At 44.8% G+C, this 260,246-nt stretch overlaps 1 protein-coding gene and 1 long non-coding RNA gene across 3 annotated transcripts; one reads left to right on the forward strand and one right to left on the reverse strand.

Moving 5' to 3' along the window:
- Nucleotides 1-13,230: 13,230 nt before the first annotated feature.
- Nucleotides 13,231-215,471, reverse strand: LOC117359654 (septin-7-like). Of its 2 annotated transcripts, none has more exons than XM_033942850.1 (13): nucleotides 215,243-215,471; nucleotides 204,344-204,443; nucleotides 168,615-168,721; nucleotides 146,489-146,589; nucleotides 130,618-130,752; nucleotides 111,224-111,341; nucleotides 90,904-90,996; nucleotides 78,875-78,971; nucleotides 74,543-74,594; nucleotides 67,454-67,579; nucleotides 42,028-42,163; nucleotides 26,343-26,488; nucleotides 13,231-15,147 (listed from the first exon to the last, which is right to left on the reverse strand). In XM_033942850.1, the coding sequence occupies exons 1-13, from the start codon at nucleotides 215,279-215,281 to the stop codon at nucleotides 15,108-15,110; spliced, it is 1,290 nt and encodes a 429-aa protein (XP_033798741.1). In that variant the 5' UTR covers nucleotides 215,282-215,471; the 3' UTR covers nucleotides 13,231-15,107. The 2 variants fall into 2 exon arrangements, with proteins under 2 accessions (XP_033798741.1, XP_033798740.1); XM_033942849.1 differs by having other exon boundaries at nucleotides 204,344-204,446.
- A 3,928-nt stretch (nucleotides 215,472-219,399) lies between these two features.
- LOC117360139 lies at nucleotides 219,400-228,071 on the forward strand. Its single transcript, XR_004539363.1, has 5 exons — nucleotides 219,400-219,517; nucleotides 226,474-226,542; nucleotides 226,638-226,697; nucleotides 227,254-227,322; nucleotides 227,456-228,071. It is a non-coding gene; the product is annotated as an uncharacterized LOC117360139 (long non-coding RNA).
- The last annotated feature ends 32,175 nt before the right edge of the window (nucleotides 228,072-260,246 follow it).

Consider the following 260,246-nt stretch of genomic DNA (forward strand, 5'->3'; position numbering starts at 1 on the left):
GATGTTCCATGCATGGCTTTTATCAGCCTGCGAGAGACCAGGGGAGTTGAAAATTCATAATGAATGCAGCAGCTCGAGTTTTGTCTGAACAGTCCATATTAAACTCATTTTTAAAAAATCCTAAACAATACTAATGAATGCATGCATTTCATTATTCCTTATATGAAATGTAGCCCCTCATCACATCAGCAGCCATTTCATTGCCTCATTTAAATATCTTCTCAAACATTTAAGTATCCCTACCACATATATTGACCTAGAAAGTTTGATAGGTGAAATAGAAATACTTTAAATAAAAAGGAAAACACAAGAATCTACCATATTTCCCTATATACAGGCCGCGGCCTATACATGGGTTTTACAAACCTGTGTATGGGGCATGGCCTAGTTATATGGGGCGGCCTATATAAAAATTTTAATCATCCCCCCACCCCGGTACCTTTTTTGGAGCTCCCTGGACGGCGGACCTCCAGCGGTGCAGGGCAGCAGTGATCTCTTTGGCATCCGGCCTGCCCCGCCGCTTGCTGAGGACTGAAGTCAGGTCTTGCGAGTCCCATGAGAAGCTGACGTCAGCCATTCAGTGGGCAGTGCAGGGGCAGGCTGGATGCCGAAGAGATCGCGGCTGCTCTGCATCGCTGTCCGCCGTCCAGGGGACTCCGTAAAAGGTACCGGGGGAAGATTTTAAAAGCAAGGGAAGTACCGGAAGATAAGCCATGGCTAATACCATGGGGTGGCTTATCTTCTGTTTTTTAAACATGGGCTGCCCATTTCTGCAGCCTATACATGGGTGCAGCCTATGCAGAGGGGCGGTCTATGTATGGGGAACTACAGTATATTTAATACAGGGTTTAATTTTAAAAAAAGGAAGTGAAAATATGCAGCTGGGGAGAGGGGAGAAGCAACAAGAGGGAATGGATGAGAGAACAGAATGACTGTTCTCTGTTCTATGCTGCTGCTACCCATATTATCCCAGCATGTCTCAATTTGATATGTTGAATCTCTAGGGTCATTCCATGTCAAGTGGACAAAGAGCCCACAATCGACCCCTTTGAAATCCAACCAAATTTTACAGGGGCGTTGTCTAGGGTCTCAAATGAAACTGCAAAATTTTTTGGATCTATATCAATTTGGTCAGGAGCTAGGGGTGGTTGAACAAAAGCAATCGATCCACTCCCATGCCTCGTGTGACCTAAAACGCCAACTTTGCTTAAGCACTGCGACAAAAGGAAACTACCTTGGAGTCTGAAATTTTGCAGTTTGGTACAACACCTTGGGGCAAGTTTCTGTGCCAAGTTTGAAATCTTTTGCGAACTTGCTTCCATTTCTACAGGTCAGCAAAGTAGGCAAAAAAATTCACGAATGAAAATTTTTAGCACAGTTTGGCTCCATACTGCTGCTGGTAGGTAATTCAGCTGAGGGTACAACTTTACCAGCCGACATGTACCATGAGGTACTTCCAAGATTTGCAATATGAGCTTTTACAGTCAAGTGAAACTGAAGATATGACCATCCCAAAAATATGGCTTTATGCATTTATGCAAATTTTCACGGTTTTTCAGATTCAAATATCTCTAATGTGTAGTTTTTTTTGTTTGTTTTTTGTATATTATTTGAAAGAGCATGTTTTTTTGCTACAGAAACTATCCTGTTTCATTTTGGACCCGACCTTTCTTTGGTGAGAATTAAAGCTTCAAAAATAAGCATTAGTTGCACACAAATGTTTAATATTGAAAAGAGGCAAGTTTAACACAAACCATGTTGTATGCAAATGGCAAGGTACATGAAGTTTCACAGTTAAGTTCAGATTGTTACTGTTTTATGATCCCCTTCCCTGTATCCATGCATTTTCATATACCCACTGCCACTGGTGAAAATCATGACAAGTGTATTATCCACTGAGACCACATATTTATCAGTTATTGATCCATTGTCTGAAAAACATTCCCAATAGTCAGATAATACAATATAAATTTCTAAGCTTTATTAAAGACAAAAAAGAAAAGTCCAAAAAACCACACTTATTTAAAGTGTGTATACACACTGACAAAGATCAGGAAATCGCATAAATTCAACTTTTAACTCAATTTCTTGCAAATGGTTTTGAAAATCTGGTCAATATTTGCCAAAATAGCTTGTGGATAAATGTACTGTCTACCTGATAAAGTGGTCATAGGTACATTAAGGCCTGCAATAATATGATGTTCAGGGATCCAGAAATGTCTCTGCGGGGAGGCCAGTGAAATGACCGTGCAGGACCTTGTGGCTGCAAAAAATTAACCAGGATGTCGCATTCTTCCATTGAAATTTCACATACATGACCAATCCACCAAGAATTGTCATATATGTAAGCTAAGTATTGTCCAGGTTGAAAGCTGGATGCTTGAAAGGTAGGGACATGATCAGGATCAGTATTGGACTCTAAGACACTGGCAATGAATAGGCTGGTGTCACTTGAAATTTTGCTAATGCAGAGTCTAGCAGTGTCTATGGGCTTAAATTGGTGATTTTCTCTTGTTCCAGCCACTGTGTGGCCCATACTAAACCTTTGCTCCTGAACAGGTCTTATTGCTTCAATATCCTCTTTAGCAATGCAGAAAAATTTGATTCCCAGGACAGATTTATTGCAGAATTCAAATAGATCCCTTGGTATCAAAATTTGGTTATTGAGAGGGCGTTGTAAGCTGGCATGGGTAGCTAAATGCTTGGCTGTTCCCCCAATCCCATCACATGGAGATTTGCCATGGCTGGTGCCAAAGAAGTTCCACTCAGTAGTAATTTGAAAGCCAGTATCATGGCTGCAGAGGTTAATGAAATTTTTGAAGTTTTTATATTGCATAGCAGAACCATCACTAAAGTAGTGAATATGGCTTTAAAACAGGCAAGACTTCCTTCAGATGCAGAATAAGCTTCCTCAAAAATGCATGAACAGCAATAGTATCATGACGCAAGTAGTCACTGATCATGCATATGCATAGGCTTTGGATATCAGGATTGCAGAAGTAGACAATGAAGGGGTGTAATGTTGCTTGGCTATTTTCCCAGTGAAACCCCTGAACTGTATCCTGAATGATGAAGGAATAATTTTCAGCGAAGTCCATCAAAACAATAGCATGCCCCTCCTTTATATTTGCTTTCAGTTCCTTCAGATACGCACATTGGTACTTGGAAATAAAATAGTGGCTGGCCAAATTAGAAATTTTTCCAATTAATTCGGAAGTGAAGTTCTTTATGGATAACTGTTTAGTTTCCAGTGTATCCCGATCTGTGTGAATCCAAGGTTTAAATTCTATATCATCTGGATCATGTTCACCAAAGAACTCAGTAAAATATTCCTCCAAAGGGATCTGCCCAGGACATATTTCACACCGTTGAAAAATGCAGTTTTTTGAGTTCATATCACAGACAGTTTTATTCAGAAGCACCTTGGTCATCTGGAACTGCAATTGCTGAAAGCATAAGTTTTACATTCTGGTGGATTGTGCAGACACAGACTGAATGAGTCCCCTGATGAACTTACTGTGATACACCACTTTGGCCGAAGCTCACAGAACTTTGAGAACCCAATTTCAGGCCCATGCTGACTGCGATAGGTGGTGTACAGTTCCTTCAGATTGCATAATAGCAATCTTTTCTGCTTTTACACTTTTTCACCACTGATCCGAACAGAGACGATCTTTCTTGCCGGGGCATATTCTAGAGATTTCTTCGTCTTCATAAAAATCCAGGACTTTCTGTGTAATCTGCTGAGCAAGCACTTTTCCTCTCTGTTGCTGGAACAGCAAGAATGCCACCCTGCTGTTTCTCAAATACAGAAAATGTGCACAAATTATCGTATCGATAAACAAAACTTAAACTAGCCACCAGAATGATAAGCTTTAAACAAGATGTAAAAAGCCGTACCGCATAAGTTCCTCAGAATGCCACACGATTTTAACGTATGGTAGCTGTCCTCATAGGAACCTTTATAATATGCGATTTTTTCATTCAATATATTATTTTCTTTTCTTTTCATAAGTTATAAAGTGCTTGTGCTTAATAATATAATATATAATATATGACTTATTGTCAGCGAATTTCTCCCTCCTTTTTGATGGAATTGGCGACACTGGTTCTCACCAAGAGTTACTTCTGGTGTAATGGGGAGTTTTATTTACAGACCCATGGGATAGCCATGGGAGCCTCCCTGGCCCCTTCTGTCGCAACCTTGTACATGGCCCAATTGGAGGAACAACACATCTACACCTCCCATTGGTTTCAAAACATCACTGTTTGGAGACGATTTCTGGATGATATTTTTTGCATCTGGAAATCTGATGTCCACACTTTCAATTCTTTTCTTATGTGGTTAAATCAAGTAGACCCTAATATTCAATTTTCTGCCACCATTAATCATCGGGAGATATCATTTTTAGACATGACTATTTTTAAATCACATGGGTTATTATTAACAACAATTTTTCGTAAACCCACTGATCGTAATAGTCTTCTCCGCTACCACAGCTTTCACCCACAACAACTTAAAAATAGCCTTCCTCATAGCCAATTTTTACGTTTGAGGAGACTTTGTCATTCCACTGCTGAATACAAGATCCAAGCCCGGGTACTGAAGAATCGGTTCCAACAACGAGGATACCCGAAACATGTAATACGACAAGCATATACGCGTGCCAAATATGCACACAGACATCTACTTTTACAATATAAACAAAATTCTGAAGAAGATAAATTGTTAGTATGCGTTCAACAATTCTCCCACCTGGCTTATGACATCAAAAATATCGTTCTTAAGCATTGGCACATCATCAAATTGATCATGGGGGATGAATATGACCCTCCAATTTTTGCTTTTAAGAGAGCAAAAAATTTGGGGGAACTCATCGGTCATCATAAATATAAGCAAAATGAACCCACTGTAACGAATGGTCACTATAGATGTGGCCAATGTCAATGGTGCGAGTATGCATTGGAAGGGGAAACTTGGTCTCATCCATATACTGGCCAGATCTACACTGCCAAATCTAGAACTAACTGTAAAACTGATCATGTGATTTATATGATCATTTGCCCTTGCCCAAAAATCTATATAGGGCGTACCAGTCGACCTATGCACATTCGACTTAATGAACATAAGTCATGCGTCAACACTGGAGTTGAAACTGCTCCATTAGTTCGCCACTGGTCCTTAATGAAACATAAAATCACTGATCTAAAATGGCGTATCATAGATACAGTTCATATCGGGTGGGAGGGAGGAAATTATGAACATAATTTAAACATTAAAGAATTGCGATGGATGTTTAAGCTTAATACCATGTATCCTCATGGCTTAAATCTAACCAGTGATTGGCTCACAGCGGGCATATGATTTAGTCAATGGGTAGGCGTGGCGGAAAAATTAAAGAGTTGAGAGTGAGACATGTATTGGCTAGTTTTGAGTCACATGATCCAGGATTTTAAGTTATTAGCCTCCCTTTCGCCGGTGTTCCCTCACTTCCGGCTCACTAACTATGGATTTAGCATTTCGCTAAGACAATATACTGTTCTGGTAAGCTTTGTAGCAACTTTTTAAATTTTTTAACATTGCTGGGTTCCTTTACTTTAAGCTGACATAATGCTTTGCTCTTTACAGCGTTCTCCTTCCCCGACCCTGATGAAATAATGAAACGCGTCGGTGGGGATTGAGCCAGACCCAGTTTATTAAAAAAAAGCTAAGTAACAGCTACACTTGCTACTATTATATTATATTATTAAGCACAAGCACTTTATAACTTTATAACTTATGAAAAGAAAAGAAAATAATATATTGAATGAAAAAAATCGCATATTATAAAGGTTCCTATGAGGACAGCTACCATACGTTAAAATCGTGTGGCATTCTGAGGAACTTATGCGGTATGGCTTTTTACATTTTGTTTAAAGCTTATCATTCTGGTGGCTAGTTTAAGTTTTGTTTATCGACCCTGCTGTTTCAGCATCCTGGCCTTTTAAACCATTCTTGTTGAAACGCCAAATTTCAAAGCAGTTTTCTCAATAGTCCAACTGTGTGGAGCAAGAGTGAGAATTTGTATTTTTCTCCCTAATCCATTGAATCTTTAGAGGAGAGATTCCTAGTGATGAAAAGCTGTCATTGAGGTTTTCAGATGAACTAGTAGGGTCATCACTGTCATAATCGTACTTAGGACTACTTAGATCTTGCAGTTTGACATACAGTCTTACCTGCATCTTGGGCAAAGCTTTTGGCCTGGTTTAAACTTGTGCTTTGTGATAGGTTTTAAATGATCAGCTGCAGGAAGATCAATTGGGCGTAGACCTTTGATATTGCTGTGATTCTGTTTTCTGAACGGATTACAGCAGTTTTTCTGTAGAAATTCAAACTTCGTCAGAATCAAGGCTTCATGATGAGTACAGATATTAGATTCCACTGACAAAGTAGAAAGTCCAGAGCGTCTTTTCATTAATTCTTGGTCAGGCAAAGAGAAATAAGAAACAAACTTCAAGCAGCTTTCTCCAGAATAGAAGGCAGATGGTTTCTGGCACTCAGAACTATCATAGATTCCAATACTGCAGGGCTCTACCTTATTATTAGTCTCCATAAGATAAGAGTCACCTAAAAATACAGAATAAAAGTAAGGTGAAAAATATCAGTGAGAACACAATGAAAATAGAGCAAAGCAAGTTGTACATGTCAGCAAGTGCAGAGTAAGTTTCCAAAATCCACACAGGCATAATAGCCTAGTTAACGAGGGAAAGAATCAGATGCTGCACAGAAAGAATAGACAGAAAGCAACACGTAAGCTTTGTCAAATAATGAAGTCATATGGTGTTATAAGGTCATGATGAACCTTAAAGCCAGACTTGTTCATACAGCCACTGTGCTGTAATAGTTGCAAGTCAGAACATGTTCAGAAAAGCTGCATGTATCAGACATACTACTACAACTATGTGTACATTCTTGTGAATCACATAATACTGCGTGCAAGCCCAAACACATAAAGTAATTTGTACAAGCCAATGCATGTTTTGACTGTCATCTTGCAAAAGTGCACAGTAAGTTTGTCAAACGCTGAGCATAGTGCGAGATGAGTACTTGTGGCTGGCAAAGCTTGGTTATGAGTTTTCAGATCAATATAGTTCCACTGCACATTCACAATGAAATACCAATGACCCTTCAACATAACATGTTTATGCAAGCAAGTAATGTTTATCTTTAAACCATCAATTCTCATCAAAGATCGGGTCCAGATGAAACAGAATAGCTTCTGTAGCAAAAAACATGCTCTTTCAAATGATATACAAAAAAACCCCAAAACTACACAGAGATATTTGAATCTGAAAAACAATGAAAATTTGCATCTAATATAATAAAATGGTAAGCCGCGCATGCGCAGTTCCTAAGTGTGCGACGCTTTTCTGTGAGCTGTAGCGACACATAGGAAGTGCGCATGCGCGGCTTACGGTTCTTTGAAAGACGCGGCGGTGGCTACTTTCACGATCCCCGCCTGTGTCGGACTTTCGACGCAGGTGGGGATCATGAGAGGAGCCACCGCCGCGTCTTTCAACTAAAAAAAAAAAAAGTCAAAATGGATGTCGGCGGCTGCAGACCGCGGCACCTGTAGCCCGCCGCGGCCGAGCACGGAAACGGGCCGAAGTTTTTTTCAACTTCACAGACGCTGCAGCGGCTCCTCTCACGAGCCGCTCCTGCGTCGGAGAAGGCGGCGATCGTCAGAGGAGCCGCCGGGAAGTTAGACTGCTGGAGGCTCGGCCTGTTAGGTCCGTGTGCAGGCTCCTCTCACGGTTAATGGAGGGAAAGGGAATGCTGCGGCTGCTGCACAGGGAAGTAGGGAAGGAGATAGGGAGAAAGGGACCGGTCTGATGTCGCCCTCGCCTTCTGTTTTGCTGAAAAATCCACCACCGTCGGCTGCGATTCAGAAACATTCCGCCGGGGGGGGAGGGGGGAGAACCGCGGCAGATTGAAAGCAGGAAGGGGAGCCACGGACAATGTTCCTGAATCACAGCTGAGGCCAGCGGATTTTTCAGCGACACAGAAGGTGAAGGCAATATCGGAATGGAATGGAGAGAAGAGGGAGAACATGTTGGGCCTAGGAAATTCCCTGGATTAACTTTTTTTTAATTTTTATAAAGTGCAAAGGGGGAGAGTATTAAAAGAAGTGCCAGACTGGGCATGGGGGACAGCTTATGGGGCCAGGAACAGAGGAGAGGGAGAGATGGTAGGTAATGGTCTGAAGGGAGAGAAGCTGGATCTGGGGAGATACTTGAAGGGAGGACTATTGGGGAGAGATGGTGGACCTGGGGGAGGGAAGTTGGACCTAGGGATGGAAGGGAGGGAGAAATGTTAGGTCTGGGGGTGGAAAGGGGAGAGAGATGCGGCATCTCTTTTTTTCCCTCCATCTTATTGTTCAGCATCAAGGGGGGAAGGAAGAAGAACAGAAAATGGAGGAAAAAAGAATCCATGGGAGGGCAGAGAGCTGGGATAAGAAGATGCTAGGGGATGAAGAGAAAGGGACAGGGAGATATAGACTGACCAGTGGAGAGAGGGAGGGGTAGTCTGAAAGTGGTGAGCCATTTGTATGAGGTCAAAAGGAAGATGACAAGATGAATAAGAGTATGGAGAGAAACAGAAAGAAACACAGACATATATTCTACCGCCAGCGGGAGGAAGGGAGACAGAAATAAAAGAAGAAAGACACAGGGACAGCGAGAGACACAGAAAGACAGACAGACAAAGGGGGCCAGGGACAGAGACAGACAGAAAGAAACACAGCAGGACAGAGAGAGAGACATGGAAATAAAGACAGACAGACAGACATATATTCTAGCACCCGTTAATGTAACGGGCTAAAATACTAGTAAATGCATAAAGCCATATTTTTGGGATGGTCATATCTTCAGCTTCACTTGACTGTAAAAGCTCATATTGCAAATCTTGGAAATATCTCATGGTACATGTCTGCTGGTAAAGTTGTACCCTCAGCTGACTTAGCTACCAGCAGCAGTATGGAGTCAAACTGTGCCAAAAATTTTCATTCGTGAGTTTTTTTGCCTATTTTGCTGACCTGTAGAAATGGAAGCACGTTCGCAAAAGATTTCAAACTTGGCACAGAAACTTGCCCCAAGATGTGTACTAAACCGCAAAATTTCAGACTCCTAGGTAGTTTCCTTCTGCCGCAGTGCTTAAGCAAAGTTGGCGTTTTAGGTCACACAAGGCATGGGAGTTCGTCAATTGCTTTTGTTCAACCACCCCTAGCTCCTGACCAAATTGAGATAGATCTAAAACATTTTGCAGAGTTTCATTTGAGACCCTAGACAATACCCCTGTAAAATTTGGATGGATTTCAAGGGGGGGGGGGTCGAGCGTGGGCTGTTTTCAGCATTGCGAAGATTTACAAAGGGTCCTAAACAAACTAGGGGAGTGGGCGACGAGATGGCAGATGAAGTTCAATGTAGAGAAATGCAAAGTCTTACACGTAGGAAACAGAAACCCGAGGTACAGCTACACAATGGGAGGGCTGTTATTCTAATCTAATCTAATCTAAACCTTAGGTTTGTATACCGCATCATCTCTACATTCGTAAAGCTCGACACGGTTAACAAGAGTTAGGGTAGAAAGGAACTCCAATGGAGGGAAGAGGCAAAATGAAGAGAAAATTTAGAAGACTAGAATAACCAGAGAGGGAGGAGGAGTTACATTTTTGAGAATAACCAGGTTTTCAGATGTTTACAGAAGAGTTGGAGGGAGCTCAGATTCCTAAGAGGGGAGGTAAGGTTGTTCCAGAGCTGAGTGATTCTTAAAGGGAGGGAAGAACCTAGTTTTCCTACAAGTGAAACGCCTTTTAGAGAGGGAAAGGAAAGTTTCAGTTTTTGGGTGGATCTGGCAGAATTGGGGTTAGAGGAGTTCCAAGAAAGAGGAATGAAGGGAGGGAGAATGCCGTGTAGGATCTTGAAAGTGAGGCAGGCACATTTGAAGTGGACTCTGGAGATAATCGGATGCCAGTGGAGCTTGGATAAAAGCGGTGAGACGTGGTCGAATTTGCTTTTTGCGAAGATAAGCTTAACAGCGGTATTCTGAATCCGCTGGAGTCTTTGAAGTTTTTTTCTTTGTTAGGCTAAGGTAGATAGAGTTGCAGTAGTCCAGTCTGGAAAGGATGGTGGATTGGACAAGTACGGCAAAGTGTTTTTGATGGAAACAGGATCTCACTTTTCTCAGCATGTGAAGGCTGAAGAAACATTTTTTTACTAGGGAGTTGAGGTGGTCGTTGAAGGAAAGTGTAGAGTCAATGATGACTCCCAGAACTTTACTAGAATATTCAAGATGCAGAGTGGGGCCAGAGGACAGTGGGATGGAGGTGGGCAGTTGGTCCAATTTTGGGCCGAGCCAGAGAAGTTTTGTTTTAGATTCGTTCAGTTTCATCTGCACAGTGTGGGCCCAGGATTGAAGGTTCGATATACATGAGGATATGTTCGCCGAGAGGTTGGTGAGGTTACGGTCGGTCTCGAGGAGGACAAAGATATCGTCTGCGTAAGTGTAGAGTGTTTCAAGGGGGGAGAGATGGAGGAGTTTAAGGGAGGACATATAAATGTTGAAGAGGATAGGAGAGAGAGGTGAGCCTTGCGGGACTCCACAGATCGGGTTACAGGGGGAGGAAGAAGTGCCCTTCATGTTGACTATGTAGGAGCGGGAGTGTAAGAACTTCGAAAACCAGTCAAGGACTGTGGAGTTTATGCCTATCTCGGTGAGTTGGTAAATTAGAATATCATGATGGATGACATCAAAAGCTGCAGAGAGGTCGAATTGAAGAAGGACGGCGAACTTGTTGCAAGAATGGAGATATTGAACTTTTGAGATTAAGGAGGTCAGAAGGGATTCGGTGCTGAAATAGGGACGGAAGCCGTATTGGTAGGGTTGAAGAATGGTGAATTTCTCAAGGTAGGAAGATAGTTGAGTGGATATGATGGACTCTAGCATCTTGGTAAGAAGGGGAATGTTAGCTATTGGACGGTAGCTGGATGGTGTAAAGGGGTCAAGCTCAGGTTTTTTCAGTAGTGGGGTTAAGGAAATATGGCCCATTTTTGGGGAGAAGAGACCCAAATGGAGGGCGGAGTTTATGAGAATGGTAAGAGATGAGATGGCCTGAGGGGGAGTGTTCTCATAGAGGTAGGAGGGGAAAGTATCCAAGGTACAGTTGTAGGATTTCAATTTGAGGCAGAGATTATAGACCAGGGATTCGGAAACAAGTTCGAAGGAAGACCAGGATCTGTCTGCTGGGATAGGGTAGGAGTCTGTTGGGATAGGGCTATTGAGTGAGAGTTCCCAAGAAAGGGACTGGGGGGTAATAGTGGACATGACAATGAAGCCATTGGCACAATGCGCAACGGCTGCTAAGAAAGCAAATAGAATGCTAGGAATAATCAAGAAGGATATTACAAGCAGAACGAAAGAAGTTATCCTGCCGTTGTATCGGGCGACGGTGCGCCCGCATCTGGAGTACTGCATCCAATATTGGTCGCCATACCTAAAGAAGGATATGGCGATACTCGAGAGGGTTCAGAAGAGAGCGATGTGTTTGATAAAAGGTATGGAAAACCTTTCATACGCTGAAAGATTAGAGAGACTGGGGATTTTTTTCGCTGGAGAAACGGAGACTTAGAGGGGATATGATAGACTTATAGGATCACGAAGGGCATAGAGAAAGTAGAGAGCGACAGATTCTTCACACTTTCAACAAATACAAGAATGAGAGGGCATTCCGAAAGATTAAAAGGAGACAGATTCAGAACCAATGCTAGGAAGTTCTTCTTCACCCAACGTGTGGTGGACACCTAGAACGCGCTTCCAGAGGGAGTGATAGGACAGGGTACGGTACTGGAGTTCAAGAAGGGATTGGACAATTTTCTGAAGGAAAAGGGGATAGAAGGGTATAGATAGAGGGCTAGTATACTGGTCTTGGACCTGATGGGCTGCCGTGTGAGCAGACGGTATTGGATTTCAAGAAGGGATTGGACAATTTTCTGAAGAAAAAGGGGATAGAAGGGTATAGATAGAAGGCTAGTATACAGGCCCTAGACCTGATGGGCCGCTGCGTGAGCGGACTGCTGGACATGATGGACCTCAGGTCTGACCCTGCAGAGGCACGGCTTATGTTCTTATGGTCCACTTGACATGGAATGAGCATACTGATCCTTTTGAGATGTTTATCTACTAAGGTCACCTATGATCATAATTATTTTATTTTCCTTCAATACTAGTCCATTATAAAGGGACCTTCTACAGCTTTGGCAGATGCATCCCAGTGTTTTCCACTAGCTCCCCCTCTAAGCAGATTATATCAGCAAGTTTACTGGAAAAGATCAGTTTTCTCTACCTGGTCTGCTGATAGAAGTGGATAACACTCATTTGATCAAAGCCATATGGCTGACTACAGGAAATTAAATTACAGTGGTGCCTCACACAACGAACTTAATCCGTTCCAGGAGCAAGTTTGTTATGTGAAACGTTCGTTGTGTGAAACGCGTTTTCCCATAAGAATACATGTAAAACAAAATAATTCGTTCTGCAGCCCTGTTTTCCCATAAGAATACATGTAAAACAAAATAATTCGTTCTGCAGCCCTACATTTCCCTCCCTCCACCTCACCTTATATGCAGAGTTTGCCAGCTTTCTTTTTCACCCAGCCGCACGCTTTCAAAAAGCTGTGCACGCGCAGCTGCTGAAGTTGATCAATGTTCTCCTCTCCTGCAACTTCCGGTTTCCGGTTGCGTCAGAGGAGAAGATTGAACAACAGAGCATGCGCGCATGTGCTGCTCTTTGAAAGTGTGTGGCTGGCCGAAAAAGAAAGCCGGAAAACTCGGCATCTAAGGTAAGGTGGAGGGAGATGATGGAACACTGCATTCAGACAGGAGGGTGCTGCTGTTCCCGGCTCACATTAGGAAGCGGCGAGAGTAGTTCCGCCCCCCCTCCGGGCCCCTCGGGCGACTTCGTTGTGTGAAACGAAGTTCGTTATAGGGAGCAAGACAAAAAGTTCGTTATGCGCAGCGTTCGCTGTGCGAGGCGTCCGTTATGCGAGGCACCACTGTATAAGGTAAAACATAATTGTACTATAAGTACAAACAAATCTCCCTTTCCTCTTTGTTTATAGCAAGTCTCCATCTGGAACAACCACCAGAACCTTTAAAGTCCAGGACACACAATAAAACAGACAACCCATCCTCAAAGTTGTTTAACGTGACAACTTTATTATATTAGTATACAATCTGGGGGGGGGGGAGTTTTATTCAGATACCATATCAAAATAAAAAAAACAAAACAAAAAAACAAACAGTAGAGAAGAGTATGGCTAGAGCTCATAGAAGGAGAAAAACATTACCTGAAATATATATAAAAAAAAAAAAAATCTATTCTAGCTACACCAATACAGTTATACATCACTTAAAAGAAAAAAGGTATTACATGTTTTAAAATGGGAGATAAACTCTCCTAAACCTCTGAGTTTTGCTATCTCTTAATGTTAATATGTGCAAGTCACATAATCACGCATATCTTATGGTTAAAATTAAGTAACGTGATCAAAAATCATGGTTATTGTGTCAGTCACATGTGCAATCATTTTTTTTTAAGGTTGTATGAATGAGTTTATAAACTAATCTAGCAATAATATATTACTGAACTAGTCAGAAGGATTTAAGAACAGGCTAAGAGCCAAAAGGAGAAGACCTCAGAAGCTGGAGATTTTATTCCTACAGTCCAATCCCTCAGGCTCTCAGGAATTTTGACTTTCGGAAGCCACTATTGCTGCTGCTTCTGACATGCGCATGGTAGCAATTGTATTCTGTATGTGTTATAAGATTGATGCTAGCAGTTTGGTAATAGCTAAATCCATTTAAGCCACCACTACCAACCACTTTTCATATAAAAGCAGGCCTTTCTTCATATAAAATTCTTCACTAAGGCAGTAATACTTAAAAAAAAAAATCTAGGAAATAAATCAACTTACCATTATAATTTCCCCAAACTGCAAAACTGGAGCAAAATAATTTAAATCCAATCTTTTGTTTTCTGCTCATGAAGTTTTAATCCTATTTATGACATCAGTAATTTCCATAACAGGCAGTGATGTCACAAAAAAAGCTTTGTCTGTGAAAGCAGTAGCAAGGGATTATGCATATCAGCACAATGCTTCTTAAAAAGTCCTTACCTTCATTTACTGGACAAAAACAAAACACCTCACACAAAAATGAATATTAGGAAGATGCAGAGATTTCCATTTCTTATATCTCGCCACTTTAGATTCAAAATGGAATTTACTTTTTACACAGAGTCAGGAGACAGGTTAGTTATCTCTGTGAATCTGAGAGCTATTCTTCATGCAAAAAGAGAAAGGTGCAATACTGCTCTCATAGTAACAAAGACATATTTTTTGGCTGTCTCAGGTTCTGCTCTGGTAGGGAAGTGTTGAAGGAACTAGACATGCTGTGAAACTAATCAGTTAATTTAAAACAAGACAGTCATTTGGCAGAGTTGTGGCCCTTTCCCCCTGTGCAAGTGTGGTGGTTCTTTCTTCAGTCCAAATTTAGTTAAGAACACATTGAGGAGGACAATCCATAATCCATCTCAGCATTGACCTGGAATGGAAGAACATTGCAAGTACACAAAGTCTAAAAAAAAAAAAAAATCCCAACAATCCTTCCTATCTGATTGTCCCATGAGACACAATCAAGAGCCACCACAGCAAATGGCAAAGAGGAGGAAGCACTGCCTCTGTTGTACAACATCCCAACACCCACACGTGCACTAGTTGAGAACATTATTCAATACAAATATTTAGCTTGTTGGAATGGGAATAAAAACCTCTGGACTGTATGGTAAGGTTCACTCGGAGATGAAAACTGAAGGCTCATTATGCTGTCTGGTTCTTGCCACTTTCCCTTTATTGTTCTTCTTGGTCTGTGGCAGGTGAAAGGGAAAACAAGACTGGCAGGAAGCTTCATGGTAGGCTAAAGAACCGCAGTTTAAAAAAAAATAGCTGTGAGATATGAAAAAATAATTTTAGCAATAAAAATTGATCCACAGGTCAAATATTGGAGCCTCTCCTTTAGAAGATTTTTCCTTTCTTTTTGTTCTTTTCCATTGTTCTGAAAGAATAAAGAAAGCAGAATTAAAACAGCAGAAAGAGAGAGGAGACACTACATGCCTTTATTTTAAATAAGTCTTACAGGATTTTACCTAACCTTGAGATGCTGGCAATTGAGCAGTTCTCCCTTTCCCAGTAGCCTACTTATTTTTTAAACATCACAGACTACTACCAGTACTACTGAACCAGTAAATTAGTTTATTTTTTGGTCAATACATGTGATTCTCATACAGCAATGTTACTTACCGTAACAGTTGTTATCCAGGGACAGCAGGCAGCTATTCTCACTAGTGGGTGATGTCATCAGACAGCAGCCCCGGTACGGACGTCTCACAAGCACGTGTTGCTTGTAGAAACTTAAAAGTTTCTAGATGCCCGCACCGCGCATGCGCCGGTGCCTTCCCGCCCGGAGGTCCGGGCGTGTCTCCTCAGTTCAGGTAGCTAGCCTGAGAAGCCAACCCAGGGGAGGTGGGTGGGACGTGAGAATAGCTGCCTGCTGTCCCTGGATAACAACTGTTACGGTAAGTAACATTGCTTTATCCCAGGACAAGCAGGCAGGTATTCTCACTAGTGGGTGACCTCCAAGCTAACCTCAGTGGGATGGAGGGGGAGTTGGCGACTTAAGAGAATAAATTTTTCAATACTGTTTGGCCAAACTGTCCATCCCGTCTGGAGAGAGTATCCAGACAATAATGTGAGGTGAATGTGTGAACCGAGGACCAGGTGGCAGCCTTACAAATTTCCTCGATTGGTGTTGATCTGAGGAATGCTACTGAGGCTGCCATTGCTCTGACCTTATGGGCTGTGACCTTACAAGGAAGTGATAATCCAGCCTGGGCATAGCAGAAAGAGATACAAGCCGCCATCCAATTAGAGATGGTGCGCTTTGATACGGGTCTTCCCAACTTATTAGGGTCGAAGGAGACAAAAAGTTGAGGAGTGGTTCTGTGTGGCTTGGTGCGATCCAGGTAGAAAGCCAAAGCACGTTTACAGTCTAGAGTGTGAAGGGCCGATTCTCCGTGGTGAGAATGGGGCTTAGGGAAGAATACTGGAAGTACAATGGATTGGTTGAGATGAAATTCGGAGACCACCTTAGGCAGGAATTTCGGGTGAGTGCGGAGGACCACCTTGTCATGATGGAATACTGTGAATGGTGGATCCGCCATCAATGCCTGGAGTTCGCTGACTCTGCGAGCGGACGTAAGGGCTACAAGGAAAAGCACTTTCCAGGTGAGATACTTAAGAGAGGCCCTGTTGAGAGGTTCAAACGGGGGCTTCATGAGACGGGAAAGGACTACATTGAGGTCCCAAACTACTGGGGGTGGTTTGAGAGGAGGGTTAACATGGAAGAGTCCTTTCATAAATCTGGCGACCACCGGATGGGCCGAGAGGGGTTTCCCTTGTAGGGGCTGGTGGAACGCCGCAATAGCGCTCAGGTGGACTCGTATGGATGTAGACTTGAGCCCAGATTGAGATAGGTGTAGGAGATAGTCCAGCACGGAGGATAAGGAAGCTCGCTGAGGTTCCTTTGATTTAGAAACACACCATGAGGAGAATCTAGTCCATTTCTGGGAGTAGCATTGTCGAGTGGCGGGCTTCCTGGAAGCTTCCAAGACCTCCCTCACTTCTTGTGAGAATTGGTGAGGGGTTACGTTGAGAGGAACCAAGCTGTCAGGTGGAGAGACTGCAGGTTGGGATGAAGCAGTGATCCTTGATGTTGAGTAAGTAGTGAAGGAAACACTGGAAGTGGTACTGGTTCCCTGCTGCTGAGTTGAAGTAGGAGGGAGAACCAAGGTTGTCTGGGCCACCGAGGAGCTATTAGAATCATGGTGGCCTGTTCGAGTTTCAGCTTGACCAGAGTCTTCTGGATCAGCGGGAATGGTGGGAACGCATATAGAAATCGTTTCCCCCAGTTCAGTAGAAAAGCATCTGCCTCGAGGCGATGAGGAGTGTAGATCCTGGAGCAAAACTGAGGCAGTTTGGAGTTGTGGGGAGCCGCAAAGAGGTCTATCTGAGGCGTCCCCCACTGTGTGAAGATTTGGTGAAGGGGGCTGGAATGGAGAGTCCATTCGTGCGGTTGTAGTAGACGACTTAGTTTGTCTGCTAAGACGTTGTTCTCCCCCTGAATGTAGACAGCTCTGAGGAAGGCGTTGTGGCGCACCGCCCAGTCCCAGACTCGTAGAGCTTCCTGGCAAAGGAGGGCCGAGCCCGTGCCTCCTTGCTTGTTGATATAATACATGGCGGCCTGATTGTCTGTGCGAATGAGGATCACCATGTCGTGAAGTAGGTGTTGGAAAGCTTGGAGCGCATTGAAGATGGCTCTGAGCTCCAGTAGATTGATTTGGTGTAGTCTTTCCGCACTGGTCCAGAATCCTTGGGTGCGGAGACCATCCAGGTGGGCCCCCCATGCATAGTTCGACGAATCGGTTGTGAGAACTTTCTGATGGGGGGGAGAGTGCAACAGCAAACCTCTGGATAGATTCGAAGAGGTCATCCACCAAAGTAGAGACTGCCGAAGAGCAGGTGTGACTAAGATGTGTTTGGATAGTGGATCGGACGTCTGATTCCACTGTGATGCCAGGGTCCACTGGGGGATCCTGAGATGGAGTCTGGCAAAGGGTGTCACATGTACTGTGGAGGCCATATGGCCCAGGAGCACCATCAGTTGTCTCGCCGGTAGAGTTTGGCGAGTAGACACCGACTGGCAGAGATGAAGAAGAGACTCCATGCGTTGCAGAGGCAGGAATGCTCGGAGTCGAGTGGTGTCCAGGACCGCTCCGATGAAGGGGAGGGACTGGGTGGGTTGTAGATGAGACTTGGAAAAGTTGATCTCGAAGCCCAAATTCTGGAGGAAGTAGGTTGTAGCCAAGACTGCCGAAGTGACCTCTGGGGCTGACGGGGCCTTGATGAGCCAGTCGTCGAGGTATGGGAACACCTGTAGACCCCTGTCTCGGAGTGCCGCGGCCACTACCACCAGGCACTTTGTGAAGACTCTGGGGGACGAAGAGAGGCCGAATGGTAGCACTTGATACTGTAGGTGCAGATTTCCCACCCGAAATCTGAGGAACTTTCGGGAGGCCGGGTGAATGGGGATGTGAGTGTAGGCCTCCTTGAGATCCAGGGAGCATAACCAGTCGTTCTGCTCGAGGAGGGGGTATAGAGAAGCCAAAGTCAACATGCGAAACTTCTCTTTGACCAGAAACTTGTTGAGGGCCCGAAGGTCTAAGATGGGTCGCAGGTCGCCCGTTTTCTTCGGGACGAGGAAGTACCGGGAGTAAAACCCTCGGTTCAATTGGTCTGACGGGACCGGCTCGACAGCCCGAAGCTGAAGTAAGGTTTGGACTTCCTGAAGAAGAAGGGCGGTCTGTGTCGAGCTTGAAGGATACTCTCTTGGAGGATGGTCCGGGGGGACCCGATGGAATTGAAGAGAGTATCCTTCTCTTATGATGGTAAGGACCCATAGGTCCGTGGTTATGGCCTCCCATCGATGGTAAAAAAGATGGAGGCGGCCCCCTATGGGAGAGGCTGAGTGCAGAACGGTGTCGGTTATGCTCCCAGGAGGGGAGTCAAAAGGGCTGGGGAGCCTTAGGTGCAGCCGGTGGCTGAGGTTTTTGCTGAGACTTCTGGGGAGGTTGTCTCTTCGCAGGTTGTCTCGCAGCAGGCGTTTGTCTGGGCATGTAACGCCGCTGGTAAATCAGGGGTGGCCTGGAAGGTCGAGACTGTTGAGGTTTGGGTTTGGGCCGCAGGATGGATTGAAAAGATTTTTCGTGATCCGACAGCTTCTTGGTAACAGTTTCGATAGACTCATCGAACAGGTCAGCTCCCGCACATGGTACGTTGGCGAGTCTGTCCTGGAGGTTGGGATCCATATCGATTGTACGGAGCCATGCCAGGCGACGCATGGCTACCGCGCTTGCGGCAGCACGTGCCGAGAGTTCGAATGCATCGAAGGAGGATTGCATCAGCTGGAGGCGTAATTGGGAGAGGGAGGCTACCACTTCCTCGAACTCGAATCGAGCTTGGGTGTCTATGAACGGAGTGAACTTGTGGAGCACCGGCAAGAAGAACTCCAGATAGGAAGAGAAAAAGAAATTGTAGTTCAGCACCCGTGACGCCATCATGGAGTTTTGATAGAATTTTCTACCAAATTTGTCCATCGTTCTCCCCTCTCGGCCCGGCGGTACAGAGGCGTAGACCTGAGAGGGATGAGAGCGTTTAAGAGAGGACTCGACCAGTAGGGATTGGTGGGAGAGTTGAGGGCCCTCAAACCCTTTATGGTGCACGATGCGGTATCGAGCATCGAGTTTGCTGGGAATCGCCGGTATGGAGTACGGTGTTTCGAAACACTGCATGAAGGTCTGATCCAGCAATTTATGCAGGGGGAGCCGAAGCGACTCCGTTGGAGGGTTAGGTAAATGCATGGTGTCCAGATACTCTTTGGAGTATCGGGAGCCCGTGTCAAGGGTCACATCCAGATCATCCGCCATTTGTCGGAGGAATGATGAGAAAGACAATTGATCCGCCAGCGTCGGTCTGTGGGACGGGCTGGAGGAGGAAGAGGCCTCCGGGTCCATGGACATCGGGGAGTGGCAAGGAGAATCGGGTACGGATGTCTCCTCGTACTCCGGTCCCTCCGGAGGGGACACCTCTGATGAGGAGTATCCCATACGTTGCAGTTTTTTCTGCGGTGACACCTCCGAATGGCGTGGAGAGTGCCAGGATGAGTGTCTTGATCGATGCCCGTCTCGGTGGCGGGACGGGGATCGGGATCGTCTGTGCATCGCATGGTCTCCCGAGGCCCCCAAGTGGTGGATAGGGCTGGAAGCGGTGGATCGCAACTGGGGTTGCGATGCGGATTCTTGCGATGCTACCCAAGTCTGGTAAGGAGTACGGAAGAACTCTTCCTGACTATGCCCAGGGCTTTGAGTATCGATCGGAGGTCTGGTCCCATGTTGGCGCGGAGGCGTAATGGGCTCTAATGGCGGCATATCGGTAAGCGAGGCTTGCCGCATGGGCATCGCCGCCCTCCCCCGTTCGTTCTCGTCGATTTTCGAGGTCGAACGGCGTGGAGGAGGGGGAGGGGGCGGACCGCCCCTTTGGACCGGTACCGGGAGGTCACCCTGTATGGCAGCGATGAGCCCGGGTCCGATGGTCTGCATGAGCTCAACGAATTGAGCTTCCAGCATGGACCGTAGCGAAGCCGATAAGGAGGGATCCGCACCGAAAGGGGGTCCTCCTGCACGGTCATCGCGCTCCTTCGAGGTCGAGTGCTTCTGCTTAGTAGCTTTCGGCACTTTGATGACCACTGGTGGCACTGTGGAAGGAAGAGGTACCTGAACCGAGGAGACCGGGGCAGGCACCGACGTCGAGCTCGTGGATGGTGTCGGGATGAACGATGCCGGTTTCACCACACTCGATGCAGGAGGGGTCGATACCGGTTTCGCCCGAACCGGGGAGGTATCAGATGAAGTGGAGGCTGAGGGATCCTTAGCTGCGTCCATCTTGAACATCGATTCCCACAATAGGCAATGCCGTTTGAATGAGCGTGCCGTAAGGGTAGAGCAAGGCCTGCACGATTTCGGAATGTGGTCAGGGCCCAAACACTGCAAACAGCGCCGGTGAGGGTCCGTGAGTGAAATCGCGCGTTGGCACTTGCTGCACTTTTTAAACCCGGTGATTGGCCGGGACATAGGCCGGAAAATCTCCGCCGCGAGGTCGAAGCCAGTGGGCCTGAGCCACGTGGCCGGCCCGTTCGACCCGCCGGAGGAAATAATCTTCTTTTTTTTTTTTTTTTTTAACTGAAAAAGAAAAGTACTGTTAACTGTGATTAAAAGAAAGCGAAAACGCGGACAAGGAAGGCAAATTTAACTGAATTCAGCTAGCGCATGATGAAGTTGAACTTCTCAGCTCCGCGGAAAGAAAAGAACTGAGGAGACACGCCCGGACCTCCGGGCGGGAAGGCACCGGCGCATGCGCGGTGCGGGCATCTAGAAACTTTTACGTTTCTACAAGCAACACGTGCTTGTGAGACGTCCGTACCGGGGCTGCTGTCTGATGACATCACCCACTAGTGAGAATACCTGCCTGCTTGTCCTGGGATAATTCAGTGATTCAAAATCTAGAGAAAAAAATACTTGCTCTATAGAAATTGCTGGATTAGAACTTGGCCATTCTAGATTGTGAATCTTATATTTTCTGTCAGCAAGCAGGTTTGAGTCAGGTACATAAGTGAGGTGAAGTCATTCAGTGGCACTTAGATAGAACTACTCTCCCCAAGCTCAGAACTTTAGTGTAAAGTTCTGAGTATGTGCAATAGAGAATGACACGGTGGCGGTTAACCACGGCTAGCCGCGGGTAACCCGCTGGAACGGGGAATGAAAAATAACAGTCGCTGCGGGGACAGGGACAAGGCCATTCACCGCCTATGGAGCGGTGAATGGTCTTGTCTCCGCAGTGAGGCATTTAGGATCGCGCGATCCCCGCAGCCACCGCCCGCCCGTCCGTAGCGTTTAGCCAGCTCCCTCCCTCTACCTCACTTTAAATTCTGAGTTTGCCGGCTTCCATTTTCCTGAGCCGCACGCGTTCAAAAGGCCGTGCACGTGCGGCTGCGCGAGTCCATCAAGCTTCTCCTCTGACGCAACCGGAAACAGGAAGTTGCAGGAGAGGAGAAGCTTGATGGACTCGCGCAGCCGCGCGTGCGGCTCGGGGAAAAAGGAAGCCGGCAAACTCAGAATGTAAGGTGAGGTGGAGGGAGGCAGCTGGCTAAACTCTGCGATCGGTTAGGTGGGGGCTGCTAGACCATAAGATTACGTTTGTTCCCGGCTCATTCTAGGAAGGAGAGAGTGAAAGGAAAAAATATTCTGGGCCAAGGGTATGAAGAGGGAAAGAAAGAAACCCACAGTAGGAAAGAAAGGGGAAGACAGGCAGGTGAGCCAGATGCTGGAAGCAGGGGGGGGGAGAAAGAGGGAAAGAAGCTAGATGGGGTTGAAAAGAAGAGACACGCTGTTATGGAAGAGGAAGATAGGAGAAATCTGGACAGAGGAAGGTAACAGAAAGAGGGGAAATTATGTGCATGGGGCATAGGGACAGAGACATAAAGAGGACATGCCATGGAGATGGTATATGGACACAGGGGGGGGCAATGGCAGATACATAGGGGAGATATTAGAAATGGGGAAAATAGGAACACAGAAGCGAGATAGTTTGTGGGAATGGGACAGGGACAGAGCTCGCAGGCTCCAGCGGCTTGCACAAATTACATTGTAACATGCTACGAAAATAAGAGGGAGGGAGGTAGATAGATAGGCCACGCGAGAGGAGCTGAACGGTGGTAGAAAGGAACAGATGGTAAAGGAGGGAGGGAAGGGTGGTGGTGGAAAGGAATAGAACAGACATTGAAAGAGGATAGAGGAACAGACCCTGAAGGGAAATGTGGAAGACAGAGTGGGAAGAAGACAGATGCCAGACTATGGGGGAGCGGAGGGAAGAAGATGGGTGCTAGACCAATTGGGGGAGGGTGAAGGGAGAGGCACAGTAACAGCAAATGGAAGACGCAGAGAGAAGACACACAGTGGATGGAAGGAATTGAATGAGAAGATGTGGAAAGCAGAAACTAGACAACAAAGGTAGAAAAAAAAATTATATTTATTTATTTATTTTTTGCTTTAGGATAAAGTAGTATATTAGTTGTGTTGATAAAAATTTATAAACAAAGCCCTGCCAGCTGAACATCTCTTTCTCTAGTTCAGCAGCAGGAACTTTGATTTATAAGAAAGGAATAAGCTAAATATTACAGTAATAAGGCTTATATGGATGCTGCGGGGACGGTGACGGGGCGGTGAATGGGATGGCAGTGACGGTGACGGGGCGGTGAAAGGGATGGCGGTGACGGGGCGGTGAAGGGAATGGCGGTGACGGAGCGGTGCAGAGGATGGTGGGACGGGGACGTGACGGGGACAGATTTTTTCCCCGTGTCATTCTCTAATGTGCAACCCTTCCCACATACAGCAGCTTCCTCAACACCTCAGTTTTGTTTTTTTCTGTTCAACTGACTGCATACGAAACAAAGCTGTTCCATACATATGGTTTTCTGACGTTCACTGATTTTGTTACATTTCTCTTTCATACTGTGTTGCCCAAGCAGGATTTTTGGTTGTGTTCAAAGTGTGGTAGAAAAATTCAAAATTCCAAAGGCACACCAAATGCCTTCTGTGCCTCAGTGCTGAACACAACCACTGTACTGTAAACAATGTGCTAGAATGCCCCCAAGAGCATGAAGATATCATTTCAATTGACACAGAGCATTTAGATGCTGAGAAGTTGCTCGTAGGAAAGTTTCACAAACAGGCTTCTCTTGAGCAGGTCCCATCCATTGAATGAAAAGGCAAAGGAGAAACTGAAATGAGAAAGAACTACAAAGGAAGTACAAATAGCTTCTATATGAACAGTGAAGGACATAAGTTTACACAAGGAGGACAATGATGCCCTTGGAAAGATTAGGCTCTTACCTTGGTAATATTATTTCTAGTATTCAGACACTTTATTCCTGAACCTTTGGGTAGTCAACCCCTTCTTGCGAGAATTCTTGTAGAGAGCCTCATTAGCATTCTTTTGCTCTACCACCCATCCTTCTGGGCTGTCCTCCAATTCCTCAGTTCGTACCAAAGCAGGTGGTCAGTTCTGGAGAGAAAATAGAATAGAGAGGGGTATGGGAACTCTCCCCGAGACATGTCTATTCTGCTCATATTATTAACATACAACAGGTAAAACAAAACTTAACTATTTGCAATACTTAGCAAGGTGAAAACAAACAAGTCGTAAATCTGAGCACAACCTACACTAAGAGTATGGGAGATTCTACTGATGCCACCAAAATTATATACAGGATGAGAAAGAACATATATTCATTTTGAAAAATACCCTTCTCAAATGTCATTTCAATTTTCTTAGTCCAAGTTATCCAAAGGTGTAAATTCACTATGAATAGCTCCTGAACTTAAATCCTTTTTAGTTACTACCAAAGGGGCTGAGCCTCAGATCCCTGTGTGTTGTATGTGTTTTACAATCACACTAGGAAGGGAATTAACCTCACTGGCTCATGCTCCCCTCCTGCCCTGTTGTTAATCAAAAATACTTTTAGTTCTTAAACTTATAGTTCTTAAAACAGGGAATTAACTTTTGTTGAAAATAGGCAGTAAAAGTCGTTGTTACTCAATCTTTCCTGCTTTCTCTGCTAGTCCCTTCGCCAATGTTAAGCTAGCTGTCCGTTTCGCCCTCAGGTTGCATCAGGGCTGTGGACCAGTATAATGTTGCGGTTCTATGATTCACAAGCTCTCTGCCGTGAGTCCATAGTGATGAGAGTCCAGAGCTGAGAAGAAGGAATTTTAGCCATGCTCTCTAGAAGCATGTTAAAAAGACTGAGCTGGTTTTTGAGGGGCAGAAGACTGGGTCTTCTGAGGTCTCTGTTGTTTTTGCCTCTTCTGTGATCGAGGTTTTGTAGAAGAGGATGCTGAATACTTTTCTCTTGTATAAATAAGAAGCAGGTTTTGCAGCAAGCTTAGATTGTTGACTCTTAGTCTTAGATCTATTTAAAGAATTCCAATTTTGCTCATGCTAAGAAAGCTTTTGAGTATCTATCTACCTCTCTGCAGTTTCCAAAAGAGTTCTTCACCAAGATGTTGGCTAAGCAATCTTAAAAATTAATATCCATACTGGAAACTTGCAGCCAAGCAAGACATCTCATAGCCACAGACGTGGCAGATGCTCTTGATTTAAGTTCAAATGCCATTCTGGTCATACATTTTCTGCTGATATGGTGTTGATTCTTCTGAGACAAAGTGATGTAGGAGCCAAAAGTTGGACAACAACATCACTTTTGTCTCAGAAGAATCAACACCATATCAGCGACTTGAAGTCTTTGCATTTGTGGAGTAGTCAATTTTCTTTTGTTCTAAGACTCTCAAGACTCCTGAAGCAGGTCATCTCGGCCAAAACATGTACATGTCGAGTCATTGACTTTTTGGATGAATAAAGGTTTTTATGGAATGAGTTGAGTCCACCAGTCTCTATAGGACATTTCCACTCCTTTTATTGCGACTGGTTGCGACTGCAAAATAAGTGCCAACTCCCTTTGGAAGAACTCATGCAGTTGCTCCTGTAAAGATTGCACCAGTACCATTGTCGGTACAGAGGGTGCCACCAGAGCTGTAGTGCATTGAGATTTTGATGATGAAGAGGCATGCCTCTGAGGAGATGCTAAGTGCAATGAAAGACTTCAACTTCTTGCACAGCGCTTGGCATGCATCAACTTACTCAATACTTGAGAAGATGCCAATGTATGAGCCAATGGAGAAGTATGTGCTTACTTCTCAGCATTTTTAGGAGAAATTGATGGTACCAACGGAGCCGACACCGAGCTCGATGTTGGTACCAACGTCAATGTCAATGATTTTAACGATGTTTCTTTAGACTTCGATAGTGTAGGTGAAGATATCGTAAGAGATCCAAAAAGCTTTTCCTGCTGAAGAAGCCAAGCCTTCAAAGGAAGTTTTTTTAAGAGTAGCACAGCAGGGACAAGTATCAGCCCGATGTTCAGGACCAAGACACTGAAGGCATGAATTGTGCAGATCAGTGTTAGATATAGTCCTGTCATGCAGAAAACACTTTTTTAAACCCGCAGGAAGACTTGGACATCGATGGTAAAAAGGAAAACAATGAAGTATATGAAGACAAAAAAAGTTGGGAAGGCAAAAAATATGAAGTAAAATCACGTGTATGGAGACACTTCAAAACAACTGTTTAGCTCCGCGGAAAACTAAAAACTGATGGTTCCACAAGCTGACGTGGGGCAGCATGGCACTCACGCATGTGTGGTATGGGCAATCTCGAGACTTTTCAAGAGTAAAAGTGATACTACACTTTTAGACCGTCCATACTAGGCTCTGTAGTTCATGTCACCCATCTGTGAAAATAAGCTGCCTGCTTGACCTGGGATAAACTAGTCTCCCTTATGTTCACTTCAAACTAAACTTGCAATTCATGTAAAATTATAAAATGCATAGCAATGTGAAATTTTACTTTATTTGTATCAGAAATTTGCTGATCTAGTTGGGGTGGCAGTGGGTGATTTACTGGATGAGTGTCCCTAAATAAGAATGTTGATTGAGAGATCTAATAAACTCCATGAACAACACTCACTTGGATGCATCTAGTTTCTGTTGTTCCAAGAGACGCTGCTGGGCCTCCCAGGATATCTTTTCGTCCTCATATTGTCTCCTTTTCTCCTCCAGCTCTTTGTATTGTGCTTCTAGGTTCTTTTTCATTTGTTCATGTCGACGTTCCAGCTAAGGGAAAGAAAACCAGCATTAAGTAACACATAGAAATAAAGTCCTTTAAGAGAGATACCAATCTCAAGCTTCATTATCCTGTCAGTCAGGGCTACCTGGGATTAGGTGTGCCATGGAGGCAATATGCTCAGCTCTGGGAAGGAAGAGAAAGGGGTTATCATCACTATCAGAACAGCACTTTGAGATATTCTTGAAGATTTCCTTCCCATTTCAGTAAATGATTGTGTCTATCTGAGTGGGGAAAAACAGATTTAAGAAAAGGAAAAAAATATCTTATTATTTTTGGGCAATAAATCCCATGGCACTATCTGTTGAAGTGTGGGTGCACCATGGAAAAACTTTGGTTAAAATCAGGAAAACAGGAGGATAGGGATAATTGGAGACTGAAATTGAAAAAATGCAAAACTCTAATTATGGAAAAATGAAATAAATATTATGCCCAAAAAATTGGAGTTACAAATACTAATAGTAGAGAATTGTTTAAATTAGTTAACAAATTATTTGATATAGAATCTAAAAAGCGTTCGACTTCGGATTGTATGCCATCTGCAGATATTCTTGCTGAATTTTTTAAAAACAAAATTATTCATCTAAGATCTAATTATTGTTCACTGACTAAAGATGATGCAAGTGTAATGATGCAACTTGTTGAGGGTTCGAGGGCAGATATGAATTGGACACAGTTTAATTCTCCAGATTGGTTATTTTTTTTGTAAGTTATTTACGAAGTATGTAAAATCTAATTGTATACTTGACAATTGTCCTCTAAATTTACTGAGAAATGCTCCTTTTATTATTAAAGCTGAACTATTTAGATGGATTATACTCTCACTTAGAGAGGGTTTATTTCGCCGTTACTCCTATCATAAAAAACATAAAAGAGACCATTACCTGTAAAATCAATTATAGGTCCATAGCCAGTATTCCGCTGTTCACAAAATTGATGGAAGGACTGGTAAATGCGGATTTGGTAAAATATCTAGATAAATTTGATATCCTTCATGATCAATCAGGATTTCACTCGGGTTATAGTACGGAAACAGCTCTGGCATCGCTAATCTTTCTAAATCTTTCAGACACTCATTACCCTTAGATCTCCAATTAATATGTAAGTTACCATTTAGACTATTGTACTGCATCTAGTCTCTTTATTCGGTACTGTATTTAAACTTATTGTATGATTTTGAATTTGGACTCACTCTACTGTATTATATGTGGATTTATTGTATTGTATTAGTATTATACTATACTTGTTATTCGCTGAATGTCCAGCCTTCTTACAATGTAAACCGCCTAGAAGTCGCCTGACTATGGCGGTATAGAAAAATAAAGTTATTATTATTATTATTATTAATGGACTATCTTTATAGGCAGTTCAGTTTAGGTTCAAGCATTTTGATTCTTCAGTTAGATCTAAGTAGTGCCTTTGATCTGGTAGATCATGAGATTTTATTGTTCTGCTTAGATGCTATTGGAATCACTGGGAATGTTTGGAAGTGGTTTAAAGGCTTTTTGCAAAAAGCAGTTACGTACGTAACAAGTGTTATCCAGGGACAGCAGGCAGATATTCTCACGTATGGGTGACATCACAGACGGAGCTCCGGTACAGACCACTTTAAAAGTGTATCGCCACTTTAAGAGTTTAGAAAGTTTGCGATAGCCAGAACCGCGCATGCGCGAGTGCCTTCCCACCCAATGCATGGCATGCAGTCTCTCAGTTAAGATAAGCCAGCTAAGAAGCCAACCCGGGGAGGTGGGTGAGTTGTGAGAATATCTGCCTGCTGTCCCTGGATAACACCTGTTACGGTAAGTAACTGTGCTTTATCCCAGGACAAGCAGGAAGCATATTCTCACGTATGGGTGACCTCCAAGCTAACAGAGATGGGATGGTGGGAATGTTGGCCTAAGAAAATAAATTTTGAAATACAGATCAAGGGAGTAGCCGCAAGACTGAAAGGGCGTGCTCAGGACTGTGAATGCTGTCCTAATATGGCAAACTTCAAAAACTCTGATACGATACGATCACCGAGATGCAAAATCTATATATACTGCGAATCAACAAGGAATCAAAGAGGAAAAAGAAAAAAGAACCGGCGTGGCTCACTGTAGAGCAGGGGTGCCCACACTTTTTGGGCTTGCGAGCTACTTTTAAAATGACCAAGTCAAAATGATCTACCAACAATAAAATAAAAAAAAAACACAACGCACACTGTACGCATAGAAAATGTTAATTAGCATTCCTATTCCAGGGTTTTTCAAAGAGGTCAAAGCAGATGACTCTATGCACTATCACCTCAGTAACAACCATACAAAAATAGACAAATATACCCCCCTCCCTTTTTACTAAACCACGATAGCAGTTTTTAGAGCGCAGGGAGCTACGCTGAATGCCCAGCGCTGCTCTCGACGCTCATAGGCTCCCTGCGCTAAAAAACTCTATTGCGGTTTAGTAAAAGGGGACCTTAGTGTAAAATATAGACAGCAGATATAAATTCAGACACATTTTGATCACTAAATTTAAAATAAAATCATTTTTCCTACCTTGTCTGGTGATTTCATGAGTCTCTGGTTGCACTTTCTTCTTCTGACTGTGCATCCAATCTTTCTTCCCTTCTTTTAGCCTGTATGCTTCCTCTCCTCCAGACCTCATTCCCTCCCCCAACTTTTCCTTCCTCTTCCCTGCCCTTTCTTTCTCTCTGCCTCCCTTTCTTTTTTTTCTGTTTCTCTTCTTTCCTTCTGTCTCCCTGCCTGCCCTTTTTCTGTCTTTCTCCCTGCCCTCCCCCAAGCCACTGCTATCGGGGACCAGGACCCAAACCGCCACCAATAACAGGCCCGAAAGCCGACGCCGTCCCAAGCTGTCCCTACTTCGGCCGACCAGCATTCCTCTCCCCGACGTCAATTCTGCCGTCTGGGAGAGGAAGGCTGATTGGCCCAAGATCGCGATCGACCTATTGGGGGAAATGCTGCCGGGTCCTGCCTTCGCGGAAATAGAAAGTAGGCAGGACCCGGCAGCAAGAAGAACAAATGCTTCACTAACCTGTCTCCCGCCTTAGCCCGTAGCGAACGCTTGCTTCAGGGCTCTCAACATGTGCGCGCCGGCTTCCCTTCTCTTCCCCCCCCCCCGGACATAACTTCCAGTTTCGGAGGGAAGAGAAGGGAAGCCGGCACGCACACGTTAGAGCCACGGAGCATAAGTTGGCTACGGGCTAAAATCTCCAAGCCGGATTTTTTTGGTTTTTTTAATGTTCAGCAGCGGCGGCGGCGGCAGCAGATGACAGCTGGGCGGACCGCCCAGCTAAAAGGCCCTAGAGAGAACACTGGAGAGGAAGGCTGATCGGCCCAGTAGATCAGGACGGCAACACAAGTCTATCACGGAGCCCGGGATGGGCTCCGCGATCGACTCGCGTTGCCTTCCTGAGCTATTGGTCGATCGCGATCGACGTGTTGGGCACCCCTGCTGTAGAGGTTAAGGATGCGATCAGAGACATTAAAAAAAAAACCCGTTTAAGGAATGGAAAAGATTAAAAACGGCCAAAAACTGGAATAAGCACAAACAACATCAAAGCAGGTGCCATAAGGCAGTAAAAGGGGCCAAAAGAGACTACGAGGAAAAAATAGCCAAGGAGGCGAAAAACTTCAAGGCATTCTTTTGATATATTAAAGGGAAACGACCCGCGAAGGAAGCAGTGGGATTGTTGGATGACCAAGGAATAAAGGGAGTGCTAAAGGAGGACAAAACAATCGCCGACAGATTGAATACGTTTTTTGCGTCTGTATTTACTGAAGAGGATATACACAGTATATTTACAGACTCACCGGTCTGTAGTTTCCCGGGTCTCCCCTTGAATCTTTTTTGTAGATCGGCTTAACATTCCAGTCCTCCGGAATCTTTCCCGATTTGATCTACAGATTGGCTATTAGTTGAAGCAGTTCAGCTATGGTTCCTTACAATTCCTTGATGACCCTCGGATGGATGCCATCCGATCCTGGGGATTTATCACTCTTAAGCCTATCAATCTGCCTGCATACCTCTTCTAGACTGACCGTTAACCCTGTCAATTTCCCATTTTCACTTCCAGCATATAGCCTGATGGGTTCCAGTATGCTGGAAGTGAAAATGGGAAATTTGACAGGGTTAACGGTCAGTCTAGAAGAGGTATGCAGGCAGATTGATAGGCTTAAGAGTGATAAATCCCCAGGATCGGATGGCATCCATCCGAGGGTCATCAAGGAATTGTAAGGAACCATAGCTGAACTGCTTCAACTAATAGCCAATCTGTAGATCAAATCGGGAAAGATTCCGGAGGACTGGAAGTTGGCGAATGTTAAGCCGATCTACAAAAAAGATTCAAGGGGAGACCCGGGAAACTACAGACCGGTGAGTCTGACCTCGGTACCGGGAAAGATGGTAGAGGCGCTGATAAAGGATGGCATCATTGATCACCTTGACGGACACGGTCTGATAAGGACCAGCCAGCACGGTTTCAGCAAAGGCAGATCTTGTTTGACAAACTTGCTGCACTTCTTCGAGGGAGTAAACAGGCAGATAGACAAGGGCGACCCGGTCAACATTGTATATCTTGATTTTCAGAAGGCTTTGACAAGGTTCCGCATGAACGACTACTTCGGAAAATTGCAATCCATGGAATTGAGGGTGAAATACTCACGTGGATTAAAAACTGGCTGGAGCATAGGAAACAGAGAGTGGAGGTAAATGGACAATACTCGGACTGGAAGAGCGTCACTAGTGGGGTGTCGCAGAGCTCGGTGCTTGGACCCGTGCTCTTCAACATCTTTATAAATGATCTGGACATTGGTACGACGACTGAAGTGATTAAATTTGCGGACGATACAAAGTTATTCAGAGTAGTGAAGACACAGGGGATTGTGAAGATCTGCAATGTGACATAATCAGGCTCGAAGAATGGGCATCGACATGGCAGATGAGGTTCAACGTGGATAAGTGTAAAGTGGTGCATGTCGGTAACAAAAATCTCATGCATGAATACAGGATGTCCGGGGCAGTACTTGGAGAGACCTCCCAGGAAAGAGACTTTGGAGTTCTGATCGACAAGTCGATGAAGCTGTATACGCAATGTGCTGCGGCGGCGAAAAGGGCAAACAGAATGCTAGGAATGATAAAGAAGGGGATCACGAACAGATCGGAGAAGGTTATCGTGCCAATGTACTGGGCCATGGTGCGCCCTCACCTGGAGTACTGCATCCAGCACTGGTCACCGTACATGAAGAAGGACACGGTACTACTCGAAAGGGTCCAGAGAAAGGTGGCTAAGATGGTTAAGGAGCTGGAGGGGTTGCCGTACAACGAAAGATTAGAGAAACTGGGCCTCTTCTCCCTCGAGCAGAGGAGATTGAGAGGGGACATGATAGAAACATTCAAGGTACTGAAAGGAATAGACTTAGTAGATAAAGACAGGTTGTTTACCCTCTCCAAGGTAGGGAGAACGAGAGGGCACTTTCTAAAATTGAAAGGGGATAGATTCCGTACGAACATAAGGAAGTTCTGCTTCACCAGAGAGTGGTAGAAAAGTGGAACACTCTTCCAGAGTCTGACATAGGGGAAAACACCCTCCATGGATTCTAAGACAAAGTTAGACAAGTTCCTGCTGAACCGGAACGTATGCAGGTAGGGCTAGTCTCAGCTAGGGCGCTGCTCTTTGACCAGAGGGCCGCCTTGTGAGCAGACTGCTGGGCATGATGGACCACTGGTCTGACCCAGCAGCGGCAATTCTTATGTTCTTAAATGGGGACATGCAGGTAGACCTTCTTGAGATCCAGCACTGTAAGAAATCCCTCCTCTGTAACCAATGCAATGACAGAGCAAAGAGTTCTATTCAGAGGCGAGGCACTTTGAGGGACCGACCACGTCCCTTCAAGGCTAGGCAAGGACAAAAATACCATTCCTTCCTTGGAAGCAATGGAAGTAAATGGAATACCATACCTTGTCTTTTTTGGCCTCTGGAACTGGGATAACCATTCTGAGGACAGCAGCCTCTTCAGGGTGGACATAACAGCCATCCATTTGGCCAGTAATCAGCAGGAAGACTCCATAAAGATGTCTGAGGAGCAGGAAAACTCCAACATGAAGTCCCTCAGAAAACATGGACAGCTGACTTCCTACCAATCCAAAGAGGAGTAGGCTCCCAAAGCCACATTCTGAACTCTAGAGGCAAATGGGACCTTTAGTACTTGGCTTCCCAAAAATGTATTCTGCTTGTTGAGGAGCAGGTAAAACCTCTCTGCTTGTCCTCCAGCAATCATTATAGATGGGATTCACCCAAGTCTTTGAGAATCCACTTCAGATCCTTCCTAACCAGCAACTTTCCCTTGAAGGGAAGTCTACAAAGCTGGGTCTTTAATGTTAGATCTGCAGATATTTATGGAAACAGAGAAAACCAAAGGTAAATAAAGACCAAATAGCCTATACAGTTTGCCCAACCATACCATCTACTATCTCTTCCTCTACCCTTAGTGATCCTATGCACTTGTCTCAAACTTGCTTGAATTCAGTAGTCTTCAGATGCTGTCTTCATCGCCACCAACTTCCATGAATTTATCCCCCTTTTCAATCAAGCAGTATTTCTTCAGGTTACTCCTGAAAGTCTGTCCCTTTTCATCTTTGCCAACTATGCCAAAACTGTAGCTCCCAATCTGCTGGTAAGGGTACTGAAGCCTCACCTCAATAATAAGCCAAGTAACCTCAGGCTGATTACCCTTACTAAGAGGTGAGGTACACAGAGAAAACTACCAACCAATTTCTTCCTTCTTGTGGTCTGGTATCTCTCTCCTCTCCTTCCCAATCATGGTTGGGCATCTCTGTCCTCCCCTTTTCTGTCTGTCATCTTTCTTTCCTCCCCATCCCTGTGGTTCAGTATTTCTCTAGTATCCCTCCCCCCGCATCCCCCCTGCGCCCCCCTCCCCGTGGAATCCGATATCACTCACCCATCTTCACAGCAAGCGCTCTTTCACTCTTCAAACCACTGGCAGCACGTCCAGTTTCTTCAAAATTTGAGCCTTCCACTCTGACCTTGTGGCATGAAAAGCAGATAGCCAAACTTCCTGGATAACATGAAAATCTGAAACCACCTTTGGAAGAAAGAAGGGAACTGTACACCCCTGTCTCTGTGAACCAAAGAAACGTCTCTCTACAGCTCCAAAATATGCCTTGCTGATACAATTACTACGAGGAAAACTGTCTTGACTGTAAGGTCCAGAAGAGATGCAGTCTTGAGTGGCTCAAAGCCCTTTCAGAACAAAACTGAGATTTCACGGAGGGACAAGCTGACGCAGGTTAGGTCAAAAATGATGAACTCCCCTGAGAAATCTGGCCACATCTGGATGAGACATAAGCAAACTAGAATCACAGTGCACCCTAAACAGGTATAGCCTGCCACCTGCACCTTGAGGGAGGCCACCACTAGGCTTTTCTCTAGGTTGGTCTGAAGGAAAGTGGAGGACCACAGGAATAGGAGCCCTCAAAGGTTTAACCTGGTCTCTGGCACACCATTGCTGGAAAGCATACCAAGCCTTGGCGTAAGCCATCATAGAAGGTGGTTTTTTTGGACCTCAAAAGTGGCAATGACCATGACGGAATAGCCCCTCTGAATCAAGGCCCTGCACTTAAGAGTCATGCTATAAGCCCAAAGCACTACGGGTTCTCCATGGGAACCAGCCCCTGCAGAAGCTGGTCACTATGAAGAGGGAGCTTGAGCTTTTCATCTTGCTGAAGATGTACCAGATCCACATACCTTCAGCAAGGCCCATAGGCGTCAGAATAGGAGAGGTCACAGGGGCCATGGCCTCCCAAGGATTGGTGGTCTCCACCTGGTGCTCGCCCTCTCACCCATCTCCCGGCATTGTACTTTAAAACTTCAGCCAGTTGCTGCGCAGCGTCAACGAGGTGGATAGGGGAGTCAGGATCTGAGGAGAGGTCGCGTCATAGGACTCCACTGGAGCTAGGGTGGAGCTCCTGGGCCCCCCTCAAACCAAACAGCATTCAGCTGCCTATGGCAAGGCTAGTCCAGCGCCACTAGGGTCACCTGACAAGTACCTTGAGAAATCTAGTCCTTCTAGGCAGAAGGGGACAGGTGAGGAGCTTCTCCATGTGGGAGGGTGACAAAAAGCACAGTTACTTACCGTAACAGGTGTTATCCAGGGACAGCAGGCATATATTCTCACACATGGGTGACGTCATCTACGGAGCCCCAGCGCGGACAGCTTTTTCAGCAAACTTGCTAGAAGTTTCAAGTTTGCACACTGCACCACGCATGTGCTAGCCTTCTCGCCACTAGAGGGCGCATCCCCACCTCGTGGTCCTCAGTTCCATATCCAGCAAAGAAAAGCCATCCCCGGGGAGGTGGGCGGGTTGTGAGAATATATGCCTGCTGTCCCTGGATAACACCTGTTACGGTAAGTAACTGTGCTTTATCCCAGGACAAGCAGGCATGATATTCTCACACATGGGTGACCTCCAAGCCAACCAAAAAGAGGGCAGGTGGGAGGATGGCAATTTAGGAAAACAGGTTACGTAACACTGACTGGCCAAACCGGCCGTCACTCCTGGACAAAGAGTCCAGACAGTAGTGGGAGGTGAACGTATGAACCGAAGACCAGGTGGCAGCTTTACATATGTCCTCCATAGGAGTAGAACGGAGGAAAGCAACCGAAGCTGCCATCGCCCGGACCTTATGCCCCGTGACTCGACCCGAGAGCGGGAGACCAGCCTGAGCGTAGCAAAAAGAGATACAAGCAGCTAACCAGTTGGACAAGGTACGCTTGGAAACCGGATGTCCTATCCGATTAGGATCAAAGGACAAAAACAATTGAGGAACCTTCCGATGAGACTTAGTACGTTGGAGATAAAAAGCCAACGCCCTCTTACAGTCAAGCGTGTGAAGCGCCGTTTCACCAGGATGAGAATGGGGCTTCGGAAAAAAGACCGGAAGAACAATGGACTGATTGAGGTGGAAATCAGACACAACCTTAGGCAAAAATTTGGGATGGGTGCGAAGAACCACCTTGTCATGATGGAACACAGTGAAAGGAGGGTCCGCCACCAAAGCCTGTAGCTCGCTAATCCGACGAGCGGACGTGAGCGCAATCAAAAAGACTACTTTCCAAGTGAGAAACTTAAGAAGAGTTTTATCTATCGGCTCAAAAGGAGGTTTCATCAGTTGAGCCAAGACCACATTAAGATCCCATACCACAGGGGGAGGCTTGAGAGGGGGATGAACATTCACAAGACCCCTCATGAAACGAGAAACCAGAGGATGCAGAGAGAGGGAACGACCCTCGAGATGTTGATGAAATGCAGCAATTGCACTAAGATGCACTCGAATGGAAGTCGTCTTCAGACCAGAATTCGACAGATGCAACAGATATTCCAGCACCGAAGACACAGGAACTGAACCCGGGTCAAGGTGGTTGGTGGAGCACCAGGAAGAAAATCTGGTCCACTTCTGGGAATAACAAAGCCTAGTCGAGACTTTGCGAGAGGCCTCTAAGATTTCCCGCACTGAGTGAGAAACTGGAATCGAAGTCAAGGGGAAAGGAACCAAGCAGTCAGATGTAACGACTGAAGATTGGGATGTAACAGCGAACCCCGACTCTGAGACAGCAGAGAGGGAAAGACAGGCAGAAGCAGAGGTTCCCTGACACTGAGTTGAAGAAGCAGGGAGAACCAGTGTTGTCTTGGCCAACGAGGCGCAATGAGAATCATAGTGGCTTTGGTCGATTTTAGATGAACCAGCGTTCTCAAAATCAGAGGAAAAGGAGGGAACGCATAAAGGAACCACCCCTCCCAGTCGAGAAGAAAAGCATCGGCCTCGAGACGGTCCCGGGAGTACATCCGAGAACAGTAGAGGGGTAGTTTGCAAGTCTCGGGCGAAGCAAACAGATCCACCTGAGGAGTCCCCCAGCGGTCGAAGACTTCGCGTAGGACTCGGGAGTTCAGCGACCACTCGTGCGGCTGGAGGAGACGACTGAGTTTGTCTGCTAGACAATTCAGCTCCCCCTGAATGTAAACCGCCCGCAAGAAAATGTTCTGAGAGACGGCCCATGTCCAAAGCCGCAGGGCTTCCTGGCACAGAGGCCAAGAGCCCGTCCCCCCTTGCTTGTTGACGTAATACATTGCCACCTGGTTGTCTGTCCGAACGAGAACCACTCGATCGTGCAGGAGGTGACAGAAGGCCCGAGCGGCCAGATAAATGGCACGAAGCTCCAACACGTTGATGTGACACCGATGATCCGCGGCCGACCATAGGCCTTGCGTTCGTAAACCGTCTAGATGAGCCCCCCACGCATACTCCGAAGAGTCCGTGGTCAGGACCTTGCAATGCGGAGGGACGCGAAAGAGCAAACCTCCGGACAGATTGGTAGAGTTGGTCCACCAACGGAGCGAGCGTCTGAAAGACGGAGTCACAGTCAAACGTCGAGACAGCGGGTCGCGGTCCTGACGCCATTGCGAGGCCAAGGTCCACTGAGGAATCCTCAGGTGCAACCGAGCAAATGGGGTCACTTGGACCGTCGACGCCATGTGCCCCAAAAGCACCATCATGCGTTGAGCCGACACTACCTGCAGTTGCGAAACCTGCCGGCCCAGGCGAAGCAGGGCCTCCAGTCGTGGAGAGGGAAGGAAGGCACGGAGGAGAACCGTGTCCAGCACGGCCCCTATAAACTGGAGGGATTGAGTCGGCTGCAAGTGAGACTTGGGAAAGTTCACCTCGAACCCTAGACCCTGAAGAAGTGTGATAGTCTGTTGGGTCGCTGAAATAACTCCTTCCCTTGTCGGGGCCTTGATCAGCCAATCGTCCAGATAGGGAAAGACCTGCAACCCCCGGGAACGCAGAGCAGCCGCGACCACCACCATGCATTTCGTGAATACCCGAGGGGACGAAGCCAGACCGAAGGGTAGTACACGGTATTGTAGGTGCAAGTCCCCGACCTGAAATCTTAAAAACTTCCGAAAGTCGGGATGCACCGGAACATGGGTGTACGCTTCCTTCAAATCGAGGGAGCACATCCAGTCCCCCTCGTCCAACAGAGGATATAGAATCGGAAGCGATAACATACGGAACTTCTCCCTGACCAGGAACTTGTTGAGCTTCCGGAGGTCCAAAATGGGGCGCAAGTCCCCGGTCTTCTTCGGGACCAAAAAGTAACGGGAATAAAATCCCCGGCCTCGCTGATCGAGAGGCACCCTTTCGACCGCCCGAAGGCTCAACAAGGCCCTGGCTTCCTCTCGGAGAAGGGTCAACTGGCTTCGATTGGACGGGCACGCCCCGGGGGGCATGTCTGTAGGCTGCCTGGAGAAGTTTAACGAATAGCCCTCTGAGACGGTCCGGAGCACCCATGCGTCTGACGTAATCCCAGACCAAGCCCTGGCAAAAGCCGTGAGCCGACCCCCGATGGGGAGGGGGTTGAGCGACCTCGCGGCGGGGGCCTGCCCCCGGCCGCTCAACCCGTCAAAAAGACGGCGCCGGCTTGGACGCCCCCTGCGTAGCGGGCTTGGCGGGCCCCCCTCTATCCTGTTGGGTAGGGCGACGGGGTGGAGGCCTCGAAAAGGCCGGTGTGGATTTTTGAGGATATCGTCTAGGCGGCTGTTTAAAAGGCCTCTGAGCCTGCGGGTTAGGCTTTGGACGAACCAGAGAGGCCAGAGAGCGCTCTTGCTCAGAAAGCCTCTTGGTAGCCGCATCCAGGGAGTCGTCGAATAACTCCGACCCGACGCAGGGTAGATTGGCCAATCGCTCCTGGAGGTTGGGGTCCATCTCGAGGGTCCGTAGCCACGCCAGCCGGCGCATGGCTACCGCACAAGCCGAGACCCTCGAGGCAAGCTCAAAGGCGTCATATACCGCATGAAACAGGTAGAATCTGAGCTGGGACAGATTCGACGCAAAAGTGGCAAATTTATCCCTGTGCGACTCCGGGATCACCCCCTGAAAATCCGGCAGATCCTTGACCATGGACCTGAGGTAGGAAGAGTAGGCGAAAGCATAGTTGAGGACCCTTGTGGCCATCTGGGAATTCGCGTACAGACGGCGGCCGAATTTATCTAGGGTCCGACCCTCTCTCCCCGGGGGGACAGCAGCCGAGACTCTAGAAGGCTGCGAGCGCTTAAGAGCCGACTCCACCAAGAGCGACTGATGGGAGAGTTGCCCCTTGTCAAACCCCTTAGGGGGAAGAGTCCGGTATTTGGATTCCATCTTGGTGGGCACTACCGCCACTGTAAGAGGGGTCTCAAGGTTCCGCAGCAAGGTTTGAAGGAGGACCTTGTTAAGCGGCAGGCGGGGGGATTCCCGCTGAGGGGCAGGAGAATCCTGTTCCTCCAAAAATTCTTTGGTATAGTGTGACCCTGCCGACAGGTCCACCGCCAAAGCCTTCGCCATGTCATGGACAAACTTTGAAAAAGAAGATGTCCGTGCAGGCGGGGAGGGTGACCGAGACTTCTCAATGGAGCCGAAGGGAGAGGCCTGGCGAGAATACCCGAACTGTCCCCCGGACCCCGAACCCCAAGAGGCACGCTCCCGTGACCTCGAAGGAGTCGGGGACACAGTCCGCCGAAGAGACCCCCGTGGGGAACCCCCCGGGGTACGGGGTATGGAGGCCCGTCCCTTCCGCCTCGGTGAGGAGGCACGGGAACTCTCCCTGATCGGGGACCGTAAAAGATCTGGGTTGTCGAGGCGGAGTTCCTCGACACGCAAAGCTCCGGTCTCGGGCGGGGTCGAGCGACGACTCCTCAGAGGCGAGGCTCGAGACCGCTTAGCCTTTTTAAGGCGGTGCTTCGTCCGAGGCTTGCTCGAGGGCGAGGAACCCCGTGACGACCTCGGGGACGAGGACGAGGAGATCCGGCGTACCCGGCGCTGCTTGTCTCGGGATCGCACACTGACCTCGGGCTGTCTCACCGGGGTCGGATCCGAGGGAAGCGTCGAGGCCGAGGGAGCTTCGGCCGCTGAAAGGCCGGTGCCTGAGGCCGAGGTCGCCAACTGCGGGGCCCCCGAGACCGAAGGCGAGGCCGAAGCCTGCTGCAAGGTCTCAATGGCCCCGGAAAGCTCCGAGGAGATTAAAGCGCGAAGCAACTCCTGGAACGCCGGGATAGTGAGACCCGGAGGCAACACCTGGGGGCGCTCCGCAGAGGGCGACCTCGGTTTCGAGTATTCCCTCGGGGCTAACCCCTTCGACACCTTGGGCTGGGTCGAGGTCGACGGTCCCGCCGACGACGAGCCCGAGGATGGCTTCCTGTTAGATGAAACTGAGGAAGGAAGTGGAGACTTACCCGGGGCTTGCTTCTGCGAGGCAACCGGCTTCGCGGGGGCCGAGGGGTCCGATGTCGAGGCCGGGGCCGAAGCCGAGGCCGAGCTCGAGGCCTTCCCCGTCGGGGTATCGACGGCAAAGAGATCAGCCATGCGGGCCTTGCGACGAGTAAGGGCCCGTTTCTGGAAGGTGGCACACTTAGGGCACGATGCTGTCGGGTGATGGGGCCCCAAACACCGAATACAGCACCTGTGAGGGTCAGTGATGGACAAAAGCCTATCACACTTACCACACTTCTTAAAACCCGTTACGGGCCGGGACATGGGCCCAAAACAAGGCCGGGAACAAGCGAGGTTCCTCGGCCACGGCTACCGGGAGCCCCCGGAGCGAAAAAGAAAATTGAATTTTTTTTTTTTTTTTGAGAAATAAAGAAAACAAGGAAAGAAAATCAACGTAACGCAGCGACCGCGCCGAAAATCCGAACACAGCCGCGGCGACAGAAGGCAAAAGTAGCACAAATTTATCCACAGGGCTTCTGGCTCCGCGGATGAAAATGAACTGAGGACCACGAGGTGGGGATGCGCCCTCTAGTGGCGAGAAGGCTAGCACATGCGTGGTGCAGTGTGCAAACTTGAAACTTCTAGCAAGTTTGCTGAAAAAGCTGTCCGCGCTGGGGCTCCGTAGATGACGTCACCCATGTGTGAGAATATCATGCCTGCTTGTCCTGGGATAATAATAATAATAATAATAATAATAATAATAACTTTATTCTTGTATACCGCATTACCGTGGAAGTTCTATGCGGTTAACAGAAGAAGAGACTGTACAATTACAGCGAAGATACAGTTTAGTTAATGTTATATTAGTACTTTAGACAATGCAATTTTACAATCACGTTACATTTACATTTTAGATGGTACATTGACAAAGTTAGTTTTTCAAGTAGGTAATATACTCAGGGGTAGTATAGTCGGAGTGATTATGATTGCTATGAGTTACATATAGCAGTTTACAAATAGAAGTGTAGCCTACGGCGGTAAAGGGTCTGGGGAGGGGTCGAGGTCTGAGGTGGAGGGGGGAGGGGGTCGGAGCATTCAGAAGAATTTGTCAAAAAGGTAGGTTTTGGTTAGCTTCCTGAAAGTTTGATAGGGGGGGGAATTGGAGATGAGAGTGGAGAGGCATTTGTTCCATTTGCCCGCTTGGAATGCTAGGGATCGGTTGAGGAATTTTTTGTAGAGGCAGCCCTTCGGGGAGGGAAAAGAAAACAGGTAGGTATTTCGAGTGCGAGAGGGGCCTGCAATTTCGAGGTAGTCTGATAGGTAAATTGGTGAGGAGCCTGCTAAGGTTTTGAAGCAGAGGCAGGCGAATTTAAAGATGATTCTTGCCTCCACCGGCAGCCAGTGGAGTTTGGTGTAGTAGGGGCTGACGTGGTCATATTTTTTGAGGCTGAAGATGAGGCGGACAGCAGCATTTTGTACTATTCTGAGACGTTTAAAGGACTCTTTTGCGATTTTGGATTTCTGAGCCTGCTAATGGACTGCAAGATCCAGCTCTGCTACCAGTTAATCTTTCCCAGCTGTGCAGCCTGGCAGACAAGCACCCAGGGCAGAGCCAAAGTGATCTCATCAAGCTTCATAGGAATCCTTTTCTCTGCGACATTTTCCACACTGGACACACCTCTTCACCTGGTGCATTCATTGAAAGTGGAACCATAAGCTTGCACTGACTGCTCAACATCTGCTCCTCCAAATCAGCTGAGAACCACAAGTTTGCACATTGTTCCTTGTGCAAAATTCATCAGGCCCCAGGCTGCAAGGGAATCGCTCCTGGAACCAAAGCCCTCACACTTTCTACTGCTGCATAGGTTAGAGCTTCCTCCTTCCATGATGCTATCTAGCTGCTATGCCATGCAATCTGCTCCCAGCACTACTAGCCTTAGGGGCAGCTACATTTTATATACAGAAGGTGAAGCCATCTTGCTTACCTTCAACAAGGGGAAGAGTACAAATCCTGGGCAAAATTATCTCCTAATTTACATGAAATTAAAGCCACATTTAGCAAGAAACATAAGGGACAGTGCAAAGAACAACCTAGGCCAGTGAAGGAATTAAAAATAGATTTAGACACTAGGGAAGATATCTCCTTTCCACAAGGCTGATACAATAGTGACTACAAAATAAAAAACATGAGGAAAATGAACATGTGAGAAAAATGAGACAAGATGAAGCAAGGAAAGAGATCAACTGTTCCTAGTTTAGATTCCTCACCTCTGCCTCAGAGTCTCTGAGTTTCTGTTTTTTCTCTTTCACCTTCATTTCGAACACTTGCTCCATTTCAGTCTCCATTTTCTTCATCTTTGCCACATGGTCCCTTCGCTCCTCCTCCATTTGGGCCAGAGGACTTCTGTGAATGAGAAGTAATAGGAGAGGGTTATATGTAATTTCTAATACATGCTTTATTACTTACCAAAGGTTTGATATAACCCCCTTTGAATGAATTCTAGCATACTAGCTGAACAGAGCTTTTATCTACACAGAAAGCTTTTATCTAGACAGAAAAACGTGTAATGCATAGATTTGGCCAAAACATGTCTATATTTTTAATCAAACACACTGGTTAAAAAAAACTACAGTCAAAATTGATACTCATGCAAACTTACCCTCAAGTGAGGTAAGCATCACTGGGCTCCATGGATGTTACTTGCATGCGAGAATATCATGCCTGCTTGTCCTCGGAGAATCACTATTATGATGTAGTGTTGTCATTATCTATGCCTACAGTACCATATTTAGGTTTATTTTAAACTTGATATACTGCCCTCATCAATGCATCAAAGGCAATTTACAATTAACACATGCAAATGATAAAGGAGATGGAACTTCTCTCATATAAGGAAAGGCTAAAGCGGTTAGAGCTCTTCAGCTTGGAAAAAAGAGATAGCTGATGGGAGATATGACAAATTCCTGCATGGTGTAGAATGGGTAAAAGTGAATCGATTTTTTAATCTTAATGAAGTTACATGGGAATACTTTTAAAATGAATAGGAAAAACTTCACTCAACGAATAGTTAAGCTCTGAAACTCATTCCTGGAGGATGTGGTAACATTGGTTAGTGTATCTGGGAATCAGCCACCCTGATGGCCATAGACAAAATACCCAGCCTAGGGGTGATCCTTGATGCCGACCTTTCGTTCTCTGACAACTCCCAAGTGATCCTTGATGCCGACCTTTCGTTCTCTGACAACTCCCAAGTAGTATCCGCCTCATTCTACCACCTCCGGTAACTACGGAAAATCAGACTTCTCTCAACTACACTACGCCTTGTCTTCTCCTGTATGGACTACTGCAAGCACTCCTAAACATTCATCAACTTCAATGGGTACAAAATGCCACCATCCGACTCCTGAAGAATCTCCACATACAAGATCCAATCGCCCCGGCATTGCGAGCTGCCCACTGGCTGCCAATCGACAAACGATGTATATTCAAAGGCCTGGTAATAGCTTACAAACTCTTCCATGACATAGTACCAGCCTATATGGCTTCCAAACTTCCACCCTATGCCCCAAATCGACCGCTCCACTTGTGAGATGAAAAGCAATTATCCGTGCCCTCAGGATGAGCCTTCTGCCTTGAGAATGCCCAAAAAAAGATCTTATTCGCACTACCTACTGTGACTCTGGAACAAACTACCTACCCAGATAAGATCATTAGAAGGCTTCCTGAACTTCAGGAAGGCAATAAAAACTCACCTCTTCCCCTGACCCTCTATGCGGTTGCGCCAATCAAATTTCCCAAACCTTCTGACAAAGTGCCACTGTCTCAAATCTAAAACGCTATGTCTATGCCAAAACTAAAACACTATGGGGGTAATAATCAAAAAAACCCCAAACGTCTAAAAAGTGTCCTAAATGGCTACTTGGACGATCAAAATGCCTGATCGTCCAAGTACCCATAACCAAAGCTGGTTTTTAGACGTATCTAAAAACAGCTTAGGGAGGTCACCTGACGCCATGAGCGGGTGAGGACGTGCTCCTGCTCAGCTCCGGGACCCCGCTCCTCCCTTCCCACTTTCTGCCGGTTTTCGGCTCTCACGCTGCCGTGGATCTCTTTCGCAGCCGACCCGGGATCTCATGGACAGGTATTTAACCCGGTCCCAGGAGGCGGCGCGCATGAAACCAGCGCGCAAAGACAAGGAGCGTGCGAGCCCTGGTGCGGGCAAAATGGCGGCCGCTTCCGGAACGGCGGTTACAGAGTTTTCGGCCACGGCGCTGAACGAACTGAAGGCGGCGGTGGCACAGGTCCTGGGCCCGCAGATGGAGGCTTTGACAACCCAGATGACCCGTCTAGAGCAGCTACTGTCCGACACGGCGGCCCGAACCACCGAGCTGGAACAGCGCGTGTCTGCAGCAGAGGAATCCCTAAACTCACACGAATTAGACCTCTCGGCTTTACAAGAATCGGTCCAACTCCAAGCTGCCAAACTGGATGATCTGGAGAACCGTTCTCGCCGAGGGAATCTTCATTTTATGGGAGTGCCTGAAACCATACCGGATACTCACCTGATAGCTGAGATGGAGGGCTGGCTGGAACTAGAATTTCCAGATATAGCGTCCTTGGGCCCGCTCTGTTTGGAACGAGCACACCGTCTTGGTCCGCGCCTGGCCAGAGATTCCAGGCCCAGGGTGGTGATTGTCAAATTCCTCAACTATAGACACAAAATGGAGATCTTGCGGCAGTATCGTGCTAAATGCAATACTTTGAAGTTTCGGGGCTCTGCTGTCCGGAAAAGCCAAGATTATTTAGCAGCTCTCACAGAACGCAGGAAAGCCTTTTATCCATTGTGTTCTAGATTGGAGGAGAACAAACATCGTTTTCAATTCATTTACCCGGCGGTCTTGAAGATCCAGCATGGGGGCTCCTGGCATATGTTCACTGAGGCCTCTGCAACCGCAGACTACATTAATACAACTCTGCAATCTTCTTCAGAGCCTCCATGAAATTCTTCAGGGAGGTGTGCTGTTTCTGCTTGTTGGTGGGGCTTGCAACCATTTAGCTGGAAGCCACAGAATTGTTTTTCATTGTTTCATGCGAGAGTTGTACTGTTGATTTAGCCGACCTTTTTCAAAGATTAGCACCGGAGGAACCTGCCTCTTTCGCCGGCCCTTCTGCAGCAAGGAGAGGAGCGTGGGAGCCCTGCTCCGCCCCGCTCCAGACACAGAAAAGCCGACCTTTTTCAAAGATTAGCACCAGAGGAACCTGCCTCTTTCGCCGGCCCTTCTGCAGCAAGGAGAGGAGCATGGGAGCCCTGCTCCGCCCCCCTCCAGACACAGAAAAGCCGACCTTTTTCAAAGATTAGCACCAATTACAACAACCAGTGAACATGAAGCTCTTATTGATACTATTGATCTATTTATTAAGCAATAACGTTAGGGATGTTATCTCGCACTATCCAAAACTTCACTCCGTTCATTGCCCTGTCACACCCATTAGGCTTCCAACTGACCAACAGGAAGAAAGAGTAAGTCATATCAAAATAATCACAAGTAATGGTAGACCACATCGTACCACCAAAAAAAGAACAAGGGAAATAAAACCAATCAAAACCACTACATTCGCCTTACCCATCACCACTACCTCTGTTCCCTGCGCCTACCTCAACACTAGATCAGTAAGGAACAAGGCTTTCTTAATCAAAGATTGGATCATCAACAAGCAGTTAGCCTGCCTCTTTCTAACAGAAACATGGCTACTGTCCGAAGAAGATCCAATACTAAACGACCTAATGCCAGATAACTATAAAATTTGCATGTTAAACCGCGAAGACAGAAGAGGGGGAGGACTGGCAGTCATCCTTAAGGAAGAACTTGAACTTGAATTAGTAGAATCCAAGATAACCAACCAATTAGAAATACTAGCATGCAAAATTAGTAATAAGAATCTAGAAGAATACCTCTCCTGTATTCTATTTTATGTCCCGCCAAAAAGCTGGCCAAAGGCCAGAGAGGATTTCTACGAATTCATTCTACATAATTCAATTACTCCGTCTTACAATATTATAGCAGGAGATGTAAACATACACTTAGAGAATGAGGACAATCCTGACACGAAAGATCTTAAAAACTTCCTATCCTCACTCAACTACAATCTCCCTTCATCCACACAAACTCATGAAAAAGGCCATCAGCTAGATTTGGTAGCTATGTCCTCAAAAGAGATCCTGAATCCCTCTATTTCTATATCCGACGGTAACTGGTACCACGACATCTGGTCCGATCACTTCACCTACTACTTTAACTTAATCTGGAATCAACCAAAAGAAAAAACTCACCCAAAAATAAAAAAAGAACATCTCACAAGGGGCCACATCAACCCAGAGGAATACTGGGCACATTACGAATCGCGTGAGGAAATAAATGAAGGGGATGAGTTTTGGGAACAGTAGCACATCCATCCTAGATAAAACAGCCCCTAAACGAAACAGAACAAACCGCTCAAATAAATATAATAAATGGTTCGACTCCGAACTATTAAACATGAAACAATCAGTAAGACGACTAGAAAGGATCTGGAATAAAACAGGAGAAATATTAGACCGGAACAATTGGAGATCCAACATAAAGGACTACAAACAACTGATAAAAGAAAAACGAAAAACATTCTACTCATCCAAAATTCATACATCCAATATGAGATCAAAAGGATTCAACACTAAAGAACTGTTCAACCTGGTTACAAATTTATTCGACACCACACGCCACAATCAATCCATGCACGACATAAAACTTCCATCAGCAGACGATCTAGCTCAACACTTTGACTCAAAAATTAAGAACCTAAGGAACAATTGCCCAACAAACAACATACCAGCACATCAAATAGCCAACATACATGAAAACGAAATACCTGTGGATATGTTTTGGACCACCTTTCAGGATCTAGAATGGAATAACTTCATAAAACTCTATAACAAGTACACTAAATCACACTGCATTCTAGATCCCTGTTCCCCCAACATTATGAAAACAGCCCCATTAGACTTTAAACTAACACTGTGGAATTATCTGACCAATAAATTCAAAAACGGAAAATTCCTAACGAATAACGGTCACATTATAATCACCCCAATTCCAAAAAAATCGTAAACAATCCCTAACATCTGTAACCAACTATAGACCGGTAGCATCCATTCCATTCTTCGTAAAAATAATGGAAGGTTTAGTACATACCCAATTGATGAACTACCTTGATCAGTTCTCACTACTACATGAAACCCAGTCTGGCTTCAGACCTCTGTTTAGCACTGAGACGGCGATTGCAGCGACCCTAGAATACTTACGCAACTTATTCAGCAAGGGCCACAATGCCTTAATCATGCAATTTGACATGAGCTCGGCCTTCGACTTGGTGGATCACAAAAAATTGCTACAATGCTTAGACGCAATCGGCATCGGAGGTGAGGTATTCGACTGGTTCCGAGGATTCCTTACGACCCGCACCTATCAAGTACGCTTCAACTGCAACCTCTCCAAAACATGGAGAAACCCATCAGGCGTTCCACAGGGGTCTCCATTATCCCCACTACTCTTTAACGTCTATATATCATCACTAGGCATGCAGCTGGCCCAACGGGGTATAAAAGTATTCAGTTATGCGGATGACTTCACAATCATTATCCCGTTTAATATGTCACCCTCCGAAATCATCCCCACGGCAACAGAAGCGCTAAACCTGATGGAACAATGGACCACAGAATTCAAACTGAAGCTTAATTCAGATAAAACTAAATTCTTCATAGTCTCGCCACACCCACCTATCACCACAACACCACTACGCATTAACAATCTTAACTACCCTATTCAACCTACAATGAAGGTTCTGGGGGTAATACTGGATCAAGGTCTAACTATGAAAGACCATGTGGACTCCCTAGTCAGAAAGGGGTTTTTTACTCTCTGGAAACTTAGGTCCATTAGAGCATACTTCGACGCTTCAGCATTCAGAATTCTGGTACAATCCCTAATACTAAGCCACCTTGATTATTGCAACATTACCCATCTAGCAATCACCCGGAAGCAAATGCAGAGACTTCAACTGATCCAAAACGCAGCAGTCAGGTTGATCTTCAGACTGAAAAAGTCCGATCATATAACCCCTTCCTACCGACTCCTGCATTGGCTGCCAATGGAGGCACGTACGAAGTTCAAACTGGGATGTCTCTGCTTCAAGGTATTATCCGGTCTAGCCCCTAAATATATATAACAGATCTCTTCTCATTCCCAACCAACAGACATGAGAGAAGAGCACACCAGAAATTCGTTTCCCCACCAGCCAGAGGATGCAAATATAAGAGACACCATCAACAACTTCTATCATACCAAGCAGCCTTATGGGGCAAAGACTTGGAAAAACTAATTACACACTCAAACAATTATGGTGAATTTAGGAAACACCTAAAAACATACCTGTTCTCGAAATACCTAGATAACGAATCAGAACAATAGCCCCCATCGCAATCCCCCCCCAATTTAGATCCTGTAAACTGTTAACCTCTAATCTCTAACTATGAATGTTCCTCACAATTTATGGAATTTTTCTAATTCATTGCAAACCGCATGGAACTTCACGGTCCCGCAATATATAAACTGTTGTTACTATTTTTATTGTTGCTACTATCAGATATTCACTGCTACACTCTGTAATTTGATGTCTGTGCAATTTATCTTCATTGTAAACCGCCTAGAAGTCGCAAGATTGTTGGCGGTATATAAGAATAAAGTTATTATTATTATTATTATTTACTGTTAATAGCCATTTTTGGACCTCTTGCATATTCCTTCGGGGATATGATTTTTGGGCTTTTTTGGGGTGTGGGTGGGAGGGAAGATAGGTTGGGAACAGCTCACTGATATGATATTTGGGATCTCGCTCATTATTTTTTGCTTGTTCAATATTTGCTATAGGAGTAAATATGACAGTATTTGGGTTTTCACTGTTAACTCGGGTGGGGCTGGGCGCCCGGGTGTCAGATACTTACGACATGTTGCTTTATGTTGTCTGTGTTTTGACCCTGGGTGATCACTCCCTCCGTATCCTGTCCTGGAATGTGTCGGGGATTTCATCTCCAGTGAAACACACTAAACTCTTGAGACAGATAAAACACCATAGGGCTGACTTGGCATGCTTACAGGAGACCAAATTGTCCCGGGAGGAACATCAAAAGCTGCAAAGGGGCTGGGTGGGCTCCATTTATTTGGCCTCCTCCTCGGGGAAAAGAGCTGGGGTATGTTTATTGGTCCGCAAAGGGCTACAATGTTCTGTACTGTTACTTTCTGAGGACCCTTTGGGTAGATATCTGCTCTTAAAAATTTCTTTGCAGGGCAGAGACTTCCGGCTGCTGATTGTATACGGGCCGAACACTTATTCCCAAGATTTTTTTGATTCTCTTGTGTCCTTAGGTCTCCAGGATACTTCACTGCCCTTGGTTATAGCTGGAGATCTTAATCAAGTGATGGATAATTCTCTGGATCATTCTAGTTCTTCTGCACCATCTACACCGAATTTGAACAAAGGCATCCCCTTTCTATGTCAATCGTTGGGCTTGGTAGATCCCTGGAGACTTCTCCATCCATTGGAACGAGACTATACACACCAATTGCGTGCTCACGGGTCCTTCTCCCGTTTAGATTATCTGCTGATTTCGGAATCTCTGTTTGTCCAAGTCTCTGAGGCTACCATAGGCCCGCTGGAGGTGTCCGATCATTGCCCTATTTGGGTGGACCTGGCCTGGGGGTTGCCTCCTATGGGAGCCCGTCGGTGGCGATTTCCATCCTATCTTCACGAGGACCCTATATTTGGGGATTACCTCCGGGCTTGTTGGGAGGATTTTCTGACGAACAATGCACAACACCGTACCGATCCGGGCTTATTCTGGGAAACCGCTAAAGCTGTCCTTAGGGGGGCGATCATCGCTTTCATAGCGGCACGGAATAAACGTATTTCGGCAGGCATTATTCGTTTGGAGAGAAAATGTTCTTCCTTGAAGGCGGCCTACTTGCGTGCCCCTACCGCCGCTTTGCGGGATGAACTTCACTCAACTCAAGTATCTCTTAATACATTATTACATGATCGTACTAAACGCTCTCTTATTTAGCGCAAATACAAATTCCACCGCTACGGAAATAAACCGGGCCGAATGCTGGCATCTTTAACCAAGAATTGGCAAGAATCTAGATATATTTCGAAAATTAGGCATGGCCCTATCACTTTTCATACAAAACCGAAGGACATTGCAGACGCGTTCTATCAATATTTTTCTAACTTTTATTCAGATCCAGGACCGCATTCTGGCCCCGAAGTTTTAGATTATTTACTAGACGCCGGCTTGCCTTGTTTCACTGAACAACAGCGGGAGACACTGAACAGACCCATACAGGGCATAGAGATCCAAAAAGCCATCAAGACATTGCGTTCTTGTACAGCCCCAGGCCCGGATGGGTTTTCGGCAGAATTCTTTAAGATGATGTCGCCTCACCTCTGTGAGTCCTTGATGTCCTACTATGATGAGGTCATGGAGAAAGGTGCTTTCCCAGATTTTGCGAACTCTGCCACTATTACTTTACTTCCAAAACCGAACAAACCTAGGGAGGAGGTCGACTCCTACAGACCAATATCCCTGCTCAATGTAGATGTAAAGATCCTATCTCGCTTGCTGGCCAATCGGTTGACACCTCTTTTACCGCATGTTATCTCTCCAGCACAGGTCGGCTTTGTTCAGGGCCGCCACTCTGTTCTTAACGTTCGTCGGGCTCTTCTAGCTATGGCCAGGGCGCAAGCATCCGACGTCAAGGGCGTATTGGTGAGACTAGATGCGGCCAAGGCCTTCGATCAGGTTCTCTGGCCCTATTTGTTTTCGGTTCTCGAATATGTGGGCATTGGAGGGCACTTTCTAGCTGCATTGCGAGCCCTGTATTTTTCCCCCAAGGCATCGATTTTGATCAATGGGATTTTTACACCGTCCTTTGAGGTTGGTAGGGGGAAGCATCAGGGTTGCCCATTGTCGCCCTTATTGTTCTTGGTATACTTGGAACCTCTCCTTCGGACAATTCAGAGGGATGACATCTTAGTCGGACTATCAGAGGGCTCGTCTGAACTGCGGGCATTAGCATTTGCTGATGATATCCTGTTGACCCTGGCTCATCCTCAGCGGTCCCTGGCTCGGACCCTTGAGATACTGGACGAGTTTCATCTTTTTTCTGGTCTTATCTTAAACAAGCAGAAGTCCTTAGTCCTACCCCTGCAAGAGGAGATTCGGACCTCTTGGCAAGGCCCCTTTCCATTAGAATGGACTTCCACGTCTTTACGTTATTTGGGGATTTGGATTCCGCAAGACTTAACTCAAATGTACGCGCTGAATGTTCTTCCTCTCCTACAGCGAACGGGACAGAGGCTCCGAGCTTGGCGCTCTTATCCGTTAACTCTTTTAGGCAGGATAGCCTTATACAATATGATGGTCATTCCCCAATGGTTATATCTCTTACAGATCTTGCCATTGCTACTACAATATCGGCATCTTCGTGTTCTTCATAAATCATTGTCTGGGTATTTGTGGGGCGGTAAACGTTCTCGGATTCCCCTTCGTACCCTTTCTTTACCCGTATCTCACGGAGGCCTGGGACTGTTACATTTGGGGAGACTGAATATAGCGTGTCAGCTCCGACACTTGAATGACTGGTTCTGTGGGACCTCTCATTTTTCGGCGGCCGGGGTTGAGTGCCTTGCATTTGCCCCTTATCACTTTAGCTATTTACTACACGTCTCAACGTTGCCTTTGCGTACTCAACATTATGGGGATTTATTTTTAATACCTATACGGAAAATTTGGAAACGATTATGTCAGCAGCTACATGTCAGGTCGGATGTGACCCCATGTTTGCCCATTCATGGTAATGTAGACTATGCTCCTGGTTTTGACCTGGGGGCCCCATCTCAGTGGACTCGGGGGGGGGAGTGTTTTACCTGTCTCAAGTACTACAACCCGATGGCACACTCCAATCATTTCAAATGTTGTTGGATGCTCATATATTGACTGCTAATGACTGGTTGAGTTATGGTCAACTACTGCATTATGTACAATCTCTCCCCCGACAGGCTTTATTGGAAGCAGTACAAGAAACATTATCAGAAGCTTTATGTTTAACGGCGCAGGTCCCCACTCCGCTTCGTTTCTACCATCATTTTCTTCAAGAGTTGGCGGGAGAACTGGACTATACAACTTTGGCCGATTCCTGGTCCACAGATCTACAAGTCACAGTGTCAGAATCCATTTTAAAGCGGAGTTTCAAATTGGGGTCGACCATCCTGGTGGCAGCGACGGAAAAGGAACGCTACTATAAATTCTTGGTTCGAGCTTATTATGCAAATGTGTGAGCCTATAAAGCACACATTAGCCCTTCTGCAGGCTGCCCTAAATGCGCTGCTACTAGGGCAACCCTCGGACACATGTTTTGGCTATGTCCTGGTATTCGGGCCTACTGGCGGCGCATAGGCCTTATGATTCAGCCCCTGTGGAAATGCTCCTGGATACCGACATCGACTTTTCTCTTCACTTTGAAATTTTCACTGGACCCAGTTAAACCAGGTGTGAATGCTTTTGTTCAAAGGGCTATCCTGGTGGGTATAAAGACTATTTTACAATGTTGGTTGTCTCCACAAACACCTACTGTCTCGCACTGGCGGACTCAAATGATTTATTGGGCTGGATATGAGCGACAAGCCATTCCAGATTTACATTCTAAAAAGGGCATATTATATCTCCGTTGTTGGAGACCTTTTTGTTCTACTTTATCGCCTGTAGCAAAAGCACATTTGCTTGATTGATTATTCCCTGGCGTATGTAACAGTGGCTGTTCCCGGGGGGGGGGGGTTGAACAGAGGGGGGGGGGGGTTCTTATGTATTGTATATTGTTTGGTTGCATTTCTGCATACTGTCATTTATTGATCTTTAATAAAAAACAAATTTAAACAAAAAAAAACAAAACAGCTTAGGCCTTTCCCCTGCCTCTAAACGCACAGAGAGAAAAGAGGTGTGTTTAGAGGAGGGGAAAGGGCGGGCAGTGGGCGGGAGGTGGGCCGACCTACACCTAGGCGTACAACACCTATAACCAAAACAGTTTAGTCGGCACTTAGACCTCTTTGACTTAGACGAAAGAAAACCAGGTCTAACTGCCGAAAAAGGGGCCGCTGAGCTGATGGCCGCTGGCGCCATCAGTTCAGCGGCCCGGCAACCTAACCATCACGGCAGGAGAGATGCCTCATCTCCCCTACTGCGATGCCATCACTCTTCTACCCGAATTGCTGCGACTTGCGGGTCGGCCGGGGGTTCGTCGAGGGCAGGAGGGCCTGGGATCCCTCCTGCCCATAATGTAGTGGGGGGTGGGGGTAGGGGGGTCGCCTGGGCCAGGAGGGCTTGGGCTCCCTCTTGCCCCAATATGTCGGGGGTGCCGCCGTTGGCTGGGGCAAGAGGGCTTGAGCTCCCTCTTGCCCTGATATGTCAGGGGTGCCGCGGTTGGCTGGGTCAAGAGGGCTTGAGCTCCCTCTTGCCCCGATGTTGTCGGAAGGAGGGGGGGTCGCGGTTTGCCATGGCAGGAGGGCTTGGGCACCCTCCTGCCTGGATGGTTGTGGGGAGGGGGGATTCTGTAACTGGTGTTGTTTTTGACAGACACCGGTTACAGAATCCAGCTTTTAGGCGAAGGACTGGCTCCTCCTTCGCCTAAAAGCCCTTCTGTTGGACGTTTGTGGCTTAGACGTTGTTTTGTTTCATTATGGCTAAAATGTGTAGATGTGGTGTGGGTGTACCTTTAGACGTAGTGGAGATTGGGTGTTTAGGCAGAGGAAGGCCATAATCAAAACAAGGTCGTTTGTTTTGGTTATGGACACTTTCCCTGCTTCTGGGTTGAACGTTTAGGGACTTAGGCCAAAAGGGGACTTAGACGCTTTTTTTGATTATGCCCCTCCGCATGCTTTGTCCTATGTCTGACCATGCCATGTTTTCTCATACAATGTTCTTCCACACAGTGTCATACTATTCGCCATCTTTATTCTACTATACTATATTACATTACATTAATGATTTCTATTCTGCCTTTACCTTGTGGTTCAAGGCGGATTACATAAGAATTGTTATGATATTAAGAAGTACATACTGATAAGATATTAAGAAGTACTTAAGGAATAGTTTGAACATAACATAAGCACATAAGCAGTGCCTCTGCTGGGTCAGACCAGAGGTCCATCATGCCCATCTTTGGGTTATAGAGGTGCTACAAAATTGGTTGGTGATCTTTGTCATAAATCATATGGAAGAAAGACGGGAGAGAGGGGATGTGACAGATGTTTAAATAAAGGAGGCAAATCTTTTAAAAATGAAGGAAAACTCTGGAATGAGAGGGCATATGATGATAAGAGGTGATAGGCTCCGGAGTAATCTAAGGCAATACTTTTTACAGTCTCCCCAGGGAGATGGTGGAGATAAAGACTGTATCTGAATTCAAGATAGCATGGGACAGGCATGTGGGATCTCTTAAAGAGAGAAGATGATAGCAGATGTTGTGGATGGACTGGGAAGAAGGTCTTGGCCTAAGTCATATCTTGCAAGGTTCTTCTAAATTCTAATTGCTGGAACAGGTTGAGATGGGGCTTGTGGTAATTGATAGTAGTAGGTCAACCATATTCATCTGCCAATATACCTCTAAGAGGTGAATGCCGAGCCAGAAGAGGGCTGTGACAGTAACTTCTGATGAGTCCACAATATGCTTCATTTTATTACCTAGGCATGGAACGTCTACCATCTTCTCTTGAATAGCAGGTTCCAAGTCTGAGGTATGCAGACAGGCAAGTCTGCACAACTCAATACTCATGGCAGAGGTGCGGGATGCCATATCAAAAGCATCAAAGGTTACCTAGACCATCATGTGCTTTCCACACTCCCACTCTTTGGCTACTATCTGATGGAATTCCTCAGGCTATCCTGGAGGGAGAAAGTCTGCTAACTCTGCTACACGGTGTACAACATTCCACAAGTCCTTCTTATAGATCTAATGTACGGGGGGGGGGGGACAGGGTCTTTCACTGCTTAATCTGTACTTTTCTAAAGGATTTTGTGCACAACACTGTCACAGTTGCTTTTGGGGACTCATCAAAATGAGGGATGTCCAACAGCTTGGACTTGAGCTCATTCTCAGTCTCCAACTCATATGAGATGGACTTGGCCATGTCCCTGACAAAATCAAAAGGAGGAGAGCTGCTCTAGAGGCAAATTTCCCCTTTCATGAAGAAGTCCAAAGGAAAACCAAGGGATTTCTCAGTGATTTTCTAAGCCATCAGAATAGCAATTACTCTAAAACAAATAGAGATTGATCAATGGATGCCTTTCCTTTCTAGAATTAATGATCAGAAAATAGACAGATGGACCGGTGCTATTTAACTTATTTATAAGAACATAAGAACATAAGAATTGCCTCTGCCGGGTCAGACCGGAGGTCCATCGCGCCCAGCAGCCCGCACCCGCGACGGCCCATCAGGTCCATGACCTGTTAAGTGACCCTGTCTTTCCTGTACCTATCTCTATGTTTATCTGTACCCCTCAATCCCCTTATCCTGTAGGTATTTATCCAAACCTTCTTTGAACCCCTGTAGCGTGCCCTGCCCTACCACAGCCTCCGGGAGCGTGTTCCATGAGTCCACCACCCTCTGAGTAAAGAAGAACTTCCTAGCATTTGTTCTAAACCTGTCCCCTTTCAATTTCTCCGAGTGCCCCCTTATATTTGTGGCTCCCCTCAGTCTGAAGAATCTGTCTCTGTCTACCTTCTCTATGCCTTTCAGGATTTTAAAGGTTTCTATCATGTCTCCTCTAAGTCTCCGCTTTTCCAGAGAGAAAAGCCCCAGCTTATCTAACCTATCAGTGTATGAAAGGTTTTCCATACCTCTTACCAATTTAGTTGCTCTTCTCTGGACTCCCTCAAGTACTGCCATGTCCTTCTTGAGGTACGGCGACCAGTACTGGACATAGTACTCCAGATGGGGGCGCACCATTGCACGATACAGTGGCATGATGATTTCCTTCGTCCTGGTCGTGATACCCTTTTTGATGATACCCAACATTCTGTTCGCTTTCTTTGAGGCCGCCGCACATTGTGCCGATGCCTTCAGTGTTGTATCCACCAACACACCCAGGTCTCTTTCAAGGTTACTTACCCCCAGCAATGATCTCCCCATTTTGTAGCTGAACATCGGGTTCTTTTTCCCTACATGCATGACCTTGCATTTCTCTACGTTAAAGCTCATTTGCCACTTTTTTGCCCATTTTTCCAGTTTCGTTAGGTCCTTTTGGAGGTTCTCACAGTCTTCCGTGGTTCTAACCCTGCTGCAGAGTTTGGTGACATCTGCAAATTTTATAACCTCATAATTTGTCCCCGTCTCCAGGTCGTTTATAAATATATTGAACAGGAGCGGTCCCAGCACCGACCCCTGCGGAACTCCGCTCGTGACCCTCCGCCAGTCGGAGTATTGGCCCTTTACTCCAACCCTCTGTTTCCTGCCCTCCAACCAGTGTTTAATCCATCGGTAGACATCCCCTTCCACCCCATGGTTCCACAACTTTTTAAGCAGCCGTTCATGGGGTACCTTGTCGAAGGCTTTTTGGAAGTCAAGGTAAATGATGTCAATGGATTCCCCTTTGTCCATCTGGCTGTTTATCCCTTCGAAGAAGTGCAGTAAGTTCGTAAGGCACGACCTTCCCTTGCTGAAGCCGTGCTGGCTCGCCCTCAGCTGTCCATTGCTTTCCATGTGCTCGCAGATGCTATCCTTGACCAGTGATTCCATCATCTTTCCCGGAACCGAGGTCAAGCTCACTGGCCTGTAGTTTCCCGGGTCTCCCCTCGATCCCTTCTTGAAGATAGGTGTGACATTCGCTATTTTCCAGTCCTCCGGGATCTCCCCAGTTTTTAAGGATAGGTTATAGATTTGCTGGAGTGTAACCGCTATTTCATTTCTCAGTTCTTTTAGTACCCTTGGGTGGATTCCATCTGGGCCTGGTGATTTGTCTCTCTTTAACTTGTCTATCTGTCGGAGGATATCCTCTTGGCTTACCTCTATTTGCTCTAGCTTTTCGTCCTGACCCCCACTTATGATTTCCTCGGGTTCTGGAACATTGGATGTATCCTCGCTTGTGAAGACCGACGAGAAGAACTTGTTTAACCTGTCGGCTACCTCTTTTCCCTCTCTCACCACTCCCTTCTTATTTCCATCATCCAAAGGTCCCACTTCCTCCCTTGCCGGTTGCTTCCCCTTCACGTACTTGAAGAATGGTTTGAAGTTTCCCGCTTCCCTAGCCAGTCTCTCCTCATATTCTTTTTTGCTTCCTTAACCACCCGGTGACATTCCTTTTGTTGTTTTTTGTGTTCCTTCTGGTTTTCCTCAGTTTGGTCCCTTTTCCAATTTTTGAACGATATTTTCTTGTCCCTTATCACCTTTTTCACTGCGTTTGTTATCCACACCGGGTTTTTTGCTCGATTCTTTTTGCACCCTTTCCTAAACCTGGGGACGTACAGGTTTTGTGCTTTGTGCACCGTGTCCTTGAGTAGGGACCAGGCTTTCTCTACGGTCTCCATCTTCCCTGAGCTGCTTCTGAGTTTCTTTCCAACCATCTTTCTCATAGCGTCGTAGTTCCCTTTTCTGAAGTTTAGCGCTGTCGATGTGGTTCTCTTCACCTTTGATTTCCTGCTTCTAGTTTGTACTGGATCATATTGTGATCGCTGTTTCCCAGTGGCGCTATTACTACTACCTCCTTTGCGGGTCCCCCTAGCCCGTTGAGGATTAGGTCGAGAGTGGCATCTCCTCGCGTTGGGTCCTTGACCAACTGTTCCATGAAACAGTCCCTCACAGCCTCCAGGAATTTTGTTTCCCTCACGCAGTTGGAGTGTCCAATACTCCAGTCTATCCCAGGGTAATTGAAATCCCCCATCACTACCACACTTCCTCCTTTGCATTCCTGCCTCAATTCAGCCTCCAGATCTTGGTCGTTGGCTTCCGGCTGTCCCGGTGGGCGATAGTACAGTCCCAGTTTAATGTCAGCCCCATTTCTTCCTGGTAACTTAACCCAAAGTGATTCCAAAATGTCCGCCCTTACTGCTGTTTCCATCCTGGTCGAGTGAATGTAGTCTTTTATATATAACGCTATTCCTCCACCCTTCTTGTACGTCCTGTCCCTCCTATAGAGTTTGTACCCCGGTAGGACCACATCCCATTTGTTTTCCTCGGACCACCATGTCTCTGTGACTCCAATTATGTCTAGGTCCTCCTTGTTGGCTATGACTTCCAGTTCTCCCATTTTGGCTCTCAGGCTCCTTGCGTTTGTGTATAAGCAATTATAGTCCCGGTTGTTCGTTTTCCTTGCTGGTTTCTCTTGTGGTTTGTTGCTCCCGCCGACCCCCTCTAGGGCTGCCAGCTCTCGAGTTTCGTTTTGTTCTTCCTCCTTCTGTGTTGTGTCCCCTTTATCCTCAGCCAGCTTCCCCACTTTTACATGCCCCTTTAGCTCCTGCTGTTTGCTCTTCTTTATGCTCTCCAGTTCCAGTTGTTTCTTGGACTACTGTATTCCATCCTTAAGTCCTTCTCTACAGTTTTCCCGCTCAATATCTTTGTTCAATACTCTAGTCCGATGTGTCGTTGTTGGATCGACTGTCGGCTTTCCCCTTCTCCTCAGTTTAAAGCCTTGTCTATTGCAGTCTTCACGTTGTTCACCAGCATCCTTGTTCCCGCCTTGCTCAGATGCAGTCCGTCCCTCCTGAAGAGCTTGTTCTTCCCCCAAAAAGTTGTCCAGTTCCTTACAAAGTGGAAACCTTCCTCCTCGCACCATCTCCTCAGCCATCCATTCATTTCTTGCAGCTCGGTCTACCTCCTCGCATCCGCCCTCGGTACTGGCAGGATCTCAGAAAAAGCTATCTTCCTTGTCCTCCGCTTCAGTATCCTCCCCAGGGTCTTGAACTGCTGTGTTAGTGCAGTCCTGTTGTAATTTCTTCTGCTGACATCGTTGGTTCCAACGTGGATTATCACCGCTGTCTCCTCCGTCTCAGTTCCTTCCAGGATCCTCTCTATTCTGTCAGTGATGTCCTTCGTTCTTGCCCCCGGGAGACATGTCACCAGCCGGTCTTCTCTCCCTCCTGCTATGTGACTGTCCACTTCTCTCAGGATCGAGTCTCCCATCACGATCGCAGATTTCCCCTTCTTCTTCAGCTTCCTTTTTGGTCTCCAATCTGTGTCTTCGGTGCGATCCGCAGCTAATCCCTCTGGGCTCTGGTGGGTCTCAGCCTTCTCAGTCTGCTCAATACTTCCGCAGGGTCGTTCTCCCTCGGCGCCTGGTGGGTTCAGTACTCCATCGGTTGATTCCTGTCTTCCATCTGTTGGTTCCTGTCTATATTGCTGGTGATCCTGTACCTCCACCATCCTGCAGGCCTCCTCGATGAATTTCTCGAGTTCCCTAACTTGCTCCTGGATGTGGTTCTCTCTGATGGAATCCTCAGTTGCCCAGCACGATTCTTCTGAGGTGCGCAGGCCCTCCAGCTCCTGGACCTTGATCTGAAATCTCTCAACCTCCTTCTTTAGGCTCCCCAGTTCCAGACACCGGCCGCACATGTACGCCTGCCTTCCGGATGGGAGGTAGTCATACATATGACATCCGGTGCAGTAAACTGGGAAGCCACGCTGGGTTCCTGCTGCCTCCATTTTTCTATCCTTCTTCCTGTAGCCCTTCCTTGTCTGGAAGTGGTGTCCTGGAGTGCAGCTAGTTTTAGGGTCTCTCTTTTGGCTCCTAGCTTCCTGGCTCCTTCGCAACGGCTCCTTCGCAAAGGCGCACTCACTAAGGCGAGCGCCTTTGCCGCGCGCCGAACGGCTGCGCGCCGTTGGCTCCCCCCCTTTTAAGGGGGGAGTCCGGGCTAGGTTGCTCTGACGTGGTGGGGGTGGGCGGAGCTACCTCTCGCCGCTACCCCTTGCTTCCCGACTCTCCTCTGCCTTCCCTTTACCTCCTCTCCGCTTCTCTCACAGCTTCTGTCTCCTAAGCTGCTCCCCTGCTTCAACTTCTGCCTCTGCTAGGCTCGGGACCACGCGGCGCCGGCTCACCTCCTTTTAAGGGGGGAGTCCGGGCTAGGTTGCTCTGACACGGTGGGGGTGGGCGGAGCTACCTCTCGCCGCTACCCCTTGCTTCCCGACTCTCCTCTGCCTTCCCTTTACCTCCTCTCCACTCCTCTCACAGCTTCTGTCTCCTAAGCTGCTCCCCTGCTTCAACTTCTGCCTCTGCTAGAGGAAATTGGAACAAGTGGTGAGATTAAATTTTCAGATGACACTAAACTGTTCAAAGTTGTTAAAACACATGCGGATTGTAAAAAATTGCCCCCGATGCTGGCTGGAGCCAAGTTTCATTGTGATTTCTTCCTTCTTCGTCTGGACTGCCCAAATGGCTTTACTTGTAAATTCAAACATAATCTAAGTTATCTTTCAGGATCGACTTTAACATAACTGGTTAGAGGGTTTGGTCAACACTTCTTGCTCCTTGCATTGCTTGAGATACTTGTACTAGAAAGCGCTGATGTAGCTCTATCCATTTTTGAAAGGTATGCTGTTGCTCATATTGTGTTTGCATATCTATCTGCGACTATTGATGCCCCCTCAACTAGGGTCTGGATTAACTTCTCCATTTTTGCCTTCAGCTGCAGGGCTGTGGTGCTATCCATAACCAACAACTACTGTACATTTAAAAAATCCTGCTTGTATGGCTCTATCTTCACTTCTTCTGGCTCCTCTCTGTGGGAAGACTACTCTCTTTGATCAATTACATGTCTCTGCACCACAGTAAGGCCAAGAAACCTTTGCGGTGGTAGTAGGTCCATCTTTTCGTGGACACGCAATTTCTACCATTGTCACAATATGCAATAGTGTGGACTTCTAGGAGGCTTGTAAAGAACAAATTGAAGTAACAGACCTTTTTTTTTTTTTTTGAGATAATATCCCAAATAAAGACACAAGAAGCCTGTTCTATCTATCTTGCAGAAAAGTCACAACTGAGCAATAAAAGATCCCTCATACATACATAGTGAATCAAAGTCTAGAACAGTGTTCTTCAACCGCCGGTCTGTGGACCAATGCCGATCCGCAGAACTTTCCTGCCGGTCTGTGCATTGGGCCCGAGACAGTGTTCTTCAACCACTGGTCCGCGGTGCGATCGATGTGGTGTTATTTTAGGGCCGGCTCCCCTCTTCCTTACTGCTGCAGGTTTCCAGATGAGGCGCGGGAAGCGCGAGGAGCCACTGCCTGTGGTTTTGTGCACTGTGGCAATAAGGAAGAGGGGAGCCAGCCCGAAAATAACACCAGGGGCGGCATAAAACGGCCAGGCAGGAGCAGGCCAGAAGGTAAGGCACAGCATGGAGCATACACAGCATGCCTCACTGCTTAAATAGTATCCTAGGCTAGCTTTGCACTGCCCTATTTTCTAACCTGCTGATTTTCTACATGGTGGATAAATCATATAGCAAAATCATTAATTTAATTTTTGATTGCATTGTTACATAATGTTCATCCACAAAACAAAGCATTAACTGAGTTAGGCAAAATTGTCTGATTCAGTGTAAACGGTTATAGGAAAGGTAGAAGTATAGCTGGTCATGTACTATTTGTTTTTAATTAGAGAAAGAGAAATCTAGTAAAAAACAAATAAATCATGGAGGGAGGGAGACAACAAAGGTAGGGGGAATGATTTTATTTTCAATTTAGTGATTGAATTGTGTCAATTTTGAAAATTTTCAACTGCTGTCTATATTTTGCACTGTTCAAAAAGAAATGCATTTGTTTCTTTTTCTTTGGGGTTGTACTGCATGCAGAGTCTTGCATCTTAGGGTTTGTTTGCATATATTAGTACTTTTAGTTATTAGTCCCATATTTGCATAGGGGTTATCTGTATTGTGGTAGGAATGAATGTTGAGAAGCATACAGTGTACATTTTGTAGTTTAATTTTGTGGTTAACCATTATGTGTAGTTAATATAAGATTACATTGTGTGTGTATATATGAAAAATGAATGGAAAAAATAGTGTTACAATTAGTACTATTATGGGGGCAGGGTCTGGGGCGGAGATTGGGCGGGGTCTGGCCCATGACTTAGCCCTGTGTTCTTCAACTGCTGGTCCACAAAATAATTTTTTTATTTCTGCCGGTCCACAGGTGTAAAAAGGTTGAAGAACACTGGTCTAGAAGGCTACTTTTTCCTGTTCTGGGCCTCTCTGACCCAAATCTGGATTTTGAATCTTCCTTAGGTGCCCTACATCTTTCTGCCGAGTTTTCCAGCCACAGCTTTTAAGATGGCCTGGTGTAGGAATGTATTTAAGGAGGACACTCCCTCACACACCACGACTCTTGGTTCTATAACATTCACTCCACATTCCCAACAATGGAGATAAAGCATTTCCCCTTACAACTTACCATACAAAAATATAAATATATTAAAACTGGTGGTCTTCTCAAGAACAAAACACTCACATTCCACTTCTAGATACTTTGAAGTAATATATAACCCTTAAAAAGACACTACCTTCTGGGACACAAAATACAACCATCCTACCTATGAAAATGCAACATTACAAATATTATACTGGGTTGTGAAATACCCATGCTCCTGCAATAGAGGAAAAAGAACAGCAAGGATAACTACAGGTTCTACTAGTGCTGCCCGATTCACTTCCGGTGAATCGATTCGAATCGATTAAAAAAAAAAAAAATTGGCCTCCCGATTCGCTGACCGATCCTCCCCCTCACCCCCTAAAGCAGGAGTGGCAGCGCTGCCTCTTTCTGGCCGGCTGCTGTCACTCCTGCTTTAGAGGGCAAGGGGGGAGGGTCAGTCGGAAAGTGCTGGTGTCTGGCTTCCCCCCCTAGCCTCCCGCTGGTATGATGACTGCAGGTGGCAGTGGTGGTTCTACTAACTGCCTCGATAGACAATCCTCCTGCTGTTGGTGCTTGCCTGCACTATGGCCCATCTGCTTGCGGCCCACACGCTGGCTCAGTTTAATTCCGCTTGCTGCCGCTGCTCCAAAAGAGCAAGGCGCGTGTAGCAATTGCACGCCACCGGCCCAAAAGCCTTCTCTCTGTTAGAATTGATGTCGGGGGAAGGCTTATGGACTGGCGGGTGCAATCGCTGCACACGCCTGGCCCTTTTGGAGTTGCGACAGCAGCGGGGGGAGGGTTAAATGGAGCAGGGGGTAAGTGGCGGGAGGCGGAATTGGTGGCAGGTCAGTTTGGTGCCAGAATCAAACGCTCCCTGCCAAGTTTTTCATAGGCAGTTGAGGACGGCTCAAACTATACAATCTGCATTTGTCCCATCTGGTGAAGAAAATGGCAAGAGCAACCCGTCAAGCCTCTGCCCATCCTCTCGCAACTTCTTATCAGCGGCGCGAGTCACGCTTTAAAACTCAGTTCCACGATTTCAGGGAAATGATGTTCAGAGCGGCTTCAAAACGGTCAGAGCGCAAGCACAGGGAGGCAGGCTTCGGGGTGAGGAAGGAAGGATCCTGCAACTCTTGCCATGAGAGGAGAGCTGAGGGGAAGGAGGTAAGGAGTGAAGAGCCAATAGGACTAGGCTATGAAGGAGTGAAAAAGTACTGAACAAAGGATGGAAATGAGAAAGGAGACAGGAAGAGAAATATAGGGTTGGAAAGAGGATAAAGAGTATTTGGATGAGAGGGATGTAGTGAGCAGAGAAAAATGTCTGGTGGGAGAAAGGGAAAGAAAGAGAACAGTGAAGAGTAGAAGAAGAGAAGCAAGAAGGGGAAAATAAGTAAATAAGAAATTGAGTAAATGCGGAGGGGGCAGGGCATGGTGGGGTAGCCTGGGCAGGGGGGCCAGGCAGGCCTTCGGGGGGTGCAGGCCTTCAGGGGGAGCCCTGGCGTAGAACTACACGGAGGGAAGGGGGGTTTAAAGAGACGTGTATATACCGGACTTTGGGGGGAGGGAAGAAATAATGGGTCTAAAAACAGAGGAGAGAGAGAGAGATGGTGGATAATGGGATTTAGGGAGGGAAGAAACAGAAAGGGAGAGAAGTTGGACACAAGGGATGGTGTAGAGGGGGGATAGGAGGGTAGTTGGGAAAAGAAAGGGAGAGATGGTGAACCCTGGGGTGGTGGGGAAGGAGGGAGAGATTCTAGATGAAAGGGTAGTTGAGAAAAGGTGGATCTGTGGATGGAGACAAAAAAAGGAAAGATGCCAGACCTCCGGGGGAGGGAAGGGAAACGGAAGGGAAGGACAGAGATGGCAGATGGATGGTTAGCACAGAGAAAGAAGAAAGAAGGAAACCCTGGCAAGCAAGACAACCAGAGCCTGGGACCAACAAAAGCCTGGAACCAACAAGATTTGAATATTGACCAGACAACAAAAGGTAGAAAAAATAATTTTATTTTCTGTTTTGTGATTACAATATGTCATATTTGAAACGTGTATCCTGCCAGAGCTGGTGTTAGACCGCAAACGTGAGCTAGGATTTAACAGAGAGAGGAAAAGTCTTTTTTGTTTGCTTATACCACAGCGCCAGTGTGGTTAGGAGAAGGTAAAGGGGGTGAAGAGACTATAAAAGGGTGAAGAAGTTATAAAATAAACCCACCAGGATGTTTAAAAAACAACAACACCCAATTGGGCAGGAAAATCGAATTGAAAAATCGATTCAATAGGCTAAATCGAATTGAAATTTTTTTTCCTGAATCGGGCAGCACTAGGTTCTACACATGAAATAACATAAGCATTGCCATACTGGAACAGACTGAAAGTCTATCAAGCCCAGTATCCTGTTTTCAACAGTAGCCAATTCAAGTCATAAGTACCTGGCAAGATCCCAAAAGAGTAAAACAGATTTTATACTGCTCATCAAAGAAGTAAGCAATGGATTTCCTCAAGTCCATCTTAATAATGGCTTAAGGATTTTTCTTTTGGAAAATTATCCAAACCTTTATTAAACCCTGCTAAGTTTTTCTGTGCCAACAAATTCCAGAGTTTAACTACATGTTGGGTGAAGAAATATTTTCTCTGGTTTGTTTTAAATCTATTACCTAGTAGCTTCATTGTGTGCCCCATAGTTCTAGTGTTTTCGGAAAGGGTAAACACGATGCGGGAAATGAAAATTTAAATATAAAAGGTAAATTTTGAGAGTAGACGGATAGCTCATATCCAGCAATGTGAGTGAAAGGGGCATGGCCTAATTGCCACATCAGTGAGAGAAAGTTATGTAGGCAGCAAATTGTTCAGTGACGTAGAAACATAGAAAAATGAAGGCAGATAACGACCAAACGACCTATCCAGTCTGCCTATTTATACCATCTATTCTCTCTTCCTCTCCTTTAGAGATCTTATATACATGTCTCAAGCTTTCTCAATTGTTACAGTTCTTGTCTCCACCACCTAAATCAAGAGATTGTTCCACAAAGAAGTATTTTCTCAGGTTACTTCCGAGTCTGTCCCCTTTCACCTCCTATGCACCCCCTCATTCCAGAGCTTCCTTTCAATGGAAAATGACTATTTTCCTTTGCGTTTATAAGATAATATGGCCTTCTTGTTCTCAGAAAAATACTGATACTTTTAGAACAGCTCTCCACCATGGCAAGACTAATCTAGCTAAGTACAGCCAAATGGCTCCAATATTCAGTCCTGTCCAACTGAATTATAGCTATGCCTCTAAACATATCCAATTTCACCTTAAGTAGATACTGAGTAGAGGAGTAGCCTAGTGGTTAGAACCCGTGCCTCAGCACCCTGAGGCTGTGGGTTCAATCACCATGCCGATCCTTCTGGGGCAAGTCACTTAACTTTCCATTGCCCCATGTACCGTAGTCAGATTGTGAGCTTACTAGGACAGATAGGGAGAAATACTTAAGAGTACCTGAATGTAAACCAATTTAAATAGAAGCAATATAATACAAAGTGTAAGTAAATAAATATTGCAAATTTAACCACTAGTGAGGAGAATGGATTTCAATGCAGGATTTTAATGTCCAGGCAATTCAAAGTTTTGCCTACCCAAGTTTCTTTACCACAAACCTATGCATCACTCTGCTTTCGTCTTTCTATCTCCAAAATTATGGAATTATCTACCACCACAGATTCGTAGTGAAATATTGTATATTTTTCCAAAATTTAAGTTATTGAAAACTTTTTTTTTTTTTTTTTTTAAATCTTAGCTATGGCCTCTTATAAGTGACTATTCTGATTGCTTTTTGTTTTCAGACTGGGTGGGCAGACCAACTGACCGACATGCGCGAATGGGATATTTACAGGGTATGAATATTCTTGATTGGATATACAGTGGAACCTTGGTTTACGAGCATAATTCATTCCAGAAGCATGCTCGTAAACCAAATTATTCGTATATCAAAGCAAGTTTTCCTATAGGAAGTAAGGGAAACTCGCTTGATTCGTTCCACCTCCCCTCCCCCCGGTACTGCTCCACCCCACCCCACCACATCCCCAAAAGACCTCCCCACCCCCGAGGCTACTGGTGCGCTTCCACATCCCCCCCCCCCCGCGAACCGGCATCACCCCCCCACTTACGAACGCCCACTCCCTCCCCCCGAAACAGCATCCCTCACCCACCCAACCAAACTGAAGGCTTACCCCCAATCCGGCATGCAGCACCGACCCACAGGAGGTGCCGGTGCCCGAAGATCCTGCCTCTTCCTGGACTGGGCCTTGAGCATCTGCACATGCTCAAGGCCTTCTGGCTCTCGTTCTCTCCGAGAATCTCAGAGAGGCGGGAGCCAGAAGGCCTTGAGCATGCGTAGATGCTCAAGGCCCAGTCCGGGAAGAGGCAGGATCTTCGGGCACCGGCACCTCCTGTGGGTTGGTGCTGCATGCCGGATTGGGGTAAGCCTTCAGTTTGGGCGGGGGAGGCCAGTTCGCAGGGGGGCGGCATTTGTGGGCAGGGGGAGCGATGCTGGTTCACAGGTGGTGGTACTCGCAAATCGAGTCAATGCTCGTTTTGCGAGTCACGATTTGCAAAAATGTTTTGCTCGTCTTTAAAACACTCGCAAACCATGTTACTCGCAAACCGAGGTTTGACTGTATTCTACTTTCCTATTTAAATTATGAAATTCTTTTCCTATTTATTGGTGTTTTTTAGATTGTACACTCTCTAGATAAGCACTGTTAATACAGTCGGTCAAAATTCCCAAGGCAACGGTTATATATTAGCAGTAGTAAGAGTTCTTTTAAAGATAAGTTTGGGTCTTTAAAAAACACAGTTTGTAGTAACATTGCTCCAATTACATGGTGAAACTGCTCATTTCTGTCTATGCTAGACCATGGATTCTCAACCTTTTTTGGTTCCTGCACCCCTTTCACTAATCAACGAAAACCTCACTCATCCTTCTTAATAATCACTATTGAATGTGTGGTTTAAGAGCTACATATGCTGCTGTTAGCTAATAACAGTGCTAACATGTCATTAAAATCACAGCAGTACACAGTTATACTACCAATAACTGTCCTAACTGCCTTCACTCTATCTAGAATGTTTCAATAAATTGTCTCAAATTTCAAGACTCTTCTCCACACCTTTTGGGGATGCAGGCACCACTGGTTAAGAAACCCTGAACTAAACTCATCAGAAGCCCTTACTTTGTGAGTTGGCCCTTAGTCTTGGTAGCATCAACACCATTACAAGTAACAGCTGCCAGTTTCTTGCTACGGTAATTCTCATAGTGCACATTGTTAGTCACATCCTTTAGGTCCTGCATATGAGTCCTAGATTTTAAGAAAAAGAAAAAAAATAGTTAACAAGATATCACCAGTAATGTCATCCATAAAGTCCAAACAAAATAAGAGACTTATAATTAAAACAGAGTCTGAAAGCACACAAAGACCACAATATACCAAACCTAGTCCAAAACAAATTCAATGAATATCAAAGCAGCAGTTTAATTCCAACATCACTACAGCAAAAAGTTGAAATGGTGTGATGTATAAAGGTTCTGCAACATAGCCATTATGAACTACTGTACAGCTAAGTGAACATGGCTAACAGACTGTCCAGCTGCTGCACCGAGGTAGATCACTGAAAGTAGCTACATTCACCACTGCATACTACCACAACACCCTCTCTGCCTTGTCATATAGGTCAGTGTTCTTCAACCACCGGTCCACAGAAATTTCCTGCTGGTCCACAGAGCCAGCACGTGCATCAGGCCCAAAACAGTGTTCTTCAACTGCCGGTCCACGGTGCATTCGATGCAGCGTTATCTTCGAGCCAGCTCCCTCTTCCTAACTGATTCAGGGCACAAAGCCACGGGCAGTGGCTCCTACGGGCATCCTGCGCCTGAACCGGAAGCCTTCTCTCTGACGTTGCAACGTGCAAGGTGCAATTAGTACTATTATGGGGGCAGGGTCTGGGGTGGAGATGGGCGGGGTCTGTCCCACGAGTTAGCCCCGTGTTCTTCAACCGCCAGTCCACGGACCGATGCCGGTCCACAGAATAATTCTTTTATTTCTGCTGGTCCATAGGTGTAAAAAGGTTGAAAAACACTGATATAGGCAGCGAGGGTGTTGTGGTGGTATGCAGTGGTGAATGTCGCCACCTTCAAGTGACCTACCTCGGTGCAGCAGCTGGATAGTCAGTTTGCACTACAAAGCCTATGTTTACATGTCAATATATCTCTTTATAAACATATCCCGATGTAAGTGAATCAATGTTCATTTAGATACATGGTCATTACCAATATTCTGTGCTCTTCTGAACACAGTTTCAAGAGGATGGACAAAATAAACCATGTATCTTTAAACTGTGTGAAATTAGCACCGATCTCTGAGGCACTCCACTACTCACCTTTCCCTGCTCCGAACAATTCCATTAATCACCACCCTCTGGCATCTGTCCGTCAACTAGCTTCTAATCCAATTCACCACTTTGGGCCCTAACTTCAGCCCTTGAAATTTGTTTAAGAGCCTCCTATGAGGAACCGTGTCAAATGGCTTTGCTGAAATCTAAATAAATTACATCTAGCGCACGTCCTTGATCCAATTCTCTGGTCACCCAGTCAAAGAATTCAATCAAATTTCTTTGGAACGATTTACCTTTAGTAAACACATGTTGCATCAGATCTTGAAATCCATTAGATTCTAAGAATTTCATTATCCTTTTCCCTCAGCAACGTTTCCATTATTTTTCCAATAACTGAAGTGAGGCTTACTAGCCTGTAGTTTCCCGCTTCATCTTTGCAACCACTTTTGTGAAGAGGGACCACATCCTCTCTTCTCCAGTCCTGTGGAACCTCTCCCGTCTCTAAATATTTATTGAACAAATCTTTTAAGAGGTCATGCCAGAACCTAGAAACATGATGGCAGATAAAGGCCAAATGCCCCATCTAGTCTGCCCATCCACAGCAACCATTATCTCTTTCTCTATTTGAAAGATCCCACGTGCCTATCCCAGGCCCTCTTGAATTCAGACAGTCTCTGTTTCCACCTCCTCTTTCGGGAGACTGTTCCATGCATCTACCACCCTTTCAGTAAAAAAGTATTTCCTCAGATTACTCCGGAGCCTATCACCTCTTAACTTCATCCTATGCCCTCTCATTGCAGAGTTTCCTTTCAAATGAAAGAGACTCGACTCATGCACATTTATATTATGTAGGTATTTAAACGACTATCATATCTCCCCTCTCCCACCTTTCCTCCAAAGTATACAGATTGAGATCTTTAAGTCTGTCCCTATACGCCATTTTAGCAGTCTTCCTCAAGACTGACTCCATCCTTTTCATGTCTTTTTGAAGGTGCTGTCTCCAGAATTGTACACAATATTCTAAATGAGGTCTCACCAGAGTCTTAAACAGAGGCATCAATATCTCCTTTTTCCTACTGGCCATAACTCTCCCTTTGCAACCTAGCATCCTTCTTTTTGCAGTCACCTTTTCAACCTGTTTGGCCACCGTAAGATCATCACATACAATCACATCCAAGTCCCGCTCTTCCATTGTGCACATAAGTTCTTCACCCCCTAAACTGTAGCATTCCCTCGGGTTTTTGCATCCCAAATGCATGATCTTGCATTTCTTAGCTGCCAAATTTCAGACCATTCTTCAAGCTCCACCAGGTCTTTCTTCATGTTATTCATACCATCCAGTGTTTCTACTCTATTGCAGATTTTGGTATCATTCGCAAAGAGGCAAATCTTACCCGACAACCCTTCAGCAATATCATTTATAAAAATGTTAAAAAGAACAGGCCCAAGAACAAAACCTTGAGTCACACCACTGGTAACATCCATTTCCTCAGAGCCATCTCCATTGATCACTACCCTCTGTCGCCTTCCACTCAACCATTTCCTGACCCAGTTTGTCACTTTGAGACCCATCCCAAGGGCACTCAGTTTATTTATTAGACGTCTATGTGGAACACTGTCAAAGGCTTTGCTAAAATCTAAATACACTACATCTAGCGCACATCCTCTATCCAATTCTCTGGTCACCCAGTCAAAGAAATTGATCAGATTTGTCTGACAAGACCTACCTCTAGTGAATCCATGTTCCTCCAATCCTGTAATCCATAGGATTCCAGAAACTTGACCATTCTTTGTTTTAAAAGCATTTCCATTAATTTGCTTACCACATAAGTAATACTTACCAGCTTATAATTCCTTACTTCTTCCTTACTTCCACTTTTGTGGAGAGGGACCACATTTGCCCTTCTCCAGTCCCAACTCTAGAGACTCATTGAAAAGGTCAGTCAGCGGAGTTACCAGAACTTCCCTAAGTTCCTTCAGCACTCTCGGATGTACACCATGCGGCCCCATCACTTTGCCTACCTTCATTTTAGCTAGCTCCTCACAAACACAACTCTCTGAAAATTGATCAGGGTCTATTACTCCTCCATCCCTATTCACATTTGTCTTCTGCAGTCCCGCTCCCAGCGCTTCAGCCATGAACACAGAACATAAATATTTGTTAAGCAATTCGGCCTTTTCTTTATCAGCTTCTACATATTCCTCCCCTTCACCTTTGAGTCTCACAATGCCACTTTTGCACTTCTTCCTAGCACTAATATACCTAAAAAGTGTCTTATCTCCCCGTTTTACCGTGTCAGCTATTTTTTTCTTCCATTTACATCTTTGATTCCTGACTACAAGACCAGCCTCTCTTAACTTTTCCAGATATTTTTGCTTGTCTTCCTCTTTCTGCGATCTTTTGTAGTTTATGAAAGCTAACCTCTTATTCCTTACCTTCTCAGCTACTACTTTTGAGAACCAAAGCAGCCTTTTTTTTCTCTTACTTTTACTTACTTGCCTCACAACAAGGTTCATTGCCCATACAATCGCTCCTTTCGGTTTTGCCCACCGCATTTCCACTCCTTCCAGACATTCTTGGAGCTCCCTTCAGTTTTTTAAGTTGTTCATAAACACTTTTTTCCTTGAACGGTGCAGTATCCAATTCTCAGGTGTAACTTTGCTAACCAATCGTGGTCCTTCTCCATGTTTTTCTTTTGTGAATATAGAACAGAAGTATTTGTTTATATTTGCTTTGTTCATACTTTCTTTCAGTCTCATAATTCCATTTTTTGTCTCTCTTTTCACTAATATATCATTTGCTCTCCTGCTTTCGCCAGACGTATCTGTCTCTTGACTTCTTTCAGCTTCACTGGATATTCCTTTCTATACGCCTCTTCTTGAGTTTTTTAAATATTTTACAATCGTCAATTCTTTTGCCTTTATTTTTTCCACCACTAGTTTGGAGAACCTTATCGGTTTCCTTTTTCTCATATTTTTATTTATTTTCTTCACATAAAGGTCAATAGCTCTTTTTATTGCACCTTTCAACTTAGACCATTCGTTTTCTACTTCTCCTATGTCTTCCCATCCAATCAGCTCTTTATTCAGGTGCTCTCTCTTGCTAAAGTCTGTATGTTTGAAATCCAGGACTTTAAGTTCTGTGTGGCCATCCTCCACTTTGGCTGTTATACTGAACCAAACTATATGATGATCGCTAATTCCCAGGTGGGCCCCCACTCTGATATTAGAGACACTTTCTCCATTTGTGAGCACCAGATTCAGTATCGCTTTTTCCCTCATGAGTTCTGTCACCATTTGTCTGAGCAGAGCCCCTTGAAAGGCATCCACGATCTCCCTACTTCTTTCCAATTCCGCAGATGGAACTTTCCAGTTCACATCTGGCAAGTTGAAATCACCCAGCAACAGCACCTCTTTGCGATCAGGCAGGCACAATTGTCTAACTCACGCCGGTTGACATGGGTAACAGTTAGAGAATCGGGGATAGGGGGTATAAGGTGTCTGTTCCTTATGGTAGACGAGATTCTGTTTCGGGCGTTAGTGCATGACACATGATTCTCGGCTGCTTCTTAGGTGGTCGTTGAGACTGGCATCCTATATAGAATCAGGCCTTTTGTGAATACTCTGGGTGCCGATGTTAGGCCGAAAGGCAGCACCTTGTATTGAAGGTGATGTGTTCCTATTTGAAAGCAAAGATATTTTCAGTGGGCTGGAAGGATGAGGATTTCTGTAGGTTTCTTTGAGATCTAGATAGCAAAGCCAGTCATCCTTCTCCCAGAGTGGATAAAGGGTTCCCAAGGAGATCATCTGGAATTTCTCTTTGACTAAATATTTGTTGAGGGCACCAAGATCCAGAATTTTTCAGAATGAGGAAGTATTTGGAGTAGAACCCCTACTGGCTATGACACTGAGTTGCAGGAGAGCCAAGAGTACTTGATAAAGGAGAGAGGTCTGCTGAGAACTGAAAGAAGATTCTTTTGGAGGTCTACTGCACAGGTGAAGAACATATCCCTGTCTCACCACACATAGATCCCAACTGTCTGATATGATAAGAGACCAGAATTTATCAAGTGGATGAGATGACCTCCAACAGGAATAGTCTGGGGCTGAGAAGGGAGAACAGTACCAATGGAATCAAAGCAGGAGCTTGAGTTGTTTGTACTTGTAGAATGATAGCCAACTCCTTTTGTACTAGCTCTCTGTTCTAGTCCTGTATCTAATGTACCAGTACCATGGATGTCATTGGTACAGAAGATGCTACAGGGTATCTAGGCATTGGTGACCTCGATTAGGAGGCACATTTTTGAGGGGACATCAGCTATAAAGATGGAGAGTATGGTTCTTTGCATCGATTTTTAGCATGCTTTGATGGAGTTGACGCCTGGAACAATGCTGAAATACATCAGGATGGTGAACTATGGTTATGCTTCTTAGCCTGTTTAGTAGCTAATCCCAATTATGGTACCGAAGAAGCCAATGTCAAGCAGGGCAAAGATGCAGATGCTGACTGGTGCTTTTCAGTGTCTGATATTGTCAATGTTCCCGATGTCCAGAATAGTTTTTCTTGCTGAAGCAATTGAGCCTTCAAAGATCTTTTTTGAAGTTTTGAGCAGCGAGAGCAAGAGTCTACTAAGCGTTGGGACCAAGGCACTGAAGACACCAATTGTGTGGATCAGTGTCTGAGATGGTTCTGTTACACTATGTACACCTCTTGAAGCCGCTAGAAGGTCTTGACATTGAGGGAAAAACCGTTAAGAGGTCGAAGGACTCAATTGTCCTGGGTGTCAAAGTTAGGCTACAGCCAAAAAAGGTTCAATGTACTTGGTCTGAAATCAGGCTGAGGAGAGTTCGAAGGCCCAAAATGAAAAGTGGAAAAGTCACAAAATGATTATTAAATAGAGGCAAGGCAACTTGAAAACTGAAGAAAATGAGAACATAAACTGGGAAAGGCACAAAAATGTAGTTTTAAGCACTTTTGGATTGACTCCCCCCCCCAAAAAAAAAACAAAACAAAACCCCACAACCCATGACTTCTTAGCTCCATGGAAAACTAAGATCAGATGGTCCTGTGAGCTGACATCAGACGGGAAGGCATGTGCAGTCTTGGGATTTCTAAAAAAAATTAAAGTGATAGTACACTTTTGCATTGCCCTTACCAGGGCTCCATGGATGACATCACCCATCTGTAAGAATATATTGTCTACTTGTCTCGAGATAACAAAATATCCATTAAACAACATTCCTTTTATCTATAGCAAGCCCAACAAATTTGAGAACAAAAAAGACATTATTTTCTGTTCTCCCAATTATTATTCTTTGATATAGATCCCAATCAATCAAGGATTTGGAACATCCAAGGGATAAAACCTAAAAACGCTAAGGTAAAGCTCTCCAGATAGGGCCCAAAAATGCAAGGCCCATAATCAGATCAGATTTACTAGATAAGTTCAAGCAAAGACATTATCGATTAGGTCAGCAGGTACTGACAAGTTGATTACAATCAACCTTTTTCAGATGACTTATGGCTTACCATCTGAAGTCTAGGAAAAGACAAAAAACATTAGATGCAGCTAATTGTATGACTCAGCTGTCCACAAAAAGTGAGAACCATTTTCACTTAGCTGTGTGAGCTCCAGATACTCATTTATCCTCCTTTAAAACATATTTAAAGAAAAAGCTAAATATAAGACTCATAACAGAGAGAAGTTTGGCAGCTTATTGGAGTACAGACTTAATACAATTATATTTCTTATAACTACTCGTTTAAAGACATGTCAGACTTTAGCAAGGGGACAACATATGTGCCATGTGTAAAGATTAGGAACGATAAAGTGAGGCTATGGGACTAAACTCTCTTCCAATCCACTACAAATAATTGATATCTGCCAGTTTCTTGTTGCTTATTTGGAACAAGATTGGCTCAGACTCACCTGATCAGCATGTTACGGAGAATAGTAAAGTCACAGTGATCTCCATTCTCCACTAAACAAGGAAGAAAAAAAATGAGTTTGGCACGAAGGCAGGGATTCTGTCAGAATCAATACTTGATAGAAGGAAATGTTTTTAAATCCCATCTAATCCTCTGCACTACTAATGAAATGCTAGGTGGCAGCCCTATCATTCACCATTTTGCCATTTGCTATCTGCAACTAATGGTACTCAACCTTGAACATCCACAGCCAGTCATTCTGAAAGATCACCAACTTGTGGTTACCTTTTTAAAACATATACAGCATGTACAACACACTCTAAATTAAGCAGTTTACAGTTTATATATTTTTCTCAGGTATGGTCCTGTGGAACAGCCCATGACCCCATGAAAGCAATCTTGTTTGGAATAATTCCACCACCAAGTACATTAGAAACTTACTACACTTGACCACACTGTATCTATGTCTCAATAGTCAGTGATAATATTTCAAGCAAAACCCATCAATAGGTGTTCAAGGTAGTGATATACAGTTCTCTACAGTCAAAGGTCATGTTCCTGTTTTGGGATATCGATCTAAGCAAGAAGTTAATTCCTCTATAAGACAACAGATCAGTGTGGCCTTTGTGGTAGCAAAAACTACAATTAATCTGCCATTTATACAATGGCCCAAGAAAAGGTTTACCTGCTATAAAGAAGAGGACAGAATTTTTTTTTTTGAAAATATGTCCATCTCATGAAATACATCAAACTGTGTTTTGAGTCATTGCTAAAGCAAAGATGCATATGAAAAGTCATTTGTATATAATTACCATCATAATGAAAACTCATTCTGTAGCTTCAACTGTTAGTTTAGAATTCTAATTATATTGATTTTAAATAAATTACATAAAAGCACAACCAACAATAATGATCTGGGGGAGCTGTTTTTCAAAAAAAAAATTTCCAAGTTAGATTAACTTTCAAATAGCAAGATTCTGAAAGGTGATCAAGATGAAAAATATTAACATGTCTGAAGATGCCTGGATTAAATGATTGTGACTTATCAGCCCCTCTCTAGTTCAAGGAAACCAATGCATTTTAGCTGATTTATCTAAATTTTAAAATGGATAATTTGACTATTGAAAAGTTCTGTTAAAACAATATATAGTACAAGCTGACCCATGAAGCGTTGTAGTCTTTGAGCCAAGACACCAGTAAAGATTTTATAATTCGTCCCCAAAAGGGGTATCAGGTGGTAGGAGTCACAGCAGGTTGGATCTTTACCCGTTTCAAAATCAAAGTGACCCCTGCCAGCCGCCATGACCAAGGAAGTTCATCCCCCTTCCATATACTATTAAACATTTCTGTTAAGGGTTTCGCTAACAGGACTCTAAAATTCTTATATAATCTACTAGTCTTTAAGCCCATTATATTAACGGGTGCTATAATAGATGTGTCTGTCTGTCTTTCTTTCTGTCTCTCTCTCTCCTTGGCCACTGTCTGTCTTTCTTTCTGTCTCTCTCTCTCCTTGGCCGCTGTCTGTGTGTCTTCCTGTCTCTCTCCTTGGCCCCTGTCTGTGTGTCTTTCTGTCTCTTTCTCTCAACTGCTGTCTGTCTGTCTTTCTCTCTCTCCCCTTGGCCGCTGTCTGTGTATCTTTCTGTCTCTTTCTTTCTCTCTCTCTTTCCTTGGCCGCTGTCTGTGTATCTTTCTGTCTCTTTCTTTCTCTCTCTCTTTCCTTGGCCGCTGTCTGTGTATCTTTCTGTCTCTTTCTTTCTCTCTCTCTTTCCTTGGCCGCTGTCTGTGCGTCTGTGTCTTTCTGTCTCTTTCTCTCTCTCCTTGGCCGCTGTATGTTTTTCTGTCTCTTTCCCTCCCTACACCCCCCCCCCCCCCCACTGTGGCAGCGCCACCAGCCTCCAGCGCAAATAAACAAATGCTCATCATCGACCCGCCCAACAAACAAATTCAGAGGTAAGGGGTGTTGGTTCGCCGCTGAGCGGGCAGAGCGCGCGGCTCCTGCAAGCTGCAACGGTGCTCTGACCCAGAGGGGAGAGTGGAGGCAGAGAAGGCTGTGCGACCAGGGAGTGGCAGTGGTTGTAGCCTTCCCACCCCTAGCTCCGTAGCTCGGTCGCCGCCAACTCCTTCTCTCCCCGATGTCAGCCCTGAACGTGCGCACGCACCGCATCCTTTAACATTCTGCCGGCCACGGAGCTACAGATGCACAGAGCCACGAAAATTGAAATGCGCATGCGCGCTAAGGGAATTATTATGGTTGATTTCTTGCTATATGGATTTTTGATATTTTGCATAGCTGATTGAGTGATTCTTATATCTAAACTAGCTCTAACCTGCTCTATAGAAAAAGGAGTCAAGTGGATGCTAAGGTTGATTGAATAACACTAGACACATATTCAAATTATTGGCCACATTAGTGAGGTGGACAGGAGATGCTGAGAATAGCAAAAAATAAAATAAGATATAAACTCAGAAGAAAAAGTCACAACACACAAAAATCCATGAAAAGGAAACTAGGGAGGGGAAAACATTTCACTGCATTTTAGCAAATAACGTAGTAATTTTATATCATCATGATTTCAAAACCCTTTCAAGGCATCCAACATTAATGATTTGAATGAAAGAGTAATTCAGTTAAACTGGTTCATTACACCAAAGCACACTTCAGTTGTTCAGACCTGCATTTAACTTGCCCAGATGTAGAAGCATCCCAAGTCAGCCACATTTCAATAAAGCAGACTATTCAAACTGGTGTTCAGTACTGAGACTCCGACACAAAGAAAAAAATGCAATAGTGGAAGCGATTTTTCTTTTACTGGTGATTCTCAGTAGAAGAGCATGCAAATTATATGCATGTTATTTGTGCGGAGAATCGCCAGTAAAGACAGTGAGGAACAGTGCTCAGTGCTTGCTCAAAAGAGTAATTGCTAGGTACAGCTCCTCCCTCCTGTCAAGGCTGCTCTCCCTGCCCCGATTAACTAGGCTGCAGGTCTCCCTAAGTCCTGCCAACTCAGATAATTTGTGGGCAGGGGAGGATTTTTTTGTGGTGGGGTCTGAGCTGTCAAGCCTTATTTTCCTGTCAGTGCCTGAGCCAATCAGCACTCAGGCACTGACAGGAAAGTAAGGTTACAACAGCTCAGACCCTGCCAGAAAATTTTGCCTGTAAAAAGTGGGTAAAAAGTTTAGAGAATCGCCTGGACCTGCTCATTTTAATATTAATGACCTCGTTGTACTACATTTGCATAGTACAATCGGAGGCTGCTAGGAAGCATGGAAAAGACCACGGAGAACTGTTCTGAGAATTGGCAAGTAAAATACTTGGACACTAAACCAGCTAGGACTGATTAAGCATTCAGCATTAAATGAACGGTGAGTTGTGAGAATCTGTCTTTGAATCCTTAGAGGGAGATGCAGAGCCCCTTAGTAAAGTGCAAGTGAGAGGCCCTAGGCAATCACAGACCAGGGACATGTAGAAATGGGGATCAGAAACTATTCAGTTTTATGTTCTTACCATTGCTTAGCACAGAGGCCACCCTTGGGGAAGAGCAGCAAAAGCCAGATATTTATCTATTTAAATAATTTCTATTCTACACTATCCACAATACTAGGTGGGTTACAAATGAAATATGTTAATAATCAATTGAACAAGAAATAACAACAAACCAAAAGTAGAAACTGTCCTTTCTCCCTGATACAAGATAGTTCATAAAACCTCCACCTTTCTTAGCATGCTTATTCAGAGACCTCTGCTCAGAGTTGGTGGAGATTAGGCAGTATCACATCGTGCTTTGGAGGGAGGTATGGCATGTGTCTTTTCAGTGTCTTTTCAGCTGATAGAAGATATCTATTACCTACTCAAAGACAGTATATAGAGGGGGAAAGGATTCCCCCCCTTCTCCTGGGTGTGCATTGCACAAAAGTGTGTGAAGAAAAGGTGGGAAGGAACTGTTCTCGTTTCTACTATGAACACCATGCAGAATTTGGAAGAGCGATTCCTCTCTCTAGCAAGGGATAATAGCAGACAGCCGCAACAGCAGCAAGCAGGGAGAAAGCTGAGAGAGCAGGGAAGACAGCAAGAACTAAAAGTGAGAGGAGTTACCCAGAATGCCCTCTGTCAGTCAGTAACAGCAGCAGGGAGGGAGGGAAAAAAAAAAAAAAAAGACATCAGTGAATGATGAGACAGAATGCTTACCCCTTCTGCCTTTCCCACTCGACCTGCTGGTTTCTGAACATTGCAACTCTCAATATGGCAGACAGCTAAGGGATATCCAAAGCAGGTCTTCCTTCCTGTTGCCTTAGAGCAGCATCCAGCAGCAACATGTAAAGCAAGAACTCTTACCTTCTGCCACCCCCCAGGGATACTGCCGGCCTCGGACCTTCTTTCCATTCACCTCAATTACTGCATTGCTGCCCACAACAGCCAGAGGCATTCGTTCCTGTCAAAGGAATGCAAACAAGACAGATTTGTCAACTGAAATCCTGCAGTGGCTTCTGCACCAGTAATCAGAAATCACCAAGATGGAAAAGAAGTTACTCGCTGTGAAAATCTCTGGGTCCTTCCTAAGTGCAGCCTACATAATATGTGAATCACACTCAAATTACAGGATGAACACAACAGAAAAGCTCTAAGGAATACAACCCCAGAACTGCTACTGAACAGGGCATGAGTACTACAGGAAAAGCCAAAGCAATATGAAAAGTCATCACCATTGTATTTCCTCTCAAAAACCCAAAAGAAGAGTGAGTATATATGCACACATATACAAATATGCACACACACACATAGAGAGATAGATAGATAGACACACACATACAAGGGTGAATCAAAAATTAAAAGAAATTGTTAAATTATGCAATAACCGGAACAGAGCTAGCAAAATGCAACATATATACTCGTACATTGCCTGTTGGATAATTTGTCCACGCACAGTGCAGCGCTTGACCTTTAGTTGTGTGGCAGCTAAAATGTCAGAAACATGGATGCTCCACTACAAGATTGCATCATGAAAGAACGTTGTGCACTAGTGTGCTTTCTTTGGGCAGAGAGAATGAAACCTGTGGAAATTCACCGTCGGATAGCACTATCAAGGAAAGATTTATGAGTGGGTAAAAAGATTTAAAGGGAAGAACAGGTGTAACCGACGAAGGTCGTTCTGGTCACCCATCAACATCGTGCACAGAACAGCACATTGACAGGGTGGATTCCTTGATTAGAAAAGACCGACTGATAATGGTGTCTCAATTGACTGCAAATTTGGATACCAACTATGGATCTGCATTCACTATAATGCATGACAACTTGGGATACAGGAAAGTCTGTGCACAATGGGTTCCCAAATAGCTTACTGATCTGCACAAGCAACAGCGTGTGGAGGTTGCGACCCAGTTCCTGAGACAGTATGAAGGTCTGAGTATTCTGCAGAGAATGGCCACTGGCGACGAGACATGGGTGCATCACTGCAACCTGGAGAACAAAAGACAAAGCATGATGAAGTAAAGGAAGTGGTGATCACCTGCCTTGAGGATCAGCTGAAAAACTTCTTCTCTGCAGGAATGCAGAAGCTAGTTGAATGATACAACAAATGCATCGTCTTGCATGAGGAGTATGTGGAAAAGAGATATGTTCAATTGCTCACAGTTACTTCTATTAAAGCTGTTAAATGTATTTTGCCTTTACTTTTTGATTTACCCTCATATATATATCTGGGCTTCAACAATGAAATTTTTATAACATAGAATGTGCATAGCAAATAAGAACCAGTCATGGATCTCTTCTAGCATCTTCTCTTTTAAGGTGTCTTCCAAATATGTTACTAATAGGCCAATATGGCATATTTCTGGTTTTGTACTGTACAAAATCAAGGTTAGAGAGTGAGTGGAAGAGAAAAGACTAGATTTGCTTAAGTGTACAGTGTTCCATTGGCATTCCAATATTCTGGCAAATACCAAGGGTATTTATTATTTGAGATGCAACACAAATTGTGCTCAGCGCAAGTTATATATTGCATTAAGTGCCCCTGCAATCTATACTACATTGGTAGTACAAAGAGAAATGCTAAAGCTAGGATAGGTAAGCATCTCAGCAATATTCGATAACAAGAAGCACCCCTAGTGGAGCATTGGCTTTAAAGTTCACAGTTCTTAAACAGTTGAGCAATCCTCAAGGTGGCAACATGGCTCTTAAATTGTTGAGTTGTGAACAGAGATTTATATACCAGTGGAACACTGTTATGCCACGTGGACTTAACAGAGAAGTGGAATGGACACTTTTGTGAATGGTTTATGACAATTGCAACTCTGTTATAGGCAATGAATATAGTTCACATTGATAAATTTGTGAAGGAATTAATGCAATCTGATCGCACTCATTGACCTCGTTGTGAAGAATGAATGGGACTGGCAAAAAGACATCAGATGATGCATCAATTTGAGCCAATGTGGACTAAAAATTAGTTGGCGTCCTTCAGATCATTACCAAAGGAAGGGTGGAAGGTATTCCCCTGAGTGAGCCATGAAAGTTTGAATAATAAGTAAATATATGAAGTTATTTAAAAAATTTTGACTTAAAGGTAGAACGGAATTTAAAAAGGTTATTTTATTTGCATTTTAGTTCACCTCTGATGAAGCCATCATAGATGAAACCGAGATCCCAGTTAGGTAATGTATAGTAGCACGAATATTTGAGTGAAGAATTTAAACGAGTACAAAGGAGAAGTTGCAGCTTTTGAAGAGAAGTTGGAATATTAATATTGATGCAGATATATGCACTTTACTATTTTCTCTTATTTTGGCATCAAGTACCAGTAATGGACAAAGCCATATAAGTGCAATAATTGAAAATGGTGCCGTTTCACTTTTTGATTTTGAAATGAACACAATAGTGCTATAAGGTAGCCATTTTCTGAGCACTACCACATTATACTATTATTATCAGTTGGTTTGATAGATAATAAATATAAGAACTTTCTGAAGCAAAAATGAAAGTTACACTGTTCTGGGAATGAGAGATTTTAAGATTGTGGGCTACCATCCACCATTGAAGAGTGTCAGAGATCTGGGGAAAGTTGCAATGGAGCAGATAGGGATCCCATGGCACAGAAATATCAGATTGCCTGGGAAAATGCTACTGGCAAGACCTATGAGACCAAAGTGTGGGAGAGGTGACTGGAGTTTCTACTACTAGTCGCAGTTGCCAGTAATATGGTTGAGAATGGCTATAAGATGCTGTACCAGTGGTATTATACCACAGTGTACCTAAAAGCTATTTTTGGAACGGGTTCCAATCAATGTTGGTGGGAGTGAAGGGCCACTACTCAGACTGGAGAGAGGTCACAAGCGGTGTTCAGCAGGGGTCAGTACTCGGACCGCTGCTGTTCAATGTATTTATTAATGACCTAGAAAAAGGGATGAAGTGTGAAGTTATAAAATTTGCAGATGACACCAAACTCTGTAGCAGGGTAGGAACAGTAGAGGACTGTGAAGACTTACAAAGGGATTTGAACAAGCTGGAGGAGTGGGCCAATAAATGGCAGATGAGCTTCAATGTGGATAAATGCAAGGTCATGCATGTGGGGAAAAAGAACCCGAGGTTCTGCTACAAAATGGGGGGGGGGGGGTTGGTACTGGGGGAGAGCAACCTTGAAAGGGACTTGGGAGTGCTGGTGGACACCACAATGAAACCATCAGCACAATGCGCAGCAGCGTCAAGGAAAGCAAACAGAATGTTGGGTATCATCAAGAAGGGTATTACGACCAGAACAAAGGAAGTCATCCTGCCGCTGTATCGAGCGATGGTGTGACCGCTTCTGGAGTACTGTGTTCAGTACTGGTCGCCGTACCTGAAGAAGGATATGGCGATACTTGAGAGGGTCCAGAGAAGAGCTACACGGATGATAAAGGATATGGAAAACCTTTCATACGCAGACAGGCTAGAGAAACTGGGGCTCTTCTCTCTGGAAAAGCGGAGACTCAGAGGAGACATGATAAGAGACATATAAGATCATGAAGGGCATTGAGAATGTGGAGAGGGACAGATTCTTCAGCCTACAATAACAAGGGGGCACTCGGAGAAACTAAAAGGGGGCAGGTTTAGAACCAATGCCAGGAAGTACTTCTTCACTCAGAGGGTGGTGGATACCTGGAATGCGCTTCCGGAGGGTGTGATAGGACAGAGTACTTTACAGGGTTTCAAAGAGAAATTGGATAAATTCTTGAAAGAAGTTATTGAAGGATATAGATAGGGAAGATATAGGATGAAGAAGGGTACAGTTAGAAGGATATAAATAAGGTAGGAAAATAAAAAGGATTGAAGGGATAGAGGGATACATATAGAAGACTACTACGCAGGTCCTAGACCTGATGGACCTCTGATCTAACCCATCAGAGGCACTTCTTATGTTCGCCCCAGGGTTCCTTTCTACTTATTTGGTGGTCTCACCCAAAGTTATAGTGTTTTGGGAATGGTTTATGGATTTTGTCTCTGTGGTATTGAGCTTCTTAGTAAACAAATCAATGGGATGCTGTTTGTTAAATGTTGCCCCTTCAGCATTACTGATCCGCCACCGCAAATGGATTATTCAAGTAGTGGCGGCCACCTGGAAACAGAGAGAACTTCCCCTTTTGGATGGTGTACTTGAGAGAGTTAACCATATTGTTTTGATGCCTAAACTGCCTTTTGCAAAACTAGGCGCTCATTTCCAGAAAATATGGGCTCCCTTTCTTGCTTGGAGTGAGAAGTTTCAGCCTGTGCCCCTTTCAGTATTTTTAGCTCCTGCTGGTGCTCTTGTTACCCATACTAACTGTTTGGAGTTTGTTATACCTTGGGGGGGGGGGTGGACTGGGGGAGGGGTTTGGGGTTTGGGTGGTGGTAGGGGAACATTTGAGGAATTGTTTTGTCTGGTTATTATAGTTTTTAAGGGAGGCATTGTTAGCCATGTACTGAAGAGTGACAGTACATCGCGAGTGGAACCAATTGTGTTATGTTGGTTTTACTTTTCTAACCTTTGCTATTTTATGGTGCAGAATTGTTGGGGGGGTTTTTGTATTATGCTTTATATGGTTCAATAAAATTTATAAACTTGAAAAAAAAAAATCCATTCTAGAATCCTGAAGACATGCAAATGGGGTCATGTGACTTGTTGAGGCCATGTGACAAAGAAGGCATAACATCTGGGGTGTGGGAGGGCGCTTGAGGGTGGAGATAAAAGCAGGTGAATAAGATTGTGGACTTTCTACTCGGGTAGAAAAGCACGACTATGAATTGTGTTCAAGAGTGCTCCTATGAACTCCACGAATTGAGATGGCTATAGATGTGCCTTTTGGTAGTTGACAGCAAACCCTAGAAGCTCAAGGAGATGAACTGTTGAGGTGATGGCATGCTGAGCTGCTTGCGATGATGAAGCCTTAATGAATCAGTCATCTAAATAGGGAAACACGTGAAACCCTCATGAGCGAAGGGCTGCTGCAACTACCACTAGGCATTTGTGAAGACACGAAGAACAGAGGCTAGTCCAGGAAAGCCCTAATACTGGAAGTGCCGGGGGGGGGGGGGGGGGGGGGGCTTATGTGGAAGCTGAGATACTTTCTGTGAGAAGGTAGGGTGGATATATGAGAACAGACTTCTTTGAGATCTAGAGCAGTGTTCTTCAACCACCAGTCCATGGACTGGTGCCGGTCCACAGAAATTTCCTGCCGGTCCACAGGGCCGACACATGCATCAGGCCCAAAACAGTGTTCTTCAATCACCGGTCCACAGTGCGGCGTTATCTTCGAGCCGGCTCCCTCTTTCTCACTGATTCAGTGCACAAAGCCACGGGCAGCGGCTCCTATGTGCGTCCTGCGCCTGAACCAGAAGCCTTCTCTCTGACATCGCAACATCAGAGGGAAGGCTTCCAGATGAGGTGCGGGACGTGCAAGGAGCCGCTGTTGCACCTTTGTGCACTGCATCAGTGAGGAAGAGGGAGCCGGCCTGAAGATAACACTGGGGGCGGCATAAAATGGCCAGGCGGGAGCAAGTCAGAAGGTAAAGCATAGCATAGAGGGAGGGAGACAACAAAGATAGGCAGGGGGAATGATTTGATTTTTGAATTTAGTGATTGAATTATGTCAATTTTGAGAATTTACATCTGCTGTCAGTGTGCTATGTGTAGTTTAATTTTATGGTTAACCATTATGTGTTGTTAAGATTATATTGTGTGTATCTATGAAAAATGAATTTAACAAATAGTGTTACAATTAGAACTATTATGGGGGTGGGTTCTGGGGTGGAGATTGGGTAGAGATGGGCGGGGTCTGGCCCACGACTTAACCCAGTGTTTTTCAACCGCCAGTCCACGGACCAATGCCAGTCCAGAAAATAATTCTTTTATTTCTACTGGTCCATAGGTGTAAAAAGCTTGAAGAACACTGATCTAGAGAGCAAAGCCAATCTCCTTTTTCTAGTAGGGGTAGAAGGGTTCTCAGAGAGACCATGCAAAATTCTCCTTCAGCAGATTTTTGTTTAGGCCTCAGAGGTCTAGAATAGGTCAAAGGTGCACCTTCAAAAAGATAACAAACAGGATGGAGATGGTCCAGAAAAAAGCTACTCAAATGGTCGGTGGTCTTCATCATAAAGCATATGGGGACAGACAAAGATCTCAATATGTATACTTTGGAGGAAAGGCAGGAGAAGAGAGATATGATAGAGATCTTTAAACATCTATGTGGCATAAATGCACATGAGACAAGTCTCTTTCATTTTAAAGGAAGCTCCAGAATGAGAAGGCATAGGATGAAGTTAAGAGGTGATAGGCTCAGGAGTAATCTAAGGAAATACTTTTTTACAGAAAGGATGGTAGATGTGTAGAACAGTCTCCCAGTAGAGGTGATGGAAATAAAAACTGTGGTCTGAATTCTAGAAAGCATGGGACAAGCATGTGGAATCTCTTTGTGAGGGGAGGAAATAGATGCTGCAGATGGACTCTTTGGGTTTTGGCCAGATGCCAGTGACCTGTATTGGCCACCATGGGAATGGGATACTGGGCATGATGGACCATTGGTCTGACCCAGTAAGACTGTTCTTATAGACAGACTGGATGGATCATTTGGCCTTTATCTTCCGTCATGTTTCTATGTTTGTAGCTCATAATTCTATTTATGAGAATAGATGATTGAATAATGCTTTTACTAAAAGAGTGCAGTGTTCTGGCTTCCCTGCCTTGAACTGCATGAATGTTTTAGAGTAGATTCCACAATAAGAGAATGATGTTGAAATTGTGTTCTCTCAAATCCTGGACACTTTTGTATTCTGTACATTGTGTTAAGTTTTTTAAGGATCTACCTGGATTGAAAGAGGGTTCTCTCAGATCTTAAATAGGGTATCTCTCATGACCCTATGTAAAGGCAACTTGCTAGTCATTTAGTGGCAATTCATAATCAAGAAGCTCAAAAAGCTCTGAACAAGATTTTTCTTTTGTCTCCATTTTGAGGGCAAGAGCTTGATCCATTTGTTGTACAAAGCCAGTAAAAGATATGCTCTCTTACAGAAATGCATGCGTTTGAGGCGGAGAAGGATTAGAGGGTATACCATAGAATTCTTCTACCAAATAGTCTGGTAAATCCTGATTCAGATACCTGGAGGTATCAGATTCCTCAAAATATTCCCTTCTAGGTGAATCAGGGAGTGTGTATCAAAAGGAGTGTCGACTATGCATAGAGATATGGGTTAATGGCCTGACCAAAGAGAGGGTTCCTCTGCCCACAATGATGCATGTGTTGAATGGGACTGTGCCGATCCCAATGCTAGACATCAAGCAGGCGTGCATGATCTTGTCCTCAATCGACACCTCAATTTATCCTCAGGTTTGGCTGAGACAGGCATGGACACCTTTAAAGTCTGTGTAGGCTGCATCTACAGTAGCCCTGAAAAGCTCTTGTTTAAGCATAGTATGGATCTCCTCTTGGATAGTCATCTGCACCAGAAGAAACATCGGTTATGGAAGCAGTCTGCAATGCATGTTGTTTGGGCATGGGAGACCTTGATGTTGAGGCATACCTGGGTGGAAACATGATCTGCAGCAATGGAGAGTGGTCCATGGTGTGAGGAAGGGACACCAACAATGCTGTGCCATGCCTAAAAGGGGAGGAATGTTTGTGCTTCTTAGCTTTCTTATATGATGCCTCCACCAATGGATGAGGCATTGAGGAAGATGGTTGATATCTGTGTCAGTATATGTGGTGTTAATACAGACTGCAATGGATTCCAAATCTCCAGCCATGCTTAATATTGAAGTTATTGTGCTTTCAATGTTCTCCTTTGCATATGGAAACAGAGAGCACAGCAAATGTCCCAATGGTCAGAACCTAGACACTGAACACACCAGTTATGGGGATCAGAGCCTGAAATGGTCCAATTACATTGGACTACATTTCTTGAAACTGCTCGGCACTCTTTGACATGGAGGGAAAAATGACTGATTCAAAGACAAAGGGTTTAATTGCAAGGGGAGTTCAAGTGAAAAGTACATCAAGAAACATCAATGCTCCCTGGGGTGAAAAAGGCCTTGAAATTGACCAAAGCCCAAAAAATGAAAAACTGACCAGAATGAACCAAACTCAAGAGAAATGCAAAAAAATTAAAAGATGAAGAATTATGAGGAAAAAAAGACAAAAACTAATATTAGGAAGGCACAAAAACCAACTTTGAAGTTTGACATGCTGAGGGAAAACCAAAAACTACAGCTGAACTGCTTCAACTAATAGCCAATTTCTTGACCAAATTGGGAAAGATTCTAGAAGACTGGAAGGTGGCAAACGTTACGCCGATTTTCAAAAAAGGTTCGAGGGGAAATCCAGGAAACTACAGACCGGTGAGTCTGACCTCGGCACTGGGAAAGATGGTAGAGGTGCTGATAAAGGGCCGCATCATTGATCCCCTTGACGGACACAGTCTGATGAGGACCAGCCAGCACGGTTTCAGCAAAGGCAGACCTTGTTTGACAAACTTGTTGCACTTCTTCGAGGGAGTAAACAGGCAGATAGACAAGGGTGACCCGGTTGACATTGTATATCTGGATTTTCAGAAAGCGTTCGACAAGGTTCCACATGAACTACTTCGGAAAATTGCAAGCCATGGAATCGAGGGTGAAATACTCACGTGGATTAAAATCTGGCTGGAACATAGGAAACGGAGAGTAGGGGTAAATGTACAATACTCGGACTGGAAGAGCGTCACCAGTGGGGTGCCGCAGGGCTCGGTGCTTGGACCCGTGTTCATCAACATCTTTATAAACGATCTGGACATTGGTACGACGAGTGAGGTGATTAAATTTGCGGACGATACAAAGTTATTCAGAGTATTGATTGTGAAGATCTGCAACATGACATAATCAAGCTCGAGAAATGGCCATCGACATGGCAAATGAGGTTCAACGTGCATAAGTGTAAAGTGATGCATGTCGGTAACAAAAATCTCATGCACAAATACAGGATGTCCGGGGCAGTACTTGGAGAGACCTTCTAGGAAAGAGACCTGGGAGTTCTGATTGACAAGTTGATGAAGCCATCCGAGCAATGTGCGGCGGTGGTAAAAAAGGCGAACAGAATGCTAGGAATGATAAAGAAGGGGATCACGAACAGATTGGAGAAGGTTATCATGCCGTTGTACCGGGCCATGGTGCGCCCTCACCTGGAGTACTGCGTCCAGCACTTGTGAAGAAGGACAAAGTACTACTCGAAAGGGTCCAGAGAAGAGCGACTAAAATGGTTAAAGGGCTGGAGGAGCTGCCATACAGTGAGAGAATGGAGAAACTGGGCCTCTTCTCCCTTGAAAAGAGGAGACTGAGAGGGGGACATGATAGAAACATTCAAAATACTCAAGGGAATAGACTTAGCAGATAAAGACAGATTGTTCACCATCTCCAAGGTAGGGAGAATGAGAGGGCATTCTCTGAAGTTAAAAGGGAATAGATTCCGTACAAACGTAAGGAAGTTCTTCTTCACCCAGAGTGTGGTGGAAAACTGGAACACTCTTCCGTAAGCTTTTATAGGGGAAAACACCCTCCAGGGATTCAAGACAAAGTTAGACAAGTTCCTGCTGAATCAGAACGTACACAGGTAGGACTGGTCTCAAGTTAGGGCACTGGTCTTTGACCTAGGGGCCGCCGCGGGAGCGGAGTACTGGGCATGATGGACCACTGGTCTGACCCAGCAGCGGCAATTCTTATGTTCACAGATTCTTGGTTCCATGGGAAACTAAGAACTGTAGTCCTACAAGCTAACATTGGGCAGAAAGGCCGTGGCATGCATGTGATATGGGCATTGTCTAAAGCAGGGGTGTCCAACCTGCGGCACAAGGGCCGCAAGTGGCCCCGTGAAGTATTTTGCGCGGCCCTGGTCGAGGGTGATGCAGTGTTTTCTTCTGTTGCCCCTGGGTGTTTACCGTCTTGCCGGCTTCCTCCTCTGTCTTGCTGCAGCGTCTGTGCGTTTGTGTGGTCCCAGAAAAATTTTTTTCGGCCAATGCAGCCCAGGGAAGCCAAAAGGTTGGACACCCCTGGTCTAAAGATTTAAAGTGACAATGCACTTGGCAATGTCCATACCGGGTTCTGTGGATGTCATCATGCACATGTGAGAATATTATGCCTGCTTGTCCTCGGAGAAAACAGCTTTACAAATGGGGAAACCTTTATAAAATAACCACTATAATGAAATAGCTCATATTCAGAGCTTACAGTCCTCCCCAAAGATTTATTACATATAGTAACATTAAATGACAGCCGATAAAGACCTGAACGGTCCATCCAGCCTGCTCATTAGTTATACCCATTAAAAATACATGATTAAATTAACTTGTCTCTTCTTTGATATTTCTAAATCAGACTATAAAGTCCACCTACTATTGTCCTAGGTTCCAAATGCTGAAATTGATGTCCAAGCTCACTTCTGCCTATCCAACCATCCTGTTTGCAGGATATCTACCATAAAGTCTGGCCAGTAACATACTCGTATTCCTAGTTAGTAGAGTTCCCACTGATGCCCTCCCTAGCCCATCCTACACCAAATCACCACTTATGGGACACAGCCATGCAAGTCTGTCTAGTACCCTCTTTAGTTCTTTAATTTACATCCTTCGTTTTCTAATTAGAAATCCTCTGTTTATCCTATGATTTTTTGAATTCTATCACCACTATCCTCTCCACCAATTCCCTTGGGAGGGCATTCCAGGCATCTATCACCCTCTCCATGAAAAAGAATGTCACTTATAGCCTAAGTGGATTATGTTCAGGTACTCAAGCATTTTCCCTATCTGTCCTGATGGGCTCACAATCTATCTAATGCACTTGGGGCAGTGAAGGATTAAGTGACTTGCCCAGGGTGACAAGGAGCAGCGCAGGGTTTGAACCCACATCTTCAGAGTGCTGAAGCTATAGCCCTAACTACTACGCCACACTCTCCTTTACATTAATAATCCTGTCTGTCTCACATGCCCACCTGGAATTTTATGGTGAAGAGTCAATCGCGTGTGAGACAAAGACACGCTAATAATGCTGCCCAGACAATCGCACGAAGGATGTCAGTGCACTGGATTTAAAAAGTATTTTAAAGCACTCCGAGGGTGTGTGTGCGGGAGAAACCATCTACACTTTACTTAGAACTGTTGGCATTCCCATTGGGGAGGGATCCGATCCCCCCACCCCCCATTACAGAGGAGGAAACTGTAATTTTTCCCTAAAAAAGAGGGGAAAAGGCTGTTTCCTCTATAATGGGGTGTTCCCTACAACAGGAGCGCCAACAGTTCTAAGTAAAGTGTTGGGTTTCCCACACACACAACCCCTCGGAGCACTTCAAAATACTGCTTAAATCTAGTATGCTGACGTCCTGTGCGCGCTTTCGTCTATGTACCAATTTTATGTGTAGCGCCTTTTTCTATACAGCACCAATGATTTGGAATGTACTTGTGTCCACTCTTTAGTAACACGCTCTTACAAGAGATTCAGAGCCCCATTAAAAATCCATCCTTTTAGACAGATGTTCGGAGGGCTCTAGAAGCTACAGAGTGCTGTGACATCAAATTGTCTGTCTGCATGTTCTCCTTTTCCTTGTTCCTCTGTTTACTAGTTCTCCTAGCCTTGGCTATTTTATTATTATAGCTCTGTTTTCTCCTTATCTTGTCATATTTTGGCATCACTTTCAAATGGCTTTTGTTTTAGTCTTTAAATAATGAAAAAAAATATATATATATCAATAACTTCAAAAGGAGGATTCATCTAAATAGAATTTTGGAGCATAAATATTTAAGAAGTCTTTAGTCCCCATAGTTTTGTACCCAGTCACTAGGCACCCTATTTTCACCACAACCTTCAAATTAAATATAAATCCTTTGCATTAACACACCTTTATTCTCCGGGTCAATTTATTGTCTTCATCGTCATCCATCTCTGGAAATTCATAAATCCTTATCTTATGCTCCTGGATTTCTTTCATAATCTATAAAGGTAATAAAAAATAAAATTAGAGTATTTGCAATTACTTAGGAATGAAGTAAATTTCTTTATCCAAATAAAGGAGTCGTGAGGCAATAGATGCCAATCACTCAGCGATGGGCTTATCGAAAATGTACTTTATTGGTAGACAACACGATATGAAGAAGGGGATTCGGCACGGATAGTGTTTCAGCAATTCTGCCTTTGTCAAGAGTCTCTAAATTTTGTTCGAAGTCCGAGTGGTGCTTATTCCAACAGATACAATAAGTGATGTAAGTTGGACCATAAGTGCAATGAGAATTCTCTTGTAACTGTGGCAAACCCTCAAGTCACAAGTATCGTGCTGTCTTCCAATAAAGCACATTTTGGATAAGCCCATCGCTGAGTGATTGACATCTGTTGTCTCACGACTCCTTTATTTGGATTGCCTTTTTCGTCATTGAGACTCATCTCGGCTCTTCTCACAGTAAATTTCTTTATAACATCTAGCTTACCTGATCCATCATCTATATTCACTGCTCTCTTTCCAAAATCCTACTATGAGCTGCTAAACCACCTAATTCTAATTTAACTTTTCTGCAGCTTGGGATACTTGTTACTAACATAAGAATTATCCATGGATACTGAAAGTTCAGATAACATTTATGGTGGTTTAGGTCAGTGTTCTTCAATCACCGGTCCATAGACTGGTGCCAGTCTGCAAATATTTCCATAAAGGATCGTCTATAATTGCTAACCCTCCTGCCGCCTTGCAAAAGTCACACTTGTTGACAGTGTGAGAGCTGAGGGCGGAGCTGGAGAATTAAGGAACATCTATGCTGTTATTGACTGGTGTCAAGAATGATAAATAGGGAGGAGCTTTGGGCTTGAAGTTGTCTGCTATTGATGAGTGTGAGAGCCAGGGGCAGAGCATGGGCGGTTGAGAAGCTGCAATGTTATTGGCTGATGCCAAGAGCTGAGGACGACCTGGAGTAGGGGAGTTGAGTTCTTATTGGCTTGAGTTAGAGCCATAGGCGGAACTGAGGGCAGAAATTGTCCATTATTGGTGGGGTCGAGGTCTGGCAGATAACCTTCAAAGTATTTGCCACAGGGAAATTTATTACCAGGATCTAAAGTGAGCTGCAGATATGGCTGATAAGAATCAGGAGCAGGATTCAGGCTGGAGAACCATGGATAGAGGTAATAAAGTGGGTGAAGATGGAGTAAGAGAACCTTGTGGTCAAGTAAACCTGTGGCGGATCATAGTAAAGGATAGGAGGAGACGGGCTTTTAGTTTTAGGGTAGATAAAGTAGTAAGACAGGAGAAGGGCCGGCATAGTAATTAGCTCAAGGTATAGTAAGGAAAAAGAGAAGATAAATAAGGAAATACGGAACTTCTATTTAGGAGACAGGGAGCTTCTCTCTGAGTGGGGGTCGGGGAGGGACGTTCCTTCCAGAGAGAACAGTAAAAGGCAGGAAGCTTCTCATAGTAATCAGGAGCTTCCCTGTAATGCAGGTCCGTGATCTGAATACTAGAGATCAGAGAAGAGTAAAAAGTTGTTGGGACAGAAATTGGATCTTGTCATTACTTTAAGGTTGAAATCATGAGGTATTTACAGTAAGGAATGGGGAAATCCCCCTCCTCTCAGATCTTGATGAGAGGGGTGATAGAAGGAGAAATGTTGGGCATGGGGCTGGTGGGCAACAGTGAAAAAAGCTGTACATGATCCTGGGGATGAGAGAGGGAAAAATGTTGTGATATGGCAGTAGAGGAAGTGGGAGAGATGCACCATGGATCTCTCTCTTTCCCCACTCCCTGTACACGGGATAGAGAAGAGTTTTTTTTTAAATTTCAGTAGTTTGCTGGTCCACAAAATAATTATTTTATTTCCGCCGGTCTATAGGTGTAAAAAGGTTGAAGAACATTGGTTTAGGTATCACAGATTGCAGCTTTTTTTTTTTTTTCAAGGATCAGTAGAACTAGTGGATCCTTGTACCCCTAAATCCAGGGGCATTCAAACCTCTGGCCTTGCTTTGCTTTAGTGAAATCAACTAGAAGCCAAGCAATCTAAACCTGTGCTTACTCATCCCTGCTCAAGGCTTAAAAAGATATTTTAAACCCCTAAACTAAAACTTAATTTTAGTCAAGAAATCTTGGACTTGGTAGATAATGGTTAATTTTAAATTTGCAAATAAAACTTTTGTTCATAAATTATTTTTCTTTGTATGTTTGCTTTGCACTTAGCTTGCCTCTGCCTCTCCATTCTAATTGGTTTCATGTATTATATACTTTGCATTTCTGATTGTATTTCACTGAGAATCCTGTAAGCTGATCAATGGAATATAAATATGCAAAAATAGCACAGTTACTTACCGTAACAGGTGTTATCCTGGGACATCAGGCAGATATTCTCACAAATAGGGGTGATGTCATCCATGGAGCCCCGGCACGGACAGTGAAAAGTGTAGTATCGCTTTAAGCTTTAAAAAGCTTTTTAGACTGCTGCGCAAGTGCCTTCCCGCATAATGCCAGCTCGCGAGGTCGTCAGTTTGATGCTCAAGCGAAGAAGTCAATTAGGGGAGGTGGGCTGGTTGTAAGAATATCTGCCTGCTGTCCCAAGATAACACGGTATGTAACTGTGCTTTATCCTTAGACAAGCAGGCAGCATATTCTCACAAATGGGACTCCCTAGCTCGAATAAAAGGGACAGAGGGAGAGTTGGGTTCCAAGAACTCAGAAAAACTCGAGTTGCCTCGTAAACGTAGACTTAAATCTCTGATGCAAGATTGCGGAGGCAAGGGAAGAAACCTAATAAACAAATGAAGAAAGGAACCCTATGTTCCACTAGAGGTAAATGGAAAAATAAAATAAAACCTATGTACTTGGAGGTTGAAAAGATAATAAATGACCTCTTAAGAGTCAGTTGAATCTAAATATATGCGATGGATACGCCAAAAAGATTCAAGAACCAAATAAGACAGGCTACTGGCTAATGCACCTATATTAAGCAGCCGACCCAAAGAACAGTTGAAATCACTCTTATCCTTGAGTAGATATGAATGAAAATGGAAAGCAGGATTTTCTTGAAAAAAATCATAGAGAAGTCGATGCTATGGAACATAAAATCAGAACGACATAGTGGCTTACTGAGAAGAAAAACAAGCTCCTGATAAAAATATTTGTAATATCATTATTCTGTAAGATCTCACGAAAGCTGAAAAAGTAGTGTAACAAGCTTTAAAACGAGAAAATCAGTAAAATCAGCAAGGGAAAGCATAGTATCAAAACAATATGCCAGTAAGATGAAACCCCTCAAAGATTTAACAAGGAAAGTGAGAATGGATGTATAATATTTTAGTAAAAACCAAAAGTTGGTTAAGTGGTTAAGTTGGTTAAGTTGAGTGCGGCGGGAACAAGACTCCTAGCAAACAATGTCAGGAGAGGAATAGAACAGGCTTTAAACTAAAAAGAAGGGGAAAGCCGACAGTCAACCAAGTGTCAATGATTCAGAAGAAGGTATCCCGAGAAGATACTGAGAGGAAAAAATGCTGGAAGACACAACGGGCAAAAAACAAGACTTGACAGATCAAGAGGATGATAAGAAGAACGTAGCAAAGGGGGAAGAGACAATGGGCAAAAAACAAGACTTGACAGATCAAGAGGATGATAAGAAGAACGTAGCAAAGGGGGAAGAGACAATGGGCAAAAAACAAGACTTGACAGATCAAGAGGATGATAAGAAGAACGTAGCAAAGGGGGAAGAGACAATGGGCAAAAAACAAGAGCTGACAGTTCAAGATGAGGATGATAAGAAGAACGTAGCACAGGAAATGAGTATGAAGACAAAAAAACACCAGGATTTAAACTGCATGTATACTAATGCAAGGAGCCTAAGGAACAAAATGGGAGAATTAGAAGCCATGGCCAAAAATGAGATATCATTGGGGTCTCTGAAACATGGTGGAATGAAGAAAATAAATGTGTATATTCATAGTACTGCTGAGGTACAAAATCTATTGCAAAGACAGGTCAGGTCAGGAAGGAGGAGGAATAGCCCTATACATAAAGGATAACATACACTCGACCAGAGTAGACACAGCGGCGACGACCGACAAATTGGAATCACTATGGGTTAAAATACCGGGAAGAAATGAGCCTGAGATAAAGATGGGCCTGTACTATCGTCCACCTGGGCAATCCGAACTAAGCGACGAAGAAATGAAAGCCGAGATGAGGCGAGAATGTAAAAGCGGTAACACGATTGTTATGGAAGACTTCAACTATCCCGGGATAGACTGGAGTCTTGAAAACTCAAAATGTACTAGGGAGACCGAATTCCTTGAGGCTATACAGGACAGCTTCATGGAGCAGCTTGTCAGAGAACTGACAAGTGGTAATGCCACTCTGGACCTAATACTCAATGGGCTGAGAGGACCTGCAAAGGAAGTGGAAGTTGTGGGACCGTTGGGTAACAGTGATCATAATATGATCAAGTTCAAAGTTGAAGTAGGAATATTGAAGGGGAAGAGAACCACAGCGACAACCTTTAACTTCAAGAAAGGAAACTACAAAGCGATGAGAGTAATGGTAAGAAAGAAACTTAGGTACAACTCAAAGAAATCTGACTGTAGAGCAAGCCGGGTCATTATTCAAGGACACGGTGAGCGAAGCGCAAAATCTGTACATCCCCAGATTTAGAAAAGGATGCAAAAAGAACCGAACTAAAGACCCGGCATGGATAACCAAAGAAGTGAAGAAAGCGATAGGAGACAAGAAACTTTCATTCCAGAAATGGAAAAAGGACAAAACCAGGGAGAACTGGAAAGAGCACAGGAAGCATCAACAAGAATGTCACCGAGTGGTTAGAAGAGCAAAAAGAGAATATGAAGAGAGGCTAGCCAGGGAAGCACGAAATTTCAAACCGTTCTTCAGATACGTTAAAAGGAAGCAGCCGGCTAGGGAGGGGGTGGGACCGCTGGATGAGGGAGATAGAAAGGGAGTGGTGAAGGAGGAAAAAGAGGTGGCGGATAGACTAAACATGTTCTTTTCGTCAGTATTTACAAAGGAGGACACATCCAACGTGCTGGAACCTGAAAAAATCTTCACAGGTGATCAAGCAGAAAAATTAACATCAATTGAGGTAAGCCTCGAAGACGTACATAGGCAGATAGACAGATTAAAAAGTGACAAATTTCCAGGCCCAGACGGAATCCACCCCAGGGTTTTGAAGGAACTAAAGGAGGAAATAGCGGAACTACTACTGAAGGTTTGTAACCTATCCCTGAATACAGGCGTGATCCCGGAGGATTGGAAGATAGCCAATGCTACGCCCATCTTTAAAAAAGGATTGAGAGGTGACCTGGGGAACTACAGACCGGTAAGTTTGACTTCGGTTTTGGGGAAGATAACGGAAGCACTGATAAAAGACAACATAGATGAGCATCTAGAAAGAAATAAACTGATGAAAACAAGCCAGCATGGCATCTGCAAGGGAAGATCATGCCTAATGAACTTATTGCACTTCTTCGAAGGAATTAACAAACAAATGGACAAAGGGGACCCCAAAGACATCGTTTACTTGGATTTCCAAAAAGTCTTTGACAAGGTACCCCATGAACGCCTGAAACTGAAGAACCATGGGGTGGAAGGAGACGTACATAGATGGATCAAAAATTGTTTGGCGGGTAGGAAGCAAAGGGTAGGAGTGAAGGGCCACTACTCTGACTGGAGAAGGGTCACGAGTGGTGTTCCGTAGGGGTCAGTACTCAGACCGCTGCTGTTCAATGTATTTATAAACGATCTTGAAACAGGGACGAAGTGCAAAGTAATAAAATTCGCAGACGACACCAAACTATTTTGTGGAGTTGGGACAAAAGAGGACTGTGAAGACTTACAAAGGGACCTGAACAAACTAGAAGAGTGGGCAACGAGATGGCAGATGAAGTTTAATGTAGAGAAATTTAAAGTCTTGCATGTGGGAAACAGAAACCCGAAGTACAGCTATACGATGGGAGGGTTAGTAATGGGTGAGAGTACACTAGAAAAGGACTTGGGGGTAAAAGTGGACAAAACAATGAAGCCGTCGGACCAGTACGCAGCGGCCTCAAAGAAGGCAAATAGAATGCTAAGTATTATCAAGAAAGGTATTACAGCCAGAACGAAGGAAGTTATCCTGCCGTTGTATCGGGTGATGGTGTGCTCGCATCTGAAGTACTGCGTCCAATATTGGTCGCCGTATCTTAAGAAGGATATGGTGATACTCGAGAGGGTTCAGAAAAAGCGACACGATTGATAAAAGGTATAAAAAACCTTTCATATACTGAAAGATTGGAGAAACTGGGACTTTGTTCCCTGGAAAAGTGGAGGCTTAGAGGGGACATGATAGAGACTTACAAGATCATGAAGGGCATAGAGAAAGTGTAGAGGGAAAGATTTTTCAAACTTTCAAAAACTACAAGAATGAGAGGGCATTCGGCAAAATTAAAAGGGGACAGATTCAGAATCAATGCTAGGAAGTTCTTCAACCAGAGGGTGGTGGACACCTGGAATGCGCTTCCAGAGAGTGTGATAGGACAGAATACGATATTGGGGTTCAAGAAGGGATTGGATGATTTTCAGAAGGAAAAGGGGCTAGAAGGGTATAGATAAAGGATTACCATACAGGTCCTGGATCTGATGGGCGTGAGCGTGAGCGTACTGCTGGGCATGATGGACCTCTGGTCTGACCCAGCAGAGGCACTTCTTATGTTCTTATGAGTGCTTTTTTAAATTTTTTAAAATTTTATTTATTTCTATTTTACAAAAAAGTGATACAAGTAATAACACTTGATCCAGAAATACAGACCATCATATGTTACCAAGAAATTAAACAATAATAAGAATTAATTAAGCCTTCCTTAGACCACCAAATAGAGAGGTGTATCTACCAAGGGAGAACAAGGAAAACACAAAATTAAAAAAGAAAAAGCTATTAATTAACTCATCCGTTACAATTATACACAAACTTTCAATTTCTGGAGAGATTTTTAAGTCCGAAAATGATCTCAGTTGCTCTGGTAAGAAAAATATATATTTGTTTCCTAAGTAGCGAACCGTACATTTACATGGGTACACTAATAGAAAAGTGCCACCCAATCTTTTTTTACTTCATCTCTCATTATAAGAAATTCCTTTCTCCTATTCTGTGTCACCTTAGAAACATCAGGATATATCCAAATTTTTTTTTTTTTTTTTTACCACAAAACTTTTTCTGAGAGTTTCAGAAGAATAATTTCATTAAAACATTCAAGTCTTGCTCAAATTCAAAGGAAACTATTAAAGTTGCTCTTTCTGCCACTTCTGTAAGTGAAGTCTCCAAAATGTGAGAAACATCGTCCAATGGATTTGCATCCTCTTGAACTTTTTATTGATGTCGAATTGAATCACTACTCAAATCCTGTCCAAGTTTATTCACTCATGGTGACAAGTAATATATCTTATTAGTAGGTGGTATAGCCTGAATCAGCAGAGACAAAATTTCCATTAAATATTTTTTGAAGAAATCCAATGGGGAAATTCAATAATCTCATGTTTAACCTTCTGTTATAATTTTCAAATTGTTCCATTTTCCAATGGATCACATTATCATCCTTAATCTCAAATACTGTTTCTTTAAGGTTTATCACTTCAGATTGGACTTGTATAACTTGAATTAAGGATTCAGATTTCACCAACTCCAGCTTCCTAGATAAATTTTCAATTTTCCCAGATAACTGTGATATAACTCTTGCACTGATTTTTCAACCATACCTTCCAATTTATGGAGCACTTGCCAAATCCCTTCAGTGTAGCCACCGAGGAAGCTGTTGAAAATCCAGCAGCTCCTTCACTCACAACAATAGAACTAGGTTCTTCAGGTCTTCCCTCCTCTCAGTTCTCCACAATGGTAGCTAGCGCCTTCTGCTCCTGTTTTGAACTCTGGGCAACCCTATACTTGTGCTGGACACGGCGGGTTGAAAAGTTACCTTTGGGGACAGAGAAACATCATGTCCCAAAGAAGAGCCCGGTTCTCCCTTACTGAACTCAACAGCAAGATCCCTCTGGCTCGGCGTTTGTAGAACGGATCCAATGGCAAAGCGATCAAGAGTGAGTTGGAAAGGAGACGAAGTACAGGCTGGAGAGGGCACAGCACAAACAGTCCCCTTTCTTTTTGTATGCGGCATCCAGAAAAATGAAACTTGTAGCAGGTAATTCCAGCCCAAACTTATAGAAACATAATGGCAGATAAAGGCCAAATGGCTCATCTAGTCTGCCCATCCGCAATAACCAGCATCTCTTTCTCTCTCCGAAAGATCCCATATGCCTATCCCAGGTCCTCTTGAATTCAGACAGTCTCCACCACCTCTTCAGGGAGACTGTTCCATGCATCTACCACCCTTTCTGTAAAAAAGTATTTACTCAGATTACTCCAGAGCCTATCACCTCTTAACTTCAGCCTATGCCCTCTCATTGCAGTTTCCTTTCAAATGAAAGAGACTCGACCCATGCGCATTTACATTACGTAGGTATTTAAACGTTTCTATCATCTCTCTCCTCTCCCGCCTTTCTTCCAATGTATACAGATTGAGATCTTTAAGTTTGTCCCCATACGCCTAATGATGAAGACTACGTACTATTTTAGTAGCCTTCCTCTGGACTGACTCCATTCTTTTTATATCTTTTTGAAGGTGCAGCTTCCAGAATTGTACACAATATTCTAAATGAGGTCTCACCAAAGTCTTATACAGGGGCATCAATATCTCCTTTTGACTACTGGCTATATCTCTCCCTATGCAACCTAGCATCCTTCTAGTTTTTGCCGTCACCTTTTCAACCTGTTTGGCCACCTTAAGATCATCACATACAATTAAACCCAAGTCCCGCTCTAACGCCATCAGCAGTCAATCCGCCATTTTGATACGCCCCGCCTTTATTTTTTTTGTCTCCTCAAGAGGAGCTTAGTAAGGACAGAACACCAAGAAAAAAAGGGGCCTGAGCCCATGAAAGTGTATGTGTAGAAAATAAAATAAAAGTAGTTGAACTTTTAAAACTACTGGCCCCCAGTAATGGCTCGTTAGAAACTGGAAAATCAAAATATATAAAATGTTACCCTTGAGGAACGGAAAACGAGCTATGATAGATGTGGTTCCTAATGTAAGTGCCACATGAAACACAAGTACAGTGGTACCTTGGATTGCGAGCATAATCCGTTCCAGGAGCATGCTCGTAATCCAAAATGCTCATTTATCAAAGCGAGTTTCCCCATAGAAAATAATGGAAACTCGCTTTGATACATTCCCACCCCCCAAGGCCAGAGGCGCTGCTCTATCCCCCCCTCCCCGACGAGAACCGGCATTGCTCCCCCCGAAGGCCCCCCCGCGATTGTGCACCCTCCCGCCGCAATTGGGCACCCCCCCCACCGCAATTGGGCACCCCCCCCCCGCCGCTTCTTACTGTCATCTGGGCACCGGCATGTCCTGTGCGTTGGTGCCGGTGCCCGAAGATCGGCATCCTCTTCTTGCTGGGCCTTGAGCATCTGCGCATGCTCAAGGCCTGCGAGTTCACAGCTTACTCCTTGATACGCTGTCCTCGCGTGGATTCCATGAATCTGTCCTCTCCTGGTTTGCCTCCTTCCTCTCCCAGTGCAGCTTTAGTGTATGTGTTGGTGGGTCCTCTTCTGCTGCTACCCCGCTAGAGGTTGGTGTACCCCAGGGCTTTGTCTTAGGACCTCTTTTCTTCTCTCTCTACACCTCTTCCCTTGGTGCCCTGATCTCCTCCCATGGCATCTAGTATCACCTATATGCTGATGACTCCCAGATCTACCTCTCTACACCTGAAATTTCACCTAAAGTCCAAGAAAAAGTCTTTGCCTGTTTTTCTGACATTGCTTCCTGGATGTCCTGTCGTCATCTGAAACTAAATATGTCGAAAACTGAGCTGCTCCTCCTCCTCCTCCTTTCTCCATCTTGGTAAATAATACTATCATTGTTCCGGTCTCCTCTACCCGCAAATTTGAAGTCGTCTTCGATTCTGACCTCTTATTTTCTACGCACATCCAACAAGCTGCTAAGACCTGTCGCTTCTATCTCTTCAATATCGCCAAAATTTGCCCCTTCCTCTCTGAGCGCACTACCCGGACTGACAGTTTGCCAAGGTTTTAGCTAAAAAATTAGTATCCACATTTAAGAGTAAAATGGTTCTATACAACCCATTTTGGGCTGGATTTTTTCCCTCTATGGACTACTGTGATATCTGCCCAGCTTATGGTTTCAGCTAATTCTCCAGCCCACTCCCATACCTCATTAAATAGAGACTGGAGGAGACCAATCAATATGACTTCCCCTTTTTCTACTGGATTCCAACCCTGTCATACTTCCCTCAGCATTTTGAGACTCCTTCCAGCCACTCACTAGGGTTTCTACAATGAGATACATGAAATAATTAACCTAACACTTGTAACTCTGGGAGAAGACCAATCTATTATCTGCTTTCCAGCTTTAGCTTCCTGTACAAATGTAGCCCTTTTTTGGCTCTAGTTCAAAATTCTCTCCTCTGTTAAAAACTGGTCACAGGGTTGTGTCCCCGTCCTTTGAGCAAACGGATCCCTCCTGCTTACTTTAAAATTTTTAGCCTTTAAAGAACTCCTTTTCCCATTTGGGTGCAGCTTTTCCAGTAAGCCCCTCTGTTCTGTTTGCCTATTAACCTTTACCCTGGGCTTCATACATATACACACACACAAAATATGAATATGCATAGACATACCAGCCCGCATATACACAAAAATTGTGTATATTCATACCTAAGAAAATGCATATACTCGCAATACAGCTATTGATGGGGGGGGGGGGTGTACACAAATAATTCTCATCAGCCATTCTCTGACGTTCCTCCCTCACTTATTTGATTTTGTTGCTGCAAAGAACCAATTAATAACCAATAACTTATACCAAAAGAGGAGAAAGTACATAAAAAAAGTTGGAGTACCTTTTATTATCCTTAGACAAGCAGGCAGCCCCAGCATGGACAGTGAAAAGTGTAGTATCACTTTAAGCTTTAGCAAGCTTTTTAGACTGTCCATACCGTGCATGCGCGAGTGCCTTCCCGTCCGACGCCAGCTCGTGAGGTTATCAGTAGAAATGTAAAAAGAAAAAGTAACTTTGGACTTTCTTCAAACTTCATTTGAAGTTCAATGGCCTTCACAATTCCATCCTTACTTTCTGCGGTGATCATCAATGGATTTTTAGCCTTGCTTCTACTCTACCCTTGCTCACCCTCTTTGACTGTATCTGACTCTGGGGCTATAAATTGCCAGAAGATAAACACTATTGATTAATGTCAAAGTTTTTCTTCTTTTATTTCTTTCTTTGACATATAGGTCTAGAGTCAGACTTCCATTGACTGGGATTTGCCGGTATCTGTAGACAGCGATACTTGCATCGGTGGCATATTAGCATCGATTCCAGTTGATGAATGCCTTTCTGTACTGATGTTTCAACCACATTGACGCAGGTGTATCGCAGTGACGTCAATACTTCCATCTACCTGCATCGGTGGCATATTACCATCGACTCCAATTGACGCATGCCTTTCTGTACCGATGTTTCAACCACATTGACGCAGGTGTATTGCAGTGACATCAATACTTCTATCTACCTGCATCGGTGGCATATTAGCATCGACTCCAGTTGACGCATGCCTTTCTGTACCGATGTTTCAACCACATTGACGCAGATGTATCGCAGTGACGTCAATACTTCCATCTACCTGCATCGGTGGCATATTAGCATCGACTCCAGTTGATGCATGCCTTTCTGTACTGATGTTTCAACCACATTGACGCAGTGACGTCAATACTTCCATCTACCTGCATCGGTGGCATATTACCATCGACTCCAATTGACGCATGCCTTTCTGTACCGATGTTTCAACCACATTGACGCAGGTGTATTGCAGTGACATCAATACTTCTATCTACCTGCATCGGTGGCATACTAGCATCGACTCCAGTTGACGCATGCCTTTCTGTACCGATGTTTCAACCACATTGACGCAGGTGTATCGCAGTGACGTCAATACTTCCATCTACCTGCATCGGTGGCATATTAGCATCGACTCCAGTTGATGCATGCCTTTCTGTACCGATGTTTCAACCACATGGACGCAGGTGTATCGCAGTGATGTCAATACTTCCATCTACCTGCATTGGTGGCATATTAGCATCGACTCCAGTTGACGCATGCCTTTCTGAACTGATGTTTTTTCCATACCCTCATTGGTGGCATATTAGCATCTAGTCTATTTGATGCATGCCTTTTGGTACCGATATTTTAACCATGTCGATGCCGATGCATCGCAGTAGATACTGCCTTGCCAATTAAGCATTGAGTCAATTTGATGCATGGCTTTCTGGGCGATACAGGTTATTTCTGAAGTGCATCGCCTTTTCAGGCACTCACGCTTCGATGCCTGTGGCATCTTCAATACCACTTGATGTTACATGGTCATGATGCCTCCTCTTCATTGATGAAAATCGGTGCAGGTTATTGGTTGAAGTACAGAGCCTCCTCTTTATACATCGATCTGCATTGGTACCGATCCAGGTTCTTCTTACGTTGTAGCATCAATGATTATATCGAACTTGTATGCGGTATTGCCTTGCATGTAGCAGTTTTCTTCAAAACTATGGTGTCTACATCGGTGGTACCTCTCCGGAATACATAATTGAGGATTAACTCCACATCACTACCGATGTCTCCTATGCAGGTTATGTCTCCTTTTGGTATCAGTGCGGGACATAGATTCCAGTGTTTATACACTGGACAGAGCATTAATTAGAGGGGTACCAAAGATATTGGTTCCATTTCAGCTTTTATTCTTCAAGTAATCGTTGCCGTTCATCTTCAGAGCATCGGTCTGTATCCAGAGGATATCGCTCTGAATCTCAACATCAGTGATCATCTTCATCGGAGCATTGAGCATCATTGGGGCCTCATCGTTAGTCTGCACTTCAGAAATGTTCATGTTCACAATAAATCTCTGACTGCGCATCCTCATGTTTCCTGTTTTAAAAAAGGACTTTTCAATATCAACCCACCTTTCCAACCACCTATGGTGGTATAGGATATTAATGTTCTTATTAGTCTGATGAAACCTCCATTTAAGCCAATATTTTGTACTCATCTTAACTATCTTACTTGGAAAGTGGTATTTTTCATCTGCATTACTTCTGCACCTCTGTGAGTGATCTCAAATTTAATTCAAAAGTTTTGTACTTATCTTCTATGGACTCCGCTGAGCAAACTCACATGAGAACGGAAATTCATGTTAATCACATTTGGCATCACTCTTATCTTGAAGCATCAATATAGGTCCAAAAGAGGTTTCAGACACGCAGACTAGGGGGGGAATCTAATATGGATGTAGAGCCTGTTCAATTAGATTCCTTACCATGGTTTTAAACAAACAATATAATGGCGTTGAAACTACCTTTCCATATTGCTTCAGGAATCCACCATGGGGATAGTCTGTAAGGTGGTTTTTTTCTGGTTGTCTGGATACAAACATGCAAAGACAAATGGCGGCATCTAACATGGGTATAGAGTCTGTAAGTTAGATTCCTTACCATGTAAAAAAAACAAACTAAACATTAAGCAGACAAGCAGTGTTTACTTTTATATTTCTGTGTTATCAATGGACATTCTCTATATTAATCATTGAAGTGGCATGGTTCTCTGCTTTATCTCTAAGCAGGATCAACCATGTTTTTCTACTGAAACATGCCTTCCACTGTAACATCAATGTTTATAAAGTACTTTTCAGGAGGCGCATAAATTTGCTCTGAAATATTTTTCCCTACACGTGTGTCTCTTGTTGTTTAATGGACATTATCCACAACACCCTTTACTCCATCTCCTTTTTTTTTTATTATAAAGGAACCCAGTGTTTTGGGAATGGCTATAGGAGAGGAGGCCACTACATCCTTTTTAGGATGTTTTTCCTTTTACTCCAGCATATCTTAGAACCATTGGGTATAGTTCCAGTACTGAAATCAAGCAGTACCTTTGTCACAGATCCTTGTTTTTTGTATTGATCTTCATTCAGTGCGTTACTGTTTCTACATGTTACACTTCTCTGCAGTATGCTGAGATCTTATATACCATGGTTTAAATGTTGTTACCTCTAGACTACCTCCTTTTTTACCTCTCTTACCAATAGTATATTTGTTTCTACTAACGTAATAGTCACATATTTGTAAGACTCATTCTTCTTTTGAAATTTCTCTCTTTCTCATGCGAAGACTGGAAACTCCTCTATGGTGGTGCCAAAAGCCTGTACTTTTGATTCACCATTGGACTCTTTTTAAGTTACCTGGAGATCTTTACTTAAAAAAATAAAAAATAAAAAGACAGATTTTTCTTGGTTGCGAGAGGGAGAATTAAAAGTCCTTGAGCATGCACAGAAGCATGCTCAAGGCAGGCAGGCAGAAGCGGAAGCTGGAAGATCTTCTAGGCACACCCCCAAGACAACTGGAAGACATGGATGCAGAATTAATTGAAGACATAGAGAATATCACTCTACGAGGAGAAGCTGTACTGCTAGGGGACTTCAATATGACTGATGCAGACTGGAACTCATTTTCAGCGACAACCAGAGGTAGCAGGAGGCTCTTAACCTCCATAAAGGGAGCACGTCTCAAACAAATGGTAACGGAGCCCACTAGGGCCCACGCGATCCTCGACCTGGTACTCACCAACGGGGAAAGCGTCTCAGAGGTCTCAGTAGGAGATACGCTAGCCTCCAGCGACCACAACATAGTATGGTTCAACCTTAGGAAAGGCTTCCCTAGATCAAACACGAAAACAAAGGTACTCAATTTCCGGGGCACAGACTTCGCACGCATGGGAGATTTCGTCCATCAGACGCTGCAGGACCAAGCGGAGACCGATGATGTAGAAGCTAAGTGGTTAACACTGAAATCAACCATACATGAAGCAACTAGCCGCTTCATAAAATCAGTAAATAAACGACAAAGAAACAATAAACTCCAATGGTTCACCGCGGAGATCTCGCACCTCATTAAGGAGAAGAAAAAAGCGTTTCTCTCCTACAAGCGCACGGAGAAAAGAGAGGCAAAAGTAGAATATAGGACCAGGTCTACAGCGGTCAAAATGGCAGTTAGGGAGGCAAAACTTCGAGTGGAAGAAATTCTGGCAAAAAACATTAAAAAGGGGGACAAATCCTTCTTCAGGTATATTAGTGACAGAAAAAGGAACACAGGCGGGATAGTACGCCTTAGAAGACCGGACGGAAGTTACATGGAAGCAGATTCCGATAAAGCCGAACTACTGAATGAATACTTCTGCTCAGTCTTCACCTGTGAGGCACCGGGACACGGTCCGCAGTTGAAGGCAACACAAAACACAGAAGACCCGTTTCAGAATTTTGAGTTCACACCAGGTGAAGTTTACAGTGAACTGGCAAGACTCAAGGTGAACAAAGACATGGGATCAGACAATTTGCACCCAAGAGTGCTCAGAGAATTGAGCGATGTCCTGGCGAAACCGTTGGCTGAGCTATTCAATCTCTCCCTAAGTAAGTGGAAAGTTCCCCTGGACTGGAAATTAGCTAATGTCGTTCCTCTGCATAAAAAGGGTTGCAGGGCAGAGGCTACGAATTATAGACCGGTGAGTCTCACATCAATAGTGTGCAAACTCATGGAAACACTAATTAAAAGCAAATTGGACACGATCTTGAATGAAGGGAATCTTCGGGATCCCAGTCAGCATGGATTCACCAAGGGTAGGTCCTGCCAATCCAATCTCATCAGCTTCTTTGACTGGGTATCAAGAAAGTTGGACTTGGGAGAGTCTTTGGACGTCGTGTACCTGGACTTCAGTAAAGCTTTTGACAGTGTCCTACACCGCAGGCTGCTAAGCAAGATGGAATCGATGGGGTTAGGAGAGACACTAACTGCATGGGTCAATGATTGGCTGAGTGGCAGACTTCAGAGGGTGGTGGTTAATGGTACCCTCTCTAAAACATCGGAGGTGACCAGTGGAGTGCCGCAGGGCTCGGTCCTGGGTCCACTCCTTTTCAACATATTCATAGGGGATCTGACTCAAGGGCTTCAAGGTAAAATAACACTATTCGCCGATGACGCCAAACTATGTAATATAGTAAGTGAATGCAGTTTACAGAATTATATGGCGCAGGACCTGCTTACATTGGAAAGTTGGTCCTCAACCTGGCAGCTAGGCTTCAATGCTAAGAAATGTAAGGTCATGCACCTCGGAAGCGGAAATCCATGCAGGACGTACTTCTTGAACGGAGAAACTTTAACTAGGACTTCAGCAGAACGAGATTTAGGAGTAATCATCAGTGCAGACATGAAAACTGCCAATCAAGTGGAGAAGGTTTCATCTAAGGCAAGGCAGATATTGGTATCAATAGAAGTTTCGTCAGCCGAAAGCCTGAAGTCATAATGCCATTGTACAGGGCCATGGTGAGACCTCATCTGGAGTACTGTGTGCAATTCTGGAGGCCACATTACAGTAAAGATGTGCGCAGAATTGAATCGGTTCAGTGGACGGCCACCAGGATGATCTCGGGGCTCAAGGGTCTCTCGTACGAAGAGAGACTGAACAAATTGCAGCTCTACACTCTCGAGGAACGTAGGGGGAGGGGAGACATGATCAAAACATTTAAGTACCTCACGGGACGTGTCGAAGTGGAAGATGATATTTTCTTTCTCAAGGGACCCTCGGCCACAAGAGGGCACCCGCTCAAACTCAGGGGCGGAAAATTTCATGGCAACACCAGAAAGTATTTCTTCACAGAGAGAGTGGTTGATCATTGGAACAAGCTTCCAGTGCAGGTGATCGAGACAGACAGCGTGCCAGACTTTAAGAATAAATGGGATACCCATGTGGGATCCCTACGAGGGTCAAGATAAGGAAATTGGGTCATTAGGGCATAGACAGGGGGTGGGTAAGCAGAGTGGGCAGACTTGATGGGCTGTAGCCCTTTTCTGCCGTCATCTTCTATGTTTCTATGATCTGTGCCTGCGCTAGACGGGGGGGGGGGGGAGTAAGTTTAAGTTGTTTGGGCGGGGTTCGCGGGGGGGGTGCCGGTTGGAGCGAGGGGGCCTTTGCGAGCGGGGGGGGGGGAGCGATGCCAGTTATCTGGGGGGGTGGGAATGTATCAAAGCGAGTTTCCATTATTTTCTATAGGGAAACTCACTTTGATAAACAAGCATTTTGAATTACGAGCATGCTCCTGGAACGGATTATGCTCATAATCCAAGGTACCACTGTATTTTACTTCTTGCTTTAATAAGATAAGAGTTCAGGACTACTGTGGAGGAGCAGAGTGGGTTGGTCTGTTGACTTTTTCTGCAATTATGCTTTTATCAAGATAACATGACAGGTCATGGACCTGATGGGCCGTCGCGGGTGCGGACTGCTGGGCGCGATAGACCTCTGGTCTGACCCAGCGGAGGCAAATTCTTATGTTCTTATATTTACGAAGGAAAGGTCGTGGTGTGCTTTTCTTCCTACTCATATTTCCTTTAATGGGTTTGAGTACGGGAACTGTTCTCGCACATTTTCTCTGGGTTGTACATCTCAAAATCCACACACAGGTTTTTATGCAGAGTCTCTGTTAGTTCTTGCTGGTCCTCTAGTATTAGCTTCACACCAGGCAGTAGACAGGTCAAGAAGAATGAGGATCGAGTAAAGACCCTTAGATCTTGCCATGAAGGCTAAGGCTCACTTGCAAAACAAGATGTACAGGGTGATTTCAAAAGGATGGGCATGTTGTTTAGGGAAAAATGTTTTCAAAACTGAATGATCAAGGTGGAAATCTGACACCACTTTCATAGAGAACTTAGGATGTGTGTGTAGAACCACTCTGTCATGAAACTGTGCAAGGTGGCTCCACTACTAGAACCTGAAACTTGCTGACCCTGAGTACTGAAATGACCACTGCAAAGAATAAAACGTTCCAGGTCAAGAACTTCAGGTGGCAATGGTCAAGGGGCTCAATATGAGCTTTCATCAGCTGAGTGTGGACATCATGATCTCATGACACAGTAGGTGGTTTGATAAGGTGTTTTGTCAAAAAGAAACATCTCATAAAACAAGCAACTAGAAGTTGTACAGAGATGGGCTTACCTTCTACATGGTAATAGTAAATGCCAATTGTACTGAGGTGAACCCTTACAGAGTTAATCTTAAGACCAGACTTAAATGTGTAGAAGGTATTCAAACAGTTTTTGTGTAGGGCAGGAAAAAGGATCCAAGGCCTTGCCCTCACACTAGACAGCAAATCTCTTCCACTTGAAATTTTATGATCTCTTAGTGGAATCTTTCCTGGAAAGCAAGCAGACCTTGTGAGATACCCTTATGCAACTGAAGAGATGCCAATGCTATGCTCTCAACATTCAAGCTGTGAGGGTTAGGGATTGAAGGCTGGAATGCCCCTCATTTTAGATTATGAGGTCAGAAAGCAAGCCAGTCTCCAAAAAATCTTTTGAGGCTAACTCCAGAGGTAGAGGGAGCCATATGTGTCTCAGCCAGTAGCATGGTTCCCAGATCCTGCCTGAGTTTTAATAAAAGTCTTTCCCACAAGAGGTATGGGAGGATATGCATAGGTCCTTCCTCCAATTGAGGAGGAAGGCATCTGATGCTAGCTTGCCATGTGATCTCAGTCTGGAACAGAATTGAGGGACCTTATTGTTAAGATGAGTGGTAAATACGAGTAGATAAATCTTCTGAGGGTGGGGCAACCCCCTTGATCAAACAGCTGCAGGCTTAAACAGCTTGTGCAATGTCTGATCCTCTCCGAGGTCAAGGGCTGCCACCTGGTAGAGCCCTCCCTTGCACAATGCAGAATCTCCTGCTATTGAGGATCCAGACTGGGAAAGTAAAGGCATAGATACAGAATTCTCTTCATACCAGTCTTCATCCAAATGAAATCCTGTACCTTGTGCATGGCTCTGCTGTGGGGGAAACCAACCAACCTGTGAAGATCCTACCTTCCTATTTTCAAACATCCAAAGAATACTTTTCCTCCCTGTAACTCCTTCTCCCTTGCCCACTTTCCATGCCACAAATGGGCCTGCCAACTGATCAAGTCTTGGTTTTATACCATTGTTATCTATGATTTGCGTTGGACAAAGATACTGGAATTAAAAATTTAGAGAAACAATAGGGTACAACCCACTGGATCAAGCAACAGCCTCCTTTCTGCCTCATCCTGTTTGCATACAGACAATTGAGTTGCTTTCTCATTCACTTTGAAAATAAATCTTTCAAACAATGATTAATTTTGTTAGCTCCAAATGGCATCCAAATTCTTAGTAAAAGTTTAATGACTGTAAGGGTAACTCTATAACTGACCACCACTATTTAGGTGCGTGAAGAGCAAGCAGTGGGAACCTATTCTATAATAGAACCTAGACATCTGGGTTCTTTTATAGAATACTAACAACCTGTTATTGGTGCACCTTACATTCAGGAGGCCTTTCTTGCACAAGCCCTGCCAAATACAGAAAGGATGCACATAACTTACAGGATATTGTAAATTATGTGCTCAAACAAGAGCCTCATCTATTCCTGTTCATACTCCATCAGTGTGTACACTCCCTTGTGGAAGCACACACTATGTAAGTTAAGTGTGTGTTTGCAGAATAGTACTTAAATGACATACCAGCAAATACACATGTTTACATCCTCACCTAAATACATATATGCTGATATTCTAAACATTTCTGCATGAAATGGATACATACTACTACTAATAATTTCTAAAGCGCTGTTAGACATACACAGGGCTTTACACATGTAAGTACTTTCTCTATCCTTAGTGGGCTCACTTTCTCTATCCCTAGTGGGCTCACAATCAGTTTTTGTACCTAGGGCAATGAAAGGTTAAGTGACTTGCCCAGTGTCACAAGGAGCTGCAGTGTTAACTGAACCCAGTTCCCCAGAATCTCAGTCCGCTGCACTAATAATCAGGCTACTTCTTCAGTTTACAGAATTGCCCTTTATGTGGCTAAGTACTGATGACCATTACATAAAGTTCTTTATGGATGTCAGTGGAATTCTTGTGCTCTGGTCCGCTGTGAGTCAAGATAATGACAAACCTAGTTCTTAAATGTCTGCTGTCCCTCTGGGACAGCACAGCACAGCCACCTTATGATTTCTCACTTTCTTAATAACTAACATTTCTATACCTGTTTTTTGAAGGCCTGGCATTCTTCTGGTGTAAGTGTATCTGCCTTTGCAATCAATGGGATTATGTTCACTTTATCATGAAGTCTCTTCATAAATTCAATGTCCAATGGCTTTAGACTAAAGGGAAATAAAACATTCAATAAGAGAGAAGTTGAGGCTAATAGTTTAGTTCGTCATAGTAACAGGAGACCTAGATTCTTTTTTTTAAATATGTTTCATTTATCAATTCCTTTAAGCAAAGTACTACATTTACGACAAAACAGAAATAAAACATACCTTAAAACATTATTTCTCAATTTTCTCCTGTAGGTACATCTAGCCAGTTCTATCTCATGTTTATTTGTTGTGGTAAACCTGAAAATCAATTTGCATACACTGGAAATCCACTGCATGCAAATATATTTTATGTATATTCATTGTAATAATCCTGAAAACCCAACTGGCTAGATGTGCCTTCATTTAGAATATTGTGTACAATTCTGGAGGCCACACCTTCAAAAAGATATAAAAAGGATGGAGTTGATCCAGAGGAAGGCTACTAAAATGGTATGTGGTCTTCATCATAAGGTGTATGGGGACAGACTTAAAGATCTCAATCTGTATACTTTGGAGGAAAGGCGGGAGAGGGGAGATATGATAGAGACGTTTAAATACCTAGGTAATGTAAATGCCCATGAGCCGAGTCTCTTTAATTTGAAAGAAAACTGCAATGAGAGGGCATAGAATGAAGTTAAGAGATGACAGGCTCCAAAGTAATCAAAGGAAATACTTTTTTACAGAAAGGGTGGTAGATGCATAGAACAGTCTCCCAGAAGAGGTGATGGAGATAGAGACTGTGTCTGAATTCAAAAGGGCCTGGGATAGGCACGTGGGATCTTTCGGAGAGGGAAAGAGATGATGATTGCTGAGGATGGGCAGACTAGATGGGTCATTTGGCCTTTATCTGCCATCATGTTTCTATGTTTAAAGTCTTGCTAAATGTAATGCAATATAAAATTACATGACAATTTTCAAACAGCACCCGTAACATCAAAAGAGTTTATATAAGTTTCACCAATTTTAAAAGGGAATGCATGGGCATTTGCAACAGCAGATCTAAGTGGCAATTTGCAGAGTTAAACTCTGTACAGCAGTGGTCTTCAACAATTTTTATGCCACAGTCCTTTTGAATTCAAATGAACTGAAAGAGTGCCATCATATATCATCCCATGAAGTGACACTACTAACCAATGTGTCAGCGATCTTCATCCCCAGATATCACATTTAAATGTTTAATTGGGGATATCCTCAAGGAGGTGGGCATTTCTAAATGTACTCTTTATTTCTATGTCTATTGAGAAATGCCTTGTCCTTCAAGTATGCTGCTCTTCTTTCCCAATTAATTTCCTTTTTCATTGGGATGTTTGGATAGAGAAGCACATTGTAACAGAAAAAAAATTCTGAATGATGGGGCCACCATTGGCTCCCTGGCCTTGCATTGGGAACACTGCTGTAACATTGTGGAAACATCAACTATTGAAAGGTAAAGACCTGAAAGAGTATCCCTTCTCAGGGGCAACAGGAGCAAGTGGTCCTAGCCAAGAAAAGCATGACAAGGCATTGTAGAGCTACATCAGTGAAGATAAGCAATAGATGTGGAGAAGCTGGAAATGAGACCATGTTGGAGACAGATTCAAGGTTGGCTCATGGAGCTTAAAGAAACCCATGCTAAGCCCAGATGGATATGCATATTCTGCTGGGTGAATTAGGAAGTGAAATTATGAGTGAAATTGGTGACAGAGCACAACTGAAAAATATGATGGAGGAGTAGGAAGAAGCAGGGAATATTATAAACCAAGTAGCCAGGCTGCAAAAAAAACTCAGCAAGTGAATGAATCCAAAATGAAGGACCTCAAGAATAGATTGTAGTAGTGCATCCTCACTTCTGATCAGGACAGTGAGTCAGTGGACAAAAATATTTGTTTAGCTCTGCAGCATCAGCAAGACCTGAGGAAGACACCCGAGATCAAAATAGAGCAGGCACATCATTGGGATAACACTGTGTGCTTCTCAGAATATACTATTTGGCAAAAGTTTCTCAAGCTGGTGAGACCACTAGATAATTTCAATGGAACAGTCATGACCTGCAAGTGTATGTGAATATATCTCTAACTAGTCTTATAGCCCGTTGCATTAACGGGTGCTAGAATATGTGTGTGTATGTCTGTCTTTATTTCTTTCTCTTTCTCTCCTTAGCCTGTTTCTGTATTTCTGTCTTTCTTTCTTTCTGTCTTTCTTTTTCCTCAGCTGTCCACCACCACCCCTTGCCTGCTCCCCACGCAGCCATAGGGAAACAGTGATTTAATTCCCAAAAAGTCACCAAAAGATATCCACCTAAATTTCTGCACACTCTCCCATCTACTAAAACAAAATGGTACCACAATCCATTCATCTTGAGTCAGTTTCAAAATTAGAATGCTGCCTGCACTGAACTGTGAGCAAAAAAAAAATAAAAAATTAATGAATCAGGCAATGTGACATGAGCAGCAAAATATGTTTTTGCTGAGTGAGTTATTCACTATTAATGGCAAAATTCACTGCAGATCTTTGCACAACAACAAAAATAAATTCCAAAAGACAATGGTGGAAAAAGTGTTCAATAGTAACTGATTTGGTAAATTCTAAGATAGTTTCTTATCAAACTTTCTGTAGCCCTGATAACCAGAAGCTTACTTTTCATCCAAGCTATGCTTTTGGCTTTCCTACAGTTTCAAGACTGACACTGCCACCCCCCTCTTCCCGCGGTCCCGACTACGAGCCTGTCGATTCCAGCAGCATGTGCAGCAGTCTTCACACGCTGCTTCGGGCCCTTCTACTGCCCTGATTTACTCTGGAACGTCCCTGATGACATCATCAGAGACGCGGCAGAGCAAATCAGGGCAGTAGAAGGGCCCGAAGCAGCGTGTGAAGACTGCTGCACACGCTGCTGGAATCACCAAGTTCGTAGTCGGGCCCGCGGGAAGGGGGCGGCGGCAAAGGACTCGTGTCAGCGCAAGAGCCGGGGTGGAAAGTTGCTGGGCTCCTCGGTGGGGGCGCTGACCGCCCGCGATCCCTCTCCTCTGAGAACCCCCCCCCTGATGATCCAAAATGGGGAGACCGGAGGAGCGGAGCGGGCTTGTGGAGGCGATCGGCGGCTGTCTGCGGTCCCGGCTTGTGGAGTCGATCATGGTGATGTATTAAGCGCGCATGCGCACTCTCGCCGGCACATCCCAACAGATCAGATCTCAGGGAACACGCGGCGAGAGTGCGCATGCGCGGCTAGCATTTTATTATTATAGATGACTCAAAAGGTGGAAAGAATTTTGAGAGATAAAATAAAGTACCACAGATTATTCTTCTTTGACATGGCTATGATGCTAAATGGCTCAATAGTGACCGAGGACAACATTGGAAGTAATACAAGGACTGCACAATATGGGGATGATGAATCTTCAGGAGACACTGCTGCTAGTTGTAAGCAAAGCAACAAGCAGGAAAGAAGAGCACAAGTGGTAAAGAACTGAAAAAGATGGCATAAGGCTAAAGCTTAGGCAGTGGCCCAGAGCTCCTATCTCCCTGGGAGATGATACTGCATGAGAGTCAGGGCCTCAGACTCTCATTTATGGAAAAATTGACATATGGTGTTCAAGGCAAAAATATTTGGTAGGGAGATCAGTGGGCTATTTCCTGCAGTGGGCTATTTCCTTTCTTTGATCACTATTGTAGAATGAATGGAAGAACATACAAGCAATGTGAAATAATTTGTGTGGGTCCTTCTCATCCAATTTTGTTATTAGGAGTGGATATTAAGGACCCATTATTCAGCTTGTAAACTGCTCACAACTGAAGGCTAAATTGACCTACAACTAGAACTGGCTGATTAGTTTCCAATTTGCTTTACTAGAGGGAAGCAAATGTGCTTTGATTCCTTTCTAGCTGCCTCTGACACAGCCATATAGGCAAAATGTGGCCACGTCAGACTCTGGTTACATTTGTGCTTTAAATTTCAAGCTTTACCTCCACTATATCTACTCTGTGCAAGTGTCACTCATGGCTCTATAGATCCCCCGCCTCCCACTGTCCTCTGGCAACCAGGGGAGGTGGGTGGGTTGTGAGAATATCTGCCTGCTGTCCCTGGATATAACCTGTTACGGTTAAGTAACTGTGCTTTATCCCATGACAAGCAGGCAGCATATTCTCACATGTTTGACTCCCTAGCTTACTACAATGGGATGGAGGGAGTGTTGGCCATTAAGAGAATAAATTTTGGAATGCTACTTGGCTGAAGTGATCATCCCATCTGGAAAGGATTCCAGACAGTAGTGAGACATGAATGTGTGAACTGAGGACCAAATAGCTTGCTTTACAGATTGCACCTATGGGAGTGGACTGCAAGAAAGCAACTAAAGCTGCCATTGCTGGGACCTTATTCTGTTACACAACCCCCGAGCTGCAGCCCAGTCTGAGCACAATAGAAGGCAACACAGGCTGCCAACCATGTGGAACAAGTTCTCTTGATTATAGGGTGACCTAAAATGTGAGAATCAAAGAAGAGGAACAGTTGAGATGTATGTGGCTTAGCCCATTGAAAGTGATAAACCACAGTTTGTTTATAGTCTTAACGTATGAAGAGCTGTTTCTCCAGAGTGAGAATGAGGCTTGGCAACTGGAAGCACAAATGATCAATTCCAATGAAATCCTGCAACTACATTCAGTAGGAATTCAGGATGGGAGCAAAGAACTACTGTATCCTGGTAGAAAGCTTAAAAGGTGGGTTCGACACCAACGCTTGAAGCACTCACTCAATGTGCACAAGTGATGGGGGTTAAGAAATATCACTGTGAAAGTGAGATAGGCAAGAAGAGTAGAAGACATTGGCTGAAATGGAGGTTTCATCAGTCTGGTGAGACCAACCGTAAGACCCCCAAACAATTAGAAATGGTTTGAGAGGTGGTTAGATGCTGAAAATCCCTTCATAACCCTGGGAGCACAAGGATGAACAGTCAGAGAATTTTTGTTAACTGGCATGTGGAAAGCACTGATAGAACTAAGGTGAAGTGAAACTGAAGTGATTTTAAGACCTGAATTAGATAAGTGGAGAAGGAAATCCAACAATGAATATATGGAGAAGGATGAAGCATCCCGATAATGTAGAGTACACCACGATGAAAACCATATCTACTTCTGTGATTAGTACTGCTATATGGACAGTTTTCTGGATGTATCCAACATGATTATGACAGGAGCTGAAGATCAGCAAATGCTAAGGCTATCCCAGGAGCCACCAAGCTGCCAAGTACAAAGACTGCAGATTGGGAAAATCCAGTAGCAAGGCATCTACCTCTAGATGATGACAAGAGGATCGTCTGGAACTGAAGTGAGGCAGTGTGTAATTGTGGGGGAAGAGAAATAAGTTTATCTGAGGAATTCCCTAGAGAGAACACCTGACATCAGGTTGTGAAAATAAAGCATCCACTGATGTAGGTGAAGAAATCTGCTGAGCGTGTTGCTAGAGTATTCTGCGCTCCTTGGACATAGAGAGCTTTTCAAAATGTTTGGAGCAACTTCTCAGTTCCAGTCCTTTCAGTCTCTCACAAAGGAATCAGAGACCCTGTACTTTCTCCTTGGTATATACTAGGGGGACTTGAAGGGAAGAAAACTGTAGCGAAAAATCTGCAGAGTATTTAACATCAATTTGAGTTCCAAGGGGTGCAAGTGGAACTTCTGCACCTAAGAAGGGCTGTGACCTTGTGTGCGAAGATTGGCCAAGTGAGCGTCACAAGTATTTTTGGTGAGTTCATGGTCAGAACTTTCAGATGTGAAGGCATTTGCAACAGCTGCCCTGTGGAAAAGTACAAACAGTATAGCTTCCACTTAAAAGTTGACAAGCTGGAGACTAGTGAGATGCCAGGAACCACAGAGGTGTTCTACAAGGAAGACTTGTGAAGAGAAAAACACAGATTGTAGACACCATGTTTATAGTGGGACTTGAACTTGTGTCCCTTGATTCAAAGTCTACTGAACTAACTGCTAAGCCACTCTTAAGGCTCGATTGAGGTAATAATAACATCCTTCTACTGGCTTATATGAACGGAAGGTAATAGACTTTATTGCAAAAAAGAAGCAAATTAACTTGTCGTTGCTAAGTTAGGATCGCCTAGAATCATGTTGAGCAGGGCAGAGCTCGAGAGGGTTGAAGTTAGAATTTTGGAAAATCGACTTCAAACTCTCAGTGTTGAATAAAATAGCACTGGACTGTGGAACCCTTGGGCTAAAAGTTGATGCCAAAAATATCAGGCACTTGTAAACAGTCTAAAAGAAGATGCCAGGCCGAAGGGCAGAACTCTGAAGTAAAAATGTTGATGGGCTAATCAAAACCACAGATATCTGGATATCTGTGTTATCTAGAGAGCATAGCTAATTGCTATGATCTAAGATTAGCTTTAAGACCCCAGAGATAAAAGCTGAACGTTTCTTGAACTAGAAATGATGCGTAGATTCCGTCATCTTTGGAATGAGAAATACCTGAAGTAGAATCCCTAATTTTTCTGAAAAGGGGGTACTCCTCCTAGACATATAGTTGAACCAGAACCTCTATGTCCCGAAGAAGAAGGGAAGTCCTGAGAGCTAAAAGTGGATTCTCCTGAATAATTTAGAGGTATGGTGACAACATGAAAAAACAGTAACCATCCTTGATGACTGAGAGAATTCACAGGTTGGTTGTTATCAAGGCCAATGCAGTAGTAAAAATGAAGATGACTTCCGACTGGAAAGGAAGTGGATAAGAAGGAGAAAACAGCAGGTATGCTTGACCTAAAACACAGAAAAATTGAAGCCTGAGGTTTTTTGAGTGTTATTTTTGCTTTTTGGGCGGTGGCAGTCCAGAAGCAGAAGAACGCAGAAGCATATTGCCACTAATGTGAATAAGAATGCTTGCTTCGAAGTATGAAGTGTAGACCTTGGCTTGTTCAAAGTTCATTGTCCAACTTTGTGTGACTGTCTTTATAGAATCGCCAAAAATCTCTTCCCTTAAACATGGGATTTTGGCTAATGTATTTTGGAGATGGATGTCTATATCAGAGACTCTTTTTCATAGCTACTGACATAGTAGGTACTCTAGATCAGTGGTTCCCAACCCTGTCCTAGAGGACCACCAGGCCAATCGGGTTTTCAGGCTAGCCCTAATGAATATGCATGGAGCAGATCTGCATGCCTGTCACTTCTATTATATGCAAATCTTTCTCATGCGTATTCATTAGGGCTAGCCTGAAAACCCGATTGGCCTGGTGGTCCTCTAGGACAGGGTTGGGAACCACTGCTCTAGATCAGTGTTCTTCAACCTTTTTACACCCGTGGACCGGCAGAAATAAAATAATTATTTTGTGGACCGGCAAACTACTAGGACTAAAATTTAAAAACCCTGTTTACGCCCCATCTCCGCGAGCTTGGTCCCCGCAAACCATCTGATCCCATCTGCACAAGCCGCAATTATGATTTTATATTGAACATATTTTATTAAAGTATAAAAAGAAACAATATTCTGAACAATTGTGATTTTATAAATACAAATATACAGAGCACGGACCAACAAAACCCCTGTCTCCCCTCCCCTTTACATATATCCCCTCTACTATCAAAAAAACTGAACAAGCCAAGTTATTATAGAATGCTACATAGAAATATCATGCTAACAGAATACTGCAGTCCCCAGTTATGTCTCTAGCAGGATATATAATTCAAATCTGATATATTCTAATGACAAAATAGAAATAAAATTATTTTTTTCTACCTTTTGTTGTCTCTGGTTTCTGCTTTCATCTTCTTTTCACTCTTTTCCTTCCAGCATCTGCCCGTTCCATCCAATGTCTGCCCTCTCCCCCTTCCATATGTCTGACTTCTTTCTATGCCCCTCTTCCTTGTCCATCCTCCTCTCTCCTTTTTACATCATTCATTCCAGCTTCACTGCCTTCTTCATTTTTATCTCTCCTACACCAGATCTAGCATCTTTATCCCTCTCTCATTTCTCTGTTGACCCCCTTTCCAGCATCAATGTCTCTCTACTTTCTCATTCCTCTCTCTCCCCTTTCTCTCATCTGATCTCTCCATTCCACCCTGACCCCCTTCCCCTCCTGTAATCTCCCTGCCAGCTGTTTCCTTCCTTTTTTCTTTCTCCCTACCCTCCTTCCTTTTTTTCCTTCTCCCTTCCCTCCTCCCTCTATCCAACATTAACTCTCTTCCCATCCCTTTCCCTCCTCCCTCCCAGCAGCATCTCTCCTTCTTCTCCCTTCCCTCCTCCCTCTATCCAACAGTAACTCTCTTCCCATACCTTTCCCTCCTCCCCTCCCAGCAGCATCTCTCCTTCTAACTCCCTTCAAGTCCAGTAACAGCTCTCCCTTTTCCAGACCTTCCCAGCCTCCTAAAGTGGCTTCCTCCCCTTCCAGCAGCTCTCGGTACTTGCCTGCAGGAAGTTGCCGGTAAATCACTTCCCTGGCAAATTGGAGAGCTGGTGGGAGGGGAGACAGCCACTGTGAAGGCTCTCCAGGATCTTGTTCGCACATGCTGACCATCTCCCTCCACCTGCACCTGAATCTGCAGCTCTCTCCGGTCTAATCGCAACTTCCCCGCGGCCCTCTTCAGCAACTCGGCAGGGGTGGCGATCAAGACACGCTGCCGACGTCGGGACCTTCACTCTCTGAGTCCCGCCTATTTTGTTTCAACTTCCTGTTTCCGAACAGGCGAGACTCAGAGAGGGAAGGCCCCGACGTTGGCAGCCTATCTTGATTGCCTGAGGCTGGGAGGAACATTAGTCGGGAGGAACCGCAGTCGGCAGGAAATTTAACTGCCGTCTTGATCTCGTCGGCCCTGCGCGGACCGGCAGAAATTTTCTGCGGACCGACACCGGTCCGCGGACCGGCGGTTGAAGAACTGTGCTCTAGATGACAACTCAAAAATATCATAGGCTGACCTTGTTACATACTTTCTGGTCTGTAAAAAAGGTTGAATATTTTACTGATATTCTGCAAGATGCTCGAACAGAATATATTCCATAGTATGGCCTACACACCCTGTAAGTGCTGGTGCAAAAACACTTGCACTGAAATATTTTTTAGGGCTGACTCCACAATGAATGATTGATGCTGAAGATATGGTCTATCAAATCCTGGAGGAGATTCTATAAATGGAATCTAGTTGTCTCACCATGATAAAGGCATTGTGCAAGAAGTGTCTCTTTAAAAAAATCCCATGTAAGGGCAACTTGAGGAGCTCTTTGGGAGGCTCAATATAGTCCAAAGCATCCAAGTATTCAACACTTGGTCCAGTGTCAACTTCCAACAAAATAGGTAGAGCTTTGCTCAACTGTCTAATATATCTGGTAAAGACAAGTCCTTCTGGAGAAGATCTTCTAGGAGGTGTTTTCCATAGTGACAATTCTGAAGCTAGTGCTTCATATTCTTTAGGAAAGTTTACATCTTCGGTACCGATCCGATGAAGCCGATGACGAGGATCGATGAGTATCCCTTTTACATTTGAAAGCATGAGATCGACACGATGAGGACCGTCGTGGCAAAAGAGAACGTCAGTGCTTTGAGGTAATGGATCGATGACTCGATGGAAGACTTGAGGAACAATGCCTGGAGGTGGATTGTCGTCTAGATGGGAGATGACGATGCCCCTCAGAAGATCCATGAGAAGTAGCCCGATGCTTCGATGGAGAGCTGACATCAGCACCTGGAGGCCTCATACTGCTATGCTCAGGCTGGCTGGTACTGAGTGAGTTGATGGGAGCACTCACATGTAGTGCAATTTAAACATTGTACTGATCTCCCTCCTGAAAGTATGCGTCGGTGCAGCAGCTTTCCTCGAATTGGGTAAACTCAATGAGGATGTACGTTGTAATGCACCAGTACCGATGGTTCAATAGTCAGTACCCTGCTTATGAAGCCCTGTTGGTAACGCCCCTTTGACGCCTTCCAGAGCACATGGAGTGAAGGCTCTTTGTCGTTGAAGTTAGCGCTAGTGCCATGCCATGTGTGGAATCTGGACTACAGGTCAGGCAATGGGGGGGGTGGATAGCAACGAAGGTTAGAGGAGGAGAAATGCTGGACTTGCCTGGTGGGGAAGGGGAAGGAAAGAAGGGGTAATGTTGTACTTAGGGAGGTGGAGAAATGGAGAGAGTTGGTAAAGCTGGCTGGGTGGGTGGGGAGAGAGGAGGACAAGGAAGATAGGAGAAATTCTTGACACGGATGGAGAAGAGCCGGGATATGCTGCATATGGGATGGGGAGGAAGGGAAGAAAAGAGGAAGAAATGCACATGGATGGAGGGGGAGGGGATCGAGAAGGGGAACTGAAGGAAAAGGGAAAATGGAGAGTTGGTAAGGCTCCACTGTTTACTCTCCTTCATTGAGAAAAATGACCATTTACCCTACCCTCTGTTTTCTATCCGATAACCAAATCCTAATCCACAACTGAACTTTGTCATCTATCCCATGACACTTTAATTTTTTCAGAAGCCTCTCATGAGGAACTTTATCAAAAGCTTTCTGAACATCTAGATACACTATATCAACTGGCTCACCTTTATCCACATGTTTATTCACACCTTCAATGCTATTTTTCTTCAAAGAAGTCAAGCAAATTGGTGAGGCAAGATCTCCCTTGACTGAACCCATGCTGATTTCGTCTCATTAAATCATGTTTGTTTACGTGTTCCACAATTTTATTTTTTATAATTTTCTCTAACATTTTGCCCGGCACTGAAGTGAGGCTTACTGATCTTTGATTTCCCAGATCTCCCCTGGAGTCCTTTTTAAAAATCGGTATAATATTGGCCACCCTCCAATCTTCAGGTACTAGAGACAATTTTAGCAACTGGTTACATTTTACTAACAGCAGGTCAGCAGTTTTATGTTTGAGTTCTTTTAGTACCCTGAGATGTATGCCATCCGGTCCTGGCAATTCATCACTTTTTAACTTGTCGATTTGGCTTAATACAACTTCCAGATTCACTGAGATTTCTTTCAGTTCCTCTGCATCATCACCCTTGAAAACCATTTCGGGTTCAGGTCAATCTCTTACATCTTCTTCCGTAAAGACCGAAGCAAATAATTCATTCAGTCTTTCCGCTATGCCCTTATCCTCCCTGAGCGCCCCTTTTGCTCCTTAATCATCCAATGGTTCCACAGATTCCCTCACATGGTTTCTGCTTCTGATGTACCTAAAAAAAATTGTTATGAGTTTTGCCTCTTTTGCAACTTTCTCTTCATATTTTTACTTATCTGTCTTTATCAATGCTTTGCATCTAACTTGCCAGTGCTTGTGTTTCTCCTTATTTTCCTCATTCGGATCCTTTTTCCATTATTTAAAGGATGTTTATTTGCTCTAATAGTCTCTTTCACTTCACCTTTTAACCATGCCGGCTCTCATTTCCTCTTCTTTCCACCTTTGCTGATATGTGAAATACATGTGGTCTGGGCTTCCACAATGGTATTTTTAAATAACATCTACGGCTGGTTTAGAGTCCTAATCTTTGCAACTAATCCTTTTAGCTTCTTTTTAATCATTTTCCTCATTTTATCGTAGTCGCCCTTTTGAAAATTAAACACCCCTACAGTAGGATTTTTTTTGCGAAGTTACTCCTGGTATCAGCTCAAATTTGATCACATTATGATCACTGTTTCCTAGCGGACCCAATACAATTAACTCCTGTACTATATCTTGCATTCCACTAAGGACCAAATCGAAAATAGCACCCCCTTGTCGGTTCCCGAACCAGTTGCTCCAAGAAGCAGTCATTTATGACATCTAGGAATTCTACCTCCCTAGCACTCCCCCATGTCACATTTAACCAGTCAATGTCCACCATACCTTTTGTTTTTTCCATTTTTGTTCTTTCCTTTCAAAAATATTGTAGTTCTTCCCCTTTCTTTTTGTGCCAGTATATTCATCTGTTTTAAAGTTTAGGGTTTTTTTGTTGGTTTTTTTAAAACTTTGATGTTATTTTAATATTTGATGTCATTTTGTTATTTTGTCTTAATTGTCTTTACCCTACTCAAAAGGCAACATGGCTTTATAAAAGGTAAATCGTGCCAAACGAACCTGATTGAATTTTTTGATTGGGTGACCGGAGAGCTGGATCGAGCACATATGCTAGATGTAATTTACTTAGATTTCAGCAAAGCCTTTGATATGGTTCCTCATAGAAGGCTGTTGAACAAACTTGAAGGGCTGAAGTTAGGATCCAAAGTGGTGAACTAGGTTAGAAACTGGCTGTCGGACAGACGCCAGAGGGTGGTGGTTAATGGAAGTCGCTCGGAGGAAGGAAAGATGAGTAGTGGAGTCCCTCAGGGCTCGGTGCTGAGGCCGATCCTGTTCAATATGTTTGTGAGTGAAATTGCTGAAGGGTTAGAAGGAAAAGTGTGCCTTTTTGCAGATGATACCAAGATTTGTAACAGAGTAGACAACGAAGAGGGAGTGGAAAATATGAAAAAGGATCTGTAAAAGTTAGAGGAATGGTCTAATGCCTTGCAACTAAAATTTAATGCAAAGAAATACAGAGTAATGCATTTGGGGATTAATAATCGGAAGGAACCGTATATGCTGGGAGGCGAGAAGCTGATATGCACGGATGGGGAGAGGGACCTTGGGGTGATAGTGTCTGAAGATCTAAAGGCAAAAAAACAGTGTGACAAGGCGGTGGCTGCTGCCAGAAGGATGCTGGACTGTATAAAGAGAGGTGTAGCTAGTAGAAGGAAGAAGGTGCTGATGCCCTTGTACAGGTCATTGGTGAGGCCCCACTTGGGAGTATTGTGTTCAGTTTTGTAGATCGTATCTGGCGAAAGACATAAGAAGACTTGAAGCGGTCCAGAGGAGGGCAACAAAATTGATAGGAGGCTTGCACCAGAAGACGTATAAGGAGAGACTGAAAGCCCAGAATATGTATACCCTTGAGGAAAGGAAGGATAAGGGAGATATGATTCAGACGTTCAAATACTTGAATGGTATTAATATAGAACAAAATATTTTCCAGAGAAAGGAAAATGGTAAAACCAGAGGACATAATTTGAGGTTGAGGGGTAGTAGATTCAAGAGCAATGTTAGGAAATTCTACTTTACGGAGAGGGTGGTGGATGCCTGGAATGCGCTCCCGAGAGAGGTGGTGGAGAGGAAAATGGTGACTGAGTTCAAAGAACTATGGGATGAACACAGAGGACCTAGAATCAGAAAATAATATGAAATATTGAACTAAGGCCAGTACTGGGCAGACTTGCATGGTTTGTGTGTCTGTATATGGCCGTTTGGGAGAGGATGGGCTGGTGAGGGCTTCAATGGCTGGGAGGGTGTAGATGGGCTGGAGTAGGTTTTGATGGAGATTTCGGCAGTTGGAACCCAAGCACAGTACTGGGTAGAGCTTTGGATTCTTGCCCAGAAATAGCTAAGAAGAAAAAATTTAAAAAAATTTAAATTGAATCAGGTTGGGCAGACTGGATGGACCATTCGGGTCTTTATATGCCATCATCTACTATGTTACTATGTATTATAAGAACATAAGAACATAAGCGTTGCCTCTGCCGGGTCAGACCAGGGGTCCATCGTGCCCAGCAGTCCGCTCCCGCGGCGGCCCCCCAGGTCCATGACCTGAAAGTGTTCCCTACCTAACCTAAAATATCCATACCCTATTAGCTCAATGTCCTGTAAGGTAAACCTCTATCTGTACCCTGTTATTCCCTTTGCTTCCAGGAAATCATCCAGTCCCTTTTTGAACCCCAGAATTGTACTCTGTCCTATCACCTCTCCGGGAAGCGCGTTCCAGGTGTCCACCACCCTCTGAGTGAAGAAGAACCTCCTTGCATTCGTTATGAATCTGTCTCCTCTCAGTTTTTCTGAATGACCTCTTGTTTTTGTTGTCCCTGCTAGTCTAAAGAATCTTTCCCTCTCCACCTTCTCTATGCCTTTCATGATTTTATAAGTTTCTATCATGTCCCCTCTCAGTCTCCGCTTCTCCAGGGTAAAGAGCCCCAGCCTGTCCAACCGTTCGGCATATGAAAGGTTCTCCATACCCTTTATCATCCTCGTTGCCCTCCTCTGGACCCTCTCGAGTATTGCCATGTCTTTCTTGAGGTATGGCGACCAGTATTGGACGCAGTATTCCAGATGTGGGCGCACCATTGCTCGATACAATGGCAGGATAACTTCTTTTGTTCTGGTAGTGATACCTTTTTTGATAATGCCCAACATTCTGTTCGCTTTTTTTGAGGCCGCTGCACATTGTGCCGCCTGCTTCATTGTGTTATCCACCAATACCCCCAGATCTTTTTCTTGGCTGCTTCCCCCGAGTACCCTGTTAACCACTTTGAAACTTTGAAAAGGCTGACCCGTTCCTCTCTTTCCCCTCCATAACGGTTCTTTTGCCCTATTCCCCTCTTGTTTTCCCATCCCTTAAGTTCTCTCAACTTGTACTTCATTAATCTCTTGTAAACTGCATAGAACTTAACAGTACTGCGGTATATAAACTGTTGTTATTATTATTAAAAAGGCGAGATAACAAAATTTAAATAAACTTGTAAACTTGTCTATAGAACCCCCTTTGTTATTTGTTGATTTGACATATTCTTTTCTATTAATTTGGTAATTGAAATCACTCATTATTATAGTGTTGCCCATTTCTCCAGCTTTCCTAATCTCTGAAAACATTTCTTCATCTGTCTGCTCATTTTTGTCCCAGGGGACGGTAGTATAACCCAACCTTTATATTCCTTCCCTTCACACATGGAATTTCTATCCATAAGGATTCCACACTGCTATCTATGTCAAGCAGAATGTTTATTTTATTTGATTAAATTCTCTCTTTTAACATATAGCACAACCCCCCCTCCAATTTGATCTACTCTATCCTTGTGATATAATTTGTACCCAGGTAACACAGTGTCCCATTGATTGTCCTCCTTCCACCAGGTCTCCGAGATGCCTATTATATCTATCTCATCATTCAGTGCTATATACTCTAACTCTCCTATTTTATTTTTTAGGCTTCTAGCATTTGCATACAGACACTTCAAATTGTGTTTTTTCCTTGCAACTACAGGCTGCTGAGAAGACAGGGAAAATTTGAGTCTTTTACTCTGCCTTCCTCTTAAACCCTCCTGGTGGAAGGGAAGAGAGGAGAAATGCTGGATATGGGTGGAGGAGGAGAGGGGATATGCTGCATATGGGGTGGAGAGGAAGGGAAGAAAAGAGGAGGAAATGCACTTGGATGGTGGGGGAGAGAAGGGGAACTGAAGAAAACGAAAGATGTGCACCTGGATGGAGAGAGTTGTTAAGAAATCTTAAACTGGGGGGGGGGGGGGGAGAAGAGAGATAACTCAAGGAAGGGAGAAATGTCAGATCTGGAGAAGAGTGGCCTAGAAAGAGGGAGAAAGAGATGTCAGACCACTGTTAGGGGAAGGGAGAGGGAAAGAGAGAAGAAAGAGATACCATTCTGTGGGAAGGGGGAAAGGGAGAGATGTCGGATCACTGGGGGGAGGGAGGGAGGGAAAGAGCGATGTGGGACCCAGTGGGGGAGGGGAAAGGAGGGAAGGAGAAAGATGTCAGACCACAGAAAAGGGGAGGGAAGGAGAGAGAGAGAGATGCCAGACCTTGGGAGAGGATAGAGATGGGAAGGGAAGACATGGAAAAGCAGATTTTGAGGAAAAAAAAAAATCAGAAAAATGGAAAAAAATTGAATGTTAAAAGTTAATGCCAAAGATGGATGTAGTAAACCAAAACAAAATTCCTCACCCGTTTGAACAATCTTATATTATCAGGCTTGGTAAGTGTTGCAGCATTGAAAAACACTTTTTAAATTTTTTGTGTGCTCATAGATGCTTCAACAGGGCGCCATATAGCGATACGAAGTCACTGATACTGCGGGTTCTTAACCACAGCACATAATCATGAGTGCTAAGGCAAACATCTGAGAAACAACCTTCCAATTGGTCAATTTTTAAGACTTCGTCACCTGTGCGCACATAAAACTGAGTTTATTGAATGGGCAAAAGATGACAAATTGGTTCTTGGAAAGGGGTTATCCAACACAGGTGGTCAAACGGGCTTATAAGCGTGCACTTTTTGCTCCCCATGATTGTCTATTACAACCTTCTAAGGCTGGTTTTGATTCTGGTTTAACGTGTGTTTTACCCTATTCTTCACATGCGTTCACTATTAAAAAGATCATTAAACAACATTCGCAAGTGATGGAGACTCACAGAGTGTTTAAGTAAATTCCTAGGTTTGCATTTGCCCAACAGCGCAATTTGAAGAAATGTTTGACCAGATCTCAGTATATACCCCGCACTCAAGTTTCAAAGTCTCCTGCTGGACATAAACCATGTGGCCAGTGCACGGTCTGTGCCTATGCAGTTACCACACAAGCTTTCATTCATCACAGCAGTATTTACACACTGCGAGGCACCTGACTGCCTCACCACAGCGGCGGTATATTTGATTTTTTTGCCCCTGCCAGAAGATCTATGTAGGCTGCACTGTGAGATCAGTACAGAGCCGTATTCATGAACATCTTAGTAGAATCCAGAGGGAAGTTATGGAGGCTCCTTTATCATAGCATTGGAAGGAGTCATCTCAAGTGACAGATCTCAGATTTTGTCTTAGATACTGTTTCATTGCCATGGGGAGGAGATCTGGCTAGAGTACTATGTCAAGAATGATTATCCCATACAATGCCCCACGCTTTCTACGATCATCTTCTTCAAACCTACTAACAATTCCCTCCTTGAAAATCATCAGCACAAGAAGAAATGATATATTTTCCGTTATGGCCCCTAAATTATGGAATTCTTTGCCAAGTTATATTAGAAATGGAAAAGATCTTTTATCTTTTAAAAAAAATTTTAAAACTTTTTTGTTTCAAGACGCTTTTGATGTGTAATACGGCATTTCTTGGACCCTTTATATTTTGTTACGATTATCAAACTCATTAATCCCCTTCCCTCCCCATTGTATTTTCCCTTTTATGTAAATTCCAACAGAAAATGAAATTGTAACTTTTCCCTCCTTTCCTCTTCATTCATGTTTGTCTCTATTTCGATTGCTAAAATGTAAACTGATCCATGTAGTTTGTTTTGTGATTGATTTGTCCAATTGTATGTGAGACCACCATCTAGTGGCTTTTAAATTGTACATCGCTTAGAAAATTTGTATAAGCGATTCATCAAATGTTAATAAAACTTGAAACTTGAGACAAGAGCAATGTTGGATTTATCGTTTAAATTCTATGCACACTGATGGACTGAATGGTACAGAATGGTATGTTTTTTTGTGTTATTTTTTTGTGATTAGTTTGTGTCATTTTGGAATTCTGCTGGGGTTTCTGCACTGGTTCATTAAGACTTTGTGTGCCTCCGTGCCAAATTCCATTTGAGGCGCGTGGGATGGCATGCGGTGCATGCGCCAGCTTGCGGCATGTGCGCAGGCTTGGGCCAGCTTGCGGTACGTGCAGTGGATTGAGTGGCAGTTTATCTCTACAACGGCAGGAGGGTGTCATGCTGGTGCTGCGAGGTATCCCAAGCTGGTAAGAAGTGGAGGGGGAGAGGGAAAGAGGGCTGCTTTGGGGGGAGGGATGTGCTGGTGGGCAGACAGCAATCATGCTTTACTCTGAGAGGGGGGGAATAGAAGGGGGCCACGGAGAGACAGGCAGAAGGGAGGTTAAACGAAGGGAGAAGGCTGCTGCTGAACACGGGGAAGTAAAACGAAGGGAGAAGGGCTGCTACTGGACATGGGGGAGGTAAAACGAAGGGAGAAGGGCTGCTGCTGGACAGGGGGAGCAGTGAAGGGGTGCTGCTGGACAGGTACTGATGGACAGGGGGAGCAGGGAAGAGGTGCTGCTGGATAGGGGGGAGGTAAAATAAAGGGAGAAGGGCTGCTGCTGGACAGGGGGAGCAGTGAAGGGATGCTGCTGGACAGGGGGAGCAGGGAAGGGGTACTGCTGGACATGGGGGAAGTAAAAGGAAGGGAGAAGGGCTACTGCTGGACAGGGGGAGCAGGCAAGGGGTGGTGGTGGACAGCCGAGGAAAGAGAGACAGAAAGAAAAAAAGAAAGACAGCAGCCAAGGAGAGAGAGAAAAAAGAGAGACACACACATCAATTCTAGCACCCCTTAATGTAACGGGCTTAAAGACTAGTGTATTAATAAGATTATATTGTGTATATATGAAAAATGGATGGAAGAAATTGCATTACAATTAGTACTATTATTATGGGGGTGGAGTCAGGGGCAGAGTTTGGGCAGGTCTGGGGCAGAGCTTGGGTGGGGGTACTCGGTTGGTATTTGTTAGGCTTAGGGGGTATTTGGCTTGAAAAGGTTTAGAAACACTGCTTTAGATTACTGATCTCTCCACTTTCTCCCTCTGTTGTTCCTACCCTCCACCATATTCCACTTTCCCTTGTAGAATCTCAGTATTTAGCTATATACTTGGATTCACAGCTTTCCTACTTACCTCAAGTTTCTTTTTATGTCTGCTCTTGTTTTCTCTCATTGTACACTCTATGCTCCCTCTGCCCATACTTGAACACAGATGCTTGTGCCACTATTTCATGCATTCATAATGTCTAAACTTGACTATTGCAACAGCTCTTATTCTGAGCTCCCCAACATGCTTCTTAAGAAACTTCACATTTTATTGAGAGTATGCTATTTTGACTGCATCTCACTTTTTCTTATACAGCCTCACTGGCTTCCTTTTCTTTCCAATATAAAATTTTCACATTAACTCATAAGGTCCTCTATCTATACTGATGTCACATTTTACTTTCTACTTTATTCTTCCATATCGGCCTTATTGGACATTACAATCTTTAACATGCAATCAAACTCACTATTCTCCTGCTTGTTTGTTCCAGGTTGAAATCTATATGTCATTCGGCTTTTTTCTTCACAGATCCCTCTCTCGAACTCTCTTCCACTATACCTCCAGTCTGAATCATCACATTCTCAGTTTAAGGTCCTGTTTAAGACCTACCTCTTCAATAAGCCTTTAGTGAACTTACCTGAGCCAGAAAGGAGGGGTGATGGTATTACAGTGCCCCTGCTCCCCCCTTCCTCTTTCTCTCTCTGCCTATCACATTTCTGCTTGTTTCCTTATTTGATTTGTTGTAGTTCTTTTCAAATGAGTTTGGACTTTAGGATTGTGAACTACCGTACTTTGATTCAGATATTGAAAAGATAGTATACCAAACAAGAATAAACCAAACTGAACTTTAGATAGGGAAAGATCATTTAATCAAAGCTGCGTTTAAAAACTCACCATCAATTTAAATCTACTATATATAAAGGAGTTCTCTTTACTGAAGAAAGAAAACATACAAGCTCTGTAAATGGCACTCACCTATGTCCAGATGGGGCAATGAAGTACAAGCAGCAGTGAACCCTGGTATCAGGGATTTGCCGACGATTTACTCGGGATTCTGCATTCAAGAAATCTTCAAACTTGCTGTCAATGTGGTTGATCACAGGCTGCCAACTAGACAGAGACAAGTCAAATTCCTGTGCTGCACTTCTCAGCAGTCACAATGCCTTAAAAGCAGAGGACAGTAATACTAAACAGTTAAATGTTCTTGAAAGTACAGTAATTAGTTCTAATACTCTAACAAAGGCTTGGCTCATCTGCAAAGGGAGTAAAGAAAGTTAATGGTAGAGGTGGAATGACAGGAAGTGCTTCTGCTATGGAACATTAAGACTATTGTTTGTATCCAGGAATCCACTGTAATAAAACCCTTAGTGCACATGCGCACTTCAAACTCCATGCGTCCATGATCCATGACTCCGTGTCGCGCATGTGCAGTGCCTGCCTCAGCTGATTTCCAGCCCCGATCTCAGACGCCAGCTGACTTTCTACCTTCTGACTACGCTATCGAGACACCTCTTCTTTTCACTCCCAGACCAGCAGCGGCAGCAGCCGCTGTTTCATTAAGCAGCCGCGGGGCATTTGCTAGGTCGGACCACTTCGATAATGCGAGGCAGGCCGGCCTAGCAAAATCCCCGAGGATGCCTGGGCTAGCGGATGCTGGACAGGGGGAGCAAGGAAGGGAGAAGCGGTACTACTGGACAAGGGGGAGCTAAAAGTAAGGGAGAAGGGCTACTGCTGGACAGGGGGAAGGTAAAAGGAAGGGAGAAGGGCTACTGCTGGACAGGGGGAGCAGGAAAGGGGTGCTGTAGGACAAGGGGGAGCTAAAAGTAAGGGAGAAGGGCTACTGCTGGACAGGGGGAAGGTAAAAGGAAGGCAGAAGGGCTACTGTTGGACAGGGAGAGCAGGGAAATGGTGCTGCTGGACAGGGAGAGGTAAAGGAAGGAAGAAGGGCTACTGCTGGACAGGGGGGATCAGGGAATGGGTGATGCTGGACAGGGGGGAGGTAAAAGGAAGGGAGAAGGGCTACTGCTGGACAGAGGTGATCAGGGAAGGGGTGCTGCTGGACAGGGGGGAAAGACAGAAAGAAAGACAGACAGGGGGTCAGGGAGAGAGAGAAAAAGAAAGACAGACAGGGGGCCAGGGAGAGAGAGAGAGAAAACGAAAGACAGACAGGGGGCAGGGACAGAGAAAGAAAGAAAGACAGACAGGGCGCAAGGACAGGGACAGAAAGAAAGAAAGACAGACAGACAGGGCACAAGGACAGAGAGAAAGAAAGAAAGAAAGAAAGACAGACAGACAGGGCGCAAGGACAGAGACAGAAAGAAAGAAAGACAGACAGACAGGGCGCAAGGACAGAGACAGAAAGAAAGAAAGACAGACAGACAGGGGGCCAGGACAGAGACAGAAAGAAAGGCAGACAGGGGGCCAGGGAGAGAGACAGAAAGAAAGAAAGGCAGACAGGGGGCCAGGGAGAGAGACAGAAAGAAAGAAAGGCAGACAGGGGGCCAGGGAGAGAGACAGAAAGAAAGAAAGAAAGGCAGACAGGGGGCCAGGGAGAGAGACAGAAAGAAAGAAAGAAAGGCAGACAGGGGGCCAGGGAGAGAGACAGAAAGAAAGAAAGAAAGGCAGACAGGGGGCCAGGGAGAGAGACAGAAAGAAAGAAAGGCAGACAGGGGGCCAGGGAGAGAGACAGGAAGAAAGAAAAGACAAACAGGGGGTCAGGGAGAGAGACAGAAAGAAAGAAAAGACAGACAGGGGGCCAGGGAGAGAGACAGAAAGAAAGAAAGAAAGAAGAGACAGAAAGAAAGGGGTCAGGAAAAGAGAAAGAAAGACATACAGAAAGAAATGCCTAAGTTTACACATCTATTCTAGCACTTGTTAATGTAAGGGGCTAAAATATTAGTGAATCTATAAACACTCACTGGGTGGTTAATCAGTCTTTAAATAGATTATCACAAACCAAGGTGCCAGTTTTTCTCCAGCACCAAATTTGAATACTAAAAAGTAACTGCATTACAAGAAAAAACAGAACAAACAGCTTAAAAAATGTCAAGGCCATAAATAGTTAATCACCCAGATAAAATGGCTTTCTAAAACTGCCTTCTCTTAGCAAATTGTTATCATGGTTCCATGGCAGGCAAACATCTTGATTCAGAGAAAGTGCTCCCAGGGGCTTAGTATGGATAGGGGAAGATTAGGTTCTTACCTCAATAATCATCTTTCTAGTAGAAGGGACAGTAGTCTTAACAACTGGGTTTCTTCCCTTCACCCGCATCAGTTCATATCAAAGCAATGGATAATCCCTAAGAAAGAGAAATAACAAGGAGGGTACGGAGAACTCCCCGTCAAGTATTTTCTGCAACAATAACAATTAATTGAACCAATGGACACATATCATAAACAAAAGGTGGAACCAAACAAACCGCCTACCTGAGCACAACCAGCATTAACATTTATGCAGCTCCTACAGTACAGCATCTCCCATAGATTTCACTACAGAATTAATGGATAACTCGTATTTATTGTTTAACAGAAGACCAAAAAAGCATCTTCATTCCCTATTGGTTGTTCACAGACAAACATCTGGAGACACTCAAATATTTCGAGGCAGAAACCAGGCTAACTTAAAATCTGACAGAGTGGGCAACAGGACTAATGTATCCTTCTACTAGAAAGAAGATTATCAAGGTAAGAACCTAATCTTTCCTTCTAGTGCAAAGGGTACAGTAATCTTGACAAGTGGGATGTACCAAAGCACTCAAGGGCAGAAAAGATGAGCCTGCTGCGAGCACCGAAGCCCCAAAGTCATGTCCCTTTGTGCTGCCATGTCCACTCTGTAAAACTTGGAAAAAGTATGGAGGGTGGACCATGTAACTGCTCTACAGGTCTCCTCAAGGCTCTTTTATGCTGCACGTGGCTGACCCGGAAACCTTCTCGCTGATTTTAGAGGGAAAGCTTGTGGGTCAGCCACATGCACCATGTGAGCCGCTGCCCACATGTCCCTGCAATAAGTGCCACTGAAGTCAGAAGGAGCAGCCCAGCTGGACGGTCCTGAAGGAAGCGACTGCAGCCCTGGAAAAACAAGTAAGGGACATGATCTGGGACAAAGGGGGAGGAAGGAGCACATTGGGACATGGGAGGGGCATGATTTTGGGACAAAGGCTGGAAGGCAGGGAGGGTGGCACAAACTCGGGACACAGAAGGAAGGGAGTGGGGCATGAACATGGGACACAGAAGGGAGCGAGGAAGGGGGCACTAACTTGGTACATAGGAGGAAGGGAATAGAAAGGGAGAATTATTGGGCATGAGTGTGTGAGTGTAGGAAAGATATGGTGCACCTAGGGAAAGGAAGAAAGGATAATTGGACATAGAGAGAGAGGAGTGAGAAATGCATGGGAAATAGAAGGACACATGTTGGATATGGTGGTGGAGAGGGAACAGAGGGACAGATTGAAGGGGTGCAATGGGGAGTAATGTTGGACGTAGTAATGGAGGGAGAAATGTGGCATGGTGCTGGAGAGGGGTGAGAGAAGGAGAAATGGGCATGGGGCTGGTGGGCAGTGGTGAAAAATGCTGCACATGATCCGGGGGATGAGAGAGGGAGAAATGTTGGATGTGACAGTAAATGACCACCTCAACTCCCTGGTAAAATCATGCTTTTTCAGCCTTCACATGCTGAGGAAAGTGAAATCCTGCTTCCGCCAACATTTTGCCGTCCTTGTTCAATCCATCATCCTTTCCAAACTAGATTACTGTAATTCCATCTACCTGTCTAACCAAAAAGAGTCTTCATAGACTTCAATTAATTCAGAACAAGTTGATCTTCGCAAAATGTAAATTTGACCATGTTTCCCCACTTTTGTCCAAACTCCACTGGCTCCCAATAATCGCCAGGGTTCATTTTAAATGTTCCTGTCTAGCTTTTAAAATCCTACACGGCATCCTCCATCCTCTAATCCCTCTATCTTGGAACTCCTCGAGTTCCGACAACACCAGGCCCACCCAAAAACTTAAACTATCCTTCCCCTCACTAAAAGGTATCCTCTTTGCGGGAAAATTGGGAAAATCTCTCTTCTTCAGAATCACAGGGCTTTGGAATAACCTTACTACCCCACTGCGGAATCAGGTCTCCTTCCAACTATTCCGTAAGCACCTGAAAACTAGTCTTTCACAAAAACGCAACGCTCTCCTCCCCCCCTATACTCAATTCACCAAACTCAATGTGTTATTCTTTTCCTTTATTAAGCTCTTGTAAACCGTGCCGAGCTCTATATTCATGGAGAAGATGCGGTATATAAACTTAAGATTTAGTTTAGTTTAAAGGGGGTAGGAGAGATGCACCCTGGGTCTCTCTCTCTTTCTCCACTCACTACAGCAAGGGAGGGAATGAGAGAAAAACAGATGGACAGTGAAAGAGAGGGAGATATATTGCCAATAGGAGTGAAGGAGAGAGGAAAAGTTTTACTCATGGTGGACAGAGAGATGTTGGTTGGAGAAGTGTATGAAGTCTGGAGGAGAGAAAGCATGCAGGAAGCAGAAAGAAAGAAGTATTGGATGCACAGTCAGAAGGAAGTGCAACTTGATACTCATGAAATCATCAGACAACAAAGGTAGGAAAAATTATTTTATTTGCAATTTAGTGATCGAAATGTGTCTGTTTTGAGAATTTATATCTGCTGTCAATATTTTACACTATATTTGTCAATTAACAATAGTTGTCAGTGAGATGACATTGCATAGTTTATAGTCATCTGCTTTGACCTCTTTGAAAAAAACTCAAATATAAATAATTAACATTTCCTCTGCATATACAGTAGTATGCTTTTGTGTTTTTTTTAATTTTGTGGTTAGCATTATGAATTAATAAGATTATATTGTGTGTATAGTGCTACCCCGTAAACTTGCAGTCTGCGATTTGCGGTCCTGATCATTCGTGGTATTTTCCGCTCCTGATTGGTGAGGCCCGACCTTAGTACAGGAAGAGGCAGTCGCACCATACCGCGAGTGATTTCCTTCACTCGCCGGCGCTCCAGCTACCCTCTCCTATCTCCCCTGCTAAAAACCGTATTTATGGTTTTTCAACATTCGCGGGGGTTCCTGGAACAGAACTTCCGCAAATATCGGGGGAGTACTGTATCTGAAAAATGAATGGAAGAAATTGCATTACAATTAGTACTATTATCATGGGGTGGGGTCAGGGGCAGAGCTTGGGCAGGGTACTCCGTTGATATTTGTTAGACTTAGAGGCTACTTGGCTTGAAGAAGTTGAGAAACACTGCTCTAGATGAGTAAGCTTAGAATGGACTTTGGTACCTATCAACAATGGAATTCTGATCTGGAAGATACCTTTCTTCAAGTTCAAGAAACACAAACTGCGGTTACTTCACAAGTATAACAACTTGAACTTAGACTGGAAGACCTAGAGAATAGATCTAGGCGCAGCAACTTATGCCTGGTGGACATTCCTGAATCGATCTCAGATGTGGATTTACAATCATTTTTGGAATCTTGGCTGGTGGACGCTTTGCAATTACAATCAAAGGCGGACCCTCTCAGGATTGAAAGAGCACACTGTTTGGGGCCCTGACACCAGGAAGCCACACAGCCAAGAATGGTTATACTTGTTGCAGGTTTCTGGGTCTCGCTGCGTCTTTGTCAAGTAGAACCCAACGTTTCAGCTATCATGCTATGGCTTTCTTCAGGGTATGCTCTGAAGTCTGCAGTGTGACTTTGGAAATAGTGAGTTCACTGACCTGATTGGGAACAGGGCAGTCCACCAATTTGAATTTTGGCAGGAAAGTCAATTGGTCAGAAATTTGAACTTTATTGTGAAAGTCTGCAAGTCTTTGGAGATATTGCAGGCGATCAGGCGAAGCTGGCGGCCAAGAAGAAGCAGTTTGCGGAATCCTGTGCAAGCCTGCATAAAAAGCAGATACCTTTTGTTCTTCTTTAGCCACTGCTTCTAAAGATCCAACATGCTAGTAAGACTCATTTCTTTGACTCAGCCTTGAAGGCCTCTCTTTTTGTGAAACAACTTTTGGGTGGCGGAGTCCACACCTTGACTTGCAACACCTACTGGCGATTGTATTCTCTAGGAAGGATTCTTCTTCAGACTTCATGATATTCGATGCGCTAATGCACCATGACCATGCGACTATGATTTCCTTGAGATACCTAGAGCTGCTTTCTTTCTAGACTTGTCTGGCTACATGTGGCCCGTTATGGATCACCACTCCTTAGCAGCCCTCATGAACAGCGCTCTGTTTCACGGGCTGCTTTAACTCTCAGGGCTCGAGAGGCCTGCATTAGACTTGTCTTCTAGAGATGCTATTGTTTGGACTGTCGCACTGTGCCTCTCTATTATTTGACCCAAGTACTGGAGGCATTTTATTTTTTTTCTCTTCTTTTTTTCCATTTCTCCTCCTCCATGTGTTTGGCTATCGGCTACTTAGTTTGTTCCTTTGGGATTTTGTTTTTTTGGATCTTTTCCACGGGGTCCAATCAATGGCTTTTAATGTTTCTGGCCCTGGGGATTTTTTTCCCTTTTCTTTTTGGAGTAGCGGCATAGCTTCTGCCAGTTCGAACATGCATTGACATTTGCATGCCAGCTGTTTCACTAAGGACTGGGTCTGCTCCTTCTTGATGCCTCTGACGCTGGTTCTATTTTTTTCTGGTTATTAGTTCTTTGTTCTCATCCCTGCATATCAGGGGATAGAGATATGCCAACCACATACATTGCTAACAGTGTTCTAAGGACTATAATGCAATAGGGCTGTACTGCAATGGGACTTGTCAGGTTTATTCCTGGAAGTTGGGAGGCAGGTGGGCACGGGATGGACCTCCACCGTTATCCTGGTCTGCACTTGGTCTAGATCAGGAGTTCCCAATACGTCAATCGCGATCGACCGGTAGATCGGGAAGGCAACACAAGTCGATCACGGTGATCTACCGGGCTGATCAGCCTTCCTCTCCCCAACGTCAAAGATGACGACACCGGGCATCCGGACAGATTTTTCAATTTGACACTTTAGTCTGTTTTTTGTCATTTGGGGGGGGGGGGGGGGGTGGAGGGGGCAGCAGCAACAGCAACCTGAAAAAGAAATCATCCTGCCCGGGGGTCGGTGTCATGCTCCAGAGCTTCAACCTCTTCCAGCAGCCTTCCTATCTGATCCTCTCCCTTCTACCTGTCCCGGCCACACCCCCTGCTCCATGGCTCTCTTTGGCAACTTATCAGTAGCAGTGATCAAGACAAGCTTCTGACATCGGGGCCTTCCCTCTGCGAGCCCCGCTTAATTTGTTTCAACTTCCTTTTTCCACAAAGGCGGAACTCACAGAGGGAAGGCCTCGATGTCGGCAACTTGTCTTGATCACCGCTGCTGATGAGTTGCTGAAGAGGGCCGCAGGGCAGGGTGTGTGGCTGAATGCATGTGGAAGGGAGAGGGTCAGAAGCAGGACTCGTGGGTGAGGGAGGAGAACGAGAGAGAGAAAGAGAGAGGGGAGGGAAACAAAAGGATATATGTCATACCGGGCTGGGCTGGCGTGGAGGGAGAACATAAGAACATAAGCAGTGCCTCTGCTGGGTCAGACCAGAAGTCCATCACACCCAGCAGTCTGCTCACACGGCGGCCCATCGGTTCCAGGACCTGCATAGTAATCCTCTATCTGTACCGTTCAATCCCCTTCAGTCCCCTTTTCTTTCAGGAAATCATCCAATCCCTTCTTGAAAACCAGTAGTGTACTCTGTCGTATCACACCCTCTGGAAGCGCATTCCAGGTATCCACCACCCTTTGGGTGAAGAATAACTTCCTAGCATTGGTTCTGAACCTGTCTCCTCTTAATTTTTCCAAATGCCCTCTCTTTCTTATAGTTTTCAAAAGTTTGAAAAAATATGTCCTTCTCTACTTTCTCCATGCCCTTCATGATCTTGTAAGTCTCTATCATATCCCCTCTAAGACTCCACTTCTCCGGGGAAAAGAGGCCCAGTTTCTCTAATCTTTCAGCATATGATAGATTTTCCATACCTTTTATCAGTCGCATCGCTCTTCTCTGAACCCTCTCAAGTATCGCCATAGCCTTCTTAAGATACGGCGACTAATATTGGATGCAGTACTCCAGATGCGGGTGCAACCACCCGATATAACAGCAGGATAACTTCTTCCATTCTGGTTGTAATACCTTTCTTGATTATACCTAGCATTCTATTCACCTTCTTTGAGGCCGCTGCTGACGGCTTCATTGTTTTGTCCACCAGTACCCCTAAGTCCTTCTCTAGGCTACTTTCACCCATTACCATCCCCCCCCCATCGTATACCTGTACTTTGGGTTTCTGTTTCCTACATGCAAGACTTTACATTTCTCTACATTAAACTTCATATGCCATTTATTTGCCCACTCTCCCAGTTTGTTCAGATCCCTTTGTAAATCATCACAGTCCTCTTTATTCCTAACCCCAGTAAAAAGTTTTGTGTCATCTGCGAATTTAATAACTTCGCACTTCAGCCCTGTTTCTAGGTCATTTATGAATACATTGAACAGCAGCGGTCTGAGTACCGACCCCTGCGGAACACCACTCGTGATCCTTCTCCAAACCGAGTAGTGGCCCTTCACTCCTACCCTTTGTTTCCTACCCGTCAACCAATTTTTGATCCATCTATGTACATCCCCTTCTACCCCATGGTTCTTTAGTTTCCTAAGCAGGCGTTCATGGGGTACCTTGTCGAAGACTTTCTGGAAATCCAAGTATACGATGTCTATGGGGCCCCTTCGTCCATTTGCTTGTTTATTCCTTCGAAGAAGTGCAATAAGTTTGTTAGGCATGATCTTCCCTTGCAGAAGCCATAGTGGCTTGTTTTCATCAGTTTATTCCTTTCTAGATGCTCATCGATGCTGTCTTTTATCAGCGCTTCCGTCATCTTCCCCGGAACCGAAGTCAGACTTACCGGTCTGTAGTTCTCCGGGTCACCTCTCGATCCTTTTTTAAAGATGGGTGTAACATTTGCTATCTTCCAATCCTCCGGGATTACCCCTGTCTTCAGGGATAGATTAGAAACATGCTGTAGTAACTCCGCTATTTCCTCTTTTAGCTCTTTCAATACCCTAGGGTGGATTCCGACCGGGCCCGGAAATTTGTCAATCTATCTATCTGCTTGAGCACGTCTTTGAGGCTTACCTCCATGGATGTTAACTTTTCTGCTTAATCTCCTTTAAAGATTTTTTCAGGTTCCGGCATGCTGGATGTGTCCTCTCTTGTAAAAACTGACTAAAAGAACATGTTTAGTCTATCCGCCACTTCCTTTTCTTCCTTCACCACTCCCTTCCTATCTCCCTCATCCAGCGGTCCCACCTCCTTCCTTGCTGGCTGCTTCCCTTTAACATATCTGAAGAACGGTTTGAAATTACGTGCTTCCTTGGCTAGCCTCTCTTCATATTCTCTTTTTGCTCTTCTAACTATGCGGTGACATTCTTGTTGATGTTTCCTGTGCTCTTTCCAGTTTTCCACGGTTTTGTCCTTTTTCCACAGCCGGAATGATTTTTTCTTATCTCCTATCGCTTTCTTCACTTCTTTAATTATCCACGCCAGGTCTTTTGTTCGGTCCTTTTTGCATCCTTTTCTAAATCTGGGGATATACAGATTTTGCGCTGCGCTCACTGTGTCCTTAAATAAAGACCAGGCTTGCTCCACAGTCTGTGATTTCTTTGAGCTGTTCCTTAGTTTCTTTCTTAACACTGCCCTTATCGCTTCGTAGTTTCCTTTCTTGAAGTTAAAAGTTGTCGCTGTGGTTCTCTTCCCCTTCGATATCCCTACTTTGACTTTGAACTGGATCATATTGTGATCACTGTTTCCTAATAGTCCCACTACTTCCACTTCCTTTGCTGGTCCTCTTAGCCCATTTAGGATCAGGTCCATTAGGATCAGTGGCATTCCCTCTCGTCGGTTCTCTGACAAGCTGCTCCATGAAGCAGTTCTGTATTGCCTCCAGGAATCTGGTTTCCCTAGCGCATTTTGAGTTTCCAAGACTCCAGTCTATCCCGGAATAGTTGAAGTCTCCCATAACAATGGTGTTACCGTTTTTGCATTCCCACCTCATTTCGGCTTCCATTTCTTCATCGTTTTCTTCGGTTTGCCCAGGTGGACAATAGTACAGTCCCATCTTTATCTCGGGCCCATTCCTTCTTGTTGCCGCTGTGTCCACTCTGATCGAGTGTATGTTGTCCTTTATGTATAGGGCTATTTCTCCTCCTTTCTGGTCCGACCTATCTTTGCGATAGAGTTTGTACCCCGGCAGTACTATGTCCCATTTATTTTCTTCATTCCACCATATTTCAGAGACCCCAATGATGTCTAGGTTCTCTTTTATGGCCATGATTTCTAATTCTCCCATTTTGTTCCTTAGGCTCCTCACATTAGTATACATGCAATTTAAGTCCTGTCATTTTCTTGTCTTCTTCTCCTTTTCCTCTGCAACGTCCTTATCATCCCTTTCTTGTCATGTCAACTCTTGTTTTTTGCCCATTTTGTCTTCCCTCTGTTACGTTCTTCTTATCATCCTCTTGTTCAGTCAACTCTTGTTGTTTGCCCGTTGTGTCTCCCCAGCATTTTTCCCACTCAGTATCTTCTCGGGATACCTTCTTCCAAATCATCGACACCTGGTCGACTGTTGGCTTTCTCCTTCTTCTTAGTTTAAAGCCTGCTCTATGCCTCTCCTGACGTTGTTTGCTAGAAGTCTAATTCCCGCCGTGCTCAGGTGTAGTCCGTCCCTCCTGAAGAGCTTGTTCTTGCCCCAAGGGTGGAAAGATTCTGGCTATAGGGTGTAGTAACAAAGTAAAAGGGGGGAAAGCTAAAAATGGAGATAGTGACACAAAGAAGAGAAAGGGTAAGCAGAACCTACTGAATAAGGATAGAGATACAGAGGGGATATGCTGAAAGGAGGGGTGGTGGTGATTTAACATAGAGGGAGAAATCCTGAAAAGGGGTTACATGGGTTTACAGAGGGAGGCAATGCTGAAAGAGGCTAGATTGGCACACGGAGGGAATAATACTGAAATGGAGGATTGATGGGGATACAGATGGAGCAATGCTGAAAAGAGGGAGAGGAGATAGGGACAGAGAGAGAGAGAGCAATGCTGAAGGGAGGTAGTGCTGAAAAAGAGGAGGTGAAATAGAGACACAGAAGTAATGCTGAAAAAGGGGGGAGATAAAGATATTGAAAGGGCAAATGGTGAACATGGGATAAAGACAAGGACAGAGACAAATGAAGATTCTGAAAAAGTGGTGAGACAGGGATATAGGTAAGATGGACAAAGAAGGGTGTTGCTGGAAAAGAGGTGGAATGGTAATTCTGACACACACAGAAGGGAAATGTTGGATCAAGGAGAGATGGGGCTCAGGCTGGATGGAATGGGGAAAAATGCCTGGCTGGCATGGAACTTCCTCTCCTACGTCAGAATTGACGTCAGGGAGCAGAATGCTGGTCAGCACGACGCTTCTGCAGGGAGAGCTTCGGGCGGCGGTGGCTTGGGGGCTGTTCCCCAATGGTGGCAGAGGCGGCAAACCGATTGGCTTGGGGGAGCAGGGAGAAAGAAAGAAAGGGGGAGGGCAGGGAGAGAAAGAAAGGGGGCATGGGGAGAGAGAGGGAAAGAAAGGGAGGCAGGGAGACAGAAAGAAAGAAGGGGACAGGGAGAAAGAAAGAAAAAGTTGGGGGAGAGAATGAGGTCTGGAGGAGAGGAAGCATACAGGAGGCTGAAAGAAGGGAAGAAATATTGGATGCACAGTCAGAATAAGAAAGTGCAACCTGAGACTCATACCAGACAACAAAGGTAGGAAAAATGATTTTATTTTCAAATTTAGTGATCAAAATGTGTCCGTTTTGAGAATTTATATCTGCTGCCTATATTTTGCACTATGGCTCCCTTTTACTAAACCGCAATAGCAGTTTTTAGCGCAGGGAGCCTATGAGCGTCGAGAGCAGCGCGGGGCATTCAGCGCAGCTCCCTGCGCTAAAAACTGCTATCGCGGTTTAGTAAAAAGGGAAGGGGTATATTTGTCTATTTTTGTAGGTTGTTACTGAGGTGACATTGCATAGACTTTGACCTCTTTGAAAAAACCTTGGAATATGAATAATAATTAACATTTTCTCTGCCTTTCAGTGTGCTTTGTGTTTTTTTAATTTTATTGTTGGTAGATCATTTTGACTTGGTCATTTTAAAAGTAGCTCGCAAGCCCAAAAAGTGTGGGCACCCCTGGTCTAGACACTTGTAATATTCTGGGGGATTTCTTGGGATGGGTGGTAGGTGTTGGAGATTGTGTGTGTTGGTGTGGCTAGGGATTAGCATGGCTGATGCTGTGTGTATGGGACCTTGGTCCTTTTGGTTATGTGTTTTTTTGGTGTATTCTTCCTGCATTTTCTGTGCTACTCAAATGCTTGGTTGAGCCTCTATCTTCTCTGCTAGAGGGGAGCCGATGGCTGAGACGGCTCCCTTCTGTTCTGCATTTGTACTCAAGTTATTCTTGCTCCTCTATGGTTAAGTTTGTATCCTGGAATGTCAATGGTACAGTATCTCCTATAAAGAGGCAAAAAATTTTATGTGCTTTAAACCATTAACGGGCTGATATTGCCTTTTTACAAGAAACTCATTTGCCTACTGTGGAACACTTGAAATTGAAATGCTGTTGGGTTGGAGAGATTCTCGAATCCCCAGCTTCTTATAGAAAGGCAGGAATGATGATTTTGTATAGGAAAGGAATGAATGTTACCACTCATAAAATATGGTCTGATCCAAAAGGAAGATACCCAATAGCCAGAGTTACTCTCAATAGTCAAGAGTTAATTTTATGTAACATCTATGCTCCTAATGTTTGGGGTGAGGACTCTTCAGCAGGATCTCCCTATCATAGTGGGGGGAGATTTTTACCAACCTTTTGATCCTATCATGGAAAAGTCCAGTCCTTTGCCTCATGATAGGTATACTCCAGATAAGAGTCTCCCCTTGTTTTCCTCCTCTCTGGCCTTATTGGATATATGGCGGGTGCTACACCCAGCGGGCCAGGATTTTATCCACTTGTCATGTGCTCATGCAATGCAGTCCCATATAGATTGCTGGTTGATATCAGACTCTTTTTTCTAGGTTCATTCTGCAGAACTGTGAGGCTATGATGTTTCAGATCATGCCATAATACTTCTTACTCTGGAATTTCCAGGGGATGTTCAGAAGGTATATCAATGGAAATTTCCCCTTTCCTTATATTCAGACATGGAGATTCATCAGTTCTTACATAATAAATGGAAAGAATAAGTGGCCAAAGCGGTCTTATGGGGAGAGATTTTGGCTTACTCCAGCACAAAGAATTTGGAGAGATCGACAGATACTGCATTTAGAACACCAAGTTAGGGAAGATCACCGATGGTATGGTATTCATCCAACCGGTATTAACAAAGCCCTCTTATTAGCTTCACAACAGGCACTTCAAGAACTTATTCATAAGCGCATTGTCAAATTGTTGGCATTTTAAGTATCAGCTATCTTTGCATGGAAACAAAAGTGGGAAAATACTGGCTAACTTGGTTTGACAGGTGAAAGGATTTTGTCCTATATTACTATTCTGGGATGATGGAGGCCAACTCGTATGCAAGGACAACAAAATGGCCGACGTCTTCCAGCGCTATTTTCAAGTTCTTTATTCTGCACCGCAAAAACTTCCTTTGGCAGGGGACATATATTTGAATCAGAGACCCTATCCTAGGGTTTTGCTTGATTTTAGGAGGATTCTCCATTCTCGGAGGATGAAGTGGCTTATGTTATCAGACATACCCCTTTGGGTAGGGCAACAGGACTAGATGGTTTATGGAATGAATTACATAGTTAACATAGTAAATGATGGCAGATAAAGACCTGGACGGTCCACCAAGTTTGCCCATAAGTTATACTTGTTAAAAAATCCATAAAACAACAAAGAAAATGGAGATCATTATATATCAGTCAAAGGAAAACTTACTAACAAAAAAACAGCAAATCCATCTAGTCCTCTTCAACGGAAATAGGAAACACATTCAATCAAATAATAGCTGAGTCCTTTTCAAGGGAGGACTTTTTCTTAAACTAGAAATAGGAAACACATTCAATCAAATAATTGGACCAAATGATCCTAAATTTTATGTGCGTTACTAACTAGTTCTATTCCACTTCAGGACTGTACATTCTCATGGTCTTTCAGAAATATTTCCAATTGTAGTGGATCCCAGAATATAAAATCATTATTCTGAACATTCAATACACATTTGCAAGGAAGTTTTAAAAAGAACATGGCTTTCAGGGCAATCACTCTAGGTTTCATAGCCAAGAAGGCCTTTCGCCCAAGTTGAGTCATCCTGGCCACGTCTGGAAACATCACCACCTTAGCTCCACAGAACTTCTCATCTTATTATTTTTTTTTTAAGTACATTTTCATTATTAAAGATTTATCTTGTTCAGAAAGACAAGAAACCAAAAGGGTTGATCTGGTTGATATAACATCTTGTGTGTCTATTCTATTTCGGTGGATATCAACTGATCAACCTCTTGTTCTCCTGGGAGTTTTTTCTTTAAGGGAATATAACAACACTTAGGAAAATTTAAAGTAGTTTCCTTATCTAACCCTAAAATTTTTCTGAGGTATTTCCTCCAGAGGATTTCAATCAGCAAGGAACAGCACTTGCCAGTAGAAGCAGACAAAATCAGCTGTTTTGCCTTTCAAACGACAGAGTACAGCACTTGCCAGTAAAAGCAGGAAACAGCACTTTTGCCTTGGTGTAATCAGCAGATATAAAGCAGACTGGAACAGGTAAGCAGGGAGTCCCCAGCACAAACGCTCCTCACAGAAAGGCACTTCCAATTCAAACAGGAGAGGCACGGTCTTCTTATAGGAAGCCAAAAGGCCCCCTTATGCAAGAATAGAGGACTTCTCTTTTGCCTGATGTAATCAGCAGCTCAGAAATCAGCTGTTTTGCCTTTCAATCGGCAGAGAACAGCATTTTCCAGTAGAAGCAGGAAAATATCAGCTGTTTTGCCTTTCAAATGGCAGAGAACAGCACTTGCCAATAAAAGCAGGAAACAGCACTTTTGGCCTGATGTAATCAGTAGATATAAAGCAGACTGGAACAGCTAAGAAGGGAGTCCCCAGCACAAATGCTCCTCCCACATCCTTCATTTTCTAATTAGAGTCAAGCCTGGCAAAAGCATCAAGAATTTATCTGAATGCTGGGCAACGTTTGTACTCAGACTCCATTGATGTCACCATCTGTAGTACTTTCTGTCCTGCTTGTGCTCGGAGAAATTATATCCCATTCTGAATACAAATGTGTGTGTTAAACTAAAATCTGATGTATACAGTGATCTATTTTCCTGCAATTAAGAATAGATACACCATCAATTTTCCAGCAACGGATGGTCTGGCATCTCCTTTAGTCCAGTGGCAAGCAGCAGCTGCAATCTGCTGCTCGTGCCAGCCTCGACTCTCCCTCTGACGTAACTTCCTGGTCCAGGAAGTGAAATTAGAGGGATACCTGAAGCCGGTGTGAGCAGCAGGCTGCTTACCACAAGTGAAGATTTAAAAAGATAGGGGGATAGGGGGAAAGAAGGAGAGGTGGTGGGGTTAGAGTGTGTTCTAAAGGTGACCACTGTTGATTCAGCCGGCAAGGGTTTGGAACCAGGACTGCCAGAAAATCAGTGGTGTACTGTACCTGTATTTTAAGATGCAAGTAGCACTTGTCGGCCTCGCATTGCTACTTTTTGTGGTAATACAGAGACATCTCAAGCACTGAACTTGAATTCTGACTCCTGAAATACCTAGTCTACAAACATTTGGTTACTCACCAGTTACTGTTGTCCACAGCATCACCAAAGCCAGGAGTATCCACTATGGTCAAAGTAAGCTGCACACCACCTTCCTTCACTAGGACCTTTGACTGCTCCACCTACACAAAAAAAGTAAGAAGGCTCGCATACTTAATCCAAGATATTGTTAGTAATATGCAATTTATCTTTAAAATCAAGCATGGTACCAGAAGATTAGAGGATGGCCAACGTAATGCCAATTTTTAAAAAAAAGAGGTTCCAAAAGTGATCTGGAAAATTATAGACTAATGAACCTGACTTGGTGCCAGGCAAAATGGCAGGGAAACAGAAAAAAAGAAAGGGGGCATGAAGAGAGAAAGGTCAGGGAGAGAGGAAAAAAAAGTTGGGGGAGGGAATGAGGTGTGGAGGAGAGGAAGCATACAGGCTGAAATTAAAATTAAAATTCAACAGACTTTCCCTCATTTTCCCAAAATTAACATAACCCTGCAAATGCCTAGTCCCTTTTAAACTCCTCTCTTTACCAATGATATAATATTTACTATCAGTGAAAAATTGTTTTAATTTTTCTATATCATTATTCACATAATTATTCAATGTAAAACACCATCTACAATATTTAACATTGTTTTTTACCACAATGTTCTTCTCCTTTCGGGCCTTCTTTTTCGGGGGAGTGGTGGATATATGTTGTATTTCACCATCCGAGCTGTCTTCAAGTTGCTCCAAACATTCCAGGTCAATCGGAGTGCATAGAGTCATCTACTTTGACCTCTTTGGATAAACCCCAGAATAAGAATGATAATTAACATTTTCTATGCGTACAGTGTCCTTTGTGGTTTTTTTTTAATTTTATTGTTGGTAGATCATTTTGACTTAGTCATTTTAAAAGTAGCTCCCTGCTCTAGAACATCGCTCCTTAGTTTTATCAAGTGGTGCAGTGAGGGGCCAGCACTTTACATCTTATCACCTCATTCTTTCTTTTTTCTCCTCATGTACAGCACGGTTCTTTATTCTAAGCAGCTCTGGCACTAACAGTACTACGGGTGCCTTATGCTACTTTCACTACCACTTGCTATCAGGTTCGGCATTTTATCATGGTTTTGGGTTTTTATTTAGTTTTTCACCAGTATTTTCATTTATTTATTAAAGCAGCCTTTTTAACAGCCCGATGCCCCTCACCTATCAGTGTGCATTCAATCCACTGCCGACACTTTTTTGGCGCCTCTTTCAACGGATCAAATATCATAGCCCCACTGACGTGTGTTCACATTTATTCTGCATATGAGTTTATCTCATCAATGCATTGACCTTTTTGGTTAGTCCATTTTACACTCTCTTTTTTAATTTCCGGAAAGCACAGTTACTTACCGTAACAGGTGTTATCCAGGGACAGCAGGCAGATATTCTTAACGCATGGGTGACGTCACCGACGGAGCCCCGGTATGGACATTTTTCACTAGAAAGTTCTAGTTGGCCGCACCGCGCATGCGCGAGTGCCTTCCCGCCCGACGGAGGAGTGCGTGGTCCCCAGTTAAGATAAGCCAGCTAAGAAGCCAACCCGGGGTGATGGGTGGGTCGTAAGAATATCTGCCTGCTGTCCCTGGATAACACCTGTTACGGTAAGTAACTGTGCTTTATCCCAGGACAAGCAGGCAGCATATTCTTAACGCATGGGTGACCTCCAACAGAGCAAACAGAGAGGGAGGAGGGATGGTTGGCCATTAGGAAAATAAATTGTGTAATACAGATTGGCCAAAGTGCCCATCCCGTCTGGAGAAGGTATCCAGACAGTAGTGAGTAGTGAATGTGTGAACTGAGGACCAAATGGCAGCCTTGCAGATTTCCTCGATGGGCGTGGAATGGAGGAAAGCCACAGAAGCAGCCATAGCTCTGACCCTGTGGGCCGTGACAGCACCTTCCAGTGAGAGACCGGCCCGAGCATAACAGAACGCAATGCAGGCAAGCCAGTTGGAAAGCGTCCGTTTGGAGACAGGACGACCTAGACGGTTAGGGTCGAAGGACAAAAGGAGCTGAGGAGATGAGCAGTGAGCCCTGGTACGGTCAAGGTAGTAAGCAAGGGCACGCTTACAGTCCAGCGTATGCAACGCCTGTTCCCCAGGATGAGAATGGGGCTTAGGGAAAAAGACAGGCAACACAATGGACTGGTTGAGATGAAAGTCCGAGACCACCTTGGGAAGGAATTTAGGATGGGTACGCAGAACCACCTTGTCATGGTGAAAAACAGTGAAAGGTGGGTCGGCAACCAGTGCATGCAGCTCACTAACCCTCCTGGCAGAGGTGATGGCAATGAGGAAAAGCACCTTCCATGTAAGAAATTTGAGTGAAGTTGTGGCAAGAGGCTCAAACGGAGGTTTCATGAGTGCTGATAAAACCACATTCAGGTCCCAGACGACTGGAGGAGGCTTCAGAGGTGGTTTGACATTGAAGAGGCCTCTCATGAACCGGGAAACCAGGGGATGAGCCGTAAGAGGTTTCCGAGGATAGGCTCATGAAACGCAGTGATGGCACTGAGGTGGACTCTGATTGAGGTCGACTTGAGGCCAGCGTCGGAGAGAGAGAGCAAATAGTCCAGTACGGTTTCCACAGCCAATGAGGTGGGATCGTGATGATGAAGCAGACACCAAGAGGAGAACCGGGTCCACTTCTGATGGTAACATTGGAGGGTGGCCGGTTTCCTTGAGGCATCCAGAATACGACGGACAGGCTGAGATAGATTCTCTGGAGAGGTCAGCCCGAGAGAAACCAAGCTGTCAGGTGGAGCGAGGACAGATTGGGATGCAGTAGAGACTGATGCTGCTGTGTAAGTAGAGTAGGAAACACAGGAAGAGGAATGGGCTCCCTGGAGCTGAGCTGGAGTAGGAGGGAGAACCAGTGTTGGCGAGGCCACCGAGGGGCGATGAGAATCATGGTGGCTTTGTCCCTGCGGAGTTTGAATAACGTCCGCAACATCAGAGGCAGTGGAGGAAAGGCATAGAGGAACCGATCCGTCCAGTCGAGCAGGAATGCATCCAGGGCCAGACGATGAGGAGAGAAGAGTCTGGAACAGAACTGGGGCAGCTGATGGTTGTGAGGAGCTGCAAAGAGGTCCACTTGAGGGGTGCCCCACAGAGCAAAGATGGAGCGGAGTGTGGGGGGATCCAGAGTCCACTCGTGAGGTTGAAGGATGCTGCTGAGATTGTCGGCCAGGGAGTTCTGTTCGCCCTCCTCGGTACCGGGTGGGGATTCTTCCCATAAGTCCGGGTCCCTGATATCAGTGTGCGCACGCCGAGATGTCGGGGTGGAAGGCTCGGTGTGGCGGGTCTTAGAAAGAGACTTGCCAGAGCGCATGGAGACGGTACCGGGAGAGGAAGACCGGTGTTGACCCCCGGTCCCGGGAAGAGCGGTGCCATTCTGGGTCCCGGGGAGACCGGTGCCCTTCCTGGTCCCGAGGAGGATCGACCTCAGAGCGGGTCTGTACCACAGGACGAGAACGGAGTGGTTCAGCCAAGAGGATTGGCATGGAAGTGTTGAGTGGCACCGAGGGGGTGGACACCGGTGGGATGGTGCGAGGCTCGGGCCGGTCTGGTACCGAAAGAAGTGGTGCCAATAGGGTCGGTAGCAGGTGCTGGAGTTGTTGCTGCAGCTGTTCCTGCAATTTGTCTTGGAGTATGGCCGCGATGCGGTCATCCAGGGGTGGCACCGGTACCGCTTTTTTCTTTTTCGGTTCCATAGGTGCTGCTCCACGCCCCGGCGATGAGGAGGCCGATGACAAGGCACTCACCGAGATCGGGGTGGAGTGTTTGCGGGGTCGGCGTGAGGCCGGGAGAACCGGCGTCGCCACTGTGGCAGGTGGGCGCTCAATGGAGGTGGAAGGCTTCTTAGCCGGCTTACCTGGTGCCAGCGACCCCGAGGAAGGATCGGGCGTTGTCGAAGTGGTCGGTGCCGTCTTTTGCGGTACCGTCGACGTCGCGGCAGTTTCCATAGCAGATCCGGTACCGAAAAGGATGTTCTGCTGGATCTGCTGATTTTTTAAGGTGCATTTCTTAAGAGTGGCACAGCGAGTGCAGGTGTCAGCCCGATGCTCTGGACCCAAACACTGTAGGCACCAACTGTGTGGGTCAGTGAGAGAGATCGGGCGTGCACACCGCTGGCACTTCTTAAAGCCCGGTTGAGGGGGCATGAAGGGAAACACAGCCTCCGCAAAATCAAAGCCGGAGGCTTGTATGATGGCAACAGGCCCCGCTGGGGCCGGCCTGAAAAATAAAGAAAAAACAAAGTTTTTTTTTTTACTATTTAGAATGGAAAAAGAAACCCGAAGGGAAAAAGAGAAAAAACAAGAAAATAACGCGAGCGGGAAGGCAAAAAGGAAGTTTTCAACGGCCGTTGAAACCACATGCGTCTTCTTCGCTCCGCGGAAACGAAGAAACTGGGGACCACGCACTCCTCCGTCGGGCGGGAAGGCACTCGCGCATGCGCGGTGCGGCCAACTAGAACTTTCTAGTGAAAAATGTCCGTACCGGGGCTCCGTCGGTGATGTCACCCATGCGTTAAGAATATGCTGCCTGCTTGTCCTGGGATAATGCTGTGATTTTATTCTTTGGTTTTAATAGAAGCTCATTTGAACAATAATTTAGATCTTTCCCAGGTTTCATCTACCCGGTGGGCTTGTCTTTGAGCTACTATCGGCTTATGTTTTCAAGATACACTCTGTATTATCAGCTGTTCATTTCCCATACATTTACTTTTGCCTTATTTAGGTCTATATAGTCTAGGCCAGGGGTGCCCACACTTTTTTGACTCGCGAGCTACTTTTAAAATGACCAAGTAAAAATGATCTACCAACAATAAAATTTAAAAAAAACACAACGCACACTGTACGCATAGAATTGTTAATTATCATTCCTATTCCGGGGATTTTTCAAAGAGGTCAAAGAGATGACTCTATGCACTGTCACCTCAGTAACAACCATACAAAAATAGACAAATACCTACCCCCTCCCTTATTACTAAACCACAATAGCAGTTTTTAGCGCAGGGAGCTGCGCTGAATGCCCAGCGCTGCTCTCAACGCTCATAGGCTCCCTGCGCTAAAAACCACTATTGCAGTTTAGTAAAAGGGGACCATATTGTAAAATATAGACAGCAGATATAAATTCAGACACATTTTGATCACTAAATTTAAAATAAAATCATTTTTCCTACCTTGTCTGGTGATTTCATGAGTCTCTGGTTGCACTTTCTTCTGACTATGCATCCAATCTTTCTTTCAGCCTGAATGCTTCCTCTCCTCCACACCTCATTCCCTCCCCCAACTTTTTTTCCCTCTCTCCCTGACATTTCTTTCTTTCTCTCTTCATGCCCCCTTTCTTTTTTTCTGTTTCTCTTCTTTCCTTCTGTTTCCCTGCCTGCCCCCTTTTTTTTTTCTTTCTCCCTGCCCTTCCCCAAGCCTCTGCCACTGCCGCAGCCATCAGGGAACAGGACCCAAACGCCACCAATGGATAACGCCGCCGCCACATGTTCTCTCTGCTTCGGGCCGATCAGTCTTCCTCTCCCCGACGTCAATTCAGCCGTCAGAGAGGAAGTTCCGCCCAGCCAAGCAGCAATTGGCTGGCCCGAACTTCCTCTACGACGGCAGAATTGACGTCGGGGAGAGGAAGATTGATTGGCCCGATAGATCACCAAGGCAAAGTAAGTCCTGGATGATCGACTCACTTTGCCTTGGCAAGCCACCGGTCGATCGCGATCGACCTATTGGGCACCCCTGGTCTAGGCATACTGTTTGTAACCAGCCATCATTTTAAGTATGTACATGCCCTATTTTAGGGGGGGGGTTAAGTTCTTTTAGCATGTTATTTTATTAATTCTGAGTTCGGTGTTACAATATATTGTTCTTGGTTTTTAGTTTACACATTATTTATTCTTTTCTATGATATGTTCACATCGCACTTTTACTCAAAAGTATAAATAGGTATCCATATTTCCATTCAAGTTTCATCACGGTGCTCTGATTTTGGCTCCAGTATTTATCACTTCCATCCATCAGGTCTGACTATCCGTTACCGTCTCATATTTTAAAGACTCACTCGTTATAATTAGCAGTGATCCACAAGTCTCTTCATAATGGATATGTCCGATTTTAGCATTTGAATCTTAGTTTGGTCTTTTCTGGTTTCCTTTCTATAGTCTGCTTTTTATCTGGAGTCTTTTCAGTTTAGAATTACATTTTATGACATTTTTGTGGGTATAATTGTCTAAATCGGTCAAGTTAGTCATTCTTTTTATTATTTTTTGCCCCCTCATACAGTGGCAGACCGCCCCGGGTGCCAGCACTAGGGGGGTACACAGCCGGCTGGATCCAGAACCTTCCAAGCTGCTCAAAATGGCACCTGCACCTCAGCGTGGCTGCCGTACTTATTCCGAAGCAGAGTCGGCAGCCGCACTGAAGTGCAGGAAGGTCCCGCGATGACTACATTTGCCACCTCTGCCTCCGGAAGACGTAAGTGATGTTGGAAGGGGTGGACCGGCAGCTGCACTCATTGCGGAACCTTGCCGCAACTCCCTGCATCTGCCGGCCCACCCCCTCCAACTTACATGTTGCAGAGGCAACAGAAGCAGTCATCTTGGGACCTTGCTGGTTTGGAGGGAGAGAGGAGCATGGAAGGGTGGTGGAGGGAGAGAAAGAGGGCAGATGCTGATGGAATTGGTGTGCAGGGAAAGGAGAGAGAGACATAAGGGGGAAGGATACTGGATGGAACTGAGTTGGAGGGAAAGAAAGGGGGCAGATGCTGATGGAAGTGGGGGGAAGGGAGAGGAGAGAGTGAAATGCCAGACCATGGGGGTGTGGGAGAGGGAAAGGAAGAAGAGGAGAGAGATGCCAGACCATTGGAGGAGGCAAGGGAAGAAGATGGATGCCAGAATAATAGGGGTGAAGGGAGAGATGGAAGGGGAATACAAGGAGAGAAGATGCCATATAGAAGGGGCAGAGAGAGGGTAGACAGTGGATGAAAGGAAGAGTGGCAAGACTATGAGGAAAGCAGAAACCAGAGAAAACAATGTAGAAAAAAATTCTATTTATTTACTTTTTGCTTTAGGGGAGATGCATCGCTGTTTCTGTGGTGTTGCATTGTATGCAGAGTCCAGCTTCTTGGTGATTCAATTTAACCTTTGTCTATGTTTTTCTATTTTATCCCCCCTTTTTCAAAAACTGTACAGTGTTTTTTTAGCACCGGCCATGCTATGAGAGTCTGAACTATTACAACCATGGCTAAAAACCATATTACAGTTTTATAAAAGGGAGAGGGGTTGGTATGTGATTACATATTCCATACTAGGCGAAGGTGTTTTCTGTGTTCGAAAGACATGGTTTTCAGTTAGGATTGACTGTGTAGGATTGATCTGTACTAGTCTGGCTTGTTTAATTTTACAGTGGGTGTATTGATATACTGCTCTCTGCAGTATGTAAGATGCTGCCTTTTCCTAGGTACACTCGTGTGATGTGTGGATTGTTACTAAAAAATCATGTTTTTCATACAGATGGGGGGGTGTCAAAAAATGACGGGCCTCGGGTGTCACATATGCTAGGTACGCCACTGCCTTCATAGTTTATATCTAATCCACAAGCCTGCTTTTAGGACCTACAGGGTATGAATCCCACTGATTCATGACAATTTCACTTCTTAATGTTATTTTATCCATTCTTTTCATTATACAATTGCCCAGATAAGCATCATTCCTTGGCGTGATTGGACCTTGAAAACTAACGGCAACAGTGTTCTCCCCAGAAATTTTTTCCAGCCATGAAAAACATTTGCTGCATTTAGTGTGCCACAAAAAAACATTTGCTCCGTTTAGTGTGTCGGAGTTTAAAAAGTTTGAGAGACGCTGCTCTATACTCTATATTTGAAAGAGGGCAAATATCTAATTATTCACTTCTAGAATTGGATACTTCTTAAATTTAATAAAAATATTATGGAACAAGTGTCAAACCTTAAAAAAGGCAGTCACATTGAGCATTGGAAAATAACTAATAATAATTAACTAATACAAATAGTACACATTTAGGGCTCCTTTTACTAAGCTGCGATAGCGGTTTTACCGCGCGCTTAGCTCACACAGAACTGCCGCACGTGCTAGACGCTAACGCCAGCATTGAGCTGGCGTTACTTCTAGCCATGTAGCTAAAAACGCTATTGCAGCTTAGTAAAAGGAGCCCTTAATTTTCCCCACTACCAAATTTCCCCTTCCCGCTCCACTCGGCTACTTTTTCATGCCACCCGGCTGGAAAAAATTTCTGAGGAGAACACTGCTTTGTGAAGGAGAAATTTCAAATGGTTTTTCTGGGAACCCTATTACCACTGCTGGTAAAGAACTAGCTCTGCTCTCTAGATCTCAAAGAAGCCTACACACACATTCCCATCCTCCCAGCCCACAAAAAATATCTTTGCTTTTAAGTGGGAACACACCACTTTCAATATCAGGTGCTTCCATTTGGACTGGCATCAGAACCCAGAATGTTCAAAAATGCTTAGTAGTAGTGGTTGAAATACTCCACTCACACAGTTTTCACATGTTCCCTTACCTAGATAACTGGTTGATCAAGGCCCCAATACCTTAAGAAGCTCATCTAGCCATGAATTCAACAGTTCATTCATTCAAACTCCTAGAATTTGCAGTCAATTATGAGAAATCGCCTCTAAAACCCACTCTAGAGTTCATTGGGGCCATCTTGCACATGACCCAAACTTGTGCCTTTGTGCCTCAATAGACACTTGATACTCTACTTCAAATATGTCAGAAAGTCTCCTCTTGACATCGCATAACAGCACATCAAATGCTGTGAAATGAGGACAGAGGGAAAGAGAAGAGAATGCCTGTACAGGTGTGTATAGGTGAAGACTTTAAGACCTCCATGACACTGGAGGTGAAGATAGGCCCTCTGAAATCCCCAGAATGATAGAAATAGGCCAACACTGTTTAAAGGCTTGAGAATACACCCTGAACATATCTGTTCTTGCTGAGATAAGCAAGTCAAGCAAGTGAAATGCTGAGAAAGCAAGTCAAGTGGAACTTATCTTTTCATATAGCAACTAACATGGACATCTGCTGAAGTATCATAAAAATAAGGAAGTGACTATAAGAGCTAAGCACATACTATTGACCATGAATATAAAATTAACTATTATACAAGAAAATCCTGAAATAGGCAGGCCCATTGCTCAGAAATCGATGACCTTGATATTAAAATGACATTTGACAGGGAAAAGGTAGCATTTTTAGTAAACAGGGCATTGCGCACAGTACGACTCAAGAAAAGCAAAATTATTAACCAATTAATAAACTGATAAGTGAAATGACATTTGTTAAGTAACCAATAGAAACTAAAAATGTAATATACACCAAAGTAGCCTCAGGCTAGTAAAAATGTATAAAAGATAGTCTTTTTGATTATGTAGGCAGAACAGATCCAAGATTCCATCAAGCTGGCTTGATATACCTATACTCTGTTACTCCATATGGTGAAAGGTTTATTCTTGTAAGCTGTTATTGTTTATTAATAAAATATACAGTGTTCTCCCTAGGGCCTTTTAGCTGGGCGGTCCGCCCAGGTAATTTAGATGACTGCCCAGCTATCATCCGCGCCTGAATTCTGCTGCTGCTGCCGCTGCTCAACATTTAAAAAAAAACCGGCTTGGAGAACTTATGCTCCAGGAGCTAACGTGTGCTTGTACCGGCTTCCCTTCTCTTCCCTCTGAAACCGGAAGTTATGTCGGGGGGGGGGGGGGGAAGAGAGAAGGGAAGCCGGCACGCACATGTTAGAGCCCCGTTCGCGGGCTAAGGCAGGAGACAGGTCAGTCAGGTCAGGTCAGTCATCTTTGCAATTTGCTCTTCTTGCTGCCAGGTCCTGCCTACTTTCTGTTTCCGCAAAGGCAGGACCCAGCAGCATTTCTCCCAATAGGTCAATCTTGGGTCGATCAGCCTTCCTCTCCCCGACGTCAATTCTGCCGTCGGAGAAGTTCTGGCCAGCGGAACTTCCTCTCCAACGGCAGAATTGATGTCGGGGAGAGGAATGCTGGTTGGCCCAAAGCAGGGAGAGCTTGGGCAGCGGCGGGCAGCTTTGGGGGCCTGTTATCCGATGGCAGCGGCAGTGGCAGTGCCTTGGGGGAGGGCAGGGAGGGAGAAAGAAAGAAAAAAAGAGGGCAGGTAGGGAGACAAAAGGAAAGAAGAGAAACAGAAAAAAAGAAAGGGGGCATGAAGAGAGAAAGAAAGAGAGGGCAGGGAGAGAGGAAGAAAAAGTTGGGGGGGGGATGAGGTCAGGAGGAGAGGAAGCATAAAGGCTAAAAGAAGAGAAGAAAGATTGGATGCACAGTCAGAAGAACAAAGTGCAACCAGAGACATATGAAATCACCAAACAAGGTAGGAGAAATTATTTTATTTTAAATTTAGTGATCAAAATGTATCTGAATTTATATCTGCTGTCTATATTTTACACTATGGTCCCCTTTTACTAAACCGTAATAGAGGTTTTTAGCGCAGGGAGCCTATGAGCGTCGAGAGCAGCGCTGGGCATTCAGCGCAGCTCCCTGCGCTAAAAACTGCTGTCGTAGTATAGTAAAAAGGGAGGGGGTATTTGTCTGTTTTTGTATGGTTGTTAGTGAGGTGACAGTGCATAGAGTCATCTGCTTTGACCTCTTTGAAAAAACCCCGGAATAGGAATGATAATTAGCATTTTCTCTCAGTGTGCTTTGTGTTTTTTTAAAAAATTTTATTGTTGGTAGATCATTTTGACATGATCATTTTAAAAGTAGCTCGCAAGCCCAAAAAGGTTGGGCACCCCTGCTCTAGAACATCGCTCCTTAGTTTTATCAAGTGGTGCGGTGAGGGGCCAGCACTTTACATCTTAGCACCTAATTCCTTTTTCTCCTCATGTACAGCACGTTTCTTTTTTCTGGCATTAAAAGTACTACGGGTGCCTTATGTTACTTTCACTACCACTTGCAGTCAAGTTCGGCATTTTATCATGGTTTTGGTTTTTTATTTAGTTTTTCACCAGTATTTTCATTTATTTATTAAAGCAGCATTTTTTTAACAGCCCGATGCCCCTCCCCTATCAGTGTGGATTCAATCCACTGCCAACACTTTTTTGGCGCCTCTTTCAACGGATCAAATATCATAGCCCCACTGTCGCGTGTTCACATTTATTCTGCGTACGAGTTTATCTCATCAGTGCAGAGACCTTTTCGGTAAGTCCATTTTACTCTCCCTTTTTTACTTTCCTGAGTGCTGTGGTTTTATTCTTTGGTTTAAATAGAAGCTCATTTGAACAATAATTTAGATCTTTCCCAGGTTCACTTTTCATCTACCTGGTCGGCTTGTCTTTGAGCTACTATCGGCTTATGTTTTCAAGATACACTCTGAATATCAGCTGTTCATTTCCCATACGTTTACTTTTGCCCTGTTTAGGTCTATATAGTCTAGGCATACTGTTTGTAACCAGCCATTATTTTAAGTATGTATATGCCCTATTTTAGGGTGGGGGGTTAAATTCTTTTAGCATGATATTTCATTAATTCTAAGTTCAGTGTTACAATATGTTGTTCTTGGTTTTTAGTTTACATATTATTTATTCTTTTCTATGACATGTTCGCATCGCAATTTTACTCAAAAGTATAAATAGGTATCCATATTTCCATTCAAGTTTCATCACGGTGCTCTGGTTTTGGCTCCAGTATTTTGTCACTTCCGTCCACCAGGTCTGGCTATCTGTTACTGTCTCATATTTTAAAGACTCACTCGTTATAATTAGCGGTGATCCACACGTCTCTTCATAATGAACATGTCCGATTTTAGCATTTGGATCTTAGTAATATGTGTTTGGTCTTTTCTGGTTTCCTTTCTATAGTCTGCTTTTCGTCTGGAGTCTTTTGAGTTTAGAATTACATTTTATGAAATATTTTTGTGGTTATAATTGTATGACATGTCTAAATCGGTCAAGTTATCCATTCTTTTATTATTTTTTATCCCCTTATACAGTGGCAGACCGCCCCGGGTGCCAGCCGTTGGATCCAGAACCTTCCAATCTGCTCTAAATGGCACCTGCACCTCAGCACGGCTGCCGTACTTATTCCGAAGCAGAGTCGGCAGCCGCACTGAACTGCAGGAAGGTCCCGCGGTGACTGCATTTGCCGCCTCTGCCTCCGGAAGACGTAAGTGACGTTGGTAGGGGTGGACCGGCAGCTGCAGTCATTGCGGAACCTTGCCGCAACTCCCTGCGTCTGCCGTACCACCCCCTCCAACGTCACTTACATCTTCCAGAGGCAACAGAAGCAGTCATCATGGGACCTTTCTGGATTGGAGGGAGAGAGGAGCATAGAAGGGTGGTGGAGGGAGAAAAAGGGGGTCATGGTGGTATGGAAGGGTGGTGGAGGGAGAGAAAGAGGGCAGATACTGATGGAATTGGTGTGCAGGGAAAGGAGAGAGAGACATAAGGAGGAAGGATACTGGATGGAATTGGGTTGGAGGGAAGAAAGGGGGCAGATGCTGATGGAAGTGGGGGAAAGGGAGAGGAGAGAGTGAAATGCCAGACCATGGGGGTATGGGAGAGGGAAGGGAAGAAGAGGAGAGAGATGCCAGACCATTGGAGAAGGAAAGGGAAGAAGATGGATGCCAGAATAATAGGGGTGAAGGGAGAGATGGAAGGGGAATACAAGGAAAGAAGATGCCATATATAGAAGGAGCAGAGAGAGGGTTGGCAGTGGATGAAAGGAAGAGAATGACAAGACTATGAGGAAAGCATAAACCAGAGAAGACAATGTAGAAAAAAATTATATTTATTTATTTTTTTGCTTTAGGGGAGATGCATCGCTGTTTCTGTGGTGTTGCATTGTATGCAGAGTCCAGCTTCTTGGTGGTTCAAGTTAACCTATGTCTACGTTTTTCTATTTTATCCCCCCTTTTACAAAACTGTTGAGCGTTTTTTTAGCATCGGCCATGGTGGTAATTGAGAGTCTGAACTGTTACCACCATGGCTAAAAACCACATTATGGTTTTGTAAAAGGGAGAGGGGTTAGTTTGTGATTACATATTCCATACTAGGCGAAGGTGTTTTCTGTGTTCTGTGTGCTCGAAAGACATGGTTTTCAGTTAGGATTGACTGTGTAGGATTGACCTGTACTAGTCTGGCTTGTTTAGTTTTACAATGGGTGTATTGATGTACTGCTCACTGCAATATGAAAGATGCTGCCTTTTCCTAGGTACACTCTTATGTGATGTGTGGTTACTAAAAATCATGTTTTTCATACAGATGGGGGGTGTCAAAAATGATGGGCCTCGGGTGTCACATATGCTAGATATGCCACTGCCTTCATAGTTTATATCTAATCCACAAGTCTGCTTTTAGGACCTACAGGGTATGTATCCCTCTGATTCATGACAATTTCACTTCTCATGTTATCTTATCCATTTTTTTTAATTATACAAATGCCCAGATAAGCATCATTCTTTGACGTGATTGGACCTTGAAAACTAACGGCAACAGTGTTCTCCCCAGAAATTTTTTCCATCTATGAAAAACATTTGCTGCATTTAGTGTGCCACAAAAAACATTTGCTCCGTTTAGTGTACCGGAGTTAAAAAAGTTTGAGAGACGCTGCTCTATAAAAATTTGAAAGAGGGTAAATATCTAATTATTCACTTCTAGAAATTGGATACTTCTTAAATTTAATAAAAATATTATGGAACAAGTGTCAAACCTTAAGAAAGGCAGTCATATTGAGCATTGGAAAAAAACTAATAATAATTAACTAATACAAATAGTACACATTTAGGGCTCCTTTTACTAAGCTGCGATAGCGGTTTTATCGCATGCTTAGCTCGCGCAGAATTGCCGCACGTGCTAAGACGCTAATGCCAGCATTGAGCTGGTGTTAGTTCTAGCCATGTAGCGTGGCAATTCTGCACGCGCTAAAAACGCTATTGCAGCTTAGTAAAAGGAGCCCTTAATTTTCCCCACCACCAAATTTCCCCATCCCGCCCAAACTGGCTACTTTTTCATGCCACCTGGCTGGAAAAAATTTCTGGGGAGAACACTAATATATATTACTTATACCAGTATATTGAGTATCGTGAGATCAGTTATTGAAACAGGGCAAAAGAAAGCTCTAGCTGTACAAATCCGGGGTCAATCCAATCCCTCCACTTCCAAGTCCACAGCAGGAATTTAATTTCCTTGGCCATACCATCCGTGCTGACGGCAAATTCCTGTGCCCTACACTGTTGAAAGTAATAGACCAAATTACTACCCCTCATACAGTGTACGACATACGTGTTTTGCTGGGCCTTCTCAATTATTGCAGAGATTACATCCCTTGCCTCAGTACTCGCGTTCTCCCTCTCAGAATTTACCTCAAAGGGAACACGTTCAATTGAATTGACTTCTACTGATTCTGATATTATCACATCTTTGATAAATGACTTGAAACAAGCTCCATAGTTCATGTTACCATTACAATCTCTTCTTGTAAATTTGTATGGCATTGGCCAAAGAGAGGGGTGGGCCGCTCTAGCTTGCCAAGCAGATAACACAATTTGCTACCTCTCAGGTTCTTTCACACCTGTTGAACTCTGTTTCAGCAGCTGTGAACAGGGGGGTGGTAGCTGCAGTTAATGCAATCCAGAAAATTTATCAATTTTTGCCATATGCCTACATTATCTTGCACTCTACACATGTCCTGTCAAAGATTCTGTCTATCCCCACTGTTACTTTCACCTCCCGAAGGCTAGCTACTTACTTGGCTACCCTCCTGACACGTAACATTGACATTAAACCAGTTACCAATACTGACACTCTGTCTGCTAAGGTCAAGCCATTCCTTGAGTTCTTTGGTCCCTCCACAGTAACCTTGCATGGGTGCTCACAAGAAACGCCTCAAAAGAAGACAGTCAAACCCTATAAAGATGGTTTTCACATTTTTGTAGAAGGCTCACAAACTAAATCCAGCACTGCTTTTGCTTGGTTTGTATATAATTCCAAAGATCAGATTTGGGAAAGCGGTTGGAGCACAATGCCTGCTTCCCTTACTGCCCAAGCTGCAGAGCTAGCAGTTCTTTTGCAAGCCCTTGAGACATACCCAGATCAGAATCTTACCATTTATTCCGACTCTATCTATGCTATCAAATACATTGAAGAAAATCATGACAAATGGCATGTTAGAGGATGTATTGATAGTACAGGAAAGCCATTACAACATGTTACACTCTTAGAACGCCTCATCACAGCCATACAGTACAGACGTACATCTGCTGCAATTGTTACATCATTTACTCAAAAGGCACACCGACACGTTGACCGCCTAGCCAAGGAAGCTACCACATATCAATATATAGGCCTGCTACATGTTGGTACTAGGGCACGGCTAGATGATATCGAAACCTCCTTTGCTACAGGAATTACCCCAGATGAGTTGTAACAATGGCAGAAACTAGATTGCAAACAGTTAAAAGGGATATGGAAAACGAAAGACATGAGAACATGCATATCCACAGCTTCACTATGGTTATATGTCTAAGATTATCATTCCAAAACACATGCCCCTTTCACACACATTAGTGCCAGGTTAAAACTAGTAGTAAGGCATCCTAAACCAGATGCCACCCTGAAAGAAATTGTTCAGAAATGCCCAACTTGCATTAAGACAAACCCAAGAGGGACCCCTACCCCATTAGGAGTCATCCCTATTCCAGAAGGACCTTGCAGAAAATGGTATACTGATTACACAGATATGATCTTTGAAAATCAGGGAAAAAGATATTTGTTAGTGTGTGTGTGTGTGTCCTTTTTCACAATGGGTAGAAGCATATCCATGTGCATCAGAAACTGGAAAAGACGCTGCCCAGAAAATCTGTACTGAAATTGTGAGTAGATATGACGTTCCTGAAGCCAGTCTCTGATAATGTCAGCCATTTCAGAAATGGCCTTCTGCAGGAACTCTGCAGCTCTTTAGGTATTGAACAAAAATTTGTCACCATTTACTGCCCACAGGCGAATAGGCTGGCAAAAAAAGCTAATGACCTGATAAAGGTAGCCATGAAGAAATTTTATGCCTTTAGAATAAAAAAAATTGGTTAAAATACTTGCCTGCAGATCTGTATGCTGTCCGTAATCAGACCCTACAGTTTAAAGATCTCATTACCAGTCCATTCCAGCTGTGCACTGAAAGACTGCCATATTTTCCACCTTTCCAACAACCAGGCAAAAGAGCCTTACCCCAAGTTATATCAGAGTATATTTTCTCTTTACATACAGCATTGCAACTGCTAGAAGACAAAAGGAAATCTTCTGCAAGGGCCCCCAACGCCTTGGGTGTACAAGTACCACAAAGGACAACAAGTATACAAGATTACTTTCCAGAAGAACAACTGGAAACCGCTGGCTTTCCATGGACCATACACCACAGAAGAATCCTATCCTTTTGCGGTTAAGTTACAAGGACATAACACTTTGGTGCACCACAAAGACATTAAGCCAGCTCCTACAGAAACTCAAACTGTGTGACTGTCAGGCCTATGAATTGGTAGACTGGACTTCATTTCTCTGAGTACATTTTACTGTTGTTTTTATTTAGCATTGCAGTTCTAATAGGATATGCTTTATAAGTGATATGCACAAAGAAATGAAGGACTAGCTTATACTTTTGCTTTCAGACACATTTCACCAAACCACAATACCTTTCCCTTATGAGTGAGGATTGCCTCCCATATTCAGATCCCTAATATATACCACAATTGCTCTAGTCTCTCTAGTTATATTTTGGTTTTTCCTTTCTGTAGCCTGGTTCTTTGATTTCCGATTCCCTAGCTGGATTCGTAGTTGGACCTGCTGTCCTATACCCTTTCAAAGCCCAATTCCCTCACCACGTCCTCGTGAGAATGGGATCCACGTTGAACCTCATCTACAAATTTAATCACCTCACTCGTCGTACCTATGTCCAGATTATTTATAAAGATGTTGAAAAGCATGAGCCCTGCGGCACCCCACTGGTGACGCTCTTCTAGTCCGAGTATTGTCCATTTACTGCTCCAGCCAGTTTTTAATCCACATGAGTATTTCACCCTCAATTCCATGGCTCGCAATTTTGTGAAGTAGTCGTTCATGCAGAACCTTGTCAAATGCCTTCTGAAAATCCAGATATACAATGTCGACCGGGTTGCCCTTGTCTATCTGCTTGTTTACTCCCTCGAAGAAGTGCAGCAAGTTTGTCAAACAAGATCTTCCTTTGCTGAAACCGTGCTGGCTGGTCCTCATCAGACCGTGTCCATCAAGGTGATCAATGATGCGGTCTTTATCAGCGCCTCTACCATCTTTCCCGGTACCAAGGTCAGTAGTTTCCCTAGTCTCCTCTTGAACCTTTTTTGAAGATCGGCGTAACATTCTCCACCTTCCAGTCCTCCGGAATCTTTCCCAATTTGATCGACAGATTGGCTATTAGCTGAAGCAGTTCAGCTATAGTCCCTCTCAGTTCCTTGATGACCCTCGGATGGATACCACCCGGTCCCGGAGATTTATCACTCTTAAGCCTATCAATCTGCCTGCATACCTTTTCTAGACTGACCATTAATCCTGTCAGTTTTCCATTTTCACTTCCATCATATAGCCTGATGGGTTCCGGTATGCTTTGTAAATCTTCTTCGGTAAAAGAAGATGTGTTCAGTTTGTCGGCAATTGCTTTGTCCTCCTTTAGCGCTCCCTTTATTTCATGGTCATCCAACGATCCCACCGCTTCCTTCATGGGTCATTTCCCCTTGATACATTGAAAGAACGGCTTGAAGTTCTTCGCCTCCTTGGCTATTTTTTCCTCATAGTCTCTTTTGGCCCCTTTTACCACCTTATGGCACCTGTGTTGATGTTGTTTTGCTTGTTCCAGTTTTGGTCCGTTTTTTACCTTTTCCATTCTTTAAACAAGTTTTCTTGTCTCTGATCGCTTCCTTCACCTCTATAGTGAGCCACGCCAGTTCTTTGTTGTTTTTCCTCTTTGATCCCTAGTTGATACGCGGTATATATAGGTTTTGCACCATCCTATGTTCTACCATGTTAAGTGACATACTGTCATGTCATACTAAGTTAGCCACGCTTTTATACTATATCTGCCATACTATGCTAACCATACTTGTAATAAATACTATGTTTATCATGCTAATTTATTCCAAGATCAATGGTATAAGATTCAGACTCCTGAAGCAGGCCATTGAGTCTTATTTGATATAATAAAGTAATTGAGCATCTTAGACTATCTTTGCTGTTTTTCTTACCTTTCTACCTTGAGAAGGTAGCAGCATCTCCTGTTCTTGGCAAGGTTGACAACCCATCTCAGCTTCTGCAAAAACTCCACCACCCGAGCCATGACCCAGGTGCTCTCCTGTAACGACTTTGCTCGAATCAACCAGTCATCCAGGTAGGGATGAACTAGAATGCCCTCTTTGCGCAATGCCACCACAACGACCACCATCACTTTGGTGAACGTCCACAGAGCCGTGGCCAGACCAAAGGGAAGTGCACAGAACTGCAAAGCCCCGAATAGAGCTTGTAGGCAAGTAGGCCTCGGTCAGATCTAGAGGTCAGAAACTCCCCCAGCTGAACTGCCAGAATCTCAGATCTTAGAGTTTCCATGTGGAAGGAAGGCATGTGAAGAGCCCTATTGACCCTCTTCAAATCCAGGATGGGCCGAAAGGTCCCTTCTTTCTTTGGCACCACAAAGTAAATCGGGTACCAACCTGTGCACAACTCCCGCGGGGGAACTGGAACCACTGCGTGGAGATCCAACAATCTTTGAAGGGTCTGGCGAAAGGCTTGCTGCTTCCACGCCACCTGCGAGGGAGAAGCGAAAAACTGGTCTGGCAAGGAACGGGCAAACTCCAGAATATAACCGTCCCGCATCCACCACCAGAACCCACTGATCGGACGTGATGCCTGCCAACTTTGGATAAAAATCCCTCAGCTGGGGGCTCACCGGAACCAAGACAGGCGCCTGCAAGGAGTCACTGAGCAGGACGAGCAGCAGGGGTCCTGGCGGGGGCATTACCCGCACTCCGGCAAGCCCCATGAAAGGATTGCATGAGCTGAAAGAACCTGCCTCTAGAGAGCCCAGGGTACTGAAAAGAGGCAGCCCCTCAATCAGGGCGGAAACGGCAGAAATCACACCCACACCACAATCAGCGCCACCTTGAGCCAGAGGCCTAGGCCTATCCTCAGGCAAACGAGGCACTTTAGAATCAGTGAGAATCTGAACCAACCTGTCAAGGTCCTCACCAAACAAGAAAGATTCCTTAAAAGGAAGCTTTGTCAACTTAGCTTTGGACACCGAGTCTGTCGACCAAGCGTGAAGCCACAAGATATGGCAAGCTGCCACTGCAAATGCCAACGACTTGGCAGAAGTTCGCAAGAGATCATACAAGGCATCTGAAAGATAAGAAGCACCCAATTCAATCTTTGCCACTTAATGCTTGAGCAATTCCCAATCCTCAGTTTTACAGTCAAGGACATGCTCAGTCCAGCAAAAACACGCCCAAGCCACCAGCCCGCCACACATCACTGCTTGGACTGCCAGAGCTGTCACATCAAAACTCTGTTTAAGGAGGGACTCCAACTTACGCTCCTCCAGGTCCTTCAAGGCCGCACCACCCTCAACAGGCATGGTATGCCTTTTAGAGATGGCCGAGCCCACCGCGTCCACTACAGGCAACTTCAGAGTCCCTATTCCCTTCAGGAATGGGATACAGACGGGCCATGGAGCACGCAAAATGAAAGGGAGCTTCTGGCATCTGCCACTGTGCAAGCATAATATCCCGAATATCCTAATGCATAGGAAAAGAGTGGGAAGCAGAGCGGATCCCCTTAAGCAAGGGATTCACTGTAAGCGGGGGCTCCGACACAGTGTCCTCAAAGTGTAAAACCGAGGAGACCTGAAGAATTAACTCATGAAGCTCTTCCTGCTGAAAAATGCGCACTACAGACGCATCTTTGCCAGCTGGGGGGTGCTCGAACCCATCACTGGCGGAATCTGACACCCCAAGAGGATCCTGGAAATCTCCCCAAGGGTCCAGGTCCTCATCAATAACATCTTGCTCCTCTGGGCAAAAATCCTCATCATAAAGAGACCCTCAGGCGTTTGTATGAGAGAGGAGTAGAGGTGAGCAAAACCGCCGCTGTGTGGGGCCGCACCAGGGAAAACGTCATGGGCAACACCCCTGAGACTCCCGGTTTGGACACGGAACCTCCAGCCGCCAGCACATAAGCCTTACAAAGTGCTAACATAAATTCAGGAGGAAAAACTCCCGGTGGCCCCCAGGGACTCCCTGCCCCAGCATTGGACCCTGCCATTCCTTGCCCCTGTATTTCCAGAACAGGGGGAAGATCACCTGAGGTAACTGAGATGAAGAAGGAGGTTCCCGCCGAAATTGGCTCTGAAACCACCAAAAATGCTGCTCCTGCGGCCTGCCACTTTGGAAAAGCCTGGGACTTTCCTGACACTGAGGCCAAAGAACCGACGCGAAAAGGGAATCCCCAGCTGTTCCGGCAGCAAGGGAATCCTTTTCTCCTTAACAGTCGGCGGCTGGGGAACCCTCTGCATAGGTGTCGGGGGAAGCTCAGGCTTCCCTGTGATCCGAAACCGACTTGCAAGATACATACGGCGGGGTGCCCTGGCCACCAGCATCCACTGCCAACGAGGCTACCTCACCACTCCGGCCTGCACAATGCTTGCACAGGCCGGCCGCGAGTACGTTGCGTCTGGAGCACAATGAGCATTTTTTCCCTTTAAAAGTGCTCATTGTGCTGAAAAGCACCCTAGCTGAAAGAAAAGTGCCGGTTAGATGAGAAAATACAGTAAAAAGGCAGTTTTAAAGGGAAATGAGACCTTTAGACCGGCATACCTCAGGATTTTGTCTTTTTTTTTTTTTTTTTTTTTACAGAACAGACTCCATGGCTCTCAAAGCTGGAGGGCTGACCAACCAGGGGGCCAGGCCGCCGGCTGAGGCACCTCTACAAAAATATGGGGAGGTGGAGGAAGGTGGGGGCAGGAACCCAGCACCAGACCCGCTGGGTTTAACACCTCCAAGGTCGGACGGATCCCCAAACAGGACCCGTCCAAGCTCTATCTGGCACAAAAGGGGAACCCAGGAGTCCAAAACAAAATTCCAACAGTACTAAGAGGGGAGCCGATCTAGTCTTACTCACCTGCTATGGAAACTGAGACAGACTGAGTTGCTAGGGAGATTTTAGCCTGATATACAAGTTTGTGCTCAGTCTCCACCTGCTGGTAGCAATGAGGCATTTAACCATTTGTAAGGACTATACTGGTCTACCAAGGGATACAGAAATATACACTTCTCCCTCGGTATTCGCGGGGGTTAGGTGCAGAGCTGGACTGCGAAGTGTGAAAAATCGCGAATAACTTCTCAGCCGGCTCTGACCCACCCCCACTTCCCTCCTGCGTCCCCGGAACCTTACCTGGTGGTCTAGTGGTGAAGTGGGGCAGGAGCGATCTTCCTATGCTCCTGCCCCGTGCAGAGTCCTCATCAGAATGGCTGCTGGAAGTTCCCGTTGGAGTCTTGAGGCTACAATGGGAACTCCCAGCAGCCATTCTGATGACGGCTCTGCACGGGGCAGGAGCATAGGAAGATTGCTCCTGCCCTGCTTCACCACTAGAGCACCAGGTAAGGTTCTGAGGAGGCTTGGATGGCTTAAAAATAGGCAAAAAATGAAGATAGGTTGTTTGTAAAAAATAAATCGCGAATAACCGAATCCGCGGATACTGAAACCGTGGATTCGGAGGGAGAAGTGTACATTATTTCACATTCAGATTTAGAATCATGTACATCTTTGTATACATTGGTGAAACAAATAAATTTCAGACAAAAATGAAATGCAATACAAAAATTTTAAAAAAAATATTTCCACTAATTTACTTACGTTGAGATAAAAAATACAAATGCAATATCCCACTCTGTTCTAACAAATTCTATCCTATAATATACAAAGGCCAAAACCATCCTTTTCACAACAAAAGTTGCCCTCAAAAGGAAGGCGGCCTCTCAAAAAGATTAAGCAGTGTAGTAATGTTAAGGCTGTTGGAGGGGATACAGTAATTCTCACCTGAACAGTTTTTTTTATTCTGAGTGAGGGTCCAGGATATTCTTTAGAGTATAGCTCTGTCAGAAACAATGAGTTTATCAGTGTCGATTTTCCAAGACCTGATTCACCTAGAAAATAGAGAAAAGGGTAAGAAAGAGAAAAATTAAAGTTTAACCAGTATACTGATTCTACCATCATACCAACTGTGTCTAAGAATCTAAAAATGTTTCCCAACAGTCTATTCAGAACAACTCTAGAAATAAATATAAAGGGTATGGGAACTCACGGGTTAGCAGCAGGGCAGGAGTGCGGAAAACTCGCTCCCGTCCACTATACCTCTGGACCACCAAGAGTTTCAGCGGCAGAGGAGGTACGATGGACAGGGCAGGGAGGCGGGGACAGGGTGCAGATGCATTTTTAACCATTTTCCCTTGCCAAATTTTATTCCATCCCATTAAATTTTCTGAGAGATATTTTGCCTCCCACACCCCAGACTAATATTTCCAACCTCTTTTGTATAATTATTTTCCACTGGGTTGGAAAGAATAGAGAGCAAATAGAATATAACAACTTATTCAGAAACAAACGCAGAATAAAACTGCCTCTGCATATATCTATGGTATGGTCACACGTTAAGTTTATAGTTTATTACAACTTGCTATAAAGCCAGAACTTGCAGATCTAGGCGGTTAACAATCTAAAATCAGGTTTCAAAAATAGGAAAGGAACTATAATAAAAATAGGAAAGAGGAAAACATTCATTATAAAGGGGGGGAAAGGGGCATAGTAAGAGGGAAAAGAGAAGGGCGGATCAAATAGGATTCAGCCGAAAGAGATAGTGGCATAGCAGTAGATTCAGCTGCAGTGATTCTATGTATGATTCTAGGCAAGTGATGAAAAAGTCAGGCTTTTGTAGTAGACTTGAAGCTCTTAAATGATATTTTGGCACCAACGTGGAGGGAATGGCAAAAGAAAGCAAAAAGCACAGTATCTAGTAGATTCAAGATGAGCAGATTTAAGGCTGGGAAGGACTAGATGATGATTGATTGATTTTTTATTTATTTAGCTTTATTTATATCCAATCATACCTTTTCAGTTCAAGATGATGTACAATAATAGAGGAGTACTTTGAGATTACAGTGAGAAATGGTGTGCATAGAAATTACAGCATTAATTCGGAGTGAGAACATACAAGGATTACAGCATAGCGATAGCCGCATTAAATTAGAGTGAGAGAATACAGTTAGAGGTTACAGCATAACAGCACAAATTTAGAGAGAGAGCATATGCGCTGGGGGGGGGGGGTGCGTGCAGGAGGAGAGAAGACCAGGGCTTATGCTATCAAGTAAATTTGTCGAATAAGTGGGTTTTTAGTGCTTTTCTGAATGAGTGGTAAAACAGGGCGTTTAGGAGAAGGCCACTTAAGGTACTGTTCCAGATTCCTGCTTGAAAGGATAGTATCCTGTCAAGGAATTTCTTGTAGTGGCATCCCCTTGGAGTCAGGAATGTGAATGTTTTGCGGGATAGGCAGGGTTTATCCTGTAAGGTGAAATGACTCAGGAGGTAGGTGGGGGCTCCATTAATTGAATAGAGAAGATGGACAGAGGAGTACAAAATGGTAAGAACTGCTAGATAGCAGGGAATGCCTAGCCTATAGGCCTTAAAGGCAAGTTGTTGGAAAACAAAGAAGCCAAACTTACATAGGCTATAATACCTGTGGAGAAAAGGTAATTTGAGAGTCAAGAATAATTCCCAAATACCAAAAGAAATCTGAAAGTAGAATAGAAATCCAAAAAAGGTCTACAGTAATAGCCGAGGCAGGGAGACCTCCAGTAAACCAGCAGGCCACTTTTTGTTGTTATTGTTTATTCAAAACTAGACTGTGCTCAGAGAGCCAATTGAAAAATAAGTCTAGACCAGTGTTATCACAAACTATGTGCCGTGGCACACCAATGTGCCTCCTGAGATTTTAGGTGTGCCGTGACACACAGGCGAGAAGAGTCGTCCACGCTGGCTGACTGCCTAAAAAGGACGTGCCTCTGAAATTTGGCAGCTAAAATTTAATGCTAAGAAAAACAAGGTCATGCATTTGGGCTGCAAAAACCAGAGGGAACAGTACAGTTTAGGGGGTGAAGAACTTATTTGCACGACAGAAGAGCAGGACTTGGGTGTGATTGTATGTGATGGTCTTAAGATGGCCAAACAGGTTAAAAAGGTGACGGTGAAAGCTAGAAAGATGCTAGGTTGCATAGGGAGAGGTATAGCCAGTAGGAATAAGGAGATATTGAGGCCCCTATATAAGACCAGTGAGACCTCATTTAGAATATTGTGTACAATTCTGGAGGCCGCACATTCAAAAAGATATAAAAAGGATGGAGTCGGTCCAGAGGAAGGTTACTAAACTGATATGTGGTCTTCATCATAAGACGTATAGGGACAGATTTAAAGATCTCAATAAGGCTTTCAGGGTGGGGACAGGACTTCAAGGGGGAGAGGAGAGTCGGGGCGGGCGAAAGGAGAGTCGGGCCGACCAGAGGAGAGTAGGGGCGGGCGAAAGGAGAGTCGAGCGGCCAGAGGAGAGTCGGGGCGGGCGAAAGGAGAGTCGGGCCGACCAGAGGAGAGTAGGGGCGGGCGAAAGGAGAGTCGAGCGGCCAGAGGAGAGTCGGGGCGGGCGAAAGGAGAGTCGTGCGGCGACGGGAGAGTCGGGGCGGCATGCGCGGTATACGGGTGTGTGCGGTATATAAAAATTTCTTTACATAAATTTGTATTCCCCATGCGCTATACCCGTGTGCACGTTTTACACGGGTGCGCGGTATATGAGTGAAAATACGGTAATCAAAGGAAATACTTTTTTACAGAAAGGGTGATAGATGCATGGAACAGTCTCCAAGAAGAGGTGATGGAGACAGAGACTGTCTGAATTCAAAAGGGCCTGGGACAAGCATGTGGGATCTCTTGGAAAAAGAAAGAGATAATGGTTACTGCAGATGGGCAGACTAGATGGGCCATTTGCATCGTTCAAAAAATGGAAACAGGATCAAACGCAGGCCAACCAAAAGGAACACAAGGAAAGCCAGAAGGAGTGCCACCGAGTGGTTAGGAGAGCAAAGAGGGAATATGAAGAGAGACTAGCGGGAGAGGCAAAAAATTTCAAATCATTCTTCAGGTACGTAAAGGGGAAGCAACCAGCGAGGGAGGAAGTGGGGCCCTTGGATGATGGGGATAGAAAGGGAGTAGTGAGGGAGGAAAAAGAAATAGCTGACAAGTTAAATGACTTCTTTACGTCGGTCTTCACGAGGGAGGACACATCCAACATTCCGGAACCAGAGGAAATAGAAAATGGAGATCAAGATAACAAGCTGGTCAAATTAGAGGTGAGCCAGGAGGATGTCCTCAGGCAGATAGACAAGCTAAAGAGCGACAAGTCGCCAGGTCCGGATAGCATTCACCCAAGGGTGCTCAAGGAATTAAGAAATGAAATAGCAGAGACACTTCAGCAAATATGCAACCTATCCCTAAAAACTGGAGAGATCCCGGAGGACTGGAAAATAGCTAATGTCACGCCCATCTTCAAGAAGGGTTCGAGGGGCGACCCGGGAAACTATAGGCCGGTAAGCCTCACATCGGTCCCGGGAAAGATGATGGAGGCACTGATTAAGGACAGCATCTGTGACCATATCGAAAAAAAAGGACAGCTAAGGTCGAGCCAGCATGGGTTCTGCAAGGGTAGGTCGTGCCTCACAAACTTGTTGTACTTCTTTGAGGGGGTAAACAACCAGGTGGACAAAGGAGAACCCATAGACATAATTTACCTAGACTTCCAAAAAGCCTTCGATAAGGTACCACATGAGCGGTTGCTCAGGAAGCTATGGAACCATGGGGTGCACGGGGAGGTCCACCGATGGATCAAAAACTGGCTGGCAGACAGGAAGCAGAGGGTTGGTGTAAAGGGCCATTACTCGGACTGGCAAGGGGTCACGAGCGGGGTTCCTCAAGGATCGGTGCTGGGACCGCTCCTGTTTAACATATTCATTGACGACCTGGAGGAGGGAACAAAATGCGAGGTCATCAAATTTGCAGATGACACCAAACTATTCAGCAAGGTTGAAACCACGGTTGACTGCGAGAATCTCCAAAGGGATCTTACGACATTGGAAGAATGGGCGAAAAAGTGGCAAATGAGCTTCAATGTTGGGAAATGCAAGGTCATGCATATAGGGAGAAGGAACCCGATGTTCACTTACAAAATGGGGGGATCAATGCTAGGGGTCAGTAATCTGGAAAGAGACTTGGGAGTGATGGTAGACACGACATTGAAGGCGTCGGCACAATGCGCCACAGCCTCGAGGAAAGCAAACCAAATGTTAGGTATCATTAAGAAGGGTATCTCGACCAGAACGAAGGAAGTCATCCTGCCACTGTACCGGGCTATGGTGCGCCCGCATCTGGAATACTGTGTACAGTACTGGTCACCGTACCTCAAAAAGGACATGGCAATGCTTGAGGGAGTCCAGAGAAGAGCAACTAAACTGATTAAGGGTATGGAAAACCTTACATACACTGACAGACTGAAGAAGCTGGGGTTGTTCTCCCTGGAAAAGCGGAGACTCAGAGGAGATATGATAGAGACCTTCAAGATCCTGAGGGGCATCGAAAAGGTTGACAAAGACAGATTTTTCAATTTGAAAGAAACCACAAGAACAAGGGGTCACTCGATGAAATTGAAGGGGGACAGGTTTAAAACAAACGCAAGGAAGTACTTTTTCACACAGAGGGTGGTGGACACATGGAACACCCTTCCGGAGGCCGTGATAGGAAATAGCACAGTACAGGGTTTCAAGGAAGACCTGGATAGGTTCCTGGAAGACAAAGGGATTGAGGGGTACAGATAAGAGCAGTGGAAGGTTTAGAGATAACTGTAGAGGTAGGCAATAAAATTAGTCAGGGACCGCTGACCAGGCAATATGCCTGATGGGCCGCCGCGTGAGCGGACCGCTGGGCTGGATGGACCTCTGGTCTGCCCCGGCGGAGGCGACTACTTATGTACTTATGTACTTATGTACTTATGTTTCTATGTTTCTATGAGAGGCATGTCCTGTAAGAAGTCAGTAGGGATAGATGACTCTCCTCCTGGCCGGCATCTCTCCTCCTCTCCCCTTTTTTTTTTTTTTTAATAATTTTCACAACAGTTCAATATCCAGAACAGTAAAGAATGGAATTTTAAGCTCATACATCATAAAGGAGAAAAAAAAAATCATTAATTATCTAACTTCCATCTAACCCACATTCCGAAAGGACTAACTTCCTTTATAAGGCAATATTTAAAACAAGAAAACCAAGGATTCCCCTTAACAGAAAAGGTCATAACATAATAATTTATAAACATAATTAATCTCTAAGAAAAGGAAAAAATTCCTCGAACTTTAGGTGAAACTAATACAATTCTTCTAAAAAAAATAAGTTAGTTTAACTCTTATATTGTTAATTCATATTCAAAAAAGCTCTCCAATTGAATTGAGTCCCAGAAAATATATTCCTTACCCTGCAGTTGCACTAGGCACTTGCAGGGGAACTTTAAATAAAAAGTGGCTCCAAGAGCCAAAACTAGATTTCAAAGAAAGAAAAGCCTTCCTTTTCATCTGAGTGGATCTAGCCACATCGGGAAATATTAATACTGTGTCACCACAGAATTTTTCTTGTTTATTTCTAAAGTATGTTTTCATGATTATACTTTTATCTAACTCATTAACCTGAGGAATCTTCTAAGAATTCAGTAAGATTTAAATCAGTTGATACCAATTGGTCTACTTCTTTTTCAGAATCTACTTTTTTCTTTTGTGGGATATAATAACAATTGGAAATAGCCAAAGAGGCTGAGTAGCCGTGAACTTTCAATAGCAAAGCCATAAGGCCAAAGTGGGAGGGATTTTCCAACTGAACCGGTCCTTGTGTGAGGAAGTCCAAAGTCACCGGAAACCGAACAGGAGTGCTCTGCGACTGCCTCATCAGATCTGCCTACCATGGATGGTGCGGACAATCCAGAGCTAAGAAAATTCTTGAGCCCGGAAAGCGAGAAATCTGATGTAACACCCCGCCTAGCTTCGGCCCGAGCGGAAACACATACAGCAGAGTTCGTGGAGGCTAAGGAAGATCTAACGCATCCTCCTAAGTCTGTCCCTCTCGTCTGCTGATTAACCGAGGCATTATGGCACCACGAGCCGAGGCCATGAGATTGACCTCCAGGAGATCCCACTTGTGAACGATGCTGAAACGGATCTGATTGTGTGTGCTCTTTTGAAAGCCAAGGAGCCTGTCACCTTCACTACTACAGTAGATTTCTTTAGCGACGTCACTCCAGAAATTGGCTCAAATTTGATCACATTATGATCACTGTGGAAAAATCAGGGGGCAGTGTGTGTCTTCAAAATCTGTTTTTAACTGTTTCTACAGCTAGGGCCTTAGTCTCCCCCTCCCCTAAAATCCTGTTTTATGAAGATTTGGTCAGTCCTGAGGTGATTTTAAGCTGATTTTAGCACTAATATTCACCAGTGGTAGTCATCTTTGATTTTCAGGCCCTGAGCCGTTCTCTGAAAGGCTGCTACCAGTTCTTGTACCGCAAGAACTGGCAGTCAATCAGAGAGCGGCGCAGGGCCAGATAGGAAGCGGACAGGAGCGCAAAAATCGCTCCTACCCTATACCCTGCTGGACCACCAGGGATTAAAAATGGTGAAAAAAAGGGTAATATGGCCGGGAGGGGGGGGAGGAGTTAAAAAAATTGTTAGTCGGCCAGGATGGGAGACGGGAGGGATCCCTCCTGTCCCGACCTACCAGGTCATACCCAACAAGTCCGGGAGGGGGTCAGGTGGTCATTGGGTGATGACCTGAATATAGGATGAGACCCCCATTATTGGGCCATTTTTTTGGCCCAAAAATCTCATCCTATATTCGAGTATATCCAGTATTTGTAAATGGATCTCTATCAAAGCCTTTAATTCAGTAGCATAATTACCATATTTTTTGCTTCATAAGATGTACCTGGTCATAAGACACACCCATCTGTAGAGGATGAAAAAACCAAGAAAAAAAATTTTGAACCGAATTGTGTGCCCTGTATCCTGTCCCCCACCTCTTATGGTCTAGTGGTAGGCTGGGACGTGATACAAGGCATGTTTAGTGATAGGCACGTGTATTGGCAGCCAGACAGCTAGCTCCCAGCCAGTCCCAAGCAAGCTAGCCAGCTAGCTCCCAGGCTCCAAGGCTCCAGCCAGTCCCAAGCCAGCCAGCCAGCCCTTAGCCAGTCCCAAGGCAGCCAGCCAACCAGTCAACCCACCCCAGCCAGCCAGCCAACCCCGAGAACTGACAGGTAGCCATTCGGAATGCGAGGGACCAAGCAGGCACGCAAAAAGCGCATGCCTGCCTCATGCACCGCTGTGCCACTGCCGGAAGGGAGCAGGGGAACCGAGGCAGAAGCGCGGAAAGCACACTGGACCGCCGGGATGGGAAAGCACAGTTACTTACCGTAACAGGTGTTATCCAGGGACAGCAGGCAACTATTCTCACATATGGGTGACGTCATCGACGGAGCCCGGATGCGGACGCCTCACAAGCAGACTTACTTGAAGAAGCTCGAAGTTTCGAGTCGCCTGCACCGCGCATGCACGAGTGCCTTCCCGCCCAGCACAGGGCGCATCTCCTCAGTTCAGATAGCTAGCAGAGAAGCCAACCAGGGGAGGTGGGTGGGTTGTGAGATACTTCAGATAAGCCTTATCAATTGGTTCAAATGGAGGCTTCATGAGTTGAGTAAGGACAACATTGAGGTCCCAAACCACAGGAGGTGGTTTGAGAGGAGGTTTAACATTGAAGAGTCCTTTCATGAATTTGTAAACTACTGGATGAGCAGAGAGGGGTTTCCCTTCAATAGGCTGATGGACTCGGATAGATGTAGACTTGAGGCCAGAATTGGATAAGTGCAACAGGTAGTCCAAAACAGAAGATAAGGAGGAATGCTGAGACTCCTTATGATGAGAAAAACACTACGTAGAAAATCTAGTCCACTTTTGGTGATAGCATTGTCTAGTGGTAGGCTTCCTAGAAGCTTCTAAAACATCTCTTACTGATTGATAAAACTGAAGAGGAGTTACATTGAAAGGTACCAAGCTGTCAGGTGTAGAGACTGCAGGTTGGGATGAAGCAGAGATCCTTGACTCTGTGTAAGCAGAGAAGGAAAAACTGGTAGAAGGTATGGCTCCCTGGTGCTGAGTTGAAGTAGAAGAGAGTACCAAGGTTGTCTTGGCCACCGAGGAGCGATTAGAATCATGGTGGCATGATCGTTCTTCACTTGACCATAGTCTTGAGAATGAGAGGAAATGGAGGGAATGCGTAGAGGAAGAGATTCGTCCATTCCAAAAGAAAAGCATCTGCCTCGAGGCGGTGAGGATAGTATATTCTGGAGCAGAACTGAGGCAGTTTGAAGTTGTGGGGAGCCGCAAAGAGGTCTATCTGAGGGGTCCCCTACTGTGAAAAAATGTGATGAAGAGGCGAGGAATGGAGAGTTCATTCGTGAGGTTGCAGAAGACGACTCAAGTTGTCCGCCAAGCAATTCTTCACCCCTTGAATGTAGACAGCTTTGAGGAAGGTGTTGTGGCGGATTGCCCAGTCCCAAACCTTCAGAGCTTCTTGACAAAGGGAGGCAGATCCCATCCCTCCTTGTTTGTTGACATAATACATGGCGACTTGGTTGTCCGTCCGGATGAGGACTACCTGGTCGCGAAGAAGATGTTGAAAAGCGCTGAGAGCCTTGAAAATCGCTCTGAGTTCCAACAGATTTATGTGACATTGACAATCCGTAATGTTCCAGTGGCCTTGAGTACGGAGACCATCGAGATGAGCGCCCCAAGCATAGGTCAAAGAGTCTGTCGTGAGGACCTTCTGATGAGGGGGCATTTGAAAAAGCAAGCCTCTGGAAAGATTGGAAGAGAGCATCCACCAACGGAGAAACTTCTTCAAGGAAGGAATGACTGAAATGTGTCGAGAAGGAGGGTCGCAAACTTGCGTCCATTGAGATGCCAGGGTCCACTGAGGAATTCTGAGGTGAAGTCTGGCAAAAGGAGTCACGTGTACTGTGGAGGCCATGTGACCCAGAAGTACCATCATGTGTCTCGCTGAGATGGAAGAGCGGGAAGACACAGTATGACAGTTGAAGAAGAGCTTCCAGACGTTGCTGTGGAAGAAAGCTCTGAGTTGAACAGTGTCCAGAACAGCTCCAATAAATTGTAGATTCTGTGAGGGCTGAAGTTGAGATTTGGGAAAGTTGATATCGAATCCCAAACTTTGTAGGAACCAGGTAGTCCATTGGGTCGCTACAATAACCCCTTGAAATGTGGAATCTTTGATGAGTCAGTCGTCGAGGTAGGGAAATACCTGAAGACCATGGTTTCGGAGAGCTGCCGCTACCACTACTAGGCACTTGGTGAACACTCTGGGAGACGAGGCCAGCCGAAGCATAGTACTCTGTATTGATAATGCAGATTCCCCACCCGAAATCTGAGGTATTGACGGGAGGTGGATGAATGGGGATATGAGTGTAGGCCTCCTTGAGATCCAGAGAGCATAACCAGTCGTTCTGCTCGAGAAGGGGATAAAGAGATGCCAGGGACAACATTCAAAACTTTTTTTTGACTAGAAATTTGTTGAGAGCCCTGAGATCCAGAATGGGCCGCAGATCGTCCGTCTTCTTCGGAACAAGGAAGTAACAGGAATAAAAACCCCTGTTCTGCTGTTCCAAGGGAACTGGTTCGATGGCATGGAGAGAAAGCAGAGTTTGAGCTTCCTGAAGAAGAAGGGCGGTCTGGGATGGATTGGAAGGATACTCTCTTGAAGGAAGCTCTGGTGGATCCCCAGTGAAATGAAGAGAGTATCCTTCTCTGATGATGGTAAGCACCCAGAGGTCGGATGTAATTATCATCCATCGGTTGTAAAAATGATGGAGACGACCTGCTATAGGGGGAAAAGGAGACAGAGACAGAACGGTGGAGGTTATGCTCTGTTGTAAACAGTCAAAAAGGCTGAGAAACCTTAGGTGCAGCAGAAGGTTGGGGTTTCTGTTGCTTCTGAGATTGCTGTTTTTTCAGAGGAGGACGAGTATAAGGAGCTGGGTTTGGAGCAAAATGCCTTTGATAGATAAGAGCAGGGCGTGCAGGCTTAGCAGGAGCTGGCTTTGGCTTAGGTCTGACTATAGAAGCAAATGATTTTTCATGGTCAGATAATTTCTTGGTGGCTGTCTCGATGGATTCATCAAAGAGTTCGTTGCCCTCACAAGGAATGTTAGCCAAGCGATCTTGAAGGTTAGAGTCCATGTCAATAGTACGAAACCAGGCAAGACGATGCATAGCTACAGATAACTCAAAGGCATCATAAGATGATTGGAGGAGATGCAGACGAAATTGAGATAAAGAAGCAATGACTTCCTGAAACTCAAAATGCATTTGGGTATCCAAATAATTCAAAAACTTTGGTAGAAGAGAAATAAGGAATTCAAAGTAAGTGATGAATTGAAAATTATAATTGAGGACTTTAGAGGACATCATAGCATTCTGATAGATGTGACGTCCGAATTTATCCATAGTTTTTCCCTTCCCTTCCAGGAGGATGGGACCTTTTCAAGGAGGACTTGACGAGCAGGAATTGATGAGGTAACTGAGAGTTATCAAACCCTTTGCGATGCACAGTCTTATACCTAGAGTCCAATTTTCCTGGAACAGCCGGTATGGAAAAAAGTGTTTCCATGCAACGACCAAAAGTCTGATTCAAAAGCTTATGAAGTGGAAGCTTAAGAGACTCTGCCGGAGGCTGAGGAAGATGCATGACTTCGAGATACTCCTTAGAAAATTTGGAGCCAGTATCCAATTGAATATCCAAGTCTACAGCCATCTGTCGGAGGAAAGACGAGAAAGATAGCTGATCTGCCAATGCTTTGCCTCAAGAAGAACTCGAGGACGTCGAGGCAGCCTGTGTCGAAGATGAAGCTTCAGCAGGGAAAAAGGCATCAAAGGAACCTGGTGACTTGGATGAGGCAATCAAGACTGGGACATCCTCGAGATCCAGCATCGGAGACCTCGAACGAGGAGTCGGTGGTCTGATCAAGGTTGGAGTAGATCGAGGCTTTGAGGAAGATGGTCTGTCGTGAGACAAAGAACTATGCCTGGAAGGATGCCTCGATGAAGGCCTCGAATGTCGGTGAGATCTGTGTCTGGAATCAGATCTCGAGGATCGAGGAGACTTTGCCTCAGAGACGTGGGCAGCCGATGCTGATGTATGAATAGGTCTAGAGGCTGTAGATCGAAGCTCCAGAGGCTTGGTGGAGGAACCTCGATGCACTCTCAAAGACTCTGCTCCTTGTATAGAGTGTGAGGATTCTCGTCGAGGCACTCACAAAGAATCTGCTCCTTGCTTTATGTGCTTGGATGCTAAACCAGACACTCGCAGAGACTCTGCTCCCTGCAAAGAGTGTGTAAGTTCAGACTGGGGCAAAGGAAGTGGCTCGACCTCATGGGAGTCTGCTAAATGCCCAGGCTGGATAAGAGGAAGCAATTTGGGTCCCATGTTATTAAGGAACTGAATAAACTGCTTCTCTAACATGGTCTGGAAAGAAGTCGGCAAGGATGGATCCGCGTCTGAAACCGGACTACCTGCTTTGGCTGGAGGTTCCTTCGAGGTAGTGTGAGCGTACTTCGACCTGGAGTCTTAGACACTTTAATCACCACCAGCGGAACCGACTGCTGAGCTATCTGACCTGAGGAAATAGGAGAAGATACAGCAGATGACGTCGAAGCAAAAGCCGCTGCAAACAACGAAGATCTGATGAGGCTCGAGGTGGAAGCAGTAGGCGCAGAAGGAGCTTCGGTGGGAGTCGAGGCCGAAGACACCTTCGAAGTCGAGGGATCCGTAGAAGACTCCATCTCGAAGAGCTTGTCCACCAAAATGCAACGACGCTTAAAAGCACGAGGCTGAAGTGTTTGACAAGGCAGGCACGACCTAGGATGATGTTTCGGTCCAAGGCACTTGAGGCAGCATCCGTGAGGGATCATAAGTGAGATCGCACGCTGACACTTGCTACATCTCTTGAAGTCCGTGGCAGGCCGGGACATAGAAGGAAAAATAGCCGCCACAAAATCGAAGCCCTCAGGCTGCGGCCAAGCAGCATGTCCCGGAAAACGAATGGAAGAAGAAAAATTTTTTTATTTTTTTAACTAAAATAAAAGAAATAAACTAAAAACAGCAATTTGTGAGGAAAAAAACCACAAACCGCGGTTGAGAGAAGGCACAAAGGAACGAAGTTAAATGCAGAAAGTCAAAGGCAGACTTCTCGGCTCCACGGAAAACTGAGAACTGAGGAAACACACCCTGCGCTGGGCGGGAAGGCACTCACACATGCGCGGTGCGAGCGACTCGAAATTTCAAGCAAGTCTGCTTGTGAGGTGTCCGCATCCGGGCTCCGTCAATGACGTATGTGAGAATATGTGAGAATACCTGCCTGTTTGTCCTGGGATAAAAAAAGGTACGGGATTTTTGTGGGTTTTTTACATTTGCTCCTTAAGACACACCCTTATTTTGGAAAAAGTGTGTCTTATGGAGCGAAAAATACAGTAAAAGAAATAACTACTTCTGAAGTTTATAGGGACGGACGGGAATGGATTCAATTACTTGTGGGGATGGGCAAAGACGGATTCCAGCGGGGACAGGTGGGGATGGGTTCAATTCCAGTGGAGATGGGTCCAATTCCAGCGGGAACAGGCTTGATTTTTGTCCCTGCAAAACTCTCTAGTCTCTATATTACAGTCTTTATCAGTAAAGGAATGACAAATACAGGAGGAAAAAAGGAAAAAAAAATTTAAAGGATGTGTATGCACATCTCTATATACTTTTAAACTCAGGGAGAGTAATGTAGACGTAGAAAGGATCAGAAATGGGGAAAACTTTACAAAATGTACAGAAACTGAGGACTTGTCTCTGCACTAACACATTAAGAATGTGGGAAACTCTGTCCTTATTCCTCTGAGAATCTTCTGACTGCTCTCCTGCTACTTTTCCCAGATGTTATGTTCCTCACTCCCTGCCAAAAAGAGCCATATAAATCAATTCTAAAACACAAGCACAGCTGCTTCTCATTACTAAGATCTGAGAACCTTCAACTATTCAATGAATAGGAAGGAGCGATGAGGGGAAAGTGAAGGGGGACACTGGATTACATGTATTCCTTATCTTCCTTTATCCTGCTTCTCTCAACCCTTGGCCACCCCTTCTTCTTGATTTCAAGATTTAAAAAAAAAAAAAGTTATGAATGTGTTGCCAAAATATATAAAGCGGCAAAAGTAAAAAAATGAACTAAGCACAGAAGAGCAAGGAACTATGGTTGACATGTTAAGTTTACTTGTACGTGTTAAATTTAAAAATTAAATCAAATTTAAAATGTGGACGATCCAATGCTCCCCTTGTTGAACACTGTGGTCAAATGCAGCATAAATTCTCTGATTGAAATGTTTCTGCATCGATAAAGAAATATCCAACATCCGGGATGGTGATCGCAAAAGAAAGTTGTTACAAAAAGAGTCTCGCTGGATTTTCAAATTGGGTTTACTCTTAAACCAGGAGGATTGAACACCATGGTTGAATGGAGTTCATTCTTTTAGATTTATTTTTCAATGAGTAGCTTTCATATGTTCTAAATATTTTAACATTAGGGGATTGTAGTTTTACATTATGGTGGCACTTTAAGGTTTAAATTTATGTGTGTTATGAATAATTAATGAAGTGGATATTTAAGCGCCTGTGTGGCGTACTAGTAGTGCCAGCGCCATTTTCTGCTATGTAACTGAGGAGCAGAGCTGCCCAGTGAGTAACCGTATGAATTGTTTGTTTAATATTTACAATATAGTGCAATAGAGTTTAATAATTTAACATTGTGATATGTTTCTTGTAATTGTTTTAGCCTCAAGTAAGACCCCTGAAGAAGCCGAAGACAAGGCGAAACGGGTCCCGTTGGGCATAACGGAAATTATATCATTCCACAACCAGCATCATGTTAAGATAAGTGCTGTTTTTGGTTTCATTTGCACAGTAGCACTTTTGAGTTGTTTGCATAAAGCATTTGCACTTTAGTAAAATGTAGAACTCAGTGAATGATATCTTTAACCTGTACAAGCTGTTAAGAGAAATCGTATATGATTTAACAGCACAGGTATCTGAGAGTTTCTACAATATATTGTAGATATTATTGCATTCACAAGTCCTTTTCCTTGGTTGATCTGTCGATCTGTGGACTTGTTTCCACTGTATGGTTTTTGAGTGTTGTCTCTATAATAAATACGCCAAAACCTTCTGCCGACTAGACAACTGCCCACCCACCATCATAAGAGCATCCCCCACCACCTTCAAAGGCCATGCTCTCCGACTGGATCTCTCAACTAATAGCAAACGGCGAATTCCCAACCAATCTAGGTCACATTCTCATTTCGCCCATTGTAAAGAACCGCAGAGACCCCCATACAGTATAATCCCGTTATAATGGACTTCAAGGGACCTGGAAAAATAGTCCATTATATTCAGAGTCCTTTATATCCAGAGTTGCATTTTTTTTAAAATTTTATTTAGGGCAACTTGAAACAATGTAAATCGATGAACAAGTCACTGCACAAGCATATCAGCAACATCAAGAACAAAACTCAGCAAAACATTGGTATGGCACGAAATGTTTGCAAACCAGAACACTGTGCTGGAAAGAAAAATACTTGGTCATTTTTTTTCTGGGCTGCATTTTGAAACTATATCGCCGGCATGCCACGTGCCTTGTAGTGGAGCCTGCATGTCCGTTATAGCCGGAAAAAAACTACAGCTAAAAGTGGCTCTGGGGACCAAAATAGTTGTCCAGTATATCTGAAAGTCCGTTACATGTGAGTCTGCTATATCCGATGATTTTCTGTATGTTCATAATGGCGCTCAGCCGGGACCAGCGGACTAAACTAAACTAAACCTTAAGTTTATATACTGCATCATCTTCACGGATGTTGTGGAGCTCGGCACGGTTTACAAGAACTTAAAATATAGGAAGAGAAGGAAAAAAAGGTTTATATGAACTTATATATAGAAGAGAAGAGTAAGGGGGGATAGAATTACATTTTAGTGAAAAGCCAGGTTTTCAGTTGCTTGCAGAATAATTGGAAGGAGCCCAGGTTCCGCAGCGGGGTAGTAAGGTCGTTCCAAAGACCTGTGATTCTGAAGAGAATGGATTTTCCCAGTTTGCCTGTATAGCGAATAACGTGTAGAGAGGGGAAGGATAATTTATACCTTTGGGCGGGTCTGGTAGAGTCAGGACTCGAGGAGTTATAAGATAGTGGGATTAAGGGAGGAAGGATGCCGTAAATAATCTTAAAAGCCAGGCAGGAGCATTTGAAATGGATTCTGAAAATCAATGGGAGCCAGTGAAGTTTGGCTAGGAGTGGGGAGACATGGTTGGACTTGCGTTTTGCAAAGATCAACTTGGCTGCAGTATTCTGGATTAGCTGGAGTCTTTGAAGACTTTTTTTGATAGGCTTAAGTAGATGGCATTGCAGTAGTCTAATTTGGAGAGGATGATGGATTGGACAAGGACGGCGAAATGTTGTTGGCAAAAATAGGATCTTACTTTCCTCAGCATGTGGAGGCTGAAAAAGCATGATTTAGCCAAGGAGTTGAGGTGGTCATTGAGGGAGAGAGAAGAATCGATAATGATGCCAAGGACCTTGCTTTAGAACTCAAGCTGCAGTGCAGCGCCTGAGGGTAGTGCGAAGAGGGTGGGCAGGTGTTCTAATTTTGGGCCGAGCCAGAGTAATTTTGTTTTTGATTCATTCAATTTCATCTGTACCGAGAAGGACCAGGAATGGAGTCTCATTATGCAAGCTGTAATGTTCTCTTGGAGGTTGGTGAGGTTCTGGTCTGTCTCAAGGAGGACAAGGATGTCATCAGCATATGTGTAGATTGTTTCAAGGGGGGATAATTGGAGGAGTTTCAGGGAGGACATATAGATGTTAAAGAGAATAAGGGATAGGGGTGATCCCTGAGGGACACTGCAAGATGGTGTCCAAGGAACAGACATGGTGCCATTGTGTTGACAGTGTAGGAGCGAGAGCGTAGGAAGTTTGAGAACCACTTTAGGACGGTGGATTCAATTCCTATCTCGGAAAGTTGATAAAGTAGTATGTTGTGGTGGACAACATTGAAAGCTGCAGAGAGATCGAATTGTAATAGGACAGCGAATTTGTTACGAGAATGTAGCTGTTGCATCTTAGAAATTAAGGAAACTAGGAGGGATTTGGTGCTGAAGCTGGGTCTGAAGCCATATTGGTAGGGATGGAGAATCTCTCTAGGTAAGAAGAGAGCTGGGTGGTGACTACGGTCTCTAGTTTAGTTAGGAGAGGGATATTTGCTATGGGGCGGTAGTTAGATGGTAAGGAAGGGTCGAGATCAGCTTTTTTCAGAAGAGGGGATATTCTAAGATGGATAGCCAATTGGCTGGAGAGCAGATTGCAGAGGGTAAGCATAAATGGGAAGTTCTCGGACTGGGAAAAGGTGACAAGCAGTGTGCCCCAAGGCTCGGTCCTTGGGCCAATTTTATTCAATATATTCATAAATGACCTGGAAGAGGAAACAACGAGTAATATAAACAAGTTTGCAGATGACACGAAACTATGTCGGTCAGTTGGATCACAAATGGACAGTGAAGAACTCCAGAGAGATTTGAACCAACTAGAGAAATGGGCGAAAAAGTGGCAGATGAAGTTCAATATAGAAAAATGCAAAGTGATGCACCTGGGCACGAAAAACAAGGAACATGAATATAAAATGTTAGGTGTGACATTGGGCAAGAGCGAACAGGAAAGGGACCTGGGGGTACTGATAGACCGGACCCTGAAACTGTCGGCACAATGCGCAGCGGCTGCAAAGAAAGCAAACAGGATGTTGGGCATGATAAAGAAGGGAATCACAAGTAGATCGGCTAACGTCATAATGCCACTTTACAGAGCAATGGTCAGGCCACACCTGGAGTATTGTATCCAACACTGGTCTCCCTACCTAAAGAAGGATATAACCCTGCTGGAGAGGGTGCAGAGGCGAGCCACAAAGCTAGTAAAAGGTATGGGAAATTTGAGCTACAAAGAATGCCTCAGAAAACTAAGGTTGTTCACCCTTGAGAAGAGAAGACTGCGTGGGGATATGATAGAGACATTTAAAATACTAAAAGGATTTGACAAAATCCAGCAAGAAGCATCGTTATTCACGTTATAAAATGTGACTTGGACGAGAGGTCATGGACTGAAATTGAGAGGCGATAGGCCCAAGACAAATGTCAGGAAGTTCTGTTTCACACAGCGAATGGTGGACACTTGGAATGCTCTCCCAGAGGAGGTTGTGATGGAGACCTCCATTATGGGATTCAAGGGCAAGTTGGATGCACACCTCCTTGCAAATCATATTGAGGGACACAGGTAAACAAGGTCTCATCTGGGAACACCTAGGTCTTCATCAGGAAGCACCTAGTTAAGCCTCCGCGTGTGCGGGTCACCGGACTTGATGGACCAAGGGTCTGATTCGGTGAAGGCATTTCTTATGTTCTTATTTCTGTGGAGAATAGGCCCGATAGTAAAGCAGAATTTATAAGCCTGGTAAGGGAAGAGATGGCCTACGCGGGAATGTTTTCGTAAAGGTAGGAAGGGAAAGGATCCAGGATGCAATTGCAGGATTTCAGTTTGAGACAGAGTTTAGAGATCTGGGATTCGGATACAAGTTCAAAGGCAGTCCAGGATCTATCAGCAGGGATAGGGTTGGAGTCGTTGGGAGGCAGAGTATTGTAAGAGACTGCTGGGGGGAAAGAACTCCGTAAGGTAGTAATCTTTTCATTGAAAAATTTAGCTAGGTCGTTTGCGGATGGGGGGAAAGGGGAAAGGTGGAGTTGTTTTTTGAGGTTAGGTTGTGCCAGATGTTGAACAGTATACTATTTTGATTTTTTGATCTGGTGATTTTATCTCCATAGAAATTCTTCCCTGCTTTTTTTTAGTACTGTGTTATAGAACTTGATGTTGTCTCTCCAGGATTGTCTGTCTGAAGGGGATTTCGATTTTTTCCATTTACGATATCCGATGATTTTCTGTATGTTCATAATGGCGCTCGACCGGGACCAGCGGACCTCGTCCACTATATGCGAGATTTCATTATAAGCAAGTCTGGTATAACAGGATTATACTGTATCAACAACATCCAACTACAGACCAGTAGCCAACATCCCCTTCTTCATCAAACTGATGGAAGGTCTGATCAACGCTGCCCTTACAAATTACCTGGATCAGGGGTAGGCAATTCTGGTCCTTGAGAGCCAGAGCCAGGTCATGTTTTCAAGATATCCACAATAAATATGCATGAGATAGATTTGTATCTCAAGAAGAAAATCCATCTCGTACATATTCATGGTGGAATCCTGAAAACCTGACCTGGCTCCGGCTCTCGAGGACCAGAATTGCCTACCCCTGACCTAGATAAACACTCAATACTTCATGAATACCAGTCAGGATTCTGCTCACACCACAGTACCGAAACAGCCTTAGCCTCCATCATAGATCACATTGCACAACTACTCAGCTCAGGAAACCACACACTCATTCTCCAATTCGACCTTAGCAGCACCTTCGATCTGGTGGACCACAACAACCTACTCAGCTGTCTAGACACCATAAGTTATCAGTGAGCAAACATACTCAACTAACCCCTGTGGTGTCACTCAAGGCTCCCCTTTATCCCCCGCCCTATTCAACCTATACATGTCCTCCCTAGGCCAGGAACTATCCAAACTAAACCTCCAATCCTACACCTACGCAGATGACATCACAATCATTGTCCCCATCTCGACACTGTCATCCGAAACCTGTCATTTCATCTCATCTATCATCAACCAAGTAGAACAATGGTCAACAAACTCTAAACTAAAACTAAACCCAGAAAAGAGCAAAATATTTATGGCCTCCCCAACAAATAAGCCAATCGAATCTGCTATCAACCTAAATGGAAGAAATTTCCCAATTAACCCTACCATCAAAATCCTAGGAGTCACTCTAGACCAGGCCTGCACAACTCAAAAATGATCCAGGGCCGAAACAAAGTCGTAAAATGTAGTGAGGGCCGCAAGTAGTGGCCACGGCTCGAGGCACCTGGAAGTGCACGGATGTTGCTGTGATGACAACACGCACATGCATGACATCATCATATCGACATACACATATGCACAGAGGCCTTCCAGATGGGCCCCGAAACACCAGTAGGGGGTGCCAGCAGGGAAGATGTTAGGAGAAAAGGAGAGGCACTGGCGCCGGCTGATTGCCTACAGCAGTTTCTCAACTTCAAGCTAAGTACCCCCAACCACATATCTCCCAAGTTCCACCCTAAACCCACCCAAGCTCTTCCCCCTTTACTAATTGTAATGCAATTTTTTCCTTTCATTTTTCATATACACACAATACACACAGCAGATATCAATTCTCAAAACTGACACATTTCAATCACTATATTGGAAATAAAATCATTTTCCCTACCTTTGTTGTCTGGTGACTTTATTTTTCTGTGATTTTAACTATGTTTCCAGGGCCTTCTTATCCATTTTTCTCTCCTCCTTCACTTGCATCCATCTTTGGCATTAACTTAACATTTGATTTTCCATTTTTCTGCTTTCTTCTCAAAATCTACTTTTCCATGTCTTACCTTCTCTTCCTATCTCTCTCTCTCCTTCCCTCCCCCCAAGTAGTCCAACGTCTCTCTCCTCCTTTCCCCCCTTCCAAGTCTGGCATCTCTCTCCTCTCCTTCCCGTAATCTGGTCTCTCTCTACTACCACTACTATTATTATTTCTATAGCACTACCAGACTCCCCTCCTTCCCTTCCATTCCCTGGTCTGGTATCTCTCCCTTCCTTTAGTCATCTCTCCTCCACCCCCAGTGTAACATTTCTCTCTCCCTTCCTCCTTTCCACCACCTGAAGTCCATCTCTCTTCCCTTCCTCCTTTCTGCCCCTCCCAGTCCAACATTTCTCCCTCCTTTCAACCAGTCCAACATTTCTCTCTCTCTTCCTCCTGCATGCTTCTTCTCTGGTCCGCCTTCCCTCCCCTAACCAACATCTCTCTCTCTCTCTCCCCCTCCATGCTTTGGCACCTCCTCTCCCTCTTTTCCCTGTGGTCTGGCATTTGTCTCCTTAGTTTCCCTTCCCCCCCAATGGCCTGACATCTCTCTCTTCTCTTCTCCTTCCAACTCCCCTTCCTTCTCCATTATCTGGCATATCCTTTCCTTCCTCTCCCTCACTCCTTCCTTCCTTCCACTGGTCCGGCATCTGTCTCCTTCCTTCCCCCCCCCTCTCCCCATGGCCGGCATATTCCCTCCCCCTCTATGGTCTAGTATCTCCTTTTCTTTTTTCTTTTCCCTCCCATGGACTTGGTATCCTCTCCCTCTTTCCTTCTGTGGCTCCCTTTTTGAGTTTTTTGATGTGCTCTGAAGATATAGGATCAAATAGCAAGACATCACAAGCAACTGTCCGTTCACAGGCTGTTCACAAGCAACAATCAACAAAGATCCATCCGGGGAATACTCCAAGTTGAAGATAGCTCCGTGGGTCCTGGTGCTGAGATTCACCGAGTCCACGGGACTGATGGAGCTGTATAGGCTCATCATGCTCCGGTAGTTGTTGCGGGCCAGGTCCACGTAGAGCCTGCACTACATGCAGCGCTCCCTCAACCAGCAGAACAGCTTCCCGTGTCCTTCCACAGCTTTCCCCGGTGAGGAGGACAGCTTGGAGATATGACTGCAGTGCAGGGTAGGACCCTTTTGTCATGCTGCTCCTTGGTTGCCGCGTCCCCCTCCACCGAAGGCCCGCTCATGCTGACGACACTGCTCCCTTGCTGCGGTCATTTGTGCCCTCAAAGCCGTGGGCAGCGGCTCCTCGTGCAATCCGCAGCTGCGTCGGAAGCGTTCCCTCTGACATCACGATGTCAGAGAGAAGGCTTCGGATGCAGGTGTGGATCGCACAAGTAGCCGCCACCTGCGGCTTTGAACGGAAAAACAACTGCAGCAAAGGAGCTGGCCAGAAACTAAACACTCAGAGGAGGGAGGCACAGAAGGGCCACAGTGAGAGCCGTATCGGGCTGCATGCGGCCCACATGTTGTGCAGGGCTGCCCTAGACCAACAAATGACATTCGTAAGTCCATACCAACACCCTAATCAAAAACTGCTTCCACTTACTATGGAAACTACACACACTAAAACCATACTTCGACTTCACATCATTCAGACTGTTGATCCAGTCTCTAGTCCTAAACTCACTGGACTACTGCAACATAATGTACCTAGGATCTCACATAAAAACCATCAACTGCTCTTTGACTCATCTTTGGCTTGAAAAAATCTGTCATCACCCCACACTACAAAAAATTTCACTGGCTACCTATTAGAGAATGACACGGTGACAAAATTCATCACCGTTCCCGTCCCCGCGGATAACCACGGGAAATAATCCCATGTCATTTTCTAGTGTCTATTTCAACCTCAGTCCTTCTACATCAGCATTCTTCAAAGCAAAGCTTGTGGGTCAGTGGTTGTGGCCATTCATACTCTGATTCTTCCCTCTCTCTTTAAAGAATGACATGAAGATGGTTTCCCGCGGTTATCCGCGGGGACGGGAACGGTGATGAATTTTGTCACCGTGTCATTCTCTACTACCTATCAAGGCCAGAATAGTTTTCAAATTCGGTTACTCTGCTTCAAGCCTCTTTTCGGCTCCACTCCCACCTACCTCCTGAAACACCTCACCCTGCAGGACAAACTCCGCTTTTCACGCAGAACATTACTGTTCTCATTTCCTTCCCCCAAAGGATGCAAATTCAAAAGATCCCTCAACAGGACACTCTCCTTTCAAGCAGGGATCTGGAACAACACTTTAAGTGGCCTAATCCTGAACTCTAACATACCATTCTTTCAGAAAACACGAAAAACCCACCTATTCGACAAATTTACCCGATTCCCCAAATCTGCGCTACACCCACCTCATTTTACATGTTCCTTCCTCCTACCCTATGTCACCCCATCTCATAACTGTCTATCTACCCCTTCCCTAATCTAATTGATGTTACCTCGCTGTCCTTACAGCACCTTTTATTGTACACCATCTTGAGGTATGACAGGATATAAATAAAGCTATAATTATTATTACAGTTGTAAGTCATTAAGAGGAATTTGAATTGTATGCGGATAACAGACAGGGAGCCCATGAAGTGACTTGAGGAGAGGGGTAATGTGGGTATAGTGACATTGGTGGAATACTAGCCGTACAACAGATTTCTGAACAAATTGAAGGGGAGAGAGATGGTTTAGTGCAGTGGGCTCAAACTTGCGGCCTGCCAGGTACTAGTTTGAGGCTCTCGGTATGTTTATCATAATCACAAAAGTAAAATAAAATAATTTCTTGATCATATGTCTCTTTAGCTATAAATTATTAAGACTTAGCCAAAAGGAAAGATTTATAAACCATAAACAGTTTTACCTCATGCAAATTGTTATTTCTTTAATAAGACATTAACTATTTTTCTGAGGCCCTCCAAGTACCTACAAATCCAAAATGTGGCCCTGCAAAGGGTTTGAGTTTGAGACCACTGGTTTAGTGGAAGGCCAGTGAGAAACAGGTTGCAGTAGTCTAGGTGAGAGGTGATGAGGGTCTTAGCAGTGCGCTCAGAAAGGAAGGGTCTGATTTTAGCAATGTTGTAGAGAAAGACAATGACAGGTTTTGGTAGTCTATTGGATATGTGAAGAAAAGGAAAGAGATGAGTCAAAGATTACCCCATCGCTCATGTGAGACAAGGTGATTGACGCCATTACCTGCAACAATGAAAACAATGGTGGATATTTCTATAAAATACAGTAAGCCCGAATGGGCTGAATGCGTGTATTGAGTGGTCAGTGTTCTATTAGCAATTGGATCATTCTAGTTGCTCGTTTCGTGACATCATGGATGCTGATTTATGGATGCCCTGAAAAGGGGTAGTTCCTTCAGGAATCAGAAAGAAATAAATTTTTGGCAACTGTGTGCCTGAACGCCATGTTCATTAAATCAGTTGTTGAAGAAGAATCAAGTGTAAATGATTGGTAAATACAGCACCCAGAAGCAGCTGTTGGGGAAATGGGCAACCCTTATCGGGTGATTTTGAATTTTTGATGTGGGTCCAGATGGTGAAAGAGATCATGGTAATAATGAAGGAACAGATCGAATGGTTTTATAAATACAGTATCTAGGAATTTTACCTTCCTAGCACTCCCTGGTGTAACATTTATCCAGTCATTGTTGGCGTAACTGAAGTCATCTTACTACTTAAAAATAAGGAGAAAGCATGTATAATACCAATATCTTATAGAATACCACCATGCTTAATAAACCCAATAGGGATTGGTCACTCCTGCAACTCCAATCAACTATCAAATTACACCAAACAAAACACACAAAAAAAAGACCTCAATTTGGCTTCATAGTTCTGAAAAAACTCCACTTAATCCACGTCCTTATTGAATATTACAAAAATTATTTGAGTGTCTGAGATGACCAATCTCACTATATCCAGTAATGTAGAAATATTATATGCAATGAATCAATAGTGTATTTTTTGCACTATACGACGCACCTGACCATAAAACGCACCCTAAATTTAGAGGAGGAAAACAAGAAAAAAAACCATTCTGAACCAAATTCTCCCTGCCAGGCTCTGCACCCAACCAAGCACTCCTTGCCATGCTCTGCAACCTGTCCCCCCTCCCTGCCAGGCTTTGTACCCTGTCCCCCCTCTGGTGGTCTAGTGGTAGGCAGGGACAGGGCACAGATATCAAGGCAGATGACTTTTTTAAATATGCAATGTCACCTGAGTAACAACTATAGAAAAATAGACAAATATAGTGCAAAATATAGACAGAAGAAGATATAAATTCTCAAAAACTGACACATTTTGATCATTAAATTGAAAATAAAATCATTTTTCCTACCTTTTGTTGTCTGTTGATTTCTTTCTTTCCTTCCTCAGGCCCAAAAATTGTCCCTTCCTCTCTCCCTCCTATGTTCCCCTCACTGCCTTCCAGCCTTTATCCTCTCCCCCCACCCAACTCAGCCCCAACAATTACTGATATCCCTTCCTTCCTCCCTCCTATGTTTCCCTCACTGCCTTCCAGCCTTTGTCCTCTTCCGCCCCCCCAAGCCTGTCCGCCCGCTGAATTTAATTATCTCCCGCTGCAATAGCTGTGAGGATACGTCAACGAAGCAGCAGTGGCGGGGGGTTGGACTCCTGGCTCAGCAGCGGGTCAAGGGACGAGTGGGGAGCTGGCATAGAGCGAATTGCTGGGAAAGGCCAGGCGGATGCAGCGATTGCATGCTGGTGGCCCAGAAGCCTTACCCCCAACGTCAATTCTGATGTCAGACTGAAGGTCTGAGCCAGCCATCAGAATTGACGTCGGGGATAAGGCTTCTGGGCCTGTGGCGTGCAATCGCTGCACCCGCTTGGCCTTTCCCTTCCTCTACTTATGGCGGCATTAAGAGACCAGGAGCAGCGGCAGTGAGCGGCAGTCAAAATAAGGTAATGGCCGAGAGTTGGGGGGAGGTTGGGTAATCGCTCCATAGGATGCACCCTTTTTTCCACCCACTTTTTTGTGGGAAAAAAGTGTGTCTTATGGAGCGAAAAATACGGTAATTTGAAAGTCTGATAATGTAGTGAATAATTCAAAACTTAGCTGTGCACCAGATTGACTGCTTCTTGGAACAAGTGGTCCAGGAACTGACAAGAGGGGGAGCTATTATAGATTTTGTCCTTAGTGGAATGCATGGTGGAATTTTTGTGGAAGGGAGATGTTTAAAGAGGAATCTGAACTATGAATAATGCTCTTTTTTCATTAACGATTGATGATATGTAATCCTACTGTAGTTTCCTGCAATTTTTAGTGGGTTATGTTGCTCTTTGAATCATTTTGAATGTTTTATGCTGTAAACTGCATAGGTATAAGAGGTTAAGAAATTTTAGAAATAAATAATGGTATTGTACAGGAAGTAACTGTGTTGGATTTGAACTGATATCTGGAGTGACATCACTAAAGAAATCTACTGTAGCACAGAAGGTGGTAGGTTTCTTGGCTTTCAAAAGAATGCACACAACCAAAGCCGAGCGCTCAAAAACCATGCCATGAGACCACAGCGCTCTGATCTTGCAGGATGATCGGACCTTGAGAGAGAAGTCTCTCGGATGGCTGAAGCCTCAGTGGCTGGCCAATCTGAAGACACACCAGGACTGCATACCACAGGTGTTGAGGCCAGTCCCGGGCCACCAAGACAACCCATCCTTGATGACTGGCCACTCTTCTTACGACTCTTCCCACCATGGACCAGGGCGGGAATACGTACAGGAGTTCCTCCATCGGCCAAGGCTCGTATCTGCGGCTGAAGAATCGCCGTCACCATGAGGTCAAACGAAGGGATGCTCCACCGTTCGACAATGTTCTGAAACGCCTGAGGTGAGAAAGACCACGTCCGCAGGTCGAGTTTGCTTCTGAGAAAGTTTGCCTTCACTTTGAAAAGGTGACACACTGAGGGACAGCACCATGATCTGTAGCCGCCACTGCCTCCTGATCGCCTGTACTCCAGACTCCAAAAGGGATCCCAAATCATCAACAGACAATAATGAATTAAATTTGGATCTGTACTGGAGATTCTCAAGGAATGATGTGACTGGAGCCAGCAATGAAAAGTAGCCTTTGAGGAGCCCGGTGTCACCAGATAAGTTTATTTGTGCACTTGGTGGGTCTTGTCTTCATTTGGAGATGTGTATTGCAGCAAGTAAGTGGAGTATTTTTATGCCAATGATATTATGTTAAAACATCTTATTTTACTTATAGTAAGGTGCTGTTGTGTTTGAGGCTTTTGTCATCACTATCTTTTTTGATTGCATACCCACCCTGATGAGCAACCTTCCAATGGACATTCAAGAAAATATTTATTTAGCTTTTTAATATTGATGATTTTGTTTTAACTCTAATTAGTGTATGCAAAACTAATCTATTTGGAGAAATTGTCCTTAGACAAATCATTGAACAAAGAGATTTAAATTGCATGTTCTTAATCTAAATTTCACTAATCTATAAAACGATTGTGCCAAGGGTTCTTGGGGCTTGCATCCATGCTTATTACTCTTGAATGCTGCATTGAATGGATCTGTTGTTTTCTTTCAACCTAACAAACTATGAATTGGTCTAACTCTCCCAACAACTTATAAATTATTAGCATGGAAAGCACAGTTATTTACCTTAACAGGTGTTATCCAGGGACAGCAGGCAGATATTCTCTACATGTGGGTGATGTCATCCACTGAGTCCCGTCGGGGACAGCTTTTCAAGCAAACTTGATTGAAGATCTTAAAGTTTGCTAGTGCTGCACTGCGCATGCATGTGCCTCCCCGCCTCACTAGAGGGCGCGTCTCCTCAACGTGGTCCTCAGTTCAGATAGCTAGCAAAGAAGCCAACCCGGGGAGGAGGGAGGGTTATGAGAATATCTGCCTGCTGTCCCTGGATAACACTTGTTACAGTAAGTAACTGTGCTTTATCCCAGGACAAGCAGGCAGCATATTCTCTACATGTGGGTGACCTCCAAGCTAACCAAGAAGGGACGGTGGGAGAGTTGGCAATTTTAGAGAACAAATTACGCATAACCGACTGGCCGAATATGCCGTTGCGTCTGGAAAAAGTATCCAGACAGTAGTGAGAGGTGAATGTATGAACCAAGCAGATCTTCTCAATAGGTATGGACCTGAGGAAAGCAACAGAAGCAGCCATCGCTCGGACTTTATGCCCCGTGACCCGACCCTGCAGCTGGTGACCAGCCTGAGCGTAGCAGAAGGAAATACAAGCAGCTAACCAGTTGGACAAGGTGCGCTTGGAAAGAGGACGCCCCAACCAATTTGGATCGAAAGATATGAATAGCGGAGGAGCCGTCCGATGAGATTGGGTGCTTTGGAGGTAAAAAGCCAACACCCTCTTACAGTCAAGAGTGTGAAGCGCCACCTCTCCAGGATGACAGTGGAGCTTAGGAAAAAACACCGGAAGAACAATGGACTGGTTGAGGTGGAAATCCGAAACCACCTTAGGCAAGAACTTAGGATGAATACGAAGGACCACCTTGTCATGATGAAAAACAGTAAAAGGCGGGTCCACAACCAAAGCCTGCAGCTCACTGACTCTGCGAGCAGAGTGAGGGCAATCAGGAACACCACCTTCCAAGTGAGATACTTCAGATGAGCCTTTCAATGGGTTCAAACGGAGGTTTCATCAATTGAGCCAGAACCACATTAAGATCCCAAACCACCGGGGGAGGTTTGAGTGGAGGATGAACATTGAAGAGGCCCTTCATAAAATCGGGAAACCACCGGATGGATAGAGAGCGGTTTCCCATCAAGCAGCTGATGAAAGGCAGCAATCGCATTCAGGTGGACTCGAATAGATGTCGATTTGAGACCAGACCGAGACAAGTGCAACAGATAATCCAGCACAGAAGACAAGGGAGCCGACAGAGGCTCCAAACGATGCTCAGCACATCACGCAGCAAATCTAGTCCATTTCTGGGAGTAGCATTGTCGAGTAGAACCCTTCCTAGAGGCCTCGAGAACATCCCTCACCGACTGAGAAAAAACGAAGGAGGACGTCAGGTGGAAAAGAACCAAGCAGTTAAGTGTAAAGACTGCAGATTGGGATGCAGTAGCGACCCCCAACTCTGAGACAGCAGAGAAGGAAACACAGGCAGAAGTAAAGGCTCCCTGACACTGAGTTGGAGGAGAAGGGAGAACCACGGCTGCCTGGGCCACCGAGGAGCGATCAAAATCATGGCGGCGTGAGATGACTTGAGTTGCACGAGAGTCCTCAGGATCAGAGGAAAAGGAGGGAATGCGTAGAGGAACCAGCCCATCCAATCCAGAAGGAAAGCATCCACTTTGAAACGATCCGGGGAGCAAATCCTGGAGCAGAAGCGAGGAAATTTGTGGTTGAGGGGAGAGGCGAACCAATCTATCTGCGGCGTCCCCCACTGAGCAAACACCTGATGGAGCGACCATTCGTGCGGCTGAAGAAGGCGACTCAAATTTGTCCGCCAGGCAGTTCCACTCGCCCAGAATGTAAATCGTTTGAAGGAAGATGTTGTGGCGTATCGCCCATTCCCAGAGCCGAAGAGCCTCCCGGCACAGAGACAGGGAACCCTTACCCCCCTGCTTGTTTATATAATACATCGCCACCTGGTTGTCCTTGTGGACCAGGACCACACAGTCTTGAAGCAAATGCCGAAAGGCAACCAGTGCACTGAAAATGGCCTGAAGTTCCAGCAAGTTGATATGGCAGAGACGGTTGGCGTTCGACGAAAGACCCTGAGTCCGGAGGCCGTCAAGGTGAGCCCCCCAGGCATACGCTGAGGAGTCTATTGTTAGGACCTTCTGCGGCGGGGGCGTGAGAAAGAGAACACCTCTGGAAAGATTGGAAGAGAGCGTCCACCAACGGATGAACGCCGCAAGGAGGGAGTCGCCACAATGTGCTGAGAGGTGGGATCCCGGTCCTGTCTCCACTGAGACACCAGGGACCACTGGGGCACCCGGAGAAGAAGTCTGGCAAAAAGGAGTCACATGAACGGTGGAGACCATGTGACCTAACAGGATCATCATCTGCTTGGCCGAGGCTGCGGACTGAAGGGAGACCTGCCGGCAAAGACAGATGAGGGCGGCCCGCCGAGGTTGAGGCAGAAACAAGCGGAGGCGAACCGTGTCCAGAATCGCCTCAATGAACTGCAGAGATTGAAAGGGGCACAACTGGGACTTGGGGAAGTTGACCTCGAAGCCCAGACACTGAAGGAACGTAATAGTCCGTTGGGTCGCTGAAATAACCTCCCTCCGAGACGATGCCTTGATAAGCCAGTCGTCGAGGTACGGGAACACTTGAAGGCCCTGTGACCGCAGGGCCACCGCCACCACCACGAGGCACTTCATAAAGACCTGTGGGGACGAAGCAAGCCCGAAAGGGAGGACACGATACTGCAGGTGAAGGTCTCCCACCTGAAAGCGAAGGAATCTGCGAGAGGCCGGATGGATCGGGATGTGAGTGTAGGCCTCTTTCAGGTCCAGGGAACACAACCAGTCCCCCTTGTCAATCAGGGGATACAACGTGGGAAGAGAGAGCAAACGGAACTTCTCCTTGACCAGGAACTTGTTCAGCACTTGTAGGTCCAGGATAGGGCGCAGGTCACCGGTCTTTTTGGGAACCAGAAAGTACCGGGAGTAGAATCCAGTGCCCTGCTGACACAAGGGGACCTCCTCCACCGCCTGGAGGCGAAGGAGAGCATGCGCTTCCTGGAGAAGAAGGGGGAGTTATACTCTGTTTGAAGGACACTCTCTTGGGAGCAGGTCCGGAGGAGGAGTCCGGAAGTGTAGAGAATACCCCCTCCCTGATGACCGAGAGGACCCAGTTGTCCGAAGTTATCAGCTCCCAGCGGTGATAAAAGACATGAAGTCGGCCCCCTATAGGGAGGTGGGAAGGTGCGAGGCTGAAGGGGCCCGGCCCGCCCCCACAGGGGTAGTCAAAAGGATGACGCAGACTTAGCCGCCGCAGGGGTCTGAGGCTTCTGAGGGGCTCTCTGCTGTTGTGGATGCCGAGGAGGCGGCTGGGAAAAAGCTGGCGTGGACTTTTGGGGATAACGCCGGGGAGGCAACTTGTACGACTTAGGAGGAGCGGGCTTTGCCTTGATCCTGACCAAGGAGGCAAAGGAGCGCTCATGCTTGGAGAGGCGTTTGGTTGCTACCTCGATGGAGTCGTCAAAGAGTTTGTTGCCCAAACACGGGAGATTCGCCAGCTTGTCCTGCAGATCCATGTCAACTATGTGGAGCCAGGCTAGGCGGCGCATGGCTACCGCAAAGGTGCAAACCCTTGAGGAGAGTTCAAAGGCATCATAGGTCACCTGGAACATATAAAGATGAATCTGCGACAGCGTATCCATGAGCCGGCGAAATTCCGTCCGGCGAGGAACAGGCAAGTCCTCCAGAAAAGAGGGCATGGATTTGATGCACTGTTTCAGATATGATGTAAAAGTAAAATTATAGTTTAGGACCTTGTTCGCCATCATTGAATTCTGGTACAGGCGCCTACCAAACTTGTCAGTCCAGCCTTCTCAGCCCGGCGGGACAGCCGCGTAGACCTTGGAAGGATTAAACTTCTTCAAAGAAGACTCCACCACCAAAGATTGGTGGGAGAGTTGAGCCCTTTCAAACCCCTTACAAGGGACCATCTGGTACCTGGACTCCATCTTGGATAGAATGGTTGGAATAGAGTAAGGTGTCTCCAAATTCCGGAAGAAAGTCTGCTGCAAAACCAGGTTCAAGGGGAGGTGAAGGGATTCCTTTGGTGGATAAGGAAGCTCCATCTCCTCCAAATATTCCCGGGTATACTTGGATCCCGACTGGAGGTCCAGTTGCAGTGCTTTGCCCATGTCCATCATGAACCTGGTGAAGGAGGATGGCTTGCCTGCAGAATGCCCCTCAAGGGGCGAAGCTGAGCGGGACTTCGGGGCAGCAGAAAACAAGGGGGAAGCCTCCCTCAAGTACTGCGCTGGCAGGTCAGTGTCCACAATCATGGACGTCGAGGAGGCCCCTCTGAGAGAACGAGGGGGAGTCGACGACAGCCTGCGCTTATAGAGCCCGGAAGGCAAGGACCCAGGGGTCCGAGGAAAGGAGGTCTGGGGAGCCTGCCTCGGCGAGCCTCGGGAAGAAGAGTCCTTCCGACTCGGCAGAGAGGCTGGTGTCTTCGACCTCAAAGCCCTTCGGTGCGGAGACCGAGACGGCACGGGAGAACAGCGAAGACGAGGGTCAGACAGGACTAGGTCCGATGCCTTGATGGACCCCATAGTGCGAGGGCCTGGCGACCTACCCCGCCTCGGGGGAGAGTCCCTGGGCCATTTGGCGGACCGCTGCCTTGAGGAAGAAGTACGTTTTGGATGGTGCTTCAACCGAGGAAGAAGAAGTCCGCCACGAGGGAGTAGGCAAGGAGGCACTTGAGGACGAGTGTCAAGACCGACACACCTTGCCTCGAGATCCCTCGGCGCAACGCTCAGGCTGGTCAACGACTAGCGGGGTCGAGGCCGGAGCAAGCTTGGCAAAAGCAGAGGAGATCTGCGAGGTTAAGACAGCCTTAAGCATATCCTCGAACATGGGCACCGAGACCAAAGGGTTTGGACGAACTGGTGCAGTAGTGAGCTCCACTGAGGGCAACCTCGATGTAGAGTATTCCCGTAATGTGGAGGCACACTTAGGAGGAGGTCTCGTCAAGGCCGGCAGGACTACACTCACTGCCTGGTTGGCCAGAGACTCCGAGGACGGCTTCTTTGGTAGCTGAGCTGAACCTGAAGAAGGAAGAGGAGACTTACCCAAGGCCGAGGTCTTTGAGGCCGGAGCTGTCGAGGCCTTCGAGGTCGAGGGAGACTTGCTCAGGACCGAGGTCTTCGAGGCCGACGTCAAGACTGAGACCGGGGTCAAGGTCTTATCCGCATTTCCTCTGCCGAGTCAGACTATAGGTCCATCATGCCCAGCAGTCCGCTCCCGCGGCGGCCCCCAGGTCAATGACCTGTAGTGATCTATTACTCTACTACTCTATTACTTTATAGCCTTTTGTACTGTATAGTACCCCTCTAGTTGTACCCCTGGATCCCCTTTTCCCTCAGGAACTCGTCCAATCCCCTTTTGAACCCCAAAGTCGTACTCTGCTCTACCACCCCCTCTGGAAGCGCATTCCAGGTGTCCACCACCCTCTGGATGAAGAAGAACTTCCTAGCATTTGTTCTAAACCTATCTCCCTTCAATTTTTTTGAGTGCCCTCTAGTTTTTGTTGCCCCCGCCAGTCTGAAGAATCTGGCCCTCTCTACCTTCACTATACCCTTCATGATCTTATAAGTTTCTATCATATCCCCTCCAAGTCTCCGCTTTTCCAGGGAAAAGAGCTCCAGCTTCTCCAGCCTCTCAGCATATGAGAGGTTTTCCATGCCCTTTATCATTTTTGTCGTTCTCCTCTGGACCCTCTTGAGAATCGCCATATCCTTCTTAAGGTACGGCGACCAGTACTGAACGCAGTACTCCAGATGCGGTCGCACCATCGCCCTATACAGCGGGAGGATTACTTCCTTGGTTCTGGTAGTGATACCTTTTTTGATGATGCCCAACATTCTGTTCGCCTTTTTTGAGGCCGCTGCGCACTGTGCCGCCGGTTTCACTGTTCTATCCACCAAAACCCCCAAGTCCTTTTCTAGGTTGCCTTCCCCCAGTACCATCCCCCCCATCGTGTAGTTGTACATCGGGTTCCCTTTCCCTATGTGCATAACTTTACATTTCTCTACATTGAAGCTCATCTGCCATTTATTTGCCCACTCAGTCAGTTTGTTCAGGTCCCTTTGAAGTTCTTTACATTCCTCTACAGATCTAACCTTACCTGAGAGTTTTGTGTCATCCGCAAACTTTATAACTTCACACTTTGTCCCCGTTTCCAGGTCATTAATAAATATATTAAATAGCAGTGGTCCCAGCACTGACCCTTGTGGGACCCCACTCGTGACACCTTTCCAGTCAGAATAGTGTCCCTTTACTCCTACCCTCTGTTTCCTGTTCGCCAGCCAGTTTCTGATCCATCTGTGTATGTCCCCTTCCACCCCGTGGTTCCACAGTTTCCTTAGTAGGCACTCGTGAGGTACTTTGTCAAAGGCTTTCTGGAAGTCCAGGTATACTATGTCTATGGGGACACCTTTGTCCAAATGTTCATTTATCCCCTCAAAGAAGTGCAGCAGGTTCATTTGGCAAGATCTTCCAGTACAGAAACCATGCTGGCTTGTTCTCATCAGCTTATTTCTTTCTATATGCTCATTGATACTGTCCTTGATTAGTGATTCAGCCATCTTCCCCGGAACTGAGGTTAAGCTGACCGGTCTATAATTCCCCGGGTCGCTTCTGGATCCCTTCTTGAAGATAGGTGTAACATTTGCTATCCTCCAGTCCTTCGGTATTACCCCCATTTTCAAGGATAGGTTGCAAATCTGCTGCAGTAACTCCGCTATTTCATCTCTAAGTTCTTTTAGTATTCTTGGGTGGATTCCGCCGGGCCTGGAGATTTGTCAGTTTTTAGCTTATCTATCTGTTTGAGTACGTCTTCGAGGCTTACCTCCATGCACAATAATTTATCCTCTTGGTCCCCCTTGAAGAATTTTTCCGGTTCCGGTACATTGGATGTGTCCTCCTTCGTGAAGACCAACGAAAAGAACGTGTTTAATATGTCCGCTACTTCTTTTTCCTCCTTTACTACTCCTTCCCTGTCCCCCTCGTCCAGGGGTCCCACCTCCTCCCTTGCCAGCTGTTTCCCTTTCACATATCGAAAGAAAGGTTTAAAGTTCCGTGCCTCCTTTGCAAGTCTCTCTTCATACTCTCTCTTTACTGTTCTGACTGTTCTGACTCTTTACTGTTCTGACATTCTTTTTGGTGCTTCCTGTACTCTTTCTAATTTTCCTCGGTTTGGTCCTTTTTCCACGTCCTGAAGGATTTTTTCTTATCTCCTACCACCTTCTTAACTTCTTTGGTTAACCATGCTGGGTCTTTCGCTTGATTCTTTCTGTACTCTTTTCTAAATCTGGGTATATACCGGTTTTGCGCCTCGTTCACCGTGTCCTTGAATAAAGTCCAGGCTTGGTCCACCGTCTGTGCCTTTCTGGAGCTGTTCTTGAGTTTTCTCTTTACCATTTGTCTCATGGCATCATAGTTCCCTTTCCTGAAGTTGAACGTTGTTACAATGGTTCTCCTCCCCTTTGCCATACTTAGTTCCACTTTGAATTGGATAGTGTGGTGGTCACTGTTCCCTAAAGGTCCTACTATTTCCACTTCTTGGGCAGGTCCTCCCAGCCCATTGAGGATTAAATCCAGAATAGCTGTCCCTCTCGTTGGTTCCTTGACAAGCTGTTCCAAGTAGCAGCCCGCACAGCCTCTAGGAACTCCAATTCCTTTGAACATTTTGAAGCTCCATGGCTCCAGTATCCCCGGGTAGTTGAAATCTACTATGACTATGGTGTTTGCGTTTTTACATTCTTGCCTCAACTCGGCTCTCAGTTCTTCATCCATTGCTTCTGTTTGCCCGGGTGGGCGGTAGTACAGTCCTATCTTTATCTCGGTTCTCTTTCTTCCTGGTATTTTAACCCATATTGATTCCAAATGGCCATTTGTTGTTGCTGTGTCCACTCCGGTCGATTGAATGGTATCGCTTACGTAAAGTGCTATTCCTCCCCCTTTCTGTTGTGTCCTGTCTCTTCGGTAGAGCTTGTACCCTGGTAGTGCTGTGTCCCATTTGTTGTCCTCGTTCCACCATGTTTCCGTGATTGCTATCATGTCTAGATTCTCATCTTTGGCCCTGGTTTCTAGTTCCCCAATTTTGTTCCTCAGGCTTCTTGCATTAGCGTACATACAGTTTAAGTTTCGATAGTTTTGTTTTCTTGTTATTTTCCCTTGCGATTAATCATTTGTTCCGTCCTCTTCACGTTCTGCAGACTTATTGTCTCTCTTGTCTTCCCCCTGTGGTGCATGGTATGTTTCCTCTTTACGTTCATTCCCTTCTTCTTGGTCCTTATTGTCTTCCCCATGTAGTAGATTCCTCCTGTACCTTTCCTGATTTGTCTGGCTCCATTGGTATTTTGTTGCTTGCTTGACGTTCATGGTGTCTTTCCAGCACTTTTCCCACTCAGTATCTTTTCGGGATACTGTCTTCCGAATCATCAACACCTAGTCGACTGTCGACTTTCCCCTTCCTCTCAGTTTAAAGCTTGCTCTATTCCTCTCTTGACGTTGCTTGCTAGTAGTCTAGTTCCCGCCAAGCTCAGGTGCAGTCCATCTTTCCTGTAGAGTTTGTTCCTGCCCCAGAACGTTGTCCAGTTCCTCACGAAGTGAAATCCCTCTTCTTCACACCATCTCCTCAGCCACAATCTTGGCCCGCCATCGACGAAGAGTCCAAGGCTGAAGGGTGGCACAACAAGGACAAGATTCCGTAGGGTGGTCAACACCCAGGCAAAGGATACACCAACAGTTCAGGTCTGTGATGGAGATCACCCGACCGCACTGTGTGCACGTCTTAAACTCGGTAAGAGGCCGGGACATAAGGCAGGAAGAAATGCCGTGGCCACTACGAGGCCCGGCAGCCTAGGAAAAACTGGGAACCTTTGGTTCGCAGAAAACAAAAAAAATCTTTTTTTTTTTTTGAAAGTCGATTGAAAAGAAGAAAAGACACGGCACAGCAACTTCCAATAAAATAATAAAAGAAGCCGCGGTGCAAGAAAGGCACTTAGATTTGCAAAGAAGAGAGACAGGGCTTTCTGGCTCCACGGAAAACTAAGAACTAAGGACCACGTTGAGTAGACGCGCCCTCTAGTGGGGCGTGAAGGCACACGCATGCGCGGTGCAGCACTAGCAAACTTTAAGATCTTCAATCAAGTTTGCTTGAAAAGCTGTCCGCGACGGGGCTCCATGGATGACGTCACCCACATGTAGAGAATATGCTGCCTGCTTGTCCTGGGATAATAATTTTTATCATACAGTGAAAGAATAAAAGACTGAAATGAGCTGTTACTTACCCACCACCATAAGAGTGAACTCAAAGCCCCTCTTCACTGATTTCCGATATACCTGGTTTGGCAAATTAGCAAAACCTACATAGCCATCCACATTCCGCTGCTGCTGTAAATATAAAAGGAAAAGTCACAGTGAAAAACAAGTTCTGAAGTAGTAGAATGCCTCCTCTTGTGCCCATCAGACCTTCCAACAACCACAGTTCATCTAACACTGCTGTGGGGAAGGAGGGCAGGGCAGGAGGCAAGATTCCCCCAGGCTCGGTCTCCAAGAGGGACCTGGCACTGACCATAAAAGCCATCCTAATAGGGTTGCTCCACAGTCCTGCATCTCCCTCTCAAGGGTTTACCAGCAGCAATGACAGAAACTCCCCCAAGCTGCCTGCAGCTGATATGGAAACCTCCTCTCCACCGCTTCCCGCCCCCGCCTGATGTAACTTCCTGACTTGGCAGAGAGCCGCAGACAGCATGCGAGAGTCGCTGCAGGCAACCCCCCTTGAGAGAAAGGCTTGTGAAGATAGACCGGGTGGGAATGAACTTTACCTTACCTTTGACGATGGTGCCGGGAGGGGAGGGGGGAGGAGAGCAGTGTAGAAGCAGCAACCCTTACGTTGTTTGCCTTTGCCCTAGGCCTGGCTTTATCTCTCAGTAGTCCTGTTCAGGATGTATGTGTGTTTCTGGTGTGCCTTAGTTCACCTAAAACACCAACTTCAAAACTCAGTCAATATAGAAATCTATTCTAGCTGTGATCTACACAAATTTAGGAAAGCTGAAAAACAGACAATGGTGCGACAAGGGCCAATGCTGACCAAGTTCCAGAAACAACTAATAGTTCCAACATCAACAAGACCATGTTTTGACAAACAAATCATATCGAGAAGAGCTGTTGAAATCTAGAGTAAACAAAACCAAGCCAAAAAAAAATTTATACAGAAACTGAAAAAGCAGTTCCCAAATCTTCATCTAATGCTTTCAGCATTTCCCCAATTGCATAGAATGTATTTCTATCCCCGCTCTTGCTTTTCTATCTAGCAATATTGAGTGAAACATATCCCACTTGGTTCTTTTTAGTTAAGTAGTTAGTATTTATATACCACTTATAGCCTAAGTGGTTTACATTCAGATACTTAAGCATTTTTATCTATCTGTCCCGTTGGGTTCACACTCTACCTTATGTACCTGAGGCAATGGTGAGATTAAGTGACTTGCCCAGGGTCACAAGGAACAGCATGGGGATTGTAGCTCTAACCAGTATGCCACACGTTCCCAGTTTAAAAGAGTTGCTAGTACATTACACTATATTAATATTTCTAGAGCGCAAAACCTTATAGATCGATGCGGTTCACAAAAAGATAAAAACTGGACATTCCCAGTGATCTACAAAACTTATCAGATCGTATTAGTGTTCTAGAAATTGTGTAAATATTGATTTTAGTAGTTTTCTAAAATGTAAGTAGGAACAAGACTTAAGAACATAAGAAGCGCCATCTCTAGATCAGACCTTCGGTCTATCAAGTCCAGCGATCAGTACATACGGAGGCCCAGCCAGGTGTACACCTGGCATAATTTTTAGTCATCACCACACAAATGATATTCATATATTCGTAATATCAGAAATCCTGTGCTTCAATTCTTCACACAGGATTTCTGATATTACGAATATATGAATATCATTTGTGTGGTGATTAATTTTGAAGATATTCAGCTTGTATTGTGTGAACAGTTATACTAAGACCTCAAGCAGTAAAAAATGGCGACTTCATGGCAAACTGGCCTGGGCTTTACTGAACATGAATGGCAATCTACCCTACAAGCTCCTTGTTTGTTCTCTGGTGATATCTCTACTTCTAATATATCACTATGGGATCATCTATTCAATTTACAGAAGGGGTTAATTAAACAGGAGCTTCACAGTGCCTCTTTAGTAGATTACTGTAAGAGAGAGATAATACCAAGGGGACTTAGAATGCAGAAAGCCCCACGTCTGTATAATGATGATGAGAATTTTGTCTCGCAATGGAACAAAATTTTAAACCGTTGTTCCCTTGAGCTGATGGTACTGATTATCCGCACCGCCCAGAGCAAGATCAGTGAAGAAAAATTAAGAATTGAAACAACAATGCAAACTATGCAAAATGAAACTGATTTTGAATCTCAAAAAGGTTTACTTGACTCTAAACTTGAAAAAGTAAGAGCAGACCTGAAGCTGCAAAAGATCAAGAAATTCAAAAGAGATGAGAGATTACTCTGAAGGGTATGTCTATTTATGGATGAAAACAAACCCAGAAAAAACCAACGAGGGAGTTAAACAATCAGTACGTTTTCATTTATCATCAAACTCTTCCTCAGCAAGTGATGGTAGTAATTTTTTACCTCGAGGATATCAAGGAAGACGCAGAGGGCAGAGAAAAACCAGAGGCAGAAACCAGAACAATATACGACCCAATACTCGATCCCAACAACAGAGCAAATAGCAATTGTGAATTTATCTCATTATGAACTGACTACTGCAGAGTATGATCCTTTCCAAAGGTTTGACTTTTGTGCCTGAGTCTAAAATTGATTCACTCCAATTGAGGGTAGACCTAGAAAAATTCTTTAGAAAACTTCAGCTCAGATTACATTTTGCTAATAACAGTGATGATAGAATGGACCGCTCAGTAGTCAAACAGAAATCCTCCTGGACTCCAAGTGGTCCGTTGGACCCAGCGCCAAGTCTATACAAAGACTTAGTGATGAAAGATATTGAATGTTTGGAATCTGAAAAATTTTTCTACTCGTGGAACATCTCTAAATTGGAACGTGAAGCAATTTCTTCTCTACAATTGAACCAGGACATTATCATAAGACGTGCCGACAAAGGAGGAGCAATTGTGATCCTGGATCGTCAACAATATACATCTGAAATTCTACGTCAACTAACAGATACTTCTGTATATATTCCTTTAGATGACGATCCAACTAATATGTAAAAGAAAGAAATATCTGTACTTGTGGGACTGGGATATCGGCAAGGGTTTATAACTCAGAGTGAACTGAATTTTTTGAACCCTCAATACCCGAACATACCTTTCTTCTATATTTTGCCTAAGAACCACAAAAGTTTAACCTCCCCTCCCGGCCGCCCGATAGTGTCTTCATGTGGTTCACTATTAGAACGGGTGAAGGAATATATAGATGTTTTTTTAAAACCGTTTGTGCCTTTAATTCGATCCTTTATTCAGGGCACAATTCATTTCTTGCAGATATTGTCTTCATCTCAACCTAAAAGAACTACAATACTAGTAACTCTTGTACGTTCATTGTACACAAATATTCCACAAGATTTGGTTCTAATTATTATAGAAGAATTTTTGGATAAAAGGATGCGTCCGCACCAAGTACCATCTAAATTTTTAATTCAATTATTGACTATATCGTTGAAGAGAAATTACTTTATGTTCCAGGAGGTCTTTTATCAACAACTGAGTGGAACAGCTATGGGAGCTACATGTGCCCCATCACTAGCTAATTTGTTTATGGCTAGCTTTGAAGATAAATTTGTATACACATCTAAATGGTTTTCGAAGGTCTCTCTCTGGTGTCGTTATATTGACGACATTTTTTTATTATGGGAAGATACAATACCGAATCTATTTTTGTTTATAGATTTTTTTGAACAACTGTTTACCTACAATTAAGTTTGATATAACTTTTGATATGGTGAAAATCCCATTTTTGGATGTATTAATTACAATAAATGAAAATCAGTTTGAGACATCCATATATAGGAAAGAAACAGGCAGAAACACTCTTTTAGAATTTTCTAGCTCCCATCCAATACATCTCAGGAAAAGTCTTCCATATTCACAATTTCTCCGGTATCGGAGAGTATGTTCAACTAAACGTGAATTTAAAAATCAAGCTAATATTTTAAAGGATAAGTTTCAGACTCGTGGATACCCGAAGGCATGTATAAAAAAAGCCTATACAAGAGCATTGTACAATCAAAGAGATTCACTCCTTGAATATAAAGAGCCTGAACCTGAAAAGTTAGTATGTGTGCTAAGGCACTCTCAAAAAACTAGGTTCTTTGCTAAAACTTTGAAAAAACATTGGAATTGTCTATCTATTCATCCAAGCTTCCAGAATATACAAATAACAACAGCTTACTTACTCTAGGAATAAAAATCTCCAGGAGTTAATTAGTCCTACAAGTAAGGGGGCTGTTCAAAATCAGAAGGATGTTTTGAGACAGGGTGAGCAAGTGGGTCACTTTAAATGCGGACACTGCTCCGTATGTAATAACATGTAGGAAGGTTTATCTTTTGTGAATCCCTCAGATCATAAGGAATATTTCTTGACATCGCATACATCCTGTGAGACTAAGGGGGTAATTTATGCTATTTGCTGTCCCTGTAATTTACTATAGAGCAAACCTCACGACAACTTAGAACTAGAGTGATCGAACATAGGTCATGCCTGACCTGTGCAAAAATAGAGGCACCTATGGTGCAGCACTGTTTAGACACCAATCACAAATTTTCTGATATGCGCTGCTGATAAAGGGGGTGATTTTAAAGTACCGTATTTGCCGGCGTATAAGACGACTTTTCAGTACCTTAAAATCCTCCCCAAAGTCGGGGGTCGTCTTATACGCCGGGTACTGTTTACATTCCCTTACTTTACATGCCCTAACATCTCCTTCCTTACCTCCTGTCTGACTTCTCTGACTTCTAATACTGTTAAAGGAAACCTTAATAACTAAAGGTTTAAGCACTGTTACTAGCGATCCAAGCTGGTCTGACATAAACGATGCTAATTCCCCAAATAATGGAAATCATTATTCACCTATAAATATTAGCAAACAGGAGGATCTGGAGCCAGAATCACGTTCTATACGATACGCCCCTGGGTCGGCTCTGCTTACAAAACCCAACTGGTGTGGGAGGGGTACAATTTGCTGCTTCTTCAGACCAGAGCCCGGGGGCCCCGCCTTCTGCACTTTTCCCCCGCCCACCAGCCCGCCTCACCTTTTGCCTCCGCCTACCACGCAGCGGGCCGTCAAAGCGCAACCAATGAGAGGAGACTTAGCTCGCTCGCCCACCAGTGAGCCCGCGCGATGGATTGAAGTCGTGTTGCCGGCCGGGTTAAGCTCGCCCTGGGGTTCGGAGAGCGAGGCGTGCTACGGGGGAGGGGAGCCGGTGCCGGGATGTGGTGGTTAGACGGAGCGCTGTTCCGGCTCGTCCGGTGAGTAGTGGGTCCGCCGGCGGGCTTTATCCTTTCTGCTCCGCTTCCTAACTGTGGGGGGTCTGGTGATAATAAGGTCTTTTCTTAGCCAGTTTATTTAAAAAGATAAATAAACCAGGTTTTGCTATAGGAATGCGTGCACATGTCGGGTCTGTGCAGCTCTGGGGGGAGGGGGTAAGTAAACATTTGAATTAAAATTGTTGAAATAAATTCTGATGTTCTTTTAAGTTTTATTTGTTGTGCAGAAGGTGTGCGGAAGAAGGGGTAGTCTTATACGGCGAATATATAACAAACTCTATATTTTAACTGTAAAAGTTGGGGGTCGTCTTATACGCCCAGTCGTCTTATACGCTCGCAAGCCCAAAAATATGGGCACCCCTGCTCTAGAACATCGCTCCTTAGTTTTATCAAGTGGTACAGTGAGGAGCCAGCACTTTACATCTTATCACCTCATTCTTTCTTTTTTCTCCTCATGTACAGCACGGTTCTTTATTCTAAGCAGCTCTGGCACTAACTGTACTACGGGTGCCTTATGCTACTTTCACTACCTCTTGCAGTCAGGTTCGGCATTTTATCATGGTTTTGGGTTTTTATTTAGTTTTTCACCAGTATTTTCATTTATTTATTAAAGCAGGATTTTTTAACAGCCCGATGCCCCTCCCCTATCAGTGTGCATTCAATCCACTGCCGACACTTTTTTGGCGTCTCTTTCAAATATCATAGCCCCACTGTCGCGTGTTCACATTTATTCTGTGTACGAGTTTATCTCATCAGTGCAGCGACCTTTTTGGTAAGTCCATTTTACTCTCCCTTTTTTACTTTCCCAAGTGCTGTGGTTTTATTCTTTGGTTTTAATAGAAGCTCATTTGTACAATAATTTAGATTCAGGTTCACTTTTCATCTACCCGGTCGGCTTGTCATTGAGCTACTATCGGCTTATGTTTTCAAGATACACTCTGTATTATCAGCTGTTCATTTCCCATACGTTTACTTTTGCCCTTTTTAGGTCTATATAGTCTAGGCATACTGTTTGTAACCAGCCATCATTTTAAGTATGTTTATGCCCTATTTTATGGGGGGGGTTAACATCTTTTAGCATGATGTTTCTTTAATTCTGAGTTCGGTGTTACAATATGTTGTTCTTGGTTTTTAGTTTACACATTATTTATTCTTTTCTTTGACATGTTCGCATCGCTTTACTCAAAAGTATAAAAAGGTATCCATATTCAAGTTTCATCACAGTGCTCTGGTTTTGGCTCCAGTATTTGTCATTTTCTTCCACCAGGTCTGGCTATCCGTTACCGTCTCATATTTTAAAGACTCACTCGTTATAATTAGCGGTGATCCACATGTCTCTTCGTAATGGATATGTCTGAATTTAGGATTTGGATCTTAGTACTATGGGTTTGGTCTTTTCTGGTTTCCTTTCTATAGTCTGCTTTTCGTCTGGAGTCTTTTGAGTTTAGAATTACATTTTATGACATTTTTGTGGTTATAATTGTGTGACATGTCTAAATCGGTCAAGTTATCCATTCTTTTAAATTTTTTGTCCCCTCATACAGTGGCAGACCGCCCCAGGTGCCAGCCCGCCCCAGGTGCCAGCCCTAGGGGGGTACACAGCCAACTGGATCCAGAACCTTCCAAGTTGCTCTAAATGGCACCTGCACCTCAGCACGGCTGCCGTACTTATTCTGAAGCAGAATTGGTAGCCGCACTGAAGTGCAGGAAGGTCCCGCGATGACTACATTTGCCGCCTCTGCCTCCGGAAAACATAAGTGACGTCGGAAGGTGTGGACCGGCAACTGCAGACATTGTGGAACCTTGCCGCAACTCCCTGCGTCTGCCGGCCCACCCCCTCCAACATCACTTACATCTTCCAGAGGCAGAGGCAACAGAAGCAGTTATCATGGGACCTTGTTGGTTTGGAGGGAGAGAGGAGTATAGAAGGGTGGTGGAGGGAGAAAAAGGAGGTCAGGGCGGTATGGAAGGGTGGTGGAGGGAGAGAAAGGGGGTAGATGTTGATGGAATTGGTGTGCAGGGAAAAGAGAGAGAGACATAAGGGGGAAGGATACTAGATGGAATTGGGTTGGAGGGAAAGAAAGGGGGCAGATGCTGATGGAAGTGGGGGTAAGGGAGAGGAGAGAGTGAAATGCCAGACCATGGGGGTGTGGGAGAGGGAAGGGAAGAAGAGGAGAGAGATGCCAGACCATTGAAGGAGGGAAGGGAAGAAGATGGATGCCAGAATAATAGGGGTGAAGGGAGAGATGGAAGATTAATACAAGGAGAGAAGATGCCATATATAGAAGGAGCAGAGAGAGGGTAGACAGTGGATGAAAGGAAGAGAGTGACAAGACTATAAGGAAAAAAGAAACCAGAGAAGACAATGTAGAAAAAAAATTATATTTATTTATTTTTTTACTTTAGGGGAGATGCATCGCTGTTTCTGAGGTGTTGCATTGTATGCAAAGTCTAGCTTCTAGGTGGTTCAATTTAACCTTTGTCTATGTTTTTCTATTTTATTTCCCCTTTTACAAAACTGTAGAGCATTTTTTTAACACCTGCCATGGTGGTAATTGCTCAGAATTCTATGAGAGTCTGAACTGTTATCATCATGGCTAAAAACCACATTACAGTTTTGTAAAAGGGAGAGGGGTTAGTTTGTGATTACATATTCCATACTAGGCGAAGGTGTTTTCTGTGTTCTTTGTGTTCGAAAGACATGGTTTTCAGTTAGGATTGATCTGTACTAGTCTGGCTTGTTTAGTTTTACAATGGCTGTATTGATGTACTGCTCACTGCAATATGTAAGATGCTGCCTTTTCCTAGGTACACTCTTGTGTGATGTGTGGATTGTTACTAAAAATCATGTTTTTCATACAGATGGGGGGGTGTCAAAAATGATGGGCCTTGGGTGTCACATATGCTAGGTACGCCACTGCCTTCATGGTTTATATCTAATCCACAAGCCTGCTTTTAGGACCTACAGGGTATGTATCCCTCTGATTCATGACAATTTCACTTCTCATGTTATCTTATCCATTCTTTTTATTATACAACTGCCCAGATAAGCATTATTCTTTGACGCGATTGGACTTTGAAAACTAATGCCAACAGTGTTCTCCCCAGAAATTTTTTCCAGCCATGAAAAACATTTGCTGCATTTAGTGTGCCACAAAAAACATTTGCTCCGTTTAGTGTGCCGGAGTATTGTAAACTATTGTATTTATTGCCTCATTTTTAAGATTCTGCATTTTGTATTTCTTTTATCTCTGCATATTGTATTTCTTTTATCTCTGCATATTGTAATTCGCTGACTGTCCAGCCCTCTTCAATGTAAACCGCCTAGAAGTCTCACGACTATGGCGGTATAGAAGAATAAAGTTATTATTAAAAAAGTTTTGAGACACGCTATTCTATACCATTTGAAAGAGGGCAAATATCTAATTATTCACTTCTAGAATTGGATACTTCTTAAATTTAATATAAATATTATGGAACAAGTGTCAAACCTTAAGAAAGGCAGTCATATTGAGCATTGGAAAATAACTAATAATAATTAACTAATACAAATAGTACACATTTAGGGCTCCTTTTACTAAGCTGCGATAGCGGTTTTACCGCGTGCTTAGCTCATGCAGAATTGCTGCACATGCTAGACGCTAACGCCAGCATTGAGCTGGCATTAGTTCTAGCCGTGTAGCGCGGCAATTCTTCACGCGCTAAAAACGCTATTGCAGCTTAGTAAAAGGAGCCCTTAATTTTCCCCACCACCAAATTTCCCCATCCCGCCCCACCTGGCTACTTTTTCATGCCACCCAGCTGGAAAAAATTTCTGGGGAGAACACTATCTACTTTAGTGTCACCATTGTTACAATTACCCATACATAGGTTAAATAACTTTAAATAAATGACTCTCAAATTTAATTTTTTGATGGTTTTACAATTTTATTATTTTAATTATCTAATCTAATCTAATCCTTAGGTTTGTATACCGCTTCATCTCCACGTTCGTAGAGCTCGACGCGGTTTACAGTAGGAGAAATAGGAAGGAACTACAACAGAGGGATAGAGGTAGAAGTGTGAAGAAAATTTAGAGGACTTGGGATGCCAAGATATAAGAGTTTCCTTGATTCCTAAGTTGGAGGGAGACTTACATTTTTTGAGAAAAGCCAGGTTTTCAGATGTTTGCGGAAAACTTGGAGAGAGCTCAAGTTCCGAAGAGGGGAGGTAAGGTTGTTCCAGAGCTCAGTGATTTTGAAGTGAAGAGAGGTCCCTAGCTTGCCTGTGTGGGAAATGCCTTTTAGCGAGGGGAAGGATAGTTTTAATTTGTGGGAGGATCTGGTGGTATTAGGGTTTGAGGAATTCCAAGAAAGAGGGATAAAGGGAGGGAGGATACCATATAGGATTTTGAAAGTTAAACAGGCGCATTTATAGTGTGTCAAGAAAAACATTTGCTTCATTTAGTGTGATAGAATTAAAAAAAGTTTGAGAGACACTGATTTATGGGAAAAGTTCAAGCCAGATTGTCAACAAGTAGCCTGGACATCGATTAAAGCCATTGTAGCCAGATCTTTAGCTGCTGGTAAAACATCATGCTTGGAAGTAAAAAAATAAGAAGCTATCATATGACCAAGGAGAGTCAGGATCCACTAAGGAATCATCTTAATAAGCTGCAGTAAACGTTAGCGCATTCTTACTGCGACCTACAATTGTTTACTGCAGGGAAGGGAGAGGAGTCATCCTGTGGTTAATTCAAAAATCTGCCCGCACTACTCATACCTAAAAAATATTTTTTCATTTTTGTTAGAGGGCGGGGGCGTGTCTGGGGGGGGGACAGAATAAGCATTACTATGGGCTAACTAGTAGCACAGGATTACAGCATGAACCCATACCACTTATAAAACAGGTGTCAGCAAGTACTCCCATGGTAATACTTTTTAATGACTGCATGTTATTAGCAACATTAGATGTGACCATTAATAGAAAAAAATATGAAAGAAGCTATTTTCTAACTGTGATATAAAAAGGACCTTAATGCATAGGAATCCCCCACATAGGACATACTAAGGCCACATTTTACCACAGCTTAATAAATTGCCCCTAAAATAATTGAGGGGAGCAAGGAAGTGAAGGAAAACAAAAAGGGGAAAGAGAAAATGATTTGCATACCGCTTTTGGGGGGGGGATTACACATTCAAAAGTTGTTTACATATGTACAGTATTAATAGAGAAAGCAAGTATAGTAGGGAGAGGTAGAAATAGTAGAGGAAGGTAGGAAAATTAAGGAGATAATACAGGAGTAGAGACAGACAGGCAGGTAAAGACAGCTGGGAGGCGAGAGAGGAAACAGGGTGAGAAAGGGAGGGGAGGTGGGAAGGCATGAGAATGAATACTGAAAGTCATAGGATGCGAAACACAGTATATAAATTACTCGTCCCTGGACACAGTGAAGAATTTTCTCAGCTCAGCACTCACTGAATTGGTTCCTATAACAGAAGCTGGTAGTGGTAACTTCTGCCAGCATAACAGGATTTGCTATCACTACAAGGAATGAAGATAGGAAAGACGACCTATTGGTGTTAGAAAGCCCAAGCGAAAAGAATTCTGGGGTAGAGACGGACCACTATAACGGATCGGAAGAGATGGACGAGGGGTGCAGGATATGTCCAGACTCACCGCGATGGCGGCCGCTACGGACTCGGGTCTCTCGATCATTATGGGTCCTGGACAGATTCAGACTATGGTATCAGTCGGACTTCAGGGTAGCAATTCCTTTAAATCCAGGCAGCAGAACAGAGATGTGTGGGAAACGCGGCTAGGCAACAAAAATCCGCGAGATCTACAGCAAAGCAACGCGAGTGTTAGGGGAGGAGCCACCATCCTTTCTCCCTCTTTCTCTCCCCACCACTCTCAGTGTTTCAGTCTAAAGCTGCCGATTGGTCAAGAACGAAGACACGCCTTTTTCTATTGTGATTTCGTTAAGAACTTGCCCCAAAATTCGGCCATGGGATTGTTTGGTCGCGTCATGAACAGATGGGAAATTGCATGCTGGTAGTTGTGGTTGACGTGTGTTGACGTTTTATTTTTTTTCAGTATTTGAAAATCAGTAGGTCTCAAAAGTTGAAAATCAAGGGAATGTACAACTGATATTTTTCTGGTCCTATTCCTGTATCGTTATTTTTTAATTTATATACCATCTAAACCTAGGCGGTTTCCATACAAGCATACATAATAAAACAACAGTACAAACAAGATCAACAAAAGCTGTATCCTCAAAACATTTTACCCCAAACTGTCTCCTTACTTTAAAAAAATCACAAAAATGCAGTATCAAAAAAAGTTGAGTCTTCAATAGCTTTTTAAACCCCAACCCTATCAGCATATAAGTGTATCTGAGTTAGGGTAGCATTCCACAATTTCACACAGGCAATAGCAAAAATGGAAGCTCTGGTATCTTCTGCATATCTTGCTTCACAGCCGTATCCAAAACATTGCATGTTCAGATCTCAATGAGCTGCCAGGGTGATAAACTGACAACAACTGTTTAAAATTAGGGTTACCTGGCCATGCCCCATCTACAGTGTCCTGCCCCAACCCTGCCTCCCACTAGTCTCACTACATACCACCCCCCCCCCCCCCTCACTAGTGCAGCCTCTCTCTCTCCAGGTCACCCCAAAGTCAGGTATGGCTCTCCGAGTCTCCCCTATTCCCAGTACCTCTGCAATTTCAAAACTTTGGACAGTTGGCAGGGTTAGCAACAGGATCCTGCTGCTGTCAGCCTGCCCCAGAAACCTTCACTTTGCAGCAATTCCTGTTCCTGGACAAACTCCAGTTCAGGAAACCATCCAGACACCCAGACAGTCCTCTGCTAACCCTACTTAAAATACAAAGATATTGAATAATACAGAGCATGATAAACAATAGATACCACCTTATAGTAGACTGCATCACCAGCAACCAATGCAGTTGGTGCTGTGCTGGTGTTATATGAGCTGTTCTTACCACACCCGTAGCAAGCTATGCTGCCACATTTTGGACTAACTGCAATGCCCAACACCTGGTCTTTGATATACCAAGGTACGAGGTGTTATAGCAGTCCAACCATGACAAAACCATCCCTTCTACAACAGTTTGAAATTCAAAAGACGATTCAACCGATGAAGCTGACCCAAAACAAGTCTGAATAGGTATCTTTTGCTTTTTTTTATATACTTTATTGCATTCCTTGTAGTTCATACAAAAAACTCAAGCTACAAATGTAACCATAAACAGACCAGAGTAAAATATTTACTAGAAACAAACGCATGAGAAAGAGGAACTTTTAACAAACAGGAATCTAATACCAAAGGAGATATTTTTCCCCCCGCCCCCCAACCAGCAGATGCAGGACAACCAAACAAAAAGAAAAATACGGCTGATGTAGCTACAATTTAAGTATTCAAAAGACTACTTCTTGCTCTAGGTCAGTGGTAGGGAACTCCGGTCCTCAAGAGCCATATTCCAGTCGGGTTTTCAGGGTTTCCCCAATGAATATGCATGAGATCTCTTTGCATGCATTGCTTTCAATGCATATTCATTGGGGGAATTCTGAAAACCCGACTGGAATAGGGCTCTCGAGGACTGGAGTTCCTTACCCCTGCTCTAGGTGTTAAGGTGTACCCGAAATGTTCCCAAATGTCAATAAAGATTTTGCCTTTTTTAGAGTCAAAGTCTGCAATATCTCTTCTCTCCATGGAGGCCTATGCAATCATCAAAGAGCACCACTGGGCCAACGTTGGAGCCTGTGATGTAATCCAACATTGAAAGAAACACTTCTTCCCCAGTAGCACAGTTCCCTTTGGTCGAGGAGCGATAGTTGTGTATTGGCCAAAAAGCATCAGAGGAGTCGGGCACCACCCACAATGCCACAGCTTAGAGATCTCTGATGCCAAGGAAGTCCAGAAGGCCAAAATTAAAGGGCAAAACCAGAACATGTGTCCCAAAGATGCCATGGCCATATTACACTTAGTACAACAATCAGACTGTTGCAGAGTTGCCAAATATTCTCTCCGAGTAGATGTATACAAATGTATTTTGTCACATACACCGCATAATTCAGTTCTGTAACTATATCTAACAAGAATTTATGATTACATTTCAAAGGTACCGGCAAGCGTGCATCTAACCAGTAGGTATCATTAAAAAGTTCTTGTCTTTCCACCATTAGAGCATCTGCCGGCAAAGATGTAACATAATGATATAATTGCCTATAGCTAAAGGCATCTAATCTAATCTTCTGTTTGTGTGTCGCACATACCTATTCAGGCTCTAGGCGACATACAGAGAGGGGTTGAAAGGGGATCAGGAGGGGGACTAAAAGGGGCCTTGAAAGGGGGAGGATAAGAGGGGGGCTAGAAATCATAGTTGTCTAGGAGCTCATCTAGCGAAAGAGGTGGAAAGATTAATTTCTAAAAAGTCAAGTAGGTTCAGCTGTCAAAGAGAAAGGTTTTCAGTTTTTTCCGGAATGTTGTATGTTTAGTTTCTTTTCTGATCATTTCTGGCAGGTTATTCTGAGATCAAACTCCTGACAAAGCTCCACAAATGGATTCATCCTGCCCTGCCTAGTGACTACCTGTGTTAAATAATGGATCCCCTTATGCGCCCAACAATGAAATCGCAAGTCTGAATAGTTTTAACAATTTCATATTTTATAGTAAGACCAGAATCAAGTCTCACACCCAACACAGTCATTTCCTTCCTCACTGTTACACTAACACCCAATACATTCATATGTTCCTGCCACAAATCATCACTCCTCCCAAACAAACATCACTTCTGTTTTTCCTACATTCAAAGTTAATCCATAAGCAGTCATCCAATCCACATCATTCCTCATATAAAAATCCAAACGAACATTCAACTCTGATCCTCAAGCTTCTTCTACTGGACAGAAAAATAAAATATCATCTGCATATTGCCTAAAAAAACAAACAAACCACCCAAAGAATCAAACAACAAATCAACCAATGCCATGGTTGGGCTGATAAATTTTCAGCGGCCCCTCATTTCTATAGTTCTGCCAGATATATGCAGTGCTGTGCATTAAACATGTACGAAACAATCCCTGCTCAATTAAGCTTACAATCGAATCAAAACAAACAGGACAAATAGAAGTCAGGGAATTTCTCACAGAGGCTATATTTCAATTAAAATTTTTAATCATAATTTTTCCTGCTGCATCTCCTTGTGACTCTGGCAAGTCACTTAATTCTCCATTTCCTGAGGTAGAAAATAAGTACCTGTATAAAATATATAAATCGCTTTGATTGTAACCACAGAAAAGCAGTATATCAAATTCCATCCCCCTTCCAATAAGAGGAAAACCACTACAATGCATTACCCCTCATTCCCAATCTTTCCAGTTTCAACAATAGCCGTAAATCCACTGAATCAAAAGCCCCTGACACATCCAAAGATATCAAACAATATGTTACATATTGTCACAGGGTGATTTTAGAGACAGAAAAGACAGGTCATATAAAGTCTACTCCCCAGCCTAAACCCAGAAAGGTCCACAAGAAAAGTACTCCTGAACAGCAGTGTTCTCATTTGTGTTCTCCTGCTTGTGGTTGGGAAAGAGGGGAACAAAAGATCATAGGAACCAATGACCCTTGAGAGGCAGTTCCAAGGGGAAAGTTAAATCAGGTGAATCAGAACAACATCTATGGGGGATCAGATTCACAGCAACACCAGGTAACTTCCAGAAAACACCAGATTAGGGAACAAGCCCCAGCTGAAGCCTATCAGGGTTCTTATAAAAACAAGCAGTTGGCTGCAGGGAGGAAACCACACGAACAGAACCATCATGGAGAAGGATGGACCTGTGAAGAGAACCCAATGGGGCCCTCAAGGAGGGACTTTGGGGACCCCTGATTTAGACCCAGGAGAAGCATTGAACAGCATGGAGCCTAGGTTAGCCCCGAGTTAGATTTAAACTTTGATACTGCTGATATTGAGATTACTGAAGATTGCCTGGAAGATAATATTGAAGAGGTTTACCCAGATGATTCTATGGATTTTGATGAAGCAAACTCTGGATTAGAAGACACTGTTATGTAGGGTTACAATATGGCTCCAGAAAAAGGAGGACAGATTGAAACCAATGGAAATAAAACCCAGATGTCTCAATCCGTCCTCCTTTTTCTGGACCCATATGGTAACCCTACTGTTATGGAGACAGACTGTGGTTAAAAGCAATGCTGGTTTTAATCCATGTTTCAGCAGTGAAGATAAAGTTTGACTTTTTTTTTTAAGTAACTCTGTGGCTGAGAACCTGTGACAATATTGCTGAATGCTAATGCTCTAAGGCAGGGGTGCCCAAAAGGTCGATCACAAAGGCAACGCGAGACGATCGCTCGTTGCCTTTGCGTTCTCCCTGTTCCCCAACGCTACCACAGGCCAGCAGCGATTACAGAAGCGCCGGGCAAGCCAGATCCCTCCCCCCAACATCAATTCTGACGTCAGGAGGGAAGGCTGCTGGCCTGTTGCGGCGTCAGGAAACAGGGAGAACTCGGCGGCAAAGGCGGTGGTGGTTTGGGGGCCTATTCTCAGATGTCGGCGGTGGCTTGGGGGCCTGTTTCCAGACAACAGCCCCGGTGGTGGTTTGGAGAGACAGACAGACAGACAGGGAGACAGAAAAAAGAGGGCATGGAGACAGAAAGAAAGAAAGGGGGGCAGAGAGACAGAAAGAAAGACAGCAGAGAGAAAAAGAAAGAAAGGGAGGCAGGGATCCAGACAGAAAGAAAAGGGAGGGGGCAGGGAGAGAGGAAGGAAAAGTTGGACTTATGGAAGGACAGAGATGTTGGTTGGGGCATGGAATGAGTTCTGGAGGAGATGAAGCATGCTGGAGGCAGAAAGGAGGGAAGAAATATTGCATGCACAGTCAGAAGAAGAAAGTGCAACCAGAGACTCATGAAATCACCAGACAACAAAGGTAGGAAAAATGATTTTATTTTAAATTTAGTGTCCATTTTGAGAATTGATATCTGCTGTCTATATTTTGCACTATGGCTCCCTTTTACTAAACCGCAGTAGTGGATTTTAGCGCAGGGAGCCTATGAGCGTCGAGAGCAGTGCGGGGCATTCAGCACAGCTCCCTGCACTAAAAACTGCTATCACGGTTTAGTAAAAAGAGAGGGGGTATTTGTCTATTTTTGTATAGTTGTTACTGAGATGAGATTGCATATTTTAAAGTCATCTGCCTTGACCTCTTTGAAAAAAAAAAACCCTGAATATAAATGATAATTAACATTTTCTCTGCATACAGTGTGCTTTGTGTTTTTTTTTAAATTTTATTGTTGGTAGATCATTTTGACTTGGTAATTTTAAAAGTAGCTTGCAAACCAAAAAAGTGTGAGCACCCCTGCTCTAAGGATTGTGTGATTGCTATGGCCAAATTTAAAGGAGGCTGTGCTGGACAATAGAACATAGTCCAGGTAGAGGCTGGTAGAGGTTTTGGCTAGATTTTTGGGTCCTACTTTTGGGGAAGGACCAACCACCGGTCAATGTGGGAGGAGGCCCTTCTGCCCTGAGTGTTTGGCTATAAGCTCTGGGTGACATGAATCCAGTCAGATCCTACAAATAAAATAGCTTTACTGAAAGAATAGACTTGCATTTGTTATGAGAAGATTTCCCTGTTTGGAAGGCTTAGCTCTGAAAGGAATAAGACTAAACTGGAGTCCTACTTTTGGTAGGCCTCAGGCCTGTTTAGGCCATTTGCTCAGTGAAAATATATTTTTTTTCTGTTTTTGGTTTTGACTGACTTGGAATGTTGAAGCTGAAATTGATCACTGCTAAAGTTTGAATATGAATGCCTTTTGAGAAGAAAGTAACTTATGAAATGCAGAAGTTTGCCTGCTGTTTTGAAATGTGATGTTGGATTGCCTGATTATTTTGGAAACAGTGTATCGCTGAGAAGTATTTGCAATATTGATATTTTGTTGAATTTAACTACCTGCATAACAACTTTATTTTGAGCTTTAAAAACTAAATTGAAGTGCAGTACATTTGATCCACCACTCACACAGCTGATAAACTGCTTGGTCAGTGCTGTGCGTTCCAGAAACTCCAGGCCAGACCCGCATGGTCAAGGCCATGCCTGGTGACAATACTGCTCAACACCTATCCTTAGAACATCCATAACTGACACCAACAATAATTCTACACTATTGGCCTAACAAAACCCAAATTGATATGGGTTCAAGCAATCCACACAATCGATAAACAGCTGTTTGAAAAACAATCTTCTCCAAAACTTTCCCCAAGAATGGAACAGTAGATCCAGAAACACCCTTTCTCACAATGATTCACTGAAGCCTGGATTCTCTAAATCAGTGTCTCTCAAATTGTGTGCCAAGGCACAATGGTGTACCCCAAAGAGATTCCAGAATTTTTCTTTATTTTTAAAAATTCCCTTCATAAGTACACACTAGAACATGTATGTCGTGTACTCAAGAGTGTGTCAATGTTATCAGTGTCTCTGTGTGTGTGTAAAGATACAACCACCCAGACAAGTATCATTCTTTGACATGATTGGTCCTTGAAAACTAACAGCAAGTCATTTTGGCTTTATTTTTTTTTATAAGAAACTTATCCTAACTTGAGCAACAAATCAAATAAGATTTTGTTACCATTTGGATCTTCTTATCTCTGACAGAAATCAAATTGAATAAAATAGAACGATTGCAGATGGTGGATGATGAAATGCGTGTTTGTCGACTTTCGAGCCACATTTTGTGTTAATTTGCACTCTAAAACAAGCACATCCATTGCATTGATTAGCAATTCTATTCTACTTTATTTTCACCATTTTTACAATTCCCATTACATAGCATAAAGAACTTTAAATAAAACATTTTCAATTTTTTGTTGGGTTTGAAATTTTATACTTTAAATTTATAATGTGCCGCAAAAAAACATTTGCTCCGTTTAATGTGCCAGAGCTAAAAAAAAGTTTGAGAGACACTGTCCTACATAGTAAAAGAGGGGGTAAGTAAATTTTCCTTAGACCACTAACGCATAGCGCAGGTTTTAGCACAGGAAGTGTCGGTAACTGCTCCAACGCTCATAGGAGTTATATGAGCGTTGGAGCAGTTACCGACACTGTCGGCACTAAAATCCACATTATGTGTTAGTAAAAGAGGGGGTTAATTCTTTACTAGTTTGATTTATTGGAAAATGTTATTGTCTGTGCTTCTATAGTAAGTATTGGTACTTCTGTTTTTACTTTTATTATAAAAAGTAAATTTGACATGGTCACAAAGTGTTACAAAATATTTGTAAATTATATGAAATTGAGTTTATATTGAGCATAAAAAATGATACAAAAAATTGACGGACTGATGAAGAATTGAAGTTCTTTCTTTTTTTATTTTTTTATTTATTGAAATTATAATAAACATAAACAAGTATTTGCACTTGCATACAGATTTAGATACAAACTATAAACAGTCTTTTAAGAGACTGATAAAATGAAAAGGAAAATTATATACAGTACTTATTTAGTCCACAATCTTAGGATCCAAGAACAAAGAAAAGACAATAAAAAGGTATGCCAAAACTCAAAAGGACAGGTTAGGAGACAAGATATTAACCCCAGACAGCCGGTTCTAGATTGCTGGTACAGCCATTGAACCAGTAACTACTCCCCCCCCCCCCCCCCCCCCCCTCTTCCTTAGCCACAATGAACTCAAGTAATTTTCGGCTCAAAAAAAGAATTTTTACCCTCAAATGACATACCGCATTTAGAAGGAAATTTCAAAATAAAGGATGCTTCTAAGGCAATAACCCTAGGGGCTCCTACACTAGAATACCATGCAGTACTGGTCTATTTAGCGCGGGCCGGTAGCGATGTCGCCGCGTTAATGTCACCATCGCGTGGTGCATGCCGCATTAGTAAACAGGGCGCAACAAAGGCAGGTATTAGCGCGCAGTAATCCAACAGCATTCTGCCTATTCATCTTATGGGTCCAACTTTTCTACATGTCCTGAGTACAGTAGTTTAGTGCAATCCAATACACACACACACCCCTTAAACAAAACTGTGGTAACTTTGTTTGTTGAGCATGTGGGAGCTGTGCTTCTTCCTATGGTTCCCATGAGTGTTGAGAGAAGTGGTCAGGCTACAAAAAGCACTAGTCTGCTTCTGTAAAAGGTGTGTATGGTGTTTACTCACGCAGACAACAGCGTATCATTAACCTTAATGCTGTCCTACTGTCGCTTCATTCTCATACATTAATGTCACTACCAATCTGTCCTAGTGGTGTTTGTTTAGTGCTATTCAGGGTGCATTGTGTCCGGTGCTGCACCTGACACTCCATGACACTCCTTGTTGTTTGCTCATAAGAATCCTTACCATGCTTGGGGAAAAGAGGGGGGAGGGGTGAATTAGTGTAGCTCTGATCTCACTATGAGTAAACAATACTGTGTGCAAACACACATGTTCCCTATATAAGGCTGTATGTGTAACAGCACAGTTTTACTGTACACATGGTGAGGTCGGTGGATGAGGCCAGCAACTGAAACAAAAACACCTCTACCCTGAGGCTCTGTCATATGTAACTCATGAGGAACATTTCAACTGCTTTATTCGGTCAGACCATTGGTCGGACCTTCTCACGGTCACCAAGGCAGCTCTCTAGTATCTTGGCAAAACCCAAAGAGCGCTATCTGGCTACCTCCTCATATCAAGATCACTGACTAGGGACTTTTCCTCAAGGAACCGATAGCCACAGGTATGTTGCCCAACGACCCTGTAGGTGGACTTTTCCTCCAGGAGGCCTCCCGCTCCGTGTTCTATGAGAACTGAGTCTTGCAAACATTACAACTGCCTTACTGGGTCAGGTCAACTGTCTCTCTAAGGCAGTAGCCTCTTTTCATGGTGTCTAATATATTATTCTTAAAAACCTCAAAGTGAAAATGCTCCAATGAAGTATCCAGTGGGATTTGAACTAGGAACCTCAGAGGTTGGGAGGGTTGGGGGGGGTGACATCAAGTTTACCAGTACACCACAGCTCCTCTACACATACACATATGACAGCATAGATGGTAATGTATGTATCAACGTTGCTACACTCTAGATTGTTCTGTGATTCTCACACTCCATGTCACAAGTGTTAGGGCCCATAGACAAGAATGGCAGTTCAAAATGCAAAGGGGTAGTGTGGAAAAGTGCCTCTTTCCAACACAGTAGCTTCACTTGGATGCAGAGTAGCCTGAAGCCTTGTTGTGAGCTATTGGTTGATTTAAATCAGGGGTGCCCACACTTTTTGGGCTTGCGAGCTACTTTTAAAATGACCAAGTCAAAATGATCTACCAACAATAAAATTTAAAAAAAAACACAAAGCACACTGTACGCATAGAAAATGTTAATCATCATTCCTATTCCAGGGTTTTTCAAAGAGGTCAAAGCAGATGACTCTATGCACTGTCACCTCACTAACAACCATACAAAAACAGACAAATACCCCCTCCCTTTTTACTAAACCACGATAGCAGTTTTTAGCGCAGGGAGCTGCGCTGAATGCCCACCGCTGCTCTCGACGCTCATAGGCTCCTTGCGCTAAAAACCTCTATTGCGGTTTAGTAAAAGGGGACCACATTGTAAAATATAGACAGCAGATATAAATTCAGATACATTTTGATCACTAAATTTAAAATAAAATCATTTTTCCTACCTTGTCTGATGATTTCATGAGTCTCTGGTTGCACTTTCTTCTTCTGACTGTGCATCCAATCTTTCTTCCCTTCTTTTAGCCTGTATGCATCCTCTCCTCCTGATGTCATTCCCCCCCCCCCCCAACGTTTTCTTCCTCTCTCCCTGCCCTCTCTTTCTTTCTCTCTTCATGCCCCCTTTCTTTTTTTCTGTTTCTCTTCTTTCCTTCTGTCTCCCTGCCTGCCCTCTTTCTCCCTCCCTGCCCTCCCCCAAGCCACTACCACTGCCGCTGCCATCGGATAACAGGCCCCCAAAGCCGCCGGCCAAACTCTCCCTGCTTCGGGCCCACCAGCATTCCTCTCCCCGACGTCAATTCTGCCATCGGAGAGGAAGTTCCGTTGGCCAGAACTTCCTCTCCGACGGCAGAATTGACGTCGGGGAGGGAAGGCTGATCGGCCCAAGATCGACCTATTGGGAGAAATGCTGCCGGGTCCTGCCTTTGAGGAAACAGAAAGTAGGCAGGACCTGGCAGCAAGACGAGCAAATCGCAAGCTTCACTGACCTATCTCCCGCTTTAGCCCGCGAACGGGGCTCTAACATGTGCGTGCAGGCTTTCCTTCTCCCCCCCCCCCGACATAACTTCCGGTTTCAGAGGGAAGAGAAGGGAAGCCGGTACAAGCACACATTAGCCCCCTGAGCATAAGTTCTCCAAGCCGGTTTTTTTTTTTAAAATGTTGAGCAGCGGCGGCAGCAGCAGAATTCAGGAACGGGCCAGTCATGAGGGGAAAAAAGAGAAGGGAAGAAGGGAACCCGCTCTGCGATCGACTGGGGTCGCCTGAGCGAGCAACCTGTCAACCGCGATCGACATATTGGGCACCCCTGATTTAAATGAACACTAGTCCAAAAAAGGTCACACACCCCCACACACACACCCACTTCCTGTGAGCTATTGGTTGATTTAAATGAACACTAGTCCAAAAAAGGTCTCACCCCTCACCCCCTCCACACACACACACACACACTTCCTGTTTAGCTTTAAACTTAATACAGTTGGTAGAATTCTTGTTTAGTCTGAAAGTGGAAGGAGGTTGTAGAACAGACAGGACAAGTTTTTCAGTAAGTGCAATCTGGGTATATATATTATTAATCTGTGCACGCACACACACAGAAAGTTAATAGGATTTCTTATGCACATACTAACAATTCTGTGTTTCAGTCTTTCTAGGACCCAGTGCTGGCAGCCAGGCCTCTTCCTCCTTTTTATCAGGTGGAGCTGCTACCGCAGGTAAGATAGTGCCTGGCATAGATGGGGGAGAGAGAGGGCTAACAGTGAAGGAGGAGGCAAGCTGACATGATGTTTTGGATTTCCTGTCTTTCTAGGACCCAGCTCTGACACTCAGGCCCCCTCCTGTGCACCAGCCAGACCATCCAGTCCTCCAGGTAAGAGAGTGCATGTTATAGATGGGAGGAGCTTGGGAGAGAGGGTGGGGGTGTAACATTGAGGGAGACAATCTAATTCTCTGTGCTTTTGCAATTTCTGTCTTTGTAGGAACCGCCCCAGCCAGCCACGACCCCTCCTCAGCCCCAGCCAGCCCAGCCTCTAGGCCAAGTAAGAAAGGGCATGGCCTAGATGGTGCAGGGGGGGACATACGTCGGCAGGGCAGGAGGTGTGGAATAGGCTAGGCCAGGGGTAGGGGTGTCCTCGAGAGGCGCAGCCAGGCCAGGTTGTGTGGATATGCACAATGAATATGCATGAGATAGACTTGCATCTCAAGGAGGCAGTGCATGGCAATCCATCTCATACATATACATTGTGGATATCCACACAACCTGACCTGGCTGCGCCTCTCGAGGACACCCCCCCCCCTTTATTGCCTAATCCTGGCCTAGAAGATGTGACAGTGAGGGGAAGAGAGAGTGCTAAGTAAGGGGGAGGGGGTACGAGATTGACCTTGAAGGAGGAGATGATGTGAGTGTGTCTTTGCATGTCTTCCAGTCTCTGCAGGCTCAGCCTCGCCCAGCCAGCCCCATGCCTCTGCTGAAGACGTGCCAGCCTCTAAGGCAGGTAAGAGGGGCAGATGAGGGTGGGACCACAGCAGCTTTCTCTCTTGGCCTAGCGGAGAGGAGGGAGGGGGGATTAACCTTGAGGGAGGAGAGGCTCTGACCCTCTGTCTCTCCATGTCCTCCTGTCTCTGTAGGCAGCGCCTCACCTAGCCAGGACACCACCTCCCTGCCACGCAGCCAAGCCTGTAGCCCAGGTAAGAAAGGGCCTGGCATAGATGCAAGATGGGATGATAGGGGAGGACAGACATCGGCAGGAGGCGTGGAATTGGCGAGAAGTGACAGTGAGGGGAAGAAAGGTTTCTGCAAGGCAGGAGGAGGGGGGAAATGACCTTGAGGGAGGAGGCAATCTGACTGTGTTTTGTTTGTTTCTAGGAACTACCTGGACAGGTCTGGCCTTCCCCTCCTCTAGCAGTGAGGAGGTGGAGCAGGAGGTGGGGTGTCATCATCTCCCAGCACCCTCTCCCTTCCCCCCCCCCACCAACACCACCACCACTGCAGCAGCCAGCAGCCTGTGTGGATGCTCTGGGGGAGCTCCAATGTCTGCATGCCCTCCAGACTCCATTTTAAGAGGATGGAGGCATGCGGGCAGGCAAGGGTGCAGGAGATGGCTGGGATGAGGCAGGACGTGAGAGCAGGGATGGAGGGAATCAGGCAGGACATGAGAGCTGGGATGGAGGGAATGAGAGCTGGGTTGGAGGGAATGAGGCAGGACATCAGGGAGCTCACTGCAGCAATTCTGCAGCTAGCAGAGGCCAGGGGACAGCCAGCCCCTAATCAGAGAGGTCTGGGAAGGGGGCATTCAAGGGGTCGGGGGAGACCCCCAAAAGTGCCCCGACTTGGGCATTAGGGTGTAGTTTGTGTTGGGGGAGGGGGGAAGGTATGTGTTGAGGGAGGGAGGGACACATTGTACATAAATAAAACATTTCTTTATTGCACTATATACTGTTTCCTTGCTGTAGTCATTTTGTGATTCTTTTCAAAGTGCTAGGTAGACACTTGAGTGTGTGTGCATCACGTATTGACCCTTAGTCTCCCCCCTGCAAAAAGCTTTTGCATCCTATTGGATTGGATTCTGACAACGGTGAACACGAGGTTAACTCTAACTGCCTTATCCGTCTTTGAAATGGCTGTTCAGGCTTGTCTGATGCGGCTAACATGGTAATATCAGAATGTACTGGCTGGAGTCAAGAAGTATGCCCAGTGCGGTGACTTTACATAGCACTGTTGCTGCGGTTCTCCCCCCTCCCTTTTAAACCTTGGGTGACATCCTTCCAAAATTACAAGGAAATATACTTATGGAGTTCATCCGACCCACAATTGGTAGAATGGCAGTCACCCACTTCCTGGGTTTGGGCACTTGTAATAATGCAATAGTTCAGAAAGGGTCTTGAGATCTGAAACTTTGAGAGTCAACTCTTGCATTGTGCCTCAGGATCTACCTGGGGGATGGGGGGGCGCTAACGTGCCTCCCCCAGAATTTGGTGATGTGCTCTGATGTTCATTGTTTGTAAGACGATGAACAAATTGTACCCTTCAGTGCTTGTCTTCCTCCCTGCCCCCTTCCTAGCAAGCTTCTAAAACGAAGGCATGATAGACCTTCCCCCCCACCCCCCAGTGGGAATCCCCACCCCCCAGAGGTTTTCCCAGCATGTGTGCAAGACTACGACACAGTTTGAGTCTACCCCTGAAAAAGCTCCATAAGGAATATTTCCAGCTGGCACAGTGTTAACAGGTCAGACACTCCAAAGATTTGTATGAGTGTCAGAGGTGTTGACGGTGTGCCCCCACACACTCCAAAGGATTCCATTGCTTCATAAGGTGAAATATGTCTTTGCAAAGCTAGTATTGTACTCCATTGCTCAGTAATGTACATACAATGTTTGAGCTTTGATTTTAGGTAAGATGGTGGAGGGGAATTGTCAACTTTCACAGATGAGAGACCACACAGAATAACATTGCAGCCATCAGCTCTTTAGGGGAATGAACGTGCACCATGTGAGCATTCCCACTAGTTTGCAAAACACCAACTACTGCGGTCAAATAGCAACCCCCTACATCTTTTGATCTGAGCCAAAGGGTTGGGATCCAGAGAACAGAGGACATATTGAGACAGTCAGGCCTTTACTTGCATTTGGAAGTGGAAATATTTGCAGATTGCTATTTATATGGTGTTCTCCCAAGGGGAGCTCAGAAGAGCTACTGTTTACATGGAGTGGGTAATGCATGCAGCATGTCCATTTCCATGGCCCAGTGGTGGTGGTGGGGGGGATAATATGAAGCGAGTTTGACAAGGTGACAGGGAGCAGCATGGGTTCCAGGCTGTTGGTAGAAGCACTGCACAACGCTCCCCCCCTCCCCCCTTCACATTTCCTCCTTGTTTCATTGTAGTAATGGGCCCATGAATGTCATCAGAAGAGAGGCTGATAGGGATGGGAGCTGGCAAAAGCTAAAGTCAAAGTGTAGAATAAGGTGTACAGCACTCTGACTGGTGTGATGAAAGGGATGGCATTGTGGTTGGCCACAAGAAGCCACACGTCACTATGCCCCTGAGGAGTTCAATACTGTTAAAATAAAGAGACGGAATCTGGGCAGGTGAAAGGTGAATCTGATTTAAATGTGCAATAGGATGACAATCATTGAAAGCTTCTACACGAGCTTCTGGCGAGAGGCTACACGACATGAGCTTCTGTAAAGGTGCTATGATACATTATCTTCGGAACAGGTGTGAGGTGTTACAATGCACAGCCTCTATACACAAAAGCTCTGTGGTGGTCTTAGTACTGGATCATCCTACCTTTCTGCACTTTTTGATACCAAATCAGTTGGGCCTACCTCTTCATGAGGTTCGCCATTTCCACAAATATTTAGCCCCAAAGATCAGGTTTTCTCTCTCTCTAGTTTGCTTTGTAAAACTTTCAGCTGTTCTTTTTGAACCTTCATTCCACCGCACGAGTGCCATTACCCAGAACATTCTTACCCTGGTGCTTTGCTGTTAGATGTGTTTGAAGGACTGCTCCAAAGACTTCACCACCCACAGCTGCAGGTGCAAGCTGAGGTTGCCTCACATCCGGAGACGGCTTCACACAGGTATATATGTCCAGACAGTTCCCACATTTCCTTCTTTGTGAAGAGGAGAATATAGTCATCTGGCTGAGAAATGTGAGAGAAAAGTTTCCATGTTGGCATTCAATGACACCATATAAACCAAATGACCGCACCTTCTGGGTCTGACTTTAGGAAAGTCTTTCCTTAGGTGGGGGGGGGGGAGAGGGGGAAAGGAAAGAAAAAGCTGCTTGCGCCCTCCGACAGAGGTTTAAGCTGCTCGGGCCGCTTTAAGCTGAAGAGAAAACAAACAATCCAGTCTGTGATGTCTCCCTGGAGGTTTGGCCTACAGCCGGTCCTTCCTCAGTCATCTCTATTTCCTAGCCCAATCGTAGCTGGGGTGAAGGGCAGTGGTGTGGCTCTCCTCCTTCAGCTTCCACCTGCCCTTTATGCTTGAAGCAGGGTACAGAATCTAGCTGCAGAGCCTGCCTCTCTCTCTCTACTGGCTTCTCAGGGGCTGCCTCTAAGTCACAGCCTCCTTTTTCACAGCTGTAAATGTCATTGGCTTAGAAAGAATGGTATGCGGCTGAGCCACCGGTCCGTGTCCTGTTCAGCCTCCCTGTCTGGAGATTAGGCAGCAAACTCCTGAGTATTGCTACTGAATTGCTCAGCTCTTCTGTTTAGGGAACGGGAGTCATTGATGCTACTATTTTTTTTAGGGGGGTAAGAGTAAGCCGGTGCTGATGCAGAGTGGGACATGTGTGTGTAGTTTTATCTAGTAGAAACCTAGCTGCAGTGTTTTGTACAGTTTGGATCTGTGCGATCATATCGCTTGATCAACCTGGGAAGATTGGATTGCAGTAGTCAAAGATAGTGACTACTGGGGATTAGGACTACATTGGACATTGGTCGGTGGGAGAGGTAGCGTTTGAAGACTTGAAACCAAGTTGAGTTTGGCCAAAGCCTCTTTAAAGATCCATAGGATCGGTGTTGACATGTGTAGGCTGGCCTCCAGCCACACAACCGGGTATGTAAACCTCCCCCCCATTCTTGGACAATTCAACAGTACTGATGTTTAGTGTTTGGTGGAAACCGGGGGCTCATTTGCTTGAAAGCATCCAATGATTTTGCCTAGGCCCATCTCAATCGGGAGCATCATCTGCATATATGTCCAAAATCACATCAAAGATGAACTCAATAAATCAATCGATCTCAAAAGTGCTGGCATAGAAAGCAATGCTGTTCCTATCCCCCTCTTCTCAAAAGATTTTTCAGCAGAACTCACACCACACTGGAGCTACCCTCCCCCACTTTCCAAGTGATTTTCTAAGCAGCCTAGGGGAACATGAGGAATAGCATGGGTGAGATGGCAGATCCTAGCTGTACCCCTCCCCCCTCCAATCTCATCTTCTAGTTGTGCATGGCACATACCTATACAGGCTTAGGGCACAGTTTCTTTCCGGTTGCTGGAATCCCCTTGCCATTCTACTGTGCTTAGGGTTTAGGATGAAACTGATTCCATCCATTCCCTAGCTCTTCCCTCGAGGGCCAACGTCTCAGTAATGTGATCTTTGCAGCGGCCGATAGGTCTAGGAACCCCGGTAGCACGTCTTGTCTACTGCTACTCGTGCCATCTGAATGCTGAGTTGTCTGCGGAATGGTGATTGGAGGGGGGGAGGTCACATGTGGCTGATGTTGCCGTGCTAGTTTGCCCAGTAGTTAGGATATCCACGGCTGGTTTCCTACGGGTTTGTAGTTGGAGAGGTGTTGTGAGCCTTTGGTATAGGTTTGACGATGGAATGTTTTTGTCTAAGTGGAACTTGTCGGGACTGTAATGAGTCATGGATGAGGGAGAGTGCTGGCGCTCTCATCTGCTGAATCAGACAGCTGTGGAGGAAGGGGTGGGCCCGGTGTCACTCTTCTCTATAGTTTCTTTACTCCTAATTCAGTGATTGTTTGAAAGTTGCCCATGATGTGTCGAGTTGATCCTTGGTATTTGTCCCTAGATGATGTTGTCTGTTGTCCTCCTGTAGCTTTCTTCTTTTCTCAATGAGGAGATTGCTGATATCTTCACTGGTTCGGGCGCATTCGATGGCAATAGTGTGGAATGGCTGATGTGGGTGGAAGCGCAACCGCCGAGCTGACCTTGTTTCCCTGTAGTGAGAGGAAATAAAATGAAGGAAGTGAAGAGGATGCTGTCCTTTGAATAGAACATAATCACACGACCTAGATACATGCATTGTTCCTACACCTATACGAATGAATCATTTCTATAACGCTACCAGACTCACAAAGAGTAAGGAAACAGTCCCTGCTCAATAGAGCTTACACATGAAACAAGGAAGACGGACAAACAAGATGTCATGGATAAAGTGAAGGGGTTTCATGGGCAAAGGGTTGATGGTGAAATCCAAAAGGTTGGTTTTCTGTCTGCTTGTAAACAAGGACAAACTCAGGTAATTGATTGCAGGCATAGGGGGAGAAGGTTTACTGATCTGAGGAGCAGAGCTATCAGAGAGGCGTATAAGGAGAAAGAACACACTTGTAGTGAGCAATAACAGCTTGAAGGGTATGCCGTGGCGGATAGGGAGCCGGCCAAGTGACTGAAAGAGAGGGGTGACGTGAGCATTGGGAGGTTAGTTGAAGATGAGTCAAGCGGCAGAGTCTTGCACAGATTGGAAGGAGAGAAGAGATGACCCTGAGGGATACCAGGTAGGAGTAGATGATAATACTGTAAGTGTGAGCTTGGACACGGGAGGGAGGGTGGGTTGTGGGCTAAAGCTAGAGGTGAAATGATGAGGGAAGTGAAGGTAAAAGTTCCTGTACTAGGAGTAAAGCCCACATAGAATGTAGCATACCTGAAAAAGCACATCCTTAAATGCGGTCTTATGGGGGGAGACAGGCACGTCGAGATGAGGATAGGGTTGGTGACGTGGATGGGAGGCTGAGCTGACCTTGTTCCTGTAGTGAGAGAGAAAAGAGTAAAGGATCTTAATAGGAGGCCAGAAAGAGCTCACTCATAGGTGGCCAAATGTGGACTTGTGGGGTGAGTGGAAGCATAGCCGCCGAACAGACCATGTTCCTGTAGTGAGAGAGAAAACAGTGAAGAACATTAATAGGATCCCATCCTTTGAATGTAGCATCCCAGAAGAAACACAATCCAACAGTCCTTGAATGTGGAATAGGTGGGGAGAAGGGGGGGTGACAGGCCTCTAGAGACATGAATAGGGTTGGTGATGTGGGTGGAAGCGCAGCCGCCGAGCTGATCTTGCTCCTGTAGTGAGAGAAAAGACCATTAAGAGGATTGCAGCCTCTGAATGTTGCATCCCAGAAAGAGCATAATCCAATATCCTGGAATATGGAGTTATGGGGAGATGGCCATTAGGATTAAAGAAGCCTTTTTGAACCTACACTAGTCAAGTACATATACAGTAGATGTGTAGATATTGTCCTATCAATGTAATCAGGATATGGAGAATGTTCTCTCAGAAGCCCCAACACGCACCGGCCATGTGGACACGAGCCAATGGAACAGAGAATCATCATAGCTGCATTCTGTTCTCCGAGAACCTGATCTCATTCGCAGACAAAACACAGGTGAAGCATTTAGTCGTCTATGACAATGAAAACAAACAGAACTGCTACTTATCTGAATAGATGGAATGGCCTTCCAAATGCCAAGCAGCCAGGTGGTGTGTGATGGCAACACCTCCGACTGATCCATCTCTCTGTAAGCAAAAAGATGAAAAGCCATCGTTAGACCCAAAAAACCATGGGTAGGGGTTCAACATAGTCCCCCCCCCCCTTTAACTGTGGCAAAGTGGACAAGTTTCCCCTCCCTCATGTACCTTTAAAATGAACAGCTGTATGCTGAGCATTCCTGATATAGTCCATTTTGACCGATGTGGGAGAACTGAACAGAAGACAACTGCTGTGCTGGGATCTAACCTATGTATATGGCATCCTCCGTACTGTGGCACACCTACACATAGCGGTGCCGTGAATAGGAGGAGATCCCAGCTGCGCTTGGTGCGGAAAAGATGGGGGGGAAGACAGATGAACATGTGCTGGCTCCTTGACAAAGCTGCGGGGCCACGGTAACAACTTGGACGCTTCGTAGAACTGCTCTCAGTGCCAGAGCTGTAACCGCCACGGCTGGCCCTATGGACATGAGCGTGCCATTGTAAAAGAGAGGGCTAGTTCATTGACACTGGCCTAGTCCCACTTGGCCCCCACCCCCACCCCCAAAGACATCTGTGACACTTACAGGAAAAATGTTCCTCGACGAGTCACTGCTGGACCTGCCTACTGCTCAGAGTGGTAGCGCGAGCAGGTGCAGGCCGACATGATGGATCCGGTGGAAGATCGGGCTAGATTTCTACGGGTACACGGTGCCTCACTGCGATGTTGTTGAGCATGCAGCACGCCAGCACAATCTGGGCCATGGTATCGGGGGAGTACTGGAGTGCTCCATCAGACCGATCCAGACACCGAAACCTACTTTTGAGCACCCCGAAGGTGCGCTCGATGACCCCACGGGTGGCAATGTGGGCGTTGTTGTAGGCCCTCTCCGTGGGTGTCTGGAGGTCACGCAGTGGAGTGAGAAGCCATGGGAGACAGCCGTATCCGGCATCACCTGGGAGAACAAAGAAGCACAGATTACCACTGTTATTAGAGGCTTTCCTGAGTTTTCATCTGCCAGAACACTTGCCTCACCCTGCTGAGGACTGGTTTAGGCCTATAGCATGTCCTTCCCTGCCCTACAAATGTAACCAGCTCCTGACACACCTGTACTCTGGGAGCACCCTGCTAACCAACAAACTTACAGGTGACCACATGAATAGCAAATTCACTCCCCCCCCACCCCATTTATCTTCTGAGCAGGGACTCTGTAGGAGAGTAGCCTTGCAAAGGTCAGCATCAGGCTGGGAGTGTGAACACACTCCCCAGCCTGGAACGGGGTCACCTGTCATGTGTAAACATGCAACAGCGGTGGGTGTATTCAAACACAGCACAAACAGGACATATTTTGCCTCACTAACTGGCCCCCCGTACTAGGTAAACACCCATTGTAATGCTAGCCTAATCAAAGGAGGCCATAAGTATGCACCATCCTAAGTGTGAGATTGCCATCTTATATGTTGACGGCTGTCTTATCACACACCCAGGATTGTGGAGACGGCACCTGGTGGCAATTGGCACCCGGCTCGAAAAAGAGGAGGAGGAGGAGAGGGAAGGGGGGGATTGAGACATCTAGCCTTTACTTCAGTGGTCTCAAACTCAAACCCTTTGCAGAGCCACATTTTGGATTTGGCGGTACTTGGAGGGCCGCAGAAAAAATAGTTAATGTCTTATTAAAGAAATGACAATTTTGCATGAGGTAAAACTCTTTATAGTTTATAATTCTTTCCTTTTGGCTAAGTTTTAATAATAATATTGTAATTTATAGCTAAAGAGATATGATCAAGAAACTGTTTTATTTTACTTTTGTGATTATGATAAACATACCGAGGGCCTCAAAATAGTACCTGGCGGGCCGCATATGGCCCCCGGGCCGCGAGTTTGAGACCACTGCTTTACTTATATTTGGGGCAATGGAAGTAAAACCCGGATATCGCAATCCGTCGGTAGGATGTTGGTGCTTCCTAAACCAAAGCTACAGAGCGTAGAGATGCACGTCGTTCCCCGTGACACTTACCTAGGAGCAAGCCGTTGCCATGCCTGCCCTCTTCAGACTGGCAGAATATGGCCGATTGTCGCAGGATGTAGGCATCGTGGGTAGATCCTGGAAATCTGGCTCCACATTCATGATCAACATATCTGTGTCGCACACCACCTGCACGTTGAGGGAATGGAAATGCTTCCGTTCCAGTGACAGGCTTCCGTGGCACTGGGCAGGACTGATGCTACGTGTGTACAGTCGATGGCCCCCATGACCTGTGGTATTCCGGCGACAGTCTCAAACGATGCTCCTAGGGCTTCCTGTGCTGCCCTGGTGTCTGGCAAGGAGATATAATTTCTCACTCTGGCCATCATGGCGCCGAGTACCTGGTGGAGATACCTTGAAAATGAGGGTGGAGATATCCCTGCCACGGCAGCAGCGGAGGGCTGAAAGCTGCCGGACCCCAGAAAGTGCAGGACAGACAGCAGCTTGCAGATCCTGGGGATGGCTCTGGATCTAGCAGTCAGGGGCTCCAGATCGTCCCGGAGCTGATGGTACAGTTCTGCGATGGTGTCAGAACTGAGGCGGTACAACGCGACCACCTGGTCTTCCCTCTGGCCTCGCAACAGCCTCCGAATCCGAAAGAGGCGAGGGAGACGTGGCCGTTGTTCGGCCCTACGAGGCTGCCCGCGCCTGTCCTTCTGCTGAAGCTGGCCTACTGCTCCTGCTACTGGTCTCTCCTGGGGGGATGCCTCCTCACACGCACATGCACCCTGTGTCTGTGCATGTTCTTCCTCTACCAAGAAGAACGCCAGTGTTGCAGCACAACTGTAAACAGCCATGACTACAAACACTTCCTGGTTGTTTGAACTGCCAGTCTCGTTATATTGGCTGACAGGGAGATGTCATCATGCGGATTACCGCGCGTTAGTCCCCATACGCAGCGCGTGACATAAAAAACGGTTAATTACACCTATTTTTGAGGCGTTACACGGAGACACGTGACACGCAATAGAGCCGCGCTACGTGTCTGGCTTTACTGCGCGATACATAATTTCTGGTCCCCGCCTACGCCACACCTCCGTTCCGCCTCTATCTCTGCCCCTGACCGCGTTAGGGCTTTTGCGCATGAAATACCGTGCACTACTACCTATTTTACCACATGCTCTACCTAACGCAGCCGTAACGCACGGTACTCCATAGAAACATAGAAACAGACGGCAGATCCCACGTGACGATCCCATTTTGTCTTAAAATCAGGCACGCTGCTGGCCTCAATTATCTGTAGCGGAAGATTGTTCCAGCGATCAACCACCCTTTCGGTGAAGAAGTATTTCCTGGTGTCACCATGTAGTTTCCCGCCCCTGATTTTCCATTGATGCCCTCTTGTTGCCATGGGGCCCTTGAAAAAGAAGATATCCTCTTCCACCTCAATACGACCCGTGAGATATTTGAACGTCTCGATCATGTCACCCCTTTCTCTGCGTTCCTCAAGTGAGTACAGCTGCAATTTATTCAGCCGTTCCACATACGGGAGATCCTTGAGTCCCGAGACCATCCGGGTGGCCATTCGCTGAACCGACTCAAGTCTCAGCACATCTTTGCGGTAATGCGGCCTCCAGAATTGTACACAGTATTCCAGATGGGGTCTCACCATGGACCTATACAAAGGCATAATGACTTCGGGCTTACGGCTGACGAAACTCCTACGTATACAACCTATGATTTGTCTTGCCTTAGATGAAGCTTTCTCCACTTGCTTGGCAGTCTTCAGACCAGCGCTCCAGTAGGAGTAGGTCGTGCACCATACTGTCAGGCATTGAGTTATCGACAGGCACTGTTTTTTTGTCTGTTGTGTTCTTGCCTACTACATTGCATAGTTTGGCGTCATCGGCAAATAGCGTTATTTTACCTCGAAGCCCCTCAGCCAAGTCCCTTATGAAGATGTTGAAAAGGATTGGGCCCAAGACCGAGCCCTGCGGCACTCCACTGATCACTTCCGTCATTTCGGAGGGGGTGCCGTTCACTACCACCCTCTGAAGTCTACCTCCAAGTCAGTCCCCAACCCATGCTGTCAATGTGTCTCCCAATCCTATAGAGCTCATCTTGCTCAACAACCTGCGGTGTGGTACGCTATCGAATGCTTTGCTGAAGTCCAAGTATACGATGTCCAGGGACTCCCCAACATCCAGCTTCCCCGTCACCCAGTCAAAGAAGCTGATTAGGTTGGATTGGCAGGACCTCCCCTTGGTAAATCCGTGTTGACAGGTATCTCGTAGATTCTCCTCGTTCAGGATCATATCCAATTGGCGTTTGATTAGAGTCTCCATTAGCTTGCTCACTATTGATGTGAGACTCACCGGTCTGTAGTTTGCAGCCCCCGTCCTGCATCCTTTTTTGTGGAGTGGAATGATGTTAGCCGTTTTCCAGTCCAATGGGACTCTACCTGTACTAAGGGAAAGATTGAAGAGCGTGGATAGCGGTTCCGCCAAGACGTCACTAAGCTCCCTGAGTACCCTGGGGTGTAGGTTGTCTGGTCCCATTGCTTTGTTAACCTTGAGATTAGACAGCTTACAGTGGACAGTGCTGGGCGTAAACTCAAAATTACGAAACGGGTCCACCAGGCTATCCCTTGTCTGCAGCTGAGGGCCGGATCCCGGCGCCTCACGGGTGAAGACTGAGCAGAAGTATTCATTTAAAAGTTTAGCTTTTTCGGAGTCCGATTTTACATAGTTCCCGTCTGGTTTCCTAATGCGTACTATCCTGCCTGTGTTTCTGTTTCTGTTGCGTTAAACCCCTACCGCAACTTGATAAAAGGAGCCCTAGGCAGTGGCGTACCAAGGGGGGGCGGTCCGCCCCGGGTGCAGCCTTAGGGGGGGTGCACAGCCAGCCAGGTCCGGAGAATTCTACCGGGCCGATCAGCCTGTCTCTCCCCGACGTCAATTCTGCCGATGGCGGCGGCAATGGCTTGGGGGAGGGCAGGGAGAAAGAAAGAAAGGGGGCAGGCAGGGAGACAAAAGGAAAGAAGGGAAACAGAAAAAAAGAAAGGGGGCATGAAGAGAGAAAGAAAGAAAGGGAGGCAGGGAGAGAGGAAGAAAAAGTTGGGAGAGGGAATGAGGTCTGGAGAAGAGGAAGCATACAGGCTGAAAGAAGGGAAGAAAGATTGGATGCACAGTCAGAAGAAAGTCCAACTAGAGACTCATGAAATACCCAGACAACAAGGTAGAAAAAATGATTTTATTTTAAATTTAGTGATCAAAATGTGTCTGAATTTATATCTGCTGTCTATATTTTGCACTATGGCCCCCCTTTTACTAAACCACAATAGCGGTTTTTAGCGCAGGGAGCCTATGAGCGTCTAGAGCAGCCCTGGGCATTCCCTGCACAGCTCCCTGCGCTAAAAACTGCTATTGTGCTTTAGTAAAAAGGGAGAGGGGGTATTTGTCTATTTTTGTATGCTTGTTACTGAGGTGACAGTGCATAGAGTCATCTGCCTTGACCTCTGATAAAACCCCAGAATAGGAATGATAATTAACATTTTCTCTGTGTACAGTGTGCTTTGTGTTTTTTTTAAAATTTTATTGATGATAGATCATTTTGACTTGGTCATTTTAAAAGTAGCTCGCAAGCCCAAAAATGTGGGCACCCCTGAGCTAGAGCAACCGGAAGTTGCATCAGAGACGAACTTTACGGCAGCCATATGCAACTACAACGCTCCGGCTGCTGTAAGAAGGCAGTTTAGACATCGCCGGCCACAGGGCAGGGAGGTTTGTCGGACCGGGCCTGTTGTCTTGGCCGGGGGGGGGGGGGAGAAAGCACCACGAAGGTAAGGGGCAGGGAGGGAGAAAGGAAGAAAAGGTGGGGTGGAGAGGAAAACAGGGTAAATCAGAGGGGGGAGAAGGACGCTGAAAGCACATGGGGAAGACAGAGTGGGAAGAAGATGCTGAATGGAAATGAGGAACAGAGAGCGGGGAGAAGATGCTGCAGGAAAATGGGGAAGAGAGAGTGGTGAGAAGACGCTGAAGGGAAATGAGGAAGAGAGAGTTGGGAGGAGATTCTGGCAGGGAAGAAGACAGAGATGCCAGACTATGGGAGGAGCAGAGGGAAGAAGATAGGTGCCAGACCAATTTGGAAGGAGGGAAAAAGGGAGAGGCACAGTAACAGAGCAAATAGAAGATTCAGAGAGAAGAGAGACAGTGGATGGAAGGAAGAAAGTAACAAGAAGATGAAGAAAGCAGAAACCAGAGAAGACAAAGGTAGAACAAAAATTTTCTATTTATTTATTGCTTTAGGAGACATGTGTCACTGTTTCTGTGGTGTTGCATTGTGTGCAGAGTCCAGCTTCTTGCTGGTTCAATTTAACCTTTGTCTATGTATTTCTATTTTATCCCCCCTTTTACAAAACTGTGGAGCATTTTTTAGCGCCAGCCGTGGTGATAGCAGCTCTGATGCTCAGAATTCTATGAGCATCAGAGCTGTTACCACCGTGGCTAAAATCCACACTATAGTTTTGTAAAAGGGGGAGGGGTTAGTTTGTGATGACATATTCCATACTAGGTGAAGGTGTTTTCTGTGTTCTGTGTGTTCGAAAGACATGGTTTTCTGTTAGGATTGACGGTGTAGGATTGATCTGTACATTAATTTTACAATGGGTGTATTGATGTTGTACTGCTCACTGCAGTATGTAAGATGCTGCCTTTTCCTAGGTACTCATGTGTGACATGTGGCTTGTTACTAAAAATCATGTTTTTCATACAGATGGGGGGGGGGTGCCAAAAAATGATGAGCCCCGGGTGTCACATATGCTAGGAAACCACTGGCCCTAGGTCTAAAAAACCAGAAAGTCTTTTCTTCTTTTCTGCATCCCTTTAGAAATGTCAGGAAAGAGTCTAATAGTTGAGCCAAGGAAAGTATCATTCATATGCCTAAAGTAAGTACGTAGAATTAAATCTCAATCAAATGTCACAATTACTACTATTACTATTAATTATTTCTATAGTGCTACCAGATGTACGCAGCGCTGTACAGAGTCACAAAGAGTAAGAAAACAGTCCCTGCTCGAAAGAGCTTACAATCTAAACAGGCAAAACAGATAAACAAGGTAGTCTTCTCCGTTATTTCCAATGAATGCTCAAGAAAGTTCGTCAGATCTAATTTATTCTCCTGTGTTCCAGTGCTTTTGCCCAGGGTAGAAACGACCTGTTTCTTAACCCCCAATGAAATTTATTGGGCTCTTGTTATAGGTGGAAACTTTCTTCTGGTAAACTTTCTTCTTTGCATCATTTCCACAGGAGAGATTATTGGAGATTTAGGAAAATTCAAGTCTTAAATTATTTCTTCTTTGCTGATTTTCCATATACTCCAATTTTCTTTGAATAAAAGATCTTTCTTTGGTTATCTCCACCTCCAGAGATTTTATTTGAGTAATCTGTCCTTCATGCTTCTTAATAGATCTTTTAACATTACCCCTTGTGCATTGACCTAAGTTCTGATAAAGTCACAATCAGAATGTACTGTAGTTAGGGCTTTTTTGAGGTTGGAGTCCATGGTTACAGTCACTTTCCATAAATCCTCCATACTAACTTTTGAAGGTTTATGCAGGCTTAACTAACTCTTCAAACTGTTGTACTACAGAGGGTAAAATCTCACCTGCTAGTGCATTGGGCACTGATGGTCGGGCTTGATGTGGAGACTGTCCCTCCAACTGCTCCACTCCCACCGCTCCTCCAGGGCTCACTAGCTGTGTTGCCATACACACAGACTGGATTACCGCCTCCTTATCAGCTCTAGACCCACTTCAAGGCTGAAGAGGAGCCTGTCTTTGGATTGGGCTCAGTGAGGCACGATCGAAACTAAGGTCTGCCAACAAAACTCAGCATTCTCCCGAAGTCTGGTGTGTCTCCTGCAGGCGCTGCATCAAACTGGTGTCCAACATCGTCTGAATCAAATCTCTCGTGCTACTAACCACCGGAGGTCCAGGTAGAGAAGTGCCCTGGTGTGCCACAGGGATCGGTGCTGGGGCCGTTACTCTTCAACATATTTATCAATGACCTGGAAACGGAGGCAAAGTGCGAGGTTATAAAATTTGCAGATGATACCAAACTGTGCGGCAGAGTTAGGTCCAGGGAGGAGTGTGAGGACCTGCAAAGGGACCTGGAGAAGCTGGAAGACTGGGCAAACAAATGGCAAATGCGCTTTAACGTGGAAAAATGCAAGGTCATGCATATAGGGAAAAAGAACCTGTTGTTCAACTACAAATTGGGGGGGGCATTGTTGGGAGACAGCAGACTTGAGAGAGACTTGGGTGTGCTGGTGGATGCATCACTGAAGCCATCTGCACAGTGCGCAGCAGCCTCGAAAAAAGCCAACAGGATGCTGGGCATCATAAAGAGGGGCATCACAACCAGGACGCGGGAAGTCATCATGCCATTGTATCGAGCGATGGTGCGTCCACATCTGGAATACTGCGTTCAGTATTGGTCGCCATACCTCAAGAAGGACATGGCGGTACTTGAGAGAGTCCAAAGGAGAGCAACGAAACTGGTAAGAGGGCTGGAACACTGCCCATACGCCGAGAGGTTGGATAGGCTGGGGCTCTTCTCTCTGGAAAAAAGGAGGCTCAGGGGAGATATGATAGAGACCTTCAAGATCATGAGGGGCATAGAGAGGGTGGATAGGGACAGATTCTTCAGACTGAAGGGGACAACAGGTATGAGGGGGCATTTGGAGAAACTGAAGGGAGATAGGTTCAAGACAAATGCAAGGAAGTTTTTTTTCACCCAAAGGGTCGTGGACACTTGGAATGCGCTACCGGAGGAAGTGGTCAGGCAGAGTACGGTACAGGGATTCAAACAGGGATTGGACGGATTCCTGAGGGATAAAGGGATCGTGGGATACTGAGAGAAGTATCCAGGAAATAAGTATAGAAACCCGACCAGGTCGTGCATGTGCAAGACCGGAGGGTTAGGACTTCGATGGGAAGATAGGACTTCAATGGGAAAGGTGCACCAAGGTGGCAAGGGGGCCCCTTCTGGTGATTCAGACAGGTTTGGGCCGCCGCGGGAGCGGACTGCTGGGCATGATGGACCTATGGTCTGACCCGGCGGAGGCACTGCTTTTGTTCTTCCCCCAAACAATATGCCACTCAGAACAAGCAGGACACGACACGCTGAACATGACCTCGCTACCAAGGCAATCTCAGTAGCGGAAGAAATTTGAGGCATGAGCAATGGGAAAGGGAGCTGATATAGCGACACTATTGCAGAGCTCAACCATGTATATCTATCCTTGCAGCCGTCTTGGATTCTATCGAAGAACTGAAGTTTAAACATAAATATTGCTCTGATGGTCCGAAGATTGAAACTTTGAGTTTAAATAAATATGCATATGTGGTTGAATTGAGTTATTTGAGATTGTGCTAAAGAAACAATTAAATCTGGTGCTTTTACTCTAATGCCTGTGCAGTGAAGATATTCCCTATCTTCCTGAATTCTAATCCTACCCTTTGTCTATTTAGCAATGGCTAAGATATTTTGGATATCTTGCTACTGGCTGAATTCTCTGGTTCCACTTATTTGGCTGAATTCTCTGGTTCCACTTATTTGGCTGAATCACTGTTTATCACATCAAGTGTAACTTCAAATGTTTAGAAACTGTTTTAAGCTGTGTCTTCAGATGTGCTTTCCAAATGGTTCCATCGGGATTTTATGCACTGCATTTGCAATGATGATTTTTAGAATCAATGCTCTGCACTCCTCATTGATCAGCTGTAGTAGTGTTATATTTTACAAAACTTTTATATTTCAATTTTGTTTTTCATATTTCTTGAATTGTAATTTCTTTTATAACTTTAACTTTCAAACAACTGTCTTAAATCATGCACTTATCTGAGTGCCATTTGTGTGTATCCGGCTACCTCAAGGATGTCCCCTAAAGAATATAAATGATATTTCTTAAATGCAATGATACATGCTCCACAATGTTTTCTTCTTAAATTCTTTAGGGGACATCCTTGAGGCAGCTGAATAGGCGAAACATATCGGACGGTAATTATCATGGTAATGGTTCCCATGTCACTCTGTTTCAGACCCCAGAAATTGCACTTCATGTGCTTGGTATCATCCAATCATTGACATTTTTCTGACTTGTTTAGTGAGCTGTCCCAGACATGTGTTAAACTTACCAGAAAGCTAACCATCTGGCACACCAGCACACATGCAGGAAATCCTTATCTTTTATGAAGTATATTTTATTGAATAAATATAATAAATTTAATCACATTTAGCAGACCTAATTGTTGCTCTGATCCATTCCAAAAGAAAAAAATAACATCAATAAATTGAGACCATTGCTCAGCAAACTGTTCTGATGGAAAAAAGTTTTGTTCAAGAAAAACTATAAATTTGCTATTGAAAGAGCCATTGCAGCTCACATTACAACACCCAATACTTGTAGAAATAAATGGTCCTTAAAATGTTTTTATGATCGATTTAGCCAGAGCAAGCAAAAATTAAGTTGGTACCCACTGTGATTGTTCGTTTTTATTCAAGTAGTGTTCCAACAGGTTTACACTGATTGGTTAGTATGAGTACTGCTCTGCTAATCAGGTTGTGGGGGAGGATGAGAGAAAAATAAGAAAAAGAGGACTGGGGCTGAGAGTGGAGGTAGAAAGAATGGATCAAAATGGGAGTGCAGAATCACTAATATATGTTTGTTTATTATTATTTATTTATTCAATTTTCTATATCGTTCTCCCAAGGGAGCTCAGAACGGTTTACATTAATTTATTCAGGTACTCAAGCTTTTTTCCATGTCTGTCCCAGCAGGCTCACAATCTATCTAATGCACCTGGGGCAATGGGGGGATTAAGTGACTTGCCCAGGGTCACAAGGAGCAGCGTGGGTTTGAACCCACAACCCCAGGGTGCTGAGGCTGTCATTTTAACCACTGTGCCACACACTCCCTTATGGGCAGACAACTTTATGGGTAGACTGGATGGACCGTTCAGGTCTTTATCTGCCGTCATTTACTATGGTACTATGTATTTGTTATACCGTATCACCATATTACAGACTTCAGCGGTTTATATTCTGAATTATATCAAATAATGACCTCAGCGGTTTACATTCTGAATTATATCAAATAAGAGAAAAAGAGCAGACAACCTTGAGTTCAAATTGAAAGGAGGAGAATAAGAGCAGAAAAATAATCAGAGCGTAGGGAAAAATAAATAGATAAATAAAATATTAAGATTTTCTCATAAACTGGACAGATCAATCAATCAATCATTAATTACAAAAACAAGTATAATAAAAAAGAAAAATAACAGGGAGTATTTTAAAATCTGTCATTAAGGCAGCTTGGTCTCCACAGTACGACAACTTCTGCAATCAGGATGGCAAAGGAAGGCGTCACTGCCCAGGTCCAGGAGCAGCCGAAGGCAGGTTAACTGAAGAAGTTCACAGAGGCAGGAGGGGCCAAAAGGCCGAAGGCAGCAAGTCGAGGAGAGAAGGAGGACTCTTCAGGGTTAATATACTTGTCCTGGAAGGTAAAATGCTAGTTATAAGTGGTTCTAAGCATTGGTAGGACTCAACAACCCTCTCCTCCCATTATACTTTCCCCCTTTCCTTCTTCCTTTTTTTATATCCCAGAAAGTCCAAAGCACCAGGTCAAAGAACTGCCTGTGCAATTGGTACTAACTAGAGATGGGACAGCTTGCTTATTAGCTAGATGTGGTAATAAAGCTCCAAGAATTTGTGTGTCAGCCAAGAGACACATTGAGCAAGCCAAGTAAATAGCACTCTGGTAGGGGCTGCTGCTACTGGCTAACAGAGGTTTGATTTGGGAAAATATCCAAGGCAGGTGGCACTGCTGAAAAGTGAGCATGGCACATGCTGCACTTCTAACAGTGCTGCTGCCACGGTATCTCCTGATTTTGTTTATTTAAAAACATATCCTTCATTAATTTGAGGACTTGAGATTGTTAGATTTAGAGATTCTTAGTATTATGGAAATTATTTTCTTTTATTTTTATGAATGATTAGACAATCTTTCTGTACAAAATGTTTTGATTTTGTTAAAATTTAAAATGATAAATAAAGAATTTAAAAAAAAAACATATCCCACACCCCAAAATCTATGCGGGTTACATAAAAACATACGCAATACATAAACAAACATACAAAACAGCACCTACCCATCACATATTAAGAAAAGGCTTCTTGGAAATAAAAGGGCAAATTCTGTAAAGGATGTCTAAAAGTTAGGCATAGGCACACAATAAAGAATCATGCTCAGCAGTGCTCAGTAAATGTAAGTGCATCTACATAGTTAGGTTTGCTTTATAGAATTGCCTTTAGGCGTTGCATAGACGTCTTCACAACGTCTATAACATTACTAGTGTTTAAGCCCGTTACATTAACGGGTGCTAGAATATATGGCTGTCTGTCTTTCTTTCTTTATGTCTCTCTCCCTGCTCCTGTTTCTTTCTTCCTTTCTTTCTGTCTTTCTCCCTCCTGCAATTTTTTTCTCTCTCTCCCTGGCACCCTTTGCCTGTCTGTCTTTATTTCTGTGTCTCTCTGGTCCCCTGTCTGTCTTTATTTCTGTCTGTCTCTCTCCCTAGCCTCCTTTGTCTGTCTGTATTTCTTTATGTGTCTCCCCCCCCCACTTTCCTTTGCAGAAGCAGCAGTGCTATTTCCCTTCCCCTCCAGATCCCTGTGAAGTAGTAGCAGCATTTCCCTCCACCCACCCCCCATTCCCTTCTCTCCCCCCCCCACTTTCCTTTGCAGAAGCAGCAGCGGTATTTCTCTTTCCCTCCAGGTCCTTGCTGAAGCAGTAGCAGCATTTTCCCCCACCCCCATTCCCTTCTCTCCCCCCCACTTTATTTTGCAGAAGCAGCTGTGATATTTCCCTTCCCCTCCAGATCTCTGAGAAGTAGTAGCAGCATTTCCCCCCACCCACCCCCCATTCCCTTCTCTCCCCCCCCCACTTTCCTTTGCAGAAGCAGCAGTGCTATTTCCCTTCCCCTCCAGATCCCTGTGAAGTAGTAGCAGCATTTCCCCCCCCCCCCCCCCCCCATTCCCTTCTCTCCCCCCCCCCCACTTTCCTTTGCAGAAGCAGCAGCGGTATTTCTCTTTCCCTCCAGGTCCTTGCTGAAGCAGTAGCAGCATTTTCCCCCCCCCCCCATTCCCTTCTCTCCCCCCCACTTTATTTTGCAGAAGCAGCTGTGATATTTCCCTTCCCCTCCAGATCCCTGTGAAGTAGTAGCAGCATTTCCCCCCACCCACCCCCCCATTCCCTTCTCTCCCCCCCCCCCCACTTTCCTTTGCAGAAGCAGCAGCGGTATTTCTCTTTCCCTCCAGGTCCTTGCTGAAGCAGTAGCAGCATTTTCCCCCACCCCCCATTCCCTTCTCTCCCCCCCCACTTTATTTTGCAGAAGCAGCTGTGATATTTCCCTTCCCCTCCAGATCTCTGAGAAGTAGTAGCAGCATTTTCCCCCACCCACCCCCCATTCCCTTCTCTCCCCTACCACCACTTTCCTTTGCAGAAGCAGCAGCGGTTTTCCCTTCCCCTCCAGGTCCCTGCTGAGTAGTAGAAACATTTTCCCCCACCCCCCATTCCCTTCTTACCTTGAGCTGCCCTGCTCCGTTCGGCCCCTCCCCCTTCCCTTCCCGTGTGCTGGCCTGCTGCGGCTGAAGGTTTTTTTCGGCGACTCCTCCTGTTAAAACTCCCCCCCCCCTCCCGCAACCGCTCCTGTTCAAAGCGGCCTGCTGAGGTTCGCGGCCGCTGTAACGAACCTCGCAGGCCGCTCTCCAACTCGGTAGCATGTTCCCTCTGACGCGATTGCGTCAGAGGGAACGTGCTACCATGTGGAGAGCGGCCTGCGAGGTTCGTTACAGCGGCCGCGAACCTCAGCAGGCCGCTTTGAACAGGAGCGGTAGCGGCTGTTGCAGGAGGATTGGGGGGGGGGGGGAATTCGTGAGCGGCGGCAGGACCATGAGGCGGGATTGAGTTTTTCGGCTTCCTCTATCTGGGGAAACCGCCGTGCCGAACTGAGCTGCGCGTGGGGCCGTAGTAAGCGCGGGGCATGCTGCAGTCTTGGCGGCCACGGACATACGGATCATGGAAGCACGCCGATAAGACTGCGCATGCGCCGCCTACGGTTTTATTATATAGATTGTGTTTTAGCATTATGATGTCATTAGAACAGCTATTTTATGCTGTTTTTTTACATTAAAATTGTATGCAGTAAAATGGTAGGCAGAAGGCAGCTACTTTTATCATATTTCCTTTCTGTCCTGGTGGGCTCAATGGGATTAAGTGACTTGATCGGGGTCACAAGGAGTAGGGAAGGGTTTGAACCCACAACCTTGGGGTACTGAGGCTGTAGCTCTAACCACTGCACCACCTACCCTCAGATAGTAAACCACATGTCAATTCAAAAGCCAAGTTTATATCCTCTTGATTCATAAGCAGTTATTTCTCTAGGATAAAAATCAAACATGTACCTTCAACACTTGTCTAGTTCCTCTTTTGACCTCTGTGTTCCTCAAAGCACATGAAAAAAATAATACAGTATATATTGCATACTATGCCTTCTATTTTTGGGAGTAAAGAGAACTCCTTTGCAAAACCAGGTCCACTTTTGGGCATTAGTTGGGCACGAGTTATGTGGACACGACTTAGGCATCACTTAGACATGCCGGAGGCATCCACATATAGGTGAACGGGGCTTCTATTTTTTTGAGGTATAGAGGACTCCTCTTTAATAATAATGGAAAAAGATATTTTTAATAATGCATTACTTAAGCAAAGCACATGATAAAATGTATTGCATACTAAACCTCACTCCCAAAGTTTAAGAAAATAAGACAAACTCTACTCACAATGGATGTGGCTCAGAGCAAGTAGATATTTCTGATTCACAATTTTGACATCATTGTGACATCATCAATATGCACCTAGATAGAAGATTGTCAAAAAATAGGACTATGTGCTGGGGTATCTGACCATACTAGGGATTTGAACCCATGACCTGTGGAAGATGGAAGCAGTGTTTTTAACCACTGAACCACATGCACTTCCTTTTAAGCAGGGGTTTCTGTCATGTGAGATTGTAGCCATCTCAGGGTAAAAATAAGATTCCCTCTGGACCCTGGAAAGGGCAGAGTGCAAATATAAATAGCAAAGTTCACAACCCATTCTGTCTTATAAGACCAAAAAGAAGTTGAGGTACTGGTGGGGGGGATTGGAACTCATAACCTGTGGATGATGGAAGAAGTGCCTTTTAATCACTGAGCCACAGGCACTTCCTTTTAGGCAGAGCTTCCTATTATTTTTTAGTGACATTCTGCCATCTAGGTGCATATTGATGTCACAATGATGTCAAAATTGTGCATCAGACATGTCCAATTACTCTGAACTATAGCCATTGTGAATAGGGTTTTTCGTTTTATTTTCTTAACCTTTTGGAAATGAGGTTTAGTATGCAATATATATACTGTATATATTTCATGTGCTTTGCTTGAGTAATACATTATTAAACATCTTTTGAACTTAATATCAAACTGGAGTCCTCTTTACCCCCCAAATTAGAAGCTCCGTTCACCTATATCTGGACGCCTCGGCACATCTAAGTGATGCATAAGTTGCACCCATCAAACACGCCCAACTAGTGCTCAAAAGTAAACTTGCTTTTGCAACCGCCTACATTTTAGGCGAAAATGTAGATATGTTAGGACGTTAAGCAGCACACAATTCTGTAAATGGACATCTATATCAAAGCCATGCCCAAGATTATCCTGTTAGGTGCAGCTTTTTCCAATGGGCGTCCACAAAATTGTGGATGCCTGGATGCCTATTTTGTGAATCGCGCACAGCTGTTGGACATCTAATTTTCAATTATTGCTTGTTAAAGTCATTAATTGGACTTATTATCCAATTTATTTGGACACCTAAGTTGCTGGAAGCCCACATTGTGGACGCCTAAAGGTAGGTGTACTTTACAGAATATGCCCAAATATGTCTTCCAACATTTACAAAAAAATAAAAATTAAATTGCTTGATGAACTGATTCCACAACCAAGGGCCTGTCATACAAAATATCCGAGAGCGTACTGAATCCTTGTGAATCTGTTTTAATGATGGTATGTCTAACAGCTACTTAGACTGTAAGCACAAATAACGAAAGGGCACATAAGGTATGATTTTAAGTAGCCACAACAAAAGGCAGCTGTTGACATAATGCCCTGTAAACCAGAACCACAATCTTAAACTGTATCCTCCAGAAAACTGTGCAAGTTATCAATAATGGAGACACATGTTCTCTTCATGATATCACATATGCCACTGCATTCTGGGCCACCTGCAATGCCCTTAATGACTTCTGAGCTAATCCACCCAACAGGACAGTAGAGTAATCCAGATATAACACAAAACATTGCGTAGCTTATTGAAAATTAGTTGGAGATAACAGATCTTGAAATTTCAACATCAAACAAATTTTAAGAACACAATTTTTCACCACTGCTGTGATATGGTTCCAAAATGACAAAGAGCAGTCCTGAACACCCCTAAACTCCTAATTACAAATTGAATGAAGATCTGTACCCATTGTACAAAAAAATTGCAGGTGCTCTCAATGATCCAGAAATAGACAGCCACAGAATCTCCATAATATTTAAGGAGAGAGTGAAAAATTAGAATATGAATGGCACAACCACCCTTAAGCCTTTCATTAAAGGACTGATGTTGAGATAGACACTAAAGAATGACACGGGATGGTTTCCCACAGTTACCGGTGATTAATTTACTAACTGTCTCATTACCTAATTCAGACACAGACAATTTAATGTCATCCAATTCACAATAGCAGTTAAATTGATAGTAATGGAAAACCCTGTTCACAATCCTCAGGAAACTTGGAAAAGAACTGCAAATCTTCTGCATATAGCTGATATTTCACCCCAAGACTAGCTAATACCTTACCAATAGGAGCCAGAAATCAGTTAAACAACATAACCGACAGGGCATGCTAGCAGTCAAGAGAGAAAATGCTGACTTTTCAACTCCCTTTTGAGATGCAAAAACTCTGATTAGGAATGACTGAAACCACCTAAACACCATGCCTGAAATACCAAATGAATGTAGATGATCCAAGAGTGAGAGATAACAAAAGCAACTCTACTATGTCCTGAGTGAAATCCAAATTGGAAATCATCTAAACAATCTTTAGTTTCTGTAACACAACCTTCTCCATTTTACTTTTTGAAAAACCCCCATAAGATTTGAAATAGGGCGAAAATGTTCCACCTTTGTTACATGTAAAGATGAGCCTTTAAGAAGCGGAAAGTCTGGTGCCCATTTCAACACATCAGGAACAAAAACCCCCTTCATGAGGTCAGACAGCCAAAATAAGTGCTTGAGCATTTCATTTTGGACTGCCACAAGTCTTGCAGTAAGAGCCATGATCTCACAGTTCATGTCACAAAATTTGGCTTGCAATGAAATGCTCAATAGAAAATGACACAGTGACTGTTTCCACAGGAACTAGGAAAAAATTGGCCCATTTGCAGTGGGTTCAGGGACAAGTGTTTTTTTACTGCCCTGTGGGAGCGGTAAAGGACCTTTGTTCCTGCAGTAAAGAATGACTGCTGCAAGTCGCCTCGCACCCCTCCTGGCAGCAGCCCCCCTCACGATCGCAGATCCTGCAATGCCAGCAAACCCTGCCCCCTTTAAAAGCTGCAAACCCCTCCCCCACGACTCTAATAAAAATCGCACCTACCAAGTACACAATGAGGGAACCTTCTCTCACACCTGGTGCAACCCCTGTGGAGTTCCCCAAGGCTCCCCCCTATCTCCTTCCCTGTTCAATATTTACATGGCTTCACTGGGACACATGCTATCAGACAGAAACCTGAAATCCTACATTTATGCAGATGACATCACAATAGTCATCCCCATCTCCTCATTATCCCAAGAAACAGAGCAACACATCTCATCGGTACTCACCATGGTCGAACACTGGACCACTCGGTTCAAACTAAAACTGAATCCAGAAAAAACTAAATTCTTCCTTGCAAGTCCCAATCACAAATTAACGACCACCACCCTGCAACTCAACGGAGCTACTTACCCTATCAACCCCACCATCAAAATTCTTGGAGTCATCCTAGACCGCTGCCTAACTTTCGAAGAACACACCAACGCCCAGGTCAAAAAATGCTTTCATACCCTCTGGAAACTCCGTACCATCAAACACTACTTCGACTTCCCCTTCTTCAGACTGCTGGTCCAATCCCTAGTCCTAAGCACCTTGGATTACTGCAACATCATATACCTGGGCTCCTACAAGAAAACCATTAAGCGTCTGAGACTCATTCAAAACACCGCTGTCCGCCTCATTTTTGGCCTCAAAAAGTCAGATCATATTAGCCCTTTCTACAGAAAACTCCACTGGCTACCTATAGAAGCCAGGGTCATCTTCAAATTCGCCTGCCTCTGCTTCAAAACCTTAACCGGCTTATCCCCGATATACCTGTCACACCACTTTGCATTCCCAGGTACCAACCGCACAAGCAGTATCAATCTGTTTGCCTACCCATCTCCAAAGGGATGCATCTACAGGAAATTCCTCGACAGAACTCTCTCTTTACAATCTGGCAGATGGAACAACTGCCTGACCTCCCTCATCACACATGCCCCATCCTACCTATCCTTCAGAAAATCCCTCAAATCTTTCCTCTTTGATAAATTCTTCTAACCCCTTCCCTTCCAGCCAATCTCCCGCTGGAACCGCTCTGTCCCCAACATTGTGATAACCGATTCCCTGTATCTCCGCTGCATATTGTGACAATTAATTCTCTGTATCTTCGCTGTATATGTACAGTCTCTTGCATTGTGAATCGCTCTGAACTATTTTGTGGTATTTGCGGTATACAAAAATAAAGTTATTATTACTAACGGGTTGCCACCTTTGTGCCTCCCAACCCAGGTCTTGTAGTATTTAAAAAGCTTTAGCGACTGAAGAGGCAGCATCACATGCTTGCTCCAGGGCCCTCTTCTGGCTGAGTTCCTCCTTCCGATGCAACTTATGGTTTTACCAGAAGTTTCCTCAGAAGGAGATTCTCAGCTGGAAGAAGGCCCCGGAGCAGACCTATGATGTTGCCTCTTCGGTCCCTGAAGCTTCTTAAACATTGTTAGGCCTGGGACATGAGGCGCAAAGGGGCCGATCTGATAAGGGAGTCGCAGGTTTGGTTTTTTTGCACCTTTTAAAGGCGGCAGGGTTTGCTGGCGTTGCAGGAACCCTTGATTGCAAGGGAGGGCCTGCTGCTGCACCCACAAAGAGGGGAGGGGATTGCTTGGGATCTGGATCCATAGGGGGGTGCTGACTGGCTGGATCCAGAGCTGGAGCTGAAGGGAAGGAAGACATGTGCTGGGTCTGATCTGGGGATTGAGGGAAAGGGAAAGAGCTGCTGGTCCCATGTGTGGGAGGACTGGAGCTGGAGAGAAGGGAGAGATGCCAGACTCATACTTGGGTGCTGAAGGGAGGGGATATAGGTGCTCATGGGAAAGCGGCTAGAGGGAATGGAGAGAACTGCAGGGAGGAGGAGAGAGATGGAAAGGGAAAAGAAAAGTTGAACCAAGGGGATGAAGGAAGAGTGAGTGAAATATTGAATATAGCTGAGGGAGGGAAGAAAGAGACATGTAAGAGGGGAGAAGCTGGACACAGGGTGATGGTGGGCATGGATGGGAGCATAGGAACAGGGGCAAATAGGGGAATGCTGCATGGGTGTGGTATATGGACACACCGAAGATGGCTAGACATGGGGGAGAATAAGAACGCAGAAGGAAGATGCTGGACTTAGCGGGGGCATAGGAATATAGAGGAGTGATACTGAATGCAGGGGGTGGGAATCATAAAATGGTGAGATGATGGAGGCAGGGAGATGGGCACAGGAGAAATACTAGAAAGGAACATATAGGAGACATAGAGAAGGGAGATGCTGAACATGGGGAACAATACATACACAGAGATAGAAGATGGATGGTGAGCATGGAGAAAGAAGAGATGTCAAATGGTTAGGAGACCCTGGCAAGTGAGTTAAGAGAAGACAAAACAAACCAGAGCCTGAGACCAACATGATTTGAAGAATAAAATGATGAGACAACATAAGGTAGAAAAAATAATTTAATTTTCTATTTTGTGATTAAAATATATCAAATTTGAAATATGTATTCTGCTAGAGTTAACAAGCAAAAAGGACATGTTATTTTGCTCTTTTAGATCGGCAAAGGCGCTCTTTCAAGAGCAGTGTTGATTTTATTCCATTCATTATACTTTTACTCAGTTTTGGCTATATTTTTGTACAGATTTGGCTATGAGATTTCTATTTTTAATTTTCATTTATACAATGTTGTATGCCATGTTTTATTCATTTTTATTGCTTGTTTGTTTTGTATTGTAGTACATGTGATCCCTGAGGCAGGCGTTTTTCACGCCCAAACACAGTGCTACACATGGAGCTCACTTGGACTTTCCAGCATGACAATGATCTGAAACATAAGGCCAAGTAGACTCTTCAGTGGCTGCAGCAGAAAAAAGTGAAGGTTCTGGAGTTGCCGTCACAGTCATCATTGAGCTATTTTGAGAAGAACTCAAACATGCAGTTCATACTAGACAACCAAAGAATTTACAGAATGTGTAGACTTTTTGCCAAGAAGAATACATAGCTGTATGACATGAGAAAATAAAGGGCCTCATTCACAACTAGCAGAAAAGAGTGCAAACCTTAAGAACTAAGGGCTTCATAATAAAATTTTTTTTAAAAAGTACAAAAAGTCGCCTAAGTCGGTACTTGAACTATCAAAAAGACAGATTGGCCAAGTACTGATAATCAAAGCTAGTTTTAGACGTATCTAAAACCAGCTTCGGTCTTTACCCTGCCTCTGTATGCCTAGAGTGAAAAGGGGCATTTGTGAAAGAGTGGTTAGGGTGGGAAGTGGGCTGACCTAGACTTAGTTGTCTGACAGCCATAACCAAAACACTTTGACAGGTTGCCAGACAGAACTTATACGTTTTGACTTAGATCAAGTCAAAACAGGTATAAGTTCCGAATCGGACCACTGAGCTCAGGCAACCTGTCTTTCCCCCCCCCCCCCCGCCCTCCAGTAACTATTGCGACAGGAGAGATCCCCCACAGCTCATCGGCAGTAGGGAGCCCAAGAGCCCAAACCCCCCAAACCCCTGCGATACCCGGCAGGAGGGAGCCCAAGCCCTCCTGCCAGAAGGCAAACAACCCCCTCAAACCCCTGTGATGCCCGGCAGGAGGGAGTCCAAGTCTAAGATTCAATTGGCCCATGGGGCCTTAGGCAACTGGCCCAATTCTGGATGCCCATGTGCCTAAGGCCCTCCGAGGGGTGGGGCCTTAGGCGCCTGGGCCAATCAGGCTCTAGGTCCCTCCCCGGTGCATCCCACAATGCACCAGGAAGAGGCAGGCCCGCCATTTGGAGGAAGGACCCGTCCAGCTGGCCATCTTTTCAGGTTAGGGGAGTCCGGCAGGGTTGGGTATGCAGTTAGGGGGTTCAGGGGGGTGTTTGCCTTCTGGCAGGAGGGCTTGAGCTCCCTCCTGCCGGGCATCGCAGTGGTTCAGGAGGGGGGTGTTTGCCTTCCGGCAGGAGGGCTTGGGTGTTGGGGGGGTTGTTCTTTGGCAGGAGAGACTGGGCATCTCTCCTGCCACGATCGGGGGGGGGGGGGGGTGGCGGGAACGACGATTATTGGATTCTGTAACCGACGTTGTTTTTGACAGACGCCGGTTAAAGAATCCTGCTTTTAGGCAAAGGACTGGCCCCTCCTTTGCCTAAAAGGTCTTGTTTTGGGCGTGTGGGATATGGGTGATTTTTGGGGGTTGGGAATGTATCTTAAGGATAGACATAGTGGTGGTTTGGGCAAGTAAAAAAAAAAAAAAAAATCCTCATTTTGTACGTGTTTTTTGAGAATGGACATTTCCCTGCTGCCTACTTTCTGCGTCTAGGACTTAGATGTGTCTTTTGATTATGCCCCTCTAAGGATATGCAAACTTTTGAACAGAACCATTTGATTATTTCCTTTATTGCTATGGTTTGTTTAATGATTGTGCTAATCTATGATGTATAATGGTTTAATTTGAAACACATAAAAAATAAAAGAAGTGTGTTTTGTCTGATCACTCATATTTTCCACAAATGGTATACATCTTAGACAAATTCTACCAGGGGTATGTAAACTTATGAGCACAACTGTATATAGCAAGAATTTGGAATTAAAGCAAAATGTAAATAACATTCACACTTGAAATAAAGCATAGGAAGATGTAACCTCCATGCAATGATAGGTACAACTCTAGTCACATGAGCTGGTTTAATAGACCACACTGTCCATCTACCATCATACACTATGGGGCTCATATTAAAATAAAAAAAAGTCCAAAAAACACTATGGGGCTCATAAAAAAAAAAAAAAGTCCTAAGTCGGTAGTTGGACGATCAAAAAGACAGATCGTCCAAGTACCGATAATCAAACTGGTTTTAGATGTATCTAAACTGGAATTGGCCCAGGTGCCTAAGGCCTCTTCTATGGGTGGGGCCTTAGGCGCCTGGGCCAATCAGGCATTAGCCCCTTCCCCGGTGCATCCCTGCCATTTAGAGGAAAGCAGGCCAAATGGAGGGAAGTCTTGTGGGTCTGGTGCTTGTACGCGCCTGGCCAGGCTCAGGGAGGCAGGAAGAAAAAGATTGCAAAGGCAACGCAATCGACTCACGTTGCCTTTGTGATCTACTGGTCAATCGTAATCGACCATTTGGGCACCCCTGTTCTTGAGCAATAGAGGAGTATTATGTTACTAGCTGTTGGCTGCAAGGCTCATTCAGCTCTGGCTGCTGCATGAATCAGCAAGTGATTGTGTAAATGGTGTGATTTAATGTTTTTCAGAGACGTGGCTCAAGGGCCAGGAAGGATTGCTTATTGGCACCATTCACCAACACAGACAGCATTTATTATTTATTTCTACAGTTCCCAAGCTAGGAATTCTGCATTAAACAGGAATATTGGGACAAATACAATACAATGGGAGAAAAGGAAATAGCACAAAATTAAAGGGGGAGAACAAGTAAGAAAAACCAGAAAAACCAGAGAAAGAAAATAGACAACTAAGAAATTCAGGCCTGGATTCTCTAAATGATGCTGGATTTTTATGCGCCAGTAGACACCCAAGCTCAGTGAAAAATGCCATCCAAGCATTTTTCACTGATTTTCAAGGCACCTACTGGTGCCTAAAAATTCAGCACCATAAAGTACCTATAGAGATGTGATTCACAGCGAAAGTAGGTGCCGAAAATATAGGTTTTGAAAACTCTGGCCTACATTTCTGGTGGCTACCTTTGCCAGAGTCACGATTCATTAACCAGTGCCATTGCGTGATTTACATGTGATTGGCAGCTGCTTTAAGGCAACCGCCAACAACAGAGCCGGTTAGAGAAACTGGCCCATAGTGAAGATTTCAGAATGTTTATTGTATGTTCAGACCCCAGGAAGACTGAAAGATAAACATGACTAGATGACTATCATGATATTCCATTATTGAGATCAATCACATAGATCTCAATAATTTGATTTTGCCCCTCTAAGTCCCCTTTTGGCCTAAGTCCCTAGGCGCAGAAAGTTGGCAGCAGGGAAATGTCCATTCTCAAAAAAAACATCAAAATGAGGGTTTTTAAATCGCTGCCTGGCTGGCCTGGAACTTCCTCTCTGACATTAGAATTGATGTCGGAAGTGAAGGCTTGTGGGCCCAGAGCTTCTACGCACCAGGCCTGGCTCGAGGAAGCAGGGAGAAATCGGTGTGGTGGCTTGGGGGGGTTTAAGGAAAGAATTGGGGAAGTGGAGGAATCGGCGCGATGGCTTGGGGGGAGCAGGGGGAGAGAGAAAGAAAGGCAGAAATAAAGAGGGGGTAGGGGGAGAGAGAAAAAAGACAGGCAGGCAGGGGGAGAGAGAAAAAAGGCAGAAATAAAGATGGGGGCAGGGGGAGAGAGAAAGACAGGCAGGCAGGGGGAGAGGGAAAGAAAGAGAGACAGAAAGAAAAGGGGAGGGAGCAGAAATAAATAAATAAATATTGGATTTACAGAAGAAGGAAGTGCAACCAGAGACTCATGAAATCACCGGACAAAAAGGTAGGAAAAATGATTTTATTTTCAATTTAGTGATCAAAATGTGTCCGTTTTGAGAATTTATATCTGCTTTCTATATTTTGCACTATGGCCCTCTTTTACTAAACTGTGATAGTGGTTTTTAGCGCAGCAAGCCTATGAGCATCGGGAGCTGCAAGGGGCATTCAGCGCAGCTCCCTGCGCTAAAAACCACTATCGCGATTTAGTAAAAGGGGAGGAGGTATATTTGTCTATTTTTGTATAGTTGTTACTGAGGTGACTGAATAGTTTAGTCATCTGCATTGACCTCTGAAAAAAAAAACCTGAATACAAATGATAATTAACATTTTCTCTGCGTACAGTGTGCTATGGACTTTTCCTCCAGGAATTTGTCTAAATCTTTCTTAAAACCAGCTACGCTATCTGTTTTTACAATAACTTCTGGCCACTTCATTTTTAAGCTTAGATCTTTCCTTCCAAACAGAGACCTTGCTAGATGTCAAATACAGCACAAGGTAACTTCACATGGACTTAGCTGTGCAGGAAATGTGAATCTCCTCATACACCCACCATATAGTGCAAAAATGTGCAAAGGTCTGTTTTTTTTCTTTCGATCACTACATAGACTAATGCCACACAAGCAGCATTGTGACAAACATATTCTGAAGGTCAATGCTAAGGTTAACAAAGTTTCCTTCCTTGGACCACAAGGAGATACTGATAAACCACTGGAAGAGATCCCAAAACAACTACCCAGGCACAACACTCAGTGTGTGAACCAGTTGAGTGGAGTGGACTAACTGGGGGGTGGAAATAGGCCCGGAGTTTGCTCAGCAGAATTTCCCAGACCACCTCTTCCTCTCAACACATTGACACACTGCTGCCACCACCACCACCACTAGGAACACCTCACTGGGTAGGCCAGCAGTGCTTATAAACTTTATAAAACACATTATTATATTTTCTTATAAAGCATATATTTTAACTGAACTCTCTGACATCCTCAGCCTGATGTCAGAGGAGGGGTGGGACCGCGGTGGAGGAAATAGCGCTGAAGCAGCGCAAAGATCGCTGGCATCGTGATCTTGCTGCAGGCTGCTTCTCTACGGTAAATAGTGCAGGGAGACCGGGGGGGAGGAATCCGGAAGCCAGGGGGGAGAACCAGACATCAGGGGGGGGGAACCGGACGCCGGGGGAGGACCGGATGCCAATTACTTCAAGGCCGGGAGCACCCCCTCAGGGCTTGCAATCGGGGTGGACCGCCCCCCCCGCCACTGCAACATAGGAGCACCAGTCTGCACCACCCCTAGGAACTGCACCCCCGCTCCCCCCTCTCTTTGGTATGCCACTGCGTGAGGAATGGGATTATGGTCTCCAAAAGTTTGTAAAAAATGTATTAAAATTATTACAATAAAAAGATTACCTTATTTTCATTTTCTATTTTTAAATATTTATCAATACACCTGCAATACTACTTTATGCTAAACCAACAAAAAAATATTTTTTTCTACCTTTTGTCATCTCTTGCTTTCCTCCTCTATTCCATCCAGCATCCATCCTCTTTCTCTGTCTCTTCCATTTTTCTCTTTCTGTCTCTTCTCCCTCCTCCATGCTCTGGCATCACTCTGTTCTCCTTTCCCTCCCTTCCTTCCCATCCCAACTCACACCATGATCTGGTATCTGCTTCCTTCCCCATGCCCTGGGATCTTTCTCCCCTTTTCTTCCATCTCTCTCTCTAAGCTCTGACATCTCAGTCACCTTCCCTTCCCTCCCCCCATTCAATGGCATCTTTTCCTCCCTCTGCATGGCCTGGCATCTCCTTTTCTTCCTCTTTCACTATGTCCTTTCCTTTCCATGGTCTGGCATCTCTCTTTCATTTCCTCTCCCTTTCCTGGCCGTCCTTCTCCCTCCCTCTCCCCAATCAGGTACAGCATCTCTCTACCAGTCCCCCCTCTCTCTCTGTCACACTCCAATCGGCAGTGCAGCATTCATAATTTGCTGGTCTTGCCAGCGTTGGGCCTTCCTCTTGGCTGGGTCCCTCCTACTTC

This window comes from Geotrypetes seraphini, chromosome 4, assembly GCF_902459505.1.
Source record: "Geotrypetes seraphini chromosome 4, aGeoSer1.1, whole genome shotgun sequence".
Classification (NCBI taxonomy): domain Eukaryota; kingdom Metazoa; phylum Chordata; class Amphibia; order Gymnophiona; family Dermophiidae; genus Geotrypetes; species Geotrypetes seraphini.

What these genes read in the sequence shown, in the direction of transcription:
- LOC117359654 (XM_033942849.1), bottom strand. Translation starts at nt 215,281, where the DNA reads ATGATCGAGAGACCCGAGTCCGTAGCGGCCGCCATCGCG. An exon ending in GTTCACTCTTATGGTGGTGG is followed by an intron (nt 168,722 to 204,343) that starts GTAAGTAACAGC and finishes TCTATTTTCTAG; the next exon opens with GTGAATCAGGTCTTGGAAAA. An exon ending in TCCCTGGGGGGTGGCAGAAG is followed by an intron (nt 74,595 to 78,874) that starts GTAAGAGTTCTT and finishes TTCCTTGTTTAG; the next exon opens with TGGAGAATGGAGATCACTGT.